The sequence below is a fragment of the Neovison vison genome, chromosome 13 (assembly GCF_020171115.1).
Source record: "Neovison vison isolate M4711 chromosome 13, ASM_NN_V1, whole genome shotgun sequence".
Lineage (NCBI taxonomy): Eukaryota > Metazoa > Chordata > Mammalia > Carnivora > Mustelidae > Neogale > Neogale vison.
This window is the reverse complement of record NC_058103.1, coordinates 3,861,008-4,144,414: the sequence shown is the minus strand read 5'-3', so window position 1 is coordinate 4,144,414 and position 283,407 is coordinate 3,861,008. Positions and strand designations below refer to the sequence as shown.

The 283,407-nt window shown below is 50.9% G+C and overlaps 2 protein-coding genes and 2 long non-coding RNA genes across 10 annotated transcripts; 3 read left to right on the top strand and 1 right to left on the bottom strand.

The window, feature by feature from the left end:
- The first annotated feature begins 55,932 nt into the window (after positions 1-55,932).
- On the top strand, positions 55,933-185,259 carry PPP2R5C (protein phosphatase 2 regulatory subunit B'gamma). Of its 7 annotated transcripts, none has more exons than XM_044230433.1 (17): positions 55,933-56,006; positions 56,890-56,955; positions 69,953-70,115; positions 136,167-136,366; positions 152,849-152,959; positions 154,057-154,149; positions 154,237-154,367; positions 159,765-159,824; positions 161,554-161,662; positions 163,179-163,232; positions 168,261-168,431; positions 169,464-169,591; positions 170,967-171,068; positions 172,729-172,801; positions 176,688-176,804; positions 180,169-180,228; positions 182,369-182,453. In XM_044230433.1, exons 1-16 carry the CDS (start codon positions 55,980-55,982, stop codon positions 180,214-180,216), a joined length of 1,653 nt encoding a protein of 550 aa, XP_044086368.1. In that variant the 5' UTR covers positions 55,933-55,979; the 3' UTR covers positions 180,217-180,228; positions 182,369-182,453. The 7 variants fall into 7 exon arrangements, with proteins under 7 accessions (XP_044086368.1, XP_044086369.1, XP_044086366.1 ...); XM_044230434.1 differs by having other exon boundaries at positions 180,169-180,241; positions 182,369-182,446; XM_044230431.1 differs by lacking the exon at positions 180,169-180,228 and having other exon boundaries at positions 182,369-185,259.
- On the top strand, positions 57,851-60,095 carry LOC122893444. Its single transcript, XR_006381633.1, has 2 exons — positions 57,851-58,046; positions 58,585-60,095. It is a non-coding gene; the product is annotated as an uncharacterized LOC122893444 (long non-coding RNA).
- A 23,618-nt stretch (positions 185,260-208,877) lies between the features above and the next one.
- DYNC1H1 (dynein cytoplasmic 1 heavy chain 1) lies at positions 208,878-276,953 on the top strand. Its single transcript, XM_044229855.1, has 78 exons — positions 208,878-209,233; positions 218,225-218,312; positions 220,213-220,386; positions 220,589-220,844; positions 221,186-221,372; positions 223,021-223,292; positions 223,384-223,611; positions 225,023-226,099; positions 226,759-226,938; positions 228,352-228,501; positions 230,731-230,877; positions 233,364-233,504; positions 233,864-234,040; positions 234,160-234,270; positions 234,354-234,473; positions 234,981-235,220; positions 237,385-237,540; positions 237,675-237,788; positions 238,225-238,335; positions 238,413-238,622; positions 239,013-239,159; positions 239,345-239,511; positions 239,611-239,784; positions 241,168-241,333; positions 241,416-241,604; positions 241,696-241,890; positions 242,668-242,950; positions 243,176-243,276; positions 244,214-244,373; positions 245,372-245,615; positions 245,778-245,961; positions 246,444-246,656; positions 247,362-247,600; positions 247,786-247,942; positions 249,928-250,155; positions 250,684-250,914; positions 251,183-251,323; positions 251,573-251,806; positions 251,898-252,104; positions 252,183-252,304; positions 252,743-252,908; positions 253,873-254,036; positions 256,868-256,997; positions 258,980-259,113; positions 259,589-259,703; positions 259,804-259,965; positions 260,048-260,262; positions 260,344-260,548; positions 261,554-261,727; positions 261,835-261,954; positions 262,148-262,268; positions 263,531-263,726; positions 264,161-264,278; positions 264,375-264,590; positions 265,230-265,442; positions 265,540-265,667; positions 267,097-267,250; positions 267,669-267,815; positions 267,911-268,061; positions 268,201-268,454; positions 268,538-268,672; positions 268,761-268,855; positions 268,996-269,170; positions 269,340-269,415; positions 270,078-270,238; positions 270,475-270,586; positions 270,689-270,749; positions 270,833-270,956; positions 271,086-271,199; positions 272,037-272,207; positions 272,388-272,605; positions 272,700-272,803; positions 274,471-274,682; positions 275,050-275,203; positions 275,654-275,796; positions 275,951-276,119; positions 276,339-276,466; positions 276,601-276,953. The coding sequence occupies exons 1-78, from the start codon at positions 208,978-208,980 to the stop codon at positions 276,727-276,729; spliced, it is 13,941 nt and encodes a 4,646-aa protein (XP_044085790.1). The 5' UTR covers positions 208,878-208,977; the 3' UTR covers positions 276,730-276,953.
- A 2,174-nt stretch (positions 276,954-279,127) lies between these two features.
- LOC122893964 lies at positions 279,128-282,729 on the bottom strand. The gene is made up of 3 exons (XR_006381731.1): positions 282,704-282,729; positions 281,979-282,029; positions 279,128-279,255 (listed from the first exon to the last, which is right to left on the bottom strand). It is a non-coding gene; the product is annotated as an uncharacterized LOC122893964 (long non-coding RNA).
- Positions 282,730-283,407: the final 678 nt, after the last annotated feature.

The window sequence follows — 283,407 nt, the reverse complement described above, 5'->3', positions numbered from 1 at the left end:
TCCATTGTCTTAACTCCAAACCACACCAAAAACAAAAACAAAAACAAAAAACCAGTCTTCTCTCTGGCCTTTCTATCTCCATTTGAACGACGCTTAATATTGGGGTCACACAAGCTCACGGGGGAGTGGGGGGGTCAGGGGACAGCCCAGCCCAAACTGTCCCACTTCCAGAGCAACACAAGACAAACCTGTGTGAAGCCCCTCCACACTAGTCTTTATCATAAAGGAGTTAAAATTCAAAAATTCCTCCACCAAAACCAAAGTTCCGATGGAATGAAGGCCTCCCGCACCATCTGGCTCAGAGACCCGTCTGTGTGAAGCCCATGGGGTGAAGCCCAGCGGGGCCTGGGGCCGAGTCATCTCTCACTCACCAGGAGCTTTCGGGAGCGATTCCACAGGAATTCACCGACCTCAGCCCCTCAAAGGGGCCAAGACCCTAAGGACTGGCCTCCCCACCCCAGATTCCACCCAAGGGAGGCCAGGGTCTCCCCTCTGCCCTGCACAGGACAGGGGAGGGGCCACAAGCCCCCTGGGTGGAAACAGGAAGCCAGGAGAAGGGAACCCCGAGCTCAGCCTCCCCAAGTGGCGGGTTGTTCTTAGTTCACATCTTTGTGAGCTTAAAACTCAGGGGAAAATCTCCCACCCGGAAGCAAGCTGTGACGCAGCTTCGTGTTGCTGCTGCTCTCAGAAAACAGAGTCCAAAACACCCCTCCTTCTTTTAAACCTGGGGATTCTGCCATGTAGGGGGTACCTCATGCCCGAATTCACCTCAAGTCCTCTGAGCTGGGGGTGTTGGCTGCTTTTATGCCCCGGTGATTGTCCTCACAGCAACTGGACCCCATTTTCCCTTAAGGAACCCTGATCTCTCTCTCTCAGCCGTGCCTGTAGTGAAGCCACTGGACTAAAAGGAGGTGATGACGCAGGGGCAACAATCTAGAACATTCTATCTGGTCAGGAAGGGACGCAGGACCCTGGTTTCAGTTTATAAGAGTCTGATACTACAGGGCCACCCTCACGTGACCTAAAGAAGCCCAGCTGAGATCCTGCTGACCTCCCTGGAGCCCCAGTCAAGCTGCACCTGAAGCCAGATCTAGAATTTTCCAGCTTCTATGAATAAACAGATTCACTTTTCACTTTAACAAGGCTGAGCCAGATCTTCCGTGGCTCATGCAGCTAAAGAAGCCTTTCTCCTCTTAGAATCCTGAGTGTTTAAAAATTTTATCTCCCCTTTGATAACCCCCACCCCCACACAACAAGCCACATACACAGAGACCCACAACAAGGAAAGTTTCAGACCTTAGATATCCCGAGCTGATGGTCTATTATGTCTCCGTTCTTTCCTGGGCCTAGAGTTGCTGCCCCCTCCTCTTCTAGAATATTCCTTCACAGAGGAAGTTGCCCCAGCGCAGGGTTCTCTCACAACCCAAACTCATCCTGACCTCAAGTGACCCTCACACAGTACTGGTTACTCCCCCAAGCTAGTTGACCCTCAGCTCCTGAACTTTCCTTCAATTCCCCTGGCGCAGCTGAAGTCTCCTCCTGCTCCTCCTCCTTCCCACGGACCTGAGCTTCCCTGTTGTTCTCCCCTTCTCCCACCCCTCAGGACACCTCCTTCTGCTCCTGTGCCTGCCACGTGGACAAATGGGTTGGCGGGAACGGTCGTGCCCGTCCATCTTCCTCATCTCTGTTTTGCCTGTGGGACCCATTCCTGCTTTTCACTGAGACCAGGTGCCCCGCCCAGAGGCTGGGACCCTCTCCCTGTGGCCAGGTGGCGCTCTGTGCGGGCACCGCATTCTGAGGCCTTCCCAGCTTCAGCCTGGCCTTCCCCCGGCCTCCCTTGGCACACCCGACCTGGAGCTGAAGGTTCCACTCTTAGGCCTTCGAAGTTCCCCTCTCCTGTTCTGGGTTTGCTCACGTTCCCTGACGCGTTCCCCTGCCTCAGCCCCACGAGCCCACGCAGGTTCCCGTGTCTTTTCCTTCACCTGGTCGTGAGTTAAACGCCCAGCAGCCACTGGGGCCCCGCACCCTTGAAATCTACCCAAGACGATTAACAGAGATTTGCAGGGGGGTCTCAAGGATTTGGGCTTTTACTTTCAGTGAAAAGGGGAGCCATTGAACGGTTTTGAGTACAAAGGCACGCGATCTGACCTGCAGTTTAACGGGAACCCTCCCACCGTTAAGAGATGTGGAGGGAGGGGCCCGTGATGCCAGGATCCAGACCGGAGACCACAGCGGCCAGACCACAGGGCAGCTGGCGGCCGCGGTGGAGGTGAGAAGGGGTCAGACCCGGTAGATTTTGAAAGACGACCCGGGGAGGTTCCTGGTGCCTTCCACGGGGGTCGGGAGCGAGGAGAGGGCGACCCTGGGGCTTGGGCCTGAGCGCTGGAGGGTGCAGTTGCTCTCCGTTGCCCTTGGTCGTCAGAGAGGTGAGGCTGCAGGAGAGAAGGGATCGCAGGGGCAGAAGACGGGCCTGGGTCTGGGCTGTGACGCTGGGGACGTAATCCGTCGCAAGGAATAAACAGCTGGACGTGGGGGGAGAGGCGAGTGGGGGTGCGCTGCCACGCCCGGGAGACCCCAGGGCAAGTGCGGGTCAAGCCAGGGACGGGGGATGGAGGATGGAGAGGCGCTGACAGGTGTGCGGGGCATCCATGGGAGCAGAAGACCCCCTCAAAGCAGCTTCCCCCAGGGCTGGAGACGGGCACCAAACAGAACGGGGGGCTTAAGTGGCGGAGGTCCGTCCTCTGTGTTCATGGGTGCCATCGACCGCAGTCCCAGGTGACACTGGGGCGTGGGGATAGAAAGACGAGCCTCTGCGACAGGAGCACACCACACCTGAGCTCCACCTTAATTGAAACGAGGCCTCCCCGACCCCACAGTCTGACATAGGCCGACTAGCCAGCACCTGCCACCACGACCCACTGTCCCCGTTGTCCCCACTGTCCCCACTGCCCTTGCTGAGCAGCGAGGCTGCCGCAGCGGGGTGACAGAAGGGAAAGGATGAACCCCCCATGCCCAGGCACCCGGGGCCTGCCTGTAGCCCTGGGACGGACAGCAGCCCGGGCGAGGCAGACAGGTGCGAGGGGCCAGGCCAGCTCCCTATACCTGTCACCCTTCCCACCCACCCACTCCGCCCGCCAGCAGCTCAGGGCTCCCTGAGGTGTCCCATAGTGGGGAACTTTTCGGCCAAGACCCTTCCCCCAACACCTGCCACAGCCGCAGGCCACACCCACCGGAGGAGGGTGCCTCTGCGACACTTGCCCCCAATCCAATCAGCATTGGTCCCCCCAGTGGAGGCATGGTGAGGGTGCTGGTGTGGACTCGGGATGGGCAGGCGTCCGGAGGACCTCTGCCCGGACAAACAGCACAGGCAGGACCCTGCACACAGGAGTGACAGGCCGCTGAGAGGTGCTGAGTCTGCTCTCTGGGGACATCAAGGGTGCTCGGCCTGGCAGAACACTGGAGTCCCAGTCCTTAACCACACCACGTGGCCACACCATCCCCGCATAGAGGAGGAGACCAAGGTTCAGAGAGGACCACGCATGAACCCGGGGGCACAGGGCCCTGAAGAAGCAGACTTGGCCTCGCCAATGTCAGGGTCGTCTTTTACACGGTTTCCCTGAGTGCTCCTCGCCAGGCACAGGCTCTCAGTCCGGGGAACCCATGCTTGGTTTCATCTAATTACTTGTTATTCTATTCTATTCTATTCTATTCTATTCTATTCTATTCCATTCTATCCTATTCTGTGTTTTGTTGTTTCTATTGTATTATTTTTAGCACCTAGAGCCTGAGCCACGTCTCTGCCTTCCAGCAATTACCACCCTGCTGGGGGCCAGCAGTGGGCCTGGGACAGGACCCCCAGGGGGTCAACTCTGCCTGCTTCTCAAGAGCTCATCTAGTCGTCAGATTTCTGTCATCAGGACCTGTCCTTAAGCCCCCACACTGGGCATAAAATAAAACGAATAAAACGTGTATGTCTCCAACCACAAAGATGCCAGCAGCTCAAAGGAAACCCGGCCCTCACACCTCCCAGGAAGCCGGCTAGAAGCCAGCCAGCCCGGTGCTGTGGATTCCCACGGACGAGGCGAGGAAGAGCAGACTCCAGGCCCCCAGGAAATGCTCCGCTAGCTCTTGCTGACGTCTCTGTTAGTGGCCTCAAAGGGGAATCCAGAGGCTCTAACCTCTCCAGCATCCCTTCTCCTAACTGATGGGCCTGGAATCCCAAAGACCATGTCCCCCTAGGGCTGCGGTCCTTCCCTCTCTGTCCCCTTACTCCAGCCCTGCCTGCCTCAGAGCCCAGTCTGGTCACCTGGGGACAGCTCACCCGGGAGGCAGCCGGAGTGCGGGAGGAGTCTTTGACGGCAAGGTTCCTACCCGTGAGGCTACCCTGGCCTTGCCCTTGAGAACGCCCCACTGCCCCCACAAGGCCTCACCCGGCCGCCCCTTACTGCCCTCGGATACATGAAACCGCCTTTCTCTTCTCGTGGCCTCTCTCCCACTCCAGGCAGCATCTCCTGAGCACCTTCTACACTCCTCCGCCGCCTTGTCACTGGGCCCTCACTTAATATTTCCAGAGGAGAGAAAGGACAGGAGGACGGGAGGGGGAGGGGCAGATGGAGGAAGGAACCAAGGAGAAGGAAAGCCAGTCTGAGCACGTTGTTGGGGAGGGGGTCACAGGTGGGAGACGTTCCACGGTTCGAGGAGCCGTGGAAGCCAGGGGCTCTCACAGCGGAGCAGAAGCTGGACTCAGCAGACGTTTGCCAGAAGCTTCCCTTGTGTCCGGGGCGGCCCCTCCTGCCCTGGCCCCCAGAGGTGCGGGGCGGGGGAGGGGCCGAGGGCGCAAGTCTGCTCAGCCAGGTGGCCCCACGGGAGTCTCAGACGCCACCGCATTTCCTTCCCGTCTCTTTGAACAAGTCCGTGAGAAGATGCCGGGGCTGCCCGGACGCCACTTCTGGGGCTGAGAAGGTGGGTTGTGGTTTCAGGTGAGCCACCCACTGCCTCCTGGGGGATGTTAGTAACCCCCTTCCTCTCCCAGGGCGCCCCGAGCCGCACTGTCCTCATGCTGCTGCTGAGCCGAGCTGAGCTAAGCGGCGTCGTAAAGGCATGATACACCCTGGAATGTAAAGACTTAGCAGGAAAAAAATGAATGCAGAATATCTTAGTACATTTTAATCAATTGCATGTATAGATGATGTTTGGGGGAACCCTGGGGGGCTCAGTGGGTTAAGTGTCTGCCTTTGGCTCGGGTCAGGATCTCAGGGTCCTTGGGTCTCAGGGTCCCTGCATCGGGCCCTCTGCTCGGTCAGCAGTGAGTCTGCTTCTCCCTCTCCCTCTGTGATCTCTCTAACTTTCTTTCCCTCAAAGAAATAAATAAAATCTCAAAAAAAAAAGATATTTGGGATGTATTGGGTTCAATCAAAGATATATTAAAATTAATGTCACCTGTTTCTTCTTACTTGTTCAGTGTGGCTACGTTTTAAGTTACAGATGTGTCTCTGATTCTGTTTCCGTTGGATGGTGCTGGTCTAGAGAGTTCTAAGGCCTTTTTTTTTTATAAGATTTTATTTATTTGACAGAGAGAGAGAGCACAAGTAGGCAGAGCAACAGGCAGAGGGAGAGGGAGAAGCAGACTCTCCACGGAGCAGAGAGCCTGATGCGGGGCTCGATCCCAGGACCCTGGGATCATGACCTGAGCCGAAGGCAGACGCTTAACTGACTGAGCCACCCAGGTGCCCTCTAAGGCCTTTGACGTGAGTGCTGTATAAGCCATGACACCACACACACACACACGCGCGCGTGCATGTATTCCCACAAACGCGCATGTGCACGCACACACACACACACATGCACATGCACGCTCACACACACGTGTGCACACACACGGCAGCGAGGGGAACCTTGGTCTCCTTTGCTGGATGTCTGGGAGTTAAGTAAGTGCGGTATCATGGGACAGGCCCGGCAGCCCAGGGGACAGCAGGACAGTGAACGAAACTTCAGGGGGCATCTTGCCCGGAGGGGTTGCCTTTTTTCTCTTGGGGGTCTTCCAGAGCTCTCTGGGAAAGCAAGGGAAGGGACCGGGGATACCCCTAAGGGCTGGAGGAGCCGTGGAAGCCAGGGGCTCTGGCATCCGGTCCTGGGGAGTTTGTGGTCCCCAACAGCCCCCAACTCTCCTCACAGCTAGGGGGGTGGTGTCCAATGGTTTAACCTTCCAGAGAGGTTTCCCTGAGGAAGTCACTTCCTTCCCTACGTTCTAGAGCAGTGCCTGTCTAGCTTCACAGGGGCTGGCGGTCATGGCCTCTCAGCCCCAAGGTCCAGTCATCTCAAAGGAGGCTGGTGGCTCAGCTTGACGGACACGCCGCCCCAGGTCACAGTAACCGGGGAGTGGTTTTGAGAAGTGCAGCCGCCCCTGCGTGGGGGGCCAGGGGACCAGGGTGCCTGGGGGGACCTCAGCAAAACAAGGCTAGCTGTGGACAGGGTCCAGGGAGAGAGAGAGGGCAAGGGCTTCCCCTGGCAGGAAGTTAATCAAGCTCTCTCCAAGGTCAAAGCCGTCCCCTCTGGCTAAGTCACCCCTGCAACCAAGGGCTCCACACCCTCGCACACACGCTGGCTATGATTTGTCCTTTCCGTGCAAATTTACTGGGAGATTTTGGTCCTCCCCATCTTTCGTCCACTCCTGGGGAGCCTCCCTCTGCTTCCAGAATGCCCGCTGCTGACCCCTCCTCGGCTGGCCTACAAGGAGTCCCTGTGTCTGTTAAGAAGAGGCTCCCTGGGTGGTTGCAGGGCTCGGACGCAGAGGAAGCATGGCTGGGGTCAGCCCCACGCACACCCACCGGCACACAGCCCACCGCACTGTCTGTGATCAGTTCTTCACGTGTCTGACTCCCCTTTCAGACCGTGGGCTCTGCCGTGGCAGAGAGGGCCCGTCATGCTCACCACTGGCTCCGCGGGGACTCAGCAATGCCCCTTCCATGACGGGGCCCAGGGGATGACGCAGGAGCCCTGGATGGGCCGGCCTGGGAGATGCTGCTGTGTGTCGGGGGCAGAGAGGAGCTGGGACGGAGGGAAGGGACTCCAGCAGTGCGGGGAGAGGCTCGGAGTAGAAGGCAAGACCGGGGCAACTTTGCCAGAGCAGGGCGGAGCTGAGACAAGAGGCCATTGATAGAGAAGTGAGAGACTGGATTAGTTTCCCAGCGCGGCCGTGACAAACATCCCACATGGACTGCTGCTGTGGACTGAACAGTGCCCCCCCCAACCCCCAGGACCTCAGATGGTGACTGTTTTTGGAGATAGAGCCTATAAAGAGGGCAAGGCTGAATGAGGTCATGTGGCTGAGCCCTCATCCCGTGGGAATGGTGTCCTTTCAGGAAGAGGAGATCGGACACACAGACACAGCCAGTCTGGAAGCCAAGGAGAGAGGCCTTGGGGGGAACCAACCCAGACAGCAGCTCGATCTTGGACCGTGAGCCTCCAGAACTGTAGGAAGATAAATGCTGTTTAAGCCACTGGTATTTTGTGATGGCAGCACCAGCAACGTAGCACGGCGGCTTCGAATAAAGATTTTATCGCCTCGCAGGTCTGCAGGTGGGAAGTCCTAAATCCAAGGGCCGGTGGGGCCGTGTTCTGAACCTTCTCCAAGCTTCTGGTGCTTGGTGCATGGCAGCTCACCTGTAACCCACATATGGCAATGTCCCCGAGTGCATGTCTGTGTTCAGACGCCCCCTTCTTATAAAGACACTAGTCCTACTGGAGTGGGGACCACCATCGCAACCTCATCGCAACTGAATTATATCAGTAAAGACCTTATTTCCAAAGCGATCACATCTTGAGGTGCTGGGCATTAGGATTTTACCACATGGATCTGGGGAGGGGGGACACAACTCAGCCTGTTATGGATTAACTGATGTCCCCCAAAATTTCTATGTTGGATCCCCAAACCCCAACATGACTATATTTGGAGTTAGGGCCTTTAGGGAGGTAATTAAGGATAAATGAGGTCAAAAGTGTGGGGCCCTAATCCTGTAGGACTGGTGTCCGTTTAAAGAAAAAGGAAGAGACACCAGAGATCTCTTTTTTCGTCTTTCACAGGAAGGTGAGGACACAGCAAGAGGAGAGTGTCTAGGGCCAGGAAAGAGCCTTCTCTCCGGAAACCCTCCCTGACAGCACCTCAGTCTCACAATCCAGCCTCCAGACAATAAGAGAGTCCAGCTCTGTCGTTGAAGTCAGCTGATCTGAAGTATTTCGTTACGGCCGACCAAGCAGATCAAAACCTAAACCATAAGGGAGACTAACCTAGCAACTCATTTCTTGCGAGTGACAGAAGCTCAAGTTCAGTCACCTTGAACAAAAAGAACACATCTTAGGTCAATGACTGATCTTGATGATTGAATAAATAAATGTGGGGAAAGACACCAATATTCCATGCAGAAAAATTCCAAATAATTTAGGCAGAGACCTTCCCCCCCAGGAGATGGAGCACAAGTCCCCACTCAAGTGACTTCTTCCAGAGATGACAGTGTGCAGGCGGGGAGGTAATATCATTCCTGTCAGAGAAACCTGATGCATGTTATCTCAGACAAGTGCTCAAGGTCAGCCTCGACAGGGAGGCATCTGTTGATAAGACCCGTCCCTCAAAATGATGTGATGGAAATAAAACTTGATTTCTGTGCTCTCCTCCCCAGATCCCATAACCCCAGCATAATCGCGAGGAAGACATCAGACAAAACCCAGCTGAGGGACGGCTTACAAAACCTCCAACCAGTCCTTCTCAAAATGTCAAGGTCAGAAAAACAAGGACAGTCAAAGAAACTGTCCCAGCCTAGAAGAGCCTGAGGAGATGTCAGGACTCCATGGAATGGGACTCCTGGAGCAGGAAGAGGGTCATAGGGGACAACTAAGGGAACCTGAGTCAAGTACGGAATCTGGTTATGATAATAGAGCAATCGAGGTTCAATGAATGAGATAAATGTACCATGTTAGTAAGAGTCCGGGACACCGCGCGGCGTAGAGAAGAGCCCCTGTGCTCTCTTCATGATTCTGTAGCCTTAAACATGTCCTCAAATAAAAGGTTAATGCAGAACTCAATTAAAATAGGGACCAGGTCCTGGGATGGTTACTTTCATGTCAGCCCGACTGGCCGTCATTTCTGGGTGGGTTCATGAGTGTGTCTGGGGTCAGATTAGCACTTGACTCAGTGGACTCAGTAGAGCAGATCGGTCTCCCCAGTGTGGATGGGCACAGGTGGAGCCAGGCACGTTGAGCCCCTGGATTCGGAGGAGTTTTCCTTACGAGGGGAAAGGGTCTCCTCACCCATCAGCGTGTCGCCTCTCCATCCGAAGACGTATCAGACTCGACCCCTGTCTGAAGGGGTTAACCCTGCACTGTCTGAGAATACGGGAACCAGCGCCCCAAGGCAGGTGTCCAGCAGGACGATACTGATTCTCCTTGGCCCATCCCCCTCCCCCCGATGCCAGTCTTGGCTTCTTGACCTTCAACTAAGCTCTGGTCCCAGCAGTTCCCTCAGATGAGATCTCAGGTGTGATTCACAAGGAGGCATGCCACATTCCGAGAGAACTGCCTGAGTTTTCTAATTTGTACAGACGGAAATCTGGGGAACACGTGTGGGAATGGACCTAAGGGGTGGGATACGGTGAAAGGAATAAAAAGCCAGTCAAGGGTTGCCTGGGTGGCTCAGTGGGTTAAAGCCTCTGCCTTCAGCTCAGGTCATGATCTCAGGGTCCTGGGATCGAGCCCCACATCAGGCTCTCTGCTCAGCAGGAAGCCTGCTTCCCCCTCTCTCTCTGCCTGCCTCTCTGCCTACTTGTGATCTCGCTCTGTCAAATAAATAAATAAAATCTTAAAAAAAAAAAAAAAAGCCGGTCAAGCCAAATGTTTTGACATGTGCTCACGAAGCAGAGTTTCTGTATTTCTTGTGACAGTGTGACAGCCGGGGATGATGGAAAGGGCTCCCACGGTTTGGTGGGTTCATTGGCTGATATACACACCAAAAGGTGGCCCAAGTAGGGCAAACTAGACTTTGCTTTGCTCTAATGCACTGAAAGAGTTCAAAGGCCTGGGGAGGTTGGACAGTTGGAATGGATTCATCACCGAAGACCTACTGCCCCAAACCGGGAAGGTCCAGAAGTCGCGCCCTTTTCCGAATACTGTGAGGAATCCACTTGTCCGGGAGCCCCGGCCTCCTTACAGAGCTCTGTGGCTGTCCTTCCCCGTGGGCCAGACCTCCCAATGGGAACTCGGGTTGGAGGGGACCACGTGGCAGAGTCCATAGGTGGGCTGGAGCCGAGGTGGGCAGGCCTACCAGAAAGGACACGGCCACAGAGCTGCAGTGAGACAGTCTGAGTCCCGCAGGCCTGTGGTGTTGGCTGCAAGATCAGGGCGTTCCTAGGAGTGATAGAGGGAGCCCCTAGATTCTCACTGGGTCCACATTAGCAGAAAATCTCTGGGTGAACAAATGTCTGACCTGCGTCACAGAAACAGACAGTCACGGCCCCTCCAACAAGCCCCAGACTTGAGCCAGTTTACAGACTCAGGACCCCCCGAAGGAAGCGGGGCCAGGTCCCTTGAGGAAAGCCCAGCACCCTGCTGAAAAGGTGTAGTGTCATTCTTTCTCCAAGCCTTCCCCAAAGGGACCAAAGGAGGGTCCCCACGGAGTCTTTCTCAGTGTAACTCTACCCTGGGGAGGCAGGGGTTGGGGGGCCTGGGGGAGAATCAGATCTTTGACTGTCGGACAGAGATTCGGAACAGACACCGATTCCAGGCAACTTAAAACGTCACTGTGGCTGGCGGTCAGAGTAGGTCGGGCGGTCCACGCACTTCCAGCTCACGTGTGTCCCGCAGTGGGTCCACAGGGGCCCCGGGCCCACCTTGTGTTTCTTCTCCCATTTGCAGGAGGCACCATTGAAACTGATAGACTTGGCAGCAGGCGGGACCGCCCCATTGACCCCTGGTCTGTCCATGAGGGCAAGCGTGGTGGGAAAGGCCACATAGAAGCCACCAGAACCACAAGAGCAGCACCCGTCTCCACAGAGAGGGATGCAGAGTCTCGTGCCGCCAACAAAGCCTTCAACGTCGCAGGGTGGTGACTCCCACCACGGCCCTATTCAGCTCACCTCAGATGGAGCTTTTTTCAAAGACTCGTTTACTTACTTGAGAGGGGGTGGGGGGGAGAGCAGGGGAGAACAGCAGCGGGAGAGGGAGAGAGAGAGACTCTAGCAGATGCCCCACTAAGTGCAGGAGCCAACACGGGGCTTGATCCCTGGACACTGAGGTCATGACCTGAGCCGCAATCAGGAATCTGACACTTAACCGACTGAGCCACCCAGGCGCCCCAAGACAGACGGGTCTTGAGCATGACCATGAATTATCATTTGCTTAACCAGTTCGTGACTCCTGTTGTGGCTGCTGAACCCGGTGCCGTTTCTTGGCTCAAGCGAATGAACACATCCGCTGGTACCTGGCGTACAGCTAGTGGTCCGGCAAAGGCATTTTCTCCATCCCTGGGCATAAGATCCAGCCGAACTCTGTTGCTTTGGGGTAGCAAAGCCAACAATATCCTTTGACCGCATCCCCCTCACGGGTCTGTTGACGCCCCTGTCCTATGTCCTAAAATCAGTTACAGGGATCGCTTCCGTGGGATATCACACTATTCCATCACACTGATGACATTTACTGATTGGAGCTATTGAGCAAAAAAGCAGCAAGTCTTCTCGAGTTATGGGTAAGATATTTGCATGTCGGGGAGTGGGCAATCCCACTAAGCTGCAGGGGCTTCTACCTGAAACTCGAGGGGCCCAGCACTGTAGAGCATGTCGGGATGTCCCTTCTCAGGTGAAGGGCAAGTTGTCGCATCTGACTCCTCCTAGAACCAAGAGAGAGGCACAATGCACAGGGGGTGCTTTGAATTTGGGGGGCAACGGAGTTTTCACGTAGGTGTGATACTCTGGCCCATTCAGAGTCACCCAAAAACCAGCTAGTTTTGAGGGGTTCCCAGAGTAAGAGAAGGATCTGCAAGGGGCCCATTGAGACCACGTGATCCAGCAAATCCAACGGCGCCTGATGCATCGGTGACAGAGAGGGATGGTCTCTGGAGCCCTCGGCGGGCCCCAGTAGAAGACTCGAAGCACAGGTCTTTAGGACTTTGGGGCAAGACTCAGGATCACCTACAGGTAACTACCCTCCTTCTGAGCAACAGTTCTGGGCCAGCCATTGGGTCTTAGTTGAGACCGAATGCTTGGCCATGGGCCCCCAAGTTGCCATGCACCCTGAGTCGTCCCCTGGGAGCGGGCTGGGATCTGACCCATGGAGCCGTGAACGGGGCACGCACAGCAGCTCTCCCTCCTCAGATGGAAACAATATGCCTGTGGGCGGGTCAGAGCAGAGCCTGAAGCCACAAGGAAGTTCCATGAGGGAATGGCCAAATGCCCACAGTCCCTACCCTGCCACACGGCCTTCTCTCTCGCAACATGCACCCCTGACCTTACTTGGAGTCCCAGACAATCAGTTCTCGGGGAGGAGAGGTTTACAGACGTTTCTGCAAGGCATGCAGACCCCACTAGGAGGTGATCAGCTACAGAGTTACAGCCTCTCTCTGGGACACCCCTGAAGCACGATAGAGAAGGGAGATTCTCCAGGGGCCAGAACCTGGAACAGTACAGCTGATTGTTCACTTTGCCTGGACGTAGAAATGTCCAGACATACGATTATATACCAGCACATGGGCTGTGGCCAATGGGTTAGCTGGAGAGTTAGGGACTTGGATATTTGGGTCTCCTATAAAGGCTCATTGAAGGATGGCCTCAGCAAAGGAGAATATTAATAATCAAACACGGATTTTATGGGGCACCTGGGTGGCTCAGTCATTGGGCGTCTGCCTTCGGCTCAGGTCTTGATGCCAGGGTCTTGGGATCGAGCCCCGCCTAGGGCTCCCTGCTCAGCAGGAAGCCTGCTCTCTCTCTCTGCCTCTCCCTCCTACTTGTGTTCCCTCTCTTGCTATTTCTCTCTGTCAAATAAATAAAATCTTTTTTTAAAAAAAATAATCAAGAGACAGATTTTAGTCATGAAGTGGGGGCCGCGTTCCCCGACCACCCCTGTCATCACCCAACAGACTCATGACCAAAGTGACCAAAGGGACAGAGTTTATGCATGGGGTTAGCAGCACAGACTTCCTTTCACCAAAGCTGATCTGACTACAGTCTGGCAGAGTGCCCAGTCTGCCAGCAACAGAAACCAACGCCGAACCCCTGATATGGCACCATTTTCTGAGATAACCAGCCAGCTGCTTCCTGGGTACAGGTAGATTACATTGGACCATTGTCACCATGGAAGAAGCAGAGTTTTATTCTTACTGGAAAAGACGTTTACTCTGGGTATGGATTCTCCTTCTTCGCACACACTGCTTCTGCCAAAACTAAAACTACCATCTGCGGATTTACAAAATGCCTTATCCATGATCATGGTACTCCACACATCATTGTTTCTGGTTAAGGAACTCACTTCATAGCAAAAGAAGTGCAGATGTGTTCATGGAATTGCACCATGGAATCCCAAGTTCCCCACTGTCCTGTAGCAGCTGGCTTGAGGATGGGGTCAAGGAGCCCTTTGAAGCCTTAGTTACAGCACAGCTAGGTGGCAGTACCTTGCGGGGCTGGAGCAAGGTTCTCCAGAAAGTTTTATACTCTGGACAACATCCAGTATATGGTGCTATTTCTCTGATAGCCAGGATTCGAAGGTCCAGGTACAGTAGTATGCAAATGGGAGTGACACCGCTCACTATCGTCCCCAGTGACCCATGAGCCAAATGTCTGCTTCCAGTTCCCTCAACTTTACTTCCTGCTGGCCCCGAGGTCTGACTTCCGGAGGGAGGAAAGTTTCCACCAGGAGTCACAGCAATGACTCCACTGAACTGGAAGTTAAGTCAGCTACTCGGGCCCTTGGAGCTCCTCAGACCCCTGAAACAACAGGCAAAGAAGGGAGTTATGGTGTTGGCTGGGGTGACTGCCCCTGTCCTCAAGGGGAAATTGGGCTACTCCTCCAGAATGGAGGTAAGGAAGAGTAGGTCTGGAATACAGAAGATCTCTGAGGGCGTCTCTCAGTCTTACTATGTCCAGCAACCAGTATTCAAGGAAAACTGCAACAACCCAATCCAGACAAGACTAATAGTGGCCCAGACCATTCAGGAATGAAGGTTCGGGTCACCCCACCATATAAAGAAACACGACCAGCCAAGATGCTTACTTAAGGCAAAGGGAATAAGAATGGGTAGTAGAAGCAAGGAGTTATAAATGCCAGCCATGACCGCATGACTGTAATCGTCATGAGTATTTCCTCCTTACTCTGCTGTGAGTGTGTGTGTATGTGTTTTCTTTCCTCTTATTCCTTTATCATGTAACATAAGATGTATTGACTCTAAATCGTATTTTTTAAGTATTGTTAATTTTACATCATAGCATTTATGTTACAGAAAATCAAGGGGAAGAGCAAACATCACTCAAGGACACTACCTCCTCGTCTGGGGAAGGAGTGGGCGTGTTTTCTTTTGTACACAGGCTAGCTGTGTTGTGTCGACAGAAGTATGACCTTGTTTGTGTTTGTTCAGAGATAAGTATGGTTTAGGAGACTCTGATGGCTGCCAAGGTAGACCGGTGAAGGTTATTCTTATGTGTCACCTTGACTGGCCATGCGGCACCCCGATTAAACATTATCTCTGAGTGTGTCTGACAGAGTGTGTCTGGGCAACGTGAGTATCGAATCGGTAGACTCAGTACTGAGGAAATTGTTCTCCATTATGTGGTTGCCCACCATCCACTCTGTTGAGGGCCTGAATAGAATGAAAGGTGGAAGAAAGAGGAATTTCTCCCCTTTCTCTTGCCTCTTTGAGCTGGGATGACTCACCTCATCTTCTCCTGCCCTTGGACTGGGATTCACACCACTGGGTCCCTGGTCCTCAGACCTTCAGAACTGCTCCATCCCCTCCTGTGGGTCTCCAGCTTGCAGACAGAAGACCATGGGATTTTCAGCCTCCAAGATTGTGTGAACCAATTCTTCATAATAAATCTCCCTTTATATACATAAGTATCCATTTGGTTCGACTCCACTGGAGAACGCTGACTGATACAGTTCCTTAAAGTGATGTTGGGCAGGGGCGCCTGGCTGGCTCAGTTGTTAAGTTTCTGCCTGCAGCTCAGGTCATGATCCCAGGGTCCTGGGATTGAGCCCGGTGTCAGACTCCCTGCTCAGCAGGAAGCCTGCTTCTCCCTCTCCTACTCCCCCTGCTTGTGTTCTCTCTCTCACGGTGTCTCTCTCTGTCAAATAAATAGACAAAATCTTAAAAAAAAAAAAAAAAGTAATGTTGGGCATTCAAGAAAGGTGTAACTCTCACATCAAAATAAATTCTGGATTCTAGACAGATGTAGGATTCAAATATATATTTTAATGAAACCATGAAAGTACTAAATGAAAATGGTGGTACGTAGTTACATAATCTTAAAGAAGTTTTTCCTGAATATCACTCCTAAGGCAAAACCCACGAAAGCTGGCTTTGAGTACCTAAAATGTAATCTCTGCATCACCAAGGAGAAAAAATAATACAGACACTAATTTTTAAAATGTAGATAATTATCTTGTATTCACTGTACTCCAAGCACTGAGGTAAGCACGTTATTAAATCATCCAATCCCCATAAAAAGCCTACAAAGTGTGAACACGACCTTCAATTACAGATGAAAAACAAAGGCTCTTGTAGGTGAAGGGATGCACCCAAAGTCACACAGTGAGGAAGTGACAGGGCAGTGTGACCGTGTAAGCCCTCAACCACAAAAGAAACACATACCACAGACTGGAAAACCTGAGAACGTTTCTTGAACTCTACACCAAAAGCAAAGATTAGTATCTTCATGACGGTAATACATATATGCACTCTTACCAATAAGAAAGAGACAAACACCTCAATAGAAAAACAGGCAAAGGAAGTAATATAAGAAGGCAATCCACACAGGAAGTAATTCAGTCAATATCTGTTTAAAAAAATAATAAAATAAAATTCAACACCCTCTCCAGTTATCAGAGGCGAATTTAAGCAAGGCAGCTTCCTACTCTATCAAACTGGATGAGATTCTAAAGAATTTGTCTCCATGGCAGACATCGTTGCACACTGGGTTCTTTCAGAAACAGTCTGGAATGGGGTTAGTGGCAATAGGGTATTGATTAAGGACTGGCCTTTGGATCAATACCTGTGGAAGGGAAAGAAGGGAAGGGCATGTCAGAGGCAGAAGGAAGACTTTAACACTCCCTGAGCTGGAATGACCCCATGAGCGCTGTCCTCACTTGGGTGGAGCTGGCTGACCTTTATACCCCCACGCTGACATGTCACCCAGGAGGCTGCCCCAGGAGAGGTCATAACTTTGGGCGAGGTGGCTCTTTGCAGCTGAGCGATCCCTGAAGGGGCTGACTGGGGAAGGCACTCCCAGGAGCTGGGAGTGACAGGTCTTTCTTTCCTGGAAGAGGAATGTGGGTGACTCATCACAAAGATACAGAAAAATGCATATTAGAAGTCCTTTAAATAGGCAACTCACTTCTCTGTGCTCCATGACAGAGTTAAAAGGGGGCTCGACTCCTCATTCTTGTAAGACCTGCATGCCTCCCTCCCCCACCTCCACCCCCTGCTCCTATTTGCCACCTTATCTTCTCTGGGGACCCCTGGAGTCTCTCCCATGATGCCCTGTACCCATTGCTCCACCTTGGGAACAGCATGTGCTGTTGCAACAGCTGACTGTTCCATTTCCAGGCATCTTACAAGCTGCTTGTTAATCCATCGGTAGCTTAAAATGAACCATCATAGGAGTATTTATACCATGGAAATGGGCAAATGCTACGGGTAGGACCAAAAGAGAGTCGTTAATTCTGTAGCCATGTTCTCATCAACTGAAGATGCCAAGGTTCCTAGGCTATCCCTTGGGACCTGAATCCAGCCCCATCCTCCATCCCTCCTCCACTCCCAAAGGCCTTCACTGTGCACTCTAGAACTTGAGACTTAAGATGCACCGTGAGTAAGAGCATCTCTCTCCTGCGAGTCTTCTCTGCCATCTTGCTCTGGCTGGAACCTAGCCCTCCATGGCAACCCCCACCCACCACCACTTGCTCCGTAGGTTTCTTTCCAGACTACCTTCCCTCCCTCCTTCCCCAAACCCTCCAGCTCCTGGTTGCCACTGTCTTCTAATCCCTCTTACTTGTTCCTAGAAGATTTCTACTCCTGGCTCATTGCCATTCACCCTAAACCACTCCTGTCCTGAATTTTGGTGATTTGACTATCCACAGAGATGGCCTCTCCATTCCTCAACCTCTGCACCTTCAAAGGTCTTGTCCTCCATGCTTCTCAGCCACACTCCACATGATCAGTCTCCAGCTGTGTGCTGTCCAGTACAGTGGCCACAGCCGACTGACGTTGGTCCCAAATGAGATGTGCTGTCAGTATAAAATACAGATTTGAAAGACTTGTCATAGAAAACAAATTTTAAATATCTCATTAATCATTTTTTGAGGTCTCAATGAAAAAATTTTTTAAATACCTCATTAATCATTTTTTGAGGTCTCCATTACTCTTAGGATGTTTTAAACTTTTTTCCAACTTTATTGAGGTATAATTGACAAGTAAGAATTATATATTCACAGTGTGTACATTTAATTTACACATATTTAATATATGTGTACATTGTGAAGGAATTACTACAATCAAGCTAATTAACGTATCCATCACCTCACAATGTGTGTGCATATGTGATGTGTATGTGTGTGTGTGATGAATGAGAACATTTAAGATCTACTCTTTAAGGGGCCTCTGGGTGGCTCAGTTGGTTAAGTGTCCAACTCTTGGTTGCAGCTCAGGTCATGATCTCAGGATCCTGGGATTGAGCCCCAGATCTGTCCACAAACAGAGGGGAGCCTGCTTAAGATTCTCTTTCCCTCTCTCTCTGCCCCTCCCCCACTCTAAAAAAAAAAAGATCAACTCTTTTAGCAAATTTCAAGGACAAAATACAGGAGTCTTAACTATAGTCAAGTCACCGTGTCATACATCAGGGCTCTGGGACGTAGTCATTCTGCATAACCAAAACTTGTACCCTTTGACAAATATCCTTCTTTTTATGGATGAATAATAGTCCATTGTGTGTCTATATCCCCTTTTCTTTATCCATTAATCCTTTTCTCCACATCCTTGCCAACCCTGGTAATCTTTTGTCTTTTTGGTAATTCTAACTAGGTGAGGTGGGATCTCGTTATGGTTTTTTTTGTGGTTCCCTGATGATGAGTGATGTGGAGCATTTTCCTGAAAACCTGTTGGCCATTCTCATGTCTTCCTTTGAGAACTATCTATTCAGGTCCTTTGCCCATGTTTTCATTGGGTTTATTTGGTTTGTTTGGGATATATATATATTCCAGTAGGGGTTCATACCCAAACGTATAAGGAACTTAAACAGATTATATATATATAATATATATATATATGATATTACAGAGACACAGAGATATATTATATAGATAGATTATAGATATTATAGATCTATATAAACAGATTATATATATATAATCTGTTTAAGTTCCTTATACATTTTGGGTATGAACCCCTACTGGATGTATGCCTTGCAAATATTTCTTCCGATGCTGTAGGTTATCTCTGCATTCTACTGATGGCTTCCTTTGCTGGGCAGAAGCTTTTTATTTTATTTTTTTTTTTTTTTAAAGATTTTATTTATTTATTTGTCAGAGAGAGAGAGAGAGGGGGAGAGAGAGTGAGCACAGGCAGACAGAATGGCAGGCAGAGGCAGAGGGAGAAGCAGGCTTCCTGCTGAGCAAGGAGCCTGATGCGGGACTCGATCCCAGGACGCTGGGATCATGACCTGAGCTGAAGGCAGCTGCTTAACCAACTGAGCCACCCAGGCGTCCCTGGGCAGAAGCTTTTTAGTTTGATACAATCCCATTTCTCTATTTTTGCTTTTGTTGTTTGTGCTTTTAGGGCCAGAAGAACCATTGTTCAAACCAATGTCAAGAAGCTTTTCCCCTATGTCTTCTCCACTAATAATTCCTAAAATTTAAATGAATGTTGGAATGATTATCTCTGAGATATATGCAGTCAAATAAAATGTGTTTTTAAATTATTTTTGCCCATTTCTTTTTACTTTTCCAGTGTGGCTACGAGAGAACTGCCAGCTGCCCGCTGGCTCACCTCTGCTCCCCTCACACAGTATCTCTGTCAGACCACACTGCTCTGGACCTTGCCATTTACCCAAACTGTTGCTCCTTCCATAACCTCAGTTTCAAGCATGTCACCTCTGGACCACCACCCTTCATCCGTCCAACTCATGCCACTAGTGCCCTCTCTCTCTCTCACTATACTGCACACACCTGGGAAAACCTCTAACCTGTTAACTACAACACCACGCCAGCACGTGTTAAGCTGAAGGACACTGCAAGGAAACTTGCAAACAGGGTGACTGGTCCCATTTTGAATCTCCTATGCTGAACTCAAGTACTCCCATAGTGCAGGCTGGCCATCCTATGATATTTCCAGGACTTTCTCCTCAAAATCTCAGCATTTCCTTCCCCATTTCAAGACATCATACCAGCGGATGACTTATTTCCGATTTCACTGAGAAAGGGAAGTGAGCCAAGGAGAACAATGACAGGCTCCCCACCACATCTGCCCAGCCACCCTGACCCGTCTTACCCCAGTTGTGTGTTAAATACTGACCCCCATTTATGAACTAGCTCCCACCTCTTCAGCAACTTTCTGTCACCCCTTATCTTCCCTCTCTATTGGATAAATCCCATTATTTACCATTAAAAAAAAACTCTGGATTTTTCATTCCATTTCCCTCCTCTTTTCAGGAAGGGTTTTTGAAAGTGTCAATTCTCATCCTCTCCAGTTCCTCTCTTCCCATTTTCTCTGGAACCCATTTCAGTCATGTCTCTGCCTCTTACCAGTGCAAAGAAACTCTTCATTGCTTCTCTGTGTCACATGGGACAAAAGCTAAAGCCCTTACAATGGCCCACAAGCCCTATATGACACCTACATGATCTGGTCTCCCATTATTATCATCCCTCAGCAGCCACCATTCTATATAGAGGACCTAAGCCAAACATTCCACAGCCAATTTCTGAGAAAGAACCTGGAAAACATGTGTGGACCCAAGAACCCCTTCTTTCTGGCTACCAAGAGGACTCAGAAATCCTATAGCCCACCCCATACATCCCCACTACCTCCAGCAGAGGAATGGAGGTTGGTGCGGGGGTTGTAAAAAATCTGACTGACCATGCGTTTTGATCTAAGAACAAGGAGTTTCTCAAAGGACTGTTTGGATTATTGTATTAGCCTAAGGTCACTACATTGGACTCTCTTTTTCTCCCCTCCTTATTACTCAGCAGATGGTACCTCTCAAGAAAGATCAGATGAAGTAGGAAAATAAAAAAGCTCTGTTTTCTTTGCACATCTGATGTATTGTGAGTGATTTTGTGACCCTGCAAATGCATACATATGCACAGAAAAAAAGGTGACAAAATTAGACCCAAATGGATAAATGGATTTTATGTTCTTCTTTATATTTTTGTTATTTTCTGATTTTTTTACAGTGAGTATGAGCTAATTTTAACATTAGAAGAGCATTTTCAATTTTAAAAGAAGGTAGAAACTTTCACTCACAAATGAGATGAATAGAGACTAGATTTACTCTCATTCCTGAAACAACCGAAATAAACTGGACCAAATATGTGAAATCAAAGTTCTCAACTCGTTGAGTATCAGACAACAAAACATAATAATCTCTGAGAATGTGGGAATAAACTACATGAACCCCACAATTACCTAATCTTACTTTCATGAGAGGACTTCCAAGCCACAGCAAGGAAGGGGGGACCCAGCAGAATTTGGCAGACTTCTCGAGGTAAGAAGACAGAGCAGAGAGTCTAGGGAGAAGAAGATAGCCAGAACTCTTAGCCTGGAATATCCAAAAAGAGAGAGCTGCACAGAGACAGAACCCAGAGATTGGCAGAGTCCCCCTCAAGCATTCAGTGGCGAACTGATTAGCCCATGCCCCTGAGAAAACTATCCAAAGAGTGGGTGGAGGGAACTATCAGAAAGGACTAAGGGTGACAATGCCTGGTATTTACATAGGGCTGGGAATAGTATCTTGGAAAATCTCATAACTCATAAGGCATTGGGTAAAATATTCAAGAAGGCCTTGCCTCGATAGTGGGAAATAATTAGTCCTAGAATAGAAGCTATTATGTGTCCACCTAACATATCATAAAGCAAGCCCAGAGAGGATCAAACTGTGTCTAAGAAACTTAACTGTGCTCCAAAACAAACTTCAAGAACATTTATAACTACAAAATATCTAGCACCCAACAAATAAAAAGGATAATATCAAGCATCCAATCAAAAATTTCCAGATATGCAAAAAAGCCAGAAAACAGAAGAAGGAGAATACTTGGGCACCTGGGTGGCTCAGTCACTAAAGCACCCAACTCCTGATTTCAGAGCAGGTTCTGATCTCAGGGTTGTTAGATCGAGCCTCATTCTGTCTCTGCATGGAGCCTGCGGAGATTCTCTCTCTCCCTTTCCCTCTGCACACACTCACCCCTCTCCTTCTCTTAAAAAAAAAAAAAGAAGAAGAAGAAGGAGACTACTCAGTTCATCAAAATCAACTCAGAACTGAGATAGACAAGAGAATTAGTACACAAAGATATTGAAACAGTTATTAAAACTGTATTCCATATGTTCTAATGTTACAAAGAGACACAGACATAAAAAAGACTCAAATCAATTTGTTAGAGATAAAATGTTTGAGGGGGCGCTTGGGTGGCTCAGTGGGTTAAAGCCTCTGCCTTCGGCTCAGGTCATGATTCCAGGGTCCTGAGATTGAGCCCCTCATTGGGCTCTCTGCTCAGGGTGAGCCTGCTTCCCCCCTCTCTCCGCCTACCTCTCTGCCTACTTGTGATCTCTGTCAAATAAATAAATAAAAATATTTTTTAAAAAAACTAAAATGTATGAAATGAAAAGAACACTGGATGAAATTAATGGCAAATTGACATTAAAGAAAAAAGATTAGTTAACTCAAAGATAGCAACAGAAACTGCCCAAAATAAAACACAAAGAAAAAAATATATTAATGAAAAAACATCAGTAAGCTGTGGGGCAACTTTGAGTGCCCTAACATACATATAATTAGAATCCCCAAATGAGAGGAGAGAAGGGTTCAGAAAAATTTAAAGAAATAATGGCCCCAAATCTGCCAATTTGATGATAACTATAAACCCAAAGATCTAGATCCAAAGTCCAAATCCAAAGTCCAAAGAACAGGATAAAAACTCCATCAAGGTATATTGTAAGCTAATAGCACAAAACCTTTAATAAAGAAAAAATCTTAAAAGAACCGGAGGAAAACAAACACATCATTCACAGAGGGACAAAGATAAAATGGTAGCAGATTTCTCACCAGAACAAATGTGTGCAAGAAGGCAATAGGGCAACATCTTTAAATTACTGAAAGAGAAAACCTGCCAACCTAGAAGTCTATGCCCAGCAAAAATAATTTTTTAATGAAAGTAAAAGATAATTTCAGACATACACAAGCTTAAGGAATTTACTAACAGATCCGCACTATGAAACATGTTAAAGACTGTTGTTTATATAGAAGGAAAATGATTTCAGGTAAAAGCATGATCTACACAAAGGAATGAAGAGCACTGGAAAGGTTAACTAGATGAATTAATAGGCTAAGATTTTTGCCTTACTGTTTACAATTCTTTAAAATAATTTATTATCTAAACAAAACAAAAAATGATGTGTTGTGGAATTTATAACGTATCTATGAATACATGTCTGACAACAACATAAAGTCCACAAGGAGAGCTATGACAGTATATTATTACAAGGTTCTTATGTGAATATACATGACATAACATCACAGGGAGGTAAAGTGTGATAAGTTAAATATGTATACTGTAAACCCTAAAGCAACCACTAAAATAACAAAGGCTTACAGCTAAAAATCCAACAAAAGAGGTGTGCCTGGGGGCTCAGTCTGTGAAGAGTCTGACCTCATAGGCAGAGGTCATGATCTTGTACTCAGCAGCAAGTCTGCTTGTTCCTCTGCCCCTCCTCCGACTCATACTCTCTCTCAGATAAATGACATCTTGAAAAATAAATAAATAAATAAAAATTCACTGAAGAAGTCAAAATGGAAACATAAAAGTTACTCGGTTAATACAATAGAAGGCAGAAAAAGAGGTGGGAAAAAACCCAAAGAACAGGTAGACAAATAGAAAAACATAGCAAGAGCACTGGGTATTATACACAACTGATAGTGTTGAACACTACATCTGAAACTCATGATGTACTATGTGTTGGCTAATTGAATTTAAATTAAAAAAAAACAACAAGAAAAACATAGCAAGATTATAGACTTAAACTGAACCATACCAATAATCACACTATATGTAAGTGGTCTAAACACCCAAATTTAAAGGCAGAGATGGTCAGATTGGATTAAAAAGCAACACCCAGGGGTGCCTGGGTGGCTCAGTGGGCTAAAGCCTCTGTCTTCAGCTTGGGTCATGATCCTGGGGTCCCGGGATCAAGCCCTGCATCGGGCTCTCTGCTCAGAGGGTGCCTGCTTCCCCCTCTCTCTCTGCCTGCCTCTCTGCCTACTTATGATCTCTGCCTGTCAAATAAATTTTAAAAATCTTAAAAAAAAGTAACACCCAACTACTTGTTGCCTACAAGAAATGCAGTTTAAATACAGAGAAATTCAGAGACTAAAGGTAACAGGAAGGAAAAGCACATTTCCATACCAACATTGGTCAAAAAATGGTGCTGGGAAAACTGGGCAGCTATATGTAGAAGAATGAAACTCGACCATTCTCTTACACCGTACACAAAGATAAACGCAAAATGGATAAAAGACCTCAATGTGAGACAGGAATCCATCAGAATCCTAGAGGAGAACATAGGAGTAACCTCTTCGACATCAGCCATAGCAACTACTTTCAAGATATGTCTCCAAAGGCAAAGGAAACAAAGGCAAAGATGAACTTTTGGGACTTCATCAAAATCAAAAGCTTCTGCACAGCAAAGGAAACAGTCAAGAAAACAAAGAGGCAACCCACGGAATGGGAGAAGATATTTGCAAATGACAGTACAGACAAAAGGTTGATATCCAGGATCTATAATGAGCTCCTCAAACTCAACACACACAAAACAGACAATCATATCAAAAAATGGGCAGAAGATATGGACAGACACTTCTCCAATGAAGACATACAAATGGCTATCAGACACATGAAAAAATGTTCATCATCATTAGCCATCAGGGAGATTCAAATTAAAACTACATTGAGAGGGGCGCCTGGGTGGCTCAGTGTGTTAAGCCACTGCCTTCGGCTCAGGTCATGATCCCAGGGTCCTGGGATCGAGTCCCGCATCGGGATCTCTGCTCAGCAGGGAGCCTGCTTCCTCCTCTCTCTCTCTGCCTGCCTCTCTGCCTACTTGTGATCTCTCTCTGTCAAATAAATAAATAAATTCTTTAAAAAAAAACTACATTGAGATATCACCTTACACCAGTTAGAATGGCCAAAATTAGCAAGACAGGAAACAACATGTATTGGAGAGGATATGGAGAAAGGGGAACCCTCTGCCACTGTTGGTGGGAATGCAAGTTGGTGCAGCCTCTTTGGAGAACAGTGTGGAGATTCCTCAAGAAATTAAAAATAGAACTTCCCTATGACCCTCCCATTGCACTCCTGGGTATTTACCCCAAAGATACAGATGTAGTGAAAAGAAGGGCCATCTGTACCCCAATGTTTATAGCAGCAATGGCCATGGTCGCCAAACTGTGGAAAGAATCAAGATGCCCTTCAACGGACGAATGGATAAGGAAGATGTGGTCCATATACACTATGGAGTATTGTGCCTCCATCAGAAACTTTTGTAGCAACATGGACGGGACTGGAAGAGATTATGCTGAGTGAAATAAGTCAAGCAGAGAGAGTCAATTATCATATGGCTTCACTTATTTGTGAACATAACAAAAAGCATGGAGGACATGGGGAGTTAGAGAGAAGGGGCTCGGGTAAATTGGAAGGGTAGGTGAATAATGAGAGACTATGGACTCTGAAAAACAATCTGAGGGGTTTGAAGTGATGGGGGGATGGGAGGTCGGGGTACCAGGTGGTGGGTATTATAGAGGGCGCGGATTGCATGGAGCACTGGGTGTGGTGAGAAAATAATGATACTGTTATGCTGAAAATAAATACATTTTTTTTAAAAAAAAAAAGCTCAAGTGACTATATTAATATCAAACTAAATTTGAGAGAGAAAAATATTTCCAGTGATGAAGTAAATCATTTTGTAATGATAAAGGTGCTAATTCATTAAAAGGACGTAAGAATCCTAAGCACTGTTGACCTTAATAATGAGTAAGGGCTAAGCAGGGAGAGATAGGTAGGGGCTTTGTGATCCAGCTCATGGAAATCCCCAAAATGTGGAGGTGTGGGAGAACCAGAGATAAGGGGACAAATCGGACCACCCTACCTTAGGCATTTGAGGTGGAGGACCACCCCGCCCTAGGCATGTGGGGTGGGTTGTGTTGGGGGGGTGTCTTTATGGTAATAGCCTGTGACCAACAAAGAATAACCAGTTCCCAAGAAGGCAGTAAGCTGTGGCAGGTGTTATCAATAGAGATGTTGAAAGGATTTAAGTTCCCTGCTTAGCTTTCTATAAAAGACCAACCCTAAAGTGCCTCATTGGCAACCCTCTCAGGACCCCTTTCACTCTTGAGAGCTTTTTCTGTATCTTCACTTAATACATTTTTATTACTTTACTCACTCTCCATTGTCCTCAAGATTCATTCTTTGACTCCATTAGACGAGAACCTAGCTCTCCCACTTCAATAACAGAGCCTGAAAATACAAGAAGCAAAAACTGTTAGAATGGCAAGGAAAAACAGACAAATCCATAATTAGAGTTGGAGATTTCAAAGACTTTTTTTCAATAATTGATAGACTAAGTGGACAGAACATCAACAAGAATACATCAGACTTGAGCAACATTATCAACCAACTTGACCTGACTGGCACTTACTGCACAGTTCACCCAACAGCCAGAAAAGCACACATTCTTTGCAAGTGCACATGGAACATTCATCAAGATAAATCATATCCTTGGCCAGAAAACAAGTTATCAATAAGTTTTAAACGATTCATGTAATTCGGAGTGTGCTCTCTGGCTACAGTGGAATTAAATCACAAGTCAGTAACAAAAAGACAATCTGGAAAATGTCCTGTTATTTGGAGATTGGAAACTAAGTATCCTTCTAAACAACCGTGGATCAAAGAAGATGTCAAAGAGGAAAGTACAAAGTTTTCTGAACTGAAGGAAAATGAATACATTCTGTTTAGGAATGGGGGGGTTGCCCTTCGTTACACACTGAATTGTGTTCTTCCAAAATTCATTGGTTAAAGCCTTGACCCCCAAAGTGACTGTATTTGGAGATGGGGCCTTTCGGGAGGGGATCAAGGTTAAACAAGGTCATAAGTATGGAGCCCTAACCTGACAGGGTGGTGTCCTTCTGAGAAGAGGGAGAAATGTCACAGGTCTGTCTCTCCACACATGTGGAGGAACAGTCATGGGAGGACCCAGCAGGTTACTGGTCGCCTGCAAGCCAGGAAGAGAGCTCCCCTCAGAAACCAGCCCTCGAGGAGTCAAGATGGCGGAGAAGCAGCAGCTGAGACTACTTCAGCTAGCAGGAGATCAGCTAGAGAGCTTATCTGAAGATTGCAAACACCTGCAAATCCATCGGCAGATCGAAGAGAAGAACAGCAATTCTAGAAACAGAAAATCAACCACTTTCTGAAAGGTAGGACTGGCGGAGAAGTGAATCCAAAGCGACGGGAAGATAGACCCCGGGAGGAAGGGCCGGCTCCTGGCAAGCAGCGGAGCAACGAAGCACAAAATCAGGACTTTTAAAAGTCTGATCCGCTGAAGGACATCACTCCAGAGGCTAAACCGGGGTGAAGCCCACGCGGGGTCACAGAAGGATCGGGGGTGTCTGAGTGTCGCAGAGCTTACAGGGGGAAGCCGGCTACAGAGACAGAGCCAAGAGTGAGCTCACAGCTCGGGGTTACCTTGAACTGGCGGCAGGCTCGGTGAGCTCGGAGCGCGACCGGAGGTCAGGCAGACAGGAGTTACTGGGCGTTGTTCGCTGAGGGCGCACTGAGGAGTGGGGCTCTGGGCTCTCGGCTCCTCCAGGCTGGAGACCAGGAGGCCGCCATTTTCATTCCTGCCCTCCGGAACTCTACGGAAAGCGCTCAGGGAACAAAAGCTCCTGAAAGCAAAGCTGAGCAGATCACTCAGCCCGGCCCCTGGTAAGGGCGGTGCAATTCCGCCTAGGGCAAAGACACTTGAGAATCACTACACCAGGCCCCTCCCCCAGAAGATCAACAAGAAATCCAGCCAAGACCAAGTTCACCTACCAAGGAGTGCAGTTTCAATACCAAGGAGAGCAGCAGAATTCCAGAGGAGGAGAAAGCAAAGCACGGAACTCATGGCTTTCTCCCCGTGATTCTTTAGTCTTGCAGTTAATTTAATTTTTTTTCTTTTTTAATTTTTTTCTTTTCTTCTGCTAAAATTTTTTTAACTTTTACCCTTTTCTTTTTTAACGACTTTTAATTAGTTTATCTAATATATATATTTTTTCTTTTTTATACTTTTTCTTTATTAGTTTTCTTTTTTTAACTATTTCTTTTCTTTTCTTTTTTTTTTTCTTTCTGAACCTCTTTTTATCCCCGTTCTCCCCCTTACAATTTGGGATATCTTCTGATTTGGTTAAAGCATATTTTCCTGGCATTGTTGCCACCCTTTTAGTATTTTACTTGCTTCTTCATATACTCTTATCTGGACAAAATGACAAGGCGGAAGAACTCACCACAAAAAAAGAACAAGAGGCAGTACCGAAGGCTAGGGACCTAATCAATACAGACATCGGTAATATGCCAGATCTAGAGTTCAGACTGACAATTCTCAAGGTTCTAGCCGGGCTTGAAAAAGGCATGGAAGATATTAGAGAAACCCTCTCAGGATATATAAAAGCCCTTTCTGGAGAAATAAAAGAACTAAAATCTAACCAAGTTGAAATCAAAAAGCTATTAATGAGGTGCAATCAAAAATGGAGGCTCTCACTGCTAGGATAAATGAGACAGAAGAGAGAATTAGTGATATAGAAGACCAAATGACAGAGAATAAAGAAGCTGAGCAAAAGAGGGACAAACAGCTACTGGACCACGAGTGGAGAATTCGAGAGATAAGTGACACCGTAAGATGAAACAACATTAGAATAATTGGGATTCCAGAAGAAGAAGTGAGAGGGGAGCAGAAGGTATACTGGAGAGAATTATTGGAGAGAATTTCCCCAATATGGCAAAGGGAACAAGCAACAAAATTCAGGAGGTGCAGAGAATGCCCCTCAGAATCAATAAGAATAGGTCCACACCCCATCACCTAATAGTAAAATTTACAAGTCTTAGTGACAAAGAGAAAATCCTGAAAGCAACCCTGGGAAAAGAAGTCTGTAACATACAATGGTAAAAATATTAGATTGGCAGCAGACTTATCCACAGAGACCTGGCAGGCCAGAAAGAGCTGGCATGATATATTCAGAGCACTAAACGAGAAAAACATGCAGCCAAGAATACTATATCCAGCTAGGCTATCATTGAAAATAGAAGGAGAGATTAAAAGCTTCCAGGACAAACAAAAACTGAAAGAATTTGTAAGCACCAAACCAGCTCTACAGGAAATATTGAAAGGGGTCCTCTAAGCAAAGAGAGAGCCTACAAGTGGTAGATCAGAAAGGAACAGAGACAATATACAGTAACAGTCACCTTACAGGCAATACAATGGCACTAAATTCATATCTCTCAACAGTTACCCTGAATGTTAATGGGCTAAATTCCCCAATCAAAAGACACGGGGTATCAGAATGGATAAAAAAAAAAAACTATCTATATGTTGCCTACAAGAAACTCATTTTAAGCCCGAAGACACCTCCAGATTTAAAGTGAGGGGGTGGAAAAGAATTTACCATGCTAATGGACATCAGAAGAAAGCTGGGGTGGCAATCCTTATATCAGATCAATTAGATTTTAAGCCAAAGACTATAATAAGAGATGAGGAAGGACACTATATCATACTCAAAGGGTCTGTCCAACAAGATCTAACAATTTTAAATATCTATGCCCCCAACGTGGGAGCAGCCAACTATATAAACCAATTAATAACAAAATCAAAGAAACACATCGACAATAATACAATAATAGTAGGGGACTTTAACACTCCCCTCACTGAAATGGACAGATCATCCAAGCAAAAGATAAGGAAATAAAGGCCTTAAATGACACACTGGACCAGACGGACATCACAGATATATTCAGAACATTTCATCCCAAAGCAACAGAATACACATTCTTCTCTAGTGCACATGGAACGTTCTCCAGAATAGATCACATCCTCGGTCATAAATCAGGTCTCAACCGGTATCAAAAGATTGGGATCATTCCCTGCATATTTTCAGACCACAATGCTCTGAAGCTAGAACTCAACCACAAGAAGAAATTTGGAAAGAACCCAAGTACATGGAGACTAAACAGCATCCTTCTAAAGAATGAATGGGTCAACCAGGACATTAAAGAAGAATTGAAAAAAAAACCATGGAAACAAATGATAATGAAAACACAATGGTTCAAAATCTGTGGGACACAACAAAGGCAGTCCTGAAAGGAAAATATATAGCAGTACAAGCCTTTCTCAAGAAACAAGAAAGGTTTCAGGTACACAACCTAACCCTACACCTAAAGGAGCTGGAGAAAGAACAAGAAAGAAACCCTAAACCCAGCAGGAGAAGAAAAATCATAAAGATCAGAGCAGAAATCAATGAAATAGAAACCAAAAACAATAGAAAAAATCAACGAAACTAGGAGCTGGTTCTTTGAAAGAATTAATAAGATTGATAAACCCCTGGCCAGACTTATCAAAAAGAAAAGATAAAGGACCAAATAAATAAAATCATGAATGAAAGAGGAGAGATCACAACTAAACCAAAGAAATACAAACAATTATAAGAACATAGTATGAGCAACTCAAAACAAATTTGACAATCTGGAAGAAATGGATGCATTCCTAGAACATATAAACTACCACAACTGAACCAGGAAGAAATAGAAAACCTGAACAGACCCATAACCAGTAAGGGGATTGAAACAGTTGTCAAAAATCTCCAAACAAACAAAAGCCCAGGGTCAGACAGCTTCCCGGGGGAATTCTACCAAACATTTAAAGAAGAACTAATTCCCATTCTCCTGAAACTGTTCCAAAAAATAGAAATGGAAGGAAAACTTCCAAACTCATTTTATGAGGCCAGCATCACCTTGATCCCAAAACCAGACAAGGATCCCATCAAAAAAGAGAGCTATAGACCAATATCCTTGATGAACACAGATGCGAAAATTCTCACCAAAATACTGGCCAATAGGATTCAACAGTATATTAAAAGGATTATTCACCACGACCAAGTGGGATTTATTCCAGGGCTGCAAGTTTGGTTCAACATCTGCAAATCAATCAATGTGATACAACTCATCAATAAAAGAAAGAACAAGAACCATATGATACTCCCAAAAGATGCTGAAAAAGCATTTGACAAAGTACAGCATCCCTTCCTGATCAAAACGCTTCAAAGTGTAGGGATAGAGGGCACATACCTCAATATTATCAAAGCCATCTATGAAAAACCCACCACAAATATCATTCTCAATGGAGAAAAACTGAAAGCTTTTCCGCTAAGGTCAGGAAAACAGCAGGGATGTCCATTATCACCACTGCTATTCAACATAGTACTAGAAGTCCTAGCCTCAGCAACCAGACAACAAAAGGAAATTAAAGGCATCCAAATCGGCAAAGAAGAAGTCAAACTATCACTTTTCGCAGATGATATGATACTGTATGTGGAAAACCCAAAAGACTCCACTCCAAAACTGCTAAAACTTGTACAGGAATTTAGTAAAGTGTCAGGATATAAAATCAATGCACAGAAATCAGTTGCATTTCTCTACACCAACAACAAGACGGAAGAAAGAGAAATTAAGGAGTCAATCCCATTTACAATTGCACCCAAAACCATAAGATACCTAGGAATAAACCTAACCAAAGAGGCAAAGAATCTATACTCAGAAAACTATAAAGTACTCATGAAAGAAATTGAGGAAGACACAAAGAAATGGAAAAGTGTTCCATTCTCCTGGATTGGAAGAATAAACGTTGTGAAAATGTCTATGCTACCTAAAGCAATCTACACATTTAATGCAATTCCTATCAAAGCACCATCCATCTTTTTCAAAGAAATGGAACAAATAATCCTAAAATTTATATGGCACCAGAAAAGACCTCGAATAGCCAAAGGAATATTGAAAAAGAAAGCCAAAGTTGGTGGCATCACAATTCCGGATTTAAAGCTCTATTACAAAGCTGTCATCATCAAGACAGCATGGTAATGGCACAAAAACAGACACATAGATCAATGGACAGAATAGAGAGCCCAGAAATAGACCCTCAACTCTATGGTCAACTAATCTTCAACAAAGCAATAAATGATGTTGGGAAAATTGGACAGCCACATGCAGAAAAATGAAATTGGACCATTTCCTTACACCACACATGAAAATAGACTCAAAATGGATGAAGGACCTCAATGTGAGAAAGGAATCCATCAAAATCCTTGAGGAGAACACAGGCAGCAACCTCTTTGACCTCAGCTGCAGCAGCATCTTCCTAGGAACATCACCAAAGGCAAGGGAAGCAAGGGCAAAAATGAGCTATTAGGATTTTATCAAGATCAAAACTTTTTCACAGCAAAGGAAACAGTTAACAAAACCAAAAGACAACTGACAGAATGCAAGAAGATATTTGCAAACGACATATCAGATAAAGGACTAGTGTTCAAAATCTATAAAGAACTTAGCAAACTCAACACCCAAAGAACAAATGATCCAATCAAGAAATGGGCAGAGGACATGAACAGACATTTCTGCAAAGAAGACATCCAGATGGCCAACAGACACGTGAAAAAGTGCTCCATATCACTCGGCATCAGGGAAATACAAATCAAAACCACAATGAGATACCACCTCACAACAGTCAGAATAGCTAAAATCAACAAGTCAGGAAATGACAGATGCTGGCGAGGATGCGGAGAAAGGGGAACCTCCTACACTGTTGGTGGGAATGCAAGCTGGTGCAACCACTCTGGAAAACAGCATGGAGGTTCCTCAAAATGTTGAAAATAGAACTGCCCTGTGACCCAGCAATTGCACTACTGGGTATTTACCCTAAAGATACAAACGTAGTGATCCAAAGGGGCACGTGCACCTGAATGTTTATAGCAGCAATGTCCACAATAGCCAAACTATGGAAAGAACCTAGATTTCCATCAACAGATGAATGGATAAAGAAGATGTGGTATATATACACAATGGAATACTATGCAGCTATTAAAAGAAACGAAATCTTGCCATTTGCGACAACGTGGATGGAACTAGAGCGTATCATGCTTAGCGAAATAAGTCAAGCGGAGAAAGACAACTATCATATGATCTCCCTGATATGAGGAAGTGGTGATGCAACATGGGGGGTTAAGGAGGTAGGAGAAGAATAAATAAAACAAGATGGGATTGGGAGGGAGACAAACCATAATTGACTCTTAATCTCACAAAACAAACTGAGGGTTGCTGCGGGGAGGGGGCTGGGAGAAGGGGGGTAGGGTTATGGACATTGGGAAGGGTATGTGCTATGGTGAGTGCTGTGACGTGTGTAAACCTGGCGAGTCACAGACCTATACCCCGGGGGATAAAAATATATTATATGTTTATAAAAAATTTTTAAATTTAAAATTTAAAAAAAAGAAAAGAAATCAGCCCTATATAAACTTGATCTCAGTTGTCTAGCCTCCAGAACTGTGAGAAAATTAATTCTGTTTTTAAGCCACCCGGTCTGTGGTATCTTGTTATGACAGTGAGCTGACAAATATACCATTAAAACTACCTGCGGGAAACTTATAACATTAAACGCCTGTACTAGAAAAAAAATAGAACAATCTCAAATTGATGACCTAAGCATCCACTTTAAGAAACCAAAGAAAGAAGAGCAAATTAAACCCAGAAGAAAGGAAATAATCATGATTTAAGTGGAAATCATCAAAATAGAAACAGAAAAAACAATAGATTAAAATCATTAAAACCAAAAGCTGATTCTTTGAGAAGATTGAGGAAATGAATAAACCTCTCACTGGACTGATCCGGAGGGGGAGAAAAAAGACAGAAATTACCAAACTCTAGAACAAGACTCCGCAATATTACAAAGATAGTAAGGCGGAGGAACAACTTTGTGCCCGCAAATTAGACAATTCAGATGAAAAGCACAAACAGCTCCACTGACAGGAACCATACCAGTTCTGTAAAAAAGAAATCAAGAGCCTGAAGAGCTTCCTCTATCCTCTGTTTATCTACCTACACTCCATTCACCGTCTTTAAGGAAATAGCATTGACAGTGAAGGATCTTCCCTCAGAGAAAACCAGTGAGTTCTACCAACAAGAACATAATATTGATTCGACAAAAATTCCTCCAGAAAACTGAAAAAGAGTGTTTCCCAACTTGTATGAAACCAGTATGATGTTGGAACTAAAACCGAAGGGATTAAAACCTCCCAAAAAAGAAAGAAAGAAAAGTAGAGAGACCAATATTCCTCCTGCACATGGACACAAACACGCAACCACAACTGTAGCAGATAGAGTCCAACCACCTGCGGAAGAGGACGGCACGTCATGGCCAGGTGGGGCTCGTCCCGGGACACGGGTTACGTTATCGATCGGTGAGGCCATCGAAATGAGTCTCAAAATCCGGACGCTGCGGGAGAGGGAGCAGACATAAAATGAGTACACATTTCATGGATGTAGAATTGTAGGAAATTCTGCGGAAGGTAAAGAACAGAGAGCAGATCAATGGTTGCCTGGAGTAGGGGTACCAGGAGGACAGGGGAAGACCCCCTGGGTAGCCACATAGGGTTGTTATCTTGATAGTGGTGAAGGCTTTCTAGGCACGTGTGATGTCAAAATGCAGTGAATCCGGGGCACCGGGCTGGCTCGGTCAGCAGAGCCTGCAACGTTCGATCTCCGGGTCATGAGTTCGAGCCCCAATCTGGATGTAGAGATTACTTTAAAAAAAAAAAAAACCCTCAGTAAATTGTGCACTTTAAATACGTGCAGTTTCTTGTGTTTCAGTGGATTCAAACTATAAAAAGCTATTTATAACCATAAAAGGAAGAATCGCACGTGGGAACACTTTCTCCTCTCCAAAACCTGCCTCCCCGGCTATCTGCTCTGGAATGTTGAATCACTGGGAAGGCTGATGCTCTCTGCCCCCCCACCCCAAGATGCCGCCCTCCACAAGTTCTCAGGGGGCTGGGATGGGGTAGGGGGCGCTAGGGGCCCAGCTGCAATTTGGCTTAAAAAACCACAGTTAAATAATAATAATAAAAATTTTTTTCAAAAGAGAGGTGCCTGGGTGGTCGGTTGAGTGTCGACCTTCGGCTCAGCTCATGACCTTGGGGTTCTGGGATCGAGTCCCCATGTTCGTCTCCCTGCTCAACGGGGATTCTGCTTCTCCCTCTTCCCCTCCCCCTGCCATGCTCTCTCTCTTTCTCTCTTGCTCAAAATAAATGAATTTTTTAAAAAGATAAAAATAAATAAAAAACCAGAGTTACTTATTTCCAAGAGGCCCTAAGTGTAGGGCTGCCCATGGTTAGGGCCAAGCTCTTTTCTCCTTACACTTCATACATTTTCCTTCCAGAACTGCTGGCGGTTTTGCACCTGCTCCCAGAGACACTGATTTTGGTGTGTCTCCAAAAGAACCCACGCCTGGTTTTCAATGTTCTTAGCGATGACTCGGACCAGGGCTCGGCAAACTCGGGTGCCCATCAGCATCGGCGGGGGGCCGGGGGGACAGGTGGAATAAAAGCTCTCAAGTGGACTCAGGAATTTGTGTTTGAACAAGCCCCGCCCCCCCCACGGCTCCCAGCCAAGAGATTGTGTTTGCAAACCCCTCGCTTGGGACCTGGTTGACCAAAATAGTGATCACAGCCTTGTCCCTGAGTACAGTGTGGAAACAGGTTATGTTTCACTGGATTTTCCCCTGCGTGAGGGCCCAGAGGAGGAGTGAGAGGAGACTAGTGCCCAATAATAAAAGGAAGAATTGCTTCAATGGAAGCATTTGAGGCATGAGTCAGACGGAGCCCGCTCTTACCTTTCAGATGGAGGAGAAGGCTACTTGTCACGAGCAGAACCTCATTCTCCCTGCCTTCCTCCTTTAAATGCTCTTGGAGGTGGCAGGAGGGAGCTACGGGCTGGACCATATGCTTTGCCCACCTGTGAAAGCAGAGGAGGGTCAGCCTAGGAGAGAGAAGAAGGCAGGAGGATGGAGCTGTCCCCAAGTGGCCGCAGACCACCTGTGGGTTCTCACCACAGGGCAGGTGCCCCAGAGATGCTGTGGGGCCCACAGCAGCCCCCCCCCCGCAGCATCCATCCCACACACCTGCCTCCTCGGAAAGTGATGCTTCCACCGTTTGGACCCAACACTGTTGCCCATCGTACAGGAAGACCTTTGCGTCGCAGGAAGACCTTGGACTTTGCCTCTGACGGTCTCAGGCTCAGAATACAGGTTGTCATTCACAGGCTCAAAGGTGCCTTTGCCCGGGAGCTAAACAAGCCAACCGTGGAGCCTCTGCCCTATGCCAACCTGCCCAAGGACCTCACCTCGCCATATGTGTTCTCTCCCTTCCAGGACCCTCCCGAACTAAAAAGCTTTAGCACCCACAAATCTGGGTCCACCCCTCAGGGGTGCCCAGGTCCACAGCATGGGGCTAATAGTGACCATCCTGGAGGGTTGTCCCAGGGAGTCCTCGGGTGCTGGTGCCAGTGCCATCACTGGAGCGCCCTGCGCTGCCCTTGACCACGACAAGGACCCGGGCCGTTTGGATTTCTCTCTAGAACTTGGGGCTCCAGGGAGAAAATCTCGTCATGGGGCTACCTTTGCCGGTGCGTCTCGGCAGCGCCGGGAGGCAAGGCATTTCAATATTGAGATGCTGCAGTCTTCTGACTGGGGCTGGGCTCAGTTTGCAAAGGAAGAAGAATAGAAACCAGCAGATTTATTGTTTCACAGATGGTGCCTCTCAGGTAAACATGCCTCGTTCTATCTGTCCAGCCAATGAACGCTGCATCCACCTTGTCTCTGGGGTCCCACTCCACCATGTGCTGCGTCCCCGTGGCACCCCACGCCCGCCCATCACAGAGCCCCGTGATAATGGCCTGGGGTGGGAGCCATCACGCCTCTAACATGCAGCATCATGTGCGACAAGCACCTGGACAGAAGCAGCCGCACTCACGTGGCCAGCCTGCATCCTGTTAGCCGCATTTCCATCGACTCCCGTTACCTACGGCTGCCCTGACCAATCACCTCGAAACTTCGCCACTGAAGACAGCAATAAGACCTTGCAATAAGTGTTGTGTTATCAGCTCCCCGGGGTGGGGGGGGGGGCGGGGGTGTGTGACTGGGCTCAGCTGGGCGGTTCTTGCTCCCCTGCCGTCTCTCAGGGCAGTTGAGGTCTGGGGCAGGGAGTAAAGCCTCCAGAAGCCTCCTCACTCACGCAGCTGGTCCCTTTGGTACCGCCTGTCAGCTGGGGTCCGGGGGAGGGGGGATGATCCTGGTGGGGAAGGCATGGCCTCCTGGCACAGGCAGGAGCTTATAGAACCCCATCCAGGGGAAAACCACCTCTGGTTTCATAAGGCTGGAGTGGAGCACAGGGAAAGGTGGGGGTAAGAGATGAGGCTGAAAGCCCAGCCCGGGACTTGACTTCATCCTAAAGGTACCTGGTTTTAGTCAGGAAGTGACACGATCAGATTTGGGTTTTGGGAGCACCTGGGCGGCTCAGTAGGTGAAGCATCTGCTTTGGCTCAGGTCATGATCTTGGGGTTCTGGGATCGAGTCTCGCATCGGGCTCCCTGCTCAACGGGGAGCCTGCTTCTCCCTCTGCCTCTCTCCCTGCTCATGCTCTCTCTAGCTCTCTCTTGCACCTGTGCACTCACTCTTTCTCTCAAATAAACAAATAAGATAAGATCTTAGAAGAAGAAAAAAGATCGGGGCTTTTGCTGGCTGGTTCCGACTGCCCCTTAAACGGCTCTCCCCTGACCCCCTGTCCTAGGCTTGTGCACCCCACAGTGCGATGGCCTTTAGGAGGACCCTGGAAAGAGATGTAGGGTTTGAGGACAAGAAATTGCAGCATCCAGATACCCAAAGTGTGGTCTAGAAGGGCACGGGGCTCCCAGTGGGATTGTGCCCCGGCCCTCCCAGCCAGGCAGCTCTGCTCAAAAGCACAGGGCCCTGAGCGGGGGCCCCCAAATGCCCCCCAGGTTTCAGGGTGGTAGTGTATCCAGGGGAACCCTTACAAAATGGGACAATCTAACCCAGTAAGAATTTTCAATGAAGCTTTATGTTAATCCTCAATATAATCCATTCATGAAATTGACATGACAGCCACATAGCCTGTAGGACCTTATTGGTCCCTGACTTCTGCAGAGGCCCCTGAAACCCTTGGTCCCTAACATTGCCATGGCCTGGCTGGGACACAGGCTGGGAGGCTGATGCAGTGATCCCGGGGAGGCTGGCAGCAGGAGCTGAGCCAGCCACACTAGGGTCTCCAAATGGTGCTTGGAACACCGTCTGCCTCTACACGCTGGTGGCTTTCCTAATCGGTCACAAGCACTTTACAGAGAGGATGAAATCTGTCATCTTCTGTTTGCAGTGCCTGCCTACTGGTGAGCAGAGATGGGGAGATGGGGCTCCTGGGGAGGAGATCTCTCCTGTTCTGGATTCTTGGCCAGATGACACTGGGCATGCCCAGTTCTCACTTAGCTTTCAATGCCCTTCCTAGAGGAAAGGCCCCTGATTCCTTCCTCCCCAGGGCTCATCACACAGAGAAAGAAGTCCTTCTGCCTCTTCTTTACCTGCTCCTCTCCACCCAATTTGTGACTTTGAACTCTCGCCCTGCTTGAGGTTCAGGGCGTGACCTATCTTCTCATAAACTATACTCCTCCCTTCCACCTTTGGACTCCTCGTCATTCCCTCCCCACCTTTCCCCCACTTACGTGACGTGCCTGGGTCTTCCTCCCCATCCAGAATTTAGAACCTGCCTGCCAAGGAGTTCACACCTGAAAGAAACCATTCCTGCCATCTCTACTGCAGTGTGAGCTCACCTGCAAGCAACGTTGGGGACGTCCTCTGGACCCCACTGCTGGGGCCTCCACTCCACAGGGCTCGTGCTCCCTCAGGCCACAGCGTTCTCTCTGCTCTGCATTTCCACAGCACGGACTGTCCCTCAGCCTCATCTGCAGGGAGGGGCCTCCTAGGCAGTGGGAAAGGGTGGGGTCCCTGATGGGGACTGAGCCTAGTCACTGGGGAGCTGTTAACTCTCTCTGACCCCATGGCCACCAAGTCACCTCACCTGCTGTTACAGACCAAAGTGTGTCCCCCAGCCAAACAAAAAAAAAGACATGCCAGAGTCTTGACACCCAGGATCTCAGAACATGACCTCATGTGGGGAGAAGGTCTTTACGGAGATGATCAAGTTAAAATGAGGGCAATTGAGTGGGTCCTATTCCAATAGGACTGGTGTGCTCCCACGAAGGAGAGGCTGGGACACAGACACCCACAGACAGTGGGAAGACCCAGGGAGAAGATGGTCACCTACAAACCAGCCGGGGAGGCCCGGGACAGATCCTTCCCTCAAGGGCCTTAGAAGAAGGCAAGCCTGCCAACACCTCGATTTCAGACCCCTCAGCTCCAGAACTGTGAGCCAACACATTCCTGTCATTTAAGAACCCCATTTTACGGGACTGTGCAATGGCAGCTCCGGGACAATAATGCACCTGTTGATGCCCCAGCAGGAGGTAACTGTGCAGAGGGGCTGTGCAGGGTGAGTGCCGTCACCCCATTCGTGCCAAGAGCAACCATGGAGCACCTGCTGTATGCAGGCCCGAGTCGAGGGGCCTGGGTCTGAAAGACCGACTTCATGATGTCATCTGTTTGCTCCCCTGACCTGAGTCCCACTCCCAGTACCCCATGAAGTCAGAGCCCATCTCAGTCCTCACGGCTCCTGGTTCATCATTAAGCACAGAGTGGGTACGGAATAAATTTGAGCCAATAAAATTGTATGGACTTGTCATTGCTGCAGGTTATTCAAAGGACAAGTCTGCCCGTGGGTGTGCTGAGTGTTTCATAGTCCTCAGCAACATCCAGAAAAACTAAGCATAGTTTACGTCCAATATAGCCTCATTTACTCTGTGCCATGACAGGCCAGGCTTGTTTGTGGGGCGTAGGATATTGGGCCCCGAGAGACAGCTTCTCGTTTGCTCTCATGGCCTCACCTCACCTTGCAGGGGTGCAGAGCATGATTTTGGAGAGTGTTTCGAAGCAAGGTCACATTTTCTTGGTGTAGCCGCCTGTAGATAAAAGGCGTTTCATGGGATGCTTTGTGCAAAATCTTAATAATTCTAATACCCAGAAGTCATTTTAAAATGGCCTTTTTGAGAGCTCTGCTTTATTCTTCAGTAAGAGGAGAAAGAAAGGGGGGAGGAAGAAAGAAAGAGAGGGAGGGAGGGAGGGAGGGATAAAGAAAGGAAGTGAGGGGGGAGGAAGGGAGGAAAGAAGGAAGAAAGGAGAGAGGGAGGAAGGGAGGAAGACAGGTGGGAAGGGCAAAACATGGGGTAAAAGCAGCCCCTGCAGCATGTGGACATGGAGTGGCTCTAGGCAGAAGGGCTTTGGGCATGACAAGAACGAGAATGCCAAGCACACAAATTAGAATGCCATCTTTTCCCTGCAAACAGTGAATAATTCTAGATGCCAAGTGTCTCGGGAAAGATTTGCTGGGCATATGGCCCCTTTCCCTTCATGCCACTTTTCTTTGCTCCCCCAGGGTGCAAGGAAGCCAGCGTGAGTCAGCAGTTGGCCGCAGCGCGCCGACACATGAAAAATAAGTGAGGACATGTCTTCAAGTTCCAGGGCAATGAGCCACCGTGTTTAATCCACAGCGCATTTACCGAGTGGCTACAATATGTCAGGTCCCGTGGGTATAGAGGGAGGGTCCTTCATGCGAGGAGCTCGTGGCAGCCCAGTTCCAAGATCATTTATTGAGTGACTTCTGCATACCAAGCAAGGTGCTCGCGCCGGGGGGCAGTGGATATACGGAGTGGGGAAGATGAATGTGAATGTGCTGTGATTCCTGCCCTACTTGAGTTATAGATCCATGAGGGAGAGAGATTTGTGAAGAGTCACATCTTACCTTTTCGTTCTCAAAGCGCTGTCTGAGGGAGACACAAGAATCACACCCATTTTACAGATGTGGCAACTGCGGCACAGAGGTCCAGCTCGTGGTCGGGGGTGGGAAGTAAGAGAGGTGGCGTGTGGACCTCTCCTGGCTCTGTGCCCCGGGCTGAAAGGGCGGCCGCAGCATACGAGAGGCGAGAGAACTCAAGCAAGAGATGGGGGGGTAGGCAAGCCGCCCACAGGGAGGCAGGAGAGGGCTGAAACCGCAGCGGAGGGAGTGGCTCCCAGGGGAGGGGTGGCAGGGATCCAGTGAGCTTCTGGGTCGAGTTATGGAGGATGTTCAACAAGTTCGGAGGCCAGGGGAGCACAGGGCAGGTGGAGGCAGGAGCAGACCATGTGGGGTAGGGATGGGGGCAGGCAGGGGGAGCTGGGAGGGCCGCGGACGGAGCACGGGCAGGGGCAGAGTGCACCGGGCCCTGCCGGCATGCCGCACGGTTAGATATGTCTTGCTGGTGCTGTCAGAGACTCTGAAGAGGGACGTGACTAGATCCAGCCCAGGTTGGAGGCAGGTCACTGACAACAGTGGGAGGAATTGATTAGGTGAGAAACGGATGGACGTCCATGGGCCATCGCAAAGATGCCTGATACTCCGACTCTTTCTCATGCGGAGAAGCTGACTAAACCAGGACGCTGACCAAGAAGATGGGCCGGGCCCCAGGGGCCAGAACAAGGGCAGACGTTCCAGTCAAAGTGGCCAGGAGTGGAGGGATCTGAAGGGAAAGTCTGAGGCAAAGTCGCAGTGGCCAACAACTAGTCTAGACACCCACGTCTGCCAGTCCGAAGGTGCAAACAGGAGATCCTGGCAGAGCCAGAAGATGGCAGAGCTGGAGGACGACCCTGGACAGGGGGCCCCACCTGGCACTGGTGGGTCTTTGCCTTGGCAACATGGTGGTGGGTGGGGTGAGCCACATGCCCAGTCTCAGGGACGAGTCCTCTTTGGAGCACAACAGAGCAAGAGAGAATAAGGACATGGACGAGGAAGGGGGATGAAGAAGGTGGTTCTGGCTATGATGGGGGGCAGGAGATTAAGCAGTAAAGGCTGTTTCCTGGGTCAGAGGGTCCACAGAGAGAGCCACAGCAGCAGGTCCCGGGCGCCACGACTCGCTCACAGAAGCACGTCCAGTGAAGTCCAGTTGTGGGGTTACAGCTTTCGAGGGATCGCGTTTGTGCCAGTGGAAAAAAATACACATGTGCACACCGGGAAAAACCTGGAAACGTATGTCCAAAATATGGACAGCAGTCTATAGAAGATGGGGTTAAACGTTCATCCCATTTCGAACTTTTCTTTCTCTCGTTCACTTGTGCTTGCCGAAATCCAAAATCTGGGCAATTAGTATTTTTCTTCTGGCATGAGTTAGATTTCGAAGAAAGAAGAGGCAGGAGCTGTAACCAGGCCTTCCCCCGTCATGTCAAAGGCAACTCAAGCCGCAGTCAGTAAAATGCTTACAGTGTTACCGTGCTGGTCCGTGTCGTCTCAGTAGCAGAAGGAGCCCCAAAATACTGAGGACGTGAAATCATCTAGTCAGTACCAGCAGCAATTTGTGATGGAAAAAATAGCCCGAGTCAACTTTCTGTCCAGCCTGATCACCGTCAGTGCTGCCAACCAGCATCCCAGCTTCCCGCACCCACCCTCGCAGCATCAGCCCTCGTCCTTCAGCCAGAGCGACCCTTTCATGGTCTAAGTCAGACCGCATTGCTGATGTCAGTTTATGCCTCAGGGCCTTTGCACTGGCTGGTCCCTAGGCGGCAGTGATCTTTCCTGATAGCTGACATAGCTGATTCCCTTATCTGATCTTGGTTCAAACTCTACCTTCTCAGAGAAGCCTCCCCCGATCACTGTAGGTAAAATAAGCACCATCCCCTGGAGAACACCCTGTGCAGTCTAACCTCTCACTGTCACAGAACTTTCTGTGATGCTGGTATGTTCCGTGTCTGACACTGTCCAATGCAGTAGCCCCTAGACAATGGCTCCTGACTACTAGAAGTATGGCTAGCATGACTTTTACATTTTATTTCACTTTGATGAATTTAAGCTTAACTGTCCTCATGGAGAGTGACAGCCCACGCTAACCCATTACCCGCCTCGTTTTGCTTTTGCTTTTTGGGTAGCATGTCAGCCTCTGAAATGATCTCACTCGTGTGTTTGCTTACAAAGCCATTGTCTGTCTTCCCCCATGAGAACGTAGGTTCTGTAAGGGAAAGGGCTTCTCTTCTTCCCCGCTATGATCCAACCCCAGGAACACACAGTAGCGAGCCAATGATGTACAAAGAATAAGAGAAAAGTCAGACTTTGTAAATTATTGCCTTTATTTTGTACTCCATCTTGTACCATAAAACTATTGCCAAATGTGCCATAGAGCAAAAACACCCCAAAACTCAGTGACTTGAATACCCTTTCATCTCACAGATCTGTGGGTTACGGATGGTCAGCAGATCCAGGCTGGGCTCAGCGGAGATCTCTCGCACATCTGTGGCTTCCCAGGGGTGGGGACGTACACTGAATTAGCGGGGACAGTGCTGCTCCAAGAAGCATCCCCCTCCAAGGCCCGGCGGCTGGTCTGGGCACGTTCTTCCCAGGACTGTGGCAGACACACGAGGAGCAAAGGGCAGCATGCAAGGCCTGATGAAGCTTGGGCCTGGGACTGAAACCCCTTCACTTCTCCGGCATCCCACCGGCCAGCGCAAATCCAATGCTGGACCCAAAAGGAAGCCCGCTCTGCCCGCAGTGACAGTGCCTTGAAAAAGCACTGGTGAAGCGTGTGGATCCCAGGAGGAGGAAGACCTGGAGCCGTTAACATCATCTGCCCGTGTTACTGTCACAGCAGCCCGGGCTGGCGTTACGTGAGACCAGCCACGGAGGGGCTGAAACAGCAACACGTGTTTTCACAGATCTGGAAGCCGGGAAGCCCACGATCAAGGCCCCAGCAGATCTGCTGTGCCGTCGGAGTCCACTCTGGCTTGCCCTGTCCTTGCGGGCAGGGAGGGGAAGAGAGCGTGACAGAGGCAGCAGGGGAAGCCAGCTTTCTCTGTTTCTTGTCTTCATGGCACCACTGACCCCCTCAGAGGCCCCACCCCCAGATACCGTTAGGTTGTGGATTAGAGTTTCTGCATAGGAATTCGGGAGGCGACACCCACATTCAGTCCAGACTACTGCCGTGAGGCATTTTGATCACAAGGACAGACACTCAGACTCGCCCAAGGAACCAGGGGACACCATGAAGACACACAGGGCATGGACTCACAGAGACAGCCTGCCGGGGGCCGAGGCTGGGGCAGGCCCGGCCTCTGAGAAACAGGAGCTGACAGCCTGGGGCTTCTCGAAGCCAGCTCCGGGGCCTCGGCAGCCACGACAGTTTCCAACATGTCTGGGGGTTTCCAGTCTCTGTTCCCCCTGGCTTCCTGGCCCCCTCACCCCCTTATCTTCCCTCAGGACCCTGCCCACAAATCTCCAGTTGTTTGTGTTTTAAGTAAGCTCGGGGCTTGAACTCACAGTCCTGAGATCAAGACCTGAGCCGAGATGGAGTGGGACACTTAACCGACTGAGCTACCCAGGCGCCCCCCCAGTTTTTATTTAAGATGAAGAGAGCTAACCTGGGGAAAGATGGCCTTAACGGTCATCTTCCTGTCTCAGCGTGAATGGTTTACACACTCTTCTCAGCAGTCAGGTTTGCATTAGGGCTATGTAGGCAGGAAAGGAAGGCATGGAGGGACATTCGGGCCACCCAAAGAGAACTTGCTCTTGCTTCAGAATTTTGACTCAGGCCAGCATCTGGAGTCATCATTAAAAGCTGAGGCATCATTAAAAGCTGTCTCCAGAAGCATGGCCTTGAGAAAGACACAACAACCTCAGACAAATCAAAGGAAACATCAGACAACAAAATAGGAACACTCAATTTTAAAATGGGTGGAAGAGCTGTACTCTTTTTTTTTTTAAAGATTTTTATTTATTTATTTATTTATTTATTTGATAGAGAGAGAGATAGAGCGAGAGAGAGCTTCAGATGGGAGTTCAGAAGGGGAAGCAGACTCCCCATGGAGCAGGGATCCCAGTGCAGGACTTGATCCCAGGACTCCGGGATCATGACCTGAGCAGAAGACAGTCACTTAACCAAATGAGCCACCCAGGAGCCCAGAACTGTACTCTTCGAAGATGTCAATACCAAGGGACACCTGGGTGGCTCAGTGAGTTGAGTGTCTGACTCTCCATCTCTGCTCAGGTCTTTATCTCTGGGTAGTGAGTTCAAACCATGCTGGGCATGGATCCTACTTTTAAAATCTTAATGAATGTAATTTTTTTTATTAAATGAAATGTATTTTTATTTTTAATATATCATGTTTATTTTTAATATATAATTTATTTTATTAAAATAAAAAATAAATTAAAATGTCAATATCAATAAAGACAAAGAAAGGCTGTAGGAAAACTCCAGACTGAAGGAAGCTAAAGAGACGCGGCCATTCAGCGCCACACCTGACCCTGGCTTGGATCCTATGCTGGAAGGAAGCAGCGTGGTGGAAAGTCTACCTCCGTCCACCGGCAGAACTAGAGGATCGACACGCATTCATGCACTGCCCTTATGGAAGAGAATGTCCTTGTTCTTAGGAAATACAAAAGCAAGTATTTGGGGAGAAAGGGTCATTATACGAGTGGTTTATTCTCAAATGGAACAGGAAAAAAAAAGTTCGTAGACAGACAGACCAAGCACATGGGGTAAAACGTTAACAATATGGTAAATCTGAGTAAAGGGTATATGAGCCTTCTCTACACCGATTTTGTTTTTGTAGCTTTTTGTAAACTGGAAGGAATTTCCTGATACGCATTTAAGAGGAAAAGGCTGATGAGATGGTGGCAGAACAGATGAGTAAGATGTGAGCAGCTACTAACGTTTGCGCCGTGTTTTCATTTCAGAGCGAGTCAAGGAGGGCGCGCATGCGCACGCGCACACACGCGCAGTTGGCTAAGCTGCAGCCGATCCTACCCACATGGTCCCGGGGTTCGGCAAGCACCTGCCAACCACGTACATGCCAGACATAGTCACGCATCACCGGAGCCCGACAACAGTCTAGAGGGGTGGCTGCGAGTATTTCCGTTCGCCTGAGAGCAGGAGGCCCCCTTTGGGATAAACCCCTGTCCTAGCACGGTTCGGACGTGTTCCCACACACGTCCCCACGGGCAAAGAAAAGTCACAATCAGAAACTCCTCTTGCCTAAAATCTTCGTGAGACCCCACGAGCTCCGAGGACAGAGGCAGCCCTGCTCGGAAAGTAGCAGGCAGATCAACATCAAGAGAGGGTCCTCCCCATGTCGGGGAGGGTGCGGGGCTTTGGGACCCCGCGGCATCCCACGCCTGGGTGTGGGACTGTGGGGCTGAGACTCAAAGTGGTCCCGTAGGCCATGGCAGCCTGGAAATGCCCTGCCTGTGTGCCTGCAAGGAAGCCTCCCAGCATTCAGAAGGCCCAGAGTGGGGAGAGAGAAAGGACAGGCAGGTACCAGGTGGTACAGAAGTGGTACAGAGAGGACAGGAATGACAGCGTCCCTACCTCCATCCCAGCTTCTACTGTGTACCAGGCACAGGGCTAGGACATGACTCAGGGAGCCCAGTGCATAAAGGGCATGTGGGGCCCTTGTCCAAAAATATAAACAATTTCCAGATGATAATGTCTGAGCATTAAACAAAGCATGCGGCTTTCTGCACATGGCCCAGGGTGACCACACAGGTCACAGACCCATGAAGCCAGCTCTGCCCAGACCCTGTGCTGGGAACTTTATGTAAGTTTTTTCTCATCTCTTACAAAGATCTTCAAGGGGGCCTTTTGTAAAATTTTTTATTTAATTCCAGTCAGTTAACATACAGTATTGTATGAGTTTCAAGTGTACAATATAGGGATTCAGCACTTCCACACACGACCCAGTGCTCATCCAGACAAGTGCGTGCCTTAATCCCCATCACCTGTTTCCGCCATCCCCACCCCGACCCCTCAAGGAGGCCTTTGTAATCTCCACTGAGTTGATGAGGAAGCTGAGCCCCACAGTGGTTAAGTGGACAAGACATGGCTAGTAGGGCTCCGTAAAGAATGAATGAAAGAATGAATGAATGAATGATGAGGCAGATGGCTCTGACTTCAAGGCGGTTTTGGTACACCGCAGGTTCACTGAAGAACACCGTTGAGGACTCTAGGAGCTCCTCTGGCCCAGTTAGTGGAATCCTGGGTCTGACTGCTTTTTCCTGACCTGGCTATATATGCAGATTATCACCGCTCTAATAAACCCCAGAAACTCAGCCCTGCAAACTTGCACGAGATGTGCAAACAGCAGGTGGCAGGACTCGGGATCCTCAGTACCAATTCTCTGTCATTCCCACAAATTCACAGCTGCCAGGCCCTGTAGACCTCCCTACCTAGAGGTCTACATATTTCTCAATGTATTTCTCAATACATTGAGAAACCATGAGAAAGACCCCTGTGTCATTAGCCCCAGTTCCGTCTACTCTGAGTCAGAACTCGTGGTTTTATAAGCCTGCTGCCCGTTCTACATCATACTACGCACCTGAAATGGTGGCAATTCTTCTTTATCTTTGGAGTAAATCCGCTATTGGGAAAAGCCAAAAGTCACTGTGTGCCAGGTTAAGTTGAGAATACTGTTGAGGCTTAATTGTTTTTTCCTGCTTAAGAAAAACATATATGGCAATAAAGTAATGACTTCAGAGTTTACTCTTCCAAAAACATGCTCTAACAATCTTCTGAAGAAAGTGCAGGGTTATAAAAGATACATTATCTTTGAAAGCGAAGGACTAGTCCTCTGCAGGGGAAATTTGTTTAGATGCAAAGGTAAAACATTCATTCTAGAACAGCAGCCTCACTGAGTCAATAATCAAAAAATGTCTCAACAAAGAAAAGCCCAGGACCAGAGGTCTTCACTAGTGAATCCTATCAGAGGTTTGAAGAAGAAGTAACACCACTTCAAACTCTTCCAAAAAAATTGAAGAGGAAAGAACACTTCCAAACTCATCCTATGAAACTGGCATGATACCAAAGCTGAAAAATTTGCTACAATAAAGAAAATTATAGACCAATATCCCTGATGAATATCAATGCAAAAATTTTCACCAAAATACGAGCAAAAAGATTTCAGCAGCACATTAAAAAGACTATACACCACGACCAATGGAAATTTATTTCTGGAATGCAAAGATGTTTCAACATATGAAAATCAATCAATGGACTATACCACTTAACAGAATATAGAGGGGAAAAAGCACATGATCATCTCAACTGATACAGAAAAATCATTTGACAAAATTTAATACTCCTTGATAAAAACACTCAGAAGAAGGAAACTACTTCAGTATAATAATGGTTGTATGTAAAAAGCCAATATTTCACTTCATACTCGATGGTGAACAACTGAAAATATTCCCTCTAAGATCAGGAAGAAGACAAGAATGACGGCTTTTGCCACTTCTATTCAACACAGCACTTGTTCCAACCAGAACAACTTGGCAAGAAAAAGAGAACCAGGGCATCCAAATTGGAAAGTAAAAAGTAAAATTATCTCTGCAGACATGATCTTCTATGCAGAAAATGCCAACAATTCCATTTTTTAAAACTGTTAAAATGAATCAATGAATTCAGCAAAGTTGCAGGATATAAAAATCAACATATAAAAATCAGTTGTGTTTACACAGATTAAAATCAAACAATCCAAAAAGGAAATTAAGGAAACAATTCTATTTACAATAGCATCAAGAAGAACAAAATACTTCAGAATAAACTTAACCAAGGAGGTAAAAGATTTGTACATTAGGAACTGCAAAACATTGCTGAAAGAAATTAAAGACAACAAAAATAAATTGAAAGACATCTGGCATTCGTGGACTGGGAGGCTTAATGTTCTTAGGCTATCAAATCTACCCAAAGCAATATACAGATTTAATACAATCCCTAGTGGAATCCCAATGGAATTTTTTGAAGAAAAGAAAAATCCATCTTAAAATTCATGTGGAAGCTCAAGAGATCCTAAATAGCCAGTGACCTTGAAAAAGAAGAACAAAGTAGGAAACCTCACACTTACTGGTTTCAAGACATTAGGCAAAGCTGCCGTAATCAAAACAGTAGGCTGACATAAAAACGGGCAAAGAGGACAGTGGAATAGAAGAAAAAGCCCTAAAATAAACCCTCCTATAGATAGTCAAAATGGTCTTCAAAAAGGGTGCCAAGACCATTCGTGGGGAAAGGACAGTCTCTTCAAGAAATGGTTTTGGAAAAACTGGATACCCACATGAAAAAGAATGAAATTGGAACCCTATCTTACACCACATATGAGAACTAACTCAAAATGGATCAAAGATCTAAACATTAGAGTTAAAGCTATAACTCAGGGAAAAAAAAAGAAGAAAAGTTTCCTGACATTGAAATTGTCAATGATTCCTTGGACATAGCACCAAAAACACAGGCAACAAAAGAAAAAAATGAATGACAGCAAAATATGTAACTTCTGTGCCTCAAAGAACACAATTAACAGAGTAGAAAGGCAACCTACAGAATGGGAGAAAATATTTGTGAATCATATTGGGGCTCATATCCAGAATATGTAAGGAACACCTACAATTCAACAAAATTGAACCAAAAAATATCAAATGACCTAATTTAAAAATGGACAAAGGACTTGACTAGATATTTCTCCAGGGAGGGTATAAAAATAGCCAAGAAGCATATAAAAAGATGCTCCATATCACTAATAATTAGTGAAATACAAATTGAAACCACAATGAGATAACTCCTCCCACCACTTAGGTTGACCACTGACAAGAAAGAAAAAAAAAGTGTTGATGAGGATTTGGAGAAATCGGAAGCCTTGTGCACTGTTGGTGGGAATGTAAACTGATGCAGTCACTATGGTGAACAGTATGATGGTTACTCAAAAATTAAAAATAGAATCACCGTCTGATCCAGCAACTCTGCTTTTCACTCCATACCAACAAACCGAAAGCAGGATCTCAAAGACGTATTTGCACACCCATCTTCACTGCAACATTATTCTCAATAGCCAAGAAGTAGAAGCAACCCAAGTGTCCATCAAAGGATGAGGGATAAACAAAAATGTGGTCTATCCACACCACGGAACATTATTCAGCCTTAAAAAGGAAGAAATGTCGTCACATGCTACAACGTGGATGAACCTTGAGGACATTATGCTGAGGGAAATAAGCCAGACTCAGAAGGACAAATACTGTGTGAGTCCACATATATGGGGGTTACTTAGAGTTGTCACATCCACAGAGATGGAAAGTACAAGGGTGGGCTCCAGGGCTGAGTGAAGCCAGGAATGAGGGGTTGTTTCAGTTCTGCCAGATGAAAAAAAAAAAATTGGATGTGACTATGTGAATATATGTAACAGCATTGAACTGTACATTTTAGTGATTAACACGGTAAATTTTAAATTATGTGCACTTTACCACAATTCAGAATTGTTTTTGGAAAGGTCGTTTTACCACCATTCAGCTCTAACACTGATGGCGGTTCACGCTGCTGTCCCAGGATGGGGTCATTACCTGGAGGGAATTCTGCTCACTACAGCAGACCATAGTGGCTCTCATCTTTCTAAGAACAGCTGAGCTTTCCTCTTTCTCCAGGTTTTTTGTGAAGGGCAGAAAAACGATGGTGTGTGTGTGCGCGCACGCACGTGTGTGTGTGTTGCATTCAGCAAACTGTAGAGTTCCAACCAGATGGACAATTTCTTCTTAAATGAAGCCTGTAGACACAGCTCCGGCTTTCACACCCATTATCTTCTGTGGCGCTCGCTAACCACAAAGGGGAAAGGGTGGATTGTATCATATCCGTTTTACGTGGGTTTAGACCAGGGTTTCTCTACCTTGGCACTGTTGGCATTTGGGGCGGGAGGATTCTTTGTTGTGAGGGCTGCCCTGTGCACTCTAACATGTCTAGCATTATCCCTGGCTTCTAACCACAGGATGCTCGTAGCACCCCCCACCCAGTTAGGACAACCAAAAATATGTAGAGACATTGCCAGGTGTCCTCTGGGGAACAAAGTCGCCCCTGTTTAAGAACCATCAGTTTAGGGTACCTGGGTGGCTCAGCAGGTTAAAGCCTCTGCCTTCGGCTTCGGTCATGACCTCAGGGTCCTGGGATCGAGCCCCATGTCGGACTCTCTGCTCCGTGGGGAACCTGCTTCCTCCTTTCTCTCCGCCTGCCTCTCTGCCTGCTTGTGATCTCTGTCAAATAAACAAATAAAATCTTTAAAAAAAAAAAAAAAGGAACCATCAGTTTAGAGGGTTTGAGTGAGATGTGGAAATGGGGATAGCTCCCAGAATGCTTTGCTGTCTCCCACTTGCTTGAGTCCTACCTGCCTCTATACAGAGATCTCTCGTTAATTTATTTCCACTTAGACCTTCTTGACTGAGCCATCTGTTTCCTGCTTGTTTGAGCCAATAACCCAAAACTTGGGACAAGAACTCAAACTGGACACTGGAGCACATTGCAGTACTTAGCAACAACGTTCTCCCGGCAGGCTTCCTCCTGCCTGTTGGCCTCTGCACGTGCCCTCCTCTCTCTAGAACCCCCTGATTCTGCATCTCGAACGTTTTAAGGATATTCTCTCCCCACCTTGGGTTATTTCCATCCTGTCTCACTTCCACTGGGCTTGGGGTTTGGGGAGGGGAAAAGAAAGCGACTGGATTTCACCCCATTTACACGAAAATGAAATTATATTTTGGATTGTTTCCCTTTTAATTCTTGGATATGAAATGTACTGAAATATTATTTAGAGCATTTTTTAGGGCTTCCATAGATTTTTTTAATTTTAAAGATTTTATTTATTTATTGGTCAAAGGGAGAGAACACAAGCAGGGGGGAGTCACAGGCAGAAGGAGAAGCAGGTTCCCCACTGAGCAAGGAGCCTGATGTGGGGCTTGATCTCAGGACCCTGAAATCACAATCTGAGCCAAAGGCAGACCCTTAACCGACTGAGTCACCCAGGCGCCCCGCATAGACTGTTTTAGAACAACTTGTGAAACTTTAAGTTTTCAAAACTTTCCAGATTGCTCACCTTTTAGTTTCTTAGGGGAGGGACTCCAGGTGTGGTGCCCCAGAAATGGGGTGACATTGAGTCCCAGCTCGTGGGCTCGACTGGTTGATGGCATTTGCCAAAGCTCTTCAAGAGCCAAGCAAGAGGTTATTCTTCATCTAACAGAGTTCTCTGGGTGCCCTTGGGCCTTAAAGTGGTGATTTCGGTGGTGTCCTGGGGTCTTTGGAACTCAATAGCACCACTCATGAAATCAGTGTCCACTTGGTGGGAGATAAACTTGTTGAGGGCCTGTCATGTACCAGGAACTGTGGTCGGCACCCTACACGGTTATCTCATTTCAATGCAAGCTGGCTTAAATTTACTCTCGACACCTCCAAGCCAGATCTGCAGGCAAACGTGTAGCCCAAGAATAAATAGATTCAACTTCAATAAGAAATGAGCTGTTTAATGACATTTCGGTGGAAATGAGGCAAGGAAAAGAGGGAGAGGGTAGGTGAGTTGAACTTCTACAGTGGGGAAGGCGTCAGCAATGGCCTTGAAGATGTTATGTCCAGTCCTGGCTATAGGCAGCCCCCCATCAGCACGAGTAAGGAGCAGGGGCTGGGGGCCTGCTGGGGCTGGTGACATGGAACCAGCCAGCACGCCAGCACATCCCAAGCTCCGTGGGGAGTCAATAGCCAAAAAGAGGCAGCAGGAGGACAGAGAACAACAGTCTGAGAGGTTGGGCCAAATCACAGAAGCCACAGAAGCTGCCAACATTCTGGGGAAGGCAGAATGCCAAAGATGGGAAACAGCTGACAATCCAAGTATGCGAGATCACCTTAACACCTGGACAGCCCGGTGGGGCCGGAAGAATGTGAAGAAGCCTAAGCTCCAGTGGATGGTGTCCAGCAAGCCAAGAGAAAGGGATTTCTAGGCAGACAGGGCCAGGTTGGGATGGGCCTCAAAGAAGAATAGGAGGGCAGGCCACTGTGACATAAGCATCCCTGAAGATAAGCCGGTGGAAAGAGCTTCTAAGGGCAGATGCAGGAAGGGGCAGCTCAGTTGATTCTGGACCAAGAGACTTCCTCTCTCTGCCCTTCTTTTATGCACCTCTTCTGTTCCCCAGGGTGAAGCAGCAAGTCTCTGCAGGTCTGTGGCTGGTGGCTGCAGCGCGGGCAGAAGCCCAGATCCCCTGGGGACCTCTCTGCTCCTCCAGAGAGAGCTCAGAGGCATAATTTAAGCAATTCACCATACAGAGAAGCCAGACATGGAAAAAGCATTTCACTGGGGTGCCTGGGTGGCTCAGATGGTTAAGCGTCTGCCTTCAGCTCAGGTCATGACCCCTGGGATGGAGCCCCACATTGGGCTCCCTGCTTGGTGGGAAGCCTGCTTCTCCCTCTCCCACTCCCTGTGCTTGTGTTCCCTCTCCCACTCTCTATCTCTCTCTGTGTCAAATAAATATACAAAATCTTAAAAAAAAAAATACAAAGGAAGGAAGGAAGAGCATTTCACCATCTCAGAAAAGTGTGCCAGAAAGGTGGGGGTCTGAAGGAAAAAGGTCTCTCTGTGATACAGGCAGTGCCTTTATGAACATAGAAGATGGGGTATCTCAGAAGAGGTAACCCCAGGCACGCGCATGCACGCGCGCGCACACACACACACCCATACATGCACACACACAAGTGTGAACACATAAAAAATCTCTATATCTCACTGATAGCTTATTCTGAATCCCTTTTTTTTTGAAAGAAGGAGTTCCATCCATCAGCCAGGACACTGCACCATACCTCGGGCCCTCCGTGAATCTTCTCTAACTCACTCCTGGCTCATATTGGCTAGGGGATGGCCCTCTCTAACGTGGGCAAATGAAAGCCAGCTCAATAGCCAGGGCAGAACACAAATGTTAGGCAATGGTGCTGACCCAGTGCCGCTGGTTACCATGACTTCAAGGTCACTAGGCAGCTTTCCTGGGTATCTCACCCCTATCCTTTCCATCAAACTCAAACTGACCTGAAAAACACCTAACCTGACCTACATTGACACTCCATCCTGAAGGTCAGATCTGTATTTCCATTTGCCAATCAACCTGTTGCAGACACAGCTGAACTCAAGGTGCCCCAAAACTGAAATCGTGTTCCCTGGAAAATTTGCTCTCTGCTGTGTCCCTTTTCTGTCACTGTGTTCCTGAGCTACCCACACTGGCCTTAGCCTTTATTGTGGCTCTCTCCTACCTGAGCAAGTCTAACTCCCGGGTGTGTGTGACCCTTTCCCTGTCGCTGCTACAGAGACAACTCCCTGGCACACACTTGGATCCTAACTCCGTCCTGGTTGCTCTCCTGACTTCCTACCCTTAACCCACCCCAACACTCATGCCACAGACATCTCCTACATGCATACGTATGTCATCCCCTCTTAATATTCTTCGGTGACCCCAAATCACATTCAGAAAGAAGTCCAATTCCTTGGCAAGGCCAGTCAGAGTCTGAATTGGGAGCCTCTGACCCTTCGCTCTCCTCTCCAGCCACAACAAAACCTCCCGTGCAGGGCTCTTGTGCGCTGCTGAACCAGACCCTCTCACCCCCGCCCCGTAGACTTGCTGAGTGTCACATCCCTCTGATCGCTGGCTTTCTTGTTTCCACCCCAAGGATGTGGAATGCTGACAGACCAGGGCAGTGCCCTGTCCACCGTGGAACCCCCTCCCTGCGCCTGGCACAGAGAGGACATCAGACGAACGTCGTGGAGTGCATGGTCTGCGCCGGGGCTGTGTGCGAGTCTACAGCGGCACAGACTTGTCTGGGAAAAGTCCCTCCGTCCCTTTAGAGCTTCACGGTCATACACTCTAGTTCCCGAACGACTCCTGAGAGCGGGTATTTTATTTCACAAATGAAACGTAATTAATGAAAGGGCCACTGCCCTACACCCCCCATGTTTCTTAACTACGTGTTTTGGATAAACCATTAACCCCCTTAAAACCGAGACCTCTGCACCGACAGCGGCCGGCCCACGGACACACCCGTCGGCGCGTCACACGCGCGGGCACGGCTCACTTCCAGGACCCCCACGACCGCCCTCACGCTAGCGCCGCGGCCGCCGGCGCTCCCGGCGCAGAGCCGAGCCGAGCGGCCGAAAACGCTCAGCCTAGCGACTTCCACGAGCGCAGCCGGGCGCCCGAGAGGACGCGGTCACCTCGGAGCGCCCGCTTCGGATCCGGCCCCGCGGCGCCCAACGCGGTCACACGCGAGGCCCGTCCGCCGCGCCGCAGCAGCCCCCAGGCCCGTCGTGAGCGGCCTCTGCCGTCCGACAGACTGCGGAAGGAGTGGACCAAAGCTCCCCTCTTCCTGAGAACTCCTGTCCGCCGCGCTCCCAGCGAGCAGGCGGAATCACGTGACCCCCTGGTCACAAGGCAGAGGTTTCCTCACGTGGTCTACGATCAAGCCAAATTGAAGAAAGTAATAAAATCCCATTGGCGCCGCTGGAGCCTGACCCGCGGGGCGGGGACTCGGGGGCGGGGCCTCCGACAGGGGCGGGGCCTCCGGCGGGGCGGGGACTCGGGGCGGGGCAGAGCAGACCTGCGCTCGCGGGGTGGAGCCCACTAGGGCCCTGCGAAACCGCCGCTCGCGCGGCCCCGGGCCTCCTCTGCCAGTCCGGTGCGCCGGCGCGCGGCCGCCTTTCACCCTGGCGAGCGCGGCGGCGGCGAGGCGGCGACGCCGGGAGGCTGCGGGTCGCGCTGGGCCACGTCCCGCCTGCTGCCGCTGTTGTTGCCATCCGTTTCAGACCTGCCTTTTCCACGCCTGACTTGTCCCCTGCTCTCTGCGTCCCGCACCTGCGCCGCGTGTGCCGGCCAGCAGCCGTCACTGCAGCCCCACGCCCCCTTCCGAGACTGGGCGCGTCTCTCCCGGCCAACCCTCGCTGCCGCCGGCGCACCGGCGCCGCTGAGGAGGCCCCGCTGAGGAGGCCCCGCTGAGGAGGCCCCGCTGAAGAGGCCCCGGGAGCCGGAGCCCTGCTTGGGGGCGGGGGTTGGGGGAAGAGGGAGAACCGGAACCGCGCGCGGGGGCGGGGCCGCGGCGGAGAGCGTTAGGGCACGTGAGGGCGCCTCAGCCAATGGCAGGGCACCTGGAGGCCAGTGGGGCGGGGCTGGCGCGGGGGCGGGGCGGGGGCGGCGGGGCGGGCCGGGGACCTGGGGGAGGGGCGGGGAGGGGCGGGCCGGGGGAGGGGCGGAGAGACGCCGCCGCCGCCGCCGCCGCCGCCGCCGCGGCTGCCGCAGCCTGTAGGAGCCTGGAAAAGGGGAAGTGCGAGCGAGCGAGCGACTCAGTCCCCGGGCGGCGGCGGCGGCGGCCGGGGGTCGCGACGGCCGGGGCGGGGCCCTGCTGCTGCTGCTGCTGCTGCGGGGGGCAGGCGGTGGCTGTCCGCACCAGCCATGCCGAATAAAAACAAGAAGGAGAAAGTGAGTCCGGGTCCGGGTCCGGGCCGCCCGACGGGCCGGGGCGGCGAAGGGAAGGGGCCGCGAGGAGGGCGGGCGGGGAACTGCTCGGGAGCGGGGAGCGGCGGGCTCCGGGATCCCGAGGGCGCAGGGGCGCCGGGCGGGGGCGGGGGGCGCCGGGGCCCAGGCCGGGCTGGGGTCGGGACGGCCCGGGCCGGCGTGCGGGGGCGCGGCCGCGGTGGGGGCGGCGTGGGCGCCCGCCTCCGGGCGGTGCGCGCGGTGGGCGTGAGGGGGCAGGTGCGGTGGCGGAGGTGGTTGACCCGGCCTCGCAGAAGCCTGGGCAGGGGCTGGAGGGGTGGGGGGCTGCAGCCGCTTGGAGGGACCCCCTCACGCTGGCGAAGGATTGTCTGCTCTCCTGGGGAAGCTCTGGGGCTCTGAAATACTATTCTTATCCCAGGTGGCGGCGGTGTTGGCTGTGAGTGTGCTGCGTTACATTTGGGGGTGGTGGGGGGTACGTCTTTGCTCCAGGTGGAGCTCCGTAGCGTCTCCGAGCCGCCGCGGAAATCCCGGCTCGCGGGGTTTACGGTGGGAGGCCAGAAAGGGATGTGATGTGCACCCATCAGAATGCCCCGCGCGCCGTCAATGTGGGTTCATCTGCTTCTCGAAGTTTTCAACGCCAAACACAGATCCAGAAAACAAGGAGGATCTGGATTTGGGGGCGGGGGTGTCGCGGCTCCGTGTCGGGTCTCTATATAACAGGAGGCAGAATTTGTTGATGGTATTGCTTAAGATTATCCGAAGTTCTGGGCAAACTGTGTAAATCCGTTTTAAAACTGCATTTTGGTGTATCTGATGTTTAGCCGTCTAAAAATTGAGAAGCCTAATTGATTTGCTTGATGTTTCCCAGGAATCACCAAAAGCAGGGAAAAGTGGAAAAAGTTCAAAAGAAGGACAAGACATAATAGACTCAGAGGTAACTGCTCTCAAATATTCCCTTTCCGTTTTTTCGTGAACTCCTTTTAACTACGGGCAGCACAGCGTGGTGAAAACCAGGCTCTTCTAGAATGTTTCCCTGCACGAGATTGTCTGCGAGTCTCCTTTATAAACTGAAATTCCAGTTCTTTCGGTTTTCGTTATTTTAGTCTGGGAAAAGACGGATGGGTTTATGGAAGTTGTGTCTGTGCAACTGGTATTTTTAAGTTTACGACCCCCGCCCCACCTCAGATGCAGCCTCCCTCCTGCAGAGGCTGGTTTCCCCACGGTTGGTCGTTTGTGCTTGTAGCTTTCAGATCCTCCTCCCCTTCCTTCCTTTGCAAGTCAGCCTTCAGGTCAGGTCCGTCCCTCCCAGTGGCTCCTCCTCCTCTCACCTTTGATTCCCTGGTGCGGTCTTTGTGCTCTGCTGATGTCTGATGCCCAGAGCCTCTTTCCGTAGTCGCATGGGTTGGTACCTCTCAGCTGAGTTAGTTTGGGTACTTGAATACGATCCTCTGTCATCTGTCACTTGTTCTCTCTCTGCGTTGGCCAGTCCTCACTTCTTTTGCTTCTCCGCTGTGGACTCACCGAAGAGCCGCGGGAATGCCCGGTGCGGACGGTGTCTCCCTGGTGGGGTGGATGGCGTTCCTGGGCACCCAGGTGCTGGCACTTGGCCTGTTCTTCATTGGGAGCAGTTGTTGAGCTAGATCCCCTCAGGGGAAGGATGCAGCAGCTGTCTGGACCCAGGCTGAGCGAGGACGCCCTTTCGGATCACTGGTAGCCAAGAAGCGGCTTGCTCGTGGTTCCATGTTCTCCAGAGCTGGATCACCCAGGTCCCTGGGCTTATCACAGATGACATTAATTTCAAGTGTCAGACCCCCTTCCTGTAAGTCGAATTAGAATGAGTTCCATGTCATCTGGGGAAACACAGTTAACTGGTGATTATAGGCATCGCCTTTTTTTTTTTTTTTAAGCCCTGGGGAGTGGTATCTTTTCCTTATCATTTGGTGCATTCTAAGCCTCCCTTCTCTTTAGCAGGTGGTTGGTTCCAGCAAATCTGTCACCCTCCCCGAAGCAAAAAGAGATCCAAAGGTTCCTTAAATATCAGTAGTTGGGAATTACTGGTGCCAGTTCTTCTCTGCCCTGTCTTTATACCGGATAATCACTTTTTACGGTGACATTCTTGTTTTTGACTTGCTTCCTTCCGAGTCAGTTTTTTGACTAAATCGATTTAAGTGAAATTTAGTCCCTTTGCAAGGGTAATATGCATTTTCTTTCCTTTTGTTTACCGGTGTTTCATTAAAGCTGCTAAGGCTTCCAGTACTCCCCCGAACCTTCCTCGGTCACACACCTGTCTCTTCTCACCGTTAGTGTGACAAAGAACATCAGTGGTCTGGTTCATTTATTCCCATTTTAGCAGTACGAACCTGACTTGAAGGATGGATAACATTAAGTTTGAACCTGGAAAGTCCATCCGTTCACTTAAAGATCACAAACCCGCTAGTACGTACAGTGCATGTCTTTAAGGTGGTTTGGGTTCCTAGACTGTCAGCTGCTTAAGACTCTTTAGGTGTGGCCCCCTCCAGTGCCTGAGTGTGATGCCCCACTTGTCTTTTTGTATTTTTTCTAGAGCTACTGTCTAAGAGCTGGAGCTACAGAGCTTGAAATTACCACCGAAAAATACTGAAATGGTGGGCCCTTCACTGCTTCCTCATAAGGATACCAGAGGCAACAAGGCCCATTAAGCAGGACAGTGGGCACATGACTGTGTACGTTGTTTTTGCAGGAGTACTAATTGAGGCACTTCAGTTCATTTGAACTTTGGGTTGAGCCTGAATTTGTTCGATGTCGGTTCCCTTCTCAGTCTTCATCCCACTTCTTCAGCTCTGGTTCCACCCACGTGCAAATACGGTTGACCGCTCGGGGCACGAGACCCTCATTGCGCACTTTTTCCCTCTCCTGTCAACGTTCCTCTGAACTTGAATGTTTTTGACCTGAACCGTTCAAATAGGACTGCTTTTCTCGTGCTGCTTTTCAGACCTGTTCAGTGTCCCATCACCTTCACAGCCGGCTCTCGCTCGGGTCAGCCTGTGAACTCACCTGGGGTGGGGGCCTTTCCCCCATCCCGGCCGGTCCCAGCCGGAGGGGCGTGCAGAACAGGAGTCCGCCCAGGGCAGAGTAGCCAGGCTTGGGAAATCATCTCAACAGAGAACACATTAAAAAGAACTTGGCCCGTGGTTGGTTGACTTAACACACCACTTCAAGACTGGAAAAGGTCCTTACACTCAAATCCTGGCTGGCTGTAACCCAGCCTCACGGAAAACAGAGGCACCAAGTGGCTGATGCTGCAGAACACTTTTCTGTTAGAACAAAGGAACATTTCATTGTACAGGGGTGTTTAGGAAGACAAAGTTCTGTGGTAGAGGATAGAGAGGTGTAGGGGAACATATTTTAACCTGGGGAGTAAAAATGCTGACTCCTGAGTGCCCTAAGTGATGCCACCAGCTTCCATGGCCCTGTTTCCTCACCTCTAAAAACAATGGAGAGTTTCAGATTTGGCCATTTTTAATTCGATGGGATAGATTAGACATGACCCCTCTTGAAAAAGTTTTCCCTGCGAGATGTATGGCAGAATACATCTTCCAAGTAACAAAATAGCAGTAAAGGTCATAACTGCTGCTGGGCACGTTTTTCTAGAAATTTCTTCTCGAATGATGTGTACTGGTTCATTTTTGTTTGTTTTATTCTCTTTCAAATAGGATGTTTTAATTTATACACTCGAAACTAAAGTTTCTGCCCAGTACTTACAGGTTTATTTCGTGGCACACTTAAGGAGTGAGGCCACAGGTGGGCTCCTGGGTGCTCAGGGGACTGACAGAGGGGACTCCGCTCTGAACATCTGTCCTTAGTGTCACGTTCAAAGCTGGCAAACATATCTAGTCCCCCTTGAAGAACATTTAGAATCTTCATTGATCACTCAGAGATTTCTAAAGTCTGTTCTGGAAGGTGAGACCATGCCGTGGTGGTTTTTATAGTAGCTGTTTTAATTTGTATACTGCATCCAAAGTTATGTTTTTAAGTGTTAATGCTCTCTGTAAAGTGATTTGTTTCAAGCACATTAAAGGTTGTTTTGAGCACTGCTCTCTGGTCCTGTATGTTACCTGTCCTGCTTCAGTGTAGTTTGGTCTGGAAGTCTCTACGGCAGCTCTGACGTAATACCTCTTCCTGGAAGAAAGCTGAATGGTCCTCTCCAGCTCGTTAGCTCGTTTTGACATCTTCTGCCCTTAGCCATAAAGTTTTTCTCTCTATAGTCCGTCCCTTTACATCCCAGGCAATCCACCTCAGTGTTGCAGAGATGGGGAGCCAGGCTTGCTGAGGTCCCACAGGTATGGCTGGCGGAGTCCTGTTTGAGAAAATGAACCAGAAATTTCAAAAACATGATTTCATCTTATAATAACCCCCATTACCTGGTAACAGAAACAACATTTTGGTGGAAAGTATTTCTTAAGAAAATCTGACTTTCTAGGCACTCGGCTGTGTAGCAGGAATTTTAACCTGAGTGTTGGAGGGCAGTGGAAGTGGTCTGTCGGCAGGTGTGTTTCCTAGGGAGAAGGCTGTGACCATCACCTCCTAAGGGGAGAGTCCCCGACTCCCCTCCCCATAACACCAAAGCCACTGTCTACAGACTGAATTCTGAGCTCATGCTGTCCCTAGGGGCCGCCTCTGCCACACTGCCCATCATTCTCTCCCCACTTTTTTTCCCCACACGACCCTAAACGGGACCCCAGTGACACTGAGAGAGGACCCAGAGGACCAGCAGTTTTTATATATATATATATATATTTTTTTTTTTTTAAACTCCTAAGTGTCTGTTACACAGAAGTGGAATTCCTTGCTTTTGATCACCATGTCTTTGCCCACTTTCCCAGCCGCTCTGCATCGTCTTTGCTTAGAACCCTGGTGTTCCAGAAGGATGGGGGCTCTGCAGAGGGGCTAGCCAGCTGTGAGTGGGAGGGCATGAGTTAGGAGCAGGTTCTGTGAGCTTCCTGTCCCTCCCCAGGACTCGCTGCTCCTGCATGTGACCATGTGGTTGGCAGCCCCCCAGTGCCTCCTCCCAGGTGAGACCCACTGCCCTGAGCAGGCGCCCCATCTTTCGTGTCATTGATAGGTAGACCAGATGCCTCCCCACGGTGCTGCCCTGTGTGCTGGGGGATGCTTGCCAGCACCCGGCCCTCCCCACTAGACAGCAGTGGCTGCACACTTCTCGGGTTCTGACAGCCAGCAGTGTCTCCGGACATTGCCAGATGTCTCCTACAGGGCAAAACGGCCCCCGGTGAGACCCCTGCTTTAGAAAGACTCTTCCTCGAAGTAGTATATCCGCTTGCAAATCATGCCTGATACATACTTCTCCCCTGGCAGGGTTCAGACCAAAGGAGCCTCAGCATCCCTTCATGCTCTTAAAAATTGGGGTCCCAAAGAGCTTTTATTTAGGTTGGCTTTAGCTGATAACTTTTCCTGCTAGAAATTAAAACAAATTTTTTAAACATTCCTTAATTCATCTTATAGTAATACATGCAATGCATGTTTTAGGATGTTTTTACGAGAAATAACTATTCACAGAAATGCACTGAGAAAAATGACATTGCACCATGTTTTTGCAGATTAATGTCTGGCTTAGTAGAAGCTCACTGGCTCCTTGAGTCTGGTCCTGCATTCAGTCTGTTTTGATACCCTGAGCCTTGTAGCCTGTGAAAAATTGACCTGATGATGGTTATAAAGGTGAATCATGGCTTTGTGTTATTGTAAAAGCACGGACCCCAGAAAGTGCCTGCAGGAACCCCCCTCTTGGGGTCCCCAGACCTCACTTTACGACGTGACCTCCCCCGTGCTCTTCACCGCCCATCTTAGTCCCTTCATCTCCTTACCTCAAAGTCAGGGTCACTTAATCTGAAATTTTTTTTCTCACCGTTTTGGCCCCTACTTTTTCCGTCTTTTAAATTTGAAAGCAATTATTGGCTCAATCGGTTATTTACCATTTATACTGCCTTGGACAACTTTTATTTACCTTGATTCACCTCCCTAACTAGGTTAAGTACTCGAGGACAGCAATTTAACTTGATTCTTCTTGGCGCTTGCCATGTATGTGAGGACCTGGAGGCCAGAAGTGTTTGTTGGTGGATTTTAAAAGTGCTCAGGAGGAAGGGGAGCTTCAAATCAATTAGCTTGCTGGGGGTTCTGATATGGTAAATTAGAAGGGGGGGATCTTGTTTCTTTATCTTTTGATCCTCTAAGGAAATTCTGATGCAGAGTTGTTTTGTTTTTGTTTTTGTTTTTGTTTTCCAAATAAATAGCAGTGGACTAAAACGGAAGATTATGGTACTTGGGTGTTTTTCTAATGTCCTATGAAAGGTTTGGGTTTTTTTAAAATTTTATTTGTTTGAGAGGGAGCGAGCACATGAGAGGGGAGGAGTCAGAGGGAGAAGCAGACTCTCTGCTGAGCAGGGAGCCTGATGCAGGACTCAGTCCTGGGACTCCAGGATCATGACCTAAGCCGAAGGCAGTTGCTTAACCAACTGAGCCACCCAAGCACCCATCCTGTGAAAGTTTTAGAAGAGGGTTTTGGTTTTGCTTTTGCTTTGCTCTGGAGGTCAGTGGTAAGATATACAGTGTCCTAAGATCTTATTTTAATGAAAGCAGTTCAAAACAGGATTTCCCTTTAAATATAAGGCTTTCAATGTGATCTTCAGTGCTTTATATTTTTCGTTTTGAGTTTTTCAAAAAATTTTGGAAGTTTTTTTCAGTAGAACATACATATACAATTGGCCCTTGGACAACATGGGGATTGGGGGTGCCAGTCCCTCCCAACACACACACACAGAGCGAGGAATCTGTTGTATAACTATTGACTCCCCCAGAACTTAACTACTAGTAGCCCTGTGTTGACAGGTAGCCTTACTGATAGTAAAAACAGCTGCTCAACACATACTTGGTATGGTACAGTTACTGTATACTGTGTTTTTACGATAAGGTAAGGCAGAGAAAAGAAAATGCTAAGAAAATCAGAACACAAAATACATTTAAGTGTAGTATTTATTGAAAAAGAATTGGGCCCATGCAGTTCAAACCCGTGTTGTTTAAGGGTGATGTATATTTTTTTTAATATTTTATAAATTTTATATACATATTAGAAAGTTTTGTTTTGATCATCTTGTTCTGTACAAGCACTGGGGAAGATAAAAAGAATGTGGTCCTCACATCTTAAGAAATTAAGTGTTGACCATTTCTGTTATTCACAGTGTCCCACCTGTTGTTCATGGGCGTTCGGGAGTAACTTGACCCCCCCATCCATCACACCAGGCAGCTGCTGAAGACAAGGGTCAAGAAGGAGCACATTTCTCGTGAAGACCCCAACCAGAGGAAATAGTGCTTTAAAGCACCTGAGCAAACACAGGGTCACCATGAAATTGGAACCCCAGAAAGACCTAGGGTGTGTGTCACAGGCGGGAGCAGTCAGCACTCCGTCCCTTTTTAGGAAAAGGTTCGTTACATGATCCATAATTCTAGAAAGAGTTCAGTGAATTTCATGAAATAATTTATCTAGTGTTCTCGTTCACGGAAGAAGCCCAGAGATCCCCCTGCTGTTCGAGCAAGTGCGCTCTGAGTGCAAGCCTTCAGCCCTCCCGTGTCAGGGTGGGGAGCTTTCCACCTGCTTCTGCCGCGTGAGTCAGTCTGCCACCGGCATGAATCACGGTGATATTTCCCCAAGTCACAGGGAAGATTCATGTGAAAGATTTCAGCTATAAAAAAGCTCCAGCTTTGCCTTACAACATCGGGTGCCTGCCAGGGTCAGGGCTCGGTGGCATCTGGTTTGGCACGACGTTACAGGTCATGATCTCACACCTTCCCGTCCGTATGTGGTGCTCAGCCAAGACTTGGCGGGGCCCTGCTTCTGGTCTGGTTTGGGAAGGACCACTGCAGGGAAGCCTGCTGCCCAGATCCAAATCCGAGCCGTGCTGTCATCTGCGTTTTCTCCACCTGGGGGAGTGAGAGGACAAGGCCAGAACCAAGTGGGGGGGGTGCCGGGGCGAGGGGAGGTAGGGGGGTAATTTGTTTGAGGACACCGGATTTCCTTCATCTTAAATATTTTATTAAGACGAGATTTAGCATGGCTCTGAAGGGGTAGCAGGTCTGAGCTCGTGCTGTTCTTGCCCAGTGGGAATGCCGGAATGCCGGCAGGATGCTAGCCATGAGCCACCTGTGGCCCTTGAAATGTGTGGAAATCAAATTAAATTTAAGAATTCAGCTCCTCAGTTATACAAGCCACATTTCGAGGGCTCGGGAGCCGCGTGTGGCTGGTGGCTACCCACCCCCACCCCGCCCCGGACAGCAGCTGAAGACCACCTCCCACTTCACAGAAAGCTCTGAGGGGCAGAGAGGCCTATGACCTGGGCAGTAGCTTCCAAAATAATCCCCGTTCGGGTGTGTGTCCCTTCCTTTAACTGCATCAGCTATCGCTCTTGATACAAAGTACCAAATTTAGAAGGAAGCGGGTGCAATTAGGGGAAAAGGGGACAGTGGAGGAGAAGGGAAGTGAGGGGCGAGGAGGAGGAGGCCCTGCTCGCCCCAGGCCACGACTGGCCTCTGTTGTGAGGAGCAGACGCCAGTGTGCGGACGAGGCCACGGGGTCTCCCAAGGGAGTTGGCCTGGGGAGACCCAGGGACACATCGCCCCTCCTGTCTTCCTTTTCACACGTTTTCTCTTTATCTGTTCTGGTGGTCGAAACACACGTGGTTAAAAAATAAAACAGTACAAAAATCCCTGCTCTCACTGCCCCTGATCCACACTCTTGGGAGCGAAGCTGTCACCCCCCTGCTCTGCCGCCTAGCTCCGTGGCCCGGGTCTTACAGGAAGAAGTCTGGCGTGGTCCTGGAGGGCGGTGCCCTGTCCGTCACAGGAGTGACCCTTCTCTCTCCCCAAGTCATTTTCTTCTCTGCAGGCCATGCTTTCCCCGTCATGGGCTTTCCCCAGGCGACTCATTCACGGTCACCCCCAGGCATGTTCTGAGACCGTCTAAAGCAGTGAGGACCTTCGTGGGTGCTGGGGGCGGGGCGGGGGGAGCAGCACGGGACACACAGCAGGGCCCGTTGGCTTTCAGACAGTGCCAGGGGTGCTGGTGGGTACAAGGGGCGCCGGTGGCGTGTGAAGTTTGGTTTCTCACCCTGCAGAGCCGTGGCCCTGGGGCTGTCCACACCGGGAGCGCCCTCTGGTCACTGCAATGTCGAAGCTGCTCACGCGTTTCCAGCCGGCTTCAGGTGGCCCCGGTCGGTCTCACCAAGGAGAGGATGTTGAAGGTGCCACCCGAATGGGAAGTGGGAGGCTATGGTGCCGAGATCAGGGGGAGGAGGGCATTCCAGCCAGAGCAAGCAGCCAGTGCAGAGACCCGAAGGCGGGCGTGAGCTTGGGTGTGTGCTGGGAGGAAGGCCAGGCCGGCTGCAGACAGACGAGGGGGGCCTGAGCAGAAGGGATAAAGTCAGAGAGGTGGGGTGCAGGCAGGGAAGGTGCAGTAGGATCTTGTCAGCGGCCCTTGGCAGGATTTGGGGTTTTCATTCTTATGGTGGTGGGAAACCAGTGAGCTGGTTTGAGCAGGGAGAGGGGGTGGTCGGACCACATACTACAAAAGATCCCCGCGGTGCTGTGCAGGACGTAGAGGGGCGAGAATCGGAACCAGGGGCGCTGGCTGCAGGCCCGTCAGCTGCCCAGCCCCCGCGCACCCAGAGCTCCTGCAGCCTCCCGGCCGGAAGGGCCGCCGTGCAGAGAGCCGTGCTCGGAGGGGCCGCCCCAGCGTAGCAGCCTCAGTGTTTCCTAGACAGCCTGGTTTCTCGGGAGACCACCTTTTTCGCCCTTCTCAGCACTCGGCCTGACTCCCCAGCCGCGGGCTTGTCCCAGCACCTCCTGCTGAAGAGTGTTCCCCGCAGAGTAGTCTTGGCTCGTAACTCTGGGGCTGTCTCTATTCCGGTATCGTGTTCTTCAGATGCACTTTCTTTCTAAAGCTCTCTCAAGGCATACGCGTCGGCTCCTCAGGCTCTGGGGCTCGTGGTCTCTGGCCCGTGGCGGTGCTCGTTCAGCATACGACCGCAGCAGGGGAGAATTTTGGAAGGCGTCGGGAGGGCAGAGCTGCTTGGATGGCAGACCCAAGGGAGGTGGTGTCCGAAGTCCAGGGACTGAGCGAGGTCCCCAGTCTGGCCCCACGGCTCCCTGCACGATCCCGGGAGATGGCCCCGCACTCCGAGGAAGGGCCCTGCCCAGTGTGACAACTGCTCCGGGCGCCCGCACTGGTTCGGGCTCAGGACAGCGGCTGGCCACGCGTGGGCTGGGGGGTCGCAGAGACTGTCGGGGAACATGGGCAGTTCTGTGTGGGCAGTGCCCCCTCGGGGCGCCGACCCCTTCGTGTCCCGTTGGCTGCTGGTACTTAGCCCTGAGGAGAAGGAGGTGTTCAGAGCGTCTCCATTTCTCCAGGCCCCTGCCTTGCTCTGCTGCTCCAGGACCCCTTCGGGCCTCTTCATCTCCTTGGGCCTCGCCTCCCTTCCAAGCACTTCTTGTGGGTGACCACGTATGTCTGCACACCCCAGGGAGGGCATCAGATGGACAGCCATTCTGTCCTGTCCCGTCTGTCCTCTATTCTTTTTTTTTTTTAGATTTTTTTTTTTTATTTATCCACTTGACAGAGAGAGATCACAAGTAGGCAGAGAGGCAGGCAGAGAGAGAGGGGGAAGCAGGTTCCCCGCTGAGCAGAGAGCCCGATGCGGGGCTTGATCCCAGGACCCCAGGATCACGACCTGAGCCGAAAGCCGAGGCTTTAACCCACTGAGCCACCCAGGCGCCCCTGTCCTCTATTCTGTTGTCACTGCACACCGGGGCCCAAATCGGCTCCTGGTGCAGCTGTCCCTCAGCCACGCCTCCCCTCGGTGGCCTTCCCGTAGGCACACGGCACGATCAAGCCCCTCGCCTTCCAGACAGTCCGAGGTCCCTGCTATGGCAGTGCTGTTTGCCCTGTCACTGCTCTTCCCGCCACCTTCCCAAAGCTGTTACAGACACCCCAGTCCTCCCCAGATTGGCCTCAGCCCAGTGGCCTCTGCTGCTGCCTCGCTGCCCTCAGCAGCCTCCACCGGCCACAGGATGACGAGTCCAAGTCCGCAGACTTCGGCTTTCAGGGCCGTCGGATGGGTCGACCTCCTTCCTGAACACTCTTCCCTCAGCCTCGTCCTCCTCCTCGGCGTCCTCCGCTGCCACCTCTGCCACGCTGCTCCCCGCGGGGCGTCTCCCTCATCAGTGACTTCAGTGACTGTGTAGACAGGAAACTTCCAAGTTCACGTCCAGCTCACATGAGGTGTCTGAGAGCCAGCCACACAGCGCACCGCCAGGCCCTGCGCAGGCAGAGTAGGCAGCTGAGGGCGGCCCGGCGGCGGCCGGGACAGCACTGCGGCCCTGGTCCGCAGGAAGAAGAGAGCGTCGTGGAGGAGTGAAGAAGGGGGCGTCGCCGTGTCTTCCACTCGGACCCAGAGTGGTCATGACCCGGCTTCTCAGCCCCTTTCTCCTTCCCACCGCAGTGACTGGGGCCGCCAGCTGCCCCCTGCTGGTTCCCGTGCCCCCCGCCGGCGCCCCGCGTCACCCATGCACCTGCCGTCCGCTGGTGCGGTGTGCGGTCAGCCTGGCAGCGGAGACCGTCCCCTCCCCTGCCATCCGCAGTCCGCACTGCAGCCTGAGGCGCCTTTTGAACAGGGAGGATGGATTCGCACCCTCGCCCTGCTCAGGGATCCCTGCGCGGCTTCCAGGTCCCTGCCAGGTCAAGGTCAGACTCTGACCCGGCTGGTGGGCTCTGCCAGCACCTGGCCCCCAGGCTCCCCTGGAGCCTGCCTGTCTGCAGCGACGAGACAGCCACCTCATAGCCAAGCCCATCCGGGCAGGCAGTGGCCCACAGAGCGGAGTGCGCCACCCGGAGGCCTCAGGAAGCCACCCTCGGGGTGGGCAGGGGCGAAGCGGGGCCAAGGCACAGGCCCGGCCGGAGCAGGGGCTGGTGACCCGAGCATGGGGCTCTATAGACCACTGTTAAGCCAGCGGGCTGAGACCCCTGAGAAGTGGCTGCAGTGGGTTAGCCTGGGTCATGGGACCAGGTCTTCTTTCTACAAGCTCATTCGGCCTGCCCCAAGGACAGTGCTGTCGGGGAGGGAGGCCAGCAGGGCCCACACAAAGGGGCCAGGGGCTCCGAGTCAGCAGGTCTTGGGGATGACTTTCTGCTCTCAGACGTTCGAAGGCTCATCTCAGCGTGTGTCCTCCACGGGCTGTGGATGCGCGTGGCGTTAACTCTGTTTCATGAGTTAGCCAGTCGCCCGGTGCTGGTGTTCCAGGCTTTGCTGCAGGAGCTGGGGGTCCGCTCCTGTCTGGGAGGGAGTCGCACGTGTCCCATTGTCCTCGGGGTCAGGTGCACGGGGTTTGGCGTCGTAGGAAGTGGAAGGGAGATGTCAACTTTAGTAGACGTGTGCATGTAACAACATTTAAAACAGGGACCTGGCCTAGGAGGCGCTGTCTGTGACTGGGGAATGAAAACTAGGGGTTCTAGGGAATTCTGGGAGGAGAAGAGGTATGGGCGGCATTTTTAAGGAAGAAGACCCAGCTTTCACAATCAGGTGGAAAGAGAGACAGGTGTCAAGGGCCACGTCCAGGAAAGCCCTTTCAAGGCAGACTGTGGGAGGGGAGGGAGCCTGGGCCCTCGCTCCCGATTCAGAGTCCTGTCTGCATGCGGGCGTCTGGCATCGTGGAAAACGCTTCCCAAGTTGTCCTAAGCACCTTATTTAAAAATAAAGCTTTTCTGACTTCTTAGTAAAAATTCAACTCCCGGAGGAGAGCACATAGCCGGGGGCTTAGGCTGGCGTGTCTACTCTCCTAACTCAGTGTGACTGGAAGGGTCTTGGCCGGTTTGTGTTTCTAGGATGAGCTTGGTAGGCTTTTCAGAAGTGCACATGTGCATGTACAGACTCCGTTCTTTTGGGGACTGAAAGTGTGGAAGGAGTGAGCAGTTTGCACAGAGAATCTTGACGGTCAGCGCTCAATTGACTCTCACAGGGGCCAGGCCCATCTGAGCTCCCTGGGTGCCCTCGCCCCATGGGCCTGTGCGGGTGTCTGCTGCACGTGCCCCCTGCCCCCCCCCCGCCACCTCTGCTTGGGTGTTTGCAGGCTCTTCTCCCCGACTGAGGCAGATGTGTCCTCAGACACGTGTCTCGGTGAGATCCCCAGGCTGCTGTGCAAAGGACCACAAACTGATGATCTCACAGTCCCAGGGGTCAGACATCTGAAATGGGGCCGAAATCGGGATGGCAGCATGGCTAGTTCTTCCTCGAAGCCCTGGAGGAGAATTCATTTCTGGTCCTCTTCCAGCTTCCAGAGGCCTCTTGCGCGTCTTGGCTCGTGACCCCTTCCTCTGCCTTCCAAACCAGTGCCCTGGCTTCCAGCAGTCTCTCTGAGGCTCTCCCCTCTGCGTTGTCATCTGCTTGTGTTGCCTTGTCTTGTCTTGTCTTGTCGAGACCTGTGTGATGACGCGGGGCCCATGCTGACAGTCCGGGATCCCTACCTCGTCACCGTTCCAGAGTCCCTTTGGCCAAGTAAGGAAGCGTATTCTCAGGTTCCAGGGATTCGGACATGAACGTCTTTGGAGGGTCACAGTCATCAGCCTCTATATATGTCAACCTCTATGGGAAATGTTTAGAGTAAAAAGTTTGAAGGAAGACGTGAGAAATGAGGTGTGTCTGTAAATTACTGGAAATCCAGCATCACGAGCAGCGGGAGGTCACTCAGACTCCGGCCACTCTAAGGACTGGTGTCTACGGCGGAGGGGAAGGGGCGGTCCCTGAGCAGGACTCGTATGTTCATTCCAGATTCTAACTGTGCCGTAAAAGACAACGGTTTGAGATACGCATGTGTTTCTGTTTTTATTTCGGAAACAGATTTCCAGCAGGAAAAACAGCCTTGTGGCCACCCCATCAACAGTGTCTAGTAAAATGAAAGTACCAGCGCCTCAGCCCATAGTGAAGAAGGACAAGCGGCAAAATTCCTCCCGGTTTAACGCCGGCAATAACAGAGAACTTCAGAAACTACCGTCTTTAAAAGGTAATCTCTATTATTTGTCTTTTAAAAGTCCAAGCGTGCCCATGTAGGGAGATGGAGTCATAGCTGGGTAGCTCGCCAGCTTCTCCCGCCTCGGCTGTGTTTAGTTTCTATTCGGGTCACTTTATTAAGGTTTGTGTTGTTCTGTTTTTTCAATTAAAATGCCACTACCTGACTGACCCAAAGGATATCCCAGATTCCAGAGCCGTCGGAGATAAAAATGTAATCGCAACTGTGTTCTACGTGTAACACACTGGAAAAGGCAGAGGGGAGGCTTTAAATCTGTCCGTGTGAACCGTCACCAGGCTGCCTGGTGTCCCCTTCAAGTAATTCTCCCCATGGCACTTGTCACCTGTGAGCTCCAGCGAGTCAGAAAGGAGCCACTGCCAGGGGACAGGTTTTGAAACTATAGCAGTGCCTCTCTGCTTTCCTGGGGTTGGAGAAGTGAGAACTGTAACCATAGTCTTTTGTGGACTAATTCTTTATGACTCATTTGGGGCTTACACTGCCCAGGGGTTTTCTATTTGAGATCAGTCAGGAAAGGGTGCCCTTTGCTTTGACTTTCCCCCAAAATGGTACCGTTGCCTCTTTCCATCCAAGGGCGTTCAGTCCCTGTAAGTACTTCCCCAGGAGATGTGGAGGTTGAAGTACGTAAGACCAAGGAACATAGCGTAAGGACCCCAAAGTCAAACACGAACCTCTGAAAACCTTTATGTTGACTAAGATATTAAGACTAGCCTTATAAATAAAGCCCCAGACGTTTTGCATACCTCCAGTTACTAACAATGGGTCTTTTGCAAGATGTATGAACCCAGAGCAGGAGGTGCATCTATGCAGGTGTATTCCAGTGCCTTCCAGGGCCAGGTCGCGGGTTCAGTGCAGACGAGCCAGGCAGGGGGAGGAATGAATGGAAGGAGCGAGGAAGGAACGCAGGGGGAGGGACCAGCTGATGGATTCGCAGACACACTTCCTGCTGCTCACCTGCTGGGATTCCTGCTGTCCCCGCAGCTTACAGAGCATGAATCGGGCTTAGGCTTGATTGAGTGTTGTCGTTGTTTGATTGAGTGCTGTGGTCGATAAGACTTGGGGAGGGGTGAGTAGACGGAGCACAGGAGATTTTCAAGACAGTGGACGCATTCTGTATGCTACCAGGTTAGGGGATACGTGGAATTCTGCATTTGTCAAAACCTGTAGAGTACACACGAACACAACCTCTCGGAAACTGAGGTGTGTAGTTTATAATGATGCGTCGGTATTGGCTGATGAGTTGTAACAAATGCAGAAAGTTGATGACGGGCAACAGGGGCCGGTGATCGGGAAACTCCGCGCTGCACGTCCAGGGTTTCTGTGAGCCGTAAAGTTGAAGTCCAGTCGTTTCAAAACAACCACCACCACCGCAGAACAGGCTAGTACTGCTGTCTTCTGAGACCCTCCGCTGAGTCTTCCCTGCGACACTGTCCCCTCGACACTCCTGCAGCGCGCGCCCACGGTCACGGTCTGTCTCTGATGGGGACTCACCCCTGCTTCCCGGTTCATGCGTCATTCCCACCTGCATCTCCGGCTCTCCGCCCGGGACCACTTTCCCTCTGATGACGACGACGTCCCGTAGAATCTCCTTCAATGAGGGTCTAGCAGTGGCACGTTCTTCGTTTATTTCTCTGGAAAGTATCTCTATTCTGCCCTCATTCCTGAGAGATGTTCACTGAGGCCTGAATCGTTATTTTCCTTCAGAACAACGAAGCTGACCGTTTCATTGCCTTCACCTTCCCTCCGCATCGAGAAACCAAAGTCAGTGTGTGAAGGGACTGTGACTCTGACCACTGTTTTGATTCTTGTCTGTAATGTTGCTCTTTCGTTGCTCCCCTGCTGGGTATCCAGACGCGGCTTTGTTTATTGTCCGTCTTTTTCGGGACTCGTCGTGCACCCACAGATCATTCTGTTTCCTCGGGGCTGGAAGGCTCCCTGCCCTTATAGCTTCTGCATTCGTCTCCTTTTTCCTTTGGCTTTAAACAAGTATGTATTGGGCTTTTTCATTTACTGTCTTTTTATTCCTCCCCTGTGTTTCTCCAGCTTTTTGTGACTTCCCAAGCTATATTTTCGATGAGAGGGTCTTCTTACATTATGGCTGATGAAGGACCGGTTTTCTTTTAATTTTCAACCCTTCATGGGAGGAATGCCTTCATAATATACAGTGAGAATAATTAACTATACCAATGAAATATAAAATTCAGCATTTAAGGTTATTATAGCCAATAGACATAAAATTACCTTGCTGAGTTGCTCACACAATCTCTGAACACAACGCTCAACTTCTGTCACCTTGCTGGGACTCTGCAGGTCTGTCTTGTATGGGCCAAACTCCCCTTGTTGGGCTTTTCATCTCAGACATCCTTTTTCATTTACAGAAGTTACGTTTTTCACCTGTAGTATGACTTTTTCCTATTTTTCTGGTCTTCCGTCTCTGTGGGTGGCGTAAACACCGCAGCTTCGCTGTCTGCGTCAAATGATGTTATCACCGTTGCCAGACTTTGTTCATGCGGTCTTCCTCCCTTGAGTACCTGTTTTCTACCGTGTGCTGGTCATTGAAGTCAACTATTTAAATTAAGTCCAAACCTAAAACGAAAATATCTTCGGGCACCTGGCTGGCTTGTTGGTTAAGCAACTGCCTTGGGCTCAGATCGTAATCCCGGAGTCCCGGAATCGAGTCCCACATCGGGCTCCCCGCTCAGCGAGGAGTCTGCTTCTCCCTCTGACCCTCTCTCTCTCATGCTCTCTCTCTCACTCTCTCTGTCTCTCAAATAAATAAATAAAATCTTAAAGAAAAAAGAAAGCATCTTCTTCTGCAGGGATTTATTTTTGCTGTTTCTGCCAGATGCCATTGGCAGTCTGGGCGTGTTGTAAATCACAGCACGAGTTTCTTACAACTTGTTAAATTAGTCAAGCCAGTTGTCCCATAAAATGTCCTGCTTAGGGGTCCCTGGGTGGCTCAGTGGGTTAAGCCGCTGCCTTCGGCTCAGGTCATGATCTCAGGGTCCTGGGATCGAGTCCCGCATCGGGCTCTCTGCTCAGCGGGGAGCCTGCTTCCCCCTCTCTCTCTGCCTGCCTCTCTGCCTACTTGTGATCTCTGTCGAATAAATTTAAAAAAAAAAAAAAAAAGCCTCTACCTTCAGCTCAGGTCATGATCCCCGGGTCCTGGGATCGAGCCCCGCATCGGGCTCTCTGCTCGGTGGGGAGCCTCCTTCCCCCCCTCTCTCTCTGCCTGCCTCTCTGCCTACTTGTGACCTCTGTCAAATGAATGAATAAAATCTTTTTTTTTTTTTAAATGTCCTGCTTATTCCTTGTAGTTCCGGGAAACAGAAACCTTTTCTGGGTGGAGTACATCAGACACGGTGCTGTAGAACCCAGGAGACATTAGTGCGGGATATTCATCCAGTGGACGGACTGTTAGGGTGTTGGTGGTGGATTGATCTCCCCTTTAGACCCTGACCCTTCCCTCTGCCGCTGAGCTGGCTAAAAGCACAGGTAGTGATCTGCAAGGTAGGCTGTGGCTCCTGCTGGCCTGTCCCCACCAGCGCCACGCCAGCACCGTGTACCCATGGCGGAGCCCTCACTTGACTCAGCAGCCTTGCTAGAGAGTCCTCAGTTAAGCTGGCATTCTTCTGACAGCAGAGCTGTTTCTCAGCGGCTAGAGACACTTGGCTTGACATACAGCTCCTCCTGAACGTCAGGATAGGCTTGACACTCTGCCTTTTACTTACACTTTCCCTCAGATGGTGGAAACTAAAGGTTTTTCTGATTTTCTTTTCTTTTCTTTCTTTCTTTCTTTCTTTTTTTTTTTTTTTTTGAATAGCAGTATGGACTTGGATATTTTTATTTGATTTCAGCATGCTTCAGCTTGCTAAAATCATCATTCTTACGATGTAGGGATACAAAATTTTAACCACTGGGTAGTCTTTGGGTTGATACGTGTGTATTTTTTGACAGGGACACATTTAATTTTGATTCCTTGATTTCTGACATAGTAAGATGTTCCCTAGTCTCATTTGATACCTTCTTTGCCCCAGACTTAGAATCGGCCACTTTCAGAGAGCCCCAATTCCTTTCAGTGAGGACTGACTTTAGAGACCAAAATCTGGGGAGGGGAGTAGAAGTGCTTGTTGCTATCGAACCGATGATGCTTTTAGGTGCTGTCGACGGAGGGAGGTGGGATATGAGCCTATATAGATAGGAATGCTACGTTCATATGGACTTTTCAGTTCAGCCTTAACGTCATGGTGTTTTCATGTGTTTCTTGAGTCTTCAGTTTTTTCTTTTACACTGAAAATCTTGGTTTTGAAGATCATTGACAGAATTATTGCTATATCCTATTAAAATAATTCACAGCAATAATACTGATACCATCACAAACAGTAGGAACTTTGAAGTGACTCCCTTCATTGCAGAAAAAGTCGTAGTGTTTTTATCAGGATCTGTCACATGTGTTAAATGTCCGGGGGCGGGGGGGGGTGGCATCTTTAGAATTGTTTGAGTCCTCTGGCCTAAGAATGGGCTGTGCCAAGTCCACTTTCATTTCATCCGGGATGTTCTTAAAGTATCCATCATGTGGGTTTTGCACAATTCTTACTAAGTTTTATGCCCTGATACTCTTACTGTGGTTGTTCTTGTGTCTTCTGAGTAGGGGATCATTTATACGAAGGCGGCTGATTTCTGTGTCTCGCTTTCGCATCCTGCTTTCCCACTGACTTATCTTGCTGTTGACGGTAGTTTTCAGTTGGTTCTTTCGGATGTCCCAGGTGTCTAATGAGATCTGCACGTAATGATAACCTCACACCCTTGTTCTGAGAATCCTGCCAGTGTCTTCCCCCTGAACTGAGTGAAAATTTCAGTAAGCTGTCGTAGGCGGTGGTACAAGCAGGCGTGTGTGTGTTGTTCCTGACTTGAGTGGAAACAGAAGCAGGGTTTTTCAAACAACCGTGTCACTCCATTCTGTGATGGTCCTCAGTTTTCAGCCAGGATAGATCATGCTGTAATGTAAATATTTTGCCTTTGTTCGTGTCTTTGAACGGTTCCTTAAGCTGGACTCAGAGGAGGGAAGTACTGGTCCAAAGCCTGTGTGTTTTCAAAATCCCTTTGTAGAGACTGCCCAGGTGCTGTCCCAGGAGGTGGCACCAGACGCGCTCCCCCTGACTGGATGAGATGCCTGTCCCATCGCACCTTTGCCACACTGGGGTTATTTAAAATCTGAGTCATCAGTTAAGGCAAAGTAGCATTTCCTATTTTCATCCCGTTAGCAGGGAGGCTGAGTGTAGTCTTTGGGCCCTTTTCACTCAGCGAATTCCCTGAATGAGTCCCTGTGCGCACCATGTTTGGTCGATGCCAGACGAAGGGAGATGTCCTGGGTGACGTGCGGCCTGCGGCTTGTCTGCAGTTCCTGTGGGAAAGAAGAGCCCGGGAGAAGTCGGGTCACGAAGAGCAGTGAGGACGAACAGCAGTGAGCCAGAGACCTTGGGACAGCAAGTTGGAGTCGCTAAGCACTTGGGATTTTATGAAAGAAGTTGCTGCGTTATTGTTGGGAGAATTACATGGCCTGGTTTTATGGTCATGACCCTTTTCAGAGCAGTTCGTTTTCTGGTACCGTTGAAAGTCTGGCCATACACACGGGTCACTTTTCCTGCCTGAAGACAAACTGTACATGAGTTTACAGGAGCTTTGCCTCTTGGCCTTTAGTTGCAGAATTGTAACGGTGCAGTGGGAGAAGTTTCCAGAGCGCCTGTCCTTACTCCGGCGGGCCGAGAGACTGCTCTCAGCGGTCCTGTCTGCTCCTGGCTGCCCAGGGCAACAGAGGAGATGGCCCCAGGCATGGTGAGGCAGGTGCCGGGGTACAGCAAGTACTTCCTGAACACCTGGGTTGTCCGGAGCAGGGGGAGGTGGCCAGGACGATGACAGTGACCAGAGGTGGCCCCAGACCCAGATCCGCGGCCCTCTTCCAACTCAGGCTCCTCTTGGCTCTGTTCTCAGCAGCTGGGCAACAGAGCTGCCTCCAGGGCCCCCAGTGTGCGTGACCGAGAGCCGGTGCTGTGTCAGCCAGCTGGTCCTTCTGTGACACTATCCTGTCTGCTCTCTTGCAGCCACAGAGGTGGCTTTTACTGCAAGGGACAGTCTGTCTCTGGCCTCTGCCAGCCGCCTCGGGGCAGAACTTGGGAGTTTGCCTCCAACTAGCTGTGGTCTCACATCTGATGTGGGCTCAGGCCCTCTGCACACCCCCCTGATTTCTCATTGTACCCCACGTCCCGCTCATCACCGCACACGCGCTGTGTCTCGGATGGTCCCAGCCTCTGTCCAGCCCCTCGTGGCCCTAGACACCCGGCTCTCCTCTCCGCTCTGCTTCATCTTTTTTCCTAATTGTGGTAAAATACATTCTAATACATGCATTCTAACCACGCATCAGTGTCCGTTTCACGGGCAGTGAGTACATTCTCGGTGCTGTGCGCCCGTCACCACCGTCTGGTCACTGTCCGCAGCTGAACCCTGCCCCTGCCGTACCCGCCCCCCCCCCCCCCTCCCCCACCCCCGCAACTGCCATTCTCCTTTCTGTCTCTGTGATTTCGACTCCTCCAGGAGGCGGAATCATCCAGAATGTGTCCTGCTGGCTCTGGCTTTTCTCTCTCTTAGCTTTGTGTCCTCAAGGATCACCTGTGTTGTAGCCGGTGACAGGACGTCTTCCTTTTTAAGGCTTAGCACTACTCCAGGGTGTGGCTGGACCGCCGTGTGTGCCCATTCGTCCGTCCATGGACACGCAGGTGCAGAGCGCTCCGCACGCCTTACTCTTGCGGGACGCGTCCCCCAGGGCAGAGCTGTCTGCCTGTCTGTCTGGGTGCCCGGTCCAGCATCTGCCAAGGACGCTGGAGACACACTTTATGGGAGGACTGGAAAGCCCTTGGGTCCCTCTGCCTGCTTCTTCCACACTCCCTTCAGCCTCCAGAGAACCGCCCTGGCATCCACTTGTGTGCGGAACCAGCCCGGGCTCACCGCTCCCTCCATCTCGGGGAGAAGGAGGCTTGTTACCGGCAGCTGGCGTGCGAGCCGTCGGGTAGGTCGTGTGGACTAGGTACACCTTGTGCGATGCCTTCCCAGCACCAGGAGGGGCTGGGAGCCCTTGCCCTGCTTTCCAGTCCAGCTGTGGGGGAATGACAGCAAGCCCTTGGGGTGAGTCCTGCCCGGTCTCCGCCACTCACCCCGCTGGCCTTCCCTGGGCACCAGCCCGGCCACGCTTTCCACTCACAGGACTCACACAGATCCATGGGGCAACCAGCACTGTCCCTTTTGTCCTTGCTTTTTGGCAAGCAGACATTCCCTGGCAACCTGAATGCTAGATATCTTTGATCTGCCTCAGGAAAAAGTCTATTTTAAACTCTAAGTGAAGCCAAACGTTTTAGGTGAGCTCTCTCACCCTACCAAAGGGACGTCATCCGGGCTCCTACAGTTTCCAGTTCAGAAAAATAAATTCAAATATCGTGCCAGCCCGTACAACGGCCATGCTTTGCTGGGACAACACCACAGTGCGCAGGGCTCACACGCGACTTTCTTTTAAAGAAAGGAACTACAAAACTTTTCCCTAAGATATGAGCACATTTAATTTGCCAACGAAGTTGCCTGGGAGAAGAAAAATAAAACCTTGGGCTAAACTGAAACATGAAAACTGTACAGTTTTATTCCGAAATGCTAAATCAGAAATCAAATCAGTGAGCTGTATTTACAGCCAGTTTCCTTTTAAATAAAGACCAAATCAAAGTGATAGAGGGACCAGGGAATAAAGAGTAATTCCTTTTTCTTTTTTTTTGAGATTTTATTTTTTTATTTGTTTGACAGAGAGAGAGAGATCACAAGTAGGCAGAGAGGCAGGCGGGGGTGGGGGGGAGCAGAGAGCCCGATGCGGGACTCGATCCCAGGCCCCTGAGATCATGACCTGAGCTGAAAGCAGAGGCTTAACCCACTGAGCCACCCAGGCACCCTGAGTAGTTCCTTTTTAAGCCTGTACTTTGGTACAGCACAAAGATGCCTGCCTTTACATATTTTTTTTCTTCTGACGTTCATTTAGCCACTGTGTGGTCCACCATCAGTTTTTGATTTTATGTTCAGTGATTCGTTAGTTACGTGGATGCCCATCACTCATCAGCACGTGCGTCTTTGATGGGGGCGCACATGGAGCACAGGGGCTTGCGTGCCCACCCTCTGTTCTGGAAGGCAAACCGCCGTGAGCCCACAAGATGCCATTCCTCCCTCGGCATTGGCTCAGGCCCTTGGTGGGGCAGCTGCCGCGGGGGGAAGGGCAAGGGGCAGGGCTGCCCCAGGAGGGCTGGAGCCCAGTTGGGTTACACAGAACATTGCACGTCCTCCCAAGCCAGGAGCTGGAAGAGGACATACACCCCACTTCTCCGGTGACTAGAACCATCCCAGGCCACTCCAGGTGGCAGGAACTCACAGCCCGGCAACAGGGCCTGGCTACGGTGGGAGGCTCTTCTAGGAGCACCAGAGAGGGCTTGTGCCGTCGGTGAAGACACTGCTCCGGGAACCAGTGGGACCTGGTGGCTTCAGTGAGGGTCCAGATTCACAGCGAAGTGGGCAGATATGGTGGTAAAAACGAACTAGTCCGTGACTGATTCTTTGAGACAGGGAGTCTGCATCCTCTACTGTCTTGCCCAATTTAGGCCCATTTTTGTTTGCGTGTTTTTACCTACATAACCTTGGGGACGCATCCCAATGGCACACCTTGGGCGTCAAACTTCCCATCACAGCCCATTCTCAGTTCTTCGCCTGCGCCCAGCAGGCCACGTTCACTGAGGCTTCCTCCCTGCTCACTTCATCTCTGTGTCTTTTTAAAAACTGTTACTTGTCATTTTTGTCCAAGTATTATAGGCTTATTTTAGCAATACTGAAAAATACACAGAAGTTTCAGGAAGAAAAAGCACCCATTGCCATAACACTCCACAGCTGATATTTGGGAAGTGTTTTTTTTTTTTTTTGATCATACTATTTCTGAAAACTTACACACTGCCCCTTCCAGTGATTTTCATTTTAAATACTTATATATAAGATTTTTGATGGATGTGTAATATTTCATTGTGTGGGATAATCCCTTTGACATTGAAGTGGTTTCTAGTATTTTACAATCATCAATAAAAATGTGCTGCACTAGGGAAAAAAATACAAGGAATTAACCAAGGAGGTAGAAGACTTGTACACTGAAATTAGGAACACTGCTTCAAGACACTGAAGACCACGCCTGTCACCGGACAGACACCTGTGTTCGTGGACTGGAAGACAAAACTGCCAGGATGTCCGTACTGCCTAAAGAGATCCACACATTCATTGTGACCCTTATCAAAATCCTAGCAGTGTTTTTTCCCAGACGTGGAAAAATCCATCCTAAAATTCACATGGAATCTCCAGGGACCCCAGATGACCAAAGCAGCTTTGGAAAAGAACACCACACTTGGAGGTCTTATATTTCCTGATATTAAAACTTCCTGCAAAGCCACAGTAATCAAAACTGTGTGAGACAATAAACCCGGAAATAAACCCGTCACATGGTTTTCAGCAAGGATGCCACCCACTCAGTGGGGGAAGGATGGTCTTTTGAACAAATGGGCCAGGTGGAACCAGATGTCCACATGCAGAAGAATGAAGTTGGACCCCTGCCTCACGCCATACACAGAGAGTAGTTCAGGGCACCTGGGTGGCTCAGCTGGGTGAGTATCTGACTCTTGGTTTCGGCTCTCGGGGTCATGGGATCGAGCCCCGCATCAGGGTCTGTGCTCGGCCCAGACTGCTTGACATTCTCTCTCCCTCTCCTCTGCCCCTCCCCCACTCGCAATCTCTCAAATACATAAAATCTTCTTCTAAAAAAAGTTATTCAGTGTAGATCAACGACTTAAATATAAAAGCTGAGATTACAAGCCATCAGAGGAAAAGCTTCATGGCACTGAATTTGCTACTGATTTCTTCAAAATGACAACGCCAAAACCACAGGCAACAAAAACGGTTAAATTGGTTGACATGAAAGCTTAAAATTCCTGTCACCGAAAAACACAATCAACAAGGTAAAAAGGCAATCCAGAGAATGGGGGAAATAGGAGTCGTTTGTCTGAGAAGGAATTAATATCCAGAATCTGTAAAGAACTCCTACAACTCAATGACAAGAAAACCAGACTCAGAAATGAGCAAAGGACTCAAAGAGACACTTTTCCAAAGAAGACATACACACGGCCAGTAAGCACAGGAAAACATGATCAACATCACTGACTGTTAGGAAAATGCTAAACAAAATCACAGTGAGATACTACTTCATATCCATTAGTGTGGCTACTATCAAAGGGAAAACAAAGAAAAAACAGAAAACAGAAAACAACCAGTGTTGGTAAGGATGTGCAGAAATTGGAGCCCTGTGCGCTGTTGGTGGGAGTGAAAGTGCTGTTGCTGCTGTGGGGAAGCTCGGCAGCTCCTCCGAGAGTTAAACATAGAAATGCCATATGTCCCAGCGATTCCGCTTCTGGGGTGCACCCCAAGGAGTTGGAAGGAGGGGCCAAAAATAGACGCCGGCACACCCCTGTTATTCACAGTAGCCGGAGGCAGAGGCGGCCTGAAGGGCCATCTGTGGATGAATGGGACAGCACGTGGTCTGTGCAGCCTTACGAAGGAAGGAGGTGCTGACCCCTGCTAGGACAGGGACAGACCTCGAGGGCGTTTCACCGAGGGAAGTAAGCCGGTCCCAGGACAAACACCACCTGATTCCCCTTGGATGGGTCCCTGGAGTGGTCAGATCTACAGAGATAGAAGTAGAACGGGGGTCAGGGGGGAAGGGAGGAGGTGGCCGAGGCTGGAGGGCCGGAGGGGGGATGGGGCATTAGTGTTTCATGGGGATGGGACGTTGGTTTTACAGGATGAGGAGAGTTCTGTGGGCGGACAGCGGCAGCAGCTGCATGACATTATAGACGGACTTAATACCCCTGAGCTCTATGCTGACAAGTGGTTAAGACGGCGAATTTTATATAGTGTATATTTTAGCACGATTTTTAAAATATTAAAATGTGACGCACATTCTACTACTACATTTCTAGAATAGAAACATTTCTAGAATAGACTCCCAGGAGTAAAATTACTTAAAGAATCTTGATCCACTTTGCCAGATAATTTTAATTCCGAAAGGATCCAGACAACGTACAGATTTGTTGGCAGGGTCACAGCACGCCTTTACAGCGGGGGTGACTGTCATTTGTTGAAATTATTGCTGATTTGAGAGGCAGAAAAATACTTTTTCATATATAAAAAGAAAGAGTTATAGCACTTGCGTGAACTGAATCAACATTGAGGCCCTGTTTTTTGTTTGTTTGTTTTAATAGGTTTTATTTATTTGACATAGAGAGATCACAAGCAGGAGGTGCAGCAGAGAGAGAGAGAGAGAGAAGCAGGCTCCTGCCAAGCAGGGAGCCCGATATGGGGCTCTATCCCAGGACCCTGGGATCATGACCTGAGCTGAAGCTAGATGCTTGACTGAGCCACCCAGTCACTCCTAAGCCCTGTTTTTTATAAGCAACATCTGTCTTTCCTCTGGTCTTGAGGGAAGGAACATCCAGAAATGTGTACATTTCTTCAGTGTGAGCAGCGCGCATGAAGGGTTTGCCTGTTGTCTGTAAATGTCTTCGTCTCTTGATACTCACTTCCCTTCTCAAAGCTGTAGGGATTTGGGGGGTTGGGGGGCTTGCGTTTGGTTTTTTATTGAACACATCTCAGATTTTATATTGGTGCAAAGACTTAAATTGGCTTGTCCCCATATCTCCAACCAGTTATCTTACTAATCTTCCCCTTCCCACTGATTTGAGAGTCATCCTTTGTCATAATAATGCACTTGGGTACACACGTTTCCTGCTGGGGCGTGGGGCCTGCGGCTTCGTCTCACCGATCTGACCTGCTTCGTAGCCTCTCATTACACCGGCCTGAACTCACAAGCTTCCCAGTGGGTAGGACTAGCCTTACTCACAAGTAATCTCATTCTCTTGCTTTTTATTTCCAGGGGAACTTTAGAACTGTTTTGTCAAGAAAAAAGCAAAAGAGACCCAACCAAATTTTGACTGCAATTGCTCTAAACCTGGAAATCAGTTTGGGGGAAAATGAACACCAATATATTCATAGTATTTACCCTTCCAGACCAGGAGCCTGTCTTCTGTGTATCTCTGTTCCAGTGTTTTTTCCTCTCTCCATATTACTCTGTATTACTTCATAGTACTCCGTAGTACTCATTTGTTTCTTTGCTTATTTATGTTCAGGGTGTATTTCTTTCTTTCTTTTTTTTTTAATATTTTATTTATTTATTTGACAGAGGGAGAGAGAGTCAGAGGGAGAGAGAGGGTGCCCCTCAGGGTGTATTTCATCATGATATCTAGATCACAGTTCTTAAGTTATTTTTTTTTAAAGATTTTATTTCTTTTCTTGACAGACAGATGACAAGTAGGCAGAGAGGCAGGCAGAGAGAGCGGGGAAGCAGGCTCCCCGCCGAGCAGAGAGCCCGATGCGGAGCTCGATCCCAGGACCCTGAGACCATGACCTGAGTTGAAGGCAGAGGCTTAACCCACTGAGGCACCCAGGCGCCCCTAGTCCTTAAGTTCTTTCAAGAACTACTTTCTATGCACAAGGCTTCAAAAGAGAATGGGGGGGAATCACTAATAAAGTTGAGATCCTTTGATCTGAGATCATTAGGAAAAATACATCAAGAAACCTCTTCACTTGTTCATTGACTTCGAATCTGTATGTTTTACGTAAAGATCCTAGGAATCTTTCCCCCTCATCTCTTCATTTTAGCTCATCAGCACTGTCTTGGGACAGGCACAGTCCCCTTCTCATCGCCTGTGAAATACCAGATCATTTGAGGACAGGTCTCTCTGTTAAAAGTACAGATCTGCAGGAAGCACCTGCCCCAGACCCCTTCCTCAGCCCCCTGTGCACCCCTCCTTCCAGTCACACACACGTCTGAGTTAACTGGGCATCGCTCCCTGGTGAGAAGGTGGTGGCGGTCCCCGGAGCGCCGTCCTTCCCGCTGTCGGACAGACCCAGTGGGTCAGCAGCCAGAACTTAAAGTCACATGAGCTGCCTGAGAGCACGGGCAGTTCATGTTCCACTTGCAGAGGTGTGAGGCCAAGTATGTACAGGTGGCGAAGGACTGGCCCCTACTGCTTATTAGAAATAACTGTGTGACCAGCTCTGGAACCCAGCGGCACAGGGAGGCCCCGGGTGGGATTTGGTTCACTCTTACGAATTTGTTTTCGTGGTCAGTATTGAGCACACTGGCTCCGGGGCCTTACTGAACACCCTGGGCCGTTGTAGTGGTTCACACCCTCCTGGAAATGTGGGGCGTGCCAGCCCGCAGGCGTCATCACCAACCTCCTTGCGTCTCGGGTGTTTCTTACTATGGGGAAGGAGGTGTGGGAAGCAGGGGGCTTTGGCAGTGGAGTTCAGGTCGGGGAGCCATAGGAAAATGCCTGAGCAGAGATGTGGTTTGGACACAGTGTCTGTGTGTGCCAAGAAGTGAGGAATCCGTTTCCCACTGTGCCTGCCAGAGACTTTCTCTGAAGTTCGCTTTAACTAGCAGGGAGACTTCTTTTCGCTGGGGGTCATCTCTTTGATCCCCTCCTCATCCTCCAGAAATGCTGTCTCCTTGGCACAGCTTTTTACATTAACTCCTTCCTGGAGATAAGAAAGATCCAAATAAAGCTTTTAAATTTAGCCCCATAGGCTAATTTTAGCCACCCAACAACTGGGTGGTTCAGTCGTTAAACGTCAGCCTTCAGCTCAGGTGATGATCCCGGGGTCCTGGGATCTAGCCCCACATTGGGCTCCCTGCTCAGCGGGAAGCCTGCTTCTCCCTCTCCCACTCCCCCTCCTTGTGCTCCCTCTCTCACTATGTCTCTCTGTGTCAAATAAATAAATAAAATCTTAATAAAGTTATCCCCATTAAAAAAGAAGGGAAAGAGCCTGTTTCAGAGACTTTAAACTTAAAGAAAATTTCTATCAACTTCAAAGTATCTAATGTGTTGCCATCTTTAAGATAAAAAGTAAACAGTGCATTTCATTTTATAGCTCGCTTTTAACTGCCTTTAATCTGTAGCGCTTTCTAGCTCCTCGATTTAAGGAAGCTTTCATTTCCCGTGTAATTTTTTAACTGAATCTTTCCAATAAAAACACCAGATCCCTGGGGGAGGGCAGCGTTTGAGGATCAGCTCATAACTGGGCAACAGGGTGGCTGAGCCCGAGTCCCCACCAGCGACTTGGGCTTGCCTAAACACCACGAACCTGGGTTGCCCGCGTGCTAACTCCGGGTCAGATGTTGGAGCACCTGGAACCTGGAGCCGCCAGCAGCCAGGCGGGAGCGGGGCGCCCCTGAGTTTGGGGGGGGTGGGCGCCGGCGGTGGAGTCCCTGCGGCTGGCACACGCTTGTCGGCGGCCGCTCCCCATCCGGGGTAGGGCCGGCTGGGGGGAGGGGATGTCCCCGGCCTCAGCCCTGCACCACTGGAGAGGGGCTCTCGGGCTGGAAGTTAGCGGGGAGCGAAGCCTGCGGGAGCCGGCAGCCGGCCGCCGGCCGCGCGCACTGACAGCCGAGCAGGGCGCTCTCTCTCCATTTGCAGTTTTTTTAGTGTCATTTTAAGTTGCAGCTTCTGGCCAATCAGCGAGCCCCATGCCTGCTGACATCACGGGGCAGCCAGTTCCCTCCAGCTGCAGAGCTTCAGTTTGTCTTTTTTTTTAAACTAAAATGGAGGCTGGTTTCTTGCCTTAAGGAGTCCATCGCCTTTCCCGCTGGAGTCTAGATGTGGACATGTAATAAGGCGGGCAGCAGGATGGTGGTGGACGCGGCCAACTCCAACGGGCCTTTCCAGCCCGTGGCCCTTCTCCACATTCGAGGTGAGTTCCTGTGGGTTTCGCCGAATCGGAACCTTCTGTGGTTAGTTAATAAATGGCTATTGTGCTTCAGATAAGAGGAGCAGGAAGTCCTGGCCGGCAGGGCCGTGCGGCTGCGTTGCGCACTGAGCCCGCGGAGGTGGGCTGTGTCACCGCGGGCTGGCATTTTACGAACGACTCGCCGAATCGGAGTCTGGACAGAGGCCTTGCACGCATAGTTCAAAGCTGGTTTTTCTGCTTTCTGCTCGCTCTCCCATCCCCCTTTCGGAGCCGTGCTGATGTCAAAGGATGTGAAGTCACTGCCCGGGGAAGGTATTGGGTGGAGGTGGGAAGGAGAGGCGGGCAGGCGGGCAGCGCCCGGCCAAGTTGTCTGTCCGCGGAGTTTCTGTTACATCTGGGTCGCTCAGCGCGGGGAACGTCTCACCGGGGTCACAGCTCCGTAAGGAAGAGGGATCGCCTTCAGGAAATAGGCAGAAATGATCGGAAGAGAACTTCCTTTAAAGGGGGTTGTTTTCATGCTGCCTGGGGAGCCTCAAAGAGGAACATGCCCGAGCTTTGAGATTCGGAAATCTATTGTGGGTGGTAATGTCTGCGATGTGAGCGGGTTCTGGAAGACTAGGACGTATTTGGCATTTAAATAGGTTCTGTATGGACACCGGACTCTGAAATTTAAAATGGCAACAAGTTTTCAATGCGTACGTAGGTCTCACTTGCTTCTTGTAGTTCATACAAAATTCGGGTTCAGAATTGAGCTGAAGAACACAATGACCGTGGTCTTTAATAATAATTGTATTAAAATGTAAGTGTCTGGGTATACTTAGTTGGCATTTTAAAACACATGTTAAGGTGACATACATTTTTTTGTTCATCATTGGGAGAGACAGAAAATGGACGTTAAGCTTTATCAGATCACTTTAAAATGTATAATGTCACAGCTACGCCCTGACAACCCAGTTGTCACTGTCAGAGTCTCCTCCACGGTCGGGGTTAAAGAAGGGCGGGGGCGCCGTTTCCAGGTGACTAATAGTCCGTGTCGCTAAAATGCCCGACAAGATTTTTCAGGTCCTAGGGTGTATCCCGGGAAGATAAACCGCTCGAATACTCAGTCTGTTGGAATAAAATGGGTGTTGCTTTTCTCTCCAAACCCTCTTAATAAAGCTGGTGAAAATTAATACTCACCGTGACCAACTTGTAGGTTGGGCTACGCATTCGCTGTTTTACTGTGTGTGCCGGGGGAAGAGCCAGTGTTGACCGCAGACAGCATTTAAGATATTTTAATGTCAGGAACCAAATGGGTAAAAGCAAAATGTAATTGTGCTTAGGTTTAACTTAGTTCTTAAATACCAACCAGTTAGCCATAAGATCATTTTATTACATATGAAATAAATTTTTATAATTTTAAGATACCTTATAAATAGGTATTTATTCTGGTTCATGAGGTTTTTTCCTGATTTTACTACTAAAATCAGTGCCACTTAAGGCACTGGTCACTGGTCATCTTTTGAACTGAGTATCTTCTGAAATGGAATTATTTGGTTTTAGAGACTATTATTTATAGCACACTTGTTCTTTTATTCCAAGACTTTATTGTACACAGGTTGGGTTTTTTGCCTTTGGTTGAGTCAGTGTTGCTGCGAACTGTGGAGGGATTAAGTTGTGGAGTGTATTAACCCGAAAGAGATTTAAGTTTTGTTTTGTTTTAAGATTTTTATTTATTTACTTGAGAGAGAAAATGAGAGAGAGAGAACATGAGAGGGAGAAGGGGCAGAAGGAGAAGCAGGCGTCCTGCTGAGCAGGGAGCCATGCAGGACTCGATCCCAGGCCTCCAGGATCATGACCTGAGCTGAAGGCCGCCCAGGCGCCCCAGAGACTTACATTTTTAAGAGCGGGTAACCTGTAGGGACTGAAAACTAACTTTTAATTGAAACGGGAATAATTTCTAATTTCAAAACTTGAAGAACTCTCTGTTTACTCATAAGCAGTTTTTAGAGGAACATGTCAGTGTGCAGTTTGGCAAGATTCGTTTTACTTCTATCAGTTTTTCCATTCTTGATGCGTTGAACATGCAGGCGGCCGCTCTCCTGTATACATCCAGTGCCGAGGGTCAGTAATCAGGACTGAGGGGTGCAGCGCCACCCCAGAGCCAGTAGTTTTGTGGAGAGACCCACACGGGCGCCCCCCCCCCCATGCCCGAGGGACGCGGGGCTGATGTGAGGAGGCTGGGGAGAGGGAGCCAGGAGGGGGCGCCGCTGAGTGCTGCCTCCCTCTCCAGGGTGCCAGGGTTCCATTCAGGGAGAAGGGTCTTCCACACAGAAGGGAAAATGACCTTGCAAGGTCACACAGCCTGCACGTGGTCAGCCAAAATCCAAACCTAGCCAGCAAAACACACACACACACCAAAAAAACTTACGTTAAAATAGGAATTTTGGCAGTTTGTAGAACCTTTTGCCACTATGCGTGGCCCCTCGTGTGTATGACATTTGTGTGCCCAGGGTGCCACTTCTTTATTTTACATGTATCTGCCAGTTCCCCTTCCACGCAGTGCCTGGCAGGTCCCTAACTCACAATGGGAAGCAAGCCCTGTGGCCCAGTGTTCCGACTTGACAGCCCCCTGCGAGGTGGGTGGCCCAGGTAAATAAATCAATCCAATCAGTTCGGTTGTCCCAGTGGGCGGGGTGGTTCTCTTCTATTAAATAATCTAGAGTTTGCCATCATTATGGTGAATTAGCATCTCCTAATAAAATTCAGGCTTGCGAGGAACACACTGTTGAAATCTACATAAACTTTTCTGTCTGTAGTAGGAGAGAGCGTCACCTGAACTTGGGGGCTGTAAATTTAGCTCCATGACTTGTATCCTGATCTTCCGGCGCCGTCCAAGAGAACTGCCAGGGTTGGTGGCAGCGTTCTCCGTGCTGGCTGTGGCGGTAGCCCTGGCCACATCTGACCACAGAGCTCTTAAAATGTGGCCAGTGCAACTCAGAAACTGGATTTGGGATTTTATTTCATGAGAGTTATTTACAGTTTCAATAGACAGTTGTGTCTGTGGCCACTGTGGTGACAGCGTGGGTCTAGGCGGGGGTCAACACTTGTTCAGAGAAGGGCTGGCGTACCTCGGAGAGGGCGCAGGTTCTGTTCCAGGCCCCCGCAGGAAAGCTCATGTCACCATAAATCAAGTCTAGTGAAGGTTTTGGTTTCCCAGTGTCTCTAGAAGTCACGTCACACCCTGCTCCAGCTCATTTAGTGTCAGACAAAAACAGCGCACACTTACCTTCATTTAAAAATGCTTCATTGCTGAAAAGTGCTAACCGTCGCCGGAGCCCCCCGAAAGCTGTCGTCACTGACATCACCGTCACAGACGTAATCATGACAAGCGAGTTTGTTACGCGGCGAGGATGACCCAGCTGGGACCCAGAGACGCAAAGGGAGCAAAATGCTGTTGGAAAAACGGCGCCCACAGACCTGCCTGATGCAGGGTCGCCGCAGACCTTCAGTTTGTGAAAAACACAGTATCTGTGAGGCAAGTGAAACGAGGGGTGCCTGTAAATCAGTCTTTTTGGCTGTGAAAGCAGGCATGGGCGGTAAGTAAATGAACAGGCCTGCCTGTGTCCCAGTAAAGCATTATTTACAAAAACAAGCAGCCCGCCAGACCTGGCCCATGGGACCCAGCCTGCCGACCGTTCTAGACCGTTCTAGACCATTCTGTGAGTTTTTGAACGGCCTGTTCATGTAGTAAAACGTGTTCCTTCCAGAGCCAGGTTTAAAGCAGGAATAGCCAATCCAAAAAGATGTTCACGGCCCGAGAGGAGCGAGCTCTTGACCCTTTCCCAGCGGCATGATTCCGGCCCCCAGAGATGTTAAGTGCTTGCATCTTGTCCTAGTTGTTCGGAAACTCGCTCCGCTGAGGAGTCTGTCTCTGAAGGACTGAGACGTAGCCATGGCCCCATGGGGAGCTCAGGAGCAAATGATCCCTTTTGTGGGAACCCATCTTTCTTGGGATGTTGAGTCCAACTCCGGAAGTTGGTTTCCTCACACCTGTGCGAGGCAGGTGGCCCGCCAGACGTCACACCTTCCTGCCTGATGTGATCACGGTGAGGACCGTGCCCAGCGGTATCCACGTTCTCCCAGCGTTTCAGGGCGACCAGACCCGGGAGCCTCTCCCTGCCTAGCACCTTGGATCAGCTCTAGAGTTCTGCTCCACTGGCATCTGGCGTGGTACACCTGGGGCAACTTTCCAGAAATCTGCCTCTGAAGCTTACCAAGAGCGATGCTGGACATGACATCATTTCTTTCGTCTTCCCGAGGGTGTGTGGAAGGTAACGAAGTAACAGAGCTCCCTTGGGGTGGGGCGTGTTCGCATCAAGTCCTCGGGCTTTTGGTCATCAGTCTCCCTTGAACTTGGGGGTAATGTCTTCCAAGGGCTTTCCCATCAGGTCTCCAGCCTTGCAGCAAAAACTAAAACTCCCAGAACTTTTTCACAAAAATATGAAGAATGGGAGAAAAATAAAGACCCGAGCCTGACAACCAAGAAGAGGGCATGTGTGTTTAAACCTTGGATGAGGACGGACTCCTTGCAGGCCAGGCCGTTGGGGCGCGTTGTCCTTCTCACCTGGCTTCTGGTTCCATACATCGTGAACTGTTGCAAAGTGGCACTCTTCTAAGCAGAAGGCACCCTGCCGAGCGTAAGGAGCTTTCCAGAACGCAGACTGGTTCCTGCCAGCATCCAGACACACGCCAACATCTCCCTTCCCCAGGGCCGCCAGGGCCCCTGCCCCTCGTACCGCTACACGTCCCCCAACGGCTGCCCGTGGCCGTTTGGGAGGAGAGTCAGCGCTGGTGGGGCATGTGAGGTTAGGGCCGTGTCCTCACTGAATCCGTCCAGCATCGTGAAGCATTATCCCTGCTCTGTTCTAGAACAGGGGAGCCCCTGGCCCAGGGCCACAGAGAATGAAGGAGTCGGAGTCTAAGATCGCGCTCCCCTCCCCGCCACGTCAGGGTGCTGGGTGTTTGTAAAGCCTCCACATCCCTTGCACCTTCTCTTTCCCCGAGTGTGATGTGTTCGAGGCTGGAGTTAGAACTTCTCTCACGTCCCCCTGAGAGCTTGCTGCACTGCACCTGTCCTTTCTTGGCGCGACCCTCCCCTTCCCCGCGCCCCGTTTCACCCCCTCATCTGCCAGGTGTTGATTATGGCCTCCTTTGCTGGCCACCTCCACGAATCGCAAGCGTCCCGAGGAAGGTCACAGTCGTGACCTCTGGCACCGTCCCTAGAGTGTAAATGCAGCTCAGTCCGCCAGTGTTGGTGGATCGAACAGAAGAAGCTGTTTCTCTGAAGGGGCCGTTCAGCTACTGTTGATTTGGTGTATTTTCTAGCTAGTTACTGGATGGGTCAAACAGTAGTTGGCAGGCTCACAAGAGGCTGTCCAGCGGAACTGATTAGAAAGGTGGGCCAAGGGAACCATTCTGCTGGGCCTGGCTTCAGACAAACCCGCATCCCGAGCAGACGGAAGCAGCACCACCAAGCCAGTGGAGACATGGAGAGCTCCAGAACCAGGTGATCCGTTTCTCCCATTAACACACTGAGAGGAAGTCATTTCTTCCCAGCTTGGAAGGACACTGGAGTCTGTGAGGACAGAGAATTAAAGCACGGTGACATCTGGTTTTGCTTTTGGCCCTTGAATTGTTCATAAACTAAAATCCCTTCTTTTAAAAAAATAAATAAATAAAGAGACATAACAAATACAGTAAGTGAATCTGTATCAGGTCTTTGTTCTAAAAAAATAAAACAAAAACCTGTGCAAGACATCTTGGGGGCAGTTGGAGAAAGTTGAGTGCAGAAGGACATGGGGTGCTGGGGAATCACCTGTCCGTTTTCTGGGTGCGGGGAAGGTGTGAGGACATTGTCGGCACGGTCCTCCTTCTTAGGGACCAAAGATGGGTGACTTAGTGCGGTGTGGCGAGCTCTGCCGCTTCTCGAGATAATACAGAGAAAAATTACCGTAAAGCAAATACACTAAAGTAAGAAGCACTGTTGGATGTAAGGATGTGGGCATCCGAGGGTTCCTTCGACTTCTGCAGCGGCGTCCGCTGTTCCAGACTGTTGGAAGTGCCCTGAGCGCGATCTGCTTCAGAACAAACGTACAAAGGAAATTCGGTTATTCAGAAATTGTTTCCTGAAGCAGTGGTCTTCGTGTTCGAGTTTTGGCTTTTTCTCTTTTCGCCTTTATCACGCTGTTGACACATCGGCAGCTGTTGGTGAAATAATCGGGTGAGGGTTCGGCCGTCCCGGGTGGGCCAGCGCTGAGGGCGGCAGCGGGCACAGCCGGGCCCGCACGTTGCCACACGGACAGCAGCACCTTCTCCCCAAACGGTGTTTTGGGGGTGTACACCTTCTTTGATGTTTATTGGCATTTTTATTGGTCTTTTAAAGCAGAACAGCCTTTCGGGCACACTTGCAGATAAAACCAGGGTTCCTTCTGAACGGGAGAGGTGGGGGTGCTTCGAGCTCCCCAGCCCGCACCCCTGCACCAGCCAGCGGAGCCATCCTGGGCGAGTTGGCTCAGTCTGTGCCTAGAAATGGGGATCAGGTGCCCTGCCTCTCCTGTATGAGGGTAAAAGGAGAAAACGCTTAAGAAGTGCTTAAAATGGGGCCTGAAGCTTTGCGAGCTCCCCACAACTTGTCACCCCTTTGCTACGTGGACTTCAGAGCCCAGCATCTAACCACAGTTTTTTTCCCTTCCGCTGTGTTACCTCTGTTGGTTCATCTTGAAGCCTGTTCTCCCTCCCTCCCCCGCTCAGCAAGCCTTTTCTCCTCCCACAGTGGGCTTTGCCGGTTCAGCACGGTGAAGAAAGGAGCGTCGTCAGGAATTCTGGAGTGTGGACTGTGTCCCACTTAGCCCTGGTGTAGAAGGAAGACCGTGGCAGGCACCACCCCAGTGGCCTCGCTGGGCCCTGTGCTCAGTCCTGCCGCTCTCGTGGGTCAGGTCTGCTGGGTGAAACCGGAGACGGGGCCTTTGCTTACGTTCCTCCCCTCCCCCTGTTGTTAATGCTTTTGAAGAAGGTCTTTCAAGAACATTCAGGAAGAATGCTATTTTCAGAGTCAGAGGTACATGATCTGTGATGAGGCCCAAACAGGGGGACTTCCCTATTGTTCCCCTGTAGTTGTGTTTATTTTTTTTCCTAAAGATTTTATTTATTTGAGAGAGAGAGTGCACACATGCTTGCAAAGCAGGGGAAGCAGGAGAGGTAGAAGGAGAAGCACACTCCCCAGCAAGCAAAGAGCCCAATCCAGGACCCTGAGATCATGACCTGAGCTGAAGGGAGAGGCTGAACCCACTGAACCATCCAGGCGCCCCTGCCTCCTGTCATTGTATTTAAATGCAGGTGTGGCTTCTGATGCTCTGGAAATTTGACTTCCGAAAGTTTACTGTCTGGTTGTCAAATCCCAAATATGTTGAATTCCTCTTTTGTGTTGAGATTTTTTTTTAAATTTAAGATTGATTTATTTGAGGGAGAGAGAGAGAGGGGCAGAGGGAGCCGGAGAGAGAAGCCACAAGGAGACCATGCTGAGCAGAAAGCCTGACACTGGGCTCGATCCCAGGACCCTGCAACCAGGACCAGAGCTGAGCCCTCTGGCATGCTGGAGCCAAGGGGCTCATCTCCAAAACTGAACAGTTGTGTGAGTTACAAGCTGAACTAGCCCCTTTTTTCCGGATCGACATTCTTACTTGCAAGAACAAAAAGGCAGACACACTGTCTTGAAAAGTAATGAACTGAGTCAGGCAATTCAAAGGAAACAACAGGGACACTGTTTGTTGCCCACAATAAAATTTAAGCTTGCGGGCAAAAATTTGAATTTTGGAAAGCTTGTACCTGCCAGCGTGAGCTCAGTGGCTGCTCCTGCAGCAGTCCTGGCAATATCAGCAAGTAGAGCTTCTCACTGTGTCCCCGTGGAAGGTCTGCATGACCCCACCTGGGTTCCCGGTGCGCGGGAAATGAGGCCACCAACAGTTACAGGCGGAAGAGACAAGCAAAGCCGAGGACACAGCGCGGGGTCTGGTGTAAGATGCCCGTCAGCGTAGCTTCAGCTCCTGTCCTGCAGCTGATTTTCAAGAAACTACCACTTGTTGAATGTAGGCATAGAATCAAAGAGAAGGATCCACAGTTTTTTGAAAAAACTCATCAAGATGCCTCCCTTCAAATAAACATGTCTGTGTGGGGATGGGCTTTTTTTTTCTTCATGAACTTCAGCCAAAACAGCATCTCAAACAAATGCCGAAATGCAACTCTGCCTGTCCTCTGTTAAGTTGGGTATGAAACAGATATGCAGGAATGTAAAACTGGGCAGTCTTTTTTTTTTTTTTTTTTTTAAGATTTTAATTACTTATTTGGCAGAGAGAGAATCATGAGAGAGGGAACACAAGCAGGGGAAGCGGGAGAGGGAGAAGCAGTCTTCCTGTGGAGCAGGGAGCCCGATGCAGGGCTCGATCCCAGGACACTGGAATCATTACCTGAGCTGAAGGCAGACGCTTAACGACTGAGCCACCCAGGCGCCCTGGGCTGTCTTTTTGCTGATTTGGGGGAGGGATTGTTTTCATAATAGTTAGGTTCACACAAAATGAGCCTGTTCGGACTGCTTTACATGAGTTAGTGACTATTTTAAACGTTCCGAGGGTCCCTGGGTGGCTCAGTCAGTTAAGCGTCCAACTCTTGATTTCAGCTCAGGTCATGGTCTCAGGGTTGTGAGATCAAGCCCCGCCTCGGACGCCATGGTGAACGCGGAGCCTGCTTGGGATTCATCTAGCCCTCTCCCTCTACCCTGTCCCCTCCTGTCTCTTTCTCCCTCTTTTTCTTAAAAAATATATACTTACATATTTTTATATATTTTTTCATTTTATAAGCGTTCTCTAATCTGGTCAGAGTCAGCAGCTGTAACCCACATAATCCAAGCTCTCTAGGCCCTGTGGACTTCCAGAGCGTACGTGGGTCCTGACACCAAAAAACTTAGAAGCCACTGGCCAAGGAAGTCTATACCGCGGGCTGGGTGTGACCCTGGCCCTATTTTTACCAAGCTTCTGTACTTTTTTCTCCCCACCCCCGCCCCAAGAAAAAGAGAAGTCCAAATTAAAGTCCGCCTGCTGGTAACGTGAGCGTGTCTCTTAGGGCTCGGTGACAGGGTGCTGTCTGGGTCCCGTGCCTGCACCACGGGTGGTAAAGTCAGCCCCGGACACGGAGCCTCCCTTCCCACCTTGGTCCACTTTCTTGTATCTTTTTTTAAAAATCTAAAGAAAAACAAAAACAAAAAAATCCATGTGTGAATATAGCCACTTTAAACATTTGTTTTATTTGCAAATCTAAACTTCTCCCTGGCCTGAGCCCCCCGAGTCCGCCTCCTGGCTTCTCTGCCGGCTTCACCGCGTACCGGTCCAGACATGCGCGCACACTCAGTGCACAGTGTGTGTTGGTATTCACAGCAAGTGTGAGGCATTTTTTATTTACTTAAGGGAAAGATTGACATGAGAGCAGTCTTAGAAACATACACTTTTTACAGGTTTTTAGTATCCGATCGCTCTCTGCGGGGCTCTGATGTCCCGAGCCAACCTCGTTACGTCATACCAGATACACGTATGTGCCGTAGACTCCTAAGTGTGGTCTCCCGCACCTCCCTGCTGCCAGGAGCACCTGCCGCGTGCCTGGGACTGTCCCAGGGGCTCTCAGAGGCCCTCGGCACCCCCAGGCCGGCAGGAGAGAAACTCTGTGCTTGTTCTACGGGCGCCGGAACCCATCTCCCGAGCGCACCTGAGTGCGAGGCCGAACGAAACCTCTCACGGTCTGCCTAGAGCCTCGGCCACTCCTGCCGCGCCAGGCCGCCAGAAACGTGGCTTTCTGTTTCTTCACGCTTGACACCTGGTCCCAGGGAAACATTTTACTTTAGAAAGCGTCGCCGACCTTCCTGTGCTCGCTCTTGAGATCGTTCCGTAGAAGGTGGAAACATGGAGGTTTTGTAATTTTACCGGGCCGCCCATTCCTACCGGAACCCAGAACTCTCGGGTCCGTGGTCAGGGTATGACAGTCACTTGCCGGGGTCCTCGACCCCTCTGTACCTTCCTGAGTCTACAGATTCCTTAATTTAAAGATGCGTTACGGGGCGCCTGGCCGGCTCTGAGGGGAGCATGCGACTCTTGATCTCGGGACCCTGAGTCCGAGCCCCATGCTGCGTCTAGAGGTGACTTCACAGTAGATACGCGTTTGATTAAATTTCTTATTTTCAAGGGAATTGAAAGGAAAGTGCTTGGATTCCTGTTCGTCTAGGATCCCTGAGGACAAAAGCATGTCACTTTGTTCTTAGGAGAAATGCTTTGCCTTAGAAAACTCGCGTGGCTGTCCAGTGAGGAAGGGTTCTTTCGAACTCTAATAAATCCAGGCACTTTTCCTCTTTGCAGTGAAGTCAGTCACAAGTGACATTACACTGAAAAGGGCCTAATCTTAAAGGTTGACTGGAGTTTGTATCTTAGGCCAAGTTGCATTTAGGATGCTCGGAAACCCTTACCTCCTTGTCCCAGACCCCTGCCTCCTCCCCTAAAGCACTCCTTTCTCCTGTGCGTCTTGTATTTTCCAGATGAGGCCTTCACAGACTGACGTCCTCAGGCCTCACTTCCTTTCTGGTGGACTTTTCTAATTCAAACAACACAATGTCAGTAGCTCGAATCGTGTGCTCTTTACTTCTGGATGTTGTGTGTCGGTTACATGTAAACGTGTATCCGAATCCTTCTGGATGTTGTGTGTCGGTTACATGTAAACGTGTATCCGAATCCTTCTGGATGTTGTGTGTCGGTTACATGTAAACGTGTATCCGAATCCTTCTGGATGTTGTGTGTCGGTTACATGTAAACGTGTATCCGAATCCTCATCTTAAACATTTTTTGGCATTTAATCTTGATCGGAGTTGTAATTCTCTGTATCCAATTAACTGATGGTCAGTTGTCCTGCCTGCATACTTCAGAGAACTGCTTTCGGTGGGTCACGTGTGTTGGAGTGCGCATGTGCACACACACGTGCTTACTTAGAGCAAATATCAACCTGTAGGAAACCAGCGCAGTCGGTAGTCTCGATCCTTATTTAGTACAGGGCTTGATCATTTGCCTGCGTGAGGTTTTCCTCTGCTTGAAAAGAAGGAGAGCCTCCTTTTGAGTGAAGTAGAAGCAAGCCCCAGAGCCCCCCGCCTCCAGATAATTTTTCCCACCAGGCTTCACTTCTGAATGTTAGAAACAGTAACGACAAAGGGAAGTTTAAGAAGCATTCTTTGGCAGAAGACGGGGATTCTGCCAGCGGAAAGCCTTCACTGTGGCACCCAGGGAAGGCAGGACCTGCTCCCCGGTCCCTATTTATGCCAGGAGTGTGCCCCGCCGAGGTGCGGGGGCCCCAGAGCTGGTGCAGGTCAGAGCACACCCTCTCTGCGGGCTTCCTGGCGTATCGTCCGGGGCCCTGAGCATTACCGTCATTCATTTCTTCCAGGGGCTTCCAGAATGTGGAGCCGGGAGAGCAAATGGCAGGGGCAGACGAGTTTACTAGGAGCAGTTCCGGACCGCGGGCAGCCGCAGGGTGGGTGGACAGGCAGACTGTCACTGTGTGTCATTAGCACCCAGGAAACTGTAATCTTCAAAGCTCCTCGCACGTGTTCATTAACCGTCCTCTTTCCTACGAGGCCGCCGAGGGGTGTTATTAGTCCCCCCTTCAGAGCTGCGGAAAACTGCGTAGAAAGGCTCCCCCTTTCTTGCCTGAGGTCCCACGGGGAGCTGGTGACAGACCGGAGCAGCTCTCGGGTCCTCTGACTCACCGACCTGGGCTCTCACCCCCCTCCGGATGCGCCCCGGGGCTTCCCTCGCAGGTTCCTCTGCCACCGAGAGCCGTCTACACGGTACTGTCTGCTCTCGGTTTGGATCGCGGTAGAGCACGCAGGCCGTGGCAGCCAGCTCGGTTGATGTTTCTGGCATCATCTAGAGAAGAGACGCGGATTCTGGGTCCTGCAGGCAAGGCCGTACCTCGGGAGACTGCGGGTGTGCGTGAAACTGAACGCCAGCGGGTTCCGGGGGTGCTCACATCCCCTTGCCCACTCTCCCCTCAGCCTGGCCCACAGCTCCTGGGACCACCGGGGTGCACTTGGCTTAAGGACGTTAGACCTCCTCAGGGACACGTGTGATGTTGCAAGTTCAGCAGAGCTGACGGGAGGACCTTTAGTGCCGAACGTGAACTCACTGCTGATGAAGATGCCTCATGAGTAATTCTTTCAGTTTAGTGCGAAATTAGGTACATCCTTCTACGGGTAGTAATACAGCGTGGAGGTCTGGACCGGGAGAGGCATCTTTTAGCCAAAAAGTAGCTGAAAACTTAGCATAGGCATTCGTCCAAGGGGAAACAGTAGTGAAGACACTATTTCTCGATGATGTATACAATTGAGGGGATGTTTACATTGTAGTAGAAAAACAGTTTGTGAACTCGAGTTCCTCATTTTCATCAAGCTCTGCAAATGTTTCCTTCCTCATTCTTGGCTTTCAAGTACTCCGTGTGCGCGCCCTTGTTGACTTAAGTATGGGTGGCGTTCAGCCCTGTGTCCTTTGTTGTGCCGAATGAGGTTCAAGTTGAGACTAAAAATGTTTCATTAATGGAGTTCATTTCAAATGGGAGGAAACCTTGATGGACTCTACCTAACACCGAAAGAAAAACAAAATGTCATTTTTTGACCTTCTGCCTCATGGCCACCTGCAGCTTTGTTTTGTTCCTTTGGCAAATGTGTAGCCGTGTCTAACCGGGGGGGTCGGCGGTATGCTGGGCGCTGGAGGGGCGTGTCCAGGCGCCCAGGAGGGCTTGCGGGCCCTGTGGGCAGGACAGGGCCTCCCTGGAGAAGCGACACTAGGTAAGCCTCTTGGTGGCCCCATGGATGCTGCTGGGGACCCCGGGGTGGGGATTACTTCGCGCACCGGAGAGCGTGTTGAGATGGGGGGTTCTGCCAGGTGACAGAAACCCAAGGAAGGGGCTTCTCTCCGGTAGTGTCTCTTTCTGGACTGGTTGGTGGAAGGCCTCAGGGTGACAGAGCGGAAAGGCAGGGCGGTGCCGCCCACCGCTCTCGCTGGCCCACGACGGAGGGGGCTCGGGTACATCCCTGTGGTTCCATGGCGGAGCTCCAGGGGTAGACAAACTAAGAGTGATACTTTGGTGAGAAGATGAGGGTTTTCACCAGGAATGTGTGTGTGTGTGTGTGTGTGTGTGTGTGTGTGTGTGTATTTGAACCGTGCGAAGGTATAACCCATTCAGAAAGTTAAGAGAAGGCGTAGCCTTCAAAGTGGGAGCTGGACACTAATTACTGATCTCCACAGTCGGAAACTGGGGCTCCTGCTTTCCTGTGCCTTTGAAGTTACTGCCGGGCTCTCAGTGTGTTCACCGGAGAGCCGAGATCGTGGATTTGTGTCGAGACTTGACCAGAATCGAGCTCTGCTGGGCCTCCTCCCGCGTGCACACTGTCCGCCCTGGCCTGGCCTGTCTGAGCGGACCCCCTGGACCGTGAGGACGGCAGAGCACTAGGGGGCGGGTGGATGGGACAGGTCAGCCACCCCTCGACTTCCCTGCCAGGGCCTCACTCACGTCCTGTCGGGCTGGCTGGACCGACCGCTCGCTATCACATCTCGTTAGGTGAGTGAACCGGTTTCGCTGTGTTTCAGACCATGTCAGCGTGCGGTCAGCCCTGTTCCTTTCTTACGTGTGAAATGGCAAAGCTGTCAAAACCAGATGTGCTGAAACCAGACGGGCAGTGTCCTCTTCAGCACACAGGGCTTTCAGAAGTTTCTGGGGCGGGTGGGGAAATTTGAGAGGGAAGCTGGGGAAGATAGGGCCCAATGGCTTTGGTTTTCCTGGTGGCCGCAGAGGGGAGAGGGGAGGCCTTTGCGAAAACTCCAGGGGGAAGCAGTGAGGAGGGAAGCGTGAAGAATGAAGGGGAGTGGACCAAACCCTGGGGACATGGGGAGGGGCCTGAAGGGTGCGGGAGAGGGGGACAGTCGGGCGAGTGGGGACAGTCGTGACTTTGCCACCGTAGAGTCTGAGTATCTGGACAGCAGTCCCGCATCACAGATGCGCTTTGCAAGTTTTTTCTCCCAGTCTGTAGGGCGTCTTTTCACTTTCCTGATGATCTCATTTCCAGCTCAGGAGTTTCTAATTCGGGTAAAGTCCGGGTTATCTGATTTGTCTTCTGCTGCTTGTGGTTTTCATGCTAAGATCTAAGAAACCACTGCCTAATCCCAAGATTTGCTCCTGTGTTTTCTTATAAGGGTTTTGTGATCTTAGTCGGTCTTTGATGCATTTCGAGTTAATTTTTGTGTGTGGTGTTAGGTGAGCGGACGTCCAATTTTCCCAGCACCCTTTGCTGAAAAGACTGTCCTTTCCCCCACTGAGTGGACTTGGCACGCTTGTTAAAAACCAGTGGGCCATAGCGTGCGGGTTTATTTCGGGACTCTGTTCCGTTCCGTTGGTCTACAGGTCTGTAGCCTTGACGGCTGTAGCTTTGTCAGACCTTGTAAAATCAGGAAGTGGGAATCCTCCAGCTTTGTTGTTCTTTTTCAGAATTGTCTTGTAGTCAGGGTCCCCTCTGTTTCCACGTGAATTTTAGAACCAGTCTGTTCGCCTTCCTGGCCTCTCTGTAGCCCTAGAGCTAGCCTAGATCAAGGTCTTGCTGTCCAGACCCTCCCCGGCAGCTCATCCAACTCTGAGCAGGGAGAGCCCGCGCTTGTCGGAGCTGGGGTGTCGTCCTGCTCGTAGCTCGGTCCACCAAGAACCCTCCCGCAAGGTGCTAACATTCCTCAGGTCTCAGGTTTTGTCCTAAAAAAACACTTGCATTTTATATTTTATTTCATAATTATTAATGGTTAATGTGGAAGTGTTGAGCGTGATTTCACCGCGTTGTCAGACCGCTGCTCCGGAAAGTACGAGTGTATCCTGTGGTTTCATGTGTCCCCAGAATGCCGGCCCCCGTGTCAAAGGCCAGGTTGGGAGTTCCTGCGTGTCAGAGCTCCGTGTTTATTTGTCAAGGTTGTTGCTTCGGCTGCGTGCGGCATAACCGCCCCAGACCACAGGCTGGCATCCGTCCACACCGGGTGAAGTGATGTTCCCTGATTTACAGCGTGTCGGCGTCTCTTTCACTCTTGAGTTTAGATTTGGATCTTGTCATCCCTAACCATCAAAAAGATGTCATTCTCGGGGCGCCTGGGTGGCTCAGTGGGTTAAAGCCTCTGCCTTCGGCTCAGGTCATGATCTCAGGGTCCTGGGATCGAGTCCCGCATCGGGCTCTCTGCTCAACGGGGAGCCACTTTCTCCTCCTTTCCTGCCTGCTTCTCTGCCTACTTGTGATCTCTGTCTGTCAAATACATAAATAAAATCTTTAAAAACCAAAAGAAAAAAAAAATGTCATTCTTATGGGAGGGACTCCTCTTCATTCCCTAGGCTTCGTGGGGAGCCCGCTTTGGCCGGGGCACATGTACTTCGTGAACTGCGTTCAGCTGGACCAAGGGTGGTGGTCCAGGATCGGTCCTTTCCAAAGGCCTGTGCTGCTCTGTGCCAAGGACAGACATCAGAGTGATGTAATGTGGTCTTTTTATATAGCTAAATTTATTCGATTTACAGGATTCTCCTTCATCCTAAGATTGTCCTTTGGGCTATTAAAATATCTTTTCTGGTGTGGACCTTTTTTTAAATGTTCCTATTTGTCAGTTAGGGTGGTAAGCCAACATCCGTGGTCAAGATTCTTCACGAAATATTACTGGTTTGTGAAATCCTAACTCCAGAAAGTCATTTTAAGCCACAAATCTCGGGGGTTTTGCCTTGTTTACATTTGGAATTACCACATAATATTAGGCAGTTCGTGTAACTTAAATGCTCATTGTTTTATTTCTTTTATACAGAATGTCCAGACGGGGCAAATCTACAGAGACAGAGAGCAGGTTAGAGGTTGCCCAGGACTGGGAGGGGTGTGAGGCGTGGCTACAGGGAAGGGGTGAAACCTGTTGGGATGGGGTGCCGCACTCTGGGAGCGCACCGAATGCCCCCGAGTGCAGTCCCACACGTTAGAATGACTCCCTGGACATCATGTGATTGCGCCTCCAATTTTTATTTTATTTTTTTTAAGATTTTATTTATTTGACAGAGAGATACAGTGAGAGAGGGAAGTTCAGGTTTTGAAATCACCTTCAGGAGAAATCTAAATCAGGTGTCTGGTGTTGCTCTGTCTAGTGGCCGAGTTCTCCAGGTGCACTGGGATGCTGGCCGCCACCCTGGAGGCAGTCCGCTGACTTCTGTCCTATGAACCCTGGAAGAGGGAGCCTGAGATCTGGCCTCCCCTCCCCTGCCCAACTGTGAAAAAGAAAGGACCAGAAAAGGAAAAGTCCTACATTATTTTTAAGTGAGCAAGAATTCTTGGGAATTTTGAGTGCAGTTTTTTAATTTTTTCAAGACTTTCTCTTCTTCCACTTCCAGAAGGAAACCCACAGCTGGGAGATACTGGGCCCGGGCCCTGCCTGCCTTTAGGGATCCGGGGCAATCCACTCACTCGCTGCTGTCCAGGTTTCTTAGTTTCCTAAAGGAAAGCTTGTTGCCTTAACCTCTGTTAAAATACGGGTGGTGCCTTACTTGTAACCAGATCTCTTTTAATATTAATATTAATATTTTAATATTCCATGAAGTTGGAGCTTTTCAAGGAAGATGATTTTTCCACTGAACTTTCACCTTGTCTGTGTATGTTTGCACTTTGTAGGCGTTTCAGTGGGTTTCTGCGCATCACCACTGGTGGCCGCGGGCCAGGCAGGGCCCTTGGGTCCTATCAGGGGAGGAAGGGACCGCAGCCCCGTGTGCTGGTTCCTCACCCCCCAACCAACCCCAGCACCCATTAAGATGCCTTCAAAATGCATTTCTCCACGGGGTCCTTGTTCGCGCTGTTGACACGGTGCTCCTAGAAGCCCACTGCTGGCATCGTGCCCATGGTGACCGAAAGGAAAGTTCTCGGCGGCTGTTGGGGTTTAACCCCCAGCCAGCCCAGCGACTCGGGCACTCCTACTGGGACGCTGGAGCTGAAACGGGGATCCACATGTGCTGCTGTCAGGACCTCAGAAGTCGTGCATGCCCCGTGTGCCAGGAAGGCACCTGACTTTGGCATGTCTTCGACAGAAAACCGTGTGTCATACTTGCGTGTGCCCAGCCGTTCTTCCCCACCTTCTTCAGGCCACAGGGGCGGGGCTTTCCAAACCCACCCGCTGACATTTTGGGACCCCATCCTCTGTAAGTTCCAAGAAACACCCTGTTATCACTGGCAGTACCTGTGGGACTGGGGAACCACACGCTGCTCTCTCGACATGAGACCACAGGTGACCCTAACGAGGGACGATCTCTCCAGAACTGTACACAGAGCCTCAACAGTGGCTTTGAAAGCTCTGACCTGATTCGGTCCTGCTCGGTGGCCAGCGATAGCCGAGGGCTGGCCCAGATCAGCATGAACCCAGAGCAGCCAAAAATCTGCCCGTGCTGGGGCTCCCGTGGGGACACATCCGAGAGGGACACAGGCAGCAGGCTTTGTCTGTGCGGTGAGCGCGCGTCCTGGCCAACATCTAGCTCAGGTATGTAGCTAAAACATGATATCATCGTGTTCTTCTGGAAACGCGGTTTGGACTAAGTTGGGTCAGGGTGTCAGCAACTGGTCAGATGCTTGTGTTTGCAGGTGTAGGTGGAGAATTCAGGTCCATAGAGCAGGGCACACAGATGCAGAAGCCTGCCCTCGGGGAGCGTGCGCTGAAGGCAGGTGGGACCAGAACATAAATCTCTGGGATGCAAAGTCACATGGAAGTGGCAGTCAAGCCACAGGCGCCGGTGGGGCGAGGGGGCAGGCGAGTCATGCAGGAGGGCTTGGGGGTGGGGGTCCTGCAGAGCAGACTGCACAGGGCTGAGGGGCCAGCAGGGGCGGCAGTCATGGGGGAGCGGTGGCCATCTTACTCTGATGTGTTCCTCCTGCACGCGCTTCTGAGCACTTCCATACCCACACCTGCTGCATACCGGAAGGGTGTAAAGGCCAGCGATCTGTATGCAAACAACAGTGCCGTGCACACACGCAGGGACTGTGCCCTGCTCAGCTCTGCACAGGAGGGGTGTGGTGTTCATTCGTTTCCCCACTAATGAGATAGGGTCCTTTTGTTGGTATCTATGATCTCTTAACGTGTAAGATGTGCTTGCATATTTTTAGGGTGTTATTTTTACTTGGCTACTTCCAAAAAAGAATGTGATGTGGCCTAAAGTATTAGAAAATACGCAGCAGCCTATTAAAGGAAACAAAGGGACTAGAAGGCACTGCGGACGGCTGGGTCCTCTTCTGAGTAGCGTTGTGGAGCATGGTTTCTGAAAAATTTTCTGTGACTATACGGGCTTAGCCTCTTTTTTCTTTTTTTTTTTTAAATTTGACAGAGACACAGAGATCACAAGTAGGCAGAGAGGCAGGCAGAGAGAGAGGAAGGGAAGCAGGCTCCCCGCTGAGCAGAGAGCCCGATGCAGGACTCGATCCCAGGACCCTGAGATCATGACCTGAGCTGAAGGCAGAGGCTCTAACCCACTGAACCACCCAGGCACCCCTGGGCTTAGCCTCTTTTTAAGTTCCTTCTGATTCATGCTGCAGCCATCGCAGGAGCACCAAGGAAGGTGCTTCCCTGCTTGTCCATTTGTGAGACGGGATGAGCCTCCTGGACTGTGGCACATGAGCTGTTTACACTGGCTAAAGTAGAGTTTAATTTGTCCAAAGGCAGTCTTATTTTCACAGCAGTATTATGACAGAAATTTGAAGGTAAACCTCAAAAGAAGTAACTACTCAGGGGGCACCCAGGGGGCTGAGTCAGTTGAGCGTCCAACTCTTGATTTTGGCTCAGGTCATGATCGCTGGGTTGTGGAATCGAGCCCCACATTGGGCTCCGCACTCAGTGGGGAGTCTGCTTCAGGATTCTCTCCCCCTCCCCCCTTCCCCATACTCCCCCACCCCTGTGGATGCAGTCACGCACGCGCAGGAACATGCTTGCTTTCTCTCTCTCTTTAAATAAATCTTTAAAAATATATATATATATATTTTTAACTACGTGGGAGCTGGGATGGATGGAGAGGCCTTCACAGGGGGTGCTAAGTTGTTTCCGGTCCTAGAACCAGAGACCGACAGGGGGTCCGCAGAGGCCAGGGGGCATCGGACTGTCTGGTCTGTGCCGTAACAACAGGTGGAATGACCCTCTTGCCCCCGACTCCGGACAGAAGGTGGGGGCCTCAAAGCCTGCGCTTAGTCGGGCAGTAAGAGTCAACGTGGAAGTCCATAAATAGGGCGAAACGAGTGAGTTCTCGTTCTGTTCTTTCCTTTATGCTGTGGGGCAGCCCCGATCCCCCCAAATCGGTAGGTCGTTCCCGCTGGCGGCCCAGGGGATGATTCCAAGTGATGCAGCACTGGGCATCATTTTGATAATTACGTGTTGACCGGCATCAGGATATGTAATTGGCACGTCAGATCCATGATTCCCTGGGTTTTTACTGCTCAGGACAGAGCTTAGTCAAAATTATGTCTGTTGGAAGAAAAACACAGGGTTATAGCCCGACTTTGTGCAGATACAGAGACATCAGGAAGATGTCTGTGAGTGCCCAGAGCGTGGGCCCCTCCGAGTTGGTTCCAATGGGACGGTTCCACAGAGCCCACCAGCCTCTTCTGTCTGGTTCCAAGCACAGTGACCGTGGAGGAGCCGGACTGTGAGGGTCGCAGGGTGGCCTCCATCCCAACTCGGGCCTCCCTCTTGTCTTCCCCAGCCTCCCAGCCTCTACTGTCATGGCCCCCGGTGCCCCCAGTTGCGGGAAATTGCTCTGCGTGTCTCAACTTTGGCTCAGTGGTACGGTTCCAGCAAGTTACATAACCTGCTGAGTGACTGTGCCTTCAGTTGCAAAATGGGAATAATAAATCTCCCTCACGAAGCCTCGTGGGCACGCAGTGACGGGAGGGCTGAGAGTCCTGGGCACGGAGTCTGGAGCAAAGTGACATCAGGCGGTTCCTGAGGATGGTGGCTAGACTTGCCCGCTCCTCCCCACGTTTGCAAATCCAGATTCTAGCTGGTGAAAACTGAGTGATGGCGGCTTCAGTGTTTAGAAGAAAAGCCCTAACTTGGTCCTGGGGTCAGGAGATGGATGGGGGGCCAGCAGGCGCCACTAACACTGGCCAGAGTTGGGGTGTTCCTCAGCGTGAGCCAAGAGGTGGGCTCCCGCTCTAGAACAGGTCTCAGCTCGGGCGATGCACAGCCCCGGCCAGCTTGTCTGGCAGGAGCCGGTGTTGGGAGAAGATGGGGTCACAGCCGGTCAGCTGGGGGATTTCTAGACCGGTAGGGATGACAGAGTCACCTAAAAGGATTAATTTAGTTACGTGGTTTGATCATTCTTCAGGAACCGCCTTGGGGTAGCTCGCTGTTCTGAACTTTGCATCCACTCCTGGCTCCGGTCACTGGCCCCAGAGAGCCCGGCCTCGCTTTCCCTCCGCTTTCTCCTGGAGGGCGCGCGTGCGAGGACGGGAGAGGACCGGAGTCTGAGCTCCGGCTCTCTCAAGGAAGTGTCAAGTCCGTTAACCGTTCCAAGATGGAATTTTCTCATGGGATCGTTCTAGGACTCAGGCAGCGTAAGGTTTGTAAGTACGCTGTCTAAAACATCAAAGTACTAGAAATACAGTTTTGTTTTAACTTTCATTCTAATATGGCTGGAAGCCCTTGGTTTTGACTTCCCGTCTTCGTTGCATCCCGAGTTTAAAGATGGCCCCTTCCTCTGGCTGTGCAGTTGTGGTCCAGTCAGGGTGGTTCCAGTGCTCGGGAAGGGTCCCAGTGAGAGTCCGAGCAGGGGGCTGCGTGGGGCCCCTGGGCCGGGCCTGGCGGGTGCGCTCCGGCCGCCGAGGAGGTAGTGAGGGTAGAAGCTGGGACAGTGACGCGGAGGCCTGTTCGGGAGAAAGTGGTCTTTTGAGACAAAAAGTCTTCCCCAACAGAGGAGGTAAGGAAAGATAAGGCCAGAAAGATAACGCCTCCGGGTTAGGCCTCTAACTGTGGCCACTGACACTCCACGGGCCACCCCTCACTGAGTCTGGGGAGGTGTTTCCCTGTCCAGCTCAGGTGGCTCTTCCAGGAGAGAACACTTCCCAGACGCGAGAGCCCATGGGCAGTCCTGGCGTGCGAGTCTCGTCAGAGTGTGAGGTTCCCTGATACGTGCTTAGCACTCGAGGACTGTCAGGGTACTTGGGGCGTTTGTGCAAGGAATGTGTGCCTTAAGATACGACTGTGTTTCTGTCGGGATTCTAGATGGGGTTAGAGAAGTGAATCTGTATCACACGCTGGGAAAACCAGAAATTAGCCCGTAATCGACTACAAATACCCTTTCCTCTCCCAAGACAGCTGCCAAAAAGCTCAGAGAAAAAGTTCTGAAGTCTTGGACATTCCCTTTCTTCACTTGAACTCGCCTGTGAGCACATGACAGAGAAAGCTTCAGAGAATGGGTAGGTCTGGCAGGATCTTCTGTTTTGCTTTCCCTTCTCGCCAGATTCCTGGACAAACATTTTACTTTTAGGCGTGTATTCAAAGCACGTGTACAGTAAGGAAGAAACACAGCCCCTGTCTTTTGACTCCAGCCTGGCTGGTGGCCTCGGAAACCGTACCTTATGGTGCAGAGAGCACAGCCCCCGGGCCCAGGCCTTCCAAGGAAGACTCTCCGGAGGATGCAGCAGACACCCCTGTTGTGTGGCCGGGGAGGCCAGGGGAGAGCCCAAGGTCTGGGTGCAGGCCGAGAGCTAGTAGGTGAATTACACCAAGAACTGAACGTCTGAACTCCACAGTGACTTCCAGCTTTGGGCACATTTTACAGTCCGCTGGGTATTCAAGAGAAGGAAAAATTGTTGACTCGGATTTTGGTAGGTTGCATGTTACAAGTCAGACTTGGAGGAGAAGCAAAATCCCAGACTCTTAGTCAGTGTAAAGGGCTCCTTTGTATGCCCAGCTTTCTCATCTGTGCTACAGGCAAGTGGGGAGCTTGGCCCACATCCTAGTTCTGTATCTACTCGGCCCTGGTGATTTTAATTCACAGATTTTTTTCCCCCATCGAGGACCTCTAAGTCCTTGGGCTATTCTTGGGAATATTCTGAAGCCTCCTGGGGCACAGACACAATCTGTACCCGGAGCAGGGACCGTGAGACCTCGCTGCTCCAGGTACGGAGGAAGCAACGTGCGGGTCCCCACCCCGGGAAGCATGTGTGGGACCACCCGGTGCCATGAGGTAGGCCGGAGCTGTCCCTCAGCAGGGTGCCGCTCGTTTCCCAGACATCCACCCGCCGTGGCTCAGACACCAGCCCCATCCCTCCAACCGCCGTGCAGATCGTCTCGTGTGGTGTTTGTGTGGTGGGGGACAGTGGCCTCTCGGTGTGGTGCCGCAGGCCAATGCCACGGAAGGGTTCCCAGCACATAGTCCTGGTGGCGAGTGGTCAGTGTTCCTTGAAACCACTAAAAGTGAAAATAGTATTGAAAGTAAGAGAATATAGAGTTGGGGAATTAGATTTTCAGAAGTGTTGGAAGGAATTCTTCAATCCCAGAGCAAAAATAAGAAGCTGAGACTTCCAGCAAAAAGCAACTAAAATGCTCTGTGCCTTTTGAGGCCACCAACCTGGAGAGGGTGTCAGCCGAATGGGGTTGGGGAGAGGGACGGAGAGCTGAGGGTGGGGAGTCCCTAGCCGCAGAGAACACAGGCTCGGGGCCCATCCATGGCGCTGGGCGGGGCCTCCCTGCCCCCATCTTCCCCTTGGATCACACACCCTCCTCGTAGCTAGTGTTTGTGACAGAGTTCACTTGCTGTTGCAAATGGGTCATTTTGTCGTTTTGGAAATTTACGTCTCGAGTACCTGAAGACAGTTATGTTTTTCCCAAAATGCTATTTAAACTGAACAAACTTACTGAACTATATCTCAGTGCTAAACATCTGGCCAAAATCTGGCATATATTTTTCTAGGTTGGCAATATTTAAAGATTATTTCCATAATTTTCTGTACTGGCATAATTTTAAAAGTTATTTTTATCTTTATGTGTTGCATTACATGCATTAGTACATATGCATATATTATTATGTTGTTATATATTATGTATACATATTATGTATATACATATATATATATGTTACTGTATATAACAAATTAAACAAATGCAGTTCTTCTAACTTGGCTTTAAATCCTGAAATGAGACGGACAGAATACAATAGGGCGTTAGAAAGGAGCTGAGGGATATGTGAGGCGGATGCAGAAGGAAAGCTGGGAGCGGGTCATTAATAGCGGGAAAAGCTCAGTTCAAGGCGAGAAAGCATCACTGAGACAGAGTTGCTTCACCGCGCCACGCTGGAGCTTGGGGCCCACAGGTGGCAGAACCACCGTTGGACGTATGTGGCCTAGATGACGTCACTTCAGGAGCTGGAGGGGCTGTAGGGCAAGGGCTGGTGGGAGACACCCCCGGACCCCGCAGCCCGTCGAGGGTCCGGTGGCTACGTGCCGTAGCGGGGCGAGTTGTATGTAGGTGGACACAAAGTGCTGAGTTGAACATATCGTAGCTCCCAGAGAAAACCTCTGCAGTTTCCCTAAAGTTGAAATAAGTAGAAACCATAGACTGTCATCATAATGCAATAAAAACAGGAATAAATGCAGAGGAAACCCTGGGAGGGCCTCGAGGCAGAGGGGGCGTCGTCCCTGGCTGGGGCCCAGCTGGCACTGTCGCACGGGTCTTGGCACGCCCGGTTCCTCCTTAGCATTCACATCTCAGCCCGCAGTTCCCTCCGAGGGACTCCCCTCTCCCGCCCCATCGAACCCACCCCTGGGGCTTCATGTTTCCTAAGATTGTCTCGTACGCTTTCGGAGTTGGGGATTTCCTTGCTGTCTGCCCGGGGCGAGGGGCAGGAGCACAGCTCGCACACAGACTGAGCGGGGTCGTCCGATGAACCGTGCCCGGCGACCACAGTGACCGTGCCGCAAGGACTGTTCTCGGCACCTTACTCCGTTCGCTCCCTTAGCCATGACGCTCACCCTGAGCAAGGGACTGGTGTGGGCCCTGGCGTGCCGTTGGGCGAGCGACTGTGTGCAGAACTGGCCGACGGGGAGCCGGGATGGAGTGTGGGTCTGAGCGCTCGTGCGTGGGTGCCGAGTCCCGGTGCAGATGTGCTCGTTCCCCCGCATGAGGGGAGACGTGGAAGCCCTGGTGAGCAGAGAAGGGAACCCAGATGAATGAAAGAAGACCTGTCTTCCCTAGACACCAGAGCAGAAGTGAATGACCTGAGACCCTGCCCCGGCAGCAGGTTTGGGGGGGCGGCAGCCGCGTTCAGGGAGAGGAGGGTGCAGGAGGGCTGGGGCGCACCTGGTGAGAAAGAGACCAGAGCCAGAGTCCGCAGGGGTCCCAGCTCCAGGGGAGGTCGCGGGCCTGTCGCCGTGCGCTCGAAGGTGGCCTCCGCTGTGACGCTGCTTCCGTGAAACTTTTTTTTTTTTTAAAGATTTTATTTATTTATTTGACAGAGAGACATCACAAGTAGGCAGAGAGGCAGGCAGAGAGAGGGAGAGGAGGAAGCAGGCTCCCTGCAGAGCAGAGCGCCCGATGCGGGACTCGATCCCAGAACCCTGAGATCATGACCTGAGCCAAAGGCAGCGGCTTAACCCACTGAGCCACCCAGGCGCCCTCATTGAAACTTTCTGAAATAATCCCTGACATATAGTAAGTTGAAGGATGGGGTAAAGAATTTCCTCGGTCAGGGCTCCTGGGGACTCAGTCCCTTGACTTCAGCTCAGGTCTTGATCTCAGGGTCATGAGTTCAAGCCCCGCAGTGGGCTCCATGCTGGGCATGCCACAAGCACACATATTTGAGGTTGGGGCTCCTTTCTGCCCCTCCCCCCGGATGCTGGTCCTGCCTTCACAGTGGGGGAACAGACCCCAGGTGCCGGGCCATCCCTTTGGGCCTCTGTCATCTTTTCTTCTTAGCCTTACAACTTCTGTTTGCCCTGCTCATGGTCACCTTTTAAACATATTCTTTATGTATATATTTTTCTCTCAAGTTTTTCTTGTCACTGCTGTGGGAGGTCGGCTTGTTACCTGCTCTGCCGTTCCCAAAAGCAAAGTCCCTGATGGCACAGGAGCTGGCGTCGGACTGTCCAGAGGAGATACCTGGTCGCGGACAGAGGGGTCTGTGGAGGACGGCAGCATATCTTTCCATGGCCCTCCTGGCTCAGGCCCTTCGCACCCTGGCTTCAGGGTGCCCGTGGCCATCCTTACCGAGGCCCCAAGGGCTTTGCCAGTATGTGCCAGCTTGCCCCCCACTGTCCCATGGCCTCTCCACTGTCCTGCCATCCCTCTCCCCCCGGGCATCCGGCCATCTCCCCTCCTCCAGCTCAGCCAGTCCTGTTGCCTGGAGGGTGTAAGTCCTTCATAGAATCTACCATCTTTTTAGTGAGATCTGAGAAGGGAACAAAACTAGATCAGGGCGTTCTGTCTTCCATCTGTGATCATAAATCAGAGCGTTATGTGTAATACTTTTTTAAAAAGAAACGCATGAGGGGCGCCTGGGTGGCTCAGTAGGTTAAGTGTCTGCCTTCAGCTCAGGTCATGATCCCGAGCTCCTGGGTCGAGCCCTGTGTCGGGCGGGCTCCCTGCTCAGCGGAGGGCCTGCTTCTCCCTCTACCTGCCGCTCCCCCTGCTTCGTGCTGTCTCTGTCTCTCTCTGTCAAATAAATAAATAAAATCTTTTTTAAAATTTTTTTTAAAAAAACCCATGAGAGGACTGGCTCTGTTTATGAAATTGTGGCACATGTGAGTGAAATTTCCAAACAAGTAAAAAATGATCTTGGGGGGCGCCTGGGTGGCTCAGTGGGTTAGGCCGCTGCCTTCAGCTCAGGTCATGATCTCAGGGTCCTGGGATCGAGTCCCGCATCGGGCTCTCTGCTCAGCAGGGAGCCTGCTTCCCTTCCTCTCTCTCTCTGCCTGCCTCTCCGTCTACTTGTGATTTCTCTCTGTCAAATAAATGGGTAAAATCTTTAAAAAAAAAAAAAAATGATCTTGGTCCATTTGTTGATCTCCAGGACGTTCTTGACACAGGGTTGAGCACAGTGAAAAACCGGGAGCGTATGAAACATGGGTCTCAATAGCGTGTGCGCACAGTGCAACCCGTCCTCACACACGGGGAGACCCCTGGGGGGGACACGCATCAGAACGCCAACAGTGCTGAGCCCTGAATCTTCCCTTCTTGCATTTGGAAGGTTGATTTGTTTGTTCGATTTTATGGTGAGCATCATTTTTCTGAAAACAAAATCCCGTATCCTTTTTTTTAAAAACCAGATCCGTTAAAAATATGTATTACATCAGATGTCAGCAACTGAATACTAAGTTTAAATTTCATTTGAAGACCAGTGGTCAACTTTTTGCAGAGAAAACGATGTCGCGGATGGGGCCAAGCCCTTGGCTTTTTATATGTTTCTTCTCGTGGGACTTGTTATCTTCAGGGATTTAAAAAAATCAGACCATTCTGTGTAGACCCTGTTTGTGTCAAGAGACCCCATCCTGTTTGACCTTTTCCCATCTCTAGGAACTGCTCCTGGCCCTCTAGTCTTCGAGAGTCTCAGAGAGCCAGAAAGAACCTTGTTGTTCAGACGCGGACTCCGGGCCCAGCAATACCAAGCCGGTGTCCCAGCTGTCTCACAGCCGTGCCTCCCGACACCCTCGTCTTGCTGCCTCCCGCTTGTGTATCTTCTTTCCCATGTGAGCTTCCGGCGCCCACTGCCCGAAACACTGGTTCCACCAATAATCCTGTATGAGTCTGTCCGACTCCAGGCACAGTTTTCCACCCACACCGAACTGTGCCGCAGATGGGTGGTACTGGGACGTCCCTGCGCTCGCCCGAGAACTTGGCTGCTCTGCTTCCTGGCAGGCGCAGGGGTCGTGTTGGGTTTGGGGTCCACTCGGCCTCTTGGAGACAGCACTGAGGTAGCCACTCCGGAGCAGCTCTGTTCTCAGAACCGGCACCGCAGAGCACGGCCGCTGGGCTCCGATTTCGCCAGGACGCCCGCGCAACTGAACTACGCACGGCCAGACGCCGGCGCCTTCCGAGTCCGCCTTCTGTTCGGCGCAGAAGCAGCTCCGAGCGCGGTGCGGTCTGGCCTGCCCGGAGGTGCCCGGGGAGGATGTGGAGCGTTGCTTCCATCGCGGGCCTTCTCTAAGGAGGAGAGCATAAACACGGTTACGGGACCGCCGCTCACCGCATCCGATCAGCCAAAACGAAGCCCAGGAACACTGATGGAGGCGCCGTCTGCTCCTGGCCTGGCTCCAGGCGCGTGACGTGGGTTCGTCCTCAGCCGTCCCCTGCATCGTCGGGTACAGGCGAGGAAACCAAGGCCCAGAGGGACGGTGTGTTCGGCCCTAGAGTCCCGGAGGGAGGAGTGGGTGGAGCGGGGACTCCCGCCCGGCGTCCCCGCTCGCTTTCTGCCAAGTGGAGGCCTCAGAGTGAGAAGCGAGGGGCAGCTGTGCCCGGTGACGGCCTCAGAGTGCGGCGAGCATGCGTTGTCCCGATCTCACGGCGACCGTAAAGAACAAGTGCTCCGGAGCACTTTGTCCGGAAACGTCAACTTTGAGGGACTAGGTGAGGCGGTCTGCCCAGATGGCTCCCGCTCGGATCACCGAGTCTGCCCGCAGCCCCAGCTCGCCCGGGGTCACACCCCATCCGGGTCCGCACATACTCTGGGTGTCCAGACAGGCGTTTCCAAGGGTGGCCACACCCACATGCTGGTCCCTTTGTGGTAGAATCTTGGAGCTGCAAACAGGTTGAGAGTCAAGGTCCCTGGGAGACGGGAGGGAAGGGCCTGCCAATCAGAGCCCCGTGCATCTGGGGGCCTGGGGGCATCTCCCCAGAATCCCGCAGTTCCCGCCACCCAGGCTCGAGCGGAGGAGCCCGCCCCGCCTGTCCCATCCCATCACGTCCCGCACATCCTGCCTCAGAGACCACGAGGTTGGAGTTCCCCTGCTGGGCTTCTCCTGTGTGGTTCTTCTCGGTACAGAAGGCTCCTTCCCCTGGGCCCAGGAATAACCAGGCAGATTTTACCCAGTGCGTTTTGCCCCATGGATGGAAGCCTGAACACATGACCCAAAGCCCCAACTCAGCTTCCCACGCAGCGTGGGATCAAATAGGTGGAAAAGGACCCGCTAAACGTCTTCAGCACGTGCCGAACACTGGAGTGTCTCCTGTCTGAACTAGTAACAAATCATCAGATATTTAGGTGGCCTGTTCTTCTCCAAGGAAGAAACGAGCCTTTTGGTTGACGCTTTGGCTAATGTGCTCATTGTGCGCTCATAATGTATTCGATTGTGTGTGGGATTTAGGGGGCGCAATGTAATCGGGCCCTTTGGTGAAGCAGCAGGGCACTGCGTGCGGTCCTCGGCCAGCATCTGAGCACACACGTGCTCCCCCAAAAGAGAGAGTGGGGGACGCCTGGCCGGCTCAGCCCGGAGAGCATGCGACTCTTAATCTCGGGGCCGTGAGCTCAAGCCCCACACCGGGTGTCGAGTTGACTAGGAAGAGAAACAAATAAAGAACAAAGGAGAATAGTGAGGGCATGCAGCCCTCCAGGTGGGCTGCCTTGCCTCACGGTTGTCCTGTGTGGCTGGGGAGCCACTGCTGAAGCGTCTCCTGGACAAGTGGGGCAGCCACGGGCCTGGCTTGTGGCCTCAGGCTGTGTGTGCTTCATCCAAGGGCCGGAGTAGACTCGCCGGCCCAGCCGTGGCACCCCTGGTGCCAGGGAAGAGGGGAGAGCTGTGTTGTGGAGCTGTGTGTCACTGCTAATTACTCCTGCCACCTCGTCATCAGGGGCGCCCCCGTCCCAGGAGGCGCGGGCGTGGGAGGATGCGTGGCTCTGCGCGTCAGCCACATCGCCCTCCGGGGTCACGGATCTGGGGCCCGTCACGCCCGCGGACATAGGGGCAGGGGCTGCCTTCCCACTCCAGCAGCCATCCGTCCTTCGGTCCTGTTGTCTCCAGTCTCTGCATGAAAATCCTCCTCTTTAGAATGTGGTTATCACTCAAGACGGTAATGCAGCAGTTGTAAGCGATGTAGGTTCCCATTCGGCCTCAGACTCTCTCTGGCCCCCACACTGGATGCCCCATCCTGCCCAGCCCTGGCTCTCCCTGCCCAGAAGTGTGCAGATCCCAGGTTAGGAGCAGCTGGGATTTGGTCCCATCAGCGTCATCAGCTTCTGTGGCCTGTTGGTGGTGTGCCCGTTCCTGGGGGTGCAGGGGTGGGGAAGGGGGAGGCTGGGCCTCTCTGTGCCTCTGCCTTCCTCCCCGAACAGCCTTCTGACTCCAGTGACGAGGCCAAGTTCTGGGCTGGGGCCAGTCAGAAGGGCCCCAGGGAAGGCCTGTCTGGTCCCCAAGAGGGTGTCGGCCACTGCCCCGCCATCAGGGTGCCACTGGCCCTTGGGGACAGGAGGAGCTGTCACCTACCTTTGCTGGCGAGTGGCCCTGACACGGTTGGCCTCTTGGCAGGCTTTGGTTGATGGCCTAGGAAGATAAAGACTGGAACCCAGAACAGGAAGGTATGAATGCTAATTAGTATGTACTCCTGGAGGGGTGGGGCGGTGGACGCTGCTGAGAGAGGTCAGCAGCTCCCGGGAGGGGCCCTGGAGGGGTCCAGCACCTCTTTTTCTCTGTGTCACCTCCCTGGAGGGCGGGCGTGCACGCACGCGCACACACATGGTCCCCAACTTCATGGTTTCCCAGGGCTCGCCCTCTGCGGATCCCAGCTCACAGGCCCCCCAGACTTACTGAGTGTGTCCTCCATGGACCGTTCTCGCTGCAGCTCTGGGGACATCATGTGCAGAGAGTCCAGGATTCGTGGTAAGAGGCTCATGTCCGGAAGGAACCGCTCTCCTCTGGGCGCGTCTTCAGTATATCCTTCTCCTAGCTCTCCCCGGTTCTGCCAGTAAGCGTATTAGAAGTTCTGGAATCTTCCTCTGCCCTCTCTTCTGTGTCAGATGTCATAAAAGCAGTGATTTTTCCTGAAAGGCTGCCTTCCTTGTGCTTTTGACAAGTGAGCTTCTGTGTTGCTGGAGGTGTTGGTGACCAGACGCATCGTGTTATTCAACGTTTCATCAGAAATGCTGGTCTCAGTGGAGGACGGAGTGATACAGCCAGACGCGCTGAACGTTCAGTACTTTGCACTAATGGTAACTGTCTAACTTCATTCCCCACAAGCCACTTTAGAACTGATTTTTTTTTTCCAAATCAGAAGTAATTTATTTGAAAAACAAGTCCAGTTTTCACAAACTTGGCCTAATTATTTACATAAGCTCAGCTAGAACTGAATTCTTTTTTTTTTCCAATTTATTTATTTTCAGAAAAACAGTATTCATTATTTTTTCACCACACCCAGTGCTCCATGCAAGCTGTGCCCTCTATAATACCCACCACCTGGTACCCCAACCTCCCACCCCCCCGCCACTTCAAACCCCTCAGACTGTTTTTCAGAGTCCATCGTCTCTCATGGTTCACCTCCCCTTCCAATTTACCCAAATTCCCTTCACCTCCCTAACGCCCCTTGTCCTCCATGCTATTGGTTATGCTCCACAAATAAGTGAAACCATATGATAATTGACTCTCTCTGCTTGACTGATTTCACTCAGCATAATCTCTTCCAGTCCCGTCCATGTTGCTACAAAAGTTGGATATTCGTCCTTTCTGATGGAGGCATAATACTCCATATGGACCACATCTTCCTTATCCATTCATCCGTTGAAGGGCATCTTGGTTCTTTCCATAGTTTGGCGACTGTGGCCATTGCTGCTATAAACATTGGGGTACAGATGGCCCTTCTTTTCACGACATCTGTATCTTTGGGGTAAATACCCAGGAGTGCAATTGCAGGGTCGTAGGGAAGCTCTATTTTTAATTTCTTGAGGAATCTCCACACTGTTCTCCAAAGAGGCTGCACCAACTTGCATTCCCACCAACAGTGTAAGAGGGTTCCCCTTTCTCCACATCCTCTCCAACACATGTTGTTTCCTGTTTTGTTAATTTTGGCCATTCTAACTGGTGTAAGGTGATATCTCAATGTGGTTTTAATTTGAATCTCCCTGAGGGCTAATGATGAAGAGCATTTTTTCATGTGTCTGATAGCCATTTGTATTTCTTGATTGGAGAAGTGTCTGTTCATATCTTCTGCCCATTTTTTGATGTGTTTGTCTGTTTCGTGTGGGTTGAGTTTGAGGAGTTCATTATAGATCCTGGATATCAACCTTTTGTCTGTACTGTCATTTGCAAATATCTTCTCCCATTCCGTGGGTTGCCTCTTTGTTTTTTTGACTGTTTCCTTTGCTGTGCAGAAGCTTTTGATTTTGATGAAGTCCCAGAAGTTTATTTTCGCTTTTGTTTCCTTTGCCTTTGGAGACGTATCTTGAAAGAAGTTGCTGTGGCTGATATCAAAGAGATTACTGCCTATGTTCTCCTCTAAGATTCTGATAGATTCCTGTCTCACGTTGAGGTCTTTTATCCATTTTGAGTTGATCTTTGTGTACGATGTAAGAGAATGGTCGAGTTTCATTCTTCTACATATAGCTGTCCAGTTTTCCCAGCACCATTTATTGAAGAGACTGTCTTTTTTCCACTGTATATTTTTTCCTGTTTTGTCGAAGATTAATTGACCATACAGTTGAGGGTCCATATCAGGGCTCTCTACTCTGTTCCACTGGTCTATGTGTCTGTTTTTATGCCAGTACCATGCTGTCTTGGTGATCACAGCTTTGTAATAAAGCTTGAAATCAGGTAAGGTGATGCCGCCAGCTTTATTTTTGTTTTTCAACATTTCCTTAGCGATTCGGGGGTCTCTTCTGATTCCATACAAATTTTAGGATTATTTGCTCCAGCTCTTTGAAGAATGCCGGTGGAATTTTGATCGGAATGGCATTAAAAGTATAGATTGCTCTAGGCAGTATAGACATTTTAACAATGTTTATTCTTCCGATCCAAGAGCATGGAATGGTCTTCCATCTTTTTGTGTCTTCTTCAATTTCTTTCATGAGTGTTCTATAGTTCCTCAAGTATAGATCCTTTACCTCTTTAGTTAGGTTTATTCCCAGGTATCTTATGGTTCTTGGTGCTATAGTAAATGGAATCGATTCTCTAATTTCCCTTTCTGTATTTTCATTGTTAGTGTATAAGAAAGCCACTGATTTCTGCACATTGACTTTGTATCCTGCCACGCTGCTGAATTGCTGTATGAGTTCTAGTAGTTTGGGGGTGGAGTCTTTTGGGTTTTCCATATAAAGAATCATGTCATCTGCGAAGAGAGAGAGTTTGACTTCTCCATTACCAATTTGGATACCTTTTATTTCTCTCTGTTGTCTGATTGCTGTTGCTAGGACTTCTAATACTATGTTGAACAAGAGTGGTGAAAGTGGGCATCCTTGTCTTGTTCCTGATCTCAATGGGAAGGCTGCAAGCTTTTTCCCATTGAGGATGATATTTGCTGTGGGTCTTTCATAGATGGATTTGATGAGGTTCAGGAATGTTCCCTCTATCCCTATACTTTGAAGCGTTTTAATCAGGAACGGATGTTGGATTTTGTCAAATGCTTTTTCTGCATCAATTGAGAGGACCATGTGGTTCTTCTCTCTTCTCATATTAATTTGTTGTATCACATTGATTGATTTACGAATGTTGAACCATCCTTGTAGCCCAGGGATGAATCCCACCTGATCATGGTGGATAATCTTTTTAATGTGTTGTTGGATCCTGTTGGCTAGGATCTTGTTGAGAATCTTAGCATCCATATTCATCAGTGATATTGGTCTGAAATTCTCCTTTTTGGTAGGGTGCTTGCCTGGTTTGGGGATCAGGGTAATGCTGGCTTCATAGAAAGAGTCTGGAAGTTTTCCTTCTGCTTCAATTTTTTGAAACAGCTTCAGGAGAATAGGTGTTATTTCTTCTTGGAAGGTTTGGTAGAATTCCCCAGGGAATCCGTCAGGTCCTGAGCTCTTATTTTTTGGGAGATTTTTGATCACTGCTTCAATCTTGTTATTAGATACCGGTCTATTCAGGTTGTCGATTTCTTCCTGGTTCAATTTTGGTAGTTTATATTTTTCCAGGAATGCATCCATTTCATCTAGGTTGCTAAGCTTATTGGCATATAACTGTTCGTAATAACTTCTGATGATTGTTTCTACTTCCTTGGCGTTAGTTGTGATCTCTCCCTTTTCATTCATAATTTTATGAATTTGGGAGTTCTCTCTTTTCTTTCGGATTAGTGTAGCCAGTGGCTTATCGATCTTATTGATTCTTTCAAAAAACCAGCTTCTAGTTTCATTGATACGTTCTACTGTATCTCTGGTTTCTCCCTCATTGATCTCAGCTCTAATCTTGATGATTTCCCTTCTTATGTGTGGAGTTGGTTTGATTTGTTGTTGATCCTCCAGTTCTTTAAGGTGTAGAGACAGCTGGTGTGTTCTGGATTTTTCAATTTTTTTGAGCAAGGCTTGGATGGCTATATATTTTCCCCTTAGGACCGCCTTTGCTGTATCCCATAGGTTTTGGACCGAAGTGTCTTCATTCTCATTGGTTTCCATGAATTGTTTCAGTTCTTCTTTGATCTCCTGGTTGATCCAAGCATTCTTAAGCAAGGTGGTCTTTAGCTTCCAGGTGTTTGAGTTCCTTCGGAACTTTTCCTTGTGATTGAGCTCCAGTTTCAAAGCATTGTGATCTGAGAATATGCAGGGAATCATCTCAGTCTTTTGGTATCGGCTGAGTCCTGATTTGTGACCCAGTATGTGGTCTATTCTGGAGAAGGTTCCGTGTGCACTTGAGAAGAATGAGTATTCTGCTGTTTTAGGGTGGAATGTTCTGTATATATCTATGAGGTCCATCTGGTCCAATGTGTCATTCAATGCTCTTGTTTCTTTATTGATTTTCTGCTTCGACGATCTGTCTAATTCTGAAAGAGGCGTGTTAAGATCTCCTACGATTAGTGTATTCATATCAATATGACTCTTTATCTTGATTAACAGTTTTCTTAAGTAATTGGCTGCTCCCATATTGGGAGCATAGATATTTACAATTGTTAGATCATCTTGGTGGATAGTCCCTTTAAGGATTATGTAGTGTCCTTCTGTATCTCTGACTACAGTCTTTAGTTTGAAGTCTAATTTATCTGATATGAGAATCGCTACCCCAGCCTTCTTTTGAGTCCCTTTGGCATGAAAGATGCTTCTCCACCCCTTCACTTTCAGTCTGCGTGTATCTTTAGGTTCAAAATGGGTCTCTTGTAGACAGCATATGGATGGGTCCTGTCGTTTTATCCAATCTGCAACCCTGTGCCGTTTTATGGGTGCATTTAGGCCATTCACATTGAGAGTGATTATTGATAGATACGTTTTTATTGACATCGAGTTACCTTTGAAGTCTGTCTTTCTGTAGGCTGTCTCTATATTTCTGTTCAATGCTGTTCTTGGGATTTTTCCTCTTTTATAGAACCCCCCTTAATATTTCCTGCAGTGTCGGCTTGGTGGTTGCATAGTCTTTTAAGCCTTGCCGGTCTTGGAAACTCTTTATCTCTCCATCCATTTTGAATGTCAGTCTTGCTGGATAAAGTATTCTTGGCTGCATGTTCTTCTCATTTAGTGCCCTGAATATATCTTGCCAGCCTCTTCTGGCTTGCCAGGTCTCTGTGGACAGGTCTGACGTTATTCTGATGGGCTTCCCTCTGTAAGTAAGGAGCCTCTTTGCCCTGGCAGCTTTCAAGAGATTATACCTACAATTATAATTTCTCAATTTGACTATCAGGTGTCGTGATGTTTTTTTGGAGTGTATAATCTTGGGTGGAGACCGTTCAGCCTCTAGTACATGAATGCTGGTTTCATTCGCGAGATTCGGAAAATTTTCATGAAGGACTTGTTCCACGATATCTTCTAGATTTCTTTCTTTCTCCTCCCCTTCAGGAATTCCAATAATTCTGACGTTGGAACGCTTCATGGCATCATTTATTTCCCTAATTCTGCTTTCGTGGGATCTAAGCTGTTTGTTCCAGGCTTCCTCCTGATCCTTTCTCTCTATCTGTTTTTCTTCCAGATCACTAATTCTATCTTCTGTCTCAGTTACCCTAGCTTTGTGAGAGTTTAGATTAGATTGGAACTCATTGAGAGCATTGTGGACCTCCTCCCTGGTCACTTTAAGCTCCGCCCTAACATTGTGAACATCCTGTCTGGTCGCTTTCAGTTCGGCCCTAATCAATTCTGTTTGGTCATCCATGGCTTTCTCCAACCTAGCTATTGCCTGGATAATTGTTAGCCTGAATTCTCTTTCCGACATATTGTCTATGTTGATAGCCGTTAGCTCTGTTGCAGAAGGTCCATCCTCTGTATTTTTCTTCTGTTGGGCATTCCTCCTCCTAGTCATTTTGGTGGGAGAAGACTGAACAGATGTAGCTGGATGTATCAACTCTGGTGCAGTCAAGGTGCACCCTGGAACACTTCCTGATCTCCGTCTCAGAGAGAAGCCTCAGTCTGGGTGCAGAAGCTGAATAAATTCCCCCTTGGATGCTGGCAGTGCAGGTTCCAAGTTAAAGACCCTGGGGGCGCAGGATCTTTAGCTCGTCCCCAAAGCCAAGGCAGTGGCGGCTGTCTGGGAGCTCCCGACCGCCAGAGAGGTTCCCAGCAGCGATCGCACACTGAGATTTTGCCGCCGGCCCGGGCTGGGAGTGCCCGGCTTGCGCGCACCTCTTTTCAGAGGCGGCTGTGGGTCGGGCGCGCGTCTGGGGCACTGAGAACGGGGCGCTGGTCTGTAAGCCGCAGGCTGGGCTTTTGCGCGCCTCTGTCCGGGGAAGAGTTTCGCGCGCGCGGTTTAGACTTTGAAACAATGGCGCGGGTCAAGAAGCGCCCCCGGGCCTTAGAAACCCAGGAGAGCTGGAGGGACGTGCGGGCATCTCAAGCTTTGTGGTCGGGCGAGCGCGCGTTCCGCAGACCGGCGCGGCTCCCACCCCCTCACAGGAGCCGGAACCCCGCGCTCTGGGGCGCGCTGGCGGCTTAGGGACCAGGAGCCGGTTTCTCCGCCGCACTCTCTCTGCCTCCGCGCCGGGGAGGCCGTCTGGGACCGGGGACTTAAGCCCCTGTCCCTAGCCGCCCCGATTCCCACAATTTGCCCCCGCGATCCTTTGCTCTTTTGGAGTGCTTTCAACCAGTCTCCGAGTTACTGCTGGTCCCCAGACGCAGGGCGCTCTCGCTCGTATCGGGGTATGACTTTCCCACCGGTCGCCTCTGGTGGCTCCCTCCCCCTTTTGTTTATCTTCCGCTATCAGTCCGCCGTTCCCATTCCGCTTTACCTGCTCACTGGCGTCTTCTGCCCCTGTAGAGATCCAGACGTGTATAATTCTGATCTCAGGCTGATTTCATGGGTGATCGGAGTTCTTTGGTAGGTAATCAGCTCACTTTGGGGTACCAGCTGAAAAGACGCCTCTTCCTAGTACCCTGCCATCTTGTCCCCCCTACTCTAGAACTGAATTCTTAAGCAGGAAATTTGGCCTTGTGTCCATCAGTCTGTTTTGGATTCATATCTTTATCCCTAGAAGTTTGACCTGTCTTCATCCTTCCCAATTAAAATGAACCAAAACACAAGGCGTCCGATTCGGCTGGTATCTCTTGAATTCCTCATAGGTATGGAGGTGGGGACACCCGCCTAACGACACAGGTGTGTCGACAAGGGGTTTTAGTAGCTTCAGGAACCCGAGGCTGAGAATAATGTCATGACTTCTCCATGTTCTCACTGCGGTGAAGTCTAAACTAGAAGTCAGTTTGCTTCTCTCATGTGGCTTCCTTCGCTGAAGATTTTCTTGCCTTAATGAGCTGCTTTCCTGAGGAAACCAGGCTCTCATGGCCTGTGTCTTATCTGAGCCTGACCTGCGGCTTTGGGCCTTCCTCAGCTCAGCGCCTTCCCCACCCACTCGCTGGAGGAGGCTGCCGGTTCTCGGTTCTCAGGGAGGCTCAGAACACGAAGGGACTACACCCAGGCTCCAGCGGCTGCTTTTTCAAATGAAAAGGTCTGCCTCATTAAGTTGTGCTGTAATTTCATGAGAGGGAGTGACAGGCTGGGGGCCAGTGGGCGAACCCTTTTCTCTCTGGACAAATGTAGAAAAGCCAAAAGGAGAGAGAGGATCTCAAGTGTCAGAGAAGGAGCACGTTGGGTTTGTGGGGAGATGCTGGGCTGTGGGGTTTCCCCAAGACCTGCCATCCTGAGCAGACGTCCACCCCCAGACGTGGCCCTCGGGTCAGCAGATCTGTTCCTCTGGGAAGGAGGAATATAAACTTGGTGAGTGCGGGTAAGAAAGCCGGAAAAGCTGCAGAACTGGGATTTGAAAGGGAACATTCATGATGGATTTTGAACCACAGATTGTCCCTAATAAAACACACTGAAAGCAAAAGTGTAACGGCAGAAGCTGCTGGCGGCCTTCCGTTACCAGATCTCTGTCCAAATTAGTTTGGCGGACAGTGCTTTCCTTCTGTCTGAGCCCCAGAATTCCCCCTGGAGGGACTGGGAAAGGACGGCCTCAGTACACTCACACCGGGAAAGAATGCTCAGTGCCTCTCGGGGGTTCTCCTGGGACCCCCACCGAGCACGGCACAGGTGCAGGCAGAGAGAACTCGGCACACGCGCGCTCAGCGTGGAGACGTGGTTCTTCACAGGCCTGTCTGCTTCCCACGTTCGGTGGTGTGGACGGAACCCGGCAGGTGCACCTGGGCTGTGTGGAGTGTGTGACACCCACCGAGAAGCCTGGCCACTCGGCAGCGGTCTGACACCGCTGATTGACGTAGGCCCAGCGTGTCTGAAGGATTACCAAGAAGGAGAGGAAGAACCATCAAGTGAGGGTGTGATTCGGGGACACTGAGGTGGAGAATGTGTACGTTAGAATGGACAGACACTGGGACACCCGGGTGACTCGGTCATTAAGCGTCTGCCTTTGGCTCAGGTCATGATCCCGGGGTCCTGGGATCGAGCCCCGCATCGGGCTCCCTGCTCGGTGGGAGCCTGCTTCCTCCTCTCTCCCTCTGCTGCTCCCCCTGCTTGTGCACGTGCGCACGCTCCCCCCCCCCACTATCTCTGTCAAATAAATAAATAAAATACTATTTTAAAAAAAAAAGAATGGATAGACCAGTGAGAAATGCATTTTGACACTGGGAAAGATTTACTATAATTTTGAAAATAATCAAGTTAGGTGCAGATGGAGAGGAATGACTCAGTTTGGGGGTCATGCGGGTGCCCAGGGTCGGGGTTGGACGTCGGTCTCTGTGGAAGTGGACGTCTCCCCAGCTGCGTTTGGTTGTCATGCTTTCAAGTTGTGAAAGTTTGGGCTTCCTGGAGTAAGAGCTCCAACCGCTTCCAGAAGGGGCCCTGCCAGGCCAGCGCACTGAGGAGGGGTTGGCCTCCCGAGAGACGGGTGGGCTCTACACTGTCCTCGGCCCGTCTCGTGACGCGGTCTTCCTGCTTCTGGCACCTTCACTGCGGTTCCTCTGTCACTTCTGGAGCGGGCGTTGTCGTCCCCAGATCAGGCTGCGTCTCTCCTCTGTGACAGCCCTCCGTGACTGACGCCGGTCTGCTCCCCGTACCGTCAGGGTCTCCTGTCAGAGCGCCTCAGAGCTGAGTGCCCAAATGCCCGCGCAGGCAGTGCCTCTGAAGGCCTGGTTGTTTCCTGGAGCGTTTATGCAGACCTTGCCTTCTGTTCCGATACGTAAATCGACTTGAATTACGGTACCTCTTGTTACATTACCCGAGTGTGTTTCCCTGCTTTGTTCGTCCCACAAGTATTTGAGGTCGCATATGTGCTGCTCCCGTTTTAGATACTGAGGAGAACAAGGTGACAAGACAGAGTTCCTCCTCTATGCAAATTTAGGATTAAGAATCCAGTGTGATTAAGGATCCGGGGTATTAATTCGGGGTTTATATAGTGTAAGCAGTGTTCTGCTCATTTAAGGTTCTGTCTTTGGGAGGAAGATTGATTTTCCTGTCGAATTTGTGCTGTAACTTCAGTCTCTGTGGTGTGAGAAGAGAGCCCTGGAAACACACTCTTCTCCACCGCGTGTGGTCCCGGGCCCTGCACAGCGGAACTCACTGAGCTCCTGCTCTGCTCCTGAGACTGAGCTCAGGTACCCCCCGAGGACAAACTTTCCCGAAGACCCATCCTGTCATCCATTCCCCTGGGTCCCCTCGCACCTCCCACAGCGCTCACGGCGCTTCCCACATGGTGTCGTCATTTTCCTTTCAGGTCAGTGTCATGTTTTAATTCGGTTTGGAGTTGTCAAAGCTTAGTACGGTGCCTGGCGGGTACGCGTGGGATGAATTTTTTAAAATGAAGTCCTTACGCTGCAGGCAACATCGTGAAGGTTGGGGCCTACCCTAAGACCTTAGTTTCCACATCCGGATGGTTTCATATCAGATGTTTTAGATCTGATAACAAGTCATACTACCGTTTTTCTGTTACGCATTTGGGATTGTAATTGCTGATCTTTAAGAGAGAAGGAAAGGTAGGAAACTTTATGTAAATGGAAAAAAATAGATGTCACTTAGAACTTCATTTTGATTAGGAAATTTTTTCAATTTAAAAAAAGATACCCAGAGCTTAAGGTCTCCAACATAAGCTCTATGTGCAATAGAGAATGTGTTGGGACTTTGTGTGGGTCTGTGTGTGTATTCTGGTCCCAAGTAGGTCAAGGTTAATTTCAAGGTTGTCAGTGTCGGTTCATTGGTTCACTGCCATTGTGGGAGGCCCCATGCAGGGCGGCCCTGCAGGACTCCCACTCTGGGGACAGTGACTGCCTTTTGGAGGGGAGATAGAGGCAGAGGATGGGTACGGAAGAAGGAGAGTCATCTCTTTGTGTCCTTACGTGCCTTTGAGGGTTGTTCTGTTTTTATGGTTTTACCACATGCACTTATTCTGTAGCCTTTTTAGTTTGAAATACAGCTCATATTCAGAGCACATAAAACAAAGCTTAATGAATAATTATAAGCAAATACTCACATAACCACCACCTAGACCAGGCACCCCGGAGCCCCCTGTGGGTCCAGAATGGGTTGAGGGACACCTATGTCTATACCCTCTTTGTAAACATGAAATCATACTGAATAAATCCTTTTTATCTCAGCTTCTTCACTCAACAGTGTTTTGTAAGATTCGTTCATATCGTATAGGGCTCACTCATCCGCATAGTTTCAGAATGTTCTAGAACATCCAGTGCTGGTGCACGTTCAGGTTGTTTCCAGTCTGGACTCTTAGTGCTGGTGTGAGCATTCTCTTACCTACGTTGTGCTGCACGTGCGTGAGACTCATAGGTTATGCCCAGGAATGCGGTTCCTGGCTCACAGGACAGGAGTCTTTTGGCTTTATATATTCAGATAGTTCCGTACTCTGTGGCCTGCTTTTGCATTCTTGGTGGCGTACTGATGAGGAAAAATAGTTTAACTTATATATTCAGTTTATCAATCTTTTAATTATTATTATTTTTATATGTTAAGAACTTCTTCTTAGAACCAAATAAGTAAAATCAGAAATGAAGGAGAAGTAGCAACCAGCACCACAGAAATATAAAAGAGACTACTATGAAAAATTTTATGCCAACAAATTAGCCAGCCTAGCAGAAATGAATAAATTCCTAAAAACATGCAGTCTTCCAAAGCTGAATATAGAAGATATAGAAAATATGATCAGACCAGTTACTAGTAATAAAAGTGAATCACTAATCCAAAAAAACTGCCTCAAAAAAAAACTACCAAAATATAAAAGTCCAGAACCAGATTGATTCACAAGGAAATATTTCCAAACATTTAAAGAGTTAATGCCTCAAATTATTCCAAAACACAGGAGGAGGAGGAAAGCTTCCAAATATATTCTACCAGGCCAGCAGTACCCTGATACCAAAACCAGATAAGGACACCACAAAATAAGAAAACTATAGGCCAATATCCCTGATGAACATAGATTTAGAAATCTTTGGCAAAATATTAGCAAACCACATACAACAACACATTAAAATGATCATTACTGAAAGATGGACGAACACATGCAGAAGAATGAAAGTGGACCATTTCCTTATACCACACGCAAAAATAGTCTCAAAATGAATAAAAGACCTCAGTGTGAGACAGGAATCCATCAAAATCCTTGAGGAGAACACAGGCGGCAACCTCTTTGACCTCAGCCGCAGCAACTTCTTCCTAGAAACATCGCCAAAGGCAAGGGAAGCAAGGGCAAAAATGAACTATTGGGACTTCATCAAGATCAAAACCTTCTGCACAGCAAAGGAAACACTTAACAAAACCAAAAGACAACTGACAGAATGGGAGAAGATATTCGCAAAGGACATATCAGATAAAGGGCTAGTATCCAAAATCTGTAAAGAACTTATCAAACTCAACATCTAAGAACAAATAATCCAATCAAAAAATGGGCAGAAGACACAAACAGACATTTCTGCAAAGAAGACATCCAAATGGCCAACAGTCTCATGAAAAAGTGCTGAACATCACTCACCATCAGGGAAATATAAATCAAAACCACAGTGAGATACCACCTGACATCAGTCAGAATGGCTGATTCACCAGTCAGGAAATGACATGTTGGCGAGGATGTGGAGAAGGGGGAACCTCCTACACTGTTGGTGGGAATGCAGGCTGGTGCTGCCACTCTGGAGAACAGTGTGGAGATTCCTCAAAAAGTTGAAAATAGGGACGCCTGGGTGGCTCAGTTGGTTAAGCAGCTGCCTTCGGCTCAGGTCATGATCCCAGGGTCCTGGGATCGAGTCCCACATCGGGCTCCTTGCTCGGCAGGGAGCCTGCTTCTCCCTCTGACTCTGCCTGCCTCCCTGTCTGCCTGTGCTCACTCGCTCTCTCCCTCTGTCTCTGACAAATAAATAAATAAAATCTTTAAAAAAAAAAAAGTTGAAAATAGAGCTACCCTGTGACCCAGCAATCACACTACTGGGTATTTACTCCAAAGATACAAATGTAGTGATCCGAAGGGGAACAGGCACCCCAGTGTTCACAGCAGCAATGTCCACAATAGCCAAAGTATGGAAAGAGCCCAGATGTCCATCAAGAGATGAAAGGATAAAGAAGATGTGGTTCATATAGACAGTGGAATATTACGCAGCCATCAAAAATGAAATGCTGCCATTTGCAACAACGTGGGTGGAATTAGAGGGTATTATGCTAAGTGAAATAAGTCAGTCAGAGAAAGACAATTATCATATGATCTCACTGATATGAGGAATTTGAGAAACAAGACAGAGGTTCATAGCGGGGGAGAGGACAAAATGAAACAAGATGAAACTAGAGAGGGAGACAAACCGTAAGAGACTCTTAATCTCAGGAAACAAACTGAAGGTTGCTGGAGGGGAGGTGGGCGGGAGGAATAAAGAGGCTGGCTGGTGGACTTTGGGAAGGGTATGTGCTATGGTGAGTGCTATGAATTGTGTAAGACTGATGATTCACAGACCTGTAGCCCTGAAACAAATAATATATCATATGTTAATTTAGAAAGTTAAAAAAAAAATTACCGTGATCAAGTGGGATTTAGTCCACGGATGCAGTCTTCTCAGCATCTCCAAACCAGTGTGATCAACCACATCAACAAAAGGATAAAAATCATAATGATTATGTAGCTGCAGAAAAGGCCTTTGACAAAATTCCGCCTCTGTTCACAATAAAAACTCAACAAGGTGGGTTTAGAGGGAACATACCTCAACATAATAAAAGCCGTATGTAAAAAACCCACAGGTAGTAGTATACTCGATGGTGAAAAACTGATAGCTTTTCCTCTAAAATACATGGATGACCACTCTTTTTTTTTTAAAGATTATTTAAAGATTAATAAAGATTATTTATTTATTTGACAGACAGAGATCACAAGTAGGCAGAGAGGCAGGCAGAGAGAGAGGAGGAAGCAGGCTCCCCGCTGAGCAGAGAGCCCGACGCGGGGCTCCATCCCAGGACCCTGGGATCTTGACCTGAGCCGAAGGCAGAGGCTTTAACCCACTGAGCCACGCAGGGGCCCATGGATGACCACTCTTACCACTTTTATTCAACATGGTACTGGAAGTTCTAGCCGCAACAGACAGACACCTCTAGAAGAAATGAAATGTCATTTGCAGAAGACATGATACTATACGTGGTAAAGACCTCACCAAAAAAACTATTAGAAGTAATCAGTGAATTCAGTAAAATTGCAGGACACAAAACTAATACCCAGAAATTGGTTGCATTTCTATACACTAATAGAGAAGTAGAAGAAAGAGAAATTAAGAAAAATTCTATTCAAAAATGCACCAAAAAGAATAAAAATACCTAGGAATAAACCAAGGACATGAAAGATCTGTGTTCTGAAAACTGTAAAACACTGATGAAGGGAATTGAAGATGACCAAATAAATGGAAAGGTATACCATATTCATGGATTAGAAGTATTAATATTGTTAAAATGTCTATACTACCCAAAGCAATTTACAGATTCAGTGCACTGTCTATCAAAATAGCAATGCATTTTTCACAGAACTAGAACAAACATTGCAAAAATTCGTAGGGCACCACAAAAAACCCTGAATACCTAAAGCAGTCTTGAGAAAGAAGAACAAAGCTGGAGGCATCACAATTCCAGATTTCAAGTTATGGTACAAAGGAATAGTAATCTAAACAGTATGGCTAACATAGACCCGTAGATTAGTGGAACAGAATTCAGCACCCAGAAACAAACCCATGCTTACGTGATCAGTCTATGATGAGGCAAGGAATATACCATGGGGAAAAGACAGTCTGTCTGATACGTGGTGCTGGGAAAGCAGTTCAACTATGTGCAAAAACACAAAGATAAAACTCAAATGGATTAAAGACCTAAATGTAGGATCTGAAACCTTAAAACTGCTAGAAGAGAACAGCCAGTAGTTCTGTTATTGGCTGTAGCAACTTTTTTCTAGATATGTCTCCTAAAGCAAGGGAAACAAAAGCAAAAATAAACTGTAGGGACTTCATCAAAATTAAAAAGTTTTGGACAGCAAAGGACAATCAGCAATCCACTGAATGGAAGAAGTTACTTGCAAATTATATATCCTGTAAGGAGTTAATATACGAAATATATAAAGAGTTTATACAACCCAACATCAAAAAAGCCACAAATAATCGGATTACAAAACAGGCAGAGGGCCTGAATGGACATTTTTTCAAAGACATACAGATGGCCAGAAGACACATGGAAAGACGCTCAACATCACTCATCATCAGGGAAATGCAAATGAAAACCACAATAAGATACCACCTTACACCTGTCAGAACAGCTAGAATCAAAAAGACAAGAAATAACAAGTGGTGGCAAATGTGGAGAAAAAGGAATCCTTGTGCACTGTCGGTGCAAATGTAAACTGGTGTAGTCACTGTGAAAAACAGTATGGAGCCTCCTCAAAAAAAAGAAAGAAAGAAAAAGACAAAGAGACACTGTTAAGATTCAGTATCCCACTGGTGAGTATTTACACCGAAAAATGAAAACAGTAATTCAAAAAGATATAAATGCATTTCTGTGTTTATTGCAGCATTACTTACAGTAACCAGGATTATCTGTTGATAGATGAGTGGATAAAGGAGATGTGGTGTGTATACATATATGTACAATGGAACATTACTCAGATAGAAAAAGGATGTGATCTTGCGATTTGCAGCAGCACGGATGGAGCTAGAGGGTGTAATGCTAAGTAAAATGAGTCAGTCCGAGAAAGACAAATACTGTGGAATCTCAAGAACAAAACCAGAAGCAGACTGAGACCTGTAAATAGAGCAAACTGATGGTTTCCAGAGGGGAGAGGGCGGGAAGATGGACAAAGTGGGTGTGGGGGAAGGGGCGCCTGGTCACCTCCAACTCTTGGTTTCAGCTCAGATCATGATCTCAGGGTTGTGAGACCAAGCCCTGCGTCAGGCTCCACACTCAGCGCGGAGTCTGCTTGGGATTCTCTCTCCTTCTCCTTCTGCCCCTCCCCCTGCTCACGTGCACGCTCGTGCTCTCTCTCTCTCGCTTGCTCTCTGAAATAAAATAAAATCTTTTTAAAAATGGGTGAAGGGGAATGGGAGATACAGGCTCCCAGTTACGGCATGAACATGCCATGGGAAACAAAGATAGGGCGTAGGGAATATCATCAGTAGTGTCGAGTAGTGTCGTGTGGTGACAGATGGTGACCACACTTAGGATCACAGCGTAGAGTATCGAGTTGTTGAACCACTGTTGTACACCTGAAACTAATGCCACATTGTGTCGGCTATACTCAAATTAAAAAAACAAAAAACAAAAAAAACCTCCACTTTCTTGACATCAGATACTCTTCCGTATTATTTTCTTAACGCATTAGAGTTTTATCTTTCAAACTTAAGTCATAACGCACCAGGAACTTGTTTTATTTTTATGTATGATGGGATCCAGTTTCTTTCTTCCTCTCTGCCTCCCATCCTTCCTCCCTTCCTTTCTGTCCCTGGGTACCTGGTTGTCCCAGTGTCTTATATTGGAAAAGCTGACTTTTCTTTGCTGTTCTGGATTGCAGCATTACTGCAATTGTAAATCAAGGCTCCATATATGCTCATGCCTGTTTCTTGACCTCTGGCTCCATATATGCTCATGCCTGTTTCTTGACCTCTGTTCGCTGTGGCTTGGCTGTTTTTGTGAATAAAGGTTTAAGTAAGTCTACTTATTTCTGGAACAGCAGGTTGCCCCTGCCCCATTCTTCTCCAAGAGGGTCTTTCCTGTGCATTTGAGATCCATGCACCCCCGTTCTGTAAAAGTCCTGATGGGGTAGGGATGAGACAGCACGGAATCTACAGGCCAGGTTCTTCATCAGGTCGATGTTACCCACAGAGTCCGAGCATACCTGGCACTCGTCCAGCCCCGTGGGATCTGGTAGGAGCTTCCCTCTGAGCTTGGAGAAGCAAAGGGAGCTGGTCCCGCCACATCCTGACACTTTGCTCAGGCAAGAGAAAGAACACCGTCAGTCTTTACAAGGGAAAGGATGGTATTCACGGAAAAGATACACAGATAATCATGTCAGGATTCATAAGAGGTAAGCAGGGGTAGCTACATACAGAAGTAGTCCCCAAAATCATTGTGTGTGTGTCGCAGCAGTTAAATCTTTTTAAAGATACCGTTCACAGTGACATCAGAATGTAACAACTACCTAAGAATAAATCTAAAAAATATATGGCACATTTTAAGAGAAAACTATAAAAACACTCTGATGAGGCTGGCTGGGATACGGTTAGCCATTTAGGGCTCCGTGGGGAAAGCCTGCAGTGGTCTCCAGACTGAGGACCCGGAGCAGCCTCAGTGTCTGGTGTGTGGCTTGTAGACTGCGTGTGGATTACAAGAAGGTGGAGGCACCTAGGAGCTCTGCCCCTCTCTGCGGCTGCTCTGGTGGGGCAGGTGGAGGGCAGGTGGAGGCACGCTGCCCTCTGTCACAGTGGGGCCAGGAATGCGTGTGAAACTAAAATGGGGCGCGTTCGCCCTGCGCGGATGGCGACCTTCACGGAGGGCCTGTCTGTCACAGATGACCGGCTTCCTTTCACGGAGTACATTTTTAAAAGAAAGACCGTCGTCTCCCTGCGCTGTTTGTGCTGTTTCTCATGGGCTGGTGTCCTTTGCTCCTCTCTCCCGGTTTGGCATGGGTGTGACCCTCCGTTTTGCTGCTGGGTATCCTTCAGGATTTACTGTGAAATAATTGAGAATTGTCCCAAGTGCACAATAACCAGAGTCATGAGAATGGGGGGCGGGGGGGGGTACCTGAAAGGTTTATATAGACCCAAGGTGTTTGTGATACTATGTGTGCAAAATGTAACAGTTCTTAACTTAAGAAGGAACAATAAAGAATGTCCTCTGCCAGAACTGTGATCTTCTCTTTAATTTCCCTCTTGCTCTTAGCAGTTTCAGTGCAGGGCTGGGCTTGTCCTGGGCAGGTGGACTTCTTAATCCCCCCCCTTCCCCGCAGTTGAAGAGCCCCTCACTGGGGTTCCTGGCAGCACCCACAGGCTGCCACTGAGTCTTGTCTCCTGGTGCAGCTTAGCTGTTAGTCCCTGTTGGGATCAAGGCTTCTTCCATGCGATCTGAAACGCATCTGTCCGTGTTATTGTCAGTCTGCAATTTACAGGGAAGGTAAGCCACTGTCCCTCATGGGCAGAATCCAGAGCCCATTTTTTTTATTCTGCTTCATGAAAGTAATTGTAAGGTTTGGGTCAAATGCAGGGCGGTGGCTTACTGAGAGTGCGGGGGTCTTGCGTTTGGAATTTGGAAATGTAATGTACCAGCACCTCGGGGTCTGGTTGGATTTGTAACGTTCGGCTCATGTTACGTGGATAATCGGGAGGAGAGTCAAGTTCGGCCCAGCTCACGCAACGCATACCTCGTTCTTCTTTCAAGATTCCCAGTGCTAATTTAAAAGGTTTTTAAAACTCTTAAACCATGAAGTTATGAAAATAAACAAATGAGTTTTCAAAAAAATACAGTTCATGAGATTATAATCACAGACTTTTTTGGTAAACTGTAAATGAAAATAGTACCATGACACCTTAGCTGTTTGGTACCCTGGAAGAATTGACACAATTTCCAAAAAGTTGAAATTTTGTTGCCTTTATTTACTTAACAGAGATAGAGAGAGCAGGCACTGGGGGAGGCATAGAGGGGGAAGCAGACTCCCCACTCAGCGGGAAGCCCAACACAGGGCTCGATCCCAGGATCCCAGGATCCCAGGATCAAAACCTGAGCCAAAGGCAGAGGCTTAACAACTGAGCCACCCAGGCCCCCTCTGCTCTTCTTTCTTAATTGGAACAGACTTGTTTTAGTGTTTTTGGTGACAACTCTGTCTTTATTCTGAATGTCCGTTCTTACACTGCATTAAAGTGAATCATGCTTTTGGGAGCTTCGATGTATATGGGGCGTAGCGGCACCCCAAGTGACCCCAGCATGCCCTTGCTCTAGAGTAGAGTATAGTGTCCTACCTGTGCCCCGCCACTTAATGGCATGGTGGCCTCGGGCACGCAGTTTGAGCTCCCGGCATCTCTCTCGGTCGCCATCAGGTGTCTCTTGGCGGCAAACACAGGCTTCTTTGCTTCCTGGGGTCCAGAACACGAGAATGCCAAGTAGGGTCCAAACATACAAGCCATGATGACATACTGAGCACATTAAGTGATCCTGGCAAACAGCAGGGTGAATGAAGGGTAGCATGGAGAGGGGATGGAAGTCAAGCGAGGAAGTAGTTCAGAAAAGGAAACCTTGGGGCGCCTGGGTGGCTCAGTGGGCTAAGCCTCTGCCTTCGGCTCAGGTCATGATCCCAGGATCCTGGGATCGAGCCCCGCATCGGGCTCTCTGCTCAGTGGGGAGCCTGCTTTCTCCCCTCTCTCTGCCTGTCTTTCTGCCTACTTGTGATCTCTGTCAAATAAATTTTAAAAATACTAAAAAAAAAAAAAGAAAGAAAGAAAAGGAAACCTTTTCATTGGAAAAGGTTGGACCCAAACAGATGGTCACTGTTTAAAATGATTGCATGGTCACTGAGCACTCAGAATGTTGATAAATCAGGTTCGAACCTGTGCTTTCCTAAGTGTCCCTTGGGCAGTGTCTCCTGATTCCCTCACCCTGCCCTGTGCCGCTTCTGTGGGAACTGCAGTTTCCCACCAAATACGTCCATTCAGGTGGCAATGTCTGCACGCCTGCTGTTTGCATTGGGGGGTGTGGAGAACTAGAAAACATAATCACCTGGCCCCCGCCCTCAAGGAACAGGTGTGGGGAAGCAAGAAAAATACTAGCAGGATCGCTGACTGTGTTTCAAGCCACAGCAGGTCCGGAGCAGCTGGCTCGGAACACGGTGCCTCATCCAGCCAGGACAGAAGGACAGGCCTTGGAGAGGGACTCTGAGCAGGGAGAGACCCTCGCTGTGAAGAGGGTGACGACATGAGCGACTGAAGGCAGGAAAGCCCAAGGGCACAGGGGTGCTCACTGGGGTGCAGGTGGATGGGGGGACAGCAGGTCTCTGGGCTCAGGACCCCTTCATACTCCTAAAAATTATGTAGGAGCTTTCGTGTATGTGGGCTTACCTTCCAATATTGAACCTATTCCAAATTAAAGCAGAAAAATAAAGTGTATTTTTATTATATTTATCACTTTGGCAGCACATATACTAAAATAAAGAATAATAAGCCAAGTGACACCTGGGTGGCTCAATCGGTTAAGTGTTTGCCTTTGGCTCATGTCATGATCCCAGGGTCCAGGGATCGAGTCCCACATGGGGCTCCTTGCTCAGTGGGGAGCCTGCTTCTGTCTACCTGCTGCTCCCCCTGCTTGTGAGCTTTCTCTCTCTGTGACAAATAAATAAAATCTTAAAAAGAGAGAGAGAGAGAAAGATTCACTTCTAATCGTTTAAAAAAAAAAAGAAAAAGAAGGCAATAACATGTTCACAGAAATAATGTTTTTAATGAAAAGAGCCATATTTTACGAAACAAAGACAAACTTAGAGAGCAGCGTTGTTTCATGTTGGTGCAGATCTCTCTCGTGTCTGGCTTCTCCCGCCCGCTGCTGCATTCACTCTGCTGCCGCATGTTCGGGTTCATGTGTACGAAGACGCATGTTTGGGGAAAGGAGAGTATCTTAACAGCCTTTTCAGATGGTTAGGGACATTTTCTCAATGTGACACCAGAACTTAAACGACAGCTTCTTGAAGGAACACGCAGTGTGGGTTGTGAAACCTTGGAACCCGCTGTCCGTACATTTTATTCCATTAAAATCCAGTGGACTGACTTTCACTCCAAGTGGTTCGCTTGCCCTCGAACGATACTGTAACATGATTTATTGATCACTTTGAAAATACTGGTTCAGAGGCGCCTGGGTGGCTCAGTGGGTTAAGCCTCTGCCTTCAGCTCAGGTCATGATCTCAGGGTCCTGCTTCTCTGTCTCCCTACTTGTGACCTCTGTCTCTCTGTCAAATAAATAAATAAATAAAATCTTTAAAAAAAAAGAAAGAAAGAAAGAAAATACTGGTTCACTGGGTTTGCAAATCTTCGGGAGACATTTTGCCAGTGTTGGACCCGTTTTAGTGTATGTATCGCTCAATCCTGTGGGTCCGCGTCACCGCCCCGCTCCTCCCCGCCAGGGCAGCTGTCAGACTGGCAGGTGGTTTTCCGCCCTTCCCAGAGTACTGGAAGATCATGCAGGGCTCCTTCCCTGTTCAGCCCCAAGATTTCCCTCTAGACTTGTTTCTTATCTCTGTTGTGTCGTGGTAAGGATTACGTGGGGGACAAATAAATGTGTAAATGTGGATAAAGCTTATAGTATGGCCCTGGCCCAGACAAGCACTCACCGAGTCAAGTGAGTGTTGTTACTTACTATCTGTGCTGTTTTTGTACTGCTGTCCTCATGAAGATCACCAGGCATCCTACGTGCTATGTGTTGACCGTGGCCCAGAATGAGGAACGAAACATGTTTCGTGGCATGCTGGGGTGTGGACTCCGCGTGTTTGCAGACCAATGCCGCTAGCTCTGTGTTTGCCATCAAGCCGAGGGACACCCATGTGCCCTTCCCCTGTCACTCAGCTCACCTTGCCTGTTCCTGCAGGTGTCACTGGTGGGAAGGTCTGCCCCCCTACCCCACCCCAGACTGGGGCCTTTGGCTTGGCCCTCGTTCCTTGCCCAGCACAGCACTAGCGTGTGACAACTGGTGCTCAGATGGTATTTGTGGAGTGGACGAATGCATTGAGAGGGCTTATTCTGAACCGTCCTCCCAATGTGGTTTAGAGAGTAAATAGTATAAAAATTATATCCTAAGACGCCTATGAGCTGAGCAGTGACGAGCTGCTATTGTTTTTCTGTTTGGGGAATGTTTGACCTCTCTCCGTCCCTACCCTGTCTCTCATCTTGAATCTATTAATTCAAAATAAAAATAGTAGAAGGCTTAAAAGTGTTTCACAGTAATTTGGGGTTAAGCATCTTTGCGATCAATATCCTTTGCTTTGTGCTTTTCAGATGTTCCTCCTGCTGATCAAGAGAAGCTTTTTATCCAGAAGTTACGTCAGTGTTGTGTCCTCTTTGACTTTGTTTCCGATCCACTAAGTGACCTAAAGTGGAAGGAAGTAAAACGAGCTGCTTTAAGTGAAATGGTAGAATATATCACCCATAATCGGAATGTGATCACAGAGCCCATTTACCCAGAAGTAGTCCATATGGTAAGTGATTGTCCCAGCCCTGACTCACCACTAGGGCCCCGGTATCCTCAGCGTCAGCTGAGCTGGTGGGGCCTAATACAACTCCCCCCTCAGAACAGTCCTCGTGTGTTCGCACTGGAAGAATGACAATCTTTGGAATGTGTCCGGTGTCCAAGCGGTGACAGTGAGAGAAACCGGTACCTTCAGGGTCCAGTCCGAGTGCCCTGTGTGCGTTAACTCCTTTAACTCCCTGAACACCCAGGGTTGGGTACCTTGGAATTCCCAGTTATTTTCACACCCTCTTTAATGTAATGGTGCCGATTATAGTTTAAAAGTAAAAGTACATTCCCTGTACATGTGCAGGAAAATTGGAATGATGGGGCAGAGTTAAAATGGTGATGGGACCAAGCTTGTGTTGGGACAGGCCGCCCTGACTGCCTGGTGGCCTCCACTGTCCAGGCCAGTGTCGGGACAGGCCGCCCTAACTGGCCAGCAGCCTCCAGTCAATGCCAGTGTCGGGACAGGCCGCCCTAACTGGCCAGCGGCCTCCAGTCAATGCCAGTGTCGGGACAGGCCGCCCTGATTGGCTGACGGCCTCTGTCATTCTGTGCTTGGTTCATGGTCGGTTTCATTCAGCTCCGAAGCTCAGTCCTCTGCCGGCTCCTACTCGGCAGCCTGTCTCTAGACCCGCTGCAGGATCCCATTTGGAGCTCATACTGTTGGACCCTGAATTCATTTTCTGTTGAGTGTTTTTGGAATTGTTGGTGTTTTTCCACCTTTGAAATGAGAACTCCCTGGTTATAAGGGGAGTCCTTGTTACTTAATATAAAATTTTATATCCTGATTTTCGTTGAACTCCTTAAGTTGCAGATTTTTCCCCCTCGTTATATGTTTCAGAATTGACTAGTCTCATGACCCGAAATACGTTTATTTCTCACTTTCATATGTTGCTTTGGGTAAAGAATTTGAAAGTAATATACCTTTTTGTAGTTTTCACAGACTGTTGTGTCAGAAGTTGAGATCAACTTGATTATTTTAATTTGTTGTTAACTCAGAGTTGAGAATTTACCAATGTGTGGCCAGGCCGAGGCTGCGAGGGCCACGTGGGTCCCCTCCCCAGACCACGTGATGAGTGTCCTGCGCTTCTCCCGTTCAGACTAAGAAAAATGGGAGACTCTCTTTTTTCACTGCTTAATTTCAACTCTTATTTACTTTGGAAGGCCTCCCAAATGCCAGAATCTCAAAGAACAATCTAATACTTCTAACACCTTCATAATTTTGTCATTCACAATACATTTTATAACCCTCCTGGAATTTTGTTTTGTTTTATGGTGCAGAGGAGGGATGTAACTTTATTTTCTTGTAAAGTGATTGAAAAATCACTGCTCTCTGAGTCATATATTCTCTCCCCCCCCCTTTTTTTTTAAGATTTTATTTACTTATTTGAGAGAGAGCATGAGGTGCGGGGGCAGAGGGAGGGAGAGGAAAGGGAGCCTGACTGGGGCTCGATCCCAGGACCCTGAGATCATGACTTGAGCCAAAGGCAGACGCTTAACAACTGAGCCACCCAGGCGCCCCTCCCCTCTTATTTTAAATGCTTCTTTATTACATATTAAATTTATTTTATCTTTAAATTAAACCCATTTATGAATATGTTTTAATTTATAAGCACATCAGTTTGTTATGTATTATATCACTTGATTGGAAGGTTTTTCCATTGTTAAGGAGGGAAGAGTCTGGAGAGCATGAGGCCATGGTTGGCCTGGTTTGGGTCAGACGCCAGCCCTGCACCGGAGCCCGCCCTGCTGCTCGGATCACTGTCCCTCGAGTTGACACAGCAGGCGCACGTTACCTAAACTCCTCAGGATGCTAAAAGCCCTGGAACTTTTTTTTAGGTTAAATAATCGTTAACTTTTCTCCCTGTTACAGCTGTGTCCCAACTGGGTTCTCTTCCTGCTGTCTTCACTTTGTCCCCTCCCCCAGAATTCACGTTGGTCTTTGGAGTGTTGCACAGGATCCCCTAAAACACTTAGAGACCCTCATTGAGTGAGCGTCCACTGTGGGCCAGGAACTTTTTTAGGGGAGGAAATAAGAGTAGTGGATGGCACTTCAGCCCTCCTAGAGCTTTCCTTTTCACAGGGACAGGCAAAGAGGAGAAGGACGATAGTGGGGATGATGGCAGTGGTTTCTGGCCCTGGGAGAGGTAGATTGTAGGTGCAGGACTCGAGCAGCCTGTAGAAGGCCTTCACCCCAAGCAGTGCCTGGACCCGGTACGGCAGGTTGAAGAGATGGGGACCCCTTTGCGATTCCCTCCGGATGCCCCCACTTTGCTAACCCCTGAGGCAGCACTTAGCCAGCTCCCGTGAGCATTGCATGGTTGGTGTGCATGTTATCAGGGCATTTTTAAAGACACGCATTTCCACTTACTTGGGAGAATCCGAAGTTCTATAGATGTTATATTCCTTCTGCTACTTCTTTTAAATATGTTGCCTGTCAGACTGGACTGTCGTGTGGTTTTTTTCGTTTTAACAAATGCCCATGGGGTGCCTGGGTGGCTCAGTCATTAAGCGTCTGCCTTCGGCTCAGGTCATGATCCCAGGGTCCTGGGATCGAGCCCCGCATCAGGCCCTCCTTGGCAGGAAGCCTGCTTCTCTGTCTCCCACTCCCCCTGCTCTCTCACTGTGTCTCTCTCTGTCAAATAAATGAATAAAATCTTTTTAAATGTCCTGAGAGAGAATTCAGGTACCATGCAATTCACTCATTTCAAATATACGGCCCCGAAAGCCATGGTGGAGAGGGCGGGGTGCCCGGTGGGATCCAAGGCAGGAGTGAAGCTGGAATGTGTGCAGGACGGGCACGTGGGTGCGCCCCGATGTATGTAGTGGCAGGGGCACTGAGCAGTCGGAAGTAATGGATGAATTAGACGTAAGAGATGAAAACAGTCATCCATGTACATAGCAAAGTGGGTCTGGGGCCATTGAGAAGAAAGCAGTAGTAACGGAAAGATGGTGTCTTTTTGGTATTTTACAGCTGCTCTGTGACTTCGGAGGAGCAGTACTTCCTGTTAACTTTGCGCTTGTCCTTGTCTGCGCCGTCACCCCAGCCCAGCTAATAGCAAAGCTGTTCTTTCTCGTCTGAGCCCATTTTCACTCTTTCTGTCCCACAGAGGTTTTCACTCTTTCACTCTTCTTAGCTGAGGGCAGGGGAGTTCAACCATAGAACATTTTTTTCTGTAGAATTCAGATCTTAACCGTTGTCTGGGTCCCGCTCACCTCACGATGTTTCGCAGAACACGGTTTGTGGTGGCTTCGGCAGCAGCGTAGTGGTGGATGCTCAGACAGGACGGTGGCTGCGTTCCGGGATCCAAGACTCTGGAGGGCCCCCATCTGAACACTGTAATACGGCAAATACTGGAAGAATGATGGTCAGAATGTGAGGTCCACTTGTAAGTCAGCGGCCAAGTTGACCCAAGTTAAACGAAAAGAGCAGATCCCATTTTTAATCTGAAGAGTGTGCAGAATCAGCTGTTGGGGTACCAGCAGAAATACCACATGCGTTGATTTGCGTGTTTGTGTCTCTGATATTTTTAGTGATGTTAAAGATCTCATAGAGTCGGTCGCCAGGGGCAGCGCAGTTGGGTTAAGCAACTGTCATGATCCCAGGGTCTGGGAATCAAGTCCTGCGTGGGGCTCCCAGCTCTGTGGGGAGTCTGCTTCTCCCTCTGACCTTCTCCCCTCTCATCCTCTCTCTCTCTCTCAAATAAATAAATAAAATCTTCTAAAAATAATAATAATAGCGGCACCTGGGTGGCTCAGTGGGTTAAAGCCTCTGCCTTTGGCTCAGGTCATGATCCCAGCATCGGGCTCTCTGCTCAGCAGAGAGCCTGTTTCCTCCTCTCTCTCTCTGCCTGCCTCTTTGCCTACTTGTGATCTCTCTCTGTCAAATAAATAAATAAAATCTTAAAAATAATAATAATGGGGCGCTTGGGTGGCTCAGTGGGTTAAAGCCTCTGCCTTCGGCTCAGGTCATGATCCCGGGGTTCTGGGATCGAGCCCCCCATCGGGCTCTCTGGTTAGTGAGGAGCCTGCTTCCCCCTCTTCTGCCTGCTTCTCTGCCTACTTGTGATCTCTGTCTGTCAAATAAATAAACAAAATCTTAAAAAATAATAATAATATACAAGCCCATGATTTTTAGTATATTTACAGAATGTACAGCCATCATCACATCTTATTTTTTTTAAAGATTTTATTTATTTATTTGAGAGAGAGACAGTGAGAGAGAGCATGAGCGAGGAGAAGGTCAGAGGGAGAAGCAGACTCCCCATGGAGCTGGGAGCCCGATGCGGGACTCGATTCCAGGACTCCAGGATCATGACCTGAGCTGAAAGCAGTCGTCCAACCAACTGAGCCACCCAGGCACCCCACATCTCATTTTTTTTTAAGATTTTAAAGATTTTATTTATTTACTTAAAAGAGAGAGAGTTCACAAGCAGGCCTGATGTGGGGCTCGATATCAGGACCCTGGGATCGTGACCTGAGCCGAAGGCAGAGGCCTTAACCCACTGAGCCACCCAGGTGCCCCTACATCTCATTTTTTTAGAACACGTTCACCCCCTAAAAAGAAGCCCCATACCCAAGAATAGTCACTGCCGTTGCTCCCTAACCTGTCACCCCCAGCCTCTGGCAACCACTCACCTACTGCCCATCTCTGTAGATGTGTCTCACCGGACGTACCGTATAACTAGAATTCTGGGGTATGTGGTCTTCCTGCACTTAGCGTAAGGCTTCCCGGGTTCATTCAGATCGTAGCCTGTTTCGCTGCTTCTCTCTGTTGCTCTGCAGTATTTCCGAGCGTGGACATGTACCACGTTTCGATGGACCCATTCATCTGTGGGTGGGCATCTGGGTCATTTCCACCCCATGGCAGTTGTAACACCGCTGTGAGCATTGGTGTCCAAGCTGCCGTGGGCACGTCTCTTGAGTATTCACCCGGAGTGGGACTGCCAGGCCCTGTTTTCACTGTGTGTGTTTGTTTATTTGACAGAGAGAGACACGGGAGAGAGGGAGCACTAGCAGGGGGACGGGGAGAAGGAGAAGCAGGCTTCCCACCGAGCAGGGAGCCCGATTCGGGGCTTGATGGTCCTGGGATCATGACCTGAACCCCAAAGGCAGACGTTTAACCGAGTCACCCAGGCGCCCCCCCCAATTTATTTTCAAATTAAAAAAAAAAAAAAACTTCCGATAGACAAGGATGAAAAGGAGCAGTAGCCACGGGGGAGCTCCAGGCATGGGGACTTGTAGGCCTGAATCACATAAACTCCATTATCTCTTCATTTCAGTCATTTTTTAAATATAATCAGCCATCTGTTTGGTTTTTTCAATTCAATTCTCTAGTTAATCTGTTTTTCAGTCATTGGCATTTTTCTCAGAGTCAACACGCTGGTAGCAAAACCACTGTTTCCACAGACACCGTGTTGACGTGACGTCACTCGAAGCCAGACCGGTTATTCAGAGGAATGTTAGCGAGCATCTTCTCGAAAATAAAAAGAGAAGGTCACTTAAAGGGAAATAGCTGACAGTGTTTGTTGTCCATTACAGAGTTTGAGTTTTGGGGTGAAAATTTGAATTTTGGAAATTTGAATTTTGGACTTGTGTCCATCAGCTTCCCAGGGCCACAGGCTCTCCTGCTGAGGTCAGTGGTGGTAGGAACCCAACAGGCGAAATGAGGCCCCACCAGGAGTCTGCATAATCCAGGGAACCAGTGTTTTCCAAATGCACAATGAATAATGTTCCATAATCATTTGTGGGCCCGAGAGCCATTCAGAATGCAAGACACCCCATTGGATCTTGACACAGAGACCCCTCCTTGATAAGAAAGACCACCGTTGGTCAAGTTTGGATGTAGTTATCATAGAAGCCCATGTTATCCAAACGGGCTGTTGATTACTCCTCCCTTTTCCAACTACAAACTCTAAAAGACATTTTTTCTTCTCTTTTCTGTCACTTTTTTTTTAAATTATGTTGTGTTAGTCACCATACAATACATTGTTTTCCTCCTGTATTTCAACCAAACCAGCACTCAGAATGTAGAAGCAGACATGGGAATCGGCTGTTTTCTATTAAGCCAGATAGTAAAGAGATTAGCAAAAATGGAAAAAATGCCACTCTTCTCCCTAAATTTTTATTTGTTTTAGGAAATGCAGTTGACCTCTGAACCACACAGGTTTGAACCAAGAAGGTCCAGCCTGATGCGGGGCTCGATCCCAGGACCCTGGAATCATGACCAGAGCCAAAAGCAGACGCTTAACTGACTGAGCCACCCAGGCACCCCAGATTTTATATGTATGTCCCAGGCACCCCAGATTTTATATGTATGTGTATATACACGTACACACAATACTGTACCATGAATGTATTTTCTCCTCCTCAAGATTTTCTTAGCATTTTCTTTTCTCCAGATTACCTTATTTCAAGAATATTGTATATACTACATATAGCACACAAAATATGTGTTAATCAATATTTATGTTATCAGTAAGGCTTCCAGTCAACAATTGGCTTAATTAGTAATTAAGTTTTTGGGGGAGCCAGAAGACCTGTGCAGGGGGTCAACCCCTCTAACCCATGTGTTGTTCAGGAGAGTCACCTGTATCCTAAGTGATAGGAGATCTTGCGAAATAACTGACACGGGTCGCCTGGGTGGCTCAGTCAGTCTCCCTCTCCCACGCCTCTCACTGTCTCTCTCTGTCAAATAAATAAAATCTTTAAAAAAAAAAAAAGAAAGAAAATGAAATAACTAATTGTTTTGAAAATCATTTTCTATTTATATATAATATATAATATATTTATATATTTAAATCTATAAATATATATTTATATATATTGAGACAGTGGGCTTGTTATTTTTTAATAGATTCTTGGGGGGGGTTCCCAGTTTAATTTCTAAGACAGTCAACATCAACAGAAATGACTGGTAAGCAAAAGCTCTTTGGGGTCCTCAGTAATTTTTAGGAGTTTCAAAGGGTCCCAAGACCCGAGTTTGAGAACCACTTCTTCAGAAGAGCCCCGCTCAGAGGCTGCGGCATGGGCACCCCCTCGGTGCCTGTCAGAAATGCTGCTTGCCAGCCCTGTGCCCACGTGTTCCCCAGGTCGTTCTTCAGCACAGCAGACGTTTCAGAATCGCTTCCGAGCAGCCTTCCTGCACTGCCCGCTAAAGCCACTGGCAGCTCTGACCTCCCTAGACTATAGATCCCAGGAGGGATAGACTGGTTTTGCTTTCCCGTTTCTTCTTCTGAGTTTGGCCAGTGCTTTCCGTGAGCTCAGTAGATGCCCATTCGGTGTGGAGCTTCCTGCAGAGACAAAAACATTAAAACGAGGCGTAGTAGTGATGCCCGCTGAGGATCAGAGAAGAAATTGGTTAGATCAGAGGCAGGAGGAGCTGGGAGGCTCCAGGCACTTTGCGTCAGATGGACGGCTCTGGCATGGCCTGCATCCGGGGCTTGGGGGACAGCTGAGAATGAGACACAGTATCATCCCTGACCCCGTCACCCACCCTCACCCAGGAGACAATGTATATTCCAGAGGAATGCAGTGTGAGCTGTTAACAGCAGCCGCTTTGGGATGCTGTGGCTTATGCAGATTTTTCCATTTTACCATATTTCTTGTGATTTTTACTTTTCATAAAGATCATGTACCACATTATCATCAAAAACCAGTAAATAGGTTTTCTTCAAACCGCCCCCCCCCACGGAGCCTTGTACATACAGTGAACAGTAGTGCTGGTGTGCCAGGACGCATGCTGGGATTCCAGGGAAGACAAGTCTGTCCCACCGTTTTCATCTGTACTGCTTGTAAGTGACCGGATAGTGCCTTACAGGTTTGTTCTTTAATGCTTAGGGTTCAAGTCAGCATTTTCTGTTAAGGGCAGAGCAGTGATTCTGGGGTCCTTGGGAGAGGTGTCCGGCCCACGGCCCCAGAGTAATTGTCTTATGCTCACTTCAGAGTTGACGTTGGACACTCTCCTTCATCTGTTTTTACATCTGATATTTACAGTGTGTTCTGGGAAGCACTGCTTGCTGTAAGGGTGAAGATACTTTGGAAATGGGAGAGGAAAACATGTTGTGAATAAAGGAGATAGTGTATTAACCAATGAAGCTTCAAGTGGTGTACAGATTTCTCTCCACTGAGGATTTAAATCATGCATTCCCCTTGTGTGTTTCGTTGTTTTCGTTTAGCCAAAGTCACAGACACGTGGGTTAGAGACGCACATCAGCAGAGAGCTAGAAAGAGATGAAAACATATGGTGCTTTTTGAAACCCAGAGAATGATTTTTCTACTTTATATATCAGTAAGTCATTTCTTGGAGATTTGTTCCAATTATTTTGGGAGAACTTCCCTTTGTTTTGTTGGATGTTTTTAAATTATAGAAGAAAGGCATGTTTGTTTTCAGTAAGTGAGATAAATACAAAAGCATAGGAAGTGAAAGTTAATTCTTCTCCTTCCTCCACTGCTCCCCAGTCCTGCCTGTACCCATCCCCACTTGTAGCCAACTGAGTTATTATTTGTATTATTTCTTCAAAAGAAATAACTAAGAACTTTGAGGGGGTGGCGATGAATATGTTCATTATCCTGCTTGTGCGATGGTTTCACAGACGTATGCCCATCATACATGCATCAGACCCTACACTAAGCACCACACCCAAAACACAGTCACGGTATGTCAGTTACACCTCAACAAAACCTGCGAGTTTTTAAAGCTCCCAAGTGGAAGGGTCTGTCTTTCATCTAGGGGCACAGTGGAGAAGTTACTGAGACACAAAGGGCATTATGAACCGAACTTACAGCCAAGAATTACCCTTTCATAGGATGTTTTAAAATTAATTCTTAATTTATGAGACTAGACGCCGGGGTGGCTCAGTCAGTCGGCCATCTGCCTTCGGCTCAGGTCATGATCCCAGAGTCCCGGGATTGAGTCCCACATCAGGCTCCTTGTTCAACCAGGAGCCTGCTTCTCCCTCTGGCTGCTGCTTCCCCCTCTTGCACTCCCTCTCTCTGACAAATAAGTAAATAAATAAAATCTTTTAAAAAAATAAAATTAAATTCTTAGTTTACATACAGCAGAGTTCACTCTTTTTAGTGAACAGTTCTCTGAGATTTGGTAAATATGTATAATCATATAATCATCACCATAATCAAAATAGAGAACAGTTCCGTCCCTCTCCAAAAAAGCTACTTTTGTTCCCCCCTTGTAGTCAAGGCTTCTCCTCCTCCCCATCGTCCCCCGCCACCACGGATCTGTCCCAGTCTGTCATGTTGCCTTCTCCAGAGGGTCAGGTAGATGGGCTCACACGACATGCAGCCTTTGGGGTCCGGCTTCCTTCATTGTGCATGCTGGGTTTGAGATCGCCCAGCAGCCTATCCCTTGTAACCATCCAGTAGTGCCTCACAACGTTGATGTACCCCAGTCTGTCCATCCCCTGCTGAAGGTAGGCTCCCATCTGGGGCAGTAAAACTGCTGTAAATCTTCGTGTACAAGTTTGGAACAAAGGTTTTCATTTGCCTGGGGAAGGCAGAACTCGTGGGTCATGTCTTTTATGTTTAACTCTCCGAACTGCTTTCCGAAGCAGCTGTGCGCTGTCTGCATCCCCCAGCAGGCTGTGACGCACATTGTCAGCATTTAGGGTCGTCAGCTTCTTTATCTCAGCTTGGCATTTTTTCTTTTAAGGATTTTGTTTTTGGGGTGCCCGGGTGGCATAGTCAGTTGAGCATCCAACTCTTGGTTTCAGCTCAGGTCGTGAGATCAAGCCCAGCTTTGGACTCTGTGCTCCAAATGGAGTCTGCTTCAGACTCTCTTTCCCTCTCCCTCTGCCCTTGCCCCCTCTTCTCTCTCTTTCTCTCCCCCACCCAAATAAGTAAATCTTTTTTTTCTTAATGATTTTATTTGGGGGACTCCTGGGGGGCTCAGTGGGTTAAGGCCTCTGCCTTCAGCTCAGGTCATGATCTCAGGGTCCTGGAATCGAGCCCCACATCGGGCTCTCTGCTCAGCAAGGAGCCTGCTTCCTCCTCTCTCTCTCTGCCTGCCTCTCTGCCTACTTGTGATCTCTGTCTATCAAATAAATAAATAAAAATCTTTTTAAAAAATGTTTTTTAAAATAATAAATGATTTTATTTTTAACTAATCTCTATACCCAGCATAGGGCTCAAACCCACAACCCTGGGATCAAGAGTCTCATGTTCCACTGACTGAGCCAGCCAGGTGCCCCTCTCGTTTTGGTTCTGATTTGCATTTCCCTAATGACTGATGATGCTGAGCACTTTTTCCTGTGGTTGTCATTTGTAGGTCTTCCTTGGTGGCGTGTCTATTCAAATCACTTGCCAATGTTTTCATTGGGTTTTTTGTTTTCTTATTATTGAGCTTGAGACTTCTTTACATGTTCTAGATACAAAACTTTGCCAGTTAGGTGATTTGTAAATGTTTTCTCCCCATCTGGCTTGTCTTTTTATTTTGAGAGGGTCTTTTTTTTTTTTTTAATTTTTTTTATTGACATATAATGTATTATTTGCCCCAGGGGTACAGGTCTGTAAATCATCAGTCTTATTTACACATTTCACAGCACTCACCATAGCACATACTCCCCGCAATGTCCATCACCCAGCCACCCCATCCCTCCTACCCCCCAGCAACCCTTAGTCTGTTTCCTAGGATTAAGAGTCTCTTATGGTTTGTCTCCTTCCCCAGTCCCATCTTGTTTCATTTTTTCCCTCCCTAACCCCCACAGCCCCCCACCCTCCCACTCAAATTCCTCACATCAGATATCCTATGATAATTGTCTTTCTCTGATTGACTTATTCTGAGAATGTCTTTTACAGAGTTTTAGATCAGGTGAAGTCTAACTTGTGATTTGTTTTTATGGACCCTGCTTTTTTCAGTGTCCTATTGAGAAGTCTTTGCCTGACCTGAGCTTAAAAAAGATTTTTTTCCTAAAAGTTTTATGGTTTTATAGTTCTACATCTCACATCTAGGTCTGTGATTCATTTTGTCTGAGGTTCCTTTTTTTTGGCATATGGATGTCCAAGTATTCCGTTTGTTGGGAAGACTGATCATTCTTTGAAGTGCTTTTGCACCTTTGTCAGAAGTTATTTGACCATATTTGTGAGTCTGTTTCTGGACTCTGTTCTGTTCCATTAATTAGGAATCTGCTCCCAGTACCATATGGTCTTCATTACCATCACTTCATAAATTCTGGGGTCAAGTAGGGTGAATCCTTTGATCTTGTTTTTACTTTCTTAAAGTTCTTAGACTATCTAGTTTTTGTACCTTTCCTTATAAATTTTAGAATCGGTTTGTTACCTATAAAATATCCTTCAGGGGGTTTGATTGGGATTGCATTACTATGTAGATTTGGGGAGAGTGGATACCTATAAAATATCCTTCAGGGGGTTTGATTGGGATTGCATTACTATGTAGATTTGGGGAGAGTGGATACCTTAGCAGTGTTGAACCTTTTAGTCCATGAACATAGTATGTCTTCATTTTGGCATTATTTGTTTTGTGGCTTTCAGCATTCGGATCCTACGTGTATTTTTTCCGCTCATAAAATATTTCATCTTTTGGTGCGTAATTAGGGCTCTTTATATTCTGTTTTCTAATTGTTTATTGCCTCTTTTTTTTGGCAGTTCTGTCAACTTTTACATCATGTTATTCAGAGAGTAGATATTAGTGTTTATTAGTTGACTCCTTTATCATTACAGAGTGGCCCTCTTTATCCCTGGTAATCTTATTTGCTCCAAAACCTACTCTGTCTGATGTTGATATAGACATTTCAGCTCTCTCCTTACTAATGTGAACCTGGTATGTCTTTTTCCTTCCTTTACTTTTGATTAATTTGTTTCCTTGTATTTAAAGAGAGCTTGTTGAAGACAGCATGGAGTTGAGTGTTATTTTTCTATTAAGTCAGACAGTGTCTAGTGGTTGGTTGGTTGGGTGGGTGGGTGTGCAAAATACTTACTTTCAATGTGAGTATCAGTGTTGTTGAGTTTAAGTCAGCTGTTCTGCTGTGTGCATGTGCAGTCCGGGGGCGTCACCTGGACTCTGCCATTGAAAGCAGGCTTGACCTAACCTCACAAATGAGGAAAGGCCTAGATTTTCTCTTAAGATTGCCACTAGGGGAGCGCCTGGGTGGCTCCGTCATTAAGCATCTGCCTTCGGCTCAGGTCATGATCCTAGGTTCCTAAGATTGAGCCCTACATCGGGCTCTCTGCTCGGCGAGCCCTGCATCCGGCTCTCTGCTCGGCAGGAAGCCTGCTTCTCCCTCCCACTCTCCCTGCTTCTGTTCCCTCTTGCTGTCTCTTTCATTCAGATATTCTAACGTGCCCTTTATTAGGGTTTTTATGCTCTCTCCACTGGGGCCTTGTAACTGGGCATTGAGTTCCCAGGCCCTGGTCACTTCTGGAACTGTGTTCCTGGGCTGCTCCTGTTCATTCTGTTCCCTAATCACGTTGCTGTTAGCGGAGAGGGTGTGCTGTTAGTCTTGTAATTGTATTTTTGGTTTCTGTATCCTAGCGCAGCTGAGCTGGTCTGTTGTATGGTTTCTGCTGTTTTTTCCAGATACACTGTAGCTTTTACAAATACAGTTTTCTATCAAAAAAAATAATAATGTCGATGGGCTCCCTCCCCACTTCCCCCCACCCTACCCACCCCCACGATGCATTTCAGGACTCTCAGAACCTAGTGTTTCTGACTGTGGGAGGATGAGCTCCGGAGGAGCTGAGACCCGGCCTCAGCGGCCTCACCTCTACGCATGGTTGTGCGAATACAGTAGAGTACGTGCAGGGGTGGAGGAACCCGTGTCGTTTGGAAGAGGAACTGAGTATCCAGCCTCGCCGACCCATTGTCCGGGAAAGTGGCTTACCGGGGTGGTCCTCGTCTCTGGCTGTCGTGGCCCCCCCACCCCCCGTCCGCCGCGCTGCACTTACATCATCCTCGTCTCTGGCTCTTCCCTCTGTCCGCGGCGCTGCACTTACACCGGCGCACACGCGGCCTGGCGCTCGCCCGCCGCTGGCCACTGTCCCCGGCACAGAAAGGCTTCGTGAGGCCGCCGCAGCGCAGGGCGTCCCGCAGGGCTGCTCGCACCTGACTGGGAAGGGGCAGCCGCGTGCGCCGGAGCCTCTGCGGCTGGTGTAAGCCAGGAAGCCAGGGCGTCGAGGCCGCGGGGCAAGCAGGTGCTGCCGAATACGCAGAGTCCGTGCGCGCCCCACCGGCCGCCGTGCGCGTGCCCTGCGTGTGCGTCCCCTAGGTGCGCGCGCCCACGAGCACGGCCGCCACGCGTGCGCGCCCTGGTCCGGTCCCCCCGGGCCCAGGGCAGAGAGGAGGCTCGTGCCCTGTGTACACGTGAGAAAACCCAAGCGTGGGCAGGATTTTCGGGGCACAGTCCCTGGCTCTGGTCGAGGATGGCCGGAAGCCTGCCCCCTCCACCCAGCCTCGGGCCCTCCTGACCTGTCCTTGCGGCCTGACCCCGGCTGCGACCACAGCCCTGGGGACACTGTCACTCCGTGTGAGCTGAGCGGTTAAAATGAATCCGTCGGGTCCCCGTCCGGCCCCCAGAACAAACCGGATTCCTTCCATTTCCGCGCGTAAGGAGGACGGACACCAGCCCCCGCGTGGTGTCCAGGCTGGACTCCGCGTAGCTGGACAGCTCGGCCGCCCTCCCGCCGGCGCTCGGCTCGCTGGACCCCCGCAGCGTTTGTGCTCAGAATCCCTGAGACACAAGGACCACTTGAGGCGGCCTGTCCCCTGCCTGACGTCCTTGTCTTCCACATGTTGGCGGTGGGCGCAGCCTTTTCTGCGGCCGAGCCTCGAACTCCTGCGCCGGCCGTGGTGGGAAGGCTGTGTCTTGGGGAAGAAGCAACTTCATGGCAGTTAGTCCCCGGGCAGGAAAACCTGGGTCTGGGCTGGTCGCCTTCTGGGACACTGAAAAGAGGATTTGGGCCGTAAAAGCCTGGTGATCTGCCAGCCCCGCAGATTCCCAACCCCACCTCTGGGGTCCGGGCTGTAGGTGACCGGACACCCCGCATGGGCCTCAGCTTGAAACTGGGGTCATTAGCTTTGCCACTGGTAGGTGGTAACCAGCTTCCTAGGGATCTTAACCGAGCAGGTGTGTCGGTCAGAGTCTGACCAGAGAAGCAACCAGTGAGAGACAGAGACAGCCCGGGAGATCCTTTCCCAGGAGCCTTCGGGCAGGAGCCAAGGCCGCCTCCACAGGGAGGGTTTTGTCTTCCTCTGGGAAAACCATGGTTCTGTTCTTCAGACTTGGCAGCTAAGTGGCTACAGCCCACCCACGTCCTCAGGGGTCGTCTCTCGAGCTGCAGGTAGGCTAATTGAGGTGTCGACCATAGCTACAGAACCCCCACGTGTGCCGCTCCCATTTGTGTCCAATAGTAAGCCGTGATCTGTCCCATCTCGCTTTCCTGTCCCCGGTTAGTCTCTCTGGGGACAGCTGCCCCGCCTGCTGTCACCCTTCAGTCCTCATGGGCAGCCCCCCCCCCCCGGTGTGTATGCTCCCTTCCTAAGTGGGACTGACACAGGCTGACGTGAGTGTGTCCAGGAGGGGCCTAGCGTGTGTCTGGAGCAGCTCCGCCACCCAGGGACACCATGTGGGCTCTGTCCTCCTGCGCTGGGCATGTGGCTCTCCTCTGCGACACTCTTTTCAAGGCACCTGCTGTCTCTGCCTTTGAAGGAGTAGAAAGGAAACCTGGCTCATGAATGCCGCACGCCCATACGGGCCTCAGACTACATCTGACTCCACTCTCCACACTTTCCTAGCCCAGGAAGGAAGGGGCAAAGGCTCGTGGTGACACAGCTCATCTGCTGCCCCTCAGCAAGCTGGGGGGAGAGGGTGCGGAGAGGGAGGCGGGCAAGTACGGCCTTTCCGGGGTGTGGGAGCTCTTGCTGTCTACTTGTTCTCTTCTGTGGGCTTGGGGATCAGAGTGCCAGGAGAGTCCCTCCCCGGGCACCAGTGACAGGATATGCCCCATGCACCTGCCAGCACCTGTCACAGCCTTGGTCCATTAGTCACCTTTTACGTGGGGGCCTCCTCCAGGACACTGTTCACAGGTTCCAGACCATTTTTTTCCTTTCTGCTTAGGTTTTAGGGGTATTTTATTTTTACTAAAGGATTTTTTTTTTTGCTTGTCTGGATTTCCAGCCATCTTTTGTTCCTTCCATTCCTGTGTTATCTCGGCCCCGTTGCTGCGATGCCTTGCGTCCGCTCCTCCTCTCAGACGGCACGGACGACAAATGTTGGGGGCTCAGGGCTTCCCATAGCTGATGGCTTGAAGTGGGGGCATGTTCCTTCACAGAACACGATGGTAGAGCCCGGAGTTCAGTGTCAATAATAGTAAAGATGAGAAAAGAAACACCGCTGTTGGCCTTGAGCTTTCGCTCTGTGTCCGTGAGACTGGACAGCCTTGCATCGGGTCTGCCCAGGACCAGTCACAGATCCGCCCTTCACAGTGTCGGGAGCTGAGTCTCACCTTGTGTGCCAGGTGTTTAGATGGTGTGCTCTGGGGAGTGGGGAGACAGAGGCCTTGCTGCGGTCATGTGAGCGCCTGTCACTCGAGCCCTGTCCTGCAGCCCACATGCGGTGGTTCAGAGCCTCTGAGAGGGAACTAACCATATTTAAACTTCCTACAAAAGAAGTAGTTACAAATTGATGATACGGAAAAACTAAACCTATCACAAATTTATCAGTACATGTTGTGCGTTACTTGCAGATTAACGGGCATTCAAGTGTACCTGTGCTCTAGAGAATTCTAGATTTTATGTAGAAACACCTGTAAAACCCTGACTTTTATGAAGTTGGAAGTAGACAGAGCCATAATAATAACGGGGTGGGCATCCGCAGTGAAGGACAATATAAAGAAAAATGGGCAGTAAGTTGTACGAGGGGGTCACTCACACTCCAGGGAAATCTCTTCCTAAGTCATTTCTTCCTGAGTCCAGATAGACGAAGACCGCAACCGTCCAGCCTCAGGCACGTTGGTGGGTCTGGTCTCTCGGTGCGAATCGCAGGTACCTCTGGGGCAGGCGGTCAGTTCTTCGGTCTCTGCTGTTTCCTCCATGATCTCATTCTTTTCTTCCCAGCACTACACCGGCCTCCTTGCTTGGCACTGACACACGGAAGAGACCGAGGGCTCCCCACTGCCGGCTGGCACTGGCTGGTGCTAGTTGTCTGTGAATCTGGCGGCTCAGAGTCGAGCAGGAGTCTCGGCCGGCCGGCCATGGGCCGTTTCCTGCTGCGCTCCTGACCCCAGGTCTCGCTGGGGATGCTCGCTGCTTCCGTAATCTTAAGAATAAGGATGAGCCAGATAACTGCTGGAAGCAGCTCTCATTACAATTAAAGTGTTTTCTGTAAATATTTTTTAATGTTTCTTATAAATTTTTTTTAATGTTTTCTGTAAATACCTTGAATGTCCTGGTTATGACTCAAGAATGTGTGGATTTTAGTTTGCAGTTAACATGTTTCGAACATTACCACCTTCCTCCAATCCTACGGGAGCAGAATTTGACCCCGAGGAAGACGAGCCCACATTAGAAGCAGCCTGGCCTCATCTACAGGTACTGAACTCTGAGAATGCCCCAGAAACAGGGGCACGAATTAAATGTGTATATTCGCAGGGTTTTCTCTAAAGCAAATGTGCTGGCTTCTAGGGCCTCACTCCAGCTTATTGCAAGTGGACCTCTGACTTTGCAAACCTGTGCATCTAAGAAAGGTATTTTAGCGGAAGTGTGAATCAAATGGTTGGTTTGTTTGGACCCCTTGAAACGAACTACAAAGATACATAATTGCCAGTATGTTGGTAATGAAAGTGACCTCCTCGCTACAAAGATACATAATTGCCAGTATGTTGGTAATGAAAGTGACCTCCTCGCTACAAAGATACATAATTGCCAGTATGTTGGTAATGAAAGTGACCTCCTCCCTGATAGCCATTAGATGAAGGCCTTTTGCAGCTAGATGCACCCCCCCCACCCCATTTTCAGGATGTAGATATGATGCGCCCCAAAGCTCCCCTGCTAACTTGCGCATTTGTAAGGCAAAAAGTTGATTGTAGATCAGACTGGATGCCTGAGAAGACCCTGAGCCCAGCGCAAGCAGAGTGTGTGCAAGCCACGCGCCACACCGGGGCCTGGGTTGTTCGCAGGAGGGGAGATAGAGGGGAAAGCTGGGAACGAGCAAGATGGGGAACAGATCACAAAGGGGGGCTGTCTTGGGGGCAGCATGCAACCCACTTGTGAAGGGGAGGAGCGTCCCAGCCCTCGGTGGCCGCGTCCATGACTCGCTCACCGAGCCGTCCCAGCTTCCTGTCTGCCTGGCTCTGCCAGGACACATGCCCATGGCGGGTGCAGGCCCCAGCCCGCTGTAGCTGCTGCGCACTGTGGTCTCCCGGCAGCCTCAGCTGAGCGCCAGTGACCCCCACTGCGGGTATCATTTGTTTAAATGCTATTTAAGGCTGTAGTCTGTGGTTCTGAGCTAAATAAAACAATCCTGTCTTCAGTTGTAATTAAATGAACCCATAGTTTTTGGACTTAATTCTGTAGGTACGTGGCTTTTTATTAAGGCTTCAGACAGAGATTCAAGTCATGGTGTATCTTTAATCTCCAGCTAATAAAATACCATGTTGTTTGACTCATTGTTGTTTTTTTCCTCCTAGCTTGTTTATGAATTTTTCTTAAGATTTTTAGAGTCTCCAGATTTCCAACCTAATATAGCGAAGAAATATATCGATCAGAAATTTGTATTGCAGGTAAGGTACTGATTAGCTGAAGCTTCAAAAGCCCTAAACTACAGCACGGGAATTGCCTGTGCACTGAATGTCTTTTTCTCCTTGAAGCTTTTAGAGCTCTTCGACAGTGAAGATCCTCGAGAGAGAGATTTTCTTAAAACTACCCTTCACAGAATCTATGGAAAATTCTTAGGCTTAAGAGCTTACATCAGAAAACAGATAAATAATATATTTTATAGGTAAGTCAGTGTGGGGGTGACGTGTCCCTTTTTGCGTGATGACGGTCGTGTTCACACTCGGTGCTCTTCCCCACCCCAAGCCCATCATTCCCTTTGGCAAGTGACTGGGGAGTGGGAGCGGCCTGCCCGTGGTGTGCTGGGCAGCAGTGGCCCCCTTCTGCCTCCCCCCGCCCCTCCCTCTCTGCCCGCTCCCCTCCCTCACCCACCCCCCATCTCACCACACTGTCTTCCTCTCTTTGCGTTTTCACCCAGCTGTCCAGGGTGGGTCCACCTAGAACCCATGCAAAGCCAGCTGTCACTCCTTCCCCCTGCGCGTTACTTCATCCCCCCCGCCCCCGACGCATCTCAGAGAGGGGGTGAGAGGGAGGAGTAAGCAGGGGTCCTTAGCAGCTCCCCCAAGCTAGAGAACTGTACCGGAGGTCTGGAAACCCTGTCTACCTCGGGGCAGAGGAGGGCCTGTTGGAAGCAGCAGATGTAGGTAGTACAGTCATCCCTAGGCCTGTGGGACTGCATAGACGGGTCCGTCTGGGGAGCTGGGTGCAGAAGTTGCCCTGCCTGGGTTTACACAGAGGAGGGCACAGCCCCATGGCTCATGAAAGAATGTTCCGTGACGTTCCAAGTGCGGTATTCACCTTAACTCCGCCCCCTCTTACTCCCTATCCTGGCCACAGCTTCTCATTGACTCTTAAAGTCTGAACACCCCTCAGCCCACCTGCCACTGTCCCCACGGTTCTGCCACCGCCTGAGTCACGTGGATGACTGTCCACACTTGGTTGGATGAGCCTAAGTCCTGGGCCTGGCCGGCCCCCTCATTTGTGTCTCTGCTCACCTCCAGGCCCCTTCCACACAAGCACCTCCTGGACCAGTCTTTCCGCCCGCCCTTGGCCGCAGCCTCAGAGGCTTGCAGACGCGTCCCCACGCCAGAAAGGCCCCCTGGCTTGGCAGACAGGTCTCCCCGCGGCGCAGGCATTGTTCTGGCTGCTTTACCACGTGAGTCCAGCAACAGCTTCGCGCCTGTGGTGGCACCAGATGAAGGCTGATGCGTGAGAGACTAAATACATCTTGGCCATCCCTGGAGAGCTCACTGCACGCAGTTTATTCTGAGAATTTGGGCTTCCCGGGTCCGCTTGCCTTGAAGGCCCCTGACCCCAGGCTGTCTCAAGGTAGTGATAGAGCCCAGCGGTGACAGCCGTGTGTGTAGGTCCCCCTGTGCGATAAAGCGGACAGGTTTCACACTGTCGGGCCATGGGGCCTCAGTGAGGGTGATGTACAGGCCCTTGCCAGGAGCGCCACAGAGGCCAGGCGCATCCCTTCTTAGGCACAGTGACCCAGCAAGGGAGAAGGGGGCACAGACAGATGGGGAGCCCACCACGGAGAACAGCAGCCTCAGGGGCTTCTAGAACCTGTCCCTCTGTGATCAGAGAAGGACATCATGTTTCCTGGGTGTTGTCTTCCTTCTGAATAGGGTCATTACACGGCAAAGGTACTTCTCTATTGAAACATTTTATACATCGTTTAAACAGCAAAGAACGGGTACTGTTTAAATTTTGATCTTTTAGGCCCAAAATTAAAGATCTACCTAAAGTGAGGGTTGTTTTTTCTTTTTTTAATTAAAATGTGGGTTTGTTCAGAGAGCAGAATCACAAATCATGAAGAATCTCAGTACAATAACGAAAACATTTAAATTATTCAGAAGTCACTGCACTTGATTTCGTTCTCACCGAGTGCCCCAGGCTGGCGTGTGATGCTCTTGAGTTTCAGCCATCTTTTCTGTCACTGTCGTTCCTGACTGATGTCATCAAAAGTGGGCACATTGTGTGGATTCCGTAGTTGGTCTCCACCTTCCACACCTCCGATCTCCTGCGGGAAGGAAGGAAGGAGAAGGATCGGGAGAGAAGTCTGTGGCATGACCCCAGCTTGGAAGAAAAGATCTCTGCAGCCTGTTTGGTTTATCTCACTGAAAGTGTTAAAGTCAAGCCCGTTTGGATAGTTTCTCCTTCTGATGAGCGCGTGGGAACTGGGAGCGGCAGGGATCTGCCCATTGACGGCCCATCCAGGGCGAGCTGGAACCCTGGAGTGAGCAAGCGGGGAGCAGAGGGGGAGCGACAGGGATCTGCCTGTTGACGGCCCAGCCAGGGTGAGCTGGAACCCTGGAGTGAGCAGGGGCAGCCCAGGGCTCTGGGTCTGTTACAGCCCAGTGGCTGGAATCAGCAACAGCCGATGACTTTCTCGCAGATCTGTAATCAGAGCTGGGCTCCGTGGGCAGTTCCACCGCTGCCCACGGTCTGTGGGGGCCGACACGTGCAGGATGGCTCCGGGAAGGACCTCAGGTGGCTTCCAGGAAGGAAGAAGTGGGAGCCGCCCATCCTCCGCAAGGCTCGGCCGGTAACTGGAGCAGAGTCCCTTCTCCCTTCTGTGCTGATGCAAGCGACTCACAGGACGACAGATCCGCAGGGAGGGAGACAGATTCCGCCTCTTCATGTGAGGCTCAGGGCACATCCCACGGGGAGGAAAGATACTGATAGTGTCCGTTCTGGAGACCGCCTCCAGTAAGCAGGTTCTGGCTCAGTTTCTAGAGAGTCCTGACTGTTTTTTGCTGGAAAAGTGAGAAACGCCGTCCGACTCCGCACGCAGACGTCTTCATTACGGCTTTCTCCCCGCTCCACACCTGCCTTCCTTGTCCCTCTCGGGAAAAGTTAAAAGGAGATCTGGTTTCTCTTTTTTATATCTATTTCAAGTCAGGTCAAATAAATAGAAACAAAGAATTTTGTTTGCCGATTCAAAGAGGCACATGCACCCCAGTGTTTAGAGCAGCGGTGTCCACAGTAGCCAAGTTGCGGAGAGAGCCCAGATGTGCATGACAGACGAACCAGAAGATATGGTGTGAGGGGCGCCTGGGTGGCTCAGTGGGCTAAAGCCTCTGCCTTCAGCTCAGGTCATGATCCCAGGGTCCTGGGATCGAGCCCCGCATCGGGCTCTCTGCTCAGCAGGGAGCCTGCTTCCTCCTCTCTCTCTACCTACCTCTCTACTTGTGATCTGTCAAATAAATAATAAAATCTTTTAAAAAAAAAAAAGAAGAAGAAGAAGAAGATACGGTGTGTACGTGCAGTGGAGTATCAGCGGTCAAAAAGAAGGAAAGCTTGCTGTTTGCAGTGACATGGATGGAACTGGAGGGTGATATGCTGAGCGAAGTAAGAGGAAGACAGTTGTCACAGGATTTCTCTCGAATGTGGAATTTAAAAACAAAACAGATGAACATAGGTGAAGGGAAAGTCAAGTAAGTTGAAATCAGAGAGGGAGGCAAACCGTAAGAGACTCTTACAAACGGGGCTGCTGGAGGGGAGGGGGGTGGGGGGATGGGGTAACTGGGTGACGGGCATTAAGGAGGTCACGTGATGGAATGAGCCCTGGGTGTCACATGCGACTGATGAATCACTGGATTGACCCTGGAACCAGTGCTACACTGTATGTTAACTAGCTTGAATTTAAATTAAAAAAAAAAAAACTGCCTCTGTTGAAAAAAAGAAATGAAGAACTTATCAAGAAGAATATAGTGATGCTGATTTAGGGAAACAAAATGTCCAACAGCAGAAGGCCGTCCTTGTTCACATGCGACAGCTGGAGCGTGTAGAGCCCGAGCCCAGCAGAGGCCCAAAGCCGAGCCCCGAGGTCTGCGGGTGCCTCGTGCAGTCCTGCTGCCTTCGCAGCCCCCCGGGTCATCGAGAGAAGCAGACAGTCAGGAGGCACGGCTGTACTTCGTACAAAGCTCCAACTCTGCACGTGGAAACAGAAAACGAGCAACGCACAAGCTGAGTTTTATAAATCTGAGCGCGTCCGAGCGCAGACGCAGCATGAAGGACGGGGCTCCAGGGGTCGGCGCCCCGTCTCCAGGCAGGTGCAGCACAGAGCCCGGTGGGGCGTTGAGGGCTGTGTCCCCTGCCGGAGGACCATACCGCCTGCTTCTCACCAGACAGGTGCTCCGTGCTGTCTGGGTCACTCCCAACCACCCGTTCATGCCGTGGCCACACTCATTTCCGTGGCACTGTGGTTCTCCGTTCAGTGGCTGTAGCCGACCCATGTGAGGCACTCGGGGCGCCACCCTGCGTGTCTGCCTTGCCCACCTCCTGCCCACGGCCCACTCCCTTCTCCATTTCACAGACCTTCGCTCCAGCCCTGCCTTCTCCCTCCCACTCCACCCCGTCCAGACGTGTGTCAGCCCTCCTTCATGGCCTGGTTCAAGTACCAGACCTTCTGAGAATTCTGCCCATTCCAGGATGTGGCAGTGTCAAGCCCCCCTTCAGGAACATTTCACGTGCTGTGGATATTTGACGTTCTTTACCTTGAAGTCCCTTGTCCATTCATCGCAAACAAGAACAACGAAATTTCAGAGTCCTATTTTTTTTTTTAAATCATCACAAACTCTTATTTTTGACATAGAGCTGCCTCTAAACTGTTTTTGTCAACGGAGAGGCAGAATCCTTTTTCAGACCCCACTCCCAGCAGGCAGGCGCCTTGCCTTGGTTGAGGTTGAGGTGGACTCCAGGCGAGCATGGTGTGGGCAGGAGTGGGCTCCTGGCTTTTGAGGAAATCCTCCGGAGCTGGGGAGCTGTTGCCCTGTTCAGTGTCCCTGTTCTTTCTCATAGTTCCCAGCCTGTCAGCGTGTTCTAAGCATGGGACAGATGCTGCACGGGCCATGGGATCCCACTGGGCAGGCACAGCGCGAGAGGCTTCTCAGGACGCAGATCGGCTGCTCGTACTGGGGTTCCAGGAGGGGGTGCTTGAATCCGTGAGGGGCCATGTGAGGTGTCTATAAGGAAGCAGGGAAGACAGCCCAAGTGGGCAGGAAGGGACTTCTGTCCTGGCACGGACCCAGCCAACTGTTGGAGGTTTTAAAACTGAGGAAGGTGGGGGCACCTGAGTGGCTCAGTGGGTTAACGCCTCTGCCCTCAGCTCAGGTCCTGATCCCAGGGTCTTGGGATCAATCTCCATGTCGGGCTCTCTGCTCGGCGGGAAGCCTGCTTCCTTCTCTCTCTCTCTCTCTCTCTCTGCCTGCCTCTCTGCCTACTTGTGATCTCTGTCAAATAAATAAATAAAATATTTTAAAAAAAAAGACTGAGGAAGGTGTCGAGTTAGGTTGGCATATGGCAAATTGCTCTTCATCACCTCTGGGCGGCTGAAGTAGGGGAGCTCATAGTACAGACCCTACAGCCTTTCTCCGTCTTTGGAAATCCAAAGTAAAATGTTGGGGGGACATTTGAGCAGACCCATGCGCTCTGCCCTCCAGGTCTTTGCACACCACCCTCCCTCCAAAGCACCTTGTTTCCTTATTCAGAGGATTTTAGTCTTTTCAGTTGTTACTTCAGTGTCAAATTCTAAGTGGCATGTTGCTTCTTCTAGGTTTATTTATGAAACAGAGCATCACAATGGCATAGCAGAGTTACTGGAAATCCTGGGGAGGTAAGTCGTCTCTGTTCCTGGCAGCGAGTGGCATGGATTCCAGAATGATTCAGCCCACTGAGTCCAGCAGCCCTCCCCAGAGTGAGGCGACTGAAACCATTCCCAGGAACTAAGACCTCTCTTGATGGAAGGGGTTGGTGAGGTCTGGGGTTAGGAGCCACCGAAGAGAAACCCCCCTGGGTGCCTGGTTCGGCACACAGGTGCTGTTTTACAGCCCTCATCAGAGACGGTTACCTTAAGGTTTATGTGTGACACTGGAAGAATGGATCATTCACTGTACCCGGGCGGTGTTGAGTAAATGCTAATATTTCAAATTGCTTTGGTTTTATAACTTTTTTATAAATGTTCTTAAAAGTAATATTTTACAAATTTTACCATCTTAAGCCAAGTGGAGTTCTTGCTCGCTAAATCAGTGACCTATAGATTTTATATCAGACTTCCAAACCACTGTTTCCCAGAGTTCCTCGGGGTTCCCCAGTTGAATAAGCTTGGAAGTGCTCTCCTCCAGCACATTCCTCAGGGATTCAGCTGCATCAGCAGCTAAAGCTTCGAGGGACACTGCAGGGAGGGACCCTGTGTCAATCCCCGGAGTTTTGGAAACGCAGGAAGCCTGTCTCCGGGAGCACAGGCATCATCTGCTCTCTCTGCACTCCAGCAACGCTGAGAAAACCGTCCTTGCTATTTTAGATATAATCTGAAAAAACTCTTAGTCCCCGTGCAGAAGTCTACTTAGACCTGTTTCAGCACAGTCAGCCGGTTACTCTCTCTTAGTAGAGTATGGTGAGCGGTTGAAGGCCCCTTACTAGTTGTATTACCTTCCTTAACTAGTCTTGGCCACTGTTTTCTTAGTAACGTGGGGAAATCCACTCACCTCCAACATGTTGCAAGGAGGGCATTAAGTGTCTGCACAGCCCGGTGTGTCACAGAAAGGACTCTGCTTCCTGCTGCTGGGATCCAGAAGAGCTGCTTGACCTTGAGGGTCTCCCAGATGCAAATGAGCAGGTCATCCCTAATGTCCACTTCAGACCGCCTGCGGCACACACGTACACAGGACCCCTAGAGGGTGCAGAACAGTCTAGAAATTGCTGTCACTGCTCCGTAGCTCCAACACGTGTCTGTGCTTGCCAAATAATAAAACCAAATAGAGAAAAAGGAAGCCCCGTCGCCCAGCTGGAAACCAGTGGGTACGCTACTTAATGTTAGAGACAAAGCTTCAGTTTGGAGGCAGGAGTGAGACCCCCTTTCTTTGTAGAAGGGAACAACTCCCTGGCTGATTGTAGCCAACTCCCATCTTGCGCACTCAGACTCCATCCTGCCAGCATTAGAGTAACGAACCCACATTTCTCCAGAGAGTTGCCAATCCCTAAAAATGGGTGAAGGCAAAGGGAAGGTGCCGGGGTTGGGCAGACCCAGACCGGGGGTCCCGCAGGAGCTGCCCGGCCTCCACGGCCTGTCTAAAGAAGGAGGCTTTGCCCCCAGGGACTCGTGCTGTTTCAGGTAACCCAGAAAAAATCCAGAATTTTAGAATTATCTTACACATAACAAAGATAAAAATGACCATGCTTCTTGGAATGTATTTAGTTTTCTTTTTCATTTCTGTTAATATCATCTTTTGTACAACGTACATTTTGCTTACCAATTTTTATGCTGAAAATGAGAAAAGAAAAACAGATTTTTTTAATCTAGAAATCATAAATATTCAAACTTTGAATAAATTCTGTTTTCACAGTATAATTAATGGATTTGCCTTACCACTAAAAGAAGAGCACAAGATTTTCTTACTGAAGGTGTTGCTACCTTTGCACAAAGTGAAATCTCTAAGTGTCTACCATCCACAGGTAAGGGGTGCCCAGCGGTGACACGCAGGTGGGGACACTCGCTAGCACAGGGTCTCCATGTGAGCACTGATGAGCCCGAGACACAGAATCCCAGCCTGTTACTGGGAGTGTCCTCTTTATTATGTCCCACTGCTGATGTAGGTAATTGAAAGGATTCAAGGGTCAAGAGATTCCCTCTTAAGAAAATCAGAAATAGGGGCGCCTGGGTGGCTCCGTGGTTTAAGCCGCTGCCTTCGGCACAGGTCATGATTTTAGGGTCCTGGGATCGAGTCCTGCTCGATCTGCTCAGCAGGGAGCCTGCTTCCCTCTCTCTCTCTCTCTGCCTGCCTCTCTGTCTACTTGTGATCTCGCTCTGTCAGATAAATAAATAAAATCTTTAAAAAAATAAAAGCTTAGAAAAAACAGCCATTAAAAAAAAATCAGAAACGTCTCAGGAATGGAGAATTTCAGAATTCGTTCTAAGCACAGAGAAGGGGGTGACTCACTCAATGACAGGAGTCAAGGGCACTTCTCAGAGGAAGTTTTCTGTCAGATTTTAAATCTGGCTCCTTCAAGAAGAAGCCTCTGTGGCCAGCGACAAAGCTGTGGGTTTTCTGTAGTTTGCAGAAATCTGATGACTGTTACCCTGAACACCTGGTCCCTAAGTGGTTCCTACCGGGCTGGGCGGCTGCGCTTACCCACGAGACGTGGTTCGACCTTCACTCTCGCCCTCATGAGCCCTGCACGGACAGGTGCAGAGGGTCAGGGACAAGCCTGGCAGCCAGCGGGCTCCCCCGCCCTGCAGGCCCTCACGCTGGGGGGCACAGTGTGTCGGCACAGGCTCAGTCACAGGAAGTGTCTTTTTTTTTTTTTTTAAGATTTTATTTATTTATTTATTTGACAGAGAGATTAAGAGAGAGAGAGAGAGAACACAAGTGGGCAGAGAGGCAGGCAGAGAGAGAGGGGGAAGCAGGCTTCCTGCTGAACAGAGAGCCCGGCGCAGGGCTCAATCCCAGGACCCTGGGATCATGACCTGACCCAGAGGCAGAGGCTTTAACCCACGGAGCCACCCAGGCGCCCCAGGAAGTGTATTCTTCACGGGAATCTTAGCATGTCAGCTTCCTGGGAAGTATCTTCCTTTGTGGTGGGTTTTTTCCCGCCTTCTGCTGTTAATGGATGATGGTGGCTGTACTTCCAGCCGGCTGTTACCCTGTTAATTGTTCTACAGAAGAGATTAATAGTTCAGTGGTTTAAGGTGCAACCAGATTTTAATTTGTCTTTTTCCAGCTGTTAGATTACTTGTCTTTTTAATTACAATTTCTAAGAGGAGGGTGAGGAAAATCCCCGTCAAACCAAGGCTGACTTGTCGATATTTTATATTCGTCTGAAAAACTGTTTCCTGATTTTTTTAGCTTTCTGCTGTGTCTTGTCCCTGAGCGTCCCCCTCAGAGCACAGTGTCTGCCCACCCCGGGGGGAGGGGGGCAGCGTTGCCGCTGTGGAGGGAAATGCTAACGCCCTCTCTCCTGTACTTCGCAGCTGGCGTACTGTGTCGTGCAGTTTTTAGAAAAGGACAGCACCCTCACTGAACCAGTAAGTATGTGCTCTGGCTGGGACCTTGGTCCGGGCACCGGTGCACCTGTGATGTGGCCTGTGGGCGTCCCCAGATGTCCTATCACCGTGGCCCCACTGGCCAGGTAGCTGCTCAGAGCACGTCAACCCTGCGGTCCCGCTGACAAACACACGGCTTCCCCCCACGCGTCGTGTGTGTTCAGAGTGTGGCGACTTGGACTGCAGGGTCCTTTGCCGCGGTGATGATCGTACGTGAGCAGATTGCCTCTTCCCTGACCTGGACCACGGTCCTCCGAACGGGAGGCACTGGCGTGTGGATCGCGCACCCCTGAGCAGCAGTCTTCCTCCCGGGTCCGAGGGTAGCTGCTCTGTGGTCACCACACGTGCCCAGTGGCCTCTGTTGAGCGTGTCGTTTTCCAGATTTCTCGGCCTGTTATCTTGTCTAAAAACAAAGGCTGTCATATCTTAGATTAGCCAAGTGGAAGGTATGGGGGGCTGGTGTAAGCCTTTGAATACGCTTTTTTGGTAGCTTTATTGAGCTATAATCCATATACCGTACGTCTCACCCATTTGAAATGTACAATTCAGTGGCTCCTTGGTATATTACATTATTAATGTTCTGTAACTGTGATAAAGTGCGTGTAGCATATAATGTAATGTGCCATTTTTCACTGTACATGCGTGGGGCATTAATTACATCGCCCTGCTGCCCAGCTGTCACCACGATTCCCAGAACTTGGTTCTCGTCCCAGACAGAAGCTCTGATCTCCCCAAACGCCGACTCCTGCTTCCCCTCTGCCCACCCCTGGTGGCCTCTCACCTCTCACTTGGACTGCAGGGTCCTTTACCGCCGTGATGATCATACGTGAGCGAGTTTCTGTGTCTACGAGTTGGCCTGTTTGGGCGCGGGGGTGGACTTGTGCAGGATGTCATCAGGGTTCAGACCCGCCTTGCCTGTGTCCGAGCTCGATCCCCAGGTGCGGCTGGATGGACTCCCTTGAATTCTGTTCATCCGCTCCCCTGCCGGTGGACGCTGAGGTCACTGTGAGCGTGGGTGCCAGGGGTCTGTGCAGGTCCCCGCTCTCGGCCCTGTCGGTTGTACAGCTCGAGGGGCAGTGCTGGGTCAGCTAGTGTTCCTGTGCTTAGCTCTGGGAGGAGCTACCCGACTGCCCGACCTCCCCAGCAGCTGCACGGGCTCCGCGCCCTCCACGTCCTCGCCAGCACTCGGGGATCATCCCTGTTTTCATCCTGGCCATCTAGTGAGCGTGTGGTGGCGTCTCTCGGGGGCTCTTTGATTGGCATGTCCCTCCCGGCTGAAGAAGTTGGGCATCTCTTCATGCACTGGTCGGTCACCTGGTCGGACCAACCCCTTCAGACCCACTGCCCATGTTTATCCGCCAGGCAGTTTCTTACCATTGAGTAACGAAGTGAGAAGTGCGGAGTGTCAGCTGCAGCGTTTGAGTCCTCTTTCTGAAGCTGACCGTTGGGGTAGGAAAGGCAGATGTCATTCCAGCGCTCTCTATCCCCGTGGCCGCTCCACAGTGGTCCCGTGAGGTTGTGAGTGTTACAGTAGAAACATGCAAGAAATGCAGTTTCTCTGTTTCTGGGCCACACTGGCTCCCGATCTCTGCTTTCTTCTGAACCCCGTGCACTGACTCCTGGAGTCACCCGGCAACTCCGGAAGAGCCCTCAACCACAACCTGGGGTCCCCGCACACCTCTGCCTCCTCCGAGATTCTGGAAGCCCCCACAGAGAGGCACCAAACTTACCAGACTTCAGTGTCAAACCCAGAGTGTTTTCTCCCTTTCAGGGTCGGGTTATTTTTATCCCCCTTGACTAAACGGAAGACGTGTCTCGGTGGGGAAGGACAGCTGAGGTGGCCCCAGTGATCAGGTCTCTTCTCCAGTGGGGCCACGTCCTCAGGGCCTGTGTCTGTGTTGCACAGTGGCTCCCACCGACGGGTTGGAACCGTTACCGATGACACGTACCGATGTCACGTGTGGAAACAGAGTCTGGCACATGCCCTGCCTTTTCTACCTCAGAAATAAGGGAAAGAAAAAGCATGCACTTTCCTGATTTTTCTCTGTGTGTATCTCTCACACGCTCCAGGGACTGAAGAATCTACCAGATGCTGCGCCGCGTTTTGCCACAGGCCAGGCCCCCACCGTAGTGCCCCGGTCCCCGGCCAGGTCTGTCACAGCCCGAGTCCTAATCCTGCCCAGCACGCCCCTATTCTCCTTCCCCAGAGACGAGTGCAAAAGCTGACAGCAGTTGGCGGGAGGTCCTGGCCGTAGTTGTCTGAGGGAAGGAGAGAGGCGGCCGCCGGCCTCCGCTGGGTCCTTTCGTCTTAGACTGTAAGCTCTGAGTTGGCACGGGCGTGGAGAAGCCCCCGCACAGCCGGTCCTGGGACTGCCACCCAGATTCGCTCCATTCCCGGATCTCCTGCAGCACAGACCGCATACCAGTGCTCCGTGGACCACAGAAAGCAGATTTTGTTTTCCGCACATCAAAACCATACAGACCCTCACCTCGGGGAACTCCTGTCTTTGAAGTTCCCATGTTATGAAATACAGAGGCTGCTCCGTCTTCCTTCAGCATTGAAAGTCATCGACAAGAAGATGAACAGGATAAAGTGTTGTGAAGGTGCGCGTCCACTTGGCAGCGCTGAGGAGGACACGGCACCCACCGGGGGGGGTCTCAGGGTCCGTACCCAAGGCTCTCCTGAAGCCAGTATGGCCAAGGTCAAGAATGTTTAAAGTACGATCCATTTAAAAGACCTGCATCACTCCCATTCAAGGTCTGCAATTAATATTTTATTTGTGAACTGTGTGTAGCGCTCAGAAACTTTCTTGAACACATACGCTACTGTTGTACGAACAATACAAGCTCATCAGATCACAGGTGGAAGTAAGATCACGTTATGTTGTCGTCCGCCTGTTTCTTCGGGATAATTGACTTCTGCTACAGGATCTGGTGGGAACCCTCTTTTTCCCGGTGTGTCGGGGAGGGGCTTGCCTGCCCTCCCAGCCCCGTCCAGAGAGCAGCACCCCGTCGAGTCTCCAAAGGAGAGCTCAGTGCATGACCTGCGCCCAGCAGCAGACAGCTTTTGCCTCGATGAGCTTCACCAGGCAGATCCCTCTTTTGCAAAGTGCTGCTGCCTTCTGAAACCATGGTATCGAGCATAGGTCACTGCAGATGGTGTGATAAGTTGGTCCAGCGTGGGGTTCCAATTCCAGAAATAAAACCTCTTCTAGAGACATTGAATTCCTAATGCCATTGTGTTCTGCGGCTCACACACTAGTGTGTTTTTCCTAACAAAGTACCATTTGACAAATGACAAGGAAGAGTGGGTTTGGAAACTGACTGACATCTGCCATAATCTTTTTCTTTAATGACTTTTTAAAGGTATTATTTATTAGAAAGATGGAGAGAGACCACAAGTAGGCAGAGCAGCAGGCAGAGGGAGAGGGAGAAGCGGGCTCTCCGCTGAGCAGGGAGCCCGATGCGGGGCTCAATCCCAGGACCCTAGGATCCCAACCCGAGCCAAAGGAAGCTGCTCAACCGACTGAGCCACCCAGACACCCCGACATCTGCCATAATCTTAACTGTGGTCCCCACACTGGGGAATAGTAGCTGGTCACTAAATGTCCAACGGTTTTGAGCAAAAAGTAGGACCAAAATCATTAAACACTAGATTTTTTAAGGAAATCCCTTCAGAGACGATCGTGTTATAAAGCTTTACATCAGGCTCCAAAACGAGGCGCACAGTCTTTTTTATAAATGTTGGAGTTTCATAAAGTGTAACATCATCAAAGACCATCTTGGAGCCTGAAGGCCAAAAGCGTTAAGCCGAGTTGTTCGGAATGGCAGCTGTTGAGAGGCCCGTCGGGTTTTAGCCACAGTCAGGATGTCACCGCCGGCCTGCCCGGCCTCAGGCGCTGTCTGCAGGGTTGCGGAGGACGGGCCGGCGGAGAACCCCCACCCGCCGGCCGGAAGGAGCTGGCACTGGCCGTGATTTTCGTGGCAGTCCTGACGCCCGTGAGGGGCTGGGACACTGGTTCCTGACGTCGTGGTGATGGGCTGCGGTCGTGTTTTGGGCCCTTCTGCTCTTTCAGAATGAAGACAGCCACACTCTAGAAATGTCACTCACCCTCACCGACTTGAATCTGACACTCTGGGTGGACGCTCTTTACTGCTATGGTTGTAACAGGAAATTTGGGGACTGTAGGGGAGAGACAGAGAAAGGTTGCCCCACAGAAACTCCTCCCTGCCGCCCCGAGCAAGGAAGGTAAGGTCCGGTCCCCGTAGGTGAGGGAGTTGTCGCCGCCGCCGGCTGAACATGCCTCTCTGGGGCCAGCGGCACAGATGCTGTCGGGCCGGATCCCAGCTGAGGCCACGCTGCCGTGCTCCCCATGGGCCAGCACGCCTCAGTGCAAGGTCCTCCCAGCCCCCGAGGTGGTCACCAGCCCAGGGTCACAGGTCACGTGCAGAGGGCAGTGGGACCTCAGACCCCCCTGCGGCCCCACACAGCCTGAGCTTCACCAGGATCAGCTTATTCCACATGTCCTGTTCTGACTCCTCTTAGCACAGTCGGAAACACCGTGTGTGCACACAGTGAGCAGAAATACCAAGGAACGGCCAGTTTGAGGAAGAAACAGATTTTGCGTACGCGTGGCCAGCAGCCTCCCCGCTGACCGCTCCTGCATAGAAACGGATACACAGATTCCTACTTCCCGTGTTTCTCCTTCGTTCTTTTCCTCTCTAAACCCTCCTGACTGCTCATTTTTTCTCTTCTTTTTTTTTTTTTCTGAAGGGACAGACTGCAGTGGGGTTAAGCAGAGGGAGCGGGTCACGTGTTAAAGTGGCCATTCTGAAGTAAATCAGATGCCATCCGGTTCTCGGATTATAGAAAGCCCACGTGCTGACTTACGGTGCGGCTGATCCGTCTCCACAGAAGAAAGCGTCGCCTGGTTCTGTGGCTCTGCTCGGGGGGTCGCGTCCACGGAGCGCAGGCGGCGGGTGTCACACCGTGTGTTTTTTCTCCGGCAGGTGGTGATGGCGCTTCTCAAATACTGGCCAAAGACTCACAGTCCAAAAGAAGTCATGTTCTTGAATGAATTAGAGGAGATCTTAGACGTGATCGAGCCGTCGGAGTTTGTGAAGATCATGGAGCCGCTCTTCCGGCAGCTGGCCAAATGCGTGTCCAGCCCCCACTTCCAGGTACGGAGGGCGAGCCGAGAGCGGCCCCGATGGGAGTCCACGTCGGCAGAGGTGACCGGCTTCGGTGCGTCGCGGCCGGACCGTGCTTGTCACATGGGCGAAGGGAGATGGCCGGTGTAGTCGTACTTCGAAGTAGGATGCTAAGACGCGGGCTCTGTAAAACACACTTGAGCGTCTCGGCCGCGTCACTGAACCCCTGCTTCTCGCTAAGAGTAATTAGGAAAGGCTCCTCAGGAAAGCCGTCTTTGTCTTTCCGTTCCCTGTGCCCCAATGGCATCACACCTCGCTCCCCACAGCCGAGCGACGGACACTTGGGGACAAACTGTTCGGCCCTGAGACTCCCCGTCGACAAGCACTTGTTTCTGACACATACACCTTCCGACTTTTGTCCCCCTCACCCCCCAGCTCCTGTTTGAGGGGGCCTCAGTCACCTGCCGCTCTCCCCTCGTGGGTTCCTCACTCAGCCGTTGTGGCCTCGTTCTGAGGTCGTCCCCAGGACCTTTGTTCAGCCTGTCGGCCTCCCTTGCACGTGCTGGAACGTGTCGGAGGCTCACCCTGAGCGAGGCAGCCCTCCTGACGCTCCGTGCTGCTGTCCGCCCCAGGGCCTGTCACCTCGGGAGAACTAATTCTCCCTTCCTCTGTCTGCCCTGCTGGAACGTAAGCTCTGCGAGGGCGGGAGTCCCGCTTCACCTTGTCCACTCTGACGCCTTGGCTCTTCCCGGACCCGTGGCGGAGGGGAGCGGGCAGAAGGCGGGTGGAAGGGGAGCATTTGGCCCATGTCCTCCGTGTAGAGCCCGGGGCGCAGCCTAGATGTTCCTTGAAGGAGTGGAGGAGTGAGTGATTGTGTCCTTGGCGGGCAGGAAACCGTCTGCCCTTTGCAGCGATCTCTTGGGTGATGGTCTCGAGTGTGCCGAGTCTGTGGCGCTGAAGGCTGATGGGTGATTCATCACCTGTCCACGCAGTCGTGGCGCGGGTCCTGCCGAATGAGTGTTTCTCGTCCCGGTCACCACAGTTGTGCCCTCCGTCTTGCAGGTGGCAGAGCGAGCGCTGTATTACTGGAACAATGAGTACATCATGAGCCTGATCAGCGACAACGCGGCAAAGATCCTGCCCATCATGTTTCCCTCCTTGTACCGCAACTCCAAGACCCACTGGAACAAGTAAGAAGGGGGCGCGAAGCGTCTGCCCTCGGCTCAGGTCATGGTCCCGGGGTCCTGGGATTGAGGTCCGCACCGGGCTCCCTGCTTGGTGGGGAATCCGCTTCTCTCTCTCCCTCCGCCTGCCGTTCCCCCGCTTGTGTGCGCTCTCTCTCTCTAATAAATAAATAAAATCTTTTTAAAAATTAAAAGGAAAAACAGGAAAAAGCTGGCTGTCCACTGGGGCATTTAAAGTTCCCCATATGTCGCTGAAACTTCAATTAGGATTGAAATCCAAGTCCGAAATACCAGTTTAAAAAGGAAACACATGTAAGCACTTTGCAGAGACCTTCAGCTTGTTGTGAAGGTGAATGCAGGTGAAGTCAACGTACCGAAAGTCCCGGGCCCCTAAGAGGCATCAGCGCAAGGCTCTGGGGGTCGCTGGGGCACTCCTGGCACGGCCCCGCAGACCTCGTCATTGTATCGACTTTCGGCAGCCTTTTCTCTGCCACATTCATTTTTTATTACGCTCAGCAGGTGGGAACAAAGGCCTTGGAGCTCAGCCACCGTCCCCGTGTGCATTTAGTACAATTGCGAGAGGCAGCGGTGACTGCTGCCTGCTACACAGAGAGCAGTGTTATTTAAATGTTTCCAGATACAAGTGGGGTTTTGTTATGAAGTGAGCTACGAAGTTCCCGTGAACCTATAGCAGCAGAAACAGCAGCAGGCCTGGCAGCAAGGAGGGTGGTCGCGGGCAGAAGGAGGGTTTTCTGTGGCTGCTCACAAGGCCGTGGGCCTCCTGGGCTCCACGGGCTCCACAGCGCGGCCCTGCTGCCCGTCTCATTACCCGTTTGGCCATCCGCTGAGGGCAGGTGGGACTGGTGTCCTCTCCAGGCTCCACTGAATCACAGAGCAGCTGTGCCTCCTCCTCCTCCTCGACATCAGAGCCAGGAAGCTGAGCTTCGTGAAGCCATTCTGTGGTCATTTTATTTTGTTTATTTATCCAAAGCCCCGTTTTGGCATTATTAAAAAAGTTTTCTAAAAAGTTTTCTACCCTCAATTAAGATGAAAAGGAAACTGACATGTCCTTGATGCTGAAATGTTTGTTATTTTCCCCTACACGTTCTGTTTCTTCAAGTGTCAGTGTTTTTTATTCCGTTTCCACGGAAGGTGGCTGCTGTCAGCCAGGACAGAAAGCGAGGGGCCCCAGGGCCAGTCCGGAGCGCTCCGCGGGCTGCTTGGAAGAGTGACGGGGCTTTGGTTAGAGAACCCAGGGGCGTGTGACAGGGCCTCTGCAGCAGCTGCAGGGTCAGGGGGCAAAGGGCTGTGGCCGAGGAGGGCAGGGAGGTGGGTAGAAAATTGGAGGGTTCAGAGCCTGACCACCAGGGTCTGCTTACAGGACAATACACGGCTTGATCTACAACGCGCTGAAACTCTTCATGGAGATGAACCAGAAACTGTTTGACGACTGTACCCAGCAGTTCAAAGCAGAGAAACTGAAGTAAGTTGCTCCTTTCAAAAGCTACTCTTTCAAGGGTTTTCTCTTCCTCGGGCCTGAATAAAGCTCTTAGGTGGGTGGGTCCTAAAACGCTCCTTGCTTTAAAGCAAACTTGCTCTGTCACCCTCGAAACAGAAATGCAAACACTTGTTACGTTCACTGGTTGACGGAGAACATCTCTGTGCTCCCTGTTACGGCAACAGTTAATCACTTCTGAAACACGTGCGTGCAGCACGGACTTTAGCTTTGCCGAGGAGCACGGAGAGGCTGGGGGCGTCGGAGCTTTTCAGGTCTAGAAGGCCGAGGTTTGAGTTCTGTCCCCTGAGGTCTACGTGACTGAGCAAGCATGTTCATCCCGACACGGTTTTGCGGGCCCATGTGGCACAGGCCTCGTCTGAAGCCTGGCCTGCATCGTTCACGAAACCCGCGCCCAGCTCTCGCTCGGAGGAGGCCATCCCCGTCAGGTCTGGGCTCTGGGCAGGTTCTCTTTTTTTTTTTTTTTTTTTTAATTTTTTTTAAGATTTTATTCATTTATTTGACAGACAGAGATCACAAGTAGGCAGAGAGGCAGGCAGAGAGAGAGAGGAGGAAGCAGGCTCCCCGCCAAGTAGGGAGCGCAATGCGGGACTCGATCCCAGGACCCCGAGATCATGACCTGAGCTGAAGGCAGCGGCTTAACCCACTGAGCCACCCAGGCGCCCCTCTGGGCAGGTTCTCTTGTTTGCTTGTCCCTTGAAGCTGGCTCAGGAAGATACACTTTGCATGACTATAATTCAGGCTTCGGGATACACGTAACCAGTGGTCCCGCGCACACTTCACAGACGGTACGTCCATGCTGTCCCGTCCATGGGGCCTTCTCACAGGTTCTGACAGCACAGCAGTGCCTATGACAAAAACGTGGTGTGGAGAGACAGGGATACACACATGAGGGGGACCCACTGTGCGAGGTGTGGTCTGCAGGGCCGGAGGGAGGCAGGGGCTCATGCACATGGAGCCTCCGAGCCTCCCGGCCTCCAGCTTTGTGGCCCTCGGAGCCGAGCACGGGGTTCACCCGTGCCTTCCGCCTCGCACGGGGTGAGTCTCTCAGCTTTCTGAAAAGGATCTTAAAGGTCACGCAGCACATTCTCCAGATTAAAAAGAAGAAGAAGAAGAAATGCTGGGTCAAGGTGAAGGGATTGACAGAAGGCCGTGGGCCTCTGGCGGTGGGAGCGGACGAGAACTGGGTCCGAAGACGGTTCCTTTTAAACCCGTCCTTGTCGGGACGTCAGTCCTTGGCCTCGGTTCCCGTACGCCGTGGAATGGTCTCACTTTCCACGGCCCCATAAGCTTATCTTCAGGGTTCTCTAGACTCCCCGAGGAGGCAGCGAGAGCAGGACGGTGCAGGCCTGCGGGGCTCGTACGCGTGTCCTCGGGGCCCGCGGTCTCCAGCGTGTTCTCCCTGCGGCCTCCTCACTCGCTCAGCCTCCGCCGCCGAGTCTGGCTGGTTTCCCGCATCGCGTGTGCCGCATCCCGTCCCGCGGTGCTCCCCGTGGTGAGGCTCGGGGAGTGAGACCAGCAGTGACAGGAGAGTGGGTGACCGCAGCTGGCCACGCCAGCGTCGCCTCTCGCCGTTGCTTGCCTGTGACCCCGTCTCTAATACCAGTGACGTTTTGCTGTTTTTCAGAGAGAAGCTAAAAATGAAGGAACGAGAAGAAGCGTGGGTTAAAATAGAAAATCTAGCCAAAGCAAACCCCCAGGTACTAAAGAGAGTAACATGAAAACCTCCAGGGCGTTACTGAATGTTTTTATGAGCTGGGAACGTGGGGTCCGCGCGGGGGGCGGGGCCGGTCTCGCTAACCTTGTATGTGGGAATGTCTGCAATAAATGTGCTTCTCGACTTTTGCACAAGCAACTGGTTTTTGCCCCACCAAGTTTTTACCACAGAATTGATTTTTTTCCCTCCTCTTTTCAGTAAGATCTAAATCTTACCAATATACTGTGGTAAAAAGGAAACCAGAGTACAGCCTCTGCTTGGGGGCCAAGATTGCAACTTGCTTTCTCCCCACAAATGTCATAGACGCTGTCACTCAAGTGGTATGTCCTTTCTTTTAAATATCAAAATCATTCGAAAAAAAAGATTTGAAATAGATGAAGTACAAAGTTGGGTGGCTTTTTTCCTAAAACCAGGTTCCTGGAGGCTGAGCCTTTAATTGTTGAAAATTGCCTGACTTCTGTCGTGTCGGCCACTAAACCTTCCTCCCGACCTGGCTAGAAGCCTCCAGTGCACTGTGGCAGGCGGGCGCACGTGGCGTGTCCCATGGAGCTGCCAGCAGTGGCGCCCTGCAGAGTGCCCGCTGTGGGGCCGGCGTGCGGGCTTCTGAGCTGTGTGGTCTTGGGTGTCACGTCCACTGGTCCCAGTGGGCTGCAGCACTGTCCGATAGCTGCTCCTTCTGGTTCGGGGCCAGTCTGAATATCACGGGGACGCATCCCCGCCACAGGCACGGTCCCCAGGCTGTCCTCCGCCTCCCAGAAAAGACGAGATGGTACTTTAAGAGAACCACTCAGCTCCCTTTAGAACCCTAAAGGTTCGTGCAGGTGGGCTGGATTCCAAGCAGTCCGCTTTTCCAGGGTGAGAGGTGTGCACAGGCCGTTCGCTAAGTCCGTGCTGCCGGTTTTTCAGTCTGACATTGCCTGAAAAGCGATGCATGAACAGAGGTTTATTAAACGTATGTGTTTGATCTGTGTGACGTCTCGCTTGTACTTCCCTCAAAACCACATTCAGGAGACTTAAGCCTTCGGAAACTGGAATGACTTTCTTAAGTGAGGTCCCGGTCCCCGCGTAGAACAACCCAGCAGCGTCCCCTTTACGGCCTCTGTTCTGTGCTCTTCACGGAATCGCTGTTGTGAGGTGACCGTGAACCCGTGCGTGCCCCGTGCAGGCACACAGCTCCGGGCATCTGCTGTAAGAAACAGAGTGTGTGTGGTTAAAATACTGACATTTCTTTCTAAGACACAGGAAAAGTGGGAATCTGGGGCAGGTGGAGGCGGGCGGCCCTGCCTGACAGCCGCGTGCAGGGGGCCGGCCGGACCCCACCCCCCGCACCCGCCACCTCGACACCCTGCGACGCGTGAACCAGGCACAAGTCAGAGAGCCCACTTCTGTTTATCTTACCGAGAATATAGAAATGATCTCATGGAAACCCGCACGAAGCCTTCCTGCCACAAACGGGAAAGAGCGGGTGGGTTGTGTAACGGCGTGGCCTGGTTTTCGCGGCTGTGCACTAGCAGGTGTCCCTTCTGAAATAGACACTGTTCTCGTCGCCCTTTTTCTGAGCTGCTCCTGAGTTTCTCTTACACGACGTTTTTACTCCTCTGGGCTGCTCTCTGCGGCGTCCCGGGCAGGCCCTGCCTGTGCTCGCCAGGCGCCGTTGGTGACCGTGACGTTCAGGGCACGAGGCTGACCGTCTCCCTGTTGAACCCGTGTGAGTCACCCCCCGTGAGTCCCATCTGCCCGCACAGTCCCCGGCGCCACGTCCCCCAAGGAAAATACTTCCTGGGCTAGTGATGTCTCAGAGCTGGAAGCAAGGCCTCGGGACTTGGTCTTCACTTGAGAGAGGGAATCTTTTCCAAGCTCCGGTCACTGTGCCCTTTGTCACAACGACCGCAGGACGCAGAGAGCTGTGTGGACTACAGCATGTTTCTTGTTTCCGTCATGGGAACAGTGGGGTCTTCGAGCCTGGCTCCCCGTCTCAGGTCTGCCTTCTTGAGGTATGAGTTCATAGCTTCTTGTGCAAGTCTGCCCCCTGTGCTGTGTCTGGAAGTCTCCCCAAGACTCCCCCGCTCAGGTCGGATGTGCGCCATCCATCCTGCGAGGCTCGGGGAGTCGGCGGAGCCTCCCAAATTTTCGGTCGCGTTTGTCATGGCCATTGTGGTGGTTCTGCTGGAGTTGTTGAATACCACGCGTGGTTTAATTTGTTCGAGTCCTGGAATACTGAGGCTTTCTCCCGTGACTGTGTTCTCCTAGCCCTCCCAAGAGGCCGGGGACAGCGAGTGCTCGCTTCTCCCTGACTTTGGTCGGAATTGTGTGACGTGATGACAGGTGCTTCTGTGAACCTCGAGTGCAGCCTCCGGCCCGGGGCGCGGGGCCCGGCTGGCCGCTTTCCCTTGAGAGGTGGGCGTCTCTGGGCGACCTGTGTGTTCCTTGACCCTGCTGTGGACTCCAGCCTCGACAGTTTTATCCCTAGTAGGAATCCTCTCCTGCCGGGGCCTGTGCTGTGGCCCTCCCTTGGCTGGGACCATTTTGTAACCTTCTCGTTCGTTCTTCTTTTCGCCCTGAGCCCCAGTGAGGACTGGGAGCCGCATGCCGCTCAGCACGGGCACGACGAGTCCTGCGCTTAGTTGTGCTTCTGGGAGCCCCTGGGGGCTCGGCACCGAGGAGACAGCCGCTTCCCTCGGCAGATGGGCACCAGCTGGGTGTCCTGAATTGTGGAACCTTCCCAGGATACAAAGATGGGGGCAGGACACCACTCCGAGGGGCTCAGGGGTCCCTGAGGGGAGCCAGATGGAGGCAGAGAGAATGCATTCAGATGGCCAGATCGTAACACGCATGGGGACATGCTGGAGAGGAAGGTGGGCAGGAGGTCTGCTTCCTGCCTCCATCTGGGACACAGAAAGCCACACTGGGGTGGCCATAGTCACAGTGTCCCTAGCAAGAGGGCTGAACCCCTCGCAGGGGACGTCTCAGCCACCCAGTCTGGATCCAGGGGAGGTTCTCAAGGCAGAGAGGGCAGAGGATGGAAGCCGGGTTGTTGAGCACAGGTGGACTGTTGGCGAAGGAGGAGGGGTCTGGGCGTGGTCTGTGCTTGGGAGCAGCTGGAGAGGGGACAAATGTGGGTGTTTAGCCCCGAGAACAGGTGCAGGTCTTAGAGTCCTGAAGAGCAAAGTGGCCTAGTCAGACTTGGATTTCAGAAAGTTCTTTCTGGCAGCAACACGTCTGGTGCCTGGAAGGGGCGGCACCCAGGCACTCACGCGCGTGTGGCCGCGGCGGCAGCGTGGATGGGAGTGGCAGGTGCCTGGGCACCCAGTGGCACGGGAAGGAGGAAGCGGCAGAGCCGAGGCTCCACGGCCACGGGCTTCCAGTGCATAGCCCAGCTGTTGGGCAGAAGCGAGTCACGGAGTTTGGCTAGAGGGCTGAGACGCGTGGCGTGTGGACAAAGGGGCGGATGGATAACAGCTCCAGGGAGTTAAGAGCGTGGGCAGGAAGAGTGAGGTCGGCAGGTGCCAGCCTGGACAGGGAGGGGCGGCTGTGGGCACGAAGAACAGGCCAGGGGAGTGCGTGCACCCAGGCTCCGAGCGAGGCTGCCTGGCGGGTGCCGCCCCAGGGTCCCACCATCCCAGGGGAGCCTTGGAGGGGAGGCTGGAGCCGACGTCCCAGTCCCAACCGGTGCCTCTGGGCCTGAAAGGGTAGAAGCGGGCTGGTTTCCAAGGCCCCTCGGGCACAGGCTGGTTTAACGGCCACCCTACGGGCTGCAGGAGAGGGCCCAGGGTGGGGGGGCGCTGGAGGGAAGACTTGCCCCCGCCAGGACGCGAGCCTTGCAGCCCAGGACCTGCGCCCAGAGAGTGACTGCGCGCTTTGCATTGCAGTACGCAGTGTATAGCCAAGCGAGCACCGTGACCATTCCGGTTGCAATGGAGACAGACGGGCCTTTATTGGAAGATGTGCAGATGCTGAGAAAGGCCGCGAACGAAGAGGCTCGCCAGGTAACGCGCACCGCCCAGAGCGGAGCCGGGGCGCCCGTGGTGGGCTTGCCCGAGCCCCATCACCGGAGCCCGGAGGGACACGCTCTCCGTCGCTGCCTTCTGGGCGGGCTCCCCGGTCTGGGTCAGCTCACGGGAGGTACCTTGTCTGCACCTCAGGGAGCAAACGACTAGAAATCGTTGTCTCGAGGCTGCGCCTGAGATGTGAGTCTTGTCTTCATTCCCACGAGTAACGGTCTCAGCCGCTGACCGTCCCTGGAGGCAGAGAGAAGCCAAAGCCTTTGCAGAGCGGGAAGTGGCGTCGCTCCACCGTCTCCCTCGTGAGCCTCCCGCTCGCGCTCTGGCCCAGGGACCTCCCCGGTCGGCCGCCCGCGGCCGCCCTGGGGCCGAGCCCCGTCTCCCTCCCTGACAGCAGAACAGCAGTGCCTGGCGGGAAGGGGCCCGAGCCGGGGGCCTGGTCGGGGTGACTCCTGTGCTCAGGTGGTTTGTTCCCACGGTGGTGGGGGTACGTGTTCAGACCCCCACCCATCCAGAGACCGACCGCATCACCGAGCTGGGAACACGCAGACAGTGGGGGCTTCAACGAGGGCAGGTATCCCGCCTGTGCGTGAGGAGCCTGTCCTGGCCGTGTTTCTCCGGGGGGCGGGGGCCCTCCTGATTCTGGAACCTTGAGAATCCCTGACGACAGCCAGCGCTAAGATTCCAAAGGGCCCGAGGTCAGGGTGGCTGGACGCAGGCAGAGTACCAATGCTCATGTTGTTCACAGCTCACTTGAGCAGAGGTTTTAACTCGGGCAGATTTCACTCCCCTCTTGATCCGACGGGACGGGGCGTCAGCAAGAGCACAGGCCCGCCACCGCCCGGACCACGCTGTCCTTACGCGTGGCCACAAGCCCCATGGGGCTGCTGAGCCCTCACAGCGTGGCCGTCTGCACCGAGCTGCGCTGACAGCCCAGGGCACAGGAACCCCCAGGCTCGACAGGAAGAAGCGAACATAAAAGCATCTCATTCATAATTTTTTACTCTTGCTTGTATGTTGAAATGACAGCATTTTGGATATATTGGGTTAAATTTTGAAACGCTGTTAAAATTCATTTCACCTATTGCTTTTTACTTTTTTAACATGGCTACTAGGGAATTTGGAGTTCCGTATTGGAACATGTTTTGTTTTGTTTTTTTTCCCAACCGGGCGGCATCGGTCCAGAGTCGTTTTGCACAAGGCTGCCCAGGGAGGTGGCTGCAGTGACCGCCACGCACGTGCCCCTTCTTGCCCCGCCGGCTCCCAGCCTTAGCAGAAGAACAAAACTTCAGTACTACAAGTCCAGTGCAGAAACTCCGTAAACGCCTAGTGGACGTCAGTAACTTATTTTGACTTAGTTCAGTTGGAGTCCATAATTGTTAGCCGTGAACAGACGTAATTAAAAAATCTCAAAAATCCCCATTTTTCTCTGTCCTCCCTGGGGGGACATTCATTTTCCTGCTTCACTTTTTTTTAACTGGAAGAGGAATTTGAGGTCATTTTTTAAATTGCCATTTTGATTTTGTGGCTTGAAGTGTACAAAGACATGAGAGCTCGCCTAGTGCTTACAGACACAGACGTCAAAGCAGCATCCCTCGTACTGCAAGTGCTGCCCCGGAATCTGGGACAGCAGCAGAGGGTTTTTTTGTTGTGTTGTGTGTTTTGTTTTGTTTTGTTTTGTTTAAAGATTTTATGTATTTATTTATTTATTATTAAGAGAGAGGGGAGGCATGAGTGGGGAGAAGGTCAGAGAGAGAAGCAGACTCCCCACGGAGCTGGGAGCCCGATGCGGGACCCTAGGATCATGACCTGAGCCGAAGGCAGACGCTTGACGACTGAGCCACCCAGGCGCCCCTCACCACCTTAGTTTTTAAGTCATGTAGACCTTTCAGCAATGGACAGGAAACGGATAGTTTATAAGCCAGTTCTGACACATTAATTATTTGGGGGGGTTTTAGTCCATCCTTGACCCACTGCAGGTCATAATTAATGCTAGGAAAAGAATGGCCTATGTCCAAAACGTAAAGAACACGTAAATTGTGGTCTTATTTATGATTCCTCTATGGGGAATCAAGTATTTGATCCGGAAGGCAAATTGAAATAGCATTCTCATCGTGAGTGGGAAACGGCCCTGGTTGATCCGTCCTGTGCCCTCGGTGGTGTGCGTCCTTCCCCGTAATGCAAAAGGCTCGGTCTCTACTCATGCACCCACCTGGTTCTGACTGACCCGAGGCAGACATGTGGTTCCTGGAGAACTCCTGTACCGTGTGTGTTTCCGTGACTCTTGCAAGGTGATGTAACTAACTTTTCTGCATAATTATTTCTTAGATCTCTACGATCACGCTCCTGAGTTGAAGACTCAATGGCATTAAAACACCCGTTCTCAGGGGTGCCTGGGTTGTTCATGGGGTTAAGCCTGCCTTTGGTGCAGGTCATGATCTCAGGGTCCTAGGATTGAGCCCCTCATCGGGCTCTCTGCTCAGCAGGGAGCCTGCTTCCTCCTCTCCCTCTGGCTGCCTCTCTGCCTGCTTGTGATCTCTCTCTGTCAAATAAATAAATAAAAATCTTTAAAAAAAAAAAAAAAACCTATTCTCCCCAAATTAATGTGATCTCAATCAGAACCCCAGCATACTTTTTTTTTAATGACATATGGATTCTAACATCCACATGGCAACACAAAGGACCCAGAATAGCCAAACAACTTTGAAAAAGAAAAGAACTGGAAGACTAATACCATCTGACTTTAGGGCTTGTTACGGATTTTTGTCAGTCCGTTGAATCCCGCCCCATTTCAAGCCAAATAGGTGAAGGTATTTCTAGTGCTAGTGCAGTCTTGTAGGTATAATATTTGATATAATAGACTCTCCTGAACTTGAAAAATGTTGGAGTCCTGTATCCTGAAAATCTCAAAACACCATCATTAAAGCAAAGAGAAAAATCCCTCGATGCAGGAAAATTTGTGCACAATTTGGAGACCAAATCACATAAAAAGTTATAGCTAAAAATTAAAGTCTGAGTATTTTCAGGGCCCTTTTAATTTTATCTCTGGCTAATTTTATTTTCCCAAAATAATTCCACATTTCTTTAAAATGACTTGAATGTTGGCCAGGATGGGACGCGTGGGAGAGGTAGATGGCAAAGGAGGCAGGAGGTGGGAGGCGCTTGGTTGGAATTCTGTGGAGAAATTAGGTATTGACCTGTCAGAACCATGATTTGCATTTTTATTTGGGGGGGGAGGGAGGAGCTTGTCTAACCCTCCATGGAACATCCAAAGAGAAGTCGTAAATTTCATGTGAATGACATTTTTACCGGAGACGTTTAAAATGTTAACAATTCTCATTTCTAACAGTCGGTCGGGAGAAAAGCAGTGTCGAGCACGCAGATAAGGAAGGTGTAGAGAGACGGAAAGGTGGGCAGTGAAGGTACTCCTTACTCCGTACGTAGAGTGTGTTTAAGGCTTGTATGCTTAGGACAAGACTTGACAAATCCTGCTATGCACATGATGTATTTTCCCTTTTCTCCCTGTCCTTCCAGCTGCTGATGGTAAAGACAAAACTGGTCCCTTGAGACATTTTGGGGGTTAGTTGTGTCCTCGGCTGCGTAGTAAAAACATGTAGGATTATGTTCGCCACCTTCGTGCCCTGCTCCCACTTCCTGTATGGAAACTGAAGCCTCGTAGATGTGCCCGCACGCGGCAGACGGAGGCCGTGCCTCACGCTCCACCTGCTTACCGCGTCGGCTCACGGCCCACACGCCCCCCCCAGCCTGCCCCTTCGGGGTGACCGTGCGCACGCCCTGTCGTCCTTCCCCGCCTGCTGTCTTTCTGATCTTTCTCCTCTTGTCACGCCCTGCCTGACACCCAGTCTGAGATGCCCGCGCAGGAAGCCCGGCGCGTCCGGCCCGCTGTCCTCGCAGATGTTCCCAGGGCTTGCGTGTTCTCTGCACTTGCACTTCTGGTTCCAGTTCCCCAGTTTCGACCGTGGCCTTTTTCTGCTCACATGTTTCTTCTCTTCGGAATGCCTGTTTGAGCGGGGGCGAACTAGACCGAGTCTGTAAACGTCTGGGTTTGGCTTGGCTTCGCTTGGCTTTGTTTTCAGGGTAGAACTGTTCCCTCTTGGGTTCCTGGTGGGCCAAAAGCAAACACGCCCAGCGCTGTGCCCCTCACAGCTCCCCGATGGGGGTGCTTCTCCCGAAGCCGCGAGCACTAACCTCCAGGGGCAAAAAGCCAGACTCCCACCTCTCCCGTAAAAGAGGGTGAATATTCACGTCACGTTTCTAGAAATATTCCCGGAACATCACACAAGGCTCTTTCTAAACCTTGATGTCCCTGCCTTTTCCACAGATAAATCTGCAAAGAACCCTGAGAAATAGTTAGCTCTGCAAAAACGTGGACTTTCCACGCTTGGCTTCTGTGGGTTCTGGAATTGCTTCTAAAAGCCAGGAGAAGTGTACTTTACGCAGAGTTTAGATATCCCCAGACTCTGAGAGGTGGCTGTGGTTTTGTCCCTTTTGTTGTCAGACGATTGACTTGAAATGAATTTTCTCTGATAAGCCTTTTGTTCACAACCACGGAAGTCAGTACATTCTCTTTAAAGTCTGTCTTGTCGATGGAGACGCCAAGCAGAAGCACTTGCTTCTGGCTGAAGTGTAGAGCTAATTGGCAGTCCTCTGGTGCCTACGCTGTGTTCAGATGATTTCCGTGGCTTGTCTTGTTTCAGAAACACTGGTACGGATGCCCTGGCCCTGCCCCAAAACCGACTGACGTGTTCACCTTTTACTTACGGGAACGGGTGCCTTCAGTATAAACACCCTGTATCAGCACCCCCCACCCCGCTTCCATAGCAGACACAGTTCTCTAAATCCTGGTGCAAAACCAGGATTCTTTTTTTTTTTTTTTAAGTAAAACCACAATGTCCTAAACTTCAGAAAGACAATGTTGTGGAGGAGGGAATCTTTTATTTCCTATTCTTAATACTAGAAAATTTTATGTGCATAATTAAGTACCGTTTTTTTTGAAGTTCTAGCGGGTTTGTTCCCTGAAGTGACCCACATAATGCCTCTTACTCTAAGGACCTTTTTTTCAAATTGAATAGACGTTTTGGACCTTTTCTTTAAATCCAGTTTCAATGTGGTTTTCATTCATTCTTTTTATTTCCCTCCAGAGGAAATTTCCACTTTCCAAACGGCTTCTGTAATGGCCGTGGGCACAGAGATGCCTTCAGTAGCGTCGCTGCAGTGGGGTTTTGCTACTGAGGACATTTCCTAGAACTGGTGAACTTGCAAAAAACAGAGGTACCGAGTACTGGGTACGGAACTACACTTTTCTAGGAACCCAGACTGCCAATGTTTTGTGCACACCGCCCTTCCCACTAGCTGCTAGGTCACTGCCGGTGGCCGCACCCAGTTTGGGGCGCTTGTTCCTCTGTCGGCCTTACAATGTGGGTGCTGGGCACCCGGCTCATGGCTGCCCTTTGACTTAGCACGCAGACATGAGCTCCGTCCTCCGATGGCTTCACTCGTAGCCAACGCCACTGCCTTTGTAATTCCAGGCACAGAAAGATCTGAAGAAGGACCGGCCTGTCGTGCGCCGCAAGTCCGAGCTGCCTCAGGACCGCCACACCAAGAACGCCTTGGAGGCTCACTGCAGAGCTGACGAGCTGGTCTCCCAGGACGGGCGCTAGCCCCCCGGAGGACCGCTGCGGCCTGGGGGTGCCTGTTCTTTCCCGGATTCTGTAGAAAGTACATCCTTTTTGTGCCATACAAATCAGTTACACTCAGAGTCAGAGCTTTCTTCGACCCCGTTCTGTAGGCAATAATGCACTTCTGCCTCAGCTCGAGATTAGGAGTTCAAACAATGGTGGCTTCTCGGATGGGTCGGCAGAGCCGAGGGCTGCCGGCCACGTCCCCCGCGAGTGGGCCCAGCCCCGGCGCAGCCCCCGTAAGACTGTTTCCCAAAATCAGAGCTAAGGAGAGCACCCTGGTCATCCTCTTCACATTCTACCCAACCGGAATTCGTGATCATTTATACAAGTGGTTCTATGGTAATATCACTGTTCTGCAAATCAAAGGAACACTTTAAAAAAGTATTACCTATTTCTGAAGACTTTACAAACCTTTTCCGTTGTTTCTCTGTGATTGTTAACGCCAGTAGCTTCTCTCTCTCTCTCTCCTTCTTTCTCTCCTCCTCTCTTTCTTTTTCTTCCTTCCTTTTTATCTCACTGAGATGGTTATTTGCTGTCCTCGTTCTAACATGACTTACTGAGAAAAGTGACATGACAATCCTCGGCCACCGTGTTTTCAGATGGTGTCTCTTTCCTTTGATGGGTGACATCTGTGCACTGTCACTTCTTTTGGGTACCGCTAAAGCCATATTTCCAAGCCTGGGGCCTAGCACCAGGGACCCCAGGAGTTAAGCTCACAGGAGAAACTTACCTTAAAAGAGAGCTTTCTCTGCCTACCTTGACTGGAATTAGAATTTTCAAATGTTGTGTTTCCCCCCCCCCTTTTTTTTTTGGTTTGTTTGCAGACTTTTATTTTGTCTAAACATTGTTGTCCTTTCACAAGGCTCTAGAATGAATAAAGGTATCATCTCTGAGAATCCATTTTCTACATTTTATAAAAGGTCAGAACGAGATCATCTTGAGTCGGGCCAGATCTTGGCCCATCACGAGCTGCAGCCTGCCTCTGGGCGGCAAGTAACAAGAGTGCCCGGGTCGGTGCAGGGCGCCGCCCTGGTGTCCCCTGGCTGCCGGGATGTGGTCCCCAAGCGCCAGTGGGCAGCGGCGGCGGTGTGAGGGCTTACTGTGACCCTGCCCAGGTGAACAGAGCACACATTATAAACACCTCATGAGGGAAATACAGCGTCTAAGTCCCCATTGGTCTTCAAATGCTGCTATTAAATTTCACGGACTCCTTGCATGTGTCTGGCTTTTTGTTTGGAATGGAACGGCACGAGGAGAAAAACCTCTACCCTTAGCGCTTCGTCTGCTCTGTCTCTCTCTCAGGGTGGCCCGTGTTTTGACTTATTTATCCTGCTTGAGAGCTGTTGGAGACGCGTCCCTATTCTGAACAAATGACTCTAGTTTCTCTTGTCTCTGGTATAAGACGAGATTAAGTTCATGTTAAATGTCTTGATGCATAAAAAGATAAAACATGGCTTCTTTTATTTTAATCGAGGTCTCGGGGGTCCACGGAAACGTTGTGGAAAGCAGACACGGTCCCCCGGCCGTGGTGCCTGCTGCCCCCGGTGTCACTTGTGTCCACACACGATGTTGATTTCCTGGTGTCCCTGGAGGAAGGTCATGGGGGGTGGGGGGGTCTGGGCTAGGAGCCAAGTCAAGTACTAACTAAAAAGATTGCCCCAGCTGAAAGTGGGAAAGGCCACTTTTCGAGAAGAAACACTTCCTGAGAAACTTGACAAGTAATCTATCCATTTTACCATTATGAAATCTATAATTTAAAAAAAGCTTAGATGCCTTTTCCTTTTGAAGGAAAGAGGGTGCTTTTTATTGTATAAAGCAGCGTCTTCTGTATTTTGATATACCATTGTTTGAACTTCCGTCTTTAGCTGATAGGTTCTCAAATATCCTTGATTTTGGATGTTCAGTATGTGTGTGAGAGAGGGTTCTAGGAAGACTCTCTTCTGCCCTAGGTAAAAAGCAAAATTTCCACGATTTGGGTGACTGTATAAAGCTCAGCCTGTAAGAACACCTTTTTGTCTAGGTTTTATTTCTGCTCTTTATTGAAGACAAACATTCACCAAAAAGGGGGGGGGGAGTTTTGAGAGAGACTAATTTTCTTTGACAAGACTATTATTTAATATTTTGGCCTATTAAAGTTTTCCTAGTTAGTACTCAGATTCCCTGTGCTAATTGTTCAACTTATATATTATTATATAGATACACTGTTTATTCTGTACCAAACTGATTTCAAAAAGTACTACATTGAAAATAAACCGGTGACTGTTTTTCTTCATAAAGTTCTGCGTTCAGCATCTTCACTCTTTCCAAAATGTATCTGTACATCAGAAATGTCACTATTCCGAGTGTCTTTTTAGTGTGGCTTTAGTACGGCTTCCTTTTAATATTGTACATACATTGTATCTTTGTTTTATGGTAACAAGTAATAAAAATGTAGACTTCATATTTTGTACAAAATGTCCTATGTACAGAATAAAAAAGTTCATAGAAACAGCAAAAATAGGTAAGTGGCACAATTATTTTTCTTTAGAGGATATCTGTAACTTTACGCTCTAGTGAAATGTTAAGTACCTACATATTTTTTAACATTTTGTAATTCAAGACTTTTTGTTCTGACATTGTTTATGAAGAGAAAACTTCATACACGTGCCATTTAATATGCTCTTTTATCCAATTTTAAAAAAAAAAAACCTCTAAAAATGGTGTATTATATGGACTAAATAAAGAACATGTGAATTTTATTGCTCATCATGAAACTAAATTTAGCCATGGTGTCAGGCCAGCCGGGCCTGGCGGGTTAGCAGGCCTCCCTTCGGGCAAGAGGACATCCTCGCTGGGGCCTCTGACCGGGAGATGGGGAGCAGAGGCCCCAGCCCAGCGTCCCCGGCCCGCTCCGTGAGATCGTGGCTCACCTCCCTCGGGGAATAAAGTAGAGGTGCCTTTCTCCGCCCCCACTCATCTTTGAGGAGGCAAACGTGAGTCAGAGCACAATTTATAGAAATGGAATTATCTGAGCCCGAATCACGATGCTTAAAATGATTCTTGAAAAGAAACCGGTGTCTTGCAGACAGAGTAGAATCATAGGGAATCCGAATCCAGGGTCTCAGCTCACCCACCCCCTTCCTGATGGGGAACCTCAGTCTCGCTGAGGCTGTGAGCGAAAAGTTAACAAAGGAGGCCAAGACTCAAGGTGTCTCCTTAAGCGATTGCCACAAGCCACCCACGTGCTTGGCCAGCACGCTGGGTCGACATTCCAGCAGGCAAGAGGTGACCTGCGCACCTCCGTACCCGTCTCCGTCACATGGTCTCCCAAGGCCCTTCTCTTGGCGGGGGAGCACGGGACATGTGGCTCTGGAGCTGGGGCGTGTGGCAGGGCTGAGCCCATGGTCACTCCGTGGGGCGGTTCAGAGAGCCACACATACCCCACTTCATGCAGGACACCCTAAACGTGGCGCCACTAGGAGCTGGCTGTGACCTCGGACCAGGCGTCCCTTGCCTCCCATCCTGGAATCGGGGAAGCGCCATGTCTGGTAGCATCTGTGGGTCAGGGACATCTGAGGGAACTCAGGAGGTGGACGCACACCCCAAGCCCAGTGTCGCATGGCTCCTATGTCAGGCTGGCAGGTGGACCCCGCTCTGTGCCTCCTTCCTCAAGCAGCACCTGCCGCAGGGGCCGCTGGAGGCGGTGCGGGCCCACTCGGTCCTCACGCCCCAGGAGCCTCTGCCGCGGGTCCCCTCCTTGACGGGTGAGGACGGGCACGCAGAGGGCAAGTCACTTGCCCGAGGTCACAGAAGTACCGAGTGGGGCCAGGTTTCAGCCCATGCATCGTGGCCGCGGACCCCCCGCACGCCCCCCTCCCCTCGTCACACTGGAGGAACACCTGGGTCCCGCGGGGGAGGGGGCCGCCAACATGCGGGAGGGCTTCTGGAACTGGAGGCACCGGCAAACCAGCCCGCCCCGCGGCCCTCACACACGCTGCAGAAGCCGCTTCCGGAAGCTTCGGGTTCGCCGTGGTTTCCCGAGCCAGGAAACTCCGGCACGTTCTCCGGCTTCAGCCCTTCGGAGACCACCCGCTCGCGAGCTGTGACCCTCGGCAGCTTCCTCGTGTGTCACCCTGGGAACCTGGAAACGTCTCAGAACCTCCGCTGCCCTTTGATAATACACGTGCTTTTACGTAAGAGTTCACTTGGGGGACACGTGGGCTCCACGATCCGAAGTTTTGAAACCCACAGAGACTGACGTTTTTAGAGAAGGAGGCGACGGCCCCGCTCTGCCCGCGGGCTCGGGGCCCTGTGCTTGCCACAACAGCGTGACGGAAATCGCACGGCACTTTGCGGGAGTGGAGGAAAGAATCTCTAATTCATCTTTTTTTTTTAAGATTTTATTTATTTGAAAGAGAGGACGAGCAGCGAGGACGGACAGAGGGAGAGCGAAAGAGAAGCCGACTCCCCACTGCGCGGGGAACCCGACGTGAGACTCGGTCCCAGGACCGGGAAACCATGACCTGAGCCACCCAGGTGCCCCCCGAATTGATCTTTCTTCTGATCAGGGGAAACACAGCCCGGTTTCCTCCTGTGGGCCGTTAGAAACAGCTCGCTAAATCTCAGCTGGAGCTGAACTCAGCTTCGTGGTTTATTTTATAGGTTGACACAGAACCGATTACTAGTCAGTCACAAGAATTTTCTGACCCGTCTTTTTCTTTCTCCAGTTCTCCTGAGTTGCCCTCGGCACTCCGCGGGGGGTCAGTCCCAGGCACAGCGCACCCACGCAGTCTTGTGAAATGACCACAGTAAGCCTAGTTAACCTCCACCTCCGGCTTCGTGACCCCAAAGAAAGCCACCCAGGTTCCTGTAGTGAGAACAGCCAGTGAGAGACACTCGGGTGAACACGCCATTATCTGGGGAGAAACCGCGAGCAGGACGCCCACAGAGCTTCGAGGAACCCCTGGAATCAGGCACGTTCAGGAAATCCCTTTTATGCAGCGGGTCTGGTCCCGGAGGCGTCTCACGCAGGTGCTCGACCTCTCCCTGTCCCTCCCACACGTGCACCCCGACCCGCTCACGCCGGCACCACACACAGAGTTGGGCTGGGGGGTCCCTGGGGGTGCTGGGGGGCCTGAGCACTTAAAGCGTCACACTGAGGGGTCAACCCTTAGGTTCCCTGTCCGCCTCGCTCAGGTGCGGTCACCTCATCAGCGCCTTTGTTACTGTCTCCAAAATGCATCTTGGAGAACTCGGCCTTCAGTGAAATGTGGATGTAAGGGCACCTGGTTACCAGCGACGGCCCCTTTCCTCCGGGGTTTTCTCCTGGAGCCCCTTGTGCCGCTAACTCACGGCGGAGGAGCGTACCTTCCCCACATGCCAAAGGAGAGGGGTTTCGACCTTACGAAAAGCGGGTCCTCGGTCATGAAGTCAGCCCACGGTGAGCGTGCCACCCGAGGCTCGGCCACCAGAGCAGGGATGCCTCCTGAGCAAGAAGGGATCCTGAGGCTGGGCCTCTCGCAAGCCAGAACGCCAGGCACAAAATCCAGGCCGACTCCCGAGGCCACGTTCACTGGCTGCTCTCGAGCTGAAAAGCAAATGACATCTCTAAGAAGTCCTACCATTCCATAGGGCGCCTGGGTGGCTCAGTGGGTTAAAGCCTCTGCCTTCGGCTCAGGTCATGATCTCAGGGTCCTGGATCAAGCCCTGCATTTGGGCCCACCCCACCTGCCTCTCTGCCTACTTGTGATCTCTGTCAAATACATAAGTAAAATCTTAAAAAAAAAAAAAAAAAAAAAGTCCTACCATTCCATGAATTGTTTTCTTTTGTTTGATGTTGTCAAAATCCAGATGATTCTGTGGCGTAAGTTTGTGCTAGGAGAGCCAGAAGTTGCTTCTTCCTGAATCATGTCCTCACGAGTTTCAAAAAGACCAGGATAAAAAGCCTGCCACGTGGAGTGACCTGTGAGTGAAGCCCCACCGCGAGAGCAGGTCAGGGTCAACCAGCACGACAGACAGAGGAATGGGTTTATGAGAGCCTGCAGGCGCCAACGGTGGCGGCCGAAGGGCTGCTTTCTCGTGGGGGACGTCCCCAAGACCAACATGGGTGCAGTAACTCCCTGGAAGGACCCAGAAGCAAGCAAAACTGCTCTACCCCTTGGTCACCCTTTATGACCGCCAGGGACACAGGTTAAGGTCAGCAAGAGGAAAGGCCGCCTCGGACAGGGCCCACTTGCCCTCTCCCTAAGGTCACTCCTCCTGCCAGCAGCTCCACATGCGTGGGGCCAATCAGGGAAAAGCCAGAGAAGAGTCTGGGTGTCCGGGGTTTCAGGGGGACCAGTCACATTTGCAGGGGACTCCAGATGCTGGGCTGACAGTGCAGTCCACAACCACACCCCAGATCCCGATGTTACTGCAGACTGGGGGCGTGGCCTTAAGGCCCCAGGGAGACAAAAAGCGCCATCTGGCAGGACTTCCCCAGGGCTGGGGACGGCCTGCCAGGAGCTGGGGCAACGGCCAACCCTCTCCTGGGGCAAGGGGATCTCTTCATCACACCACAGTCCTCACAGACAGGGAGCTGTAAGTTCGGAGAGGTTCACTCACAGCCAAGGTCACGGCCGGCAGGGGCACAGCCACATGCAACCATGGGCAGCCAGCCAGAGGAGGGGCCCGTTAACCCACTGAGAAGGTAGAGGATTCAGAGACAAGGCTAGCAACCTGCTGGTGGAAAAAGAACAGACCCTAAAACATATGCGCTGCTCTCGGCAGCCCTGGGGGGAGCCACTCAGTACCTTGAAGTGGCTAAGAGGTGACTCATATTCAGTGTCAAAGGGAAGTAAACGGGAGCCATACCTCACATTCAGGCACGTTCACTGCTGCACTGGCCCCGGGTACCAGCAACGTCAGGGCCCAGCAAAGTCTCTAGAAGGCAGGAATCTCAATCCCACTCATTCATTCACAGCATAATGGATACCATGGGCCCCTCCCCAAACTAGAATGGAATCAATTAACAGTCACTGGCGTCTTCTCCTACTGGCATTTTCTCCAGCCTGGACACTGGCACGACTTCAGGTCCCAGCAGGCACAGCATCGGTGAGGAGACCCAGGGCCCCAGAGGCTCCAGCAGCATAGAGCAGAGCTTGGACAGAACCCGCATCTCCCAGCCCTGGGGACCAAGGTGGTCCCAAGGTGAGACCCGGTCTCCAGCTAAGTGACGCTGGGCCCGGTGTCAGATCTCTGCTGGCCAGACTCACGCCCCCACCAGCAGTCTGCACACTAGTGCTGAGCACGGCAGCGCCTCCACGTCCTCATCCCGGCATAAGAAGCAGCCAACGGAGGCCGGTCCCTCGGGAAATGAATGGCGTTAAAGCCTTATCCTTTATCGAACGTACTTTCCCTCCTTTTTGGGTTCTAAGTTCTACCTTCCCAAACCGGTGAATGTTCATAGCAGTTTCTTTTATAATTCCATACTTGAAAACAGTTGGCAATACAGTGCCCCCCATCCACCCCAGAAAGTGTTAATAATACAAAAATAGTGATTGGCCTCCTGACCTGTGAAATCCAGAATTCTAGAAACCCTGGTCTACCTCAAAGCCCTTATTTTACAGAAAATGAAGTCAGCTCAGAGAAAAAAGCCCCTCACTAGGGAGTGCTACAACCCAGCTGCTTGGACATGGGGTTTTGGGGTTTTGGGGGGTTTTTTCCCCAAGATTTTTATTTGAGAGAGTGAGAGCATGAGCAGGGGGAGGGGCACAGGGAGAGGGAGGGAGACTCTTAAGCACACTCCACACCGAACATGGAGCCGGATACCAGGCTCCGTCTCATGCCCCTGAGATCATGACCTGAGGTGAAACCAAGAGTTTGATGCTCAACCCACTGAGCCACCCAGGAGCCCCAGGTTGGACGTGTTTAATCAGACCTCAGAGTCCTGGACTTAGGGGCAGTCCTTTCTGCATTCTTTCTAGGTTGTGGGATTCTTTTAAATGTCTCTAGGAATTGCATATTCAAAAGATTTATTTGAGATAGATAGTGAGCCTCTTATGGGAACATTTTCACTTTACTAAGTAAAAATTCAGATATTTCCTGAATAGGAAAATTTTCCCATATCAAAACCTGAGTTTCTCAGAACACTTGGAAAAAGGCTTTGGAATCATTTTCAGTCTGTTGTAGAGGATGGACCAGAAACGCTCAGTCATCCATAGCCACACATTTTCTGTCTTTAAAAAAAAAAAAAAAAAAAGTGGGGGCGCCTGGGTGGCTCACTGGGTTAAGCCTCTGCCTTCGGCTCAGGTCATGATCTCAGGGTCCTGGGATCGAGCCCAGCATCAGGCTCTCTGCTCGGCAGGGAGTCTGCTTCCCCCCGCCCCCGTCTGCCTCTCTTCGTACTTGTGATCTCTCTGTCAAATAAATAAACAAAATCTTTTAAAAAAGAAAAGTGGCCATATTTTCCACCAGTTGACCTTATAAAACTTGAGTACCAAAAAAAAAAAAAAATCAAAATGAAACCAGCCTCCCAGAGTGAAGAGCTGACCTAAATGAGGACAGAATTCCAATGAACAGATGTCTGGACCTGTGGACACTGGGGCTTCAGGGTGCCTGGGATGACCTTGACACCCATGGCACTCAGGATCAGGGCAGGCAGGACCGGCCACTCCCGCCTGCCTCGCCAGCCCCGCCCTGCAGCTGTCTCCATCTGGTGGGGCACAGCCCACCCACACGGCCACACCAGAAACCCAGCCTGGAGTCTTCCCCACATCGGGACACATCTCTCCACCAGCCCTGCCCCAGCTTTGCTCCCGCCCTTGCCTTAATGGCCTGAGAGCCCTCTCTCCCGAGCATCTCAAAACAGTAATCTCATCACCCTCTTGTTTAAACCCCTTGAATGGCTTCCCATGGCACTCAGATGAAGCCTGATCTCCTTCCCAGAGGCTCCAAGGGTCTCTCTGATCTGACTCCTGTCAACATCTGCAGCCGCCTCTGGCCCACGTCCCACGTGTTCTGTCACTGGCCTCCCTTTCTCACCTCTTTCCCACCTCAGGGCCTTTGCACCAGCCATCATTGCTGACCCCATCCCCAGAGTAGCATGGCTGACTTTTTTCTCTCCTGCATATGCAAACGTCAGTGTTTTCTCTTCAGAGAGGCCTTCTCTGACCACCCTGTCAAAATTGGGAACTCGTTTCCTTCTGAGCCCTGATACAAGCTGTAATTCGAGTTGCTCCTTAGTTGAGTGCCTCTGCCAGTAGACAGGGACCTCGGCTGCTTTTTCATTGTGTTCCCAGTGCTTAGCTCCAATCCCCACAGAACAGAGTCCTTTGCTCACTGGTTAGGTGGGTGAGGGTGCACGGGGCTAGGACACACACCAGGGACTGGCCATGTGCCTACAGCAGAAAGGGCTGTAGGGGAGAGGATACTTGCCCATTGCAACATTTGCGTGCTCAACATGATAGTGCTGATAAGCAACACAGACATCCTTGCTTCTGTGTAACCAGAACAGCCCAACAAATCAAGCTCAGCTAGGAGTATCATGACAGGGAGTGGGCAGGGTAATGAGGGGCAGGGCTTCCCCTGGGCTCCCTCCATGAGAGTGAGGGATGTTCCAAGCAAAGGGACACACACAGAGATCCATGGATGGGAGAGGCATGAGAGAGGCCAGGGAGAGTGGCCATGAAATGAGGCTGCAGCCTTCTCTAGGGCTGGGTTACTGAAGCCCACCAATTCTTTTAAGGGATGTGGACTTCAGCCTAGAGGCAGGGAGAAGGTATGAAAGAATTCTGCACAGGGGGTCAATAAGATTAGAGGTGGCAGCTGACACTTAAGTCCCTCAAGTGGAATGTGAGCTAAGGATGGGGGTCACAGGCAAGGAAACTAGGGTGGCTGAGAGACACAGAACCCCCCTGGTTATGAAGTCCCCGCTGCTGCTTGGACTGGGTTGTCCAGGCTGGGACCGAGCATTGCCAAGACGAAGTAAGGCAAAAAAAAGAAGGAAAGAAGATCTAAATAAAATAATAAGGTGGATAGTGCAGGTGGACATTAAACTCTAGTCTTTATTAACTTTTTTTAAAGATTGTATGTATTTAGGGGCACCTGCATGGCTCAGTTGGTTTAGTGTCTGCCTCCAGCTCAGATCATGATTCCAGAGTTATGGGATCAAGCCCTGCATCAGGTTTCCTGCTCCACGGGAAGCCTGCTTCTCCCTCTCCCACTGTCTGCAGCTCCCCCGCTTATGCTCACTTGCTCTCTCTGTCAAATAAATAAATAAAATCTTAAAGGAAAGAAAAAAAAAAGCTTAGGTACCCCTAAACTCTAGTTTTTAAACCACAGAGGACTGCTTTTCAAGTTCACCTGCAACATTTATGAAAATTGATCATATACTATGCCACAAAAATCTGAAATTCCAAACAGAATAATGCAATGCTACCCTGATCACCATGTGACAGAACTGGAAATTAAGAACAAAATTTCCTCAAAGGTCTTTCCACATAGACATTTTTAAGCCACTCAGTAACTCTAAGATCAAGAGAATGTAAATTTGGGGCGCCTGGGTGGCTCAGTGGGTTAAAGCCTCTGCTTTCGGCTCGGGTCATGATCTCAGGGTTCTGGGATCAAGCCCCGCATCGGGCTCTCTTCTCAGTGGGGAGCCTGCTTCCTCCTCTCTCTCTGCCTGCCTCTCTGCCTACTTGTGATCTCTGTCAATAAATAGATAAAATCTTAAAAAAAAAAAAAAAGAGAATGTAAATTTTTTTTAAAGATTTTATTTATTTGACAGTTTAAAGATTTTATTTATTTGACAGAGACAGATCACAAGTAGGCAGAGAGGCAGGCAGAGAGAGAGAGGAGGAGGCAGGCTCCCTGCCGAGCAGAGAGCCCGATGCGGGACTCGATCCCAGGACCCTGAGATCATGACCCGAGCCGAAGGCAGCGGCTTAACCCACTGAGCCACCCAGGCGCCCGAGAATGTAAATTTGATGCAGCATTTCAATTTGATGCAGCATTTCTAAAAATTATAGTAACAAAACTATGACATATCAGAATCAATTGGATGCAGCCAACGTTGTAATCAGAAGTAAATTCATAGCATTCAAAATCCGTATCAAAAATATTTAAGTAACTTAAATTTCCAACATAAAAAGCTAAATAACTGGGAACCTGGGTGGCTCATTTGGTTAACTGTTCAACTTTTGATAACAGCTCAGATCATGATCTCAGGGTCATGAGATCAAGCTCCATGTCATGCTCTCCATTCGTTGGGGAGTTTTTTGTTTTGTTTTGTTTTAAAGATTTTATTTATTTGTCAGAGAGAGAGAGGGAGAGCGAGCGAGCACAGGCAGACAGAATGGCAGGCAGAGGCAGAGGGAGAAGCAGGCTCCCTGCTGAGCAAGGAGCCCGATGTGGGACTTGATCCCAGGACGCTGGCATCATGACCTGAGCCGAAGGCAGCTGCTTAACCAACCGAGCCACCCAGGCGTCCCTCGTTGGGGAGTTTTCTTCTCTCCCTCTCCTTTGCCCCTCCCCCTGTTCTCGTTCTCTCCCTCTTAAATAAATCTTTAAAAAAATCTTAAAGTGGGGTGTCTGGTTAAGCATCTGCCTTCAGATCAGGTCATGATCCCATGGTCCTGGGAGTGAGCCTCGCAGAGGGCGCCTTTTGGTGGTAGTTAGAACTCAGGTGTCCAGGAATGCAGAACATGCCCTTCTCATATTCCCTCTGCCTTCAGGTCTGATGTGTACCCAGCCATGACCAGGGTGAAGACATGAAGACCTGACATCTCTCTCTGACTTGCCATATTGTTCAAAGTTCAAAAAGAACAATAAAAGGAAGTTTGCTTCCAATCCTCTGTGCCCTTCCCCCACAACACCAGCCAGCCACCCCGTTCAATTCCCATGAGGCAAATCGTGTCTCCCAACTTGTGTATCTTTCCAGAAATTATTTTATATGTATATAAGCCAATGGGTATTTTTTGAGTTACAGCATCCTATGGTATCCCCTAAAACCCAAATAAAGTGTCACCTATTATTATTACTAGGATCTCTGTATCAGGCAGAACCTGAGGCCTAGGGAGCTGGGTGAACTGCCCAAGGTCAGCCGGCAGTACAATTCAGATTCTGAATCCAGGGACGGCCGTCTGACCTGGGCAGGCCTCTGGGTCCTGCTCTGCCCTTGGACCCGCTCTTCCAAGTCCCCTTTGTGTATGCTCTCTGCCTCCCTCTGTCCCGTTGCCCTCCCTTTCTTCCATCCCTCTCCCTGCTGTAATCGCGTACAAATTCTCATCCACCTGGAAGGCTGACCTTGAGTCAGGGGTGGAGTCCAACCTCCGTACTTCACAGAGGGACCAACTGAGACCCAGAAAGGCTCCGGAAGCGTTCGGGTTTCTGCTCCCGATCGTTGCTCAGCTGTTTCCCGCCTGCCCAACTCCCTGCTGCCCTCCCCCGCCTCACGCGGACGGCCATCGGGCTCCGGCTGCAGTCAGAGTCGTCTGATCGCCGTCGGAATCTGATGAAAGCCAACCCCCCCCATCAACAGGGGCACCCACAGCCCACCCTGCATGTAGTGTGAAGGGGGTCCCAGCCCCCAGAAGCCCAGCCAAGGACCACGGCCCAAGTGTCCCTAGTCCGGCTGGAACAAAACACACGTGAGAGCGAAAAGCACAAGCCAGGCCACGACAAACGTGAGAAGAGGAGCGGCTTCGCGACAGGAGCGGCAAGGAGGAGCCCACCGAGGGGACAAGTGTCAGAGGCAGGGGAAGGGGGAGGTGGGCGGCCCCTGCGTCCACGATAAGACATTTGCCCCATTCTCCAGAAACAAGCCAAAAGGGCGGAGGCCAGCAAAGCTTCCAGGGCGAGAGGCGGCCTAACCTCACGGTCGGCTCAGAAAAATGACGCAAGCGGCGCGCCGGGTTCACCCTCAAACGCTACAGCCCCGCTCCCGCGTGGTAAACGGTGAGGGTACAGAACGCAACCCGACGCCAAATCTCGCGGGAGAGCGAGATTCACGCGGGTAGCAGGTGGGCGGGGTAGGACTAGTAAGACTTCCCCGCCTCCGCGCAAAGTCCCGCCCCCTGGCTGGGATGGGCCAGTCCCAAGTCTCCCCTCCGCCCATTCCGGCTGCAGGGATTGGTCTCAGAGATCATGTGACCGAGCGAGCTTCGGGAGCACGTGATCGCGCCGCTTCTCGGACACGTGACCACGGCGGCGGCGTTCTCGGTTTGTCTGTGGCGGGAGAGGGCTGGAGGTCTAGACCTGGCACCGGAATTGGGGACCGCGGAGCTAGAGGGCTTCCCGCCGCAGCCGGCCACTGCGCCGGGCCCAGGTGAGCCGGTTGGTCACTTGCTAAGTGAAGAGCCCGCCTCCTGGGCTTGCGGGCGGCGGCGTGGACCTGCGCCCCGGTGGGAAGCAGACCCATGGCCCGGACGGCGGACCGGCGGTCGCGGAAGGCTGACCGTGCTTCGGGCTGTTGAGCAGAGCCTCTGCCCGCGGCCCGCTTCAGCCCAGGTTGTGTGGCGGACCGCGTGGCTTTCCTTCTGGGACGGGTAGGAGCATGTGAGTGAGTCTGAAGACGAGGCCGGCTCTGTTCAACAGTTCCTGAGCCGGGCCGCGGCCGGTCGGCGAGGGAGGAGCTCCGCGGGCTGCAGGCAGTGCAGGGCCGTGTAGACTGACGTGGGCCAGAGAAGGAAGTTCCTGGCAGAGAGCGGGTAGTTTCACTAGATGCTGACCAGGTCTAGGTGGGTTCAGTCAGGTCACGTTCCTGGAGAGGCTGAGACCAGTTAGGTCAGGGGCGCCTGGGTGGCTCAGTTGTTAAGCCGCTGCCTTCCGCTCACGTCGTGATTCCAGGGTCCTGGGATGGAGCCCCGCATTGGGCTCCCTGCTCAGCGGAGAGCCTGCTTCCCCCGCTCGCTCTCTCTGCCTACTTGTGAGATCTCTCTCTGTGTCAAATAAATAAATAAAATCTTAAAAAATATTTTAAACCAGTTAGGTTAGAGGTACGCCTTGGGTCGCTTACTGGGGGCTTAGCACAAGTGACTGTTCGGGGCCTGTTTCTTTTTTAACATTACTAAGTCTTTTTTTTTTTTTTTCCAAGATATCATTTATTTGACAGCACAAGCAGGGGGAACGGAAGAGGGAGAAGCAGACTCCCCTGCTCAGCAGGGAGCCCCACGAGGGACTTGATCCCAGGACCCTGGGATCATGACCTGAGCCAAAGGCAGATGCTTAACCAACTGAGCCACCCAGGCGCCTCTTAATATTACTGAATCTTGACAGCAACAGTGAGTGGTCAGCAGTGCACTGGAGGCGTCTAGACAGGGAGAGACTTGACTGAGGCTTCACAGCCTGGAAGTGGAGGAGTCAGAGTTGAACCCAGGCATCAGCCTAACCAGCCTGCAGACCATCAACCAGGTGGCTTTTCCACCCTGAGAAGCAAGGGTGGGTGAACCAAGGAAAGCACCGCCTCTCCATGCCATTCAGAGTCACCCAAGCCCTAATGACACTCCCTTTCCCCATTGATTTTTGCTCAAGGTATTGGTGACCATGGAGGATGGAGCCGGTTGCTTTCCAGTCCACCCTCCTGACTGGTGTCTGGAGCCCATTAACAAGAGATAGGAGGGTCTCAGGCAGAGCCAGGAAACGGGGAGAAGCAGTGGGAATGAAGAACCTAGAAGCCAGAACTTGAATGGGGCGGGATGTGTGAGGCCTGAAGAGAACCACCTGCAGCATAACTCAGTTCAGCAAGTATCTGTCAAACACCTGCTGCTCTAGGCGCTAAAGACCTAGCTAGCATTAAGCAAAAGAGGTAGAAATCCTTGCCATCCCAGAACTTGCCTTGTAGTGCAGGAAAGAGACCAGTAAACAAGATAAACAACATTCATACTGTATTAGAAGTGATGAGACCTACTGGACAAAAGACAGAACCGAGAAGGGTCTGGGAGGTGAGAACAAATTTACATAAGGACAGGGAAGGCCTTACTGAGAAAGGGACTTGGAAGGAAGTGAGGGCACAGCACGTGCAAGGGACCTACGGTGGGTGGGAGCCTGCAGTGCAGTGAGTGTGGGATTGAGGATAGGCCGATAGTCAGGTAACAGGTGGCCACAAAAAGGACTTGGAATTTAGGGGCACCTGGGTGGCTCAGTGGGTTAAAGCCTCTGCCTTCGGCTCAGGTTGTGATCCCAGGGTCCTGGGATGGAGCCCCACATTGGGAGCTCTGCTCCGCAGGGATCCTGCTTCTCTGCCCTGCCCCGCCCCCTGACTTTCTGCCTACTTACGATCTTTGTCAAATAAATAAACTTTAAAAAATTTAGCAGGGACTGGAATTTTAACCGAGTGAGATAAGGTTATTGTGGGGTTTTAAGACAGCCCCCATCACCCCCCACATGAGCTGTTTTGCTGTACTTAACCAAGCTGGACACCCCCGTGCTAGAGACTGGAAGGCAGTATGCCCACTCTTCCAAAACCACACTGGCATCTCGGTCTTCTTTGCCCAAGATAGGGCAGCAGCCCTTTTCCTTCCACTTGATTTCTCTTATCGCTGATTCCCACTGTTGGCTGTGGAATCTTCATGGAGACAACCTGGCCAAGTGGTCCCATCTTCCTCTGCGTAGTTCATGGTCTGCGTCTCTGAGTTCCCAGGCTGCCACTCAGGGTGTGCATGTGCTTAGATGACCAGTGGGAGTGAAATCTCCATGCAGTGTGTCCTAACAGTGCCCAGACCTGTGCTCTCAGAGGCTCCCCGGTGACAGTTCAGGCCAGAGGTCGCAGGAGGCCTATGCTATACCTCGAGAAGGGCCTCAGTCCTCATCCTAGGCACCTGACATGTCACTGGTGTCCCCAGCCCTGAAGTGGAACTGTATTTCCATTATCAACCCCAGTGTCTGGAAAATCTGGCACTCCGGGTCTCAAAAGTCTGTGGTCTGGAAGCATGATTAGGGTGCTGGAACCATGCGCCCAGAGATGGATTTTCACAGCCCAGGACCCTGGGATCCTGACCTGAGCTGAAGGCAGATGCTTAACCAACTGAGCCACCCAGGCGCCCCTTGATACATTTTTTTAAAAGATTGATTTATTTAGAGAACCCCAGTCAGACTCCCCACTGAGCACAGAGCCCGACAGAGGGCTCAGCCTCACAACCCTGAGAACACAACTTGAGCTGAAGTCAAGAGTCTTGGACATTCAACCGACTGAGCCACCCAGACGCCCCTTGGTGCATTATTATTACCTAGAGTCCATAGTTCAGATTTTCTTACTTTTTTCTTAATTATCCTGGGCCAGGATCCCATGAAGGACACCACATCACATGTAGTCATCCACCTCACTTTTTTCCGGAAGGTGCTGTCTTAGGAGGTTAAAGCAGCACAGAACTGCTTCCCTTTACCTTGGCTTTAAGTCTGAGTGAGCTCTGGGGCTGGGGCTGCCACTTGCACGAGCGTTTTGGCTTTTTGCCTGACGGTTGACAGCTGAGTGGGGTGCTGGGTCCTTGCACGAGGCAGGGCACAGATGGGAGCTTCACCCTCCAGAGTGTCCCTTGTCAGAACCGCCCCTTGGGTTGGGGATGGCAGGGAGGTTATGGTTTAATGGGTAACGAATTTCTTTCTGGAATGATGAAGACATCCTGGACACGGATGGTGGTGATGGCTGCATGCACTTGCCGATGTCCCCAGTGCCCCAAGTGCACACTTCAACATGGCAGAAATGGGGAGTTTTACGTATTTTTTCACCAGTTTTCTTAAGTGATTATTTATTTATTTATTTTACTCGACAGATTACAAGCTGGCACAGAGGCAGGCAGAGAGGGGGAAGCAGGCTCCCTGCTGAGCAGAGCCCAATGCGGGGGTGGGGGGGGGACAAAACAACGCAGGGTGCCTGGGTGGGTCAGTGGGTTAAGCCTCTACCTTCGTATCAGGTCATGATCCCAGGGTGCTGGGATCGAGCCCCGCATCGGGCCGCTTTCCGCATCGGGCTCCCTGCTCAAGAGGGGAGCCTGCTTTCCCCTCTCTGCCTGCCTCTCTGCCTACTTGTGATCTCTGTCAAATAAATGAATAAAATGAATAAAATCTTTAAAACCACAACAATGCTGACAGCCCCTGGCTGTGCACAGCTGCCTGTGCTATGCTGGGCAACAGGATTCTAAGCATGGGGTCTGGCTTTTTTTTGTCTTCACGCAGGTGAGGAACGGAAGTGCAGGGAGGTTCAGTGTCTTACTTGCCAGGTCCTCTACTTGCTTAACTAAAAAAATAAATACCAGGGGCCCCTGACTGGCTCAGTCAGTAGAGCATGTGACTCTTGATGTCAGGTCATGAGTTCAAACCCCACATCGAGTGTAGAGATTACCTAAAAATTAAATCTTAAAAAATAAATATCAGAGTGCTCAATATAGAGAAACACCAACTGATGTCAAACTTTGGCATCTGGGTGGCTCCGCCAAGTGTCTGCCTTTGGCTTGTGTCATGATCCCCCAGTCCTGGGATGGAGGCCCCTGTCAGGCTCCTGCTCAGTGGGGAGCCTGCTTCTCCCCCTCCTGCTCCCCCTGCTTGTATGTGCTCTCTCTCACTCTCTGTCAAATAAACAAAATCTTTTAAAAACTAAATTAATTGGGGCACCTTGATGGCTCAGTGGGTTAAGCCTCTGCATTCGGCTGAGGCCATGATCTCGGGGTCCTGGAATCAAGCCTCCCATTGGGCTCTCTGCTCAGCAGGGAACCTGCTTCCCCCTCTCTCTTTCTGCCTGCCTCTCTGCCTACTTGTAATCTCTGTCTGTCAAGTAAATAAAATCTCTTAAAAATTAAAATATAGGGGTTCCTGGGTGGCTCAGTGGGTTAAAGCCTCTGCCTTCGGCTCAGGTCATGATCCCAGGGTCCTGGGATCGAACCCCACATCTCTGCTGAGCAGAGAGCCTGCTTCCTCCTCTCTCTGCCTGCCTCTCTGACTACTTGTGATCTCTATCTGTCAAATAATTTTTTAAAATCTTTTTTAAAAAACAAAAAAATAAATTTAAAATTAATTAATTAAATTAAAAACTTTAAAAATGGGCGCCTGGATGGCTCAGTTGGTTAAGCGACTGCCTTCAGCTCAGGTCATGATCCTGGAGTCCTGGGATCGAGTCCCGCATCGGGCTCTCTGCTCAGCAGGGAGTCTGCTTCTCCCACTGATCTCTCTCCTCTCATGCTCGCTCGCTCTCGCTCTCTCTCTCGAATAAATAAATAAATAATCATTTAAAAACATTTTTTAAAAAACTTTAAAAATGCTGACTGGCAGTGCCAGGAGATCCCAACATCTACTATGATAAAGAAAACTAACATTTTCTGATAAACCATTTTATTTTATGTCCTACATCTTTGAGGCTGAAGAAGGGCTTTGTCTTGTCAGTAGAAACTTAGACATGTTCCCCGACCCCCATGGGGAAAGTGTTGCACTGAAGTCAAACAAGGTCCTAAGTCTGTGTCCTGTGCTTCGCACCTCACCAGACCCAGGGCATTCTGCTGGAAATTTTGGATTGTCTCTGTAAAATGTTTACATTCTAGGAGGTTCTTTCTTCCAAGTAAACACTTGTATGCTTAAGCTGAGCAGGTTATTGGATGGACGTGCAGTTGCTTCAGGCCAGCAGTAGGCTTCCCTCCTCAAGAAGGAAGGAGATTCAGCCTCTGTCCATCCTGCAGTCCTGGAATGAACGATCTTACGGTATTTTTTTTTAAGATTTTATTTATCTGAGAGGAGAGAGAGAGAGAGCAGAGAGCCTGATGTGCGGCTCAATCCTAGGACGGCGGGACCATCATCGGAGCCAAAGGCAGACACTTAGACAACTGAGCCTTCCGGGCGCCCCAGGTCTTATGGCATCAGATGAAATTGAATAAACGTTCACCAGGGCCTCTTCAGTTTCTGGCCCAGCACTGCGCTGCCTGGCAGGGAGGGAAGACCAGCTAGGGTAGCAGGTAGCTGCAGAACCCCGGGTGGAAAGGAGCAGGACCCAGAGCCTTCACGTTCAGGGAGCATCTGGGGCTGGGACCTGCAATTACCTGGACCAGCCACTAGGTGTCAGGATGCCTCCGGCTTGTGCTTGGTTCCAGCAGACGGAGAGCACCCCGTTTCTCAGGGATCTCTGAGCACACTTGGCCATCAGGGTTTGCACCAAGATCACCATTTACAGGTGGAAAATGGAAGCTCCGCGAGAAGGTGCTGGTCAACATTTGGAAGAGGGGGGCCTGGCGGCTCCCGCATCCATATTGCTACACTGGGGACTGGAAAAACAACAGAACGGGACCCATGCCCTTCTGGTGGGTAAAGGTCTCAAGGCACAGGCAGTATCTGAGTTTGAAGTCTCACTCCACCTCTTTTTACCTGATACCTCAAGCAAGTATGTCTGTTCTGAACCTGCTAACTCTGCATCCTTGGACACAGTGGGAATAGCCACCTCGTTTAATAAAGCTGTGACTGTAGCCATTCGGACAGGCCAGCTCCTCGCGGTGGTGCCACCGCCCCGGTCATCCAGGCATGAGTCTCCAGCCACAGACTCGGGGGCAGGCAAGCCCTCTGACTCCCGTCTTCGGTAACAGCCTCATTTCTGACCCAAGCTCCCATTCCCTGGTTCCATAAGCACCAGTTCTGCAGTCCTGCCCCCTTCCTAAGGGCTCTTGGGGGAGCCTCCTGCCACGGGTTATCTGTCCACACTGGTCATGGCAGCCCCCTGGTCCCAGACCCCCAGACGCCTGAGGGCCTCTTTGCCCTGCCTGCCTGGGGTCCTTTCACCTGGGTGCTGCACCTCTCTAACAGGGTTTTGGGGACTGGAGGCAGCAAGGCCAGAACCCCCTCACCTGCCTCTCCTCACCGTGGACCAGAGAAATCTCCCTACGGTCCAAGGTGCTTCATCGACCCTGCTTCTCCAGGACACCTTGCCCGCAGGGAGACCTCAGTTCAGCCATCCCCTCTCCATTCCCCTTTGTTCTCCTAAGGGCTTGGGCTTTTGGGGGAAAAGTCCCAAAGACCCACAGGCACCTTCTGCTTCAGTCCCAAAGCAACGCCCGGGGCCCAACCCTTCCTTGAATGCAGAGAAGGAAAAGCAAGATGCAGGGGGGAGGGGGGATTTCAACATAGGCAGTCCCTGTTCTGCACGGTTCCAACAGGCACAAATTTTCAATACTACAGTCTAGTAAGGTTAACATCTGTCCCCCAACAGCACAGTTCAAGTGTCCATCACCTTGAGTAACTGCACCGGAGCACAGACTGCGGTGATCTCCCCAGCCTGCAAGTCACAACTTAAATCACCACCGTGCATCGTCATCAGGGACCATCTAGTGCTTCTTTCAAAGTCCGTGGGTCCCGGCCACTTGCACAGCCAGCAGCCGTCCATGCTGAATACACTTGCTGTTTTACAGCAGTGCGTCCGTGAAGCTGGGACTTGACCAGCAAAGGTGAGAGCAGCAAGGCCGGGAAGTGCTAACCCTGGAGGTCACACTCCAAGGGACCAGCGGAGGCACCACCTGGCCCCGGAGGAAAGCTCTGCAGTGGGGCATGGACGGGAGCAGCCAGAGGATCCTGGCAAGGCCATGTCCAGAAGGTGGATGCCCAGAGGCTGCAATCCGCCACTGTAACCACTTCCAAGTGGCTGGTCCCGTGCATCAAGTACATTCACACTGTCGAACAAACACGGAACGCTTCACCAACTTGTGCGTCGGTGTGGTGCAGACACACACTGATCTCTGGTCATTCCAATTTCAGCCTCCGCGCCGCTTTCCAGCAAAGAAACAAGCACAATCGCTCTCAATGTTTTCTCATATTTTAAGATAGAGTGTACAACATAAATATTAGTCTATTTTTTAAAAATATTTTATTTACTTATTTGAGAGAGGGCACAGGCCAAGGGAGTGGCAGAGGGAAAGGGAGCATCAGGCTCCCTACTGAACAGGGAGCCCCACATAGGGCTCGATCCCAGGAAGCTGGGATCATGACCTGAGCCAAAGGCAGACACTTAATGACTGAGCCACCCAGGTGCCCTAGTTTTACTATTTTTATTTGCCTACGTATGTATAACCAGTAAGGAAATTTTTAACATCTGGGAGATCATAGGACAATCACACTTGTCTGACGGATCTTTTTTCTCTCTCCACGTGTCCATTTAAATACTATTTTTATTGAGATAAAATTCACAAACATAAAATTCACTACTTTAACCATTTCAAAGTGCATGATTTGCACTTGATCTTGCAGTTGTGGGATCGAGCCCCGTGTTGGTTCCCTGCTTCCGATTCTTCCTTCCTCTCCCCTGCCCTCTGCCCTTTCCCTTCTCTCCCTGACTCGAGTGCACCCTATCTAAAATAATAAATAAACCTTTAAAAAGAAACTTTGTATTTGTGTCTCCTCAAAGTCTCGAGGAAATGAAGGGATGCATTACAGCTGCCGTTTCAGTCATGAGCGGAGATCAACAGCAAAGGCCTGAGTTAGACCGTGGGTTGACATGTGGGTGTGAGACGCTGGGCAATTAGTGCACGTTGGTAACATTAACAGAAATAAGCCGTGACCGTTTCATTACAATTACGCTTTCATGCGTCTAAAACTTAGTTGCCGAGTAATTTTTTTTTTTTAGTTCTGTTCTTTTAGAATCACCTTGTAATTTACCTAGAGAGAACACAAGGAGTCTGTTTAGTTACTCACGCCCCAAAGATTGATTCTACACACACAGCAAGCAAGATACAGTTCCAAGCACAGACACACTAAGGTTTGCCGTTACCAAGAGAAAGTCCTTGATCTCATGGGCTCCCATTCTAGTTGGGGGCACAGACCACGAGTGAGAAGCTCCGATATGTATTTTGCGGAGAAGCATGTCCCAAAGACAATAAAACGATAGATAAAGGGGAGAACGGCGGCGAAGGTGGTCGAGGTCCCCTCTAGACGGTCACGCTTGAGCAGGGGGCTGATGAGGAGAACGAGTGAGCCCTTTCGGACTCTGGAGGGAAAACATCCTAGAACAAGGGATAAAGGGGTCAATTCGTGAAAAGGATACAGGAATGCATATCATGTCATCACGGAGCTTCAAATTCATGACGCAAAAACAGAAGGAAGCGCAAGGACCGAGACCAACGCACCCTTGGAATCTGACCTGCCAACACCTCTCTCAAGAATGCATAAAACAGGGGTGCCTGGGTGGCTCAGTCCTTAAGCATCTGTCTTCCTCTCGGGTCATGATCTCAGATCCTGGGATCTAGTCCTGCATCGGGCTCCCTGCTCAGTGGGGAGCCTGCTTCTCCCTCTGCCTGCCTCTCCCTCCTACTCTGTCTCTCTCTTTGTCTCTGCTTGCTGTTCTCCCTGCTTGTGCTGTCTGTCAAATGAATAAATAAAATCTTTAAAAAAGGAAAAAAAAAAGAATGCATAGAACTAGTAGAAAATAGAGAAGACCTGAACCACACTTGCAACCAGCTTGGCCTAATTGGTATTTCCTAGAACACTCCACCCAACAGCAGCAGAATGTGGTCCCTAAGGTTGGGAGATAGCAGTGTATATATGTGTGTTGAATGATACGGGGCTGGGGGAGGTCACCTGGGGAGCGTGGTTAGAACGCAAAAGCCGTCTGAAGACTGTGCATTGAGCCACTCCAACCTTTAGGGTTAGGAAAGGGGAGGGTCCAGCAAAGGAAGTAGAGAGGGGCACGGTTTGAGGAGGGCCAGGTGAAGGAACATTTAAAGACATTAGGGCCCAGCTGCGTCAAAGCTGCCCAGCAGTCCAGCAAGATGAGAACTGAGGACTGATCACTGCAGAGGCCCTCGGTGTCCGGACAGGAGCACTTACCCGGGGCTGTGGGGAAGTGCATGAGCATTATGCGTCAGATAGGGGGAGTGGCTGTCCCCACGCACACTCTTTTTCACGACATTTTGCTGGAAAAGGCAGCAAAGAGGTGGAGAGGTGCGGATAGGCAACATGGCAGGGTTTCCTTTCCTTTTCAAGAAGGGATGCCGTCCAGCAGGTTGGGCCCAGCGGGGAAGGATCCAGGAGGAAGAGGGAGAATTGGGAGCCAAGGGAGAATTCACAGGTGATGTCCATGAGAAAAGATGGGTCCAGTGTACGCAGGGAACCGTGGCCTCGGTGGGGACACAGGTTGTTATCAGGTGACAGAAGGGGCGGGGTAGCTCCAGAGAGGAGCGCCGGGGGCAGCGGTCAGGAGCCTCCGAGGGCCTGTGGGCAGGAGTGACCGGTAATGGTCTGTGCTTAGACACCAACTTCTCTAAGCCTCCCCAGGGGTGGTGGAATGCAGGCCGGGCCACAGGCTGCGGTCATTCCCATGACTCGCTCTGTGGCCATGGGCAAAGGCGCTGTGACCTCGGGAACGTGAACCGGGTGGCGCCCCAGGGACCGGCGCACAGTGGGCTGGGGAGGGGCCTCCCGGCGCGCGAGGTCCGGGGGCACGCGCACGTCCTCCCCCGTGTCGCTAGGGGGCGCCAAGAGACCGTCCTGCTCGGTCGGGGCGCTGCCCCTCCGCCCCCAGGCCGCGCCCAGGGTGGCTTCCAGCCTCCAGGATCCCCACCTGGCTCCAGCCTCGCCCAGAGGCCCCAGGGACCGAACCTGGGCGGACAGGGGGTGGGTCCCCTGGGTCCCCTCCCCCGTGAGCCGAGGGCAAGTGCAGTCCCGCCGGCTGCAGAGCGCGCCTGGCTTAAAGCCGCTGGAAGGTCACAGTCCAGAATGTGCCCTGTGGACCGGCGGCCGCGGCACACGGTTCCCCGGCGTCGGTTCCGCAGCCGTTAACCAAGCACCCGCGTTGGACTGGGCCCTGCTGCGTTCCTCAAGGAATGAGCCGTAGGAATGAGTGAGTGAGTGAGTGAGTGAATGGATGGGCAAGCCCATATACCAAGTACGGTGTGTGGAGGAAGAAGGGGGAGACCCAGGCGCAGAGCCGGAAGGTGCAGGCCCAGTCGGACTCCTGCCCAGGGGCTCGACCCCAGGCCTGGGAGACTGAGAGGCAGGGCAGGGATGGCACTGAGCCCCCAGCTCGGACATGAAGAGCCCCCACTGCGGCCACCTTAAAGAGAAGCGTGGGGAATGGACGCGATCTCTTCTGTGTAGACGGTTCACTGAATTCTGATGAAATACAAGCCGCCTAGCAGCCACTATCATCCCCCATCAACCTGGAACAAATGCTTTCCAACACGCACCACCCCCCATCCCATGCTGCCCATGGCCAACTGAAGCTGCTCCGACTGTGGACAAGGGGAAGCTGAGATGCCTGAACAAGCGGTGGGAGAGACCTGGTTTGGGTAAAGGGCCCCCTGCCCCACTCAGGGGCAGCAGCTTGGAGGACTTGGACCGGGGGCCAGAGTCCTGCACCAGCAGGCCAAAGGGGCATCTAACAAGAGATCTCGCCTTGCAGTCCTGGGGAAGTCTAGCCAGCCAGGGGGGTTAGAGTGCTTAGCACCTGGGCACAGTGAACAGTCAGTCAACGTTGGCCATTCTTGGGTATTGAACACAGCAAACATCTTTATAAGATGGAAATGCAGGCACCGTGGGCCAACGTATGGATCCTTGTAGACTGTTCAGAGTTTTCTGATTTCCATTCTCTTAGAAATAACACTTTTAATTATGAGCCCGTCATGCAGAGCTGCAAAACCAAAGCCTGCCACTCAGCGGCTGTGGCTCAGGGCCAGGTTGCAGAGTCTCAGATGCCCAGGTGGCCACCTCTCCTGGGGTCTCCTGAACGGTGCTGACTCACGGTGCAGACCGTGGGCTGTTTCTCTCCGTCTGCCAGGTCGCTGCTGGGCTTCTGGGTCTCAAATGGTGTGTGGTCAATGCAGAGCTCACTAGCCTGCACCTAAAAGATTTCCCTCTTCGTCCCTGTCCCTAAGCCAAAGGACACAAAGGTGGGAGATGCCCAGCAGAGTGCTTAGCACTGAGTGAGCATCCAGTGTCAGCTCCTGGTGGAGCCGTTATTGTTCATGGCCATTATGATCACTGCACAAACTCATTGCAGTTGCTTTACGTTTTTTCTCCGGGAAGGTCATTTAGATCTGTTTGGGCATATCACACAAGGGTGGACTGACGGAGAGCAGGAGGATGGGGTATTAACCTGCCCCCTCCTCCATGAGCTCCTTACAGACAAGAATCATCTGATTAGTTTCTGTGTTCCAGCACACCCCCCGCCCCCAGGGCTTGGCATTGGGTAATTGAGCAAGGAGAAGCATATTGTATGTTTCCAAGTTTTCCAAAGATGATTTGGGGGAATCGAATCATCCCATCACCATCCTACCAATCAGGACTCAGCTCTGTGACTGTGCACTCTGTTACAAAAATAATGTCTTTGGCTTCCATTCCTCCACCCAACTTAAGAAGCAAGTCATGAGTTTGAATTTTCAAAGGCCAATTAATGCTCCTTAAAAGAAACTGTCATCACTAAACCAAGAATGTGGGCAGCCTGGACTCTCACCCTTATGTCTTCTCAGGCTAAGGGAGGAGATCCAGGTGGATGGGAGGTGGGGGGAGCTTTAGCTGGCAGGCATCTCAGCCCCTGCCTTGTGCGGCCCCAGAGGCGGAAGCCCATGGAATGACAGTGCCAGCCCTCGCTGCTAGGAGAGCATCACTGTTCTAGAAAGATGCTCACACCGAGGTCTCCCGCTAGGTCATCACGGCATCCCAGGGGGAATTATCTCATGGTTAGCAGCCAGCACCTACATCTTGGCTTTACCCCACCGTTCAGGTGGGTGTCATCTCCTGGCTGTACCTGACACCGCCTCTGCAGTCAGAGATCCAGCCCCAACCTTCAGCGCCCCCCCCCGTCTTTGTAAAGTGTAGTTCCTCCGCTGGGACTGTCCCCCTCCCCACCACCCTCTTTCCAAACTAGCAATGCGGCCAGCCCCTCATGCCCTGTCCCTCTGAAAAACGTCCTCACTCTTCACGTGTATATCTAATAACACATATGTCACCACTATGTTTTAGCACTCAACACATCGCAGTCATTCGTCCAACGCAATAATACAGGCTAAATGCTGAAAGCAATGTCGGTCACACGCTAACTGCTGCCAAAACACGTTAGCTCTCGTCACGAACGCCGTTCATTCACTCAATATTCACGGAGCGTCTCGGGCTCTGTGTCGCAGCTGTAGTCCCCGACCACCCTACGCCGCCCACGCGCCAAGTCAAGATCCCACCTTCAGGGTTTGCGCTGCGGGGGAAACGCGGGACCCGCCCAGCGCCGGGACTACAGGTCCCAGAAGGCTGCGCGGCGGCGTCGCCGGGGGCCCGCACGCGCGCATGCGCAACGTCGTGACGCCGCGGCGGCGAGCGGGCGCTAGTGGCTGAGGCGGCGGGCCGCGGGCGGGGCGAGGCGGCGGGCTGCGGGCGGGGCGGGCCGGCGGGCGGCGGCCTTTAGGGCGGAGCCGGCGCCCGCTCCCTTCAGTCGGCCGCGGTTAGCGGACGGTCGATTTCGGGCGCCCGTTTCTCTTCGTTCGTCCGCTCGGCGCTCGCTCTCGTGCGGAGCCGCGGCCGCCTGCCCAGCGCTCCCTGCGGGTCCCGAGCGCGGCGCCATGTCGGAGCCGGGCGGCGGTGGCGGCGAGGACGGCTCGGCCGGCCTGGAGGTGTCGGCCGTCCAGAACGTGGCCGACGTGTCGGTACTGCAGAAGCACCTGCGCAAGCTGGTGCCGCTGCTGCTGGAGGATGGCGGCGAGGCGCCGGCCGCGCTCGAGGCGGCGCTGGAGGAGAAGAGCGCCCTGGAGCAGATGCGCAAGTTCCTGTCGGACCCCCAGGTCCACACGGTCCTGGTGGAGCGCTCCACGCTCAAAGGTGCGGGGCCGGGGCCGGGCGGCCGGGGCCGGGGGCTGGGGGACGGGACGCCGGGACGCCGGGACGCCGGGACGGGAGCGGCCTCCGCGCTGCAGACGCCCTGCGGGATGGGTCCCCGCGGCCGCCGGGCGAGGCCGGCGCCACACCCCCTGCCGGGCGGGAGTCCCGGGGGTGCCTCCTTCCGGGTCGCGGGGAACGAAGAGCGGGTGCCCCCGTCTTGCCGTCACGCAAGACAATGGGATCGCTTTGTCTGCTCGGGCCTCAAGATGGCCGAGTTGGGTGGAGACAGCGTCTCCCGGGCTGAGCGCGGGCGGAGGCCGCGTCCCGGCCTCCAATGTCACATGAGCTTTTCGGTTTCGATTTGTGGCCGGGCCGGGCCGTCCTCGCGAGGGATGTGTCAGGGGCAGACCCGCGGAGCCGTGCGCAGCCTGGGTGTGGGGGTCGGAGCTGACGGGAGCCCTGGCCGGCTCCCGAGCGTCCTGGCACTGCCCTGTGCGGACCCGGATGCGGAGGCCCAGGGAGGGACAGGGCCGACCGGGGCCGCGAGCAGAGCATCCCCGTTCCAGGTGGTTGTGCGCTCCCAGGTCTGCCTCTTGGTCCTCACGGCGTCCTTGCCGTCTGGGTGTATCTCTCTCTCCGTCTGTCGCAGACAGGCTCAGCGGAGATGACTCGCCCGAAGTCACCAGCTCATTCCGCTCCCTGGACTGGAATCAGCATGTCCGTGTCCAGTACGCTGCTGGGTTTCGCTAACCATACCTTTGTATTTGTGTAATGCCTAGATGATCCTAATAGTGACCCTGTGATGTTTGAATTTCGTTTATAGAGTTTTTATTGTTTTTATCGTTACTATTATTATTATTAAGATTTTTTTTTTCTGTCAGAGCGGGCACAAGCAGGGGGAGCAGCCGGCAGGAGGAGAAGCAGATTCCCCGCTGGGGAGGGACCCCAATGCGGAGCTCGATCCCAGGACTCTGGGATCATGACCTGAACATAGGACAGGCACTTAGCCGACTGAGCCACCCAGGCACCCCTAGTTGACAGATATTTTAAAGAGGGAGACTCTGGTTAGGCACCTACATGGGGAGAGGAGGCAAAAGATTTGCACATTCCAGCAGTCTCCTCTAATAGTGACCTTCCCAAAGCAAGGCTAGATCCCTCTTGAGAATTGAGCTTGTCTTCAGGGAGAGTTCTGGACTCCGTAGTACCACTTGGTAGTTGATGATGAGTGTATTTGACAGCGCAGAATGGGTGTGGCACTGGCCCCGGAACCCAGGGGGTGATGTTCAAGTAAATTTTACCGTTAGAACTAAGGGATTGGCCATTGTCGGAAGATGTTTGCCGCTGAGCTTCTGATAATCTCAAAACAAAACAGAACTATAAAGTTCTGCCAATAAGGGGATTTATACTGTCTTACCCCCCTCACACACACACTTAATTTCTTTCTGATAGTTTGTTTCTTTCAAAGGCTATTTCAGGAGATGCTTCATTGTAGCCTCTTGTTTCTTTGAGAGGGTGAGAAGGTCAGAGTGTCTGAAAGACTCACATGGAATGTTAAAAGCAGATGAGCCATTCAGACATATTTACACTAATAATGTTGTTTATGGTTTTCTGTTATGCTTGGGGTCATGTTTTCCAGCACAGAAACCATTAGTGTTAAAAAAAAATTTTTTTAACCCACCTACTCTTTCAGAAAGAGTATGTATTTAGTCATGACAGAAAATTTAAAGTATGTAGATAAAGGAAAAATCACTTGGAATCCTTTGACCCAGAAATAACCAGTGTCAGCATTTTGGAATCGTTCTGGTTATTTTTCAGTGAATATGCATTGTTTTATTAAAATATATCTTAATTTGTATGAAGTTGCTATATTTTTAGTAGTTTGACCTTGGCTAATTCTTTTTATTTATTTATTTATTTATTTATTTGACAGAGAGAGATCACAAGTAGGCAGAGAGGCAGGCAGAGAGAGAGAAGGAAGCAGGCTCCCTGCTGAGCAGAGAGCCCGATGCGGGACTCGATCCCAGGACCCTGAGATCATGACCTGAGCCGAAGGCAGCGGCTTAACCCACTGAGCCACCCAGGCGCCCCAACCTTGGCTAATTCTTGATCATGTTTTCATTGCACAGTTTATATGTTAAAATCAGTGATTTCTACCTTGGGACTCAGTTTCTTTTTATGGAAAAAATTGTAAGTTTTGTTTTTGCTTCTTGACTGCTCATCAATAATGGGCTTTTCTCAAACATTAAAACTGAACTTTGCTAAAATTATTGGGTGGAAGCCCTGTTTCTGTAGTATGCTTTTCAGTGCAAATCATGTTTTCTTGATGGTATATTTTCTTAATTCAGCAAAGCAAATGTCCAGCCATCCATGTCTTGGCTCTGTAATGACTTGCACTTTTGAACATTGAATAAGGAATGAGAGTGTCTAAAATTGAAATCCTACCTCATTCCTGTATTTATAAAAATTTTTAAAAAAGTATTTTTAGTAACTCAACCTGTCTGTAATTTATTTTTCACCTGAAAACTTTAAGGAAAGACTATATGGTTGCATCAGTCTTACTAGCATCCGGACTAAACTAGCATGATTTAGACAGAAGTACAGACCCAGGTCACTTGACTGGAGGGCTTTCCTCCAGGTGGTTTTTGAGTTAGCATTGGCTTTTGAACATTTAATCAAATGTGAGCAGCCATTAGCTAGTTGCAGTAAAAATGTTTGCTTTATAATGTGGAAAACAAATCTAAATTCTTTAAACTGAGTAAAGACTGTCAAGAATGAAGTGGCTCAGTGGGTTAAAACCTCTGCCTTCGACTCAGGTCATGATCCCAGGGTCCTGGGATCGAGCCCCGCATTGGGCTCTCTGCTCAGCAGGGAGCCTGCTTCTCCCCTTCCCCTCTCTCTGTCTGCCTGTCTGCCTACTTGTGATCTCTGTCTGTCAAATAAATAAAAATAAAAATATTTTTAAAAAAAAAAGAATGAAGTCATAAGGAGCACCTAGGTGGCTCATTCGTTAAGCATCTGCCTTCGGCTCAGGTCATGATCCTGGGGTCCTGGGATAGAGCCCCATGTCGGGCTCCCTATTCAGTGGGAAGCCTGCTTCTTCCTCCCCACTCCCCCTGCTTGTGTCTCCTTTCCCGTGCTCTGTCAAATAAACAAATAAAATATTTTTTTAAAAAGGATGAAGTTAAAATTAGTGAACAGAGAAAATTGCTTTTATTTTATCCTCCCTACACTTTTTTTTTTTAAAGATTTTATTTATTTATTTGACAGTTAGAGATCACAAGTAGGCAGAGAGGCAGGCAGAGAGAGAGAGGAAGGGAAGCATGCTCCCCACTGAGCAGAGAGCCCGATGTGGGGCTTGATCCCAGGACCCTGGGATCATGACCCGAGCTGAAGGCAGAGGCTTCAACCCACTGAGCCACCCAGGCGCCCCATCCCTACACTTTATATGGAAAGAATTTTCCAAACACTTGTCATTGAACATAAAGCATTTTTACATGAAGCTATATATATATTTAACCACCCCAGCTAACTGTAAAGTTTCCTGTTGAAGTACTATTTCTTTTTTTTTTAATTAAGATTTTATTTATTTATTTGACACAGAGAGAGATCATTAGGCAGAGAGTCAGGCAGAGAGAGAGAGAAGCAGGCTCCCCGCTGAGCAAAGAGCCCAATGTGGGGCTTGATCCCAGGACACTGAGATCATGACCTGAGCTGAAGGCAGCGGCTTAATCCACTGAGCCACCCAGGCGCCCCTGAAGTACTATTTCTTAAAGTGTAGAATAAAGATTGCGAATTTAAGTTTATTTTGATACTAAAGCATTGGAGAGTAGGTGGGAAGGGAGTGTTAAATGATAGCTCCTCTGATTTGAAAAAGCGAAATCTCTTTTCTGTAATTCCTGGCCTGTAGAAAGTTGTTTTTTCATGGTGCACTTCTAAAATTACAACCAGAGAGAAGCTCATTACTTAATACGCGCCTTACAATTTTAATGACGTTCTGGAGCAGTTTTTACCTGGCGTGCATTTCCGGTTGGGTGGTAAAGGTGGGGGTGGGAAGAGATGCTGCAGCTTGCGGCAGGTGAAACTGGAGGTTCCAGGAGGCTCCAGCTTGTTGGGGCCTTTTGTTTTTGTTTACATTTGGGTGTCTTAGGCTTGGTACTTTGTCCTTAAGACTGAAAATAATGGCTGCCTTTAGTCAGTATTTATCCTAAGCTTGGATTCTCGTTTTTCCCAGCAGACATAATTCAGGGGGTTTTACCTCCTCTTCAGTAGTGCAGAGATGGCTAGGGACTAGAATGTGAAAGAAAGGCAGAACTTTTTACAGTCCTCAACTTCTTAGAGATCCAGCAGTGTGGAAGGTTTAATGGGGAATATTTTTGTGGATTTTAAAAATTATTTTTCTCACTGGGTGTGGTGAAAAAATAATGAATACTGTTTTTCTGAAAATAAATAAATTGGAAAAAAAATTATTTTTCTGAGGACTTGTTTTCTCTAAAGGATGAAGAAATGATGACTAAAAAGTGTGCATTTCTGGCCTTTGCTTTGTCCCCAAAATGGTTAGTGAAATGGTTAGTAAATTCGCGGGAAGATTTTTCTGTGACACCACACTGCCTTGAAGCCCTAGGCCAGGGATCCCTGAGCCTGGGTTCCTACTGTCCTGTGCTGTCCCACCGCAGGCGGGGGGCCCTGTACCCTTCATAGGACAAGCCAGTCTGTAGCTCACTAGGTTTGAACGTGTAGAGTAGCCTAACGAACAGCATTTACGGGCAGCAAAGGGAAAACCGTCATCACTTGTTTTAGAAAAGTAAAGTTGGAGGGGAGCTGTTTGCCAGTGTTGCAGCGCATTATGTGGTCTTTAACCCTCCGTTCCCCTTGCTAACGGTGCTGTGAACAGAAGTCTTCAGGTTGAAGAGAAAACTCAGACTTTCTCACCATGCCCTGAGCCTCGTGCCAGAGCAGGGAGTGGTTGTGGCAAAGAAATCAAAGCCCCTCAGAGGAGGACAAAGGGGTGATGGGTGTCCAGGTGACAGGAAAAAGCACCAGATGCAGGAAAGGGGGACGCTAAAGCAAACCTGTGAGAGAAAAGGGAGAGAACATCTATGATGGCGATCAACCAAAATAATGTGGTATTCGTAGGTTTTGGATTTTAAGAGGAAAAGAAGATGAAAGATCAGGAGAACCCGGAACGTGTAACAAGGTATTTGGTAGTTTGTGTGGGCCAAAGAGAGCAGCTGGCTGCCTTTGCTGGGTGGAGAAGACACTTGCCTCAAGGCTGGGAGGAAGGAGGGGGCAGTTGAGGGAATGACCAAGGACGGGGAGCTGCACTCCTCTTCCCTTGTGCGCTCAGTACATTTTGTGAAACCTGCCCTGTCTGCCTAGGGGAGGAAGTCCAGTCTTCAGGTAATTGAATGCACATCTTTTTATGTTTCACTAAGCAAGATGTAACGCTCGCCTAATTCACAGTGTAATGATGGCAATCACTCTTAGTTTGAAATACATTAAACTGACCATTCAGAAATTTACACAGATTCATGCTGACATTGTGAACATCTCTAGAAATACAACTCTCAGAAGTTAACCAAAGAAATGTCCACAGGTCACTAAATATATATCAGTGTGGCTCCCAGCAAAGGACCTGGTGAGGCAGCTCCGCGCTTTCTGTCCCAGTACTTTGACTGCTGGCGTGTACTCATGGACAGGACGCCACTAGGCCGTTAAGTATCGACCAGTAACGTTAGCAGCGGTAGCAAACAGATTCAGACTTTACTGAAAGCAGGATTGCCTGATGAAATATGCAGATTGTGTTAGCTATAAGCTTCTAAATATAGCAGGATTAGCAGCTTCTTTGTTACTAAGAATTAACTATCATGTGTCTTTCCCCTTCTGAACAGTTAAAAGAATGTTTCTGCAGAAGTAGAATGTTACACTATTATTATTTGGAAGATGTAATAATTTATAGGGAGGCAAAAAGGTTAAATTATTTGATGGCAGTTTATAAAACAATGAGGTTTTTTTCTGCTAGGAATCAGACATACTCAGACTTCATTTGATCTCTTTTTATGGAAAATAAGCATTAAAAAACTAATGCAGAATATATTCTGTGACTTTCATAAATTATTATCATCGAAAGAAATTAGGGTCTTAACCAAGCAGTAGAGTTTCCCTGTTGGATATCCTTGTCTGAGGACCGTGTTTGGGTGTGCCCTCCCGAGCTCTGGCAGAGTGCTGCTGCATTGCGGTATTCCCAGCGCGGAGCTGGGAGCTGGGCGTTCCCAGCCGGCGGAGATGGAGCAGAGCCGTGACTCATCTCCTGGCCCGCCGCCCAGTTCCTTTAACCCTGTTTGCATTAGGAAGTGCCGGCAGCAGGGCTAGATGCTGCATCCAGTTGGCACGTTTTCTGTGAGGTTTTATTGATTTAGATGGTGGATTTTGTCTTGGAGGAAGAAATGGTTCAAAGTTATGTCGTTAATTTCCTTTAATGATTATAAAATGTTACTTGGCTGGATACTGTTTGGATGCTATCTTGATGATGCATATTTTATATAATTCATAGGATAGGGTTTGGAAAATTGAGGGAGAAAATATTTCATAATCCTACCACCCTGACAACTGTTTTAGTTTGGGAGTGTTTCTTTATGCTCCGTTCATGTGCTTGCATTTTAGAAATTGCAGCCATCACGTGTGGTTGGCTACAGGCAGTGTGATCTGTCTTATGGTATATCCGTATTTTGGTAGTTAGAAAACCCGATTGGTTTGTTTAGTTGTTTTTTGTTTGTTTGTTTTTTGTAGTTAGTCATTTTTGAAGAACAGCTAGGAAGTACCTGGCATACTAGAATAGTTGGCCACCTCCTCTACTTCCTAAAATTATACTAAAAACAGTATTTTGGAAGAGTTATTGTCTTTTTCTTTTTTAAGATTTTATTTAACAGAGATCGCAAGTAGGCAGAGAGGCAGGCAGAAGAGAGGAGGAAGCAGACTCCCTGCTGAGCAGAGAGCCTGACGCTGTGCGATGTGCTGTGGGGCTCAATCCCAGGACCCTGAGACTGTCATCTGAGCCAAAGGCCAGAGGCTTAACCCGCCGAACCACCCAGGTGCCCCGGAAGAGTTACTGTCTTAAAAGATATATTAATATTTTTTTATCTTCAGTGTAAACTTTGTATTTATTTCATCTTAAAGCTAATGAAGTAAATAGCTTTTGCTCAGACTTTATATACCCAGATTTTCATATTTGTTTGTGCTTAAACTTTATAGACCACCTAATTTAATATCCCACCCCCTCCTCTGCTGCCCATTGTATTCACTTTTTACTTTTTTAATCTTAATCCTAGTGTAGTTAACATACAGTGTTACGCGACTAGTTTCAGGCGCGCAGTATAGTGAGGCGGCACTTCTGGGCGTCGCTCAGTGTTGATGGTGAGCGTGCTCTTCACCTTCACCTGTTTCGCCACCACCCCCGCCCCACTCCGCTGCCCATTTTCCAGAGGAAGAAAAATGACCAAGATCACTAAGTCTCTGCCTTTGCTTACATCATAACGTAGAAGTGAAGGTGAAGCACACGTATCGTGTTAATCCTCAGGTAGAAATTTTTGCCAAGGCAGATGATTGCTTAGCAGTGCGTCATTGCTGAGACGGTTCAGCTGGGGCATCAGTGCTAGAGCTGGAGGTTCCGATTACTTCCCGTTCTGACAGATTTTAATTTTTCAGTTACGGTTTTTAATGATTTAAAATTTTGTTAAGGGGCATAGAGGCGGCTCCATCAGTTAAGTGTCTGCCTGTTGATCTTAGCTCAGGTCTTGATCTCAGGGTCATGATTTCAAGTCCTGCATTGGGTTCCATGCTTCACCTGGAGCCTACTTTAAAAAAAGAAAGAAAGAAAGAAAGAAATTTTGTTCACATGCATCTTGAGCTATCTTACTATTGAATTCCAGTAAGCCCTTTTTTTCCCCTAAGATTTTATTTGACAGAGAGAGACACAGTGAGGGAGCAGACACAAGCAGGGGGAGTGAGAGAGGGAGAAGCAGGCTTCCTGCCAACCAGGGAGCCCGATATGGGGCTTGGGGCTCGATCCCAGGATCCTGGGATCATGACCTGAGCTGAAGGCAGATGTTTACCGACTGAGCACCCAGGCGCCCCCTTAATTTAAAAGTTCACTTTCTAAAATGACTAGTGTGCATGCTTTTCACTGCATGGAACCCACCATGGTCCCTGCCCTGCAGGAGCTCACGTTCGGGGAGGAAGATGCCTTCACACATCCACCCCAGAGCGGGTCCTGAAGCCTGAAGAGTGGTGTGACAGTGGAGGGGAAGGCTCGGTGAATGCCTCTCCGTGACCCTGGGGATGTTCGTTGATCATGATTTTCTTGATGGTTGTGTGCACTGTGTGGGGTGCTTGACGAGGCGCTGTGCTGGGGAGGACCCTAGGTTTGGAATCACAGACTTCTGAATTCTCACTTTGTCCTTTTCCAGACACGTGTTTGGGGGCAGTTGACTTACATTTCTTACTTGGACATGGGTAGAAGGAGTCATGCCAAGCCCCACAGTGCTGTCATGAATGTTACATGCGTGACAGACCTGCAGTCCTTGGGAAATAAAGTGCCTGTCCCTCGTGAGCGTTGAGCAAACACCTGACCAGAATACCCAGAGTGGGAAGTGGAGAGTGCCTTCTGTGCTGGGAGCCCGAGGGAGGAGACTGCCCCGAGCGGGCGGTGAGCAGTGGCACAGGGGCACCACCTCGCACTCCAGGGGGCCAGACCCTGCTCGGGTGCCTCCCACACCCCCGGCAGGCCAGTGCCTCCCGACTTACCGGAAAAGGAATGAGGTGCAGAGAAGTTAACTCCCTTGCCCAGGATCACACAGCAAAGTGCCTGGGCCAGGAGTCAGGGGAAAAAGTGGGAAGAATAGGTAGAGCCGAGTCATATGGGGGTTTAAATGTTGGGGGTAGGGTGAGGAGTTGATACTGACATGAATTTGATATCATATTTATTATAATTTGTAGAGGATGTTGGTGATGAAGGAGAAGAGGAAAAAGAATTCATTTCCTATAATATCAACATAGATATTCATTACGGAGTTAAGTCCAATAGGTGAGTAGTGTGGATATACTGTTAACCTTGGATTATAAGCTTGTAAGAATTGAATGTAGATCGTAATTGACTCAGATGAAGACATTAAGAAAACACTCAAGAATTTAGATTAATTCATGTATTGAATCACCTTTGATTTTCATATGCTGAAATTCAGAGGATTTCCAAGTCAATATGAATTCTGAAAGATTTTTATTTTAATTGCTATGTCATGGCATCCATTTTAGGTTTGAGCCAAAATGTACTTAACAAGTGTGATAATAATTCTCAGATTATATCTGAATTTTCTTTTTTGTAAGTAACTAGTAAAAACCTAGTAAAGGTTGTTAGGTAGAGGTCTCATTCTTTTTAGTATCGATCCCTAAAGAAAGCATTACTGGTTCAGATGCGGTATGTCACTGAAGTCTTCAATGCATGACTAGAGTTCTCCCACCTTCTAGAAAACTGGTGTCAGTTTACATTCCAGTAGACAGATCCAAATTTAAAAATGTAAATGTTTAATTGTACTGCTTCAGCTTTTTAAAACATTTTATTTTGAATAATTTCAAGCCTACTAAAGAGTTGCATGAATTCTCTACAATTGATATCCATGTCGGTTGTTAACAAAGCCACATTTGCATCATCACTCTTTTTCTTGAACCATTTGAGAGTTGGTTATAGGCAGCCTGCCCCATTACCCCTAAATACTTCAGTGTATTTCCTAAGAACAAGGACACTTCTGTTCATAGCCTTGATACAATTTTTAAGTTCAGGAAATACTGGTATAGTACTAGGCACCATGTGCACGTGCATACTGTTTCAGTAACGTCCCTTGACCCAGAATCTCATTCTATGACTTTCATGATACTGACATTTTTGAGAAGTACAGGCCAGGGATGATTAGATTCGTTTGTGCATTTTTGGCAGGGGTGCTCTTACAACTTTTTCCTTTTCAGTGTGTCATGTCAGGAGGTTTCAATGACTTTTTAGAATAAAAAAGTATTATGTGTAAAGTACTGGCCTGGAAATGGAAAATTTAAATTCTAATTTTTTTTAACTATTCATTTAACGACGTTTGAGCACCTGTTATGTGTAAGATGTGGCAGTAGGTATGCAGAGAAATAAAACCTGGTTCCCAAGAAGCTTGTGGTCTTTGGAGAGAAAGCTCAGCACATACACAACTGACTGTACCACTTGGCGGAATCTTAGGGGCGCAGAATGGCATGAAGCACAGAGATTGGAGAGAGGTTCTGGTCAGGGGAGGCCGCGTGGAAGAGGTTATGCCAGAATTGGATTTTGAAGGTTATTCGGAATTTCAGCAGATGAATGTAGATTTCTTAAACAAAGACACAGTGGCACGTCACATTTAGAGAATGGGACATCATTTTAAGCTTTGTCTTGGGTGGGGAAGAGGGTGCATAGTAGGAGGTAAAGCTGGAAGAGTTTATTTAGGCCAGGCTGTGGGGGGCCTGCAGTGCCCTCTTGCCACTTCAACCTGTGGGTGACTATTGTTTATTAAAGCCTACATGTCACTTAGTGCCATAAAGAAATGGTACAAACTAGCATCCGATCAGATTTAAGTATATCATGGCTTGTAACTTGCACTTATTAGGGAGGTTCATTTGAGTGAGGCTGAGATAATGAACTCAACCTATATATTAGACCAATTAACTTTGCCTGGTTTCGTGGTCACACGCCAAAACCTTAACCTTGATTCAGTTGCTCTGACCTGAGTAAAGAAAGATAAGCAGTGCATTTCCCTATTAGAAAAGCAACTCTTAAACATGCTCTTGATGTGACTTTTAAAGTGTGACACTCTAATGAATTTTTAATTCGTGTGCAACACACAGAGGGAGACAGTTAATAAAACTGATTAGGAATGAGGCTCTTTGTCCTAATTTCTTCTTTTGCTTTCTTCTAGCTTGGCATTCATTAAACGTACTCCAGTAATTGATGCAGACAAACCGGTGTCTTCTCAGCTCCGAGTCCTCACGCTCAGTGAAGACTCGCCATACGAAACCTTGCATTCGTTCATCAGCAATGCGGTGGCTCCTTTCTTTAAGTCCTATATCAGAGAGTCTGGCAAGGCAGACAGGTAAACACCATGTTTCCTCTGAAGACACCATGAAAGATAATGTGAAATTTGGGAACGGGGAGGGCAAAGCTAGTGAACCCAGAGGACATAAGTCTGTTACATTACTAAGATGTATATTACTAATGTTTGACATACGTATAATAATAGGATCTTTGGAGACCAGCAGCACACTGAAGTTTGAAGTGTTTGTTAACCTTTTTAGGGATGGTGATAAAATGGCTCCTTCTGTTGAAAAAAAGATCGCAGAACTTGAAATGGGGCTCCTTCACTTGCAGCAGAATATTGAAATTCCAGAGATCAGCCTTCCAATTCATCCCATTATTACAAATGTTGCAAAACAGTGTTATGAACGTGGAGAAAAGCCAAAAGTTACAGACTTTGGAGATAAAGTTGAAGACCCAACTTTTCTCAATCAGTTACAATCGGGAGTTAACCGCTGGATCCGAGAAATTCAAAAAGTAAGAGCATGGTATTGAGTGTGTTGTATAAGGTGCTTTGCTCTTTACTGTCTCTGGAAAACTGGTTTGAGTTTTTGTCAATGAGGTGAAGAGTCCGGTGACGTTAGCAGTGCTCTTGGCGGTCCCGGACAGTGCGCGGGTGTTTAAATACTAACCCTGAGAGAGTGTTGATCCCAGCGGTCTCATACCTCTGCCTTTACTTACTCAACCACTTAAAATTGACAGGGAAGGAAATCTACTTGAAATATAAAGATTACATTGTAATGCATGTGTCTAGTTAATGATACTTCTCTACCTTTATTTAAATAGTGAATGCTCTTGAATATTATCTATCCTTAAAGGTGACCAAACTTGATCGAGACCCTGCCTCAGGAACAGCCTTGCAGGAAATTAGCTTTTGGTTAAACTTGGAACGTGCGTTGTACCGCATACAGGAGAAACGAGAGAGCCCAGAAGTTCTCCTTACTCTGGATATCTTGAAACATGGCAAGCGTTTCCATGCCACTGTCAGTTTTGACACTGACACAGGTAAAAACTGGAAGTAGTAATGTGATTGGTAAATTACAGATCTGGCTTTCGTGAGATATTATGGACAATGTCAGTGAAAGTCAACAAATGGACCATCAGATGACTTTCCCACATACCTTTCTTCTTCTTCCAGACTTTTGAGAACATAAGCCTATTTCTGGGTCCGAGTAGTGAGCCCCAGGAGTGTCTGTCCTGTTTCTCAGTTACTTGGCTCCTCGAGTAGATTGTACTTCTTAATACGAAGTCAAGTGTACTTTTGACAATCCAGACAGGAAGACGGTTGACATTAAGCAGAAGTTATTTGCCCACAGGACTGTAAAAGGAGAGCTGGACGTGCTTTCTCTTCCTCTTGCACCCGCCCCCTTCTCCCCATTCTCTGCCTTCCTCCCTGTGCTGAAAGTGGTCAAGATAGGTTCAGTTTTCTGTATGCACAGCAGTGTGAGCGATGTTGTATTAGCACACACTGGGCGCTCCAAGGTTTGGATGACCAGGCATGGTTAGGCATTTCTCTACAGCTCTGCTGGAGCGAGGAACCGGGGCTGCAGTACTTGTCATGTTCTTTTCCTACCCCTTCAAAAAAGGTGTGCCGCCCACATTTTAAATGTCAGTGGAGGTACCGGGTAGAAATCCTCTAGTTGATCGGGCTCTCTGCTCAACAGGGAGCCTGCTTCCCTTCCTCTCTCTCTGTCTGCCTCTCTGCCTACTTGTGATCTCTCTCTGTCAAATAAATAAATAAAATCTTAAAAAGGGATGCCTGGGTGGCTCAGTTGGTTAAGTGGCTGCCTTCGGCTCAGGTCATGATCCCAGTGTTGTGGGATCAAGTCCCACATCGGGCTCCTTGCTCAGCAGGGAGCCTGCTTCTCCCTCTGCTTCTGCCTCTGCCTACCACTTTGTCTGCCTGTGCTCTCATGCTCTCTCTCTCACACACAAATAAATAAATTTAAAAAAAAAAAGAAAGAAAGAAATCCTCTAGTTGTGTGGATCACATGATCTGTTACCTGGGCATTCACTAATGCCGGAAGGTAATGCCTTGAAATTTTGTTTCTAAATACCTCTGAAACTTCTATTTCTTTCCTAATACCCTTTCTTTCTTTCTCTTTCTTTTTCTTTCTTTCTTTTAATCTTCTGCTGGAGGTGTCAGAAGGTAGACTAGACCCAGGTGCTTCTGGGATTCTCTGTCCATAACACACTCCATTCACACGAGCCATGGGTGTACCACTTATATTTTAGTGTTCCTAAGGATGATAACGTTGTAGTTTTTCTAAACTTAATGTTACTTATAGAACATTTAGATGATAGAGGAAGCAGTGAAATCCTTGGGGCCATCACCCACAGCCTTTGGAGTATGTGTGAGTTGACTGATACTCTTAAAAAAGCAACAAGACCGTCCGTTAATTAATAGAGGATCATCCTGTTAATGACATGTTCCTTTTTGTCAAATATCGTAGATAGTTTCTGTGTCTGACTCTTCTGCAACAACAGAATGTTCCGTGGTGAGGCTGTATTTCAGTTTACTTACCCAGGGTTAGGCTGTAAGCAGTATCCTCTTGGTTGTATTCCTTTTTCCTAATGAAGCTGTGGTAGACCTATAGCATTATACCTGTGCTACCTCCTATGAAAACCATTAACCGTTTCTCTGTTAACCTAGGTCTGAAACAGGCTTTGGAAACAGTGAATGACTACAATCCTCTGATGAAAGATTTTCCTCTGAATGATTTGCTGTCTGCCACTGAGCTGGACAAAATAAGGCAGGCCCTTGTTGCAATCTTCACCCATTTGAGAAAGATCCGAAACACAAAATATCCCATTCAGAGGGCTCTGCGTTTGGTGGAGGCAATTTCAAGAGACTTGAGTTCTCAGTTACTCAAAGTACTGGGCACCAGAAAATTGATGCATGTTGCTTATGAAGAATTTGAAAAAGTAAGTTTTAATATATCAGAAAACCCACCTCAGGGCACGGAGATGAAAACATGCTGTAATAATAAGCTTCCTTTTGTAAATTATATCCTAGGTTATGGTCGCATGCTTTGAAGTCTTTCAGACTTGGGATGATGAATATGAGAAGCTTCAGGTGTTACTGAGAGACATTGTCAAAAGAAAAAGGGAAGAAAATCTGAAGATGGTTTGGCGAATCAACCCAGCTCACAGGAAGCTCCAGGCCCGCCTTGACCAGATGAGAAAGTTTCGACGCCAGCATGAGCAGCTGAGGGCTGTCATTGTCAGGGTCCTGAGGCCACAGGTATGTATCACATTTGTAAAATACATTCATGGGTTGTTTTTATAACCTGCTTTCTTTTTCTTAGACTGCACACTTCTGTTCGGCACCAGATGCCTCTCGAGTTCCGTTTGCACCCATTCACTGTCCTCTTGACAATATAGTGACTGTATTTTCACAGTTAATCTTCTCCATCCATTCATCCCTCCTCCAAAATTGCATGGACCCTAGAGCCAGACTTCCTGGGTTTTAATTTAAGATAAATTCCACTGTTTAATGAGCTATGTGTCTTGGACCTGTTTCTTAACTTTTTCCCAGATGCCTCATTCATAATTGCATATGTCTGAGATTTATATAAAAGAATTAAATGACTCCTTTTCTTTGTACATGCTTTTGCTTTTTTTTCTTCTTAATTCACCTTTTGTCTTCATCAGTGATTTTCTTCCTTTAAAAAATCCAGTCCAGGGGCGCCTGGGTGGCTCAGTGGGTTAAGCCTCTGCCTTCGGCTCAGGTCATGATCTCAGGGTCCTGGGATCGAGCCCCACATCGGGCTCTCTGCCTGACGGGGAGCCTGCTTCTGCCTCCCTCTCTGCCTGCTGCTTTGCCTTCTTGTGATCTCTCTGTCAAATAAATAAATAACATCTTTAAAATAAAATAAAATAAATATATATATTTTCAAATGTACAATTATAATGTGATGAGGAAGTATTTATTGGTGACAAGGCTGTGGAACCTACAACTCTGGGTGACTGTTGTGTGTGTTGATAATTGTAGGAAATGCTAGATTTTAGTTAGGGGTTAGTGAAAGTAATAATGATGATCTCTGCCAAACAAGTTCCCAAGACATCTGGGAACCCAGATCAAGGCCCCTGCCCAGCTTTGTAATCCTGCGGGAGCGTGGGCAGGAGACATGCGGGGAAGTCTGACACTTCCTGAGGCAACGCCCCTGCCCTGTGCTGCTCCCCAGTGCTTCAGGGAGCTGAAGGGGGGAGTTCTTCCGTGTTGGTGTAACCTTTCTCTGTCCCTCCGCTGTGGGACTTACCCATGGATTATAATTCAAGTTTTAAACGTCGAAAAGGAAGGCTATTTACATTGGATGCTGAGTTTATATGTGGCGCTCTTGTGCCTTACTAAGCTTTCCGATGCATTTTAATTGTAGACAAAACTTTGAAGAGGCAAGTACCCAAAACCCAGGTTTTAACATGTTATTTTAGCTTAAGAACTGAAACTGCATTGTCAGAAGAGCTTTACACGCAAAGTTAGAACATACTGTATCATACTCCTCACAGCTCTGTTGCACTCTGGTTATAAAACATTTGGCCAAAAGTTAGGAACACACAGCCAGGACCGGCTGTGTTGTGTGGTGTGTGCTCCTGGTGTACAGTCAACAACAGTCTTTGTGCGATCAACTTTGTCACAAATCCTCCTCTTTCAGGTCACAGCAGTTGCCCAGCAGAACCAGGGAGAAGTCCCCGAGCCTCAGGACATGAAAGTAGCAGAGGTTCTCTTCGACGCGGCTGACGCAAATGCGATTGAGGAGGTCAACCTTGCGTATGAGAACGTCAAGGAAGTGGACGGTCTGGATGTCTCCAAAGAAGGCACGGAAGCTTGGGAGGCTGCCATGAAGAGATATGATGAGCGAATCGACAGGGTAGAGACCCGGATCACTGCTCGCCTTAGGGATCAGCTCGGTACAGCCAAGAATGCAAACGAGATGTTCAGGATTTTCTCCAGGTTCAACGCGCTCTTCGTCAGGCCTCACATCCGTGGGGCTATCCGTGAGTACCAGACCCAGCTCATCCAGCGCGTGAAAGATGACATCGAGTCTCTCCATGACAAGTTCAAGGTCCAGTACCCACAGAGTCAGGCATGTAAGATGAGCCACGTGCGCGACCTGCCCCCCGTGTCGGGCTCCATCATCTGGGCAAAGCAGATCGACCGCCAGCTGAGCGCCTACATGAAGCGTGTGGAGGACGTTCTGGGCAAGGGCTGGGAGAACCACGTGGAGGGCCAGAAGCTGAAGCAGGACGGGGACAGCTTCCGCATGAAGCTCAACACTCAGGAGATCTTCGACGACTGGGCCCGGAAGGTGCAGCAGCGCAACCTCGGCGTCTCGGGACGCATCTTCACCATTGAGAGCACTCGCGTCCGAGGCCGAACCGGAAACGTCCTGAAGCTGAAAGTTAACTTCCTTCCAGAGATCATCACGCTTTCCAAAGAAGTTCGAAACCTCAAGTGGCTTGGTTTCCGAGTCCCGCTGGCGATCGTGAACAAGGCTCACCAAGCAAACCAGCTGTACCCGTTCGCCATCTCGCTGATCGAGAGCGTGCGCACCTACGAGCGGACCTGTGAGAAGGTGGAGGAGCGGAACACCATTTCCCTCCTGGTGGCCGGCTTGAAAAAGGAGGTGCAGGCTCTGATCGCGGAGGGCATTGCACTGGTGTGGGAATCCTACAAACTCGACCCGTACGTGCAGCGCTTAGCGGAGACTGTCTTCAACTTCCAAGAAAAGGTGTGTTGTAATTTACTGCCCCCCACCCCGCAGGGTCCCGGGAATGAACTAAATGCAGTAACGTCACTCCCATGAACGCAGTAGTTCTCCCGTGGGAGCGTTCCTCATGGGGAGAGCACTGGGCCATGTGAGCTGAAGGGGAGAAGCAGCCCTTTTACTTGCTGGGCTGTGATGGTGGTGGGGCTCTGGGAAGACCGTTAAGTAACAGCCCGAGTTTAGAAACCAGTGGGGAGGGGAAGGACGTGGGAGTCTGACCAAGTGACATGAGAGCTTTATTACTGATGCAGCTGCACGGACGACAGGGCTCTGCGGTCGTGGCCCTTGCTGTCGGTCCACCCCAGACCCTAGCGTGCCTGGGCGATTGTAAGCCTCCTGGCTCTGAGCCTGCTGCTGGGAGGCAGGTCCGAGCCGGGTGTGCATCTAGTGCTCACGCCAGCGCTCAGAGAAGGCACAGAGCAGGCCCGTCAGATTCCTGTACCCAGACTGCTCAGTGGTCCCCCTTCCCTCCTGAGAATATAGGAGTGGGGACCCCTGGGTAAATGGGATTGGCTATTCCTGGAAGAACTCCTTTGCCTTAAATATGTATCAGTTGAGAAATACACATAAAAGTAAAGGGATATGTGAATGGAGTTTTAAATATTCGATGTGCCTTCCCTTAGGTGGATGACCTGCTGATCATTGAAGAAAAAATAGACCTGGAGGTCCGCTCGCTGGAGACTTGCCTGTACGACCACAAGACCTTCTCCGAGATCTTAAACAGAGTCCAGAAGGCCGTGGATGACTTGAATCTGCACTCCTACTCCAACTTGCCCATCTGGGTCAACAAGCTTGACATGGAGGTGCGGGATGGCTGGTTACGGCACTTTTTGGTCGTTTACTTTCAGCCTGATTTTATACGCTTACTAGTTTGTCACTGAAAAGCACTTTCCCATAGAAGTTACCAGCAGTAGTCCCGTTTCTTCTCAGGAAATCCCATTTAGCTAACGGTGGCGCTGAGCTGTGGAACTAGCCACGCTCCTGTCCGATCCAGATTGCAGGTGGTCAGGTGGGGGGAGTCTCTTCATCTTCTGAATACGTAACAGCCTCCTTCCTGCCTTCCCTGCACACCCAGTAACATAGGGGGTTCTCCCTGGCCCTCGTCTCCAGGCATCCTTCTCTGACACGCTGCCCCTTCTCCACCACCCAGTTTAAAAAGAAATGCCTAGGAGTACCTGGCTGGCCCAGTTGATAGTCCACGGGACTTTAGACCTCTGGGTCGTGAGTTCAAGGCCCACGTTGGGCCAAGAGCTTAATTTAAAAAGAAAAGAAATGCCTTCCTTAATTAAAAAGAAGAAATGCCTAGCAACCAGATATGTCTTACTCCTGGTGTAGAGGAGCGGGGCTCACCCTTACAGAAGTATGTGGAGAGAGGGAAGTACTTGTGTGCAGCTGTGCATGTGTTTAAAACATGTTTACCACCCACGTGGCTTTCTTGTTGGCGGGTGTCAGCATCTGTGGAGAGCTACTCAGTGGGCAGCTCTGAAGTACCTCAGTTATCCATTTAGAGAGAAAGGAAGAGAAAACCCGTGACCCACAAAGGTACAGCGTATCCACACACACAGCACTCCCAGGGAAATTTCACAAAGCCCACTCTCCGAATCTACTGGAAGTCTTGTGCTTTGCCACTGCAGCCTTTACAGCATTCCCGGGAGGGACAGACTGTACAAAGACACACAGATGTCCCCTTCATGGAACGTTCACTTGTACCATTCCATATCAGAAGACTTTCTTCTTTACTTGTTAAAAGAGAATGGGCGCCTGTGTCTGCTGGCAGATGTTACTTGGTCTTACTTGGTCATGGTTCTGCAGTACGCACAAACACGGAACCATCATGTCGCATACCTCAAGCGAACGTTGTGTGTCACTTATACATCAGGCTTATTCTCCAAATTGTAGATTATTAGTTTTATCTCTGAGGCTACCAGGACAACACTTTTGTAAATTTTCTAGTGAGTTGAGCAAACAGCAAGACCTTGACTGCATCTAGGTTCATCTCCTTGTCCCTTACAAGTCAGAGGGTTGATGATTGGGTTAGCCCCCAGATGGAGGTCATGTTCTCTGAGGTTGGGAGAGAGACCTAGTGAGGTGGGGATCCAGGTTAAGGTGAAGGGTGGGGTTGTCGTGCTTGGCCTGAAGCATTGGCTTCCTACCTGACGTGCTCCTTAAGCTACCTTTTGGAAGAACACTGGTCTTTCATCCTGTTTTCTCTGTAGATTGAAAGAATATTGGGCGTGCGCCTACAAGCTGGCCTGAGAGCTTGGACCCAGGTGCTGCTTGGACAAGCTGAAGATAAGGCAGAAGTTGACATGGACACAGATGCGCCTCAAGTTAGTCACAAGCCTGGCGGAGAGCCGAAGATTAAAGTGAGTATTTCCCGTAGCATCCAGTTTGCTGGTCAATCAAACAAAGGGTGCGTCCTTTGAAAAGTACCAATGAGAAAGTCACTTAACAGTGAAGAACCCTAACAGACATCCCCTCACCCAGGGGACCAAAGTTGGCGTCACCAGAGCTGTCTCGTGCTCATCGTTTTACCCCAGCAGTGTGTGCGACATGGTGACATGGCCGCTTTCCCCTTGGTCTTTGTCCCCATGGCTCCCAGACTCATTCTTACCATGAGAAAGGAGTGTCAAGGTCATGAAAGACAAGGAAAAACTGAGAAAATGTCAGAGGTTGGAAGGGATTAAGGAACTGTGACTACTGTGCATGCTGTGGGGGACCTGGGAAATCTGACTGAAGTCAGTATTTTAGTTAGTAGTGTTGTGTCAGTGTCGACTTCTTCGTTTGGTAGTTGTGCTATGTTAGATGGCAACATTAACGGGAGCTGGTAAAGGGTATATAAAATCTCTTCGTACTTTCTTTGCAACTTTTCTGTAAGTCTAAAATAATTACAAAATTGGAAGTTTTTTAAAAGTGTGAAATCCCACTTTTAAAAGTGGGAAATCGTATTTTTATTTATTTATTTATTTTTAGATTTTATTTTATTTATTTGAGAGAGACAGAAAGAGAAAGCGCAAGAAGAGCACAGAGGGAGAAGCAGACTCTCCACGGAACTGGGAGCCCAATGCTGGACTTGATCTTGGGACTCTGGGATCATGACCTGAGCCGAAGGCAGTCACTTAACCGACTGAGCCACCCAGGCGCCCCATGAGAATGGGAAATTTTAGAAAATATGTACACGGGATAAAACAATCTCTGCTTTCTAAGCATATGTGCAAGAAATCATTTCAAGAACCCAGTGTAATCTGTACAAGGAGAAGTTTAGACTCTGACACTAAAATGTCACTTTTCACAAAATCTCAGCATCTCGTGGAAAAATGACTAGCACAGTGGTCGCCACTCTGGACAGCAGTCCTTGTCTCCAAGCCACCAATTTCCCATTTGAGTGAAGAAGTGACCAGCGGAGGCCCAGCAGGCCTTCTAGAAAATTGTGTTAGTTCAGGCTGTGCAAATAGATCGTGTCTGCTAGTGTGGGCATTGGTTACAAACGTGTCTGCCGCATAGTAGTTCAGTAAGCCATGCATTTGCCTTACATAGTTCGTGTTAAATTTACCCCCCAAAAAGTCTCAGAAAACAGAAGCCTAAAAGAACAGAAGGTAGAATCTTTGATGTAGGAGAAACAATTGGCTGTTTTTTGTTTCCCCAGGTGTTACCTTCTCGTTTTTTTCTCTTAATGCTTGAAAAGTGTTTTCACTGTGGAATATTACATATATTTACCCCCCAGAGCCTACTTTTTAAAATACAGAGATGCAAATGAGTATGTCTAAGCTAGAGCAGTTATCTCATGGAAATGGGGTCGGAATTCTTGCTTAGCTTAAAGCAGACACTGGCAGGCGGCACGGCCTCACCTTGGCCTATAAACCTGCCTCCGTGCAGTGCGTATCTGACAGCTCGTGCCAGCCTCGGTCCCGGCATCGGTGGCACAGGGTTCTCGGATCCCGGGGTCGCTGTGTCGGAGATCAACCAGCACATTCAGTCAGACGGTGCTCCATTCCACGGTGTTCATACTCACCAAGGTACAGGGGACCCAGGAGGAGCCTCAGCAGTGGCTGCCCCCTGACTCTTTACAGTCCTCTAGAGGGGTGCGAAATACACAAGGCCACGTTCTCTAATGGTTCACTCATGGTTCAGACTGGAGTCGGTTAATAAAATTTAGAGGGCAAAAGTGTTGTGTGTCAAAACCTTTTTTTTTTTTTTTTTTACTTAAAAAGCATTTATATCAAGAATATTTCTCTGAAAAAAAAAAAGAACATTTCTCTGAAATGATTCTAATGCTTTGTACAATCAGGAAAAAAAAGCTATAATTTGTATACTTTATACCCACTTTCAAATTTCAGGATTCGTAGCACCTGATTTTCCTTGAGGTGATTACTGAGCGACAGTGACACACACATATGTTCAGTACCATTTAATTGAAAATGGCTCCTGGAGACATTCACCAGTTTATTAGTATGTTAGAATCACACCTGTGTAATAGGTTTTTAACCACAAAATGATCACATACCTCACTAATACTGACTCTGACATCACAAATGCATAAAAGCCAGTTTATTGAAACCGATTGCTGAGTGAGAAATGAAATCTTTGTCTTACAGAATGTTGTTCACGAGCTAAGAATAACCAATCAGGTCATCTACTTGAATCCGCCGATCGAAGAGTGCAGGTACAAGCTGTATCAGGAAATGTTTGCCTGGAAGATGGTTGTGCTGTCTCTTCCCCGGATCCAGAGTCAGAGGTACCAGGTGAGCCTTCCCGGCACCCTCACCGTGACCCCTCGGACCGGGCCCCCCCAGGGCTCTCTGGCACCACCGCTCCGTCATGCCTCTTTAAATTCTGCTGTTGTCTGTCTGCTCGGTCTGCACACTTGGGGCCCAGCACTCCAAGGGAAAGCAGAGGAGGCTTGTGTGACCTGACAGTTTTCCTGGACTGCCTTTCCGAATAGTTGCCTCTGCAATTCCGATCTCGGTAGTCTCATAGAAGTTCCCTCCGTGAACTTCTCTGGGAATTTTAATTCTGGTTCCTCCCCACCCCCATACTGTAGAGGTTTCCAGATACACGTGAAACTAGGAGTCTCGTGAACTCACACCAGCCTGCTTTGTTTATTATCATGTGGTCAATTTAAATTTTGATCCCTCTCCGTCCACCAGATTATTTCAAAACAAATCCTAGATACACTCTTAATAATGTGCTTCTGGAGCAAAAGGAAAACCCAAAAGACTAGGTAGTCCTTGGTCTCTAAGTAGTATTACTTCACATAAGCAGATCTCCACAGCCTGTGACTCCAGCTCTTCTAGAAACTGTTAGCTTTGGACCAGACGCAACATGGGCTGAGTCCTTAGAATTTGTTGCTCTAACAACCACCTATAGACTCACAGTCTTGACAGTGATGAGCCCAAACGTGGCAGTGACCAGCTAATCGGGACCCAACTGTGAAGGAACCGTTCCTTCCGCTCTGGGCAGTCTGTACAGACTGCAGGATATTTCTTGTCACGTCCTGTTTTTAGCCAGCCATGTTTCTGTTCGTCTCTACATGTGACGGAAGTGAAACCCTCCCTTCTTCCGCTGGGTCCCTGCCCTTGTCTGTGGCTCAGTCTCTGGAATAAGCCTGACCCCGTCACCCTCTAGCCATCTTACCTCTTGGTTCTCTTGGTAAAAACATAGAGGATTTGTCTACACACCTGCTCCAGGTCCCCCCTGCTCAGACGTGAGGGTGCCCGGCCTTTCCCTGTCACTGTGGCCGGCTTCTCAGCCTGGAGAAGTGGCAGTGGCAGGCCGTGACGGGTGCGCACCCCCTCCTGCCGGGTATGCTTGTTCCTCTGTCCTGCTTTTCCTCCCACTCACGGGCCAGTCTCCTCAGCTGGCTCCTCTTGGGCTCTCCACCTTCCAGCCTCTACCTCTCCGTGCTGCCCACCGCAGAACTCTGTCCACACAGTCCACTCACTGAATGCTGGCCATGCGTAACAACTCCGTTCTCCCATCTCTAGCCCAGCCTTTGTCTTGACCTCCAGACCCATCTCTCCTGCTGGCTCCCGGGCGTCCCCACCAGACTGATGGGTGCCACACACTGAACGCACCTCCGACCCCCTCCCTCAGACTTGCCCCCAGGCCTAGTCTTTCCTTTTCCCACCTTCAGCCCAGTCAGGCCTAAGTCGAGGTATCACCCTGGCCACTCACTGTCTCCGTCTTCAAAATCAACCTTGATCTTTTTTGCCTACATCCACTGATACCACCAGTCCAAGGTACTGTCACCCCTCCCTGGGGTTCTTCAGGTTCCCCTGACGGATCTTTGTGTTTGCTTTTGCCGCCCTAGAAACCTATTTTCAACACAGCAGCAGTGTAAGACTTGTTTTTCATGGTCAGTCCTGACACTGGTCTTCCCAGTGCCCCCGATGGCTTCCTGTGCCACCCCGCATGAAAGCCACGTCCCATGGCAGAGCACTGGGCCCCACCTAATATGCTGCTTGTGGCCTCTCTGACTTGAGCGCCTGCATCCCACTCACTGACTCTGCCCCGGCCACACTGGCCTCTCACTCTCCTCAGACAGGCTCTTGCCCCTGGGCCTTTGCACTTGCTGACCTCTGCTTGGAACCAATGGTAGCGACATGCGGACATAGCGCACTCCCTCCCCCAGTCCTGCTCCGTGGGGCCTTCCCTGACCTCCCCCACCCCGTACTCCCAGACTTCCTCTCTCCTGCTTTGTCTCCAGAGCGCTGCTCACCTGCTAATGTTCTGTATAGTTTGCTTTTCCCTGTCTCTCCTCCACGGAGTACAAGTCTGTGTGAGCAGAGATTTTTGTCTGGCTATTTCTTGTGCCTGGAACAGTGCCTGGCACATAGCCAGGGCTCTGCTCATTGAAGCGATGGCTGGTCATCACTTCCATCATCCAGGCTGCTGTAACTGTGCGGTCATGGTCATCTTAGTCCTTAGACCTCACCTTTGGTGTTCCACTGCCACGGAGAGGCTCTGCTCCCAGGGCTCGGAGAGCTCTGTAACTGCTTTTACGTAGTGACGCCGCATGCTCTAGCTTGTGGTTGGTCTGATGTCCCTTTATTGGCTGATGAGTGAAGTACGAGTAGGCCTCTGATTTCTCGTGGCTGGGGTAAGGGGACATTAAATGCCAATTTTATAGCAAGCTATTTCCTGCAGTTCATTTGAATTCAGTGAAAGGGGCTCTGAGATGAACATTTTGTATATGCTGTTTGTGCTCCTTCCACCTCTGCTTCCTTAGGTGGGCGTACATTATGAGCTGACTGAAGAAGAGAAATTCTACCGGAATGCTCTAACACGGATGCCTGATGGCCCCGTTGCCTTAGAGGAGTCCTACTCTGCGGTCATGGGTATCGTGACTGAGGTCGAGCAGTACGTCAAGGTGAGAAGCTCCCAGTGTCGTTCAAATCTTGCTGTAGAGTCTTTTTTAATGTAGTGCGTATGCGGTCTAATAAAGGTGGGAGCTAAAATCTGTGCACTGCGTATACTGTGTGATACACTAGATAACGCTCACTTTAAACAGTCAGCAGCAGAGCAAATCTTACAGTCTTCTCTATTAACTCGCATTTCATTGAACAGTGAATTCTATTCTCTTTTAATATGAAAATTCTGAGAGCTTGAAGTGAATTTTTCTAGCAGTGTTGAAAGTGAGTCTTTTTAATGAAATATGAACATCTTATGCACGAGTGGTCCACACAGTGAGAGGCCGGCTGTGGGCTTGACCGTGCCCTTCGTCTGCAGGTCTGGCTTCAGTATCAGTGCTTGTGGGACATGCAGGCTGAGAACATCTACAACAGACTGGGGGAAGACCTCAACAAATGGCAGGCTCTCCTGGTTCAGATAAGGAAGGCCAGAGGCACTTTCGACAACGCAGAAACCAAGAAAGAGTTTGGACCAGTGGTTATAGACTATGGCAAGGTGAGCTCTGCTGTCTTGTCACAGGGGGTGGAGGTGGCTGGCTCTCAAGGCAGCGTCTGGTGTGGGGTGGGGATGCAGCGGAAGCTGATGGCCTGTTGTCGGGGCTCATTCACCTGCAGGTTCAATCTAAGGTGAACTTGAAGTACGACTCTTGGCATAAGGAGGTTCTCAGCAAATTTGGGCAGATGCTTGGATCAAACATGACGGAATTCCACTCCCAGATCTCCAAGGTGAGGAAGCAGGATTCTGGCAGCAGGACGAGTCTGCTGGTGACCTGGGCCCCGCGTTACCCTTCTGTGTTCTCTCCGAACAGTCACGCCAGGAGCTGGAGCAGCACTCAGTGGACACGGCCAGCACCTCCGACGCAGTGACCTTCATCACCTACGTGCAGTCTTTGAAACGGAAGATCAAACAGTTTGAAAAACAAGTTGAGGTGAGCTCCGGAAAGAGTTCAGAGTCTCAGCATCGGCCCGGGAGGTGCTTGGCATTAGGTCCGCACAGTGCGCAAGCCACCAGCTTGACCCTCCTGCTTAGCTGGTTTAAACGCGGATCCTGGCGTCCCAGGGTCTGCATTTTAAACGGCTCTGCAGGTGACTTCAAAGCACGTGGAGGTTTGAGAACCACTCTGTCTTGCCTTTTAAATCTCGGACGTTAGCTGTTGATCTTTGAGTCACACGCGCATTGGTTTTTCTGCCTCAGCAGCGCGCCTTCTGTCCTCTCGGGGCCACTCGGGCGCAGCCAGGCGTCGGGTGTACCAGCTGCCGCAGGCCTGGGCCATGCTGCTTCCTGGGCGCCGCACTCCCTGGGCAGGTTTCTGGACAAGAGCAAACATACTGATGTTCTGTATTCTAGAGCCGCAGGGTGTCTTCCTTTTACAAGGGAATCTGATGACGGTTTCTATTGTGAAAGAAAAAAAAAACCTGTGTTTTTCACCTCAAAGCTGTACCGCAATGGCCAACGCTTGCTGGAAAAGCAAAGGTTCCAGTTCCCGCCCTCCTGGCTCTACATCGACAACATTGAGGGCGAGTGGGGGGCCTTTAATGACATCATGCGGCGGAAGGACTCTGCCATCCAGCAGCAGGTGGCGAACCTGCAGATGAAGATTGTGCAGGAGGACCGGGCGGTGGAGAGCCGCACCACAGACCTGCTGGCGGACTGGGAGAAAACCAAGCCTGTCACGGTGAGCCCCGCCTGCCACGCCCCAGCCCTGAGGCGACCCCCACTGCGAATCCCTGTCCTTTCTCCCACGCCCAAGGCTTTGCTCTCACTTAGCGGTCCGGGGATGAGGACCTTTTTAATATATTTTTTAAAAATCTTATTTATTTATTTGATAGACAGAGCTCACAAGTAGGCAGAGAGGAAGGGAAGCAGGCTCCCTGCTGAGCAGAGAGCCCGATGCAGGGCTTGATCCCAGGACCCTGAGATCATGACCTGCGCCAAAGGCAGAGGCTTAACCCACTGAGCCACCCAGGCGCCCCAAGGACTTACCTTTTTGTAACTTAAACAGCACTTACCAACTTAGAGCTCTTTTTACGTAGAAGCCCTTATGACGATCATTTAAGTCAGCAGGTGGTTTTAAAAATTTAAGGTTTTCTGTTCTTAAGTTATTCTCTAACTTAGGCATACTCAAAAATTAGAATTTAATTTCTCGTAGGCACAGGCCGAGCCTTACGTTGGCACGTGCTGTGGGAGGCAGGTCCTGCCATCCTTGTTGTCATCATCGCTTCTGTACCAGGACCTGCCCCTTCAGTCCTTGTGGTTCATTCAGATATTTACTGAGCACCAAGTGTGTTCAGGCAGTGGGGACAGAGCAATGACCAGGAGGGACACAGCAGTGGGAGAGGCAGATGAAAATGAGCACGGAAGACATGTATCTGAGTCAGATGGGGATCGGTGCCATGGGGAAGGGCCCAGGCGGACGAGGGGTGTTGGTGGTATGCTGCCTTACAGGGAGGGTGGCGTCTGCGGGGAGACCTGCGGGAGGAAGGGGGGCTGGCAAGTCGTGCAGTGGCGGGGAGGGGTTCCTTAGAGGTGACAGTGTGTGTAAGGCTCAAGCAAGTACAGAACCGCGTACCTGGTTTCCTGGGGGAGTTCAGTCTGATTTGTTTGGACATGAAAGCAGGAGCATGAACGGGAGGAGAGGGGGCAGACGGGTAGGACACTCCGAGTGTTAACCTGGTGCTCTGGTTTGGGGTGTGGCAGTTCTGCAGCAGGCCTGGCGACAGATCTGGCCTCCCACCTACTCAGCAGAGCTCTGTCCTGCCTCAGCCCTGCCTGTGCTCTTGGACCCAGAGGTCCTACTTGGTGCTTAATTCTGGTTCGAGGGCTGCTGTTTTAAGAAACCCTTTGCTTTCACAAGTGCCAGGATTGTAGCTTTGCAGAACGCTGGCTCTAGCCGGGGAGTGAGTATTTCTCAGTAGGCAAGATTCTGATCACCAGAATTTGAATATTGTTTATTGCTGGTTTTTGCTAGTAATGTGTTACAGTTTAATTTTTTTATGTTTTATCTAGTCATTTTCAAGTTATTGAGGAGTCAGCAAATCATAGTTTAAGTTCTCAACTAGAGGCCATTTCACTGAGGACCACTTGATTTCTCGTCCTTCTCTCGGTAACTGATGCAGTGGCTGTGTGCCCCGGGGAGGGCATGGCTGGCAGCCTCCCCCACCCTCCTGAGAGTCCCGTGCCCTCAGATCGGGAGAGGCCTGCTCCCGGCCCCAGTCTGTTCTGACTCTTCTCTTCCTGCCTCCCCAGGCACTTAGTGAGATAGTGGCTAAATGGAGTGGTACTCCACCTTCTTGTTTCTTGTTTCTTTTAGTTTTTCTTTTTGTAAGACTTTTTTTTTTCTTATTTGACTGAGAGATCACAAGGAGGCAGAGAGGCAGGCAGAGGGGTGATGGGGAAGCAGGGTACCTGCTGAGCAGAAAGCCTGACTCGGGGCTCAATCCCAGGATCCTGAGACCATGAAGCAGTGGCTTAACCCACTGAGTCACTCAGGCGCCCCCTTTTTTCTTTTTTTTTTAAATACATGTTGATTCAAGTCCTCTCTGTACCCCTCACAGGGCTCGAACTCACGACTCGGAAATCAAGCGTCACATGCTCTTCCAACTGAGCCCGTGAGGCACATCAGTGCTCTACCTTTCTTATTCATGCTTTGTTTACGTCAAATAGGAGTAAAAGTTACATTTGTTAACGTAGACGGATCATAAGCATATAGATACATACACAGAGACATGTTTAAGGAACCACAAATTTCCAGACTCCCCGCAGGCTCTCCCCACCGTTTCAGAGCCCAAGCAGGCATCTGTCTTGAGACTTAGCTCTGCAATTCCGCACTTTGCTTGCAGGGCAATCTTCGCCCTGAGGAGGCGCTTCAGGCTCTTACCATATATGAAGGAAAGTTCGGCAGGCTGAAGGATGACCGGGAGAAGTGCGCCAAGGCCAAGGAGGCGCTGGAACTGACAGATACGGGACTTCTCAGCGGCAGTGAAGAGCGTGTCCAGGTAAGGACCACAGGCGGTAGGGGTGGGGCTCCTCATCCTCGCTCTGCCCTTGACCGGGGCCTTCTCAAGGGCCCTGCCAGACCTGCAGTGGTTCCTGCATCCAGAGGCTCACTGCTGTGCTGTCGCCGTCACAGGTGGCCTTAGAGGAACTACAGGATCTCAAAGGTGTTTGGTCAGAACTTTCCAAGGTCTGGGAGCAGATTGATCAGATGAAGGAGCAGCCGTGGGTCTCCGTCCAGCCTCGAAAGGTATACCTAGTCCCAGCCGCTGTGCTGTGCCCTCATGTGTGGGGAGTTGTAGGCTTCGCTTAGAAGCTTTGCCCACCTGTCGTGAGTTTACCAAGTGTCACAGGGCGGTCGTTTACGGATTTCATCTGGATCGATGGAAAATGTGCTTCAAAACCAGGCGGTTTTTTAAAATTACTTAATTTATTTGAGATGAAAGAATGAGATGGAGCAGGGGAGGGGCAGAGGGAGAGGGAGAAGGAGAGAAGCAGACTCCCTGCTCAGTGCAGAGCCTGACGCGGGGCTCGATCTCCTAACCCTGACACATTGACCTGAGCCAAAGTCAAGAGTTAGACGCTTAACCACCTACTGCACCCAGCACCCCTTAAAAGCATTTTATAAGATACTCGCCGTTTAAAGAACGTGCTGGCAAACTAAATACCACCTTTTCTCTCCACAGCTTCGACAAAATTTAGACGGCCTCCTGAACCAGCTGAAAAACTTCCCCGCACGATTACGGCAGTATGCATCCTATGAGTTTGTCCAGAGGCTTCTGAAGGGTTACCTGAAGGTAGTGAGTCAGGGCTGGGGTCCCGGGCGTCCACTAGGAGCACGGCCACACAGGTGATCCACTGACTCTCTCCACAGATAAACATGCTGGTGATTGAGCTGAAATCCGAGGCACTCAAAGATCGCCATTGGAAGCAGCTGATGAAAAGGCTTCATGTTAATTGGGTTGTTTCTGAGCTAACCCTTGGCCAGATCTGGGATGTTGACTTGCAGAAAAATGAAGCTATTGTCAAGGACGTGCTGCTTGTGGCACAAGGGGAGATGGCTTTGGAAGAATTTTTGAAGCAGGTAAATAATAGACCGGTAGCCTTTTTTTTTTTCTTTTTTAAAGATTTTATTTATTTATCTGACAGAAAGAGAGAGATCACAAGTAGGCAGAGAGGCAGGCAGAGAGAGAGAGAGGGAAGCAGGCTCCCTGCTGAGCAGAGAGCCTGATGCGGGACTCGATCCCAGGACCCTGAGATCATGACCTGAGCCGAAGGCAATGGCTTAACCCCCTGAGCCACCCAGGCGCCCCCCGGTAGCCATTTTTATGTCACGTTTCTAGCTGTGACGTAGGTTTGGGCTGTGTAAGAACAGCTGCCTCTGCGGTCTGTTTGTCCCCCTGACACCTGCTTGCTTGTGCGGCTGGTGAATGCCCGCATATCAATAACATCCCTTCTTTTGGCTTTAATTCAGATAAGAGAGGTATGGAACACTTATGAGCTAGACTTGGTTAACTATCAGAACAAGTGTCGCTTGATCCGAGGCTGGGATGACCTCTTCAACAAGGTCAAAGAGCACATCAACAGCGTCTCGGCCATGAAGCTGTCTCCATATTACAAGGTACCGTTGCTGGGGAAGCCTTCCCTCTCTTACTGAGCGTTCTCCTGCACTTTCTCTGTAATATCTTTTGACTGGTTTTTGTAGTGTAAGTCAAATAAGTTGACCTCGTTTGCATTTTTTTAGTAAGCTTTGGCATATCTGTGAAAGGTTTAGCAGCTGGGATCTGCTTTCCATCTATCCACTAGGTTTTTGAGGAAGATGCCCTGAGCTGGGAAGACAAGCTGAACCGGATCATGGCTCTCTTTGACGTGTGGATCGACGTGCAGAGACGGTGGGTCTATCTGGAAGGCATCTTCACGGGCAGTGCGGATATCAAGCACCTGCTGCCAGTGGAAACACAGCGGTTCCAGAGGTACGACCTCCCGCCAGGGAGCAAGAGAGCCGAGTCGTAGATGTGTCTGCTAACCGCTCTTCATGTAAAAGCTAATAACGGTTTCAATTTGATTTGTAGTATCAGCACGGAGTTTTTGGCTCTGATGAAAAAAGTGTCCAAGTCCCCCCTTGTTATGGATGTTCTGAACATCCAGGGGGTACAGAGGTCTCTGGAGAGATTGGCAGACCTGCTAGGAAAGATCCAGAAAGCATTGGGAGAATACCTGGAAAGGGAGCGATCGTCTTTTCCCAGGTAAGATGCTTGCTTTGACTTGCGCAGAAGTGAAGTTCAGTTTCAAGAGCCGTCTGCTCGCCCTTCTGGGGCTGTGTGTTGATTGTTTTCGCATCAGGAGTTGTGTTACCAACAATCCATTCAATGAATATTACTCTCTTTTTGTGCATGTATTCCTAATATAATAAATAATCCCTTATTTTTTCCCTTGCATTTGTTTATGAAGCTTCACTGAAACTGTTATCCACCCTTCCAGGCACCTCATAACTCTTAAAAATTCAGGTCTGGTTATTTTCCAAGTGGTATTTCTTCCTTTCTGCATAGTTTGCTTACTATAAATTGAATAGGCTTTTAACAAATAAGACCACGTAAAAGGTAAAATAAGTAAATAAAAAGTAAGTCCATGACGTAAGGCAAATGACATGAAATCTGTGGAGTTCCTTTTCAGTAACTTCTTAGATAAATGTGTGTCTCCTGGGGGGCTCAGTGGGTTCAGCCTCTGCCTTTGGCTCAGGTCGTGATCTCAAGAGTCCTGGGATCGAGTCCCACCTTGTGCTCTCTGCTCAGAAGGGAGCCTGCTTCCCCCTCTCCCTCTGCCTGCCTCTCTGCCTACTTGTGATCTCTCTCTTTCTGCCAGATAAATAAATAAATAATAAAATCTTTTTTTAAAAAAGTGGGGGCCCTTGGGTGGCTCAGTGGGCTAAGCCTCCACCTTCGGCCTAGGTCGTGATTTCAGTGTCCTGGGATCGAGCCCCGCATCAGGTTCTCTGCTCAGCAGGGAGCCTGCTACCCACCCACCCCCGCCTGCCTCTGCCTGCTTGTGACCTCTCTCAATCAATCTCTCTCAAATAAATAAATAAAATCTTTAAACAACAACAACAACAAATCCAGTTTCCCTTCCCATAGTTTGATGTTACATTTTTGAGGGTGCCTGGGTGGCTTAGTGAGTTAAAGCCTCTGCCTTCGGCTTGGGTCATGATCTTAAGAGTCCTGGGATCGAGCCCCACATCAGACTCTCTGCTCAGTGGGGGTCTGCTTCCCCCCCACCTCTGCCTGCCTCTCTGCCTACTTGTGATCTCTCTCTGTCAAATAAATAAAATCTTCAAATAAATAAATAAAATCTTTGAAAAACATTTTTTTAAGATTTTATTTATTTATTTGACAGAGATCACAAGTAGGCAGAGAGGCAGGCAGAGAGAGAGAGAGAGAGAGGAGGAAGTAGGCTCCGCACTGAGCAGAGAACCCAACGCAGGGCTCGATCCCAAGACCCTGAGATCATGACTTGAGCCAAAGGGAGAGACTTAACCCACTGAACCACCCAGGCGTCCCTTAAAGTTACATTTTGATCGACTACTTACCTATGTATATAACATTTTAGCAACTTGAATGCTATTTTAATTTTAGGTTCTATTTCGTGGGTGATGAAGATTTGCTTGAAATTATTGGAAACAGTAAGAATGTAGCTAAGTTACAGAAACATTTCAAGAAGATGTTTGCTGGAGTTTCGAGCATCATCCTGAACGAGGATAACTCTGTCGTCTTGGGCATTTCATCCCGTGAAGGAGAGGAGGTAGTTGAACGTGTGATTGTAACTAAGAATGCTTCTCTCCTGTCTTTGCACAATCTTCATTCTTAAATTGAATTTATTTCAGGTTATGTTTAAAACTCCTGTGTCGATTACCGAGCATCCCAAAATCAACGAGTGGCTCACGCTGGTAGAGAAGGAGATGAGAGTCACACTGGCTAAACTTCTTGCTGAGTCTGTTACAGAAGTTGAGATTTTTGGTAAAGCAACTTCAATTGACCCAAATACATACATCACTTGGATTGATAAGTACCAGGTAAATGCAGCAGAAGTGGGTCAGCGTAAAGGCGGGTGCACGGGCTGGTGTCCGAAATGGTCCTTTGGTTCTTGTGTCTTGTCTCATTCAGGCCCAGCTCGTGGTTCTGTCAGCCCAGATCGCCTGGTCTGAAAATGTGGAGACTGCGCTGAGCAGCATCGGGGGCAGTGGGGACGCGGCGCCCCTGCACTCCGTGCTGAGCAACGTGGAGGTCACTCTCAATGTGTTGGCCGACTCCGTCCTCATGGAGCAGCCGCCACTCCGGAGACGGAAGCTGGAGCACTTGGTGAGTCCCGTGTCTGACTCATTCCTCACCGGTCAGGCGCTTGTGCCTGCAAAGTCCTCTGATGGGTGTTAGGGAGAAAAGGAGGTGGCGAGTTTATGAGTCTGGGGTGGGTATTTGCTGTCTGGTCCTGTCGGCAGGTGACCATACTGGAGCGGGGAGTTTCGTGTACACATCCTGGTAAACAGGAGGTGATACGCTTAGATCAGGGCTTTCCGCTCTTGCTCTGCATCCTTTCCCAGAGCAGCGCCCAGGGGCTGGCGCCCATGCTGCTCCCAGCCCGCAGGGGCCAGACTGTGAGGTCGGAAATGGGTGTTCTGCCCGTTGCAGAGTTTGCACTTAAAATAGTTTTGTTGGTTTTTTGGTTTTGCTGCAGCTCTTGATTCTGTCCAATTCCAGTGTGTAAATAACAGCTCTGTTGGGTTTTGGTTTTTTTTTAAGATTTTCTTTATTTATTTGACAGAGATCACAAATAGGCAGAGAGGAAGGCAGAGTGGGGGTGGGAAGCAGGCTCCCCGTTGAGCAGAAGTCCCATGCGGGGCTCGATCCCAGGACCCTGGGACCATGACCTGAGCCGAAGGCAGAGGCTTAACCCACTGAGCCACCCAGGCACCCAGCTCTGTTTGTTTTAAGAATGAATTCACATTTTGGAATATTTACTAAAAGCCACTGTAACTGAGTCTTACATCTCAAGTTGAAGATGTTCAAGGATCACATCCCTAGGAAAGGAACTGGACTTCTCCAGACCCTGATGAATTCTCAGACAGACTCTCTGCTCAGATTACAGAGCTGGTTCACCAGAGGGATGTGACGCGGTCCTTGATCAAAAGCAGGATTGACAACGCCAAATCATTCGAATGGCTCAGCCAGATGCGCTTTTACTTCGACCCTAAGCAAACTGATGTGCTGCAGCAGCTGTCGATCCAGATGGCAAACGCCAAGTTTAACTACGGCTTTGAGTACCTCGGCGTCCAGGACAAGCTGGTGCAGACCCCACTCACCGACCGCTGCTATTTGACCATGACTCAAGCCTTAGAGGCCAGGCTGGGAGGGTCCCCATTCGGTAAGTTACTCCACAGACCTGGACGGACAGAGTATGAAGAGTAAGCAAGCATAGTTTGTAAAGAGTAAACCAGGGACTTTAAACCTAGTTCTTAATTCTGTAGGTGCATTCTAGAATTTTAGATTTGTTTGTAGTTATTAAATCTTTGGTTTTATAAATAAATTGTGTAAAGTCAAGATCCCTCCCCATGGACTCAAGTGCTTCATCCTGCTCTTCAAATGACAGGGCCGGCCGGGACCGGGAAGACAGAGTCGGTCAAAGCTCTTGGCCATCAGCTTGGACGCTTTGTTTTAGTCTTCAACTGCGATGAAACCTTTGATTTCCAGGTGAGAAACTTTCTGAATCCACCTAAAGTCTAGTGGTTGAGAGGCCAGCTGGGGAGTGCCACCCTGGGCCCCTCTCCAGGCTGCTGGCCTCACAGCTCGGCGTGCCTCATCCGCCCTGCTGGGGACTGGGGGTGCCGTGACTCTGAGTGGGGCTCCAGTGTAGGTGCTCGGGCACTGACTTGAGCTGCGTGTTCTTGAAGAAATCGTTAGTGCCTGTGTCTGGGAATACATTTTTTTTTTTCTTTTAAGATTTTATTTTTATTTATTTATTTTTTTTAAAGATTTTATTTATTTATTTGACAGACAGAGATCACAGGTAGGCAGAGAGAGAGAGAGAGAGAGAGAGAGGAGGAAGCAGGCTCCCCGCTAAGCAGAGAGTCCGATGTGGGGCTCGATCCCAGGACCCTGGGATCATGACCTGAGCTGAAGGCAGAGGCTTTAACCCACTGAGCCACCCAGGTGCCCCAAGATTTTATTTTTTTTTTGACAGAGGCACAGCGAGGGGGGGAACACATGCAGGGGGAGTGAGAGAGGGAGGAGCAGGCTTCCTGCTGAGCAGGGAGCCTGACGCGGGGCTCGATCCCAGGAGCCGGGATCATGAATCCCGAGCTGAAGGCAGATGCTTAATGACTGAGCCACCCAGGTGCCCTGAGAATAAGTTTTCTTAACCAGCTCAAGGTGATAGAATGAGAAGAAGAGCTTTCTCATTAGGATTTCACTGGCACCGGAGGAGGAGAGGCGCGGTGCACTGAAGTGTACGCGGACAGTCGCCACTGTCAGCAACGGGCCTGTTCCGCGCCGGCCCCTGGACCACGCACATCCCTTGTCGGCCTCGTGTCCCCTCCACAGCCAGCTGGGAGGGCGGCAGATGGAGGGCCCGGTCTAGCACCGGGACCACCGATCCAGCACCGAGACCCTCTCTCCGCTCCGGTTTCAGGCGATGGGACGGATCTTCGTGGGGCTGTGCCAGGTGGGCGCGTGGGGCTGCTTTGACGAGTTCAACCGCCTGGAGGAGCGGATGCTGTCGGCTGTGTCGCAGCAGGTGCAGTGCATTCAGGAGGCGCTGCGGGAGCACTCCCACCCCAACTGTGACAAGAGTGAGACTCCTTTTTCTTCACAAGTTACTTAGCAACTGTGGCGGGAAAGCCCATGCGGGCTGGGTTCCGTGGGGCCACCTTAACGTGGCATTGAACTTCGCCTCCAGGACTCAGTGCTGCAGGTGGGGTGGCAAGACCTGAGATGAGGCTGCATGGGCAGTCTACACTGCTCAGACCAGAGCAGCCCGCACCCTGGCTGCCCTGCCCTGGTGGACGAGAATCCCCGTGCTCCCTCCCACAGTACCTGCCCGCAGCACGTGTTGGGTCCGTGTGGCCCTCCCTCCCCTCCTCCCTGCGTGCCCCTGGAGCCAGCCTTCCTGGCCGCCTGCTGGCAGTGTTCTTCCAGGGGCCTCAGGGACATGCCCTCTGGCACTGTAGGAAGACCCGTGCTGAGAGGCTCTGGTCCCCTGCCTCGTTCCTACAAAGCCAGGCACACCGGTGGGGGCAGGGTGGGTGCTGGAGGGGTAATGGCAACAGCGGCCGCCGTGCGGTTAACTTGCGTTCTGCAATAGTAGGAACTTGTCTTACCAAAGGACTGGCGGAGCTCTCTGTGAAACAAAGGGGTGTTAGAGAAAGCAGTGCTCGGGGTTCAGGTGTGGGTTCAGGTGTGGGTGGTGGCAGTCGATCCCAGGAAAAGGCGGTCCTTGGCATCTGAGCCAGTCAGTTGTGTCACGTGGATGGATTTTTATTTCTGCAACTGCTGTTGGGTTGCGTTTCTATCCTTCCATTGACCTTGTGACACCCAGCAGTGCGCAGTGTGCGTTTTCCGCCCTTGGTGACTTTGTTCCACGTGCGGGTGGCTCTCACGTGGGTGGTGTATGCACAGCTATGTCTGCCCTGGTAGGGTGACATGCCTGGAGGAGCGCCAGAGAGCAGCTGCCCCGCAGCTCTGGGCTTTGAGCTTTAGAGGCTGGCTGATAGGGAGATGAGTGCTTTTACGGAGAATTTTAGCCTGGTTTTGAACATTTCAAATCTTAACACCATTCTCTGATTTTCAGCCTCTGCCCCCATTACTTGTGAGCTGCTCAACAAGCAAGTGAAGGTGAGCCCAGACATGGCCATCTTCATCACCATGAACCCCGGCTATGCAGGCAGGTCCAACCTTCCCGACAACCTCAAGAAGCTGTTCCGGAGCTTGGCCATGACCAAGCCCGACCGGCAGCTCATCGCCCAGGTCATGCTGTATTCACAGGGCTTCCGCACGGCTGAGGTCCTCGCCAACAAAATCGTCCCATTCTTCAAGTGAGTGCCCAGAGTTACCCTGACCATGTGCTAGCGTGTGTGAGATGTGCCGCTGCGGTTCTTCTCGGACCCCGGCACAGCTTTCCCAGTGTCCGTGTCTGGTTTCTTGACTCTGTGGCTGCTTAGAGTGTGCTCTTCTAAGGTAAGCGTTTTCTCTTTCAGACTGTGTGATGAGCAGCTCTCTTCCCAAAGCCATTATGACTTTGGTCTTCGAGCTTTGAAGAGTGTGCTGGTCAGTGCAGGAAATGTGAAGAGAGAGAGAATCCAGAAGATAAAGAGGGAGAAAGAAGAACGCGGGGAAGCAGTTGATGAAGGAGAAATTGCAGAAAATCTACCTGAACAGGAGGTTCGTACGTATGTTCTTCTAATCACTCACACCTTAAACACTAACTTTTTAAAAAAAGATTTATTTATTTGAGAGAGAGTGTGTGCGAGCAGGGGGAGGGGTGGAGGGAAGGGGTGGGCACAGAAGCAGACTCGCCCCTGAGTGCCGAGCCTGACTTGGGGCTCCATCCCAGGGTCCCAAGATCATGACCTGAGCGAAAACCAAGAGTCAGAGGCTTTAACTGACTGAGCCACCCAGGCGCCCCAGACACTAATATTTAAATTTGCCTTTAACATCTAAGCCGCAGCTTGAGAGTCCCCGTGGTGATCCCCCCGGCCTGGGAAAGATGGGTAGGAGACGCTGTATTTGCACAGTGAACTGAGTCGCTAACAGCCACATCTTTCTGATGTACCTTCTGGGGACACAGCAGTGGCTGTTCGAGCCGGGCTACCCCCGAGGCCCCAACACCCCTGCTCAGAGCTCGTCTGTCTTCTCGCCATTAGATTCTGATCCAGAGTGTCTGTGAGACCATGGTGCCCAAGCTGGTGGCAGAAGATATCCCGCTGCTCTTCAGCCTCCTGTCAGACGTGTTCCCCGGGGTGCAGTACCACCGGGGCGAGATGACCGCGCTGCGAGAGGAGCTGAAGAAGGTGTGCCAGGAGATGTACCTGACGTACGGAGACGGAGAAGAAGTCGGCGGGATGTGGGTTGAGAAGGTAACAGGGGTTGACCCTGCTGGCTGCGCCGTGCGGTCACGGCAGCTCCAGGCCCCAGGAAAGAGCCACGTTCGAGAGAACTGGACCGTGAGGGCCAGGGGGCAGCTGCTTTATCAACACGGGACCCAAGGCTTTCTTAAACACAGACCTAATGGTTTCCGTGAAAATTTCACGTACGTGGTGGAGTTCATTCTCTAGAAACGCTGACACTTAGGGAAATACTTACGGAAAGTATTTACTCCAGTGTAAGTTCTACCGCTAGACTCGCCAGCATCGTAGGGTTAACGATGCTAACCCGTCAGGGTGGATGGTCTGTGTGGGCTTCTTTTCTCTCCTTGCTCTGGGAGACTGAGCAGCGTCCGGTCACACGGCTGCATGCTGACCGGACCAGCGCCGGACGGGGTCGCGCAGCTGGCTCAGGCACGGAGCCTCCACCCTCTCTAAAGGGGATCTTTTGAGGCAGCTGGTTGGCGTCCCCTGTTCCTCTGGCTCCCAGCCAAATAGTGCCCCTAGTTTTAGTGAAAAGCCCTATTGAAATATTTTTTGCAGATGTGGCCTATGAACCGTTAACTTTAAAAGTTCTGGTGTAGTGCTTGCCTTTAGGGATTCAGAGCACGTGTCTCGTGTCTGCTGCCATGAGGGGGACTGGAGAACCTTCTGGTTCTTCTCTGGAGTGGTTATGATGTGGTCTCTTTGGCCCGGCAGGTCCTCCAACTCTATCAGATCACACAGATCAACCATGGCCTGATGATGGTGGGGCCTTCAGGAAGTGGGAAGAGCATGGCTTGGCGCGTGCTCCTCAAGGCTCTGGAGAGGCTTGAGGGTGTGGAGGGCGTGGCTCACATCATTGACCCCAAGGCCATCAGCAAAGACCACCTTTACGGAACCCTGGACCCCAACACCAGGGAGTGGACGGATGGGCTGTTCACACATGTCCTGAGAAAGTGAGTTCGCCTTGATTTCCCGCAAGTGGGACCTGGGTACTCCGTCCTTACATTAGCGGCAGGTGTTACTTTTCTAACCAAAACTGAACGGGCTAAATCGTCACTGCAGAAACCATGTAGGTGAGCATCTCTGATCTCCGAATCTCAAGTTGGTCAACAGCTGTTTCAAAACCTTTCCAAACCAGGATCATAGACAACGTGAGGGGTGAGCTGCAGAAGCGCCAGTGGATCGTCTTCGACGGCGACGTGGACCCCGAGTGGGTGGAGAACTTGAACTCGGTGCTGGACGACAACAAGCTCCTGACTCTGCCGAATGGCGAGCGCCTCAGCCTTCCGCCCAACGTAAGTGGCCTTCTTCGGGGTGTCAGGCCAGGCGGCCCGTGTGCTAGCAGAGTGCCGCTCTGGAGGTGAGGCTCCAGGGTCTGTAGCAGTGGCCAGCCAGGTGAGTAGTTTCAGGGTTGACGGAGTCTCCTGGTGCTAGATTTTCCCAGTCCTTTGGCTGGCGAGAAATAGTTCCATTGGACTAATACCTTTCTGCCGTCTGCTAAATGTTAAGCGTACTCCGTAATTCCCGATTCACACTCCTAACCAAACGTTAGGATTTCTGATGTTACCTTATATCTGGGAAGTGGCAAAGAGGAGTAATTTAGATATATGGAAGCTGTCAAAGCTGTCCCTCAGAAATGAGCTTTTGGTCCAGGCCCTGGACGCACCACCAGATAGATAAGGAAACGTTCGTGGGCCTGCAGAGGATTCGCATCCTACTGAAGGTCCAGGAGGAGAAAAGCAGACCAAACCCCTGTCGTCCTGGGACACGCAGTCTGATGTGATGACAGGAAACCAAGGGAAACAGTGTTAGGTGGTAAGGGGATAACAAGCCGGAAGAGAGTGGCGGGTGTTGGCGAGATCTGGAGAGTGCCCTGTCGGGAAGGGCGACCTGGAAGCATCCCCGGGAAGCGTCTCTCGAGATCGAGGCAGGTGGAAGAGCCAGTCTGTGGGCCTCTGGGTGTGCCGGTTCCAGCTGAAGGGGCCGATAGCAGGGGGCTTGGTCAGAGACGAGAGGAGCAAGGGGAGAGAGGGTGGGGTGAGACCGGGGAAGGGGACCACCGGATCAGGTTCGGCGGAGGTCGCGGTGAGGACTGGCACGTGCCCGCTGGGGGCGTCAGGAGCCTCGGGAGAGTCTGGGTCGGATCCCTCTGGCTGCTGGCTGCAGCGCAGCTTCAGGGAGCAGGGTGGGAGCAAGAGGACTGTCCTGGAGCTGGGCCATCGTCCAGGCACGGCCATGGGTGTGGGCTAGAGGAGTTGGCAGTGCAGGAGCTGCTGAGTTCTGCTGTAATTTAAAGTTCCTGCTGGTGGGACTGGCTGAGGGGCCAGAGGTGGGCGTGAGACAAAGGAGGAACCGTTTTGGAAGAGCAGCTGGTCCATGTGAACCTTTGGACCAGCAGTGGTGGCTGTCCTCACTTCAGAAACTGAGCCAGGGATGCCTGGTGCCGCTCAGGAAATGTGCACTTGGACTTCTGTCTTGATTGACATGTCAGGTCTTTCTGTTACGGCTTGTTATCCAGTAGATCCTAACCATTGCTCTCCTGTGGGGCAGGGTAGCCCCGAGGTTAAGGCTGGTGCACCTCTGCCGCTGACGCGGCACTCCAAGAGTGCGTCTCCAGGGCTCACCTGCTCTTCTCCCAGCACACACGTTTCTGACCCACATTCTTCTATTTTTTTCTTTAAAATTGATGTATTTAGGGGTGCCTGCGTAGCTCAGTCGTTATGCATCTGCCTTCATCTCAGGTCATGATCTCAGGGTCCTAGGTTCAAGTCCCTGCATTGGGCTCCCTGCTCAGCAGGGAGTCTGCTCCTCCCTGTCCCACTCCCCCTGCTGGTGTTCCCTCTCTAGTTGTATCTGTCAAATAAAATCTTAGGAAGGAAAAAAATTTATATATTTATTTTAGAGAGTGCACAAGTGCTCGTGTGTGCAAGCAGAGAGGAGGGGCAGGGACGGGGGGACAGAATCCTCAAGCAGACTCTGCTGAGTGTGGAGTCCAGCAGGGCACTGGATCCCACGACCCCGAGATCATGACCTGCGCAGAGGCCAAGAGTCGAACACTTGGCTGACCGAGCCCCCCAGGCGCCCGCCCTTCCCAGATTCTCGCGGAGAGCAGCTCGTGGTTGGCGTAGTGGTGGCAGACATAGACGTTTTCACTTTCAAACAAAGTGAACTAAGTGCAAAAAGATTCTAATTGTTCTTTCAGTGTGTGCGTAGGTAAAAGAATTTTAATGTCTGAGGTTCTGCCGGACCCACATCGTTAATAATGCTGTTTTCTCTCCAGGTGCGAATCATGTTTGAAGTGCAGGACCTGAAGTACGCCACGCTGGCCACGGTGTCGCGCTGCGGCATGGTCTGGTTCAGTGAGGACGTGCTTAGCACGGACATGATCTTCAACAACTTCCTGGCCCGGCTGCGTAGCATCCCCCTGGATGAAGGGGAGGACGAGGCCCAGCGCCGGCGCAAGGGCAAAGAGGACGAGGGGGAGGAGGCCGCCTCCCCAATGCTGCAGGTGCGAGGCCGTCAGCGCTCTGCCGGGCGCAGCCACAGGTCTGCCTCGGAGAGGGCGGGGACGTTCCGAGCGGCGCGCTGGCCCTTCTGCCCCCGGAGGGACTGGGAGCCAGGGAGCCGGGGAACCGTGGTACTCTTCGCGGGTGGTCTCTGCTCGTCTGTTGACCCAGGGCTCTTGAGGGAGGTTCGCGTAGTCAGTGCTGTCTCGTACCAGCTCCCAAGGAAGGAGTCTCCTCTGCCAAAGGGAAGACATGTTTCGGAAAATTTAAAGAATTCTTTCGATTGTCTGACTTTTTTTTGCAAATTGATGAAATACTGCATTTTCCCATTTCAGTGGTGAAAACCCGTGTTTCTAGGAAATGTGGTCGAGGACTACCGAGATAAAGGAGTAAGGGTTGGTCCTTGAAGGTTATCCAAAACAAATTGTTTGCAGGTCACATGACCCTCTCTTGGGCTTAAGTGAGAATATATATGAAAGTCTCTGGGCTTTCTGAAATATTAGTTCCATATCGTTTACTGCCTCTTGCAGATCCAGAGGGACGCAGCCACAATCATGCAGCCATATTTCACCTCCAATGGCCTGGTCACCAAGGCCCTCGAGCACGCCTTCAAGCTGGAGCACATCATGGACCTGACGCGCCTCCGCTGCCTGGGCTCGCTCTTCTCCATGCTGCACCAGGCCTGCCGGAATGTGGCCCAGTACAACGCCAACCACCCCGACTTCCCCATGCAGATCGAGCAGCTGGAGCGCTACATTCAGGTTGGGGGGCGCGTGCGTCGAGGGGGAGCAGGGCTTCACCAGGGCCGGGTATGCATGAGCTCTGTGCGCCTCCCTAAACTAGGTGCCCATTGGGAGGTGTTCTCTCTCCTGGGCACAGGGTCAGTCTTTCCTGGGGGCCAAGAAAGGTGCACGCTGTGTCCATGAGCCAAGGATGCTGGGAACCACTTTCTTCAAGGTTATTGTTACTGAAAGTGTCTTTATTGTTGTAACTGTATTTAATAATGGGTTTTATTTTCTCTTTCAATAGCGGTATCTGGTTTATGCCATACTCTGGTCCTTGTCTGGAGACAGTCGGCTAAAAATGAGAGCAGAGCTGGGTGAATACATCCGAAGAATCACAACGGTGCCGCTGCCTGCGGCACCCAACATACCAATCATCGATTACGAGGTACGGGCTCGGAGGGCGTGGCCGTCTTCCCCTTGATCTTGCCACGTTGGCTTCATTCCTCCCAGAGCCACCTCACCCTGGGCTTGGCTTACTCTTTCCATTTCATAAAAAGGTTCCGACCTTTGTTTTATGCGGTACAAAAGGAAAGCAGATGAATATGCAAGTTGCGTTTTGTGTGAAAACAAGCGAGTCTGTAAGTGAGGTAGTGTGTGGGTCCCAGAGTGACCTGCGCCCATTCTCTGGGTGTAGGTGTCCATCAGCGGAGAGTGGTCGCCATGGCAGGCCAAGGTGCCTCAGATTGAAGTGGAAACGCACAAGGTGGCGGCCCCCGACGTCGTCGTGCCAACTCTGGACACTGTCCGCCACGAAGCCCTCTTGTACACCTGGCTGGCTGAGCACAAGCCACTGGTCCTTTGTGGCCCACCGGGCTCTGGCAAAACCATGACGCTCTTTAGCGCCCTCCGGGCCTTGCCTGACATGGAGGTAAAGAGGCCGGGACGTGGGCAGCAAGCCTTCTGGTGCTCAAATGCGGGATGGGGCTTACGGGCCTTCATTTGGTTCTTCCTGTCCAAAGGTTGTGGGTCTTAACTTCTCGAGTGCGACCACCCCCGAGCTGCTGCTGAAGACATTCGACCACTACTGCGAGTACAGACGCACACCGAACGGGGTCGTCCTGGCTCCTGTTCAGCTTGGGAAGTGGCTGGTTCTATTCTGTGATGAGATCAACTTGCCAGACATGGATAAATACGGGACCCAGAGGGTCATATCCTTCATCAGACAGGTGTGTGCACATCCCCAAGGCCCCGCTGCCCTTGCTCGTGTTTGCTTCTGCCAAGCTAACACTCCCGCTCGCCCTCAGATGGTGGAGCACGGAGGCTTTTACCGAACCTCAGACCAAACGTGGGTGAAGCTGGAGAGAATCCAGTTTGTCGGGGCTTGTAATCCACCCACCGATCCTGGAAGAAAGCCCCTGTCTCACAGGTAACACCGCTCTGTAGTCCACACTCGCCTCACAATGTACCTATTCCACGATTGCTTTAGATGTAGCACAGTGAAAATCTGGTTTTAATTATTAAAAGGAAACAAAATACTGCATATCATAGGTTGGTCCCTGGGCTCCTTTGCTGTGCTGCGATCCCAGGAAAACACACTTGAAAACAAAAGCTCCGACTCTCTGGGGGTAATGGGCTAACTGCCGCAGACCTGTGGGGCCAAGATGGGGCAGAAGCCAGAATCACTTTCCCACCTTTGCTTGGCTCTTTTTCAAGTTTTTTGTATCTGCGTGTCAGCCCTGGGCGTGAGTGTGTCGCTCACTGTGACATGAAGCCTGTGTGGCTTGATTAGGAAGGCACTTGGGGCTGGGCGACTCAGGCGCACTGCTCCGTCACTGGAGTGGCTGAGCCGGCTGTCCTCACACAGATTCTTGCGGCATGTGCCAGTTGTGTATGTGGATTACCCGGGACCCGCCTCCCTGACACAGATCTACGGCACCTTCAACCGGGCCATGCTTAGGCTCATCCCGTCCCTGCGCACGTACGCCGAGCCGCTCACGGCCGCCATGGTGGAGTTCTATACCATGTCTCAGGTACTCAGGGCTCCTCTACTCCTCTGGGGGCTAAAGAACGCTGTTACAAGTTTGGGCTTTAGTGAGGGGTGCCTGGGTGGCATCTGCCTTTGGCTCGGGTCACGATCCCAGGCTCCTGGGATCGAGCCCCCACATCAGGCTCTCTGCTCCCACTCCCCTGTTTGTGTTCCCTCTCTCACTGTGTGTCTCTGTGTCAAATAAATAAATAAAATCTTTAAAAAAAAAAAAAAAAAGGTGGGCTTTAGTGAAAAAAAGATGTGGTTCTTGTGACTTGCCTGTTTCGGGGAAGACTTCGAAGAGCACTCGAGTGCTGCCCGTGGGGACAGTGTTGCGCTCCTAGTGCTTTATGAGCGCTTCCTGTTCCATGTTGCAAATGTTTCCTGGTATTTAGTTTGCTTTTAATTTTGTAGAACTGCAACTTTCTCTGCAGAAATTTTAATGTAATTTTTTGTCTTTATTTCTGCTTTTCAAATCATGCTTTTCCTGAACTTAAGGATTACATTTTTATTTATTTTTTTTAGATTTTATTTATTTGACAGAGAGAGATCATAAGTAAGCAGAGAGGCAGGTAGAGAGAGAGGAGAAGCAGGCTCCCTGCAGAGCAGAGAGCCTGACGTGGGACTCGATCCCAGGACCCTGAGATCAGGACCTGAGCCAAAGGCAGAGGCTTAACCCACTGAGCCACCCAGGTGCCCCAAGGAATTACCTTTTTTAAAGTATTTTTGGAAGAATTTTTTGTAGTTTCTTTCAAAATATAATTAATTTCAATATCAAAGTGAGCAGCTTGCATCGAACTTTGTTCTGGATAGTTGTCCAGTTGTTCCAACATTACTAATTCATCCTACAATATTCCAGGGCTTAGGAGGTTCGTTTTCAATATAAAAATGTCATACAGCATTTGCTCTTTAATTCATTTTTCATGTCTTAAGATATTTACACGCACCTCCACTTTTCTGAACCGCAGGAGAGATTCACTCAGGACACACAGCCCCACTACATCTACTCCCCCCGTGAGATGACGAGGTGGGTGCGAGGGATCTTCGAGGCCCTGAGACCTCTGGAGACTCTGCCCGTGGAAGGCCTCATCCGGATTTGGGCACATGAAGCCCTGCGTCTCTTCCAAGACAGGTAAAGCCGAGGATGCGGTTAGCTCCATGCTTCCCTGCTCCCTCTCTTACCCACCCTCCAAGGTAGGGTCTCTGCAAGGCTGGGCTGGCCAGATTTGAGCCAGGCTCTGCTGATGGTGGAAGGGAGCAGACAAGGTCGGCCTTGTGTCTCGGCACTGAGCACAGCCACTCCCGGCGTTGATGTGTCTCAGGGAGCAGGGACTGCCCTGGGCTGCTTACCGAGGGGCATGGGGCGAGGCACTTCCATTAACCTCTGCAACCATCAAGTGGGCACCGCCTAATCTGGTCAAAGCCAGAGGTCTCAAGAATTCGAATGCCTTCCAGGGGCACCTGGCTGGCGTGTGACTTTTGACCTTGGGGTCATGAGTGCGAGTCCCACATTGGATATAGAGATCACTTAAACACAAAACCAGAAACCCACGATTGAATGCCTTCTAACAACTACCTGGCATAGGGTTTCCAGGACCACCAACTCCTCACCCTCCATCCTTTTATCGGAGGGTTTGCGGCTCTGACCCTGGGACTTCAGTTTTCTCTTCCTGTCAGCTGCTTGTCTCACGAGTTGCTTTGCAGCTTCTGAGGTTTTCTAGGGATGTCCCCAGTACTTAGTGGATCACGGAAACTTGTGGTTTGAGTCGCAGGAAGTGCCAGAGTGAAAAGTTGAGTTTTTACCTCTTGAGGAATCTCGTCAATTATTTTTCTTTAGCCAGAACCAAATTTTTACATTCTTTATACTTGAGTAAGATCTTTATTTGACAATAAATTCTTAATTTTCCCAGTCCTGTCTTGTCATTTTTTTTCTTTTTTTTCTTGTATTTTTAATTTTTTATTTTATATATGTTAGTCTACATGGACTTGTAGGCTCAGTTTAGACTGGTGAGGAAAAGTTAAACTTGTGTTGCTTTGACTCCAAATTTCGAAGCAGTAAATCTTAATTGGTTTACTATTTAATATGGTGCCACGGTTTCCTGCCCAAATTATTTGGGGAAATGTTCTGCCTGTGAACTGGGTTACTCAGAACAGTGTAGGAGGGCAGGCCTCTGATGGCAGGCCAGGTCCCCTTACTCCCAGGCTGAGTGTGAGACTCCCAGGCTGAGCCCGTCCCTCTGACCACTCACCGTCCCAGGTGTACATGGTTGGTAGCAATTAGTGGTTCTTCCCCGGGAGAACCCAAGGGAAATGGCTCCCTCCTGACTGAGAAGTACCTGTCCATTTGGCAACTGCACCGCTAGACCGATGAGTTCTGCCTCCAGCCAGCTTTTCTCATCTGTGCTTGCAAGCAGTCCCAGAATATTGCTTTATTATAGATTTCCGGCTTTCACATCAGGCTCCTTGGAGTCCTTGAGTTCCACACAGCTGCCCTGACCAAGAGCCCAGTGTCCCCGATGGGTGGAGTAAGGGGGAGCAAGGAACATACTAGCTTTTTTTTTAATAAGATTTTATTTATTTATTTGACAGAGGTCATAAGTAGGCAGAGGCAGGAAGAGAAAGAGGAGGAGGAAGCAGGCTCCCTGCTGAGCAGAGAGCCCGATGAGGGGCTTGATCCCAGGACCCTGAGATCATGACCTGAGCCGAAGGCAATGGCTTAACCCACTGAGCCACCCAGGTGCCCTAAGCTTTTTTTTTTTTTAATTAAAAAACAAAACTCTCTAACACTCTCTTTTTTAATAATGAAAAAATTTGAGCTATAGTACAGTTTTACCAGATTTCCCAAAATACCAGAGACAAAATTTTGTTTTCATTAAAATGTAGCACTGGCAGTGGTGCTTGTAAATTCCGATTGGCTGCAGTAACCACAGGCCCTGCCTCCACTAGACCCGCCCCTCGTGGCCCACTCAGCAATCACAGAATCAGCTTCTCAGAAAGGGTCTGCCCTCATCCCCCTCCACAAGGACAGGTCTGGTCTCCCCTGCTTGCTCTTGGTTCTCTTCATAAGCCCTGTGTCTCCAGCAGTGTGCGGGTCAGTCCCCTGTTCCTGTTCTCTTATTGCCCCCATGATATTGGGAACTTTATATTAGGCAAGCTTAGAAGTTAGAGTCATATTGTCATTTTATCTTATTTTTTTAAGGTTTTACTTCTTTGAGAGAGAGAGAGAGGGAAACAGAGAGCACGAGCGGGGGCAGAGGCAGAGGGAAATGCAGACTCCCTGCTGAGCACGGAGCCTGAAGTGGGGCTCGATCCCAGGACTCTGGGATCATGACCTGAGCCAAAGGCGGACAGACGCTTGACCGACCAGCCACCCAGGCGCCCCACCTGTTGCTGTTTTAAAAATCAGTGTGATTAGACATTATTAAAGGAGGTTTTTTTACTTTATTTTTGCTTTTGTTTTTTAAATAATCTCTATACCTGAGGCACCTGGGTGGCTCAGTGGGTTAAGCCTCTGCCTTCTCTGCTCTGCAGGAAGCCTGCTTCCCCCCTCCTCTCTGCCTGCCTCTCTGCCTACTTGTGATCTCTGTCTGTCAAATAAATAAATAAAATCTAAATAAATAAATAATCTCTACACCCAACATGGGCCTTACACTCATGACTCCAAGATCAAGAGCGTCACGCTCTGCCGACTAAGCCGGCCTTGTGCCCCAAGGGAATATTTTTAGATGTAGTGATTCCATACCTTTGAGGGGTTTTACATTGTCATTACATTACAATGTCAGAATTTTGGATAGTTTAAGCTGTCTGGAATTCAGATTCTTAGGTTTTTCCATTTGTAGAAAATGAAAATTTCTGTAAAGGCTAATTCTGGCTCTTGCAGTCGCTCTCAGCACCGACAAAACCTGGTGCTTTCTCAGCAAGGCCTCTGTTTGGACTGAAAGGCATCCCCTCTGCTTCCCACAGGCTCGTGGAAGACGAGGAGAGGCGCTGGACAGATGAGAACATTGACATGGTTGCTCTGAAGCACTTCCCCAACATAGACAAAGAGAAGGCGATGAGCCGGCCCATCCTGTACAGCAACTGGTTGTCAAAGGTGACAAATACGTCATTTCAGAAATACTTCTTCTGTCATCTTAGTCAGAGTCTTTTTCTAACCAAAAATACCTTTTTCCTGAAGCACCTGTAAGTGAGCACTGGGTGTAGGCTCGGTGCACTGCGTATTTGCTGGTACCGTGGGGCTGACGATCCAGGAGTGTGGCTGGGGCCAGCTGGCCTGCTGGGTGTGTCCTGTTCCCATGAGGTGGCCACTATGAGAGCCACACCACTCCAGCCAGCAGGGGTCACGATTTCCACGTGTTTGCAGCGAAAGGGGGCTTTCCCTTTGCTTTCTCTTTCCTCACACTATAAAAATGAGCTAATTGTGAATAAGTTGAGTGAAAATATTTTATATACTTTGTACTAAACAAAGTTGACGTTCCCAGAATAGCTATGAGCTGTCCTTTTTCCAGAAGAGTAGGATGTTCTAGTAAGTTGTAGTTTCAGTACGCATTTCATTCAGTAGGAAGGGCAGGCAGACGCTGGGATGAGCCAGGGCTTCCTGTAGGGAGCTCCCAGTCCAACATGGTAGAAATAGCTCTGTCTAGGGAGAGCTCTCAGGAAAGCGGACCCTGGCACTGGGTCTTAAAGAGGGCCACACAGAAGCAAGAGATAGCAAGATAGGTTTGTTTGGTGTTGCTAGAATTTTCTGCTTATTTCTGGACTCTAGATCCTAACCCTGCTCATTTATAGGCACCGTCTTCTCCCGGTGGTTCATCCGTCGCCGTTTCTATGGTGTCTTTTAAAGAGCAAATGTTGTTAAAGCTCCGTCATTTAACACATAACCCGTCTATAATTGTGTGTGTGTGTGTGTCTGTGTGGCTCCAGGTCTGTTTTGTTTTTCCTGAGGGGTGTCTGTTGTCCCGACACCTGACCTAGCGCTGTTGGTTGGATAATCCCTCACTTGGCAGCATCTCTCCGCTGCGGGCTCCCCGAGTGCAGGGGTCTATTTCGGAGGCTCAGGCCTGCTCTACCGCTCAATTGTTGCTTCCTGCACTCAGGAAGGTGGTGAAGTCCGGTGGCAGAGGCCTTCACACTTGTTTCATCTTTAGGGACCTCTTGACCATTCTTCTTCCAAATGAAATTTAGAACTGACTTGTCACTTTGTGCTAAAACCACCAGTGCTGCCCACCCTTGGAATTGAGGCCAGGACTACATTGACTTTCTCTTGTCAGTTTGGATGGAACTGACGTTCTTAACCGTAGTGTGCTTTTCCCTGCGTGGTCGTGGTCTCTGTCTTCATTTATTTAGATCCTTCTGTGAGGTCTTTTTTAGTGAAGATCCATTTTCTCTACAAAAATTCTCCATTAGATCCAGTCCTAGATAACTTACACTTTTGTTGTTATGCTGTAAATGATACCTTTTTGCCATTTTTTAAAAGATTTTATTTATTTATTTATTTGTTTATTTAATTTTATTTATTTATTTGACAGAGATCACAGTAGACAGAGAGGCAGGCAGAGAGAGAGAGAGAGAGAAGGATGCAGGCTCCCTGCTGAGCAGAGAGCCCGATGCAGGACTCGATCCCAGGACCCTGAGATCAAGACCTGAGCCAAAGGCAGCGGCTTAATCCACTGAGCCACCCAGGCGCCCCTAAAGATTTTATTTTTAAACAATGTGTACACCCAGTGTGGGGCTTGAACCCAAAACCCTAAGGTCAAGAGTCTCATGCTGGGGGTGCCTAGGTGGCTCAGTGGGTTAAGCCTCTGCCTTCGGCTCAGGTCATGATCCCAGGGTCCTGGGATGGAGCCCTGCACCAGGCTCTCTGCTCAGCAGGAAGCCTGCTTCCCTCTCTCTCTCCGCCTGCCTCTCTGCCTACTTGTGATCTCTGTCAAATAAACAAAATCTTTAAAAAAAAAAAAAAAAGAGTCTCATGCTGTACCAAATGAGCCAGCCAGGCGCCCCAAGTATATGAAAATACAATTGGCTAATAACGAAGATGATTTCTTAGTAATTTGGGTCTTACCTGTTTTCTTACAGGATTATATCCCAGTTGACCAGGAAGAATTGAGAGACTACGTCAAAGCTCGGCTGAAAGTCTTCTATGAAGAAGAACTTGATGTCCCTCTGGTCCTGTTTAATGAAGTGTTAGACCACGTGCTCAGGATCGACCGGTGGGCTTTCTGTTGTGACAGGTCACCCCTGGCCTTAGCTGCTCTTAACGTAGTGTTGGGAGATCCTGCCAGGCCTCCCGACTGACCTTCCCCCACCTCGCCTCCACCCTCCTCTTGTCCCCCCTTCCCCTGCCCTTCTCAGTCTAGCTTCTCTGTCACATACGTGCCTGCTGCTTGGCACTTACTGGGCTCCTGCCAGTAGTCTGTGCCAACCGAGACTGAAAGCTCCGCTAGAATCGGGTCTGTCCGCCTCCTGCCATCTGAGTATCTGAGGACAAGACCATGTCCTGTGGGTCTTTGCGCCCCCCAATCCTGGCAGATAGCGATTGCTTAACAACTGTTCAACATACAGATTTAAGTGGAAACACATTAAAACTGTTGTATATTAATTCCTGAGAAAGTTTAGGTCCTAAGTGTTAAAAGGGGACCAGATCATAAAAGCCTCGAATTTTATCTTTTTCTGATAATGTTTCAGAATATTCCGCCAGCCTCAGGGCCACTTGCTTCTAATTGGTGTCAGCGGAGCGGGAAAAACCACCCTGTCCCGTTTTGTGGCCTGGATGAATGGTTTGAGCGTGTACCAGATTAAGGTAGGTGTGCTCGGCACTTGTGCGCCCCAACCACGGATTCCTGCTGCGCGCACAAGGCTCCTCGAATGAGAACCGACCTGACCCGCGACTGCTTCCGCAGGTGCACAGGAAGTACACGGGGGAAGACTTCGATGAGGATCTTCGGACCGTGTTGAGGCGTTCTGGCTGTAAGAATGAAAAGATCGCGTTCATCATGGATGAGTCCAACGTGTTAGATTCCGGGTTCTTGGAGCGCATGAACACGCTGCTGGCCAACGGGGAGGTGAGCGCCCCGTGTGTGGTGCTGCCTCCGCGCCGTTCCGGGACACCGGGACCAGTCGGTAGTTGTGCTCCTTGTTTGCCAGGTTCCCGGCCTCTTCGAAGGGGACGAGTATGCCACCCTGATGACCCAGTGCAAAGAGGGGGCCCAGAAGGAGGGCTTGATGCTGGACTCGCACGAGGAGCTGTACAAGTGGTTCACCAGCCAGGTCATCCGCAACCTCCACGTCGTCTTCACCATGAACCCATCCTCAGAGGGGCTCAAGGACCGCGCGGCCACCTCCCCGGCGCTTTTCAACAGGTAACGCCGCTGTCCGCCCCACTCTGGGTCACGGGCAGCCCCGCGCCGGGGAGCTGTGGGAGACGTGGCCGTCTCTTTCAGGTGCGTGTTGAACTGGTTTGGGGACTGGTCCACGGAAGCCCTGTATCAAGTGGGCAAGGAATTCACAAGCAAAATGGACCTGGAGAAGCCGAATTACATCGTGCCCGATTACATGCCAGTCGTGTACGACAAACTGCCACAACCGCCGTCACACCGCGAAGCTATCGTGAACAGCTGTGTGTTTGTTCACCAGACTCTGCACCAGGTGAGCTCCGTGTCCGGACAGAGGGTAGCGCGGAGGCTCCCCAGTGGTAGACACAGCACCACGGCCTCTTGGTGCCTCTCTCAGGAGCACTTCCTCCTCCTTGTTACCAGGCTGCACCCCCGGGGGTCACTGACCTTCGCTGCCCTCTGGCCGTGGCCTCTGTGAAGCGTTCTTCTCTGCTTTGCTTGTCTCACTGCCGGGGTGTGTGTGTGTGTGTCCGTGTCCTAGCTGTCCATTCCCAACCAGGGCTCAGCATGCTTTCCCTGTAAAAGGCCAGATAGTGAATGTCTTGGGCTTTGTGGACTAGGAGGGTTTTTGAGCTACTCGGCCCTGTCCCGGTACGCAGCCTCCACAGCCCACGTGTGAGCAGATGGGTAGGGCTGTGCCCTCTAGCGCTGTGTTGGCAGAAACAGGCAGTGGCGGGATTTGGCCCACTGGCTGGGGTTTGCTCGCTTCTTATCATGGAAGGGTCCCGTTCGCTCCCCCCGTAAGGCTTTGTAAAACCCACTCTAAGCCTGCGGGAGCCCTGAGGACCACTGCTCTGCCGCACCTACAGGCCGCCTCCACTGCCTCTGGGATGTGGCCTGGCCCTGGCTTCCCTCGCTGGTCTCCTGTTCTGTTGCCCTGCACTAGCCTGAGGGGCCAGAGCAGCTGGTCACACAGAGCTGTGCCCTCTTGCCCTCCTCCTGCTGCCATCTCGTACTTTGGTGCCCGTGGACGATCGGCAGGAATCAGGGGGCAGAGCGTGCAGTGCTCCATATGAACAGGAGTACACGTCTGGGTCACCAAGGTCACCTCTGGGTTGTAGAGACGTTTGAGGAGAGAACTTAGGGGTCTGAGGGCTCCCTGGGATTTCCCAGGAGGCTGAGCTGAGACCCCAGCTCAAGCGTGACTCCTGAGGGCCGAGGCCGTGCCGCCACATCACCTGGCAGAGCAGTTAGCTTTCTGAGGTGTAATCACAGAGGATGTCCTGAAGAGCGATAAGATCGAACTGTTTTCTAAAAGGCTAACGCTCGGCTGGCAAAGCGCGGGGGCAGAACGATGGCCATCACGCCTCGCCACTACCTGGACTTCATCAACCACTACGCCAACCTGTTCCACGAGAAGCGGAGCGAGCTGGAGGAGCAGCAGATGCACTTGAACGTCGGGCTCAGGAAAATCAAAGAGACGGTTGACCAGGTACATCCTAGGGGTTCGCCTCCCTTACTGGCAGGGGGCTAGCATAGGCCCCTTTCCCGGTCATTTCCGCATCCTTCCGTTTTCCTCACGTGGTGTCTGTCCCTCAGGTGGAGGAGCTGCGGCGCGACTTGAGGATAAAGAGCCAAGAGCTGGAGGTCAAGAACGCGGCCGCCAACGACAAGCTGAAGAAGATGGTGAAGGACCAGCAGGAAGCAGAGAAGAAGAAGGTGAGTGTTTGCCTCAGGAGCCCCAACCGGCCGGGTCCGCGCCGGCCGTTTCCAGGAGCATAGCAAGTCTGGTCTGAGTGGGCTTCGGGGTCTGACGGCTTGGGGTTGCGGGTGTCTGGGCGGGGCAAGGAGTGTTCAGGAATCACTCAGCAAAGTAGCCAGGACCCATCGCCGAGCCTTCCTTGCTGTCCAGGTGATGAGCCAGGAAATCCAGGAGCAGCTGCACAAGCAGCAGGAAGTGATTGCCGACAAACAGATGAGTGTCAAGGAGGACCTGGACAAGGTGGAGCCTGCGGTCATCGAGGCCCAGAATGGTACGTCCGCACCACCGGGTCTGGCTCCGTCCGCGCTGCTGTGCAGTGTGGGGACTGAGCCTGGTCCTTAGCTCACGGCTTCCCGAAATGCTGGAGACTGCCTACATCTCAGGAAGTAACGGTTTTTTGTTTGGGTGGTTGGTTGGTTGTGTTTTTTTTAAGATTTTATTTATTTGACAGACAGAGATCACAAGTAGGTAGAGAGAGGAAGGGAAGCAGGCTCCCTGCTGAGCAGAGAACCTGATGCGGGATTTGATCCCAGGACCCTGAGATCATGACCTGAACGGAAGGCAGAGGCTTAAACCACTGAGCCACCCAGGAGCCCCAGAAAGTGAAGCTCTTGTAACACTGCTTCCACCAGAGTGGAGCCCTTCTCATGAGAGATGGTTGACAAAACAAGGTTTATGTGAATACGTGGGTTTTTTTTTTCAAAATCTGGTGATAATTACATGAATGTGCTTTTACGAATCCCTGACTTGAACATCAGCAGAAATGCCGTGAAGCGCGCAGTGTCGCCGCCTCGTGGTTTTCCGAGCCCGCTCCGGCTGGGCCAGTGACAGCCGACCTAGGTGCCCTAGCGGCCGCTCTCTGTCCCCGCCTCCAGCGGGGCCCACCTGCGGACGCTGTGCCCACCCCTGCGGCCTCCCCTGCCCCATGGTCCCTTCTGGCCCCATGGTGTTTGCTCCAAAGGCAAGGGCTTTCTCTTCTCCCTCAGGAGGAATTCACAGCGTCCAAACCTTGGATTTTCCTTGAGAGTTGGATTAAATGAGAACTTAATGTGGTTCTCATTGCCAGGTAACCACTGAGAAAGTGTTTTCATCAAAGTTCAGGCTGGACGACTGTTTTAGCTTGTGGAAGGCTCCGACCGTCCTTTTAGAACTGTATTCACCCAGCCAGGCCAGTGGTTTGTGAATTCTAGCAGATTGAAAACATCTTTGCTTAAGTTGTGGAAGACACACACGTGATGAAAATGTCTTTCTGGAGCTGGAGCTAGTGGGGCTGGGAGACCTCGCTGAAGGCAGCGGCCGGCTCTTTACGGACCGTTCGCTGTGGGTTTGCTAGTACAGTGAGAACCTCCTATTTCAAAGGTCGGTCCCTCCTACCATTTTAGTTTAAGTTTAAAGACGCAAAGTCGTGCTTGCTCAGACCTTCTGGGCGGGGCCCCTCCTCGCTGGGAGCCAGGGCTCTGCTGCACGGCCGCCCCTCACCGCCCTCCCTCTGTCGCCCTCCCGCCCCGCCTCTCCTGCTGCCGCCGTGCTCAGCCGTGAAGTCGATCAAGAAGCAGCACCTGGTGGAGGTGCGGTCCATGGCCAACCCCCCCGCGGCCGTGAAGCTGGCACTCGAGTCCATCTGCCTGCTGCTGGGGGAGAGCACCACGGACTGGAAGCAGATCCGCTCCATCATCATGAGGGAGAACTTCATCCCCACCATCGTCAACTTCTCTGCAGAGGAGATCAGGTGAGCACTGCCTCGGAGCGGAAGACAGTGCCCCGACGCTGGGAGGTTTCCCTACTGTGACGTCCTGTCGCCATGGTGGGGGTATATTCCAGAGGGCAGCGTCCGTTATGTTAGCACGCATGCCTCCCAGGCCGGTTCCTTCAGAGTGGTTGTCCAGTTTCTCCCTCCCGTTCCTGGCACTAGCTCTCCGGTTCCTTGACCTGTGAGCCGAACGCCCGTCAGCACAAGTAGTTGTGAGGGCCTTGCCCCAGAGCCCAAGGCAGACACTGTCTCCCTTAGTGGGGGCGGGGCAGGGCTCAGAGGCCTTCCCCGCGGCAGGGCCACTGTCACGCAGAACACGGGGGCAGCCGATGGGAGCCGGCCTTTACATTGCGGTTTCCTAGAAACTGTACATTCAGCCGACACTGCTTGGAACTCCGTGTCCTCTCTTGCAGCGACGCCATCAGGGAGAAGATGAAGAAAAACTACATGTCCAACCCCAGCTACAACTACGAGATCGTGAACCGGGCGTCCCTGGCCTGCGGGCCTATGGTGAAGTGGGCGATCGCGCAGGTAGGCGGCGCGGCCCGGAGCTCCGGTGGGAAGAGCCGCCCCCCGCCCCCGGCCGGTGGCTCCTGAGAAAGAACCACCGTGCGTCTGTCTCCTCAGCTTAACTATGCCGACATGCTGAAGCGGGTGGAGCCCCTGCGCAACGAGCTGCAGAAGCTGGAGGACGACGCCAAGGACAACCAGCAGAAGGCCAACGAGGTGGAGCAGATGATCCGGGACCTGGAGGCCAGCATCGCCCGCTACAAGGAGGAGTACGCCGTCCTCATCTCGGAGGCCCAGGCCATCAAAGCAGACCTGGCCGCCGTGGAAGCGAAAGTGAGACCCTCCGCAGGCCGCGCCGTCTTCCCGCCTGCTCCCCTTCGCTGGCTTTGGGATGTGGAACAGCCGCGCGCCTGCCCCGCCCTCGTCTGGCCGGCTCTCTTGCCTGAGACATCCTGCCGGCTTCCCCGAGGAGTCACTGAGTGGCGTTAATCATGCCAGGGGGTGATCTGAAGCTGGGAGCCCCCTCCCCACGCCAGCCCCCAACCTGTGCGTTCGCCCACCTCAGTTTCAGTGGGGTCACCTGTGGCTGGGTGTCTGTCCAGGTCTCACGTCCACTGCCGTGTGCTTCGCCGTACCGGTCCTCCCCCTGAGCTCCCAGGATACTCTCCTCCCCCGCCAGCAGCGCTGCCTTCCTCCGCCGGCCTTCCCCAGCCCTCTGCCCCGGGCACTCTTCCGGCCCAGGCCCCGCTCCCACCCACGCCTCAAGGCTGACCCCTGCTTCTCCGCGCCCCCTCGTGCCCCCTCGCGCCCCCTCGTATTCTGAGACCTGTGCTGTCCTCCACCGTGGGGGAGCTGGATCGCTCCCGAGACTGAGCAGCTGTTTCCGTGCGTTTCCGCCCCCGGCCCGCCCAGAGCCCTGCAGGGGGACAGGTTTTCCCTTTTCTGCATAAATCCTGCTCCTCTTCCCGGTAGGTGAACCGGAGCACCGCCCTTCTGAAGAGTTTGTCCGCCGAACGCGAACGGTGGGAAAAAACAAGTGAGACTTTCAAAAACCAGATGTCCACCATCGCCGGGGACTGCCTCTTGTCAGCCGCGTTTATCGCCTACGCGGGTTACTTTGACCAGCAGATGCGCCAGAACCTGTTCACCACCTGGTCCCACCACCTGCAGCAGGCCAACATCCAGGTACCGGGCGGGGGCTGCGCCGGCGGGAAGCGCGGGAGCCACGCCGCTGTCCGTTCGGCCGGTCCCGGGAGGAGGAGTGACCGCCGTCCCCTTTCAGTTCCGCACGGACATCGCCCGCACGGAGTACCTCTCCAACGCCGACGAGCGCCTCCGCTGGCAAGCCAGCTCCCTGCCTGCGGACGACCTGTGCACGGAGAACGCCATCATGCTGAAGCGGTTCAACAGGTACGAGCTGGCGCAGAGCGACTGGCGAGTCCTCGTGTGCGGCGCGCCCGGGCTCTGCGGAGCCGAGTAGGGACTTGGCGGCGGGCGAGCAGCGCGGCCGGCGTCGTGCCCGTCTCTGCCGGGGGGTCCGCGCGGGCCTCGTCCTCGCGTCCTGCCCATCCGAATCGTCCTGCCGTGAGCCTCTCTCATGTGGGCGTTCGGGGCGGATTGGCAGGGCTGTGCTGGGGCAGGCGGTGGAACAGACCCTCTCGGCGTATCGGGCGGCCGCAGGTACTTAGCTGAGACGAGGGGCATCTGGTCTCCCTGGTTCCTGGCCTAAGAAGCCCAAATAAGAAGGTCCCTCGACCGCAGGCAGGGCGGCTGGACACTGGCTCCGGGGTCCGCAGCACCCCGACCCCATACAGGGCCCCTGGCCCTCTCTGCGGCAGCTCCCTACCCAGACACCCTGGGTGTTTCTGGCTTCGTCTCAGTATCTTAAAATCCTGGAGCCCATGAAGCGTGTCACTGTCCCACAGACACAAAGGATGAAGACTCCCAGCCCCTCGGGCCCCGCCTGCGGCTCCGCGTCTTGCCCCGTGGTGCTGCTGGGAGTGTCGATCCGTCCTTGCGCTCTGCGCCGGGCGGGCTCCTCTGAGCGGGCGCACAGGCACTCCTCCGTGCTGCGCCGGCACTAGCCTGGCCCACGTGGCAAATGACAAACCTAAGGACGGTGTGTGACAGCAGACTGACGGCACCTCGGGGGCCCTCATCGGGAGCCAGTTAGCAGCTCACCGTGCGTCTCCAGGGCGGGTGGCTGGGGCCGCTGCAGACCCGGCCGCGCATGCGCTGAGTCCGCAGAGGGCTGTCCGGCAGGCGGCGAGGGAGGAGGACACGTGCCACATGAGAGGGCAGGTGTGCTCTCCGCGGACACACGTACCCATGCGCACACGTGTGTCTGTAAACGCCTGGAGCTTCTCCCAGAAGAAAACCAGAAACCCGTGACCAAAAATAGGGGAAGGGGGAGTCTTCCCACCGTATGCCCTTTCATAGCTTCTGAATTTTGTGCAAACACATGTACGTGGAGTACATTTTTTAAAAAGTGTTTTAGTTGGCCACATGACCCTGGACCCATCACTCTTAGTGCCCCGTCTTGCTCATTCATAAAAGAGACGAGCTGATGGTACCTTCTCCCAGGTTCCTTGTGAGGACTAAGCTGTGTCTGCCATTCGTCAGAGTCCCTGGGGGTCTAAAGCCGCCCTGCCCTGCTCCAGGGAATCTGTGACTCGGTTAGCTCCCTACAGAAGCGCTTCAGAAAGACGGCTTTAGCGGCAGGCCTTTGTGACACTTGTGTTCGTGGGACTCTGGAGACCACGCTGGAGTGGTGGGGACAGCCTTCCCGTCATCTTTGTCGAGGCTCCCTGAACCTGCTCTAATGTCGCCTCCCCCTCAGGTACCCGCTGATCATCGACCCCTCTGGCCAGGCCACAGAGTTCATCATGAACGAGTACAAGGACCGCAAGATCACGCGCACCAGCTTCCTGGACGACGCCTTCCGGAAGAACCTGGAGAGCGCGCTGAGGTTTGGGAACCCCCTTCTGGTGCAGGTGTGTGCAGCAAACACTTGATGGGGTACAAAACTGGAGTCTGCCTGTGACAGTAACGGCACTTGTTTGATGTCAAAGGATAAAGGTTTGCGATTGTTCTGTGAAAAGTTGGGCCAACAGAACAGTGTTTATTTAGTCTCAGTCATCACAGTGCACTGGAACTTTCTGCACTGATGGTAATGTCCTCTGATCTGTGCTGCCCGCTGTGGTGGACGTGTGTGTGGCTGAGGCGACTGAGGAGTGTTTTAATGACGTGGCCACCAACGGCTCATGGCCGCCGTACCAGACGGGGAAGGTCTCCGTGGCTCGGTGGCTCCTGAGTTGTGTTTGGAACAGGAGCTCAGGGTCAATGCCACGTTATTTGGGTGAAAATACATACTGTGGAGCCCTGACCATTTGTTTGTGTGCGCGTCCGAAGGATGTGGAAAGCTACGATCCAGTGTTGAATCCAGTACTGAACCGGGAAGTGCGGCGAACAGGGGGCAGAGTGCTGATCACCCTCGGCGACCAGGACATAGACTTGTCACCATCGTTTGTCATCTTCCTGTCCACCCGAGATCCAACTGTAAGGAACAAGGCATCTCAGAAAAGCAGCAGTGACAGCACTTGGTGTCACGGCTTGGGTGACAAAGCAGGCGGTTCTGTTACTCATTTTGGCAGGTGGAATTCCCACCAGACTTGTGCTCCCGGGTCACATTCGTTAACTTCACGGTCACCCGTAGCAGTCTACAGAGCCAGTGTCTGAATGAAGTTCTGAAAGCAGAAAGGCCGGACGTGGACGAAAAGCGCTCCGACCTCCTTAAACTTCAAGGTGTGTTTCTGGGTCTGGAGCTTCGGGAGTCTTGAGCAGGTTGGGGGGAACTCGGAAGGGACTAGAACACGTCAGATTTATTCAGACCTTCTGGAGGAGCAGGGGTGCCGGCAAACTCGGGGTGTTCCGACCGTTTCAGGGGAATTCCAGCTCCGGCTGCGCCAGCTGGAGAAGTCCCTGCTGCAGGCCCTGAACGAGGTGAAGGGGCGCATCCTGGACGACGACACCATCATAACGACCCTGGAGAACCTCAAGAGGGAGGCTGCCGAGGTGACGAGGAAGGTGGAGGAGACGGACATCGTCATGCAGGAGGTGGAGACAGTGTCCCAGCAGTACTTGCCTCTGTCCACCGCCTGCAGCAGCATCTACTTCACCATGGAGTCCCTGAAACAGGTGACCGTGGGGGCCGCCCACCGCGGGACAGTGCACCGCATGCCGCGTGCTCCCGCCTGATGGCCATCACCTCTCCCTTCCAGATCCACTTCCTGTACCAGTACTCCCTCCAATTCTTCCTGGACATTTACCACAATGTTCTGTACGAGAACCCCAACCTCAAGGGCATCACCGACCACACACAGCGCCTCTCCATCATAACGAAGGATCTCTTCCAGGTAGAGCACCTGGCGCTTGGCTCTGTCGGGGCGGGATGGTGGGAGGTCCTGGCCCAGGGACCGCAGCGTGGGCCGCTCTCGTCCCCAGGTGGCGTTTAACCGGGTGGCCAGGGGCATGCTGCACCAAGACCACATCACCTTCGCCATGCTGCTGGCCAGGATCAAGCTGAAGGGCGCCATCGGGTAAGGTCGGCCGCCCCGCTTTGGGGGTCGCCTGTGAGCATGGGACGAGGCCTTGAGGGGAATAGATTCCTTCCTATGACCGCTCCTTCAGGGGCGGCAGAAGTGAATCGGAGATCCTGCTAACCTGCTGCCCCCTCCAGGGAGCCCACCTACGATGCCGAATTCCAGCACTTCTTGAGAGGAAAGGAGATCGTCCTGAGTGCTGGCTCAACGCCCAAGATCCAGGGCCTGACCGTGGAGCAGGCTGAGGCGGTCGTGAGGTTGAGCTGTCTCCCTGCGTTCAAAGACCTCATTGCAAAGGTTCAAGCCGACGAGGTAAATGTTCTGATGCTTCCTGGCCTCTTCGAGGAAACTGGCCTTGAGGGATTGCGTGTGTCGCACTCACGTGGGCCGTCTGATACGTTCGTCTCGACTTCTCTACCCACAAAACGAGCTCTGCTCCATGGCATCTCTCTCTCTCTCTCTCTCTCTCTCATCTCCACAGCAATTTGGCATCTGGTTGGACAGCAGCTCCCCGGAGCAGACGGTCCCGTACCTCTGGAGTGAGGAAGCCCCGTCCAGTAAGCCCGTGTCAGGCTCCCTGTGTTTTCATTCTGGACCCAAATGTGAAATTGGGCTTTGCTGCTCAAGTGAAGGGACACTTCCAAAAAAAAAAAGTCACCAGTTCCTGAAATAAGTTATCTCAGCATTAAAACTTGAGGTCCTAAGTCCTGCTCCACTCACGCTTGAAGATGGGGAGAGACCTAGATAGGCAGGCCCTCGCCCAGCGTCAAGGGAGAGGTGGGCTTGTTCTGGAGTAGTCTCCCGCTGCCCTGTGCTGGCTGCGGCGGGGGGGGACGAGCTCCAGCACTGCCACCCAGCCGGGGTGGGGCTGGTGGTCACTGGCAGCGTCCCTAGATAGTGCCGGCACTCACAGGTACTCAGCAACACATGGGTGTCTGTGGAGTCCTTTAAACCGGTAACTGCCACGGTAGCCACAGAGGGGCCCACACAGCAGACACTGTCACACGTATGTCCTGAGGGTTCACTTAAGACAGGAGGTGGTGGCAGTGCTCCTGAGAGCGGAGAGACCAGGGGCGGCAGCACAGTGTCTCGGGTCACTTGAGCTGCATCTTGTACACTGAGTGTCCCCAGGCCGGAGCTTGTCGCAGGACTGGTCCAGCGGGGGCGGCGTGGAGTCTGTGCCGCGCGCGCCCCCCAGCCCTCTACTTGCCTTCTGCAGCACCCATCGGGCAGGCCATCCACCGCCTGCTCTTGATCCAGGCCTTCCGCCCCGACCGCCTGCTGGCCATGGCCCACATGTTTGTGTCCACAAACCTGGGGGAGTCCTTCATGTCCATTATGGAGCAGCCGCTCGACCTGACCCACATCGTGGACACTGAGGTATGGCTCTGGCTCCCCGCAGGCCCCGGTGTGCCTCACCTCCTCCGGTAGCCGGTCACCGTCTCCTCGTCAGGCCACACGCCTGCTCCAGACCAACCCCCAACCTGGGCCGTCCCCCGGCGCCCGCACCTCAGGGCCGGGAAGCCTTCACGAGGCCTGTCTGTGGGGCTCTCCCCTCGACAGATCCACCATCTGGTGGAAGCCCTCTGCCTTAGTTCTGATCTCTTCACCTCTAGGTCAAGCCCAATACTCCCGTCCTGATGTGCTCCGTGCCTGGGTACGACGCCAGTGGGCACGTGGAAGACCTTGCGGCCGAACAGAACACACAGATCACTTCGATTGCGATCGGTAAGGGTGCCCGATGAATGATCCGGGCTGAAGCCCCTCGGAACTCGTGGTGGGCCTTGAGGCCCAGGCCTGCCTTGCTGACACTGAGTTTTCTGGCACCAGGCTCCGCGGAAGGCTTCAACCAAGCAGACAAAGCGATCAATACGGCCGTGAAGTCGGGCAGGTAGGCTGGCTTTGTTTCAGAAAGCCTTAGTCCCCGAGAATTGCTCCCGGAAGCCTGAAGTGTGGCTGCGGCTGTCCCGGCAGGTGGGTGATGCTGAAGAACGTGCACCTGGCGCCCGGCTGGCTGATGCAGCTGGAGAAGAAGCTGCACTCCCTGCAGCCGCACGCCTGCTTCCGGCTCTTCCTCACCATGGAGATCAACCCCAAGGTGCGAGCGGAGTGTGCGCGGCCGCTTTCTGTCCCAGCGCCGCAGGCGTGCGTGTGCGCGTGCGTGTGTGTGCCCTTGAGCCGAAGCGCGCGGCGAGCTGGACGGTGACGGGCGCTGTGTCCCCCTCAGGTGCCCGTGAATCTGCTGCGAGCCGGCCGCATCTTCGTGTTTGAGCCGCCCCCGGGGGTGAAGGCCAACATGCTGCGGACGTTCAGCAGCATCCCCGTCTCGCGGATCTGCAAGGTAACGTGGCTCTCTCCCGGCGCGCTGTGTCTGCAGTAGTCTGGGACGTGCGTCCCATCACCAGCCTCGAGAGCAGGTCTCCACCTTCCCAGAAGCGCCATAACAGCTGATTGCACTGGAAATGTCCTGAGCTGTAGCCAGAAGTCCCTTCCTGAGGATAGGCTGAAAGATACCCGTGCACGGTGCTGGGTCGCGGGCAGTAGCGGGCAGGCTCCCAGGTGAGCAGACACCGCTGCGGAGCCCCAGGCCGAGCTCGGATAGTATCCGCCGTAGGTGTCTGGCAGGCCTGTGCTCCCAAGCCTGGTCCCTTGAGGCTCATGAGCAGGGAGAGGGTTCCTTACGTGCAGTTTTATTTTGTGCCGGAATCCAGTTTTGCTGACAGTTTCAGAAAACCTGTTAGCATTTTTTGTGGCTGAACAGTTGATCTACATGGTGTTATTAGAATGTGTCCTTATTAATAGGAAAGTTAGCATAATTGCCAGCAGTACTGGTATTAATGTGCCTCCTCGGAAGTCCTAGTGCTTGAGGTTCAAGGTGGAAAGCTTTTTTTCTTTTTTTTTTAAGACTTTATTAGAGCATACGCATGCGAGCAAGGGCTGGGGGGACAGAGGGAGGGGGGGGAAGCAGGCTCCCCGCTGAGCAGAGAGCCCGATGCGGGGCTCGATCCCAGGACCCTGAGACCATGACCTGAGCCGCAAAAGCAGGTACTTGACTAAGCCACCCAGGCGCCCCTGGAAGGTTCTTTCTGAAACTTTGACAGAGGAGCCACGCTATTGTCTTAGCTAGAAAGGGTGCTGCTTTGTGGGGACTCCATCATTGCTAACCTTCCTCATCCAGTCTCCCAACGAGCGCGCTCGCCTGTACTTCTTGCTGGCCTGGTTCCATGCGATCATCCAAGAACGCTTGCGTTATGCACCCCTGGGGTGGTCGAAGAAGTACGAATTTGGGGAGTCTGACCTGCGTTCGGCCTGCGACACGGTGGACACGTGGCTGGACGACACGGCAAAGGCAAGTGCAGGCTGCTGGGCCACAGACGGGAGGGGGGCGCCTAGAATTGCTTGTGGGTGTGGCAGATGGTGGGGAGTCCCGTCTGTCATAGGGGTGAGGAAGAAACCTGCCCTTCAAGACTCCAGGCTGTGCTGGTGCCCCTCCGACCTGCCCCCACAAACCCCAGCCTTCCTCACACAGGGGAGGCAGAACATCTCGCCAGATAAGATCCCCTGGTCCGCACTGAAGACCCTGATGGCCCAGTCCATCTACGGGGGACGAGTGGACAACGAGTTTGATCAGCGTCTGCTCAACACTTTCCTGGAGCGTCTGTTCACAACAAAAAGCTTTGATAGTGAATTTAAGCTGGCCTGCAAGGTCGACGGGCACAAAGACATTCAGATGCCGGACGGCATCAGGTACGAGCCTGCCTCCCGTGACTTTGACCTTTGCCACACCAGCCACTTGACTGCTACGGGCAAAAGGGCATTTCCAAATGTGCTGGTTTTCCAGGCGAGAGGAGTTTGTCCAGTGGGTGGAGCTGCTCCCCGACACCCAGACGCCCTCCTGGCTGGGCCTTCCCAACAACGCCGAGAGAGTCCTGCTCACCACCCAGGGTGGGTACCCTGCGCGCCCGGCCCCCCACTGGCGCTTCTGCTCCTGCCTGCTCCTGCCTCCACCCTGAGGAGAGGGGGAAAAGGTAGTCGGTTCCAGGTGGCATCTCTTCCCGGTCTAGGCCCAGGTCCTTGAGGTCTGGAAATTCCGTGTTGGTTTCAGCAGACCTCATTTCTTTTTCCTTACAGAATTGAAAGGTGCCTGACTACATGAGGGCTTTTTGTTCTATTTTTTTTGTTTTTAAGATTTATCTATCAGAGAAATCACAAGTAGGCAGAGTGTGGGGTGGGAGGGAAGCAGGCTCCCCACTGAGCACAGAGCCCGATGCGGGGCTCGATCCCAGGACCCTGAGCTCATGACCTGAGCCGAAGGCAGAGGCTTATTAACCCACTGAGCCCCCCAGACATCCCTTACATGAGGCTTGAAAATCAGTTTTTATTAGAGTAGTCCTTAGAATTTTTCCTTCCCTGTCTTTTTTTTTTTTTTCTTTTTTTTAAGACTATTCAAGAAGTATTTAATGCGGTGGTTTTCAGAGTGTGGTCCCCAGCCCAGCTCAGCAGCCTCCTCACAACTTCTATAAACGCAGATTCTCAGGGCCTGCTTCAGGCGTCCTGCGTCTGAAGCTCGGGCCCCCCCGCCCCCCGCCCGTGTGCTCCAGCAGGCACTCGTGGTGGCAGCTGTGTCCACGAGCTTGTCCCCACTGATCTAACCCAGACTTGTCTTTGTGGGAACCAGGCCCAGAAAAGACTTTGAGATTCGCCCAAACTCATGCAGCTGCTTGATAGTTCCCTTTAGGCCAGCCCTTCAGCTCTGCACGAGAACCCCTAGCTACCGCGCTTCCTCTCTGCGGACCACCTTGACCCCGTGCCAATCCACGCCCCACTCTGTGAGGTGCCGGGGTCCCCTAGGCCACCAAGACAAGAAGCTGGGCTGCTGGCCACTGTGAATTTGAGGCCTAAGTGCAGGGCAGGCTCTGGCGGGTCCAGGGCTGGGTGGGAAGTACACCCTTGTCCAAAACCTATACTGAGGTCATACAGTGTTTTAACACTGGAGGCACCTGCTTTGGCCCCATGACATGGGAATGGTGTGTAGGATTTCTCCCTCCCCCTGTCCTAACACCAGCTGGATGCCTGGATAGGGCGCTCAGTATTAACGAGCCCCCGGACATAACACCGCGTCCCCCCTTAGAGCATCCCCGAAGGCCTGGACTGATGGCTGGCCCCCTTGGGAGGCCCTGACGTTCGAGCTGGACAGGCCCGTCCTCTCTGCTCCAGCCTCCGGTTTGGTTCGGGGACGGGACTTCCAGCTGTCCCGGGCCAGGTGAGGGACAGGATGACACGAGGCAGAGCAGTGGGCATGGGCAGCCCAGGACCACAGCGCGGCGGCCTCCCCTGCTGGAGCCTCGCCTGCCCCAGAGCCCAGCCCTCTAGGAGCGCCCAGGCGTGTGAATCCGGTCTCCGAGCAGCCTAGTCTTGTCTTGTGCTCAGGCTGCTGGCTCAGTGCAGCCGACTCGGTCTGGCCATCGCCTTCCTCTGTACGTGCCGCTTTACTCTCTGGCCTGGTGTCCACACGTGGAACCGTGCCGGCATGCATGACGCGGCCCGCACGCTCACGTCCTTTCTCCTCTGCTCCCTGCCCGCTCCCCGCCCCGTGCCGCCTCCGGGTCCAGGCGTGGACATGATCAGCAAGATGCTGAAGATGCAGATGCTGGAGGACGAGGACGACCTGGCCTACGCCGAGACCGAGAAGAAGGCCAGGACCGACTCCACGTCCGACGGGCGCCCAGCCTGGATGCGGACCCTGCACACCACCGCCTCCAACTGGCTGCATCTCATCCCGCAGACGCTGAGCCACCTCAAGCGGACGGTGGAGAACATCAAGGTGGCCAGGCGTGGGCGGGGCCGCCGCGGGGGGTGGGGGGGGTAGGGTCTGCGCTCCGGGCCGGTTCGGGCTCGGCCTCCTCTCGAGCTTGTGGGCGGCTGCGCCCGGACTCAGGCGTGAGGGCTGATCTCCTGCCGGGGCTCCATGTGCACGAGCGTGGTGACGGGGTCCCGGAGGAAGCGTCCCTCCTCTTCGGGGCGCACGACCAGGTTCCCACCCACTTGGTGCAAAATCCAGTCTGAAGTCTCGTCTGGGAGCAAGCTCGGGAGGAGCCTCGAGCCTCGGGCGGCGCGGTGAGGCCCTGCGGGAGGACGGGCTCTTCCCAGAGTCCCCTTCACCCAGGCCTTCTCGTCTCGGACAATCTTAGGATCCCCTGTTCAGGTTCTTTGAGAGGGAAGTGAAGATGGGGGCCAAGCTGCTGCAGGACGTCCGCCAGGACCTCGCGGATGTCGTCCAGGTGTGCGAAGGGAAGAAGAAGCAGACCAACTACCTGCGCACCCTCATCAACGAGCTGGTGAAAGGTGCGGCCCTCCCTGCGTGGGGGCCGCGGGCGGCGGGGCCCCGGCCTGGCCTGGCACATCTCCTTCTGTGCCCATGTCCCTGGGGGCTGGGCTCACAAGGGCCTGAGGTTTTTTTCTGAACGTTTATTAAATCCGTAGAGTTTTTAGGGGGGCCAGCACATTGATGGGGAGCTTGAGTCTAAAGTACAGGGAGTCCCCAGGGGTCTCCTATCCACCCCAAGAGCCTGAATTGAAGGGTGAAGCCCAGCAGCTTGTGTGAGGGGAGTTAGCCGCCAAGGCAGTCTTTGGGGGGTTTGTGGCCCCCCCAGACACCCCTCCTCAGGCTGGACGAGCAGATGCAGGGGTGGGAGCAGGGGAGGGAGGCGGGCAGAGTAGAGAAGCTGCTGACCGCTAGCAGAATGACCCCTGTGTGCCCTGGGGATGGTCCGAATGACCATCCCCTTGGTGCAGGGATCCTGCCCCGGAGCTGGTCACACTACACCGTGCCCGCGGGCATGACCGTCATCCAGTGGGTGTCCGACTTCAGCGAGAGGATCAAGCAGCTACAGAACATCTCCCAGGCGGCTGCGTCCGGGGGCGCGAAGGAGCTGAAGGTGGTGAAGGCTGCCCCGCGGGGGGTGGGGCGATGCGGGCGCTGTCCTGGGCGGGGAGCAGCACTCGGGAGCCCAGGGGGCAGGCAGGACCCCAGCATGAGCTGAGGGAAGGGGTGGCGCTCTCTGCTCACCGGGGGGCTCTTGCTTCCTACAGAACATCCACGTGTGTCTGGGCGGCCTGTTTGTGCCCGAGGCGTACATCACCGCCACCAGGCAGTACGTGGCCCAGGCCAACAGCTGGTCCCTGGAGGAGCTCTGCCTGGAAGTCAACGTCACCACCTCCCAGAGTGCCACCCTGGATGCCTGCAGCTTTGGGGTCACGGGTGAGTTGGGGTCCTCAGCCACTCTGGGCTTCTCCCTGTGGCAGCCTGTCCCTGCACCCGGGCCTCCTCACAGGTGGTCCTGGTGGCTGGCGGCCTTCCAGGGCTGCTCCCAGTCCGACGTGTCTGAGGGCGGTCGGCAGCACGCCAGAGCCGTGCACTGCGTCACCGGCAGTCACACAGCCGTTACCACTGGTGACGGGGCCTGACTGCCTCCCGCAGGTCTGAAGCTTCAGGGGGCCACGTGCAGTAACAACAAGCTGTCGCTGTCCCACGCCATCTCCACGGTCCTCCCGCTGACGCAGCTGCGCTGGGTCAAGCAGACCAATGCCGAGAGAAAGGCTAACGTGGTGAGTGGCCCATTCCAGCCATCTGGGGTCAGCAGGTACCCCGTGTCCCCACCCCCCTCCCCGCATGCAGCCAGTCGCCAGGGCTGCCGCGGGCCCTCTGCCTGAGCCCGCACTGAGCCCGTCCTCTCCTCTAGGTGACCTTGCCCGTCTACCTGAACTTCACTCGGGCAGACCTCATCTTCACGGTCGACTTTGAGATCGCCACCAAAGAGGACCCACGCAGCTTCTATGAGCGCGGCGTGGCCGTCCTCTGCACGGAATGAAGCTCGGCTCCCTCGCCCCCTTTCTCTAGTCCTAACTATTTATGTCTCTTCATCATTCAACTGCTGGGAGGAAGCGCACGTGTCGGAGGAAAGTCCTTGGTGCGCCGTCGCCGTCAGAGGAAGCGGAGCTGCTGGCCGGGATGGCGGAAGCTGGCCCGACTCCGTGAGGTGCCTGGGGAGGCGCTGTAGCTTGGCTCGTTCGGGGAATAAAACACTAAGCACGACCCGGCCTCCCGCCTCTTCTGTGTCCGTCTCCTCGCCGCGCCGAAGCTCCGGTCCTTGGGGCCCTTCCCCCACAGAAACGAACCCCAGGGCCTGGCCAGGCAACGTGGGCGCCCATGCGGGAAGGGCCTGGACCCTGTCGCCCACCCCTCGTGGTACAGCCTGGCAGCGGGTTGGGTCACGTGAGGGCACGGATACCCTTAGCCGGCCGGTCCCCCATCCTGTGTCTCCCCCCCCCCCAGGGCCCTGCCTTCCCCCAGATCCTGGGGTGGCCGCTGGGCCTTGGCATAGACCCCCTGAGGCGAAAACCTGCCCTGCTGCTGCCCCCGTGCCCCACGCTCGTCCGCCAACCAAGGGACGGTCCGGGGCTGGGGGGTGCCTCAGCCGCTGCCTCCCACCCCCACCACTTCTCTGGAGCTGCCAGGCTCCGGCTGTCCCCAGGCCCTGGGGACAGAGTCCGCTGCCTCCCCACTCAGTTCGGACGTTCTGTCAGGAATCTAAGCGTTTTCTCTGAACCCTTAAGGGTTCTTAGCTTTTCTACAGCGAGATTCCTAAATGGGGCTGTAGGCTGTGAGAGCTGAGACCAGGCCTGAGGAAGCAGAACCTATAGAAGGGCCACCATGGGCATCTGTCCCCCTACCTCCCGTGCCTACCACGCCCAGGTAAGGGTCCCGGGCACAAGAGGAGCACCACCATCCTGGAGGGGGATGCGGAGCAGGTTCCTGAACGGAGGGGTGAGCGGAAGCCGCTGCGGTGACCAGACCCCCAACACCTTGCCAGGGGGTGTGGGGGGAGGGGCCGGCCACCCCAGGTCTGGGCTGGAAGCTCCTGTCAGACGTTTCCACATGCCTCAGGTGTGCCCGAGGCACCCACTTGATGCCCCCCAAAGCCCCACGTCACTCAGAGCCCACCTCCAGGGCCTCTTGGAGCCCCCCACCCCCACGCGAAGCTCAACCCATGGGGCCTGAGGGACCCCCCCCACCGGGGCTACCCTGTCTCCATCCTGTTGGAGGGGCCACAGTCTCCCCCACCCTCAGTGGGCAGAGCCTGCGGACCGGGGCTGAAGAAAACGCCTGCGCCCACTCCCGCCGGCCCGCCAGGAGGAAGGAGCAGTTCTCGGCCTCACGTGCACTTTCCTTTTATTGGCACTTGGGGACGGCGGTCCTAGGTGTGTGGGCCGCGGCCCCCCAGTGCTGGCACCAGGCTTGTACTCAGTTCATGCCTGCTGGGGAGCAAAAGGCCCAGTGAGCAAACCCACAGCAACTGGGAAAAGGGCCAAAGAGCCGCCACCACCCCTTTATTGTTAACAATCGGCCCATCAAATCCATGATCGTGTCAACAGCTCAGAGCGTCCCTCGGTACGCACAGTGAGGAGGAATGGAAACAGACAAGGACAGGCCCCTCACGCGAGTCCAGCACGCCCCTCCTGCCCACCGCCCCCTGCCACCCCCACCCAGAGCAAACATTCAGGGAGGGGGACGACAATGGGCACCAGGAGTCAAGGTTTAAAAAAAAAATCACTAGTTCTACAGAAACATGAATAGTAACAGGAAAGAAACTTGAATTTAGGGGAGGGGCGTCCCGTGACCCAGGACCCTTCCTCGGCTGGAAAAACCCATTTCCAGCACAGCTGGTGGGCACTCAGGTGTGCCTTACTTCAGACCTACACAGGGCAAGTGTTTCACGGAAACGAGTCCATCGGCGGCAGCTGTGACCCACGGGACCCCTCAGGGCTGTGGGACCCCTTCCTGAGCTAACTCTGCTCACCTTGGCCTAGGCCACATACTGCTTCTTTCTCTTAGTTTTCTCAGGTTCTGCAAGTAAAAGTTCCAGTTTCCTCTTGGAGAGGGTGAGCTTGGGTCCCTTGTCCTTCTCACCTCCGAGTCTGGGTGGCGGCCGGGTGGCTCTGGTTCTGCTCTGTGAGGGGCGGCCTGGCTCCAGGGGGCCCGCAGCGGGGAGGAGGGGGCCAGCTGCCCTGGGCCACGGGTCCTCGGTCATCCTCCAGTCTTCGGGCGACCCCGAGCGCCGGGCTGCCCGGCCTCGAGCCTCGGGGCTGCTGGCCTCCGCGGGCTGCATATCCACGTCGTTGGCCTCAAGGGACGTGGGGCCCCGGCTGGCCGCTCTCAGCGGGAGGTCTGCGGTTTTGGACGAGAGAAGGCCTTCTAAGCTAACTTCTCCCGGACGCCCGCACCGGAGCGCGTGGGAAGGCCCAGTACCATTCGCGTCACCTGGAGAACAGTCACTGTGGCTGGAGGCCAGGTGACCGGGGGGATCTTCTGAATCGCCATCGAAAGGATCTAAAAACTGAGCACAAAACTATTTCTGAGCCAGACGGCAACCTCCACCAGGAGAAAGTGCAACACGCCCCTCCCACGCAGATTATTTCTCCCAGCACTGATGCTGGCAGACTCTGCCAATGCGTCTGCTTCGCGAACGATAAAAAATGCCTTAGACGGGGCCCACTGCTGATTCGGCTCCAGCCCTGATCTCAGGGTCATGGGATCAAGCCCCGCAAACGGCTCCGTGCTCAAAGCAGAATCTGCTTGTCTCACTCTCCCTTCCCTACCCTCCCTAACCCTAACGTCCCTGCTTCAAAAATAAATAAATGTTTTTCAAAAATGCATAGACAGAGCCGCCTGGGTGGCTCAGTGGGCTAAGCCTCTGCCTTTGGCTCAGGTCATGATCTCAGGGTTCTGGGATGGAGCCCCACATCGGGCTCTCTGCTCGGCAGGGAGCCTGCTTCTTCCTCTCTCTCTGCCTGCCTCTCTGCCTGCTTGTGATCTGTCTGTTAAATAAATAAATAAAATCTTTTTTTTTAAATGCATTAGACAAATATCTCCTCACATCCCAAAAGCTTGAGGGTCCGTTACCACTGGGCGCCCAATCTGGGTCCCACCACTTAAAGCCCTTGTCCCAGGACTGCACACCAGCCCCGCCAGCTGGGTCCACACAGCCCAGCCCACCCTTGGGGTCTGAGCTCACTTCCTCCCAACATCCGGTTCCTGGCTCACCGCACCCTGTTCCTGACCGCCCGCCACCCCCATGCACAGGGCTGGCCAGAGGCTGAACGGAGCGTTCGGGGGCAGAGTTCATGGTTTTCAAAGTGCCCCGTTTCTGAGCAGCAGCCGTGGGTGACACAGCCCATCTTCCTCAGCAGCCTCCTACCTCTGTGACCACCTGAGGGGCCCCTGGAGCTTTTTGGACCTCAAGTCCCACAGCTCCTCGCTGCTGACCTTGACCCGATTTCCCAGCTCTTACTCCAGCTTCCCCCCACCCCCTTGCATCTGTGCTCTTGACTGAGCAGCTCTGGCAGTAAAGGTCTCTCTCCAGGGACATCTGAGTCCCCGCAACCGACCGCTGTCCCTTCCTGCGTTAACTGCGGGGAGCTGCACCCCGTGAATCTCCAGGCCAGGTTGAGACCTCCCAGATACAGCAACAGACCCCTGAGGTCCCTGCTGCTCGGCCAGCTGGAAGGGTTTCACTCCCTGTGGAGCCGCGGGCAGAAACGGCCCGGGGGGTCAACTCTCATGTGGGGAGTAAAAACCTGCCGAGGGGCTCATTTCTCCCGTGGACAGGTGACATGGTCACATATGCACCACCCCCAAAAACGGTAAAAATACAAATAGTTTCACACCATAATCTGTAGACAACTCTAATAATTTCAGATTCAGAAATGGGCAGAATTGGGCTTCACAGAGCCAGCATCGTGGGGCCCCATGGCAGAGCAGTCCCCAGCCCCACGAGGCCTCGAGGCCCAGACTAGAGAGCGCGTGTGGGGGACAGTGACGGGCTCACCCCTCACGTAAACCAACACAGTCCGGCTTCGCAGACAGAGAGGCCCAGCGGGGCAGGCGATCCCTGGCCACACGGCTAGGGTTAGACCCTTACCTGGGATCTTTAAACTCCACGAGACCACATGTCAACTACACCCGGATTACTGATTTTAATTTTTTTTTTAAGATTTTATTTATTTATTTGACAGAGATCACAAGTAGGCAGAGAGGCAGGCAGAGAGAGAGGGGGAAGCAGGCTCCCCACTGAGCAGGGAGCCCGATGTGGGGCTCGATCCCAGGACTTGGAGATCATGACCTGAGCCGAAGGCAGAGGCTTAACCCACTGAGCCACCCAGGCGCCCCCTGATTTTGATTTTGATTGCAACAGATGCTGAGGGGTGACTGGCTGGCTCAGTGGGGTAGCCTGTGGCTCTTGATCTCGGGGTTGGGAGTTCAAGGCCCACAATGGGCATAGAGATGACTTAAAAATAGCATCTTTGGGGGCACCTGGGAGGCTCAGTTAGTTGAGCATCTGACTCTTGTTTTCAGCTCAGATCATGACCTCAAGGTCGTGAGATCAAGCCTTGTGCCAGCTCTGTGCTCCGTGGGGAGTCTGCTTGAGGTTCTCCCTCCCTCTCCCTCTCCCCCCACACCCGCTTGTGCGCACGCACATGCTCTCACTCTAAAAATTAATAAATCTTTTAAAAAAATAAAGTCTTTTAAAAAAAATCTATTTTAACAGAAAGAGACAGTGAAAGAGGGAACACAAGCAGGGGGAGTGGGAGAGAGAGAAGGAGGTTCCCCACTGAGCAGGCAGAGGCTTAACAACTGAGTCACGCAGGCGCCCTAATAAAATAGATTCTTAAAAAAATAATAATAGGGGCGCCTGGGTGGCTCAGTGGGTTAAGCCTCTGCCTTCGGCTCAGGTCATGATCCCAGGGTCCTGGGATCGAGCCCCGCATCGGGCTCTCTGCTCAGCGGGGAGCCTGCTTCTCCCTCTCTCTCTGCCTACTTGTGATCTCTCTCTGTCAAAAAAATAAAATCTTAAAAAAAAATAATAGTAATAATAATAATAATCAACTGAGGCACTCAGGCGGCTCTTGTGGAACACAGTAGTACCTCAGTGTTCCCACCACAAAAAAGCACACACAAGCAGGCCCCAAACCACTGTCCTTGGAACGGGCCTTGACATCGGGGACAGCTCCACCAGCCCCTCAAGGGGGAGAGTGGCTCTTGGCTCATTCTGTCACGTACCTCCCTCCAGATACCTTCAATTAAGTCCATGTGATTCTTTTTGTGATTGGCCTGGAAAAATTAAAAAAGAAGGCTGAATAATCCTTTCTAGGATGGCAGGCAGACCGACAGCAGGTAGTGTTCTAGGGCCAGGGACCGAGGGACGGCAGCTGTTCCCGCCACACCGGGCCCTCAGAGGAAGGCAGCCCTTGGAGGGTGGGCAAGAGGCACCTCCTGGTTTAAGGGACTAACATGAGAACCTGGGCCGCCGGGAATAGGAAAAGGAGGACCAGGAACGCGGCGAGAAGGAGGCTAGATGTGATCCCCACCTCACTGGGAACAGAAAACCCTGCACTCGTTCTAAACCCCAACCTAGAAGATCATGGAAGATTCTAGATTATCTGTCTTAACTCCTTCCTTCCTTTATAGGAGCTGAGGCCAGACAGCGGCCAGGCCTTGCTCAGGGCCCTCTAAAGAACCCCAGGGCTGGTATCAGATGTTCTAAAACCTTCCCCAAGGATCCCAGGCTCCTGGGGAAAAAGGTTGTTGTTTCTTCTTGATCAAAACGCAGGAGTTTGAACCCATTGACATTTCAGCAGGGAAGAAAGACCCATAATGATTTTACCAGGAACCACCGAGAAGAGCCGCCAGGACGCCTGGTCCGGGAATCGCAGGTCGCCCCGCCGCTCCCACACCCCCGCACCCCGCACCCCACACCCCCAGGAGGGCCAGGGCGGTGAGAGTACCTTGAAGCGGTGGAGTGTGTTTCTCTGCCTCTTGCGGAAGCCGGCCCTGGTGCAGGCGGAGCTGAAGGCCACCCTGATGCAGGTGGGGCGGCCGGACCTCAGACCGGCCATGGCTTGGGGGCCAGCTATGATGGACTTTTCACTGCACTGGAAAACATCTCACTTGACATTACTTGTCCTCACGAGGACAAAGCCCAGGTCACTGGTGGCTGGGGTGGGGGAGGGGCAGCCTCCCCAAGGGCAGGCGCCCAGCAGGAGGGCATCCCCCGGGAGCTATCTGGCAGTTCGTCCAAGTCAGATCTACCTGCCCCAGAGGTGAACTGTACTGGGTTCCACCTTGCCAAGACAAATCTAGGGGTGTCTTCAAAAAATTTTGTGGTTAACCCTCTGGGGCCAGCTGGTGGTGGTGATGTCTAGCCCGTGAGCATTCCGTCCGCGTGGGGAAAGCCCTGGGCCCCCAGAAGCTCCATCCAGCCGAGCTCAGTGGAAAGGTCAGATTCATTGACCCTGAAAATTCCAGAACAGAACCCACGACCCAGCTCAAATGTCTTCTCCCTTTATTTTAACAGATGAAGCATGTGAACCCAGGTTGGGGACTGACTCACTCACCCAAGCGGACAGAAACCTTTCCCCCACCAACCCAGAAGTGTGAGGTTGTTAAAAACAATTAAAAAGGAAAAAAACAACAACAACAACACAGGGGC

What these genes read in the sequence shown, in the direction of transcription:
- DYNC1H1 (XM_044229855.1), top strand. Translation starts at nt 208,978, where the DNA reads ATGTCGGAGCCGGGCGGCGGTGGCGGCGAGGACGGCTCGGCCGGCCTG. An exon ending in CAGTTTTGACACTGACACAG is followed by an intron (nt 221,373 to 223,020) that starts GTAAAAACTGGA and finishes CTGTTAACCTAG; the next exon opens with GTCTGAAACAGGCTTTGGAA. An exon ending in GCAGTGAAGAGCGTGTCCAG is followed by an intron (nt 237,541 to 237,674) that starts GTAAGGACCACA and finishes TCGCCGTCACAG; the next exon opens with GTGGCCTTAGAGGAACTACA.
- PPP2R5C (XM_044230431.1), top strand. Translation starts at nt 55,980, where the DNA reads ATGCCGAATAAAAACAAGAAGGAGAAA. An exon ending in AAGACATAATAGACTCAGAG is followed by an intron (nt 56,956 to 69,952) that starts GTAACTGCTCTC and finishes TTTCGGAAACAG; the next exon opens with ATTTCCAGCAGGAAAAACAG. An exon ending in TTACTGGAAATCCTGGGGAG is followed by an intron (nt 159,825 to 161,553) that starts GTAAGTCGTCTC and finishes CTGTTTTCACAG; the next exon opens with TATAATTAATGGATTTGCCT.